Genomic DNA, 206,619 nt, shown 5'->3' on the forward strand with positions numbered 1-206,619 from the left:
TGCGCTGCTTTAATGGTAAGTACTACATGAAAATAATGTACTGGAGCATTGTTCCTCTTAATAAGATCTACAAAAAAGTCCGCGACGGCATATTCGTATCTTTTAAGAATAACGTGTAGTGATCATTTTTCTGTCTAAAAATAGTAATTTCAATATATTTTTTATTGTAAGGGATATTTTTCCATAATGGTATTAATCCTTATCCTTTAAAATATTTTATTAATTTTTTACGTTAAACGAAGATAAAATTTGCTTTTTACACTATTTCGAAATTGCGAATAGTTTTACAGAAAAACGCATTTAATTGTTAACACATCACGCCGTTCACACATCAGCTGTATGTTACTCAAGTTTCACTTATCCCTTACTCTCAGCATATAAATAAGTATATTAGTTACGCTGGCCATTTAATGTAGATTAAAACTGTCTTTTACTGTTTTTCATTTTAAAAGGTACTTTAAAAGTTGTTACAATATTAAAAAATCCTTGCTGAGAAACGCGCCCCGCGTTTTGCTTATACAAGCGTGTCCGCCGTGCCCGCCTGCCTTACACGCATCGGTGGTTCAGTGGTAGAATGCTCGCCTGCCACGCGGGCGGCCCGGGTTCGATTCCCGGCCGATGCATTCTAATTAATTTTCCTCACAGGCAGCCACGTAGTGCCTACCCAAACGGTGTCGCTGTTTTAACAGCATTAACCACAAGCTCGGAAAAAAACCCGCCTGCCTCTATAGCAAAGAAGATGCGTTTCACGTATTGGATAATTCGTGTTGAATGTATTATTTCAGCGCGATATATTTGGTTTCATATTTTTTAAAGTAGTTATTAGTAGGTAGGTTTTTGTTTATAATTTCTTTCGTTTAAAAATAGTCATTTAACTATCTAAAAATAGTCATTTAAATATATTTTAATAAGTAATCGAAAAGATTAGTAGCACAGATTTAAAATTACGGTACCCACTAAAAATCCTTGCTGTGTAAAACAATTGGAAAATCCTTATTGAAACTACGAAAATGCGGGTTGCATTAGGGTTTAATTAATTTTTACATTATCTTAAGTGCTTTGCAAACATACATTATATAAATAATCCAGTAGTAAAAGCGGGCGAAGCCGCAAGAGGGTCGCTAGTATGATATAATAAAAAAAGTAAAAAACTGTATCTATATTTTCACGCAAATATAAATTAAGATAATAAAAGAATCACATATCTATTTGAAGCTCGTATATTATTAGAGGGTGTTTTTCACAATGGCACCTAAAAGTTTCACGTAACAATAAATATCAAATGAAATAAACTTAGACCTTTGTACATCTAAATCATGTTCAAAGAATAACTAATGTCTATTTTTAGCTAAAACATATTAGTAAGACTTCAGGCGTACTTCAACTGTAGTCTAGACATGATTTTGTCACTTTTGTTATGAAAAGGGATCCATTTTGTACGTGTTTCTAAGTAATTGTTACAAGTATTCCACTTATAGAAAAAATATATAATTACTAGCGGCCCGCCCGCGGCTTCGCCTGCGTGAACGACGTTATTATTAATTTCTGTCTCCATGAGTACCTACGTCCTATAAGTGACGTCCATGCAAAATTTGAGACTCCTAGCATTTGTAGTAACGAAGTTTCATACAAACTTTCAACCCCAAAAACAACCCCTTAGAAGTCGAATATTGCAAATTCCCGTCTTAGCGAGCACCTACGTCCTATAAGTAACTCCTGTGCAAAATTTGAGATTCCTAGCACATGTAGTTTCTGAGATTTCGTGATGAGTGAGTGACCTATCGATTTTATATATATAGATATTTAAAGGTAGGTGTCGACGCAAAACGCGGTATGAGTTCCACCACTCAACATACAAGGCATTCAGAATTCGGAAAGTTGGGAGCGGAGTGTATTAGCACTATACTCTCTCTGCCTACTATGCCATATGTGGGATATAGCATGAAGCTAAAAGAAATTAGGAATTTTTCCAGGTTCCAATATTTATTTCTGCTGAAATTTAGTTTAAGTTAACATCAGCATATGCCAGATATTATATTTTTTCATTGCTGAAATAATATAATTAAACGCTTTTGTGTTTTTATAGAATGTTCTAAATCGTTCATTAATTAATTTATTTTTCATACTATTTATATACGAGTACGAACTTCTAAATAAATTAAAATACTCAGCAGTAGTTCTTGGAAGCAATTATTATTTTGTTAAGAGGCTTATTTGATAAAAATAAACAGATCCGGTCTATATTTGTGCCCACACTATAATTTTATTTTCCTTTAATAAATCATTGAGAAAAAATTATATTCATAAATAAAATATTAGCCAAATATATTTTTTAACCTTGTGTTATTTACACATTGATCGGTAGGCAGAAAGCACCAAATATAATTTCCCACTTCCCACCATAATTACAGACATTGCTTGTTGAGAAGTGGAACTAAACGTCGCAATTTGTCTTTCGAGAGTAAAATATGGAAATTATTTTAAAACAATAATTCGGGGATAATGGGGATCGAACTCACAACCAGGACCCGAAGCCACGACGACCTAATATTGATATAATTAAAAGATATTCTTCTTTAGCGTAAGGCTGTTGCTAAGAAACAAGAATACTACTTATTAATTATAATCCTGTAATTACAGACAAAGGCTTAAAGCACGTGAAACATATAATTAAATTGAGTAATTTGACACAAGTACAGCTGTGTGATCTAAATCTTAATTATAATCTTGTTAAGCAATATCTATATATTAAAAGATCTAAACTTGTCTAGTGATTCACGAACATATTATGTCTAACTAGGTTCTATTTCTAGGTTGAATGGAGACCGCGGATAGGCAAGCGTAGCGTAGGGCGCCCTCCAGCTCGATGGACCGACAACCTGAAGAAGGCCGACAACTGGATGCGGAAGGCGGAGGATCGGGAGCTTTGGCGCACCCTGGAAGAGGCCTATGTCCAGCAGTGGACCCGAAAAAGCTGATTTGATTGATTGATTGATTTGATTGAGGTTCTATTTAACCATTGTAAAATAAAAGGAAAGGAGGTTTGTCCACAAATTACTCAGACATCAAAACTAATGTCAAGATATTCCATTTTTTATTTAAATGAGATAATAAGTTCAGATGGCTTAAATATCCAATTATTTTACTGTACTATCTATAAATTGACATAAATATGAAGAGCTTGACGCAAAACACGTTGAGTTCACCACTCAACACAGAATGCCTTCAGAACGCGGAGTGTCCTAACACTAGGTTCCTTCTGCCAACCCTGCTGTGTACGGGATACAACAAGAAGCTGACTTTTATTTCTGAAAATAGTTCACTAGAAATTAATCTGACAAAATGAACATACACGTTCCTGCCTACATAATATTTCATATCCGTGACGTGAGATCATAAATCAGGTAAAGCTCGAGCTCAAACCATTTAACCGAACGAAACATTTTTTGTCAGTTAGGGCGAACTTCTCATTTGAAAATGGGAAAGATTCTTTTGGGAATGGGAAAGTTTTTTTTACTTTCTGAATATATTTAAAATTAAAAATTTATTTTATTCCCTTTTCTATAAAATTCTGGAGCTACTTTGCCTTCTTTATTTCTATAAGAGAGTTAACCCAATTTCAAATTAATTTTCACATAGACAAAGGGCATTATAAAAGTTTATAGCATTAAGTTTTTCCTACGTGTTAATCCTAACCACGTAAAATTTGCCAAACACTAACATTAATAGATAGATAACAAAAATAGATAGACAACTAAAGAATAACAGTTATTATTTATATATACATAATTTCGGATTTGTCCGTCATGGCGCAGTGGCATAAGGGTGTGACTGTTATGCGACGGTTGTGTGTTCGATTCCCACTCGAGGAAGTTAAATATTTATTTACCTTTATATTTCTATTTCTTCGCTCTGGTGTCCAGTTCTCCCACTCAACACGCAATGCCTCCAAAATTCGGCAGAAAGTGGGGAACAGAGTGTCTTAGCACTAGGTTCCCTCTGCCTACCCCGCTGTGTGCGGGATACAGCGTGAAGCTGATTTAATTTAATTTAATATATATAGGTACTGACAAAATATTTGTAAAATAGATAAAACAATTTTGGCACGAACCAAAGCTATTATAGGTAAGTGCTATTTGCTTGACAGTATTGTCTTTACCAATTGATGCAAGCCAATACATCTCTATGGCAGCTCGCTCCAACGTAATATAAAATCACAGACAAAGAATATATATTACCTAGAAGGATATTTACTCAACGAAAACTTTAATATTTTAGGGGAAGAGGGTGTCTTAATGGGGGGTCTTTTGTATGATATATGGAGGGGAAGCTTATTCCAGTGGGAATAAGTGCTGCCAGACTTACATTTATTTATTCATGTAAATAATTTTTAATTTGAAAAAACAATTGATTTACAATTAATAATAAAACTTTAGTGAACACTAAAATAGTGTAGTGGCTTTTCGACACAACCTATGTCCATAATCACAAACTGCCAAATTTAACCCAAGTCGTCATCTCAACCACTCTCTCTCTGTCATTCGTGGAGCCCCATTCTCTCTAGCTACCCCAACTCTAGGGATATAGCGTAAAGCTAAGGTAAGTTATACAAATTATACATAGAAGCCGATTTCCTACTATTTATATTAATATTTTAATATTTTCTAAACACTCCCTTATCATATCTTGATGCTATTTCTCAAACAACTTCCTCTAAGGTATCAGCAAAACCATAATTTGTTAAAGCTATGCCGCACCTAGACAGGTAACTAATATCGGGTAACGACCAATAAATGCGGCCAAATTGCGTATTTATTCGCTAAAAGTTATGAACCATGAAAAAACAAGCGCAGTTTACGACTTAAACCAATAGTATAAGTAATCTTAGGGCTTTGGGCCGTTTGTTCAAATAATTCAAAGCGACCAAGCCCTTGTACTTAAAGGAGATGAAATTATTAGCCATTTTGTTTTTGATGTTTTTTTTTACATTTTTTTTTTCTCGAAATAGGAAAGAAGGTTTGTCTTGATATTAAATTCTCTTTACATGTGCAAAAAAGGGTAAAAATGTAAGATACCGTAAATAATATTTAAGTTGAAGAATAGTTATAGGATATGTGGAAAAAACATATGTGTAGGAGATGAGGCGGAAAGGTTCTCTCTCGTTCTCGCGCTCGACAGAGAGGCCCTCTGACCATGTGGACTGACGATCAAGTCAAGGTTGCGGCGCACTATGGAAAATGGTAGAACAACGACAGATCAAAAGTCATTTTTTCAAAGTCGTCCCTGACGCATTATTTTTTTTTTAGTTAATAGTATAAGAGTGGAACTTTAATGTTATGAATTATTTTTTCGTGAATTACATTTGGAATATATATTTATTCATCGTCAAAAATTGTCATTCGTGAGAATGTCTATTTCAGGTAGTTCACTTTGATACTTTAAACATAATTTCCTTAAAAAAATGTGCAAGTAGGTATAAAGTGTTATATATTTTTTTGAAGAGCCCATAGTATGTAGATTTTTAAAAAAATATTATATTGTGGATATCGTGACTATATTTTTATAAAAAATATTAACAATAGGTGAAGAGAAAAAAGGTACGTGTTTAAAGTTCATCGAGACTTTTAACAGTTACCGACGTCTCCCGACGCGTTATATTTTATATTGTTTTATAGTCCAGATATTCATAAATAACATTTATCAAAAATCAGCTGCAGAGACCTGCAGACTGAGAAGTTATCACGAAAACTATGACACAAGTCAGGGGACACGAAAACTCTATCTATTGTAGTTTCTAATGTTTTACTATTTAATTGATTAGATTGTAGGAAATTTCCATAAAATTATTGTTATTTATTGATAAAAGGACGTTTTATTTTAATTTTGCACACTTTTTGCACAATCATTTATTCACACTACCCTCATTTATGAACTTATATGAAGAGTGAATTAATTTCAAAAAACTATTACAAATTAGTAATAAAATTACTAACAGACGTTTTATTATTGTTTTCACTAAATTTCAAAATGACGAATATTTTTAGTGTTCAAAGCGTGAATTATTACTCCCATACATTGAAGCTGCAGGATTTACGTTCAATAGGAGAAGAATTAGCACCTCTATAAATTATTTGAGGTTCCTGGTAAAGATTTTATTGATTGAAGAATTACTTATAGGTCCCGACTGTTCATCCTAATAAACTATTGGGCTTGTTAATTTCTTTTCAGATTTATGCAGTCGGAGTGTTTGTTTTTTAATAAATATTTTTTTATTTTTCATATTTTTGTTAGGATTCATTATGGTAATGACAATTATGATATACCTTTTTGAAATCCTCGTATTAAGCTCTTCAATTTGATACCCATATTGTGGTATTCGAAACCAAAAATTTTTTTTTTACTAAGTCCAATGGCGTCCCACAGCCGCCATGATTATTATTTTTTAACGTCACCTATCTAAGAATACTTGGGCTGCTAAAGCAAATATAACGATACCTCAATTATGTAAATCCGTTCAGCGGTTCTGGATATACAAGGTAATAAAGAATATTGCATACATACATACGTACATACATACATACAAAATACGCGCGAAAACCATAACTCTTCCTTAGCAGTCGGGAATAATAATAAACTAATTTAATAATACATTTTTACTATTATCAGTTTAATTTTTACTATTATTTACTGAAAACTTTTCTGAATATATTCTCCAATAAAAGTATAATATCTGAACGTCACCTAACGCACTATTTCATACTTTATGCCTGTGCAAAAATCCAATTGTTTATCTTAACAAATAAAAAAGTTATCGATTTTTGATCTGATACAGACCTCGATTTCCCATAGTGCGGCGTGGAGATCCTTAGGTGAGGCCTGTGTCCAATAATGGGGGTGGAAAGACATGAACATGATGATAGTTGTATGTAATTTTCAGCTCTGGTAATTCGTCGGAAAGCGTAGACTAGAGTGCCTTATCACTAGACTCCCTCATGTGTGCGGGATACAGCTTGAAGCTGGAAAAGAAATATTTAATAGAATCATTGTAATTTAAACGTTTGTCTCCTAAACAGCACGATGTTTCCGATTAAGTGAATCAATAAGAAATTCCAGTCGGTGTCGGCTAAATTGAAGAAAATGTAAATTGGCCCGTGCCCAGGGTGCGAATACAATGCGTGATAGGAATGTCACTCTCTCTTGTAAATTACTAGAGAAACTCGATTTGATTTTTTTTCTATAATTTATATGTAAAAAAATGCTATTTCAAAAGATCAGTAAAAATAAAAGATTAATTGCCTACAATATTCTTGTATCTTTTATTGCACTAATTCTAAAGCAAAGTGAGTTTTATTTATGGCTCAGAGGCTCAAGGGATTGATTAACTATAACGAGAAGGTTGTGAGTTCGATTTCCACTCGAGGATACTAATTATTATTTATTAATATTTTCATTTCTTAGCTCAGCCGCCAAGGCATAATCTCCTCCAAAAGGTTCCTCTGCTCAACACGCAATGCTTCGAAAAATACGATGGAGAGTGGGGAACGGAGTGTCTTAACACTAGGTTCCCTCTGCTTCTGCCTCAAAGGGAACAGTGTGAAGCTGATAAAAAAGCTAGGCTACTTTTTGTCATCATATTGCCATTTAAAAAGTAAAAATTCCTTCCTCTTTTGTTCTACTTGTACATACGTACTCATATAACCTAAAATTTATGCTTATTAAACTCTTACTTACGCTATCGGCCGCTCTAGTCACTGTCCACCATTATATTTGCATAAATGAACACTGCGGTAGATAGCTTCCACCACATCACGTCATGGGCCGAGACAAAGGATTGGAATCCCATCACGCGCGTTCGATTTGGTTTATCTAATAATATCGCCTCGTCCATTCTCGTGGATATAAATTGACTATCCATAGTTAGTTTGAAAATAACTATGAATAGTCAATTTATCCATTTTTCGACGAATTCTAAAGACACTGCGTGTTGGGTGGCGGAACTTACTCGACACCAGAGCGAAAAAATAAAAATATTAAATATTTCATTTCCCCGAGCGGGAATCGAACTTACAACTTGTTGCCATAACCATTACACTTTTGCGACCCTTCGCCGCGATTGTCATTTTTAAACTAATTATTTAACATTCGTAGCTCACAGTCATTTGACTATAAAATAATTTATTTGCCAATATTTTTATCAATATACATAAATATACTTATTCGCTTTAAAAACTCTCGCTAACTCGCTATTGGTCAATTTTATGAAAAGTTGCTATACCTTTTTTAAGTATTATATTACAGTTGGAAGGGTGGCGTACCCTTCTCAAAAATTTTAATATTTCTAAGGTCGACATTTCGATACTGACACGTCTTACTTAATGAAAGTTATAAAAAATATTTGGTTTTGCACCAATATTTTTTGTATTTGTACATAAGAAAATTTAAAATGATGTTATATAATATAAAATATAAGTGATTTCACTAAAGTTTCACGCTATATCTCGCGTATAGTAGGGTAGGCAGATGACAACTACTGTTGAGACACTCCGCTCTACATTTTGTGTTTAGTGTTGAGTAACGGATATCAATGAAAGGCTTTTACTTTGGTGCCTTGTGCCCCTACGCCACGGCCTTATGTCACTTTTAATACTAAGTATACAGATTTTCTCTCTGTCACATCCAAATAAGAAAATAAGAAGTTTATACACATACTCGTAGTAGGGGTCCTAGTACCTTAACTAATATGTCTGGAGCTTTTATTGTTAGGTAATTGTTGTTGTTAGTAATTTTCACCATTTATTGGAAACGTTGAAAGTTAAAATTATTTTAATTTAATCCAAGAATAGTAATATCTAGATATTTAAAAAGGTTTTCGCCTTATACTGCTATTCTCTTCTGTAAATGATATTGTAATAGTATTCTTGTTGCTTATTAAAAAACAAAGTCTAAGAAGAAAATTATAATATTATTAAACTCTGTGTTTTCTTATTTTTAAACTTTACTTGCGTCTCATTTGTGAAAAGTAAATTTTCCATATGTATTTAACAATGAAAATTAAAAACTAAAATTAGGTATACAAATATATATATAGGAAACTAAACTAAATTAGGTATACAAATATATATTTTATATGTATGTCTGTCCTACTAATATGCTTTTTTTTTTCAGCTTCAAGCTGTGTCTTACATGTAGCAAGCAGGATTGACAGTGAAGGAGTGTTAAGACACTCCGTTCTTCACTTTCCGCCCAATTTTCTAGTCATTGCGAGTTGAGAGAAGTATATTATCAGAGCAAAGAAATGAAAATATTAATAAATAATAAATCATACCCCCGAGAAGGAATCAAACTCGCTCTACATCGTCGTTGAGCCCGTCGTGCCTCAAATATACGCAATGCTGAGGCACTAATGATGTAAATTCATTAAATTATCTAAAACATAATATTCGAATTTTAATAGTCTTATAACCAACCTTTTCTCCTTGAATTCTCATTGGTTATATTATTTGAGATAATAATATTTCTTAACAATCTATTATAGGACCTATCAAAAGGCAGTTAACAGAGGGATGAAAGTGATTCTTTTGAGGTTATTTTGTACTCTTTTCTATGAAAGGAATAATTCATTAATTTGTATTTTTTAAGAATTAAATAGGTATATTAAATCATTAAATAATTAAGGTTTATTTTGTTAATTTTTTATACGACATAAAAACTTAAAAATATTGTTGTTGTTGTTGTTGTTCTTTAATTATGGCGATCCGAGCGTAAAAATATATGATCCATACTTTTCACCTATTTATAGAAGCATGAAGGCTATGTCAAAATATGAAGTTTGTTATGTTTTTGAGACAAAATAATAAAATATTTATTGTTAACTATCTAAAATTTAAAAATAAAGTTAAGATTCCTTTTATTTTTTTTTCAATAAAAAAATATTTTTTAGACATTATTCTTATTCATTTTATGCTATTCGACAGTAGATGGAGCTGCGAACATCATTTAAAAGAAATTTCTTATAAAAATCATACTTAAAAAATTACAAGGTACCTTTTAAATGTTGAGTAGTTCAAGTATTTCTTTATGAAATTTTATCAAAATCGTATCAGCTATTTGGCCCTGATAGCCCTGGCCCTGATAGACAGACAGACTTACTTTCAATTTTATAATATAGGTACGCATATCCTTGCTGTCGCTTGATAAATTATTTTTTAGTTTTACGTTGTATCTTTTTTTTTTTTTTTTATGGAAAAAAGGACAAGGCAAACGAGCGTTCGGGTCATCTGATGATGATCACCGCCGCCCACGACCCCGTGCAGCACCAGAGGAGCTACAGGTGCGTTGCCGGCCGATGAGGTGGAGATAGACGCGCTTTTTGAAGGTACCCATATCGTACCGACCTGGAAACACTGCCACGGGTAGGCTATTCCACAGTTCGGTGGCGCGTGGAAGGAAATTCCTACGAAACCGCACAGTAGTGGAGTGCCACGCATCCAGATGGTGTGGATGATATTTAAGTTTGTGACGTGCTGTGCGGTTAGAAAATTCGGCGGCAGGTAACAGGTCAAACAGTTCTTCAGAACACTCACCATGATAAATGCGATAGAGAACGCACAGCGAGGAGACGTCTCTACGCAGAGCCAAAGTGTCAAGCCTTTCACAGCTTACTGGGTCCTTAATGATTCGAACAGCTCTACGTTGTATGCGATCAAATGGGTCAAGCTGATACTGGGGTGCACCAGCCCAGAGATGAGAACAGTACTCCATGTGTGGCCGAACCTGGGCCCTATATAGGGCCAATCGGTGTTTTGGCGTGAAGTACCGTCTCGCTCTATTGATGACCCCCAGTTTCTTCGAGGCCAACTTGGCCTTGCTTTCCAGATGAGCGCGATACTGTATCTCACATAAAGCAGGGTAGGCCCTACTAGAACGTAGTGTTAAGACACTAAATTTCCCATTTTCCACCACTCAACACTCAATGTCTTATTACCAGAGCGAATAAATGAAAACATTAATAAATAATGATTTATCTTCTCGAATCTGAATCGAACCCACAATACCACGTTCACAATCACACGCGTGTCCCACTGCGCCACTGGAGCATCTAGAAAATCTTTTATTATTTATATGTATAAATAAATCCTTAAGTAATAAATCCTTGAACTTTTCCCAAATCATAAGGATAATGTTGTTATACGTGACGTTTCAGGAAAGAACTTCCTGAATGTGTGGCTTCATGTAAAATTTATGTGATAGATTCAATTTTATAGTGCCATATCTTTTTTTACTTTATAACCTCTTTTACGTTATTCGTGTAGACAGTTTTTTAACTAAAAGATCTGAATAAAATATTTTCATTTTATTGTATTTTTTGATGAATCACAATAATTTAAAAAATGGGTAATGAAATGTCTTGATATAGATATTTCTGAACTTTTTATTGTATCTACAGAAAAGTAGATAAACTTCTTTTAAAGTAATAATAAAAAAATATTTGTTCGTTCCTACTTTGTCATTAATTTTACTTCTTATTTTATTGGAACCGAATTGATTAAATAATTTCTGTAAAAATAAGTTTCGAAGCCCGGCGTTGACTTCCGCCACTCAACGAAGTCTTAATGAAAACGAAATGTTTTGACACGTTGTTTTCAGGTTCTTTCTACCAATCCTGCTATGTGGATACAGTATGAAGGTAAAATAAATAAATAAAACAGATTTTAAATAAAGCACATAAATTATTGCTTGTAATATTTTTTTATATATGAACATTACATCTACTAAGATTTTTACAAAATAAATATAAAATACAATAAATAAATATAACAACGTGTTTATTTGCCAAAGACGTTAAAAATAAAAGCCTTTATATTTTAAGTAATTGTTTACTGTCATACCTTGAAAGATAAGATCCTTTTGAAATGATTAAACGTTTTTTTATTTTTTTAATAATTTGCGTTACAACGTAGGTAACTATTTCACTGCCTATTCTTGTCCTCACAAATCTAAAAATAATAGTTTTTATAATATCCAACATCTATAAATATCTTTTATAGTATATAAATAAAAAATTATAAAGTAAAATTTAATATCAAGATATTCTTTATAGGGATATATAGTGTAGAATCAATTAAGACGCAATACGAGACTTGTCTCATTAAAAATCACAGTTAGGAATTCCCCCTTTTTTATTTACTCATACCTGTCATTTTTGGTGATTTTGGCGCCCTTTTTGTCATTATGTCTAGAGTGGCAGAAGCTAATATATATAGATATTTTTTTTACAAAACAGACAAGGCAATTTTTATTACAATAAGATCCACAGGTGGATTGGTGGCCTTAAAGCTCACATGATATCTAGAAAAATAGTGTTTTATCAAAGATACTGGAGGAAGGTCACGTAAAAAGCATGAGGACCCCGCGAATGGCATGTATGAGGAGGTTGATGACAGTGGACGAGGCGAAAGAGGTATGTAGAGACCGTAGCGTTTGGCGCTCCATTCTCTCTGACTACCCTGCTAGGGATAAAGCATGAAGTTAAGTTAAGTTAAATTATATTGTTTTTCTACAATTACGAAGAAGTAACCAAACAATAAAATCATAATATCATCTATTTTCTTAACTTCTTAATTTCGAAGGAAACTGTGGGTTCCTTCTCTAGCAATTTGTTAATTTTAACTAAACGAGTTATGAAGGCGACTCTTTATCATTAATTTGGTATTCCTTAAATTTATGTTAGCAATTATGGAGAAGAATATTTTTGTCCAAATTAAATACTACGCCCCAAATAAATTGTCAAAAGTTATGAAACTCGACGAGTCCCAGAAGATTTCCGATAAAATTTTGAAATTTTCTTTTATTTATATTATTGTCTCAAACAAATGGGTTGATTTGTTTACAACTGTTTATATTTTATCTTATATATATATATCTTTTTAATTTTGTTAATTAAGTAGATATATCATAAAGAGAGAGATAGAAATTTCTATATAGATATACGGACCAAATAAAACTAATAGTGTTTCGCTACAAGTATAGTTTTCAAATGTCTTGTTATTTCAAAAGTATAGAAATCTGCAACTGTAGAACGCGACGTTCAACTCCCCCACTCAACATACAATGACTCTAATACTTAACGGAAAGTGAAGAAAGGAAGTATCTTAATGGTAATAGAGTGTCCTAACACTAGGTTCCCAGGTTCTTTCTGCCTACCTTGCTATGTACGGAATACAAAGTAAAGCTGAAGTGAATACTTGTAAGAATTAGCATTCTAGTAAGGTATTTAATACAGTTCCAAATTTAATATTATAACGCTATTATATGTAAATTCTATATTCTTATTTAACAATAAGAAAATAAACATGAAACTAAAAATTCTAGTACCCATAATAATATAAAAGCCATTTCTAATACACTTTATCATATTTATATCGATTATATGTATTTTTAATGTCTATTATATTACGAAATGGAGTCGTCTTTGCGATGTATTTTATATCAATAAGAAAGCAATATCTTCTTTGATTTATTACCAACGTTATAGAAAGATTTTCTTTTTCAAGGTAAGGTAATTTTTACATACTTTGCTTATTTTTTGTATATTAATTGAGGCCAGTCGTAATGGCATAACACGGCGTTATGATACGGTAAACAACAGGTTGTAGGTTCAATTCTCACTTAATATTTTTATTTGTTCGCTCTGGTGTCGAGGTAAAGCGCGGCGTTGAGTTTCGCCACTCCACACGCAATACTTCTAGAATTAGGCAGAAAGTAGAGGTTTTTACTGATTTATTTATTTTTATTTTCTTAATTTTATATTTCAGAAACACACTAAGCTTGTGTGAAAACTTACAAGGAAAGAAATAATTAATTAGCATAATATATTATGCAGTAACTGTATACTATTAAAATCTTTATAACACAAACGCATAATGAGATACATCCGAAGAAAATTATCTTTTACAAAATATTAATTTAAAACTTAAAAAAATATTTTTTTAAATATTTTTATTATTTATTTTTAACTTTACTATATCTGGCACTGGCTGGGGCACCTAGGGACCTACTATTAAGACATTTCCCAACCCAACTTTCCGCTAAATTGACAGCATTTATTTAGTTGTCATTAATTAAATACTCCATAATTAATAGGTAGATTAAATATATTAAAACAACAAAATCTTTACGTAATTTTGGAAGGCTATTCATCATGATGTCAACGATTCTTCCGTCACCGCTTTGTTAAGGCCCATGATTGATCGTCATGGGGACTAGAAGCTATGGAAACAAGTATATTTTATAAGACAATAAGAAAATATTAATATAATATAATTCATATAGACTTAAAGAGTCAATACATTAACACGCGACGGGTTCGATTCCCATTCAAGGAAATATATTTTTTTCCATTTCTTTGCTCTGTTGTTGAGGCAAAAGCGTAGTGTGCAATGCTTCCACAATTCAGCGGAAATTGCTGAACGGAATTGTCTTAATGGGAATGTAGTGTCTTAACACTAGGTTTCCAGGTTACTCTTGCTAAATACTCCATCGTGAGGCATTTGGACAGTGTTTAAAATAATTATATCCATTTCCCTAATCAGCCATTATAAAATGTGACGTTAGGCACTCAGTGCATAATCTATCAATTATAGTGTATCTTTTGAATACGGATTGAAGGCGGAGAACGGAGTGACTTGACACTAGCCACTAGCATGAAGATAAAAAACTATTAAGCACGTTTCATAAATTCGCGCATTAATCACTTTCAAATCGCAAGCTTTGAATAATGCTTGATTCATAAAATACTTGTTGGATATTTGTTTTATTTAATGAAAACCAAAAACTACTATAAAATGAAATATAGAATTATATAAACATACGAAATTAAACCCACACTTGGTTTCAATTAATAAATAGTACATCGCCCTGTCTTATACGCCCTTGACGCTCTTTGACATACGTCGGTATGCAAATTTGTATAATAATATTATTACTGAAATTTTGAATAAAGTTAGAATTTTTACAACTGTATAAGTGGATGTTTGTATGTATATCATGGTTCTAGTAATAATACCCGCTAATACCCAGAAAAAAATAGAAATGTTTCAAATTACCATTAAAAAAATCGACGGTGTTTAAAGAATGGAAAATATTTATTTATTACAAATCAATTTGTATTAATTCTGCATTTATAATAATTTAAAGTTAAATGCGCTTCACGCTGTATTCCGCACACAGAGGGAAGGCAGAGGGAAACTAGTGTTAAGAACTTCTGTTCCTCGTTTTCCGCCGAATTCTGGATCCATTGTGTGTTGTGTGGCAGAACCCAACCTTGCCTTACGCGCGCTTAGCCTCGGTACCAAAGCGAGGATGAAAGTAATAAATATTTCATTTCCTCGAGTGAGAATCGAACCCATAATCTATCGTCCTTACAGTCACACGCTAGTGCCCCTACGCCACGACATGCCTCATATAATAATAATGATATTTTAATAAGTTTACAAAGCTATGAAGTAATTCTTAAAAGGTCAAACGTAGCCATGTAATTAATTCTATTTGTTCATCTAAACAATTGTTTTAAACGACAATGGTTAACTAAGATAATTAGGTACTTAATGCCAATTTTTATTCCGCATATAGCAAGCCGAGAGGTCCTAATGTCAAAATATAATTTTCTTTTCGAATTTGAAACATTACCTTGTCGAATGGCGGAACTTAACGCCGAACGTTGACTTGCCTGAGCTTTTAAAAATGGTTATAACGGAGTGTCTATACTTCCCTCTGATGTGTGCGGGATATATATTCTTCTTCTTCTTCTTAATGTGCCTCTCCAACTAGTGAAGGTTGGCAGCCAACTTCGCATACTTAGTCCTGTCCCTGGCCAAATGAATCAAACCTACGGCGCGGTGGTTTAATTCTAGTCCATTCCTTGATGTTCCTTAGCTATGACTTTCTTCTACCACAGGTTTTCCTTTTCCCAGAAACCTTTCCCATTGTTATAGTTTACAGAGGTTTGTATCAAATAATACATAAAATTTAGCACAAGCTAAATTTTCATATTTACATTTTAGTTTAAGTAACAAAATTACATTTAAGTAACAAATTTAATATTAGTCAAAATATGCAAAACAGACGGAATTCACCGTCTGAGGTTGAAGAGATCAAGGACTATGGATATTTTTCGCTAAGTCGACTGTGTCTTATCGGGATAAACTTAATTAAGAGGTCCTTCGAGTCTGTTTGTCTAATGAACCATTTCTACTATACTCCCTTTTGAAAATCTGTGAGGGTGTTAGAGTAAAATATAATACTTGCTTGCTTACCTGTTATTTTAGTTTTTGGACCTTCTTAGTAGTAAGCATTGGCCCCATGTTTAAACGTTTTATTTATATTACAATGACAACATCTTAATCGAGAGATTTTTTGCTGCTTTCGTTATACGTCAGTTATAATTATCGATGCTTTTAGCGTTCGTTATAGACGTATGTATATAAAAAAACATAATTAAAGCTAAGTTGGTGAAAAAAAATCTTAAAAAAACAATTCAAATTTAGATAGATAGTAGGTATTTATATCAGCATCCCACAGCAGTGTAGGCCAGTCGTGGCATATGAGCACAACTGGTTCGATTCCCACTCGAGAAAATGCAATAATAATATAAATTTATATTTACGAGTACATGTCTTAATGGCGGCAAAGCGTGGCATTCATTACCGCCACACAACATGCAATGTCTCAAAAATTGGACCAAAATTGAAAACGGAGTGTCCTACCACTTGGTTTCCTTAGCCTACCCTATAATACAAATTACATAAAAGATATAAGAGAATGAGATGTGAAAATAATATATTTTGCACTTACAAAAGCTATTTTGTTATTTAGCTTATCCTAATTAAGCCCATTAAGTAAACCTCGGTACATTCCTGCATTAGCATTGCAGAATAATAACTAACCGACAATAACCTCCTAAGTCCACCAGAATTACCACGAATTTGCTTATAATTTTGTTAGTTAAAATTGTAAATGTATATTTTAGTTACTTTTGTATGTTTTTTTAGCTTATCCAGCATGTATAGCAGGGTAGGTAGTGGGAACCTCGTGCAAAGATAATCCGTTTCCCACTGTCCACAAAATTTGCGAGACATTTCCTAATGAATGGCAGAACAGAACAGAGCAAAAAGTGTGGTATACTTTGTCCTGTTACCAGAGTAAGAAAATTAATTATTCTCTCCGAATGTAAATTGAACCTGCAACTGTCGCCTCAATTGCAAAATATTAAAGAAAATAGATTGGAACCATAAAAATTTTGTGATAAGTTGTTAATAAAGATAATAAAGTAAATATAGCCACAGAGACCTAATTACTATTAATATACTTAGGTTCATAAAGATGGCTTATTTACACAGTAATTACCTTTCTAATTGGTCTCCGGGTCCTTCCATTTGACTGGTATTTATATTAAATAATAATTCCTTAAGTGGCTATCAATTTCAATGACGTATACTATGTTTATAAAGGGAAAGGAGGAAAATTTACAAGCGAATAGAACGAAAAAGGACTTTGGATCATTTGTTTTTTTTTTATCTTGTGTGTATATAATATAACAAATGAACTTACCATAATCATTATTTAAATAAAGCCAAATCGACTTCAAAGTTATACCTACATGGACCTAATTAAAGAAAATTTAAGTTGTAGAAAATTATATTTTAATTAATTCAAATATAAGATAATTAAAAAACATCTTACAAACTAACTTACTTAAGATCTGTTACTTTTTGAGTCGATTTTCATTTATTTCTGTTTGGTACATTTAAATGATTTCTATTAATGCATTTTTTTCCTGTTCCTGGCGTAAGAGAGAGATAAAGAAGAGAAAGAAGAAATTGTTTAATTATCAACAGGCGTAAACATTTATATATTTTGAAAACAAAAAAAAATCAAATATATTCATGTATTTTAATATTAAATTATTAATTTCCCATGATGGGATGGAACCCACAACCGTGCGTTACAGTCACAGAGCCCCTGCGCCACGCACAATACACTAATATTACCCATATTTTAAACTAGCGGACGCGCGCAGCTTCGCTTGCGTAATTAGGGTGAATTCTAATAAACCATGAAACATATGTTCAATGAAATATTTTTAAGAGTCTAAATTTCAAATTTTATAAATATCGGTGGCGATTTAAAGATTTTTCCATACAAACTTTCAACCCCTTATTTGCACCCTTGGGGGGTGAATTCTAGAAAACAATGAAACACATGTTCAATTAAATATTTTTAAGAGTCTAAATTTAAAATTTTATAATAATCGGTGGCGTTTTAAAGATTTTTCCGTACAAACCCTTACAACCCCTTATTTGCACCCTTAGGGGGAGAATTCTAGAAAACGATGAAATACGTGTTCAATTAAATACTTTTAAAAATCTAAATTTCAAGTTTCATAAAAATCGGTGCCGATTTAAAAAAAAATCCATACAAACTTTCACCCCTTTAGGGTTAAAATTTTTCAAAATCCATTCTTAGTGGATGTCCAAATTACGAAAGTAAACATCTGTCCAAATTTCACGTTTTTACCATCAGCGGTTACGGCTGTGCGTGCGTCTTACCTCAGTCAGTGAGGACAAGTCCTTTTATATATATAGATATACCTACATAATATACAAATAAGATTTTCTTTCTTTATTTCTTTTAAAACGTGCGTTCCAAATATTACAAAACAACTTGAGGAATACGAAGAAAAGAACTTGGAAATGAACGTAAAGCTTTTAAAAGCGTACTCGAAAAGAGAAATACTTAAGAGCACAACAACTTATGAGTGAGAGTTATTATAGAAATTGATGAACATACATATTATACCATGTAGGTATACTTATTTATTTTATTTTTTGTTTCGCTTCTATTCTTATTTTTCTCCGCTGCCTCGCTACACGAAGATAAAAGATTATATATTTACCTTTAAATGGTCATGACAGACGGACAAAAAACAAAGTGATCCTATAAGGATTCCGTTTTTCCTTTTGAGGAACCCTAAAAAGCAAATAGTTAATGTTTGGGTATCCTAGAAAGTAAGTCGATTGTGACGATAAAGTATGAAAATAAACTTTGCTAGGCAGAAGTTTAAGGCTCTTCTTAATGTGTTGAATTGTTAAAGTACTTTAGTGATAACAAGTATTACACGAAGTAAGTTTACGGGTCATAATCAGAAAAAGTGTCCTTTTTGTGTCTTTTCTTGTCCCGCTACTTTGAATGCGTTTTAAAAATACAATTTTAAAGATAATTTAAATATTTTGCCATTTACGATAAATTTATTTATTAACTTAAAGAAATTTTGTAATATTTTAAATGTATTATGGCAAATAATAGTATTTGTTGTTAGTTGCAAAAAACCTTTCAAAATGCTTCCATACAATTTTTCGTGTCCCATTCACCACTTTACTTTTTAAGAATTGATTTGTTACAAATGTTTATGGTTTTATTTGATTTCAGATATGTTTATATTACTTTACTTTATGCATAATATTAAATAGAACTACTTTTATTGATACATTATTTAATAAACAATATATATTAGTTAAGTAAATTTGTCCCAAAATATTGTCTTTTTGTTACTCAGGGCTAGTAACGTACAATTAAATTATGAACGCAATTATTTTGGATGGTGTTTAATATTGTTTTTTGTTGTGGCACCATAATTCTAAAAGTCAATGCTGTCGTAGCTACAACAAGTAGTGTTCTCGCAGCAGTTGAGGGGTTCAAATGTTTTAGAGGGAATGCGTGAAATTACATCTCAGGGTTATAAACGGCTTTTATTTTGGTAAGTATTCTATAATTTCGTTTTCTTGTTTATGTTATTTGCTTCTTTTTACAAAATCTCAAAAAAGAACTTCAGTGCTTGCAGATGCAACACGTGGCTTTTGAGCAAATATTTAAAAGGGTTAGAATTTCTCAGATTTCATTCTCAATTTCGTTATATTTCGTTACGTAACGAAATTGAGAAAATATGAAGCCTAGTTCACAATTACGGTACCAATGTTTTCTTATATATGTTTATAATAAAATTGTATCGAACCGGTGCTTGTATATGGAAGATATGTATATAAGAAAAAAATATTGCTGGCATATGAAAAAAACTATTAGTGACTTTTTATAAAGTAAAGTAACCAAAAATAATGATTTTTAAGTTTTTTGCTTGTTTGCTTGTTTGTCTGTGTTTGTGCACGCTAATCTCAGAAACAGCTGAACCGATTTAGTTAAAAATATTTTTTATTCTGCCTGAAATTAGTTGTGATTTTGTGATTATTATTTTTTGATAAATATTTTTGTATTTTCAGTAAGCGTCATGGCTCCTATGTCAAGTGCTGAAATACATAAAAGATATAGAGAACGTCTTAAAAAGACCAATCCTATTAAATATGAAGATATGCGGAATAAACGCTTACAAAGAATTAAACTTAATTCCAGTGATAACGACTCAAATTTTGATATATTTTAAAGTGGATTTAATTTTATCATTAACTTTGGATGTCTAACTAGAAATATAAGTTTATTACGTTACTAACTAGCATTATTATATTGTTCATATTGTCAGTTTGTTATGTTTTCTTCTTACATTTATAATCTGTTAATTCAACGATTGAATCTTTAAAATTTTAATTTGTTTCTCATTAAATAAAAAAAACAATATTTTATTCATATAATATCCTTATTTTGTTGTGTATAATGCCTTATGTCATCAGTTTCGTAACAAACATTATCAGTGTTGTTACTTATCAGTTACGTTACGAATTCGAAAATGTCCACTTTTCTGATTATGACCCTTACACGTAATTTTGTAACTACGCCAAGTAAACCTAATGTGTATTGTTCAAACATTTCTAGACAGATTCTTATTACGTAGGTAATATAGGTCTTTGTCTGCGTAGGGGGGTATAAAATAGGGGTAGGGGTTTATGGTAGTAGGAACTTTGGAATGGCCTACCTGCGGCAGTGTTTCCAGGTTGATATGACCTGGGTTCCTTCAAAAAGCACGTCTACCTCCACCTTGAAGGCTGGCAACAAACCTGTAGCTCCTCTGGTGTTACACGGGATCGTGGGCGGCCATCAGGTGACCCGTACGCTAATTTGCCTTATCTTTTTCCATTAAAAAGAAATAATAGAAGTAGATAGAAGAAATCCCCCAACTTTGACCCCATTTCCAAGTCCCATTTCCCGTTTAGAGTGCGCCCAAATGATGTGTAGTCCACATGGGCTAAGCCGGTAGTGGGATACTACAGGCAATACTCCTACATAAATAGCATTGTTCTTAGATTGCAAATAAATATTGAAAATATAATAACGAAAATAAAGAAAAAAATGTTCAATCAAGAAAAAAATATTACAATTGAGCTTCAAAGAAGAAACGCTCGTGGTAAAACAGTTCAATAACACTTAAAAAAAACAACTAAGTAAGTCCACGAACCATAGTCGATAAAAAATATATCTATAATAAAAAAATAACTATAATTTAAATGTCAACGTGACAAAAACAAAAACATTATAGCATCGTGTTACCGATCTTTCTAGAAATATTTTTTTGTCTTGTATAAAAAAATACTATGGCGATATATAATACGGACAGACGATACATATCTATGTTTTGTTAGACTTTTTGTATCGATCGAGTTCTGGATAATACCTACAATATATCTAAGGTATCATTATTTACAATGTAGGAATAGTATATAGCTAGCTTATATTTATTAGATAATTATTTAAATAATTTTAATTTTTTTACTTCTTTTTTTTCTTTAACTTCACTTTTTAACCTGGCATAGCTGTTAGTGGTAGGCAGAGAGATTCTAGTCTTAAGATACTCCGTTCTCACCTATATGGCTGAAATTTACATATGTGGTTTTTTTTTTAAAGTATTTAAAAGACAAGGAATGAGGATTCGCAAAGGATTCAAGAAAAAAATAAACTAGTTTTATTGATTTAATTGTTTCGAAAAATAAAAAAAATGCAGTAACACTTTATTACCAGGTTAGATTAGATCAGGAATGGATAGTGTGAAACAGAAGCGTCTAAATGGGATCGGGGTATTTTAACACTAGGTTCCCAGGTACCCTCTGCCTACTCTACTATTTGCAGGATGTGTGAAGCAAAAAAAAGTGGGAATGAAGATCTGTTGAAGAATTACCATTAGCAATTCCCCGTAACCCAGAGAACTATGTGAGAAATGTTGAATTCCATAACTAGTTACCTACAGACAAGACATTATGGTTCTTTCTATACGTCTGTGAGAATTGCCATCTGACACGCATTGTTTACATATTTCCCACTTGAGGCTACGTTAAGAAATAAACCTATTGTTTATAAATTGATTTTGGTTATACTCGTACTAGTGGACCCGGACGCGGCTACGCCTGCTTGAACTATAAGAATATTTATTAAATATAATATAATATATTTATTTTTATAAGGATGAATATCAAAATATAATTTCATTTTGAGTGACGTTTTCTTAAAACAACAAAGAAACTTTGCAGACCGTTGCTTAGCAACGACGTTTGTTATTAACATGGCAGAATAAATTGCATGTCAAATTAGAAAGTATTTTAATTTATTAGTATATATGTGTAATGTAATGTTATATATATATATATATATATATAGCCTATAGCACTTCTGAAGAATGCAGCTTTCATACAAAACAAAACCATAGTAAATCGGACCAGTAGATCCAGAGATCTTAGCGTGCAAACAAACAAACAAACGAACGAACGAACGAACGAACGAACAAACAAACTCTTCCGCTTTATTATATTAGTATAGATATGGGCATTTGCATTTTTTTTATATTTGTGATTGCAATTCAATACAATTTAGTGCAGCTTCATGTCTTTACCTGCATAGTAGGGTAGACTGACAGTGTCAAGACACTTCTTTCTCTACTTTCCGCTTAAATTTAAGACACTTGTTGAGAAATCCAATATTGCGCTTTGTCTCATCAGAGCCATGATGGCATCTTGATTGAGATAAATAAATTATATATATATACAGGGTGTCCCAGGAGTCAACGATAAAACAAAACCAGGTGATAGACCAAGTCATGACAGTTATGAGAAAAATATAAAAAAAAATCTTTGTCATGTATTTTTCATATTATATTGATTTTAAAAAATATCGGATAAACCGACCGAAGTCCCAGGACGACAAATATTATTCTTTCTTCTTTTTCTTTTCTGTAATGTAATCATGAGTAACCCTTCTGTGAATTACAGCTTAAGATTGAAACATACCTGCATCAGTTTTCAATAAAAGGTGGTGTTTTTGTCAAACATTAAATTCAAAATATTTACTACACTCAACTTTAACCGACTGTACTATAAAAAAAATGTACTACACTGTTTTTGCAAGTAACTTTAAAAGTTGGCGCATTTAATCCGGATTCCGAAATGGTAGGACACTTGCTGGATGGGCTGGATTACTTCTTTGTTGAAGAGAGAAAAATCGAAATACACGATAAACGGGATGACGTTCAGCGTTTTGGTATCTTTTCCGATACATTCTAGCTGCAGCATTAGCGTTACATAACCACTCTCCATAAATGAAATGCATATTGGCAATGTGTCAAAGACCGAGTATATCGCCTGCGAAAGCCCGGACTCGAGCACTATCCTTATAAGTCCTGGGCCAGCCCCTAAGTTGGAAAAGTTCAGGTACCTTGGATCCGTAATGCACGAGTCTGGAGGCATCGATCACTATCTCCTTGGCCGGATAAGAGTTTGGACGGTATCCTGTGATCACAGACCACACCAGTGGCCTCCCGCCATTTAGCCCAGGCAACGCTTATCCGCTTAATTTTCCTTTTAAATTTTCTGTAGATGTAATGTTGCATATATATAGCCCAAATACATATTTTATTTCCACATTTTGTTTCTGTATTTCCATTCTATTAAGCAAATTAAGAAGAGTATACTTTAAAATAATATTAACCCTCTCAAAAAAATAGAATTAATTTTTTCAATTAATATATCTTTTTTTTTGATACTTTGATATAAATGTGAATGTAAGTTTGTTTATTACGTTTTCACACCAAAACTGCTCAACCGATTATTGTGAAACTTTCTATACATATTTTAAGGGTATTAGAAAAGACATAGACTACTTGTATTAAAAATAATATATTTAAAATAAATATTATCCTTTGGCTATAATATAAAAATAAGTATAAGCGAGCGAAGCCGCGTTTTAGTCTCTAGTTTAAAACTAATTCGTGACAAATATATTATACAAGTACAGTACCTACCAATAAAGAAAAAAAAACTTCTTTTAAATATATTTCTCTAATTTGAATGCCTTTTTTGTAGTGTCGCGATTTGTCTTACGTCAATTATCTGTATGTATTATTCAAGGACCTGTTGTTGATGCCGCTATATATATGAGAAGAAATTCTACGGTTAACCATACTGAAACAAGTTACTCTCAAACGAGGTAGGTGCTAGTTTATTATTATTTTGTTAGTATAGTATTTATATATGTTTTAAACTTAGTTTATGTTATATGATTATAATGTTTATTTATTATAACATAGAAGTGTCTGAGATGTAACGCGGCTGTTGTGAATTATAATCCCACTCGGGGAAATTGATTAATATTTTCATTCCTTTGCTCTGGTACCAAGGAAAAAAGCGACTTTGAGTGCCACCACCTAATACGTAATCGAATTTGGCGGAAAGTGAGGATAGGAGTGTCTCAACACTAGGTTCCCTCTGCCTACCCGGATTTGTGCGGGATACAGTGTGACACTGAAAAAAAAAATAAAAGACAAAGCTAAGATTTTGGTATTTTTAAATGCTTTTTTAAAATTTGTACAAATAGACCGGAGATAACTAAGCTCTACCCTACAAAATAAACAAATATGTTATGTTTTTTATTTAAAATCATTTGCAAGCCCCAACAGTATTTAATGTTAAATAAATATATGTAAAGATAATAATAGCAACCTGTCACTTGAAACTTAAAATTAGATTTTTTTTTCTTTTATCTATACTAATATTATTTTTCTTTTATAAAAGCTCCTCGAAACCAACTATGAAGATTGTTATCGTACTTGCCCTTATCGCCGTAGTGGCCGCACGACCAGCGGACGACTACAGCCGCTACGATAATTTCGATATCAATGAAATAATTGATAATCTTCGCCTTCTTAAGTCATACAACCAATGCTTCTTGGGCACAGGCAAATGTACACCAGAAGGATCTGATTTTAAAAGTGAGTATATTTTTGTAATCACTAGCAACTAACACGCGGTTTTGCCTACTTAATCTTTTGTTGTTGTTGTTCTTCTTCATCCTGGCATTAATCCCGGCTATTGCCAGGGTCTGCCTTCCTACACAACCTACTCCACTTTGCACGATCTTTTGCATCCTCGGTGGTTAGACCATTGGCTCTCATGTCCTGCATCACGACATCCAACCAGCGCTTCCTAGGGCGTCCGGGAGGTCGCACCCAAGGGACTGGTATAGCAAGGCACTTGCGTCCGACATAGTTCTTAGGCCGGCGCGTAACGTGGCCAAACCATCTCAAGCGACTCTCTTGGAGCTTATCCGCTACGTCACGGACCCCAAGACTACTTCGAATGAATGTGTTGCGTATGCGGTCAGACCGCGTTACGCCGCACATCCACCTCAGCATCTTCATTTCCGTGACGTGAAGCTCCTGAGTGTGCCGAGATAGTGCTGGCCAACATTCGCTGCCGTATAAAAGAACCGGTCGGACGATGCTCTTGTATATCAGCCCCTTGAGCTTGGGCGGTATTCTGCGGTCGCAGACCACACCAGTGACCTCCCGCCATTTGGCCCAGGCAGCGCTTATCCGGCCATGGACATCGTGATCGATGCCTCCAGACTCGTGCATAACGGATCCAAGGTACCTGAACTTCTCCGACTTAACGGCTGGCTCAGGACCTATAAGGATGGTGCTCGAGTCCCGGCTCCCGCAGGCCATGTACTCTGTCTTCGACACATTTAGTTTAAGACCGCCGTTCTCAAGCGTACCCTTCCAGAGGTTCACTTTACGCTCCAGCGTCAGTCGGTTCTCGGCAATGAGTGCTATGTCGTCGGCATACATCATCAGCCATGGAGGCTGGTCCTGGATGTGAGCCGAGACAGTATCGAGCACTACATTGAATAAGAACGGACTAAGAGCCGAGCCCTGGTGAACCCCCACCGTAATCGGGAAGGGTCTAGTGTCGCCAACAGCAGTCCTAACCATAGAAGCGGAATCGTGGTACATGTCTCTGATAATCTCAATATAGGCCTCAGGGATCCCTTTGGATCGCAATGCCCACCAGATACACTGACGAGGCACACAGTCAAAGGCCTTCTGCAGATCTAAAAAGGCCACATGCAGAGCTCTCCTTTTTTCCCTGTATGCCTCCATCAAAGTTCTGAGGGCGAAAATGGCGTCCATGGTGCCCGATCCTGGCTGAAATCCATATTGAGACTCAGAGACAGTACACTCTCGGCGGAGCCTGAGGTCGATCATGCGCTCGAAGAGCTTCATGGTATGACTCATAAGCTTAATGCCCCTATAACTACCACAATCTTGAACACTGCCCCTTCCTTTGTAAATAGGGGTAATGAAGCTAAGCCGCCACTGATGCGGCATCTTACCAGTGTTCAAGATATGGTTAAAAAGGTCAGTAAGCATGAGCACACCAAGAGAGCCCAACGATTTCCACGCTTCGATCGGAATGTCGTCAGGTCCCACCGCTTTTCCGTTCTTCATGCGTCGAAGGCAATTACGTGTTTCGTCAAGGGTTATTGGGGCAATAAGTCCGAGGTTAGGCGGTGGGTGATGAAGACTGCATGGGTGCTGAGTATTCAGCAACTCCTGGAAGTAGCTTCTCCACCTCTCCTTCACAGAGGCATGACTACAGAGCAGCGTGCCCTGGGAATCTTTGACGCAAAGACATTTTGCGATATCTTGCGTCACTTTATCCCGGGAACGTGCCAGTTTGTAAATGAGCTTCTGCCCCTCCACAGTTTCAAGTTTATCATACAATGGTGACAAACTTTCACTGCGGGCTCTGGCTACAGCTCTTTTACAGGCACGTTTAGCTACTGTGTACTCCAGTCTGTCTTCAGGAGAGTTGGATTCCTGCCACTTCTTAAAGGCAGCCTTCTTTTCACGAGTCACCTCCTGCACCTCGTCATTCCACCACCATGTCTCCTTGTCGATGACACGTCCTCCCCTAGAAAGGCCAAGAACTCGCCTGCCCGCCGCAATGATTGCCGACTGAGCCCGATCCCAAGCATCCTGAGCAGTCTCGGTGTTCGTCGAAATATCGTGACTTTTCAACTCTGCCAGGAAGTCGGTCTGCATCGGTCCGTTCAGCAACCACCACTTGATCCGAGGCCTACGTTTCTCGGCCACTTTCTTCTTCGGAGTGACGTTAAAGTCCATGACAAGAAGACGATGTTGGGCCGTTAGGCTTTCGCCTGGAATGACCTTACAGTTAGTTACCCTGCCCATATGACACCGTCTGGTCAATAAGTAGTCTATTTGAGTTGAGTGGGACCCGCTCTTATACGTGATAAGGTGCTGAGAATTCTTTTGGAAGAACGTATTCACGACGGCCAGATCAGACGCAATACAGGTTCTCAGAATGTTTTCTCCCTCTGCATTGCGAAGACCGTGCCCAAAACCCCCGTGAACACGTTCATACGGCTCAGCAGCCTTACCGACGTGCCCGTTCAAGTCCCCCCAACTAAGACCACTTCGGTACACGGCACAGCAAGTAGCACTCCTTCATACTGCTCCCAGAATGTCTCCTTTTCGGCCGCGCTACATCCCGCCTGGGGAGCATAGGCACTGATTAAGTTTGTGATGACGCCCTCAATCAGTACCCTCACTCGCATCAAGCGGTCGGAGCGACGGTCAACTTCAAGGAGCCCATTCTGAAGCTCTTCAGAAAGCACTACCGCTACACCGTTTCTACCCGAAGGTGACCCAGTGTATATAAGCCGGTAACCCTGTCCGATGTTACGGGACTTATTGCCCTTCCAGCGTGTTTCCTGGAGGAAGGCACACTGAACCCGACGTAACTTTTGTTGTTGTTGTTGGACGACGACTTTTGTTGTTGTTGTTGTTTATAGACAAGTAATAAAATCTATAAATACATTTAAATTGTAGCCTAAATTTGTCCAGTATTTTTTACATAATTTTAAGATGTGGAACTTTCGAATTTATAATATTAGTAGGATATATAATTTCACTTTTTAGTAGATTACTTCAGTCCCTTAAATATAATACTAACTTGATTGAACCGAATAAACTATTTTTTCAAATATAATATTTTGGAACGAATTAATAAAACGATACTATAGTCGTTAAGGAGTTGAAATGTGGCGAGCTAATTTATTGTGTAACTTTAAGAAGCATTCATTTTACCTCCTAGTACAATATATAAAAATAATAATAAAACTTCACCTTTTATAAAAAAAATAATTGATTATATTAATCTCCCGATATAAAATACTGAATATAAAATATTTTTAGGTAAGAAAACACTTTAATAGTTTTAAAAAAACTTTATAATAAAACTGATAAACTGATAGTTACTTCTGCCCAATTGGGCAATTGCTATAAACATAATATACAATAATATAAAATGTAAATAGAAACTACCAATGCCCTATACTTTTTTATAATAAATGTAAAAATGAAATAAGCCAAATATAAAAATTTATACAAATATGAATTTATTTTTCTATGAAAAATATTTTTTCATCTATCTTCATATTATACGCTTTGGATAAATATGTACATTTCTCATATTAATTTAATCTTAAAGTATTTTTACTATTGCAAATATACGATGTGAAATTCCTTCATCGTCTGCTTGACTACCCTTATTAGTTATTTTCTAATCTAATTGTTTTTTTTATGTATATTTTAATAAAATTATCATTGTAGATTGTTAAAACAATATCTATTTTAATTCTAAATTAATTATTTCGAGTTCTATCACATTGGTAAATGCTTCCAATAATCTTTTTCCTCATTCATCTTCAATGAACAGACACTGATTTTTATTATATTATACATATATAGAAATTGATGATTACAGAATGGATACCTGATGCTGTGCAGACCAGCTGCGGCAAGTGCTCAGATAATCAAAAGGTTCTAGTCGCCAAAGTTATTGACGCTACGATGAAGAAACTACCCGAGGATTGGGAGAAACTAAACATGGCGCACAACCCCGACGGCAAATATGACACCACACTCAAAGAGTTCCTTGATAAATATGGTAATTAAGCTGAAAATTATTTTTTTATGTTTGTCCAATGGAAATGTGATATAATATTAAATATATTTTTTACATTTTACAATTTTCTGTTTTATTTTTTTTTATTATGCTAATTGTGAAATTTACATCATCGTTAATTATTGTTATAACTAACGATTCGTAGCGTGCAACTCATTAAAGTGGATTATAAAAGCAATGCTTTTCCCGTTCCCATAGGAATTTCCCCTACTTATCGGGATCCTCCCCTATTTATCTGGAATCCTCCCCTACTTATTATAAATTTTGTATATATGTTAATTTTCAAATTCTACACCGTCTAATGAGTGCGTGATTAAGTGTTATAGGTGCGGGTGACAGTTCTTCCGATAATGGGGTGTCTGTCAGTCAATCACTAACGGAAGAGTTTTATAAGTATACTCGTAAATATGAGAAAAGGTAAATTTAACTTAATATTCGTCTTTTAATTCAGTCATCGGTTAAAAAATACTTGAAGGTGCATTTTCTTTTAGCTTAGATGCAAAAAGATTCGGTACATGATACACAGTAAAAAAAAATTATGTAAAAAATTCAAAATCAAGGTTGACTTTAAGTTGTAAATTATAAAAAGAATACAGTTTTATTATAAAAAACAGGTATAAAACAGAAATAAAAATGAATTGTAAAGTAATAATATTTTAAAACTAAAATATAAACTGTAAAATGACAATATAAACACAAAAATAAAAGTATTGTTATTCCTTTTAAGGAAACCTTTTTAAAATTTACATATTACCTAGCTTAACGCGTCATCGTGTATTTTATTGGCATAAAATAAAAGAATAAATACTTTATCATCTTTAAGCAATGTAAACAGAAATGAAAATGTGGAAAGATTTATCACTTATTAAAACTAAAAATAAGAATAAATATTTAACTGCACACATATTATAATATCTCAATGATAGTCTATACACAACAAGATTTGTTTAAGATACATAAATTATTACGAGCACACAGCAGGTTAGATAGGGGGATATTCCTTTTCCCATTTTTGCGCCAAATTCTGGAAACATGTTCTGGAAGCAAGCCCCTATGGACTCAACCATTGGGCTTCGGCCCACCCCAACGACGCATCCATAGCTATGGGCGGAGATTGACCACCGTCAGAGGGCTTAGCCCTGGAACCGTTTCTCCTCTCCCCCTGCGAGGGGTTGAGAGAAGATTCCATCCAATGATGGAATCTTTTGGAGTGGTGGAACTTAAAGCCGCGCTTTTGCCTCGACATCCTTCACAATTTTTCAATTCTTTTTTCTATATCTTTATTTTGTTTCTATATGATTTTAGATTCGCATGTATAACTTATCAAACAATATCTTTGAAATAGAAAGGTAAAACCAGCTTGAACTTTAAAGCGCTTGCTCTAATAAGAAAAGTTTTTGAAATTTCTCAAAAGAATTTATAAAACTATTAAGTAGAGTTAAACTGCTTTACGCGAGCGAGTTTTTTACTTTAGAAATTTTGTTTTCAAGCTATTTTTTTTTTGAAGTCAGACATAATTTTAATAATAACTATTATTTAGAAACAGGATGTAACTAAAATTAATAAATAAGTCAACAGATTCCCTTCAGAAGTCAACACTCAAAGGAGCACTTGCAGTCACTGCATTTCTAATCAAAAATTAATAAAAATAATAAATAAATAACTTAGACCAATGTCACACTTACGGCCACCACCAACATACTCGTACAATGCCTCAAAAATGTGGAAAGTTAAGATTTTTTTATCAAATTTTATTATTTTTTTAAAATTTTTGTTTTATCCCGCATATAATAGAATAGTATATGCAGAGGAATCTTAAGACACTCGTTAACCTGCACGGAACTGAATCCACAACCGCCTGCGTCACGATGGCCTCACAAAATTCATAAGCATATACTCGTAGTATATTTGGAATCCATAAAAAGAACAAGTAATGCAAGGAATGCATAAAGTTACAAAATCTAAGATGTACTACTTAGGTCTCTCGTCTCATGTGCCTAATTAAACTCCTTCGTAATTTATTATACTGCATTAAACTTAATACTCTGTTACGGTAACGGCTTGAGTGTACCAATTAAAATGTACTGTGAAAGCTTGTATGTACGTCTAGCTCTACTACTATATATAACGAAACACTAGTAAGGCGTACACCATATCATATTATTGTTTTACATTTATTAATTGATATTTGTGCAAGTTTTACTCAATAAATGATATTTTTTTACTTATTAAGAAAACGTATAAAAATTTTAACGTTTCGATATTTGAACCCGAGCCTCATGGGATACCGTCGCTGGTCAGAGAGCGTATTTTTCTTTCCTAAGTGTGGAATAATACTTTTAATAAAATGTTTTATTTTCCTTAATAGCTGACTTAAAGTAGTTTTCTATATTTTAATGTACAAAATATACCCTACTATATAGTTTTACTAATATCTATTCTTTTCTACACATAATGGAACATCTGACTTTGAACCTAACTGTTATAGGTTCGATCGTCAATTGCGGGCTTGTAATCAATATTTAAAGCATTTTTGTTTCTGCTCTGATGGATGAAATATAATCTATATATCTAAAATCGAAAGGTCACTCACTCATCACGAAATCTCAGAAACTACAACTGCTAGGAATCTCAAATTCTGCTTAGGAGTTACTTAAAGGACGTAGGTGCTCGCTAAGACGGGAATTTGTAATATTCGACTTCTAAGGGGTTGTTTTTGCGGTTGAAAGTTTGTATGAAGCTTCGTTACTACAAATGCTAGAAGTTTCAAATTTTGCAGACGTCACTAGGACGTAGTCATGGAGACTACATTAATAATAACATAATTCACGCGGGTAAAACCGCGAGCGGGCCGCTAGTATATTATAAAGTGCTTGTCTGTATAATAAAAACAAAGATTTTTAGAATAATATTCCTAAAAAATAAACTAAGGAAGATTTTATACTGTTATTATCATTAAACATAACACCTGAACCGCTCAAGGCAACCATAGTGAAGAACTCTCTAGACTGATGACCGTCGCACTCAAGTCACGCCCAGAAGCCATTCAGACACTTTATAAAAATCTGATATTTACACCAAATTATTATTTTTCATCTCTTTTCAACATTAAATGTTTTCCTTTTGATAGACTGAGACAGAATTAATATAAATTCAAAAGGTCCTCAAGTGAAATAAGTAAGCCGTCGGGCAATGTTGAAATACATAGGTAAAAAATATTTTGCGTCTTTTTATTTCTATTTACCCTGTATTCCGAACACAGGAGGAAATGTAGCGTTAAGACACTCCGTTCCCCATTTTCTGCGGATTTCTAGAACTCTTACGTGTTGAGTTGCTGAACTCAACACCGACTTCTATTGAAATTGATATAAAACATTTAAGTATAATCATTATTAATTTATTATAGCGAATAATTAGAATATTTTTTTTTTTACTATTAAAACCAATTTAATTATATATAAGTCACTTGAAAGAATCTTAGTTAATTTATGATCAATTGCGAACTACCATTAGTTAGCACCCTAGGCTCTAAGCTTTAACGACTTCTAATATGACTTTTCTTTATGATTTATAATTATTACATGCAATATTCGCGAAATAATAACTTTCAAAGGATATTACAATAGTAATGGAATGTCTTAATATTTGAGGATCTTATACCTTGGAATCTCCAATGCCTACCAGGCAGAAGGAACCTGCTTGCCTGCCTGCTGTTTGCGGGATACAGTGTGAAGATTAAAAAAAACTTATATATATATTATGTAAAGAAATCAAACACCTCGAGGCTTTTACAGAACTTATATTTCTTCCAGGGCTAAATAACATTAGGCTTCTACAATTTATATCTCAGGACTTTTACAGAACTTATACTTCTTCCAGGGCTAGATACCATTAGGCTTGTACAATGTATATATTAAATTATAATACAATATTTTATTCTAGAGGACCACTTTCCTCTTCAGCTCCAAATCTAATAATGCGCATCAGAATTTTCAACACATCAAGCGTCGCGCTAGTTCTATGTATAAATTTTCAAATATATCTTTTTATTAAACAAAGAGGTTGATTTACATTTTTCTATAACAAATTATCGTAAATATAAAAACTATTTATATAAAATCATTACATTCGGCCATCCGACTTCGTGCAATCTCCCGATGCACGACTACTCACAAAAACAGTTAAAATCAACCATGTATTATTATAAACTCATTACATTCGGTCGATTACAAATAATATATGTATTGATATTGCCGCAGCCTACTTGACATCACTAGTTTCAACAAATATACAACTAATTAAATCATTGCGTCTTGAGCTAGTACAATCATATTATAACAAAATGCGCAATAGATACTAGACTTAACATATAATTTACAAAAAATAATTACTTTTGAGACCAGAAGACTTTTGGAGTTCTCTCAGAAATTTAACCATATGTACACATAACGAAATTGTAACTTATCGCTGCGTGGAAAAAATACGAGAAAATCTATCAATAAATAAAAGATGTTTTGTTAAAATGTCTGTCGGTTTTGTCGGTTTATGTCTCCTTGCGTTTGTCTGTACGCATATCCTGAGATTATGAACACTTTAAACATTTTAGTAATAAAAGTTGAGCAAGTAAAGGAATATGTAATACAAAGTTTAGTTTCAACTCAAAGTAATATCAATAATCATACACACAAATATAAATATTATGTCCACTGGCTACATGCTTGTTTATCTCTGCGTATATTGCACTCTTTACCTACATTATTAAGTTTATTTTCTTGCTGTTACCTATTATTATCTGTCAGTTTCGTTATTGAACTTTAATTTCACTTCTAAATATATAAAATAATAAGCATAGCGTATTTATATTTGAAACTCCTGTAATGATACCCGCTATAATTACAAATATCCTACGAAATACTTTGTCCATCGTCAAATAAAGAGAAGTAAAAGAAAATGCTTAACATAAGAAAATGCACAACAGGCGGCCTTATCGCTCTAAGCGATCTCTGCCAGGCTACCTTAAGGTGCACTCGTAAGTGTATGTCAATCGGTAGCCTACCGCTGCTTTATATCCTTATACACATACGTAATATATCCTATTATATTGTATAGAATTATTCATTATAATAAAATATAATTTCTAATGTCAACAAATATATATAAATACGGTCACGTTAATTTGTAAAGAAAAGGATACAAAAACTTAAATATGTCTAGGTCTAGGTCTAGGTATAAGGATACCTAGGAAATATTATTAAGCAATTTTAATTAACACAATAGATGTATGTTGATAAGTATGTAAAAAAAATCCATAACAGTACGTTCAGAAAGTAAGGATCAACGATATTACAGAGCCAAGTAGTGTGCATCTAGCTGGGCTAATATAATGTTTGGATTGAGAACGTTACATTCGATAGGAATACAGCGTCGAGCTATTGGCATCATCAAAAATAAATATATATAATAACAATTTTGCAGTTGAGTTATAACAATTACTTCACATACATACTCATAATAAAATCGTAAATGGTTCGGTCTTTACTTGAAAAATATTTTTTTTAAAAAAAATGTTATTAACCTAATAGAACCCAAAACAATTATTTTTAAATTTTTGTTTATTTGTCCGTTTGTCTGTGCGTTTGTTATCTCAGAATCGACTTAACCGATTTAAATGCGGTTTTCACTATTGGGTTCTGGCAAGCTTCATAAACAAAAAAAATAAAAGTTATGCCAATTTAAAGTATTTAGTTCGACAAATTTGCTAATTGCCGTAACAGTTATTTTATACAAGTGTTTTACTGAACTGACTGAATCTTTAGTTTTCAATTCCTTTATTAATATTTCTATTTCAGGCGGGCGTAGCCCCGGACGGGCCCACTAGTAGTAAATAAATTCTTATGTAATGTAAAGAATAACCTCATGAGAAACACTATAACGATTTTACAAAGTTATTTTTTTATTTTAAAATCATCCAATATGAGAATTCCAATTTTAATTAAGTAGAACAACATGTTCCCTGAACTATTCAAGACCGACCTAAACACAGCAATCCCTAACCATGCCACGGAACGACATGCAAGGAGAGCTGGCTGTGGCTGAAATATTCGAAACGATCATCTGTTGAACTATATTTACATAAAAGTCATTTAAACCATCAAATATTCTTTGCGTTGTAAAATTTACTCGTTAAAGAACCGATTCCGAAAGTTCCTCAAATTTTTGCAATTGAAATTTACTGAATTTAGGTAAAAAAAATACATATATATATATCAAGGACGAGTAATTTCGACGGCTAAATCAAATTTTAAAAACTATGATTTATATAGATAAAAAAATAATTTTCCGTATTATTTCTTAACGTATACACAATGCTACAAAAACTATTTTTTTAGTCCTATGTAACTTCCCTAGTAATTTCCTAAAAAATATTTCTTTTGAGATACTTTAATTTTTATAAATAAATTTAGAAATCTTTATTGCCCATTTACGCTTAATGACTAGAATTGGTTTATGAATAAAAACGTTATGTTAATATGAAGCACGTTTGTAAGACAAAATTGCTGCAAAATAACTTATTGAATCGGCTAAAAATGTAATTTTCAACGTATAAACATTGTTTCTAAGTCTACGTTGACGATGCGGTCCCAGAACGAAAATATACTAAATTGTGACCACCATGTTGTCATAAGGGGAACAAAATCGCGTTTAAATAACTACGTACGTAGCAGTTATTATTATTTACAGTTACCAGCAAACAAATTGCGATCTTTTACGAGCTACCAATTGTTAAAGTTTCGAGTTCGTAAGAGAGTAAACATCTATCTTCGTGACAAATTTGACTAAGACAAGGTAAGCAACAAACGCGGAACGCCATATTTTAATGCAGTAAAATCTCATCTACAACTAGAGCACTAACGCCTGCCTAGTCATCAGATGAATTTTCAAAAGGTAAGTAAACCCCTGGACAGAGGCCCAAGAGAGGTGAAGAGAAACTAACAAGTTTACTAGTCTTAGTTTACATGTTTATTAAATTTATGAGCTTAAGAAATGCAGATATTGACACTCGCTCTATGTGCGTTTCAATTCGCTACCATAAAAAAAATGGCAGAATACATAAATATACATTTTGTACTAAATAATATATTTTGGAACTGGAGAAAAATATATGTAAAGACAATATACTACCTTTTTAAACATAGCGTTTAATTTTTATGACCCCCGACAGATGTCTATAATTAATTGACAGCCTCGTACAAAGAATAAAATAGTGAATACGTGTGAATACAAAACCAACGTAAGAAAATAATAATTGCTATAAATCAAAGCAGACTGGATAACGCTAAAAGACAACAAAGTGAGATGATTCATTAATTGTGACTGTCGTTTCTCTAATTTACACATAATTTGCAACGTCTGTACATATTGTAATTATTCTAATAATAAAATTGTAACGCGTGTATGCTAATAAACTCTTATGTACATAGAAACAAATTTAATTAATTTATTCCAATCACCCCAACCCGATATAAATCACATATATGAATTCTACTGGAAATAAAAAAAAAATTTCGAAACTTGTAGGTGGTACTACACTGGCGGCAGAACCTAATGCTGTGACTTTGTTATCGTGTTTCTATTTATCTTGTTTAATATATTTGTTGCCACAATAATTGATACATAAAAATATATATCTTTCAATATATAAAATTTTGAACTAGCAGACCAAACTAACACTGTTATGACCTATGATATTTATGACCTGACGGTACCTGATCCTGATCCTGATCCTAATCCTGACCCGATACCCGAGTGAGACTAACTTTCTACTTTTAATGCATGATATCTGAGATAAATCAATAAATCTTCTGGTTTTTTTACATTTCTAATAGGTTTATCGAGTATCCTAATACAGAAAATAGCTTTTTTCTTTCGTTTTAACCAGATCTAAAAGTAAAGCTAAGGGAAATTTATTACAGAAATATTGATGTATATTTCTTTATTGTCTAGTATTAGCTTTCATTTCTTTGAGAAACTGATCATAATTTCGCTCAAAGCACTTTATTAAACTTTTTGTAGATACGAATTATTTCCTCACAAGACCCATTATAAACAAACGAGCAAAATTTATACACTCATTTACTTATGTAAGCCAATTTTCTATATGTCACACAAACTGCGGAATTACATTTAAATGTGATCTATTAACTTTTATAATACCAGTAACTAAAGTTTAACTTTAATTTTTATCTATTATACAGAAATTTATAAATCTAAACATTGCTTTTGTATACCAGTAAAAAGTTCCTTTGCTTGTCTTTATGTCACCGAAGCGCTTTATCACATCAGATGAACCGCTCATCAGAAGATGTAAATCACTCCTACGGCCGCGAAGATCTCGAAGTTTTGCATTTTCGATAAATTCCTTTTTTTTTGTTTGTCATTGCCATCATTCCACTGGGTGGTTCCTCTAGGGTGCGTCTCAGCATCCGACTCCATTTCCCTCAAATTAATGCAACAAATGTCATTAAAAACTAATAATTTTAATAAATTAATTGGTGTATTTATAAATTATCAATTCAAAAGCATTCTCTTTTAAATGTCATTCAAAAAATATTTAAAATGGATCGTCAAAATGTCAAGGAATAAATCAGAATCAATCAAAAGAAAAAAAAATACTAAAATAATCAATATTAATAAACAAACATAATAATTTAAGCATACATTACTTACAAAGGCTACTACACACTATGCCTGACTGCCGCAATCATCAGTCACGAGCAGGCGCTTACTTAATGTTTTACTTTACTACTACGCCCGACATACCGAGGCCACCACCAGCCTCGAGCAAGCAGGCTCTTACTCTAAATACATAATATCAATCATCAATCTTCGGCACGCTGACCGATAATTCATCTACGGTACGCTGACCGTTAATTCATCTATGGTATTCTAACCATTCTTCTGTGGCACGCTGACCACTAATTCATCTATGGTATTCTAACCATTCTTCTGTGGCACGCTGACCACTAATTCATCTACGGCATCCTTAGCCGTGTATCAATCTTTATACTATTCTATAAAATATACTTAATCTTCATACTATTTTATAAATTATACTTAATCTTCATAGAATTCTATAAAATATACTTTATCTTCATACTATTCTAATAAAATATACTTCATCATCACACTATTCTACAAAATATACTTCATCATCACACTATTCTATAAATTATACTTAATCTTCATACTATTCTAATAAAATGCATAATAACTCTTAAAGTGACTAAATTTTCAATCAAAAGCTCTCCGATCAATAATATCTACAAAAGCTAGCAGTGGAAAACTTGATTTCCATGTTTTTGTTGTACGTACCTCACTTTGGGGCTGAATCTGATCCCACTTCTGACTGTAAAGAAATCAAACACCTCGAGGCTTTTACAGAACTTATATTTCTTCCAGGGCTAAATAACATTAGGCTTCTACAATTTATATCTCAGGACTTTTACAGAACTTATACTTCTTCCAGGGCTAGATACCATTAGGCTTGTACAATGTATATATTAAATTATAATACAATATTTTATTCTAGAGGACCACTTTCCTCTTCAGCTCCAAATCTAATAATGCGCATCAGAATTTTCAACACATCAAGCGTCGCGCTAGTTCTATGTATAAATTTTCAAATATATCTTTTTATTAAACAAAGAGGTTGATTTACATTTTTCTATAACAAATTATCGTAAATATAAAAACTATTTATATAAAATCATTACATTTATATTGTAAGAAGATTAAACTTTACTTGAATACAGCAAGATTTAAAAATTAATTTATAGTCTTTATTTTGCGTTTATTTACCGCTGATTTACTCACAAGTCTTAAAAAAGAAATGGCATCACCTTAAAAAAATAACAGCAATATAAAATTGCTGTGAACAATTTAATAACGATCATTATTTAATAATAAGACCATTGTAACGCAGGGGCATAAGGGTGTAACGCGACGGTTGTGGGTTCGATCCCCACTGAAGGGAATAAATTATTATTTCTTAGTATTTTCATTTCTTCGTTCTGGCACGAAGGCTTGATTTCGACGAAAAGTGGAGAACGGAGTGTCTTAACACTGGATAGACCAGAAGGTGAAAGGTGAATCTGATTTTTGATTTAACTTTTCTAATTTAGTAATAATTAAAATCTAAACTCATGACAACTTTCTATCACTCGCTGTAAATAACTATAAAATACATAAAAAATGTTTTTTAATAAACTTACTAATTACTTTTCTATAAATAATATAAACATAGAAAAATACGTCTTGTAAGTATACAACTATACAATTATTATCTTCGCCCTAAATCTATATTATAAAAGCGAACCATAAAAAATAATATGGAGAAAGAGGCCTCATAAATATAAATAACCTATGGCAGAATCAAATTAATATGTTATAAAAAATACAACGTAATAGCGCAGTTGGGACATTTTTAACAATAATCGCGGTGATTGTGGGTTCTATATAAAGAAGAAATAAATTACCAGAATAAAATATTATATATATGGACTTTTTTCTATTTGTTATTGTTAAAAGATTTTACAAAAGATTTTCTTTCAAAAGTAGGGCTGGGCTAATTATTAGAAATAGCTTACAAATGGCGTCGGAAGTAACATTATAAGCCCCCTTTTTATTGAATTTTATTCCTTTTCTATTTCTAAGTAACTTTAAGTCTTGGTCTGCTTATTTAAATTACTATTATTACTTTTATAATTTTTGAAACACATAACTATCTTTTAACTATATTTTGAAAGCTTATTTCTTTTTGTCTTCAACAAGTTATTTTAGAATAAGTTTACCATTTTTATCGTTAAATTCATTTAATTCTTATAAAACAAAATATTCTTTACACGTCTATAAGTTTATTACATCTACCATTGCTATACACTAACCATTGCTAAACCGTTGTTTGATCCTTTGACTTTATAAGACTTTTTTTTTGTTCAATTCTACTAAATGATAATACTGCGGGTATTATAATTTTACTTAGCTATTATTATTTAAAAGTATCGTAAGTCTTAAACATTATAAATGTTTGTTCCGTAACAACATAACCTAAGTAAATATTCATTAGACACTAAACACTTCCGTTATTGCCAAAATGCCATCAATAATAATTTAAATATTATAACTATCTACGGGTGTAACTGTCGAGTTATCAAAACCTATCGAATGCTCCGTTTCATCCTTATTTCACTTAATATACTACTGACCTTTTATTTCACTTAAAGTTCTTCCTAGTTTAATGAAAGAATTCAAAACAATGCCGTTTAGTGAGAACACGTCACTGTTAATTGTATTACTTTTTTTTTTCGATTACGTTTTCACTTAGTTCATTTACGCGATTGACTTTTCTACAGACTTTAACTAAGTAAACTATAACATGACATTTAGCACACTGTTTGATTTGTTATAAAGGAGACTTTAATTATAGCGACTACTTTCGACTTTTAATCTTGATATCTTATTAAAATTTTGTTAAAATATTGTGCCGCTTCTGCACTCCTACTTGACGATTAAAATTACTGTTACTATTAATAAAATTCTCGTACCTTCATAACGATGCTTACTTCAAGGAAGACGATTTTCATTGACTTCTTTAGAAGAGCGGCTGTCACGCTAGCGGCAAATATACTGTTCACGCTTCGGCTTATAAACATGGTCGCTGTTGCTTTGTTGAACACTACTACAAGCACGCCTGCTGAGGTGTCCCTGTTCCTCAAGTTCACGTCTTCTGCGATTTGGACTGTACCTTCTGCTACTTGAACGGCGACCATAACTATACTTTTGACTAGAACTTCGGTTATTCCGGTTGCTGTGATCGCTTCCGCTTATTATCTCCGCGTCTATTCTGTCTACGATCACCGTCGCAGACGTACCTTTGGGCGTAGTAACAACACCAGTTATCTTTAGGTGTTGGATCCCACTTCTGACATTTATAAAAATGTCAGGGGGTAAGTATAAGAAAATACTTAATAACCATAATTTATTGTTCCTCTTTTACATATACACACTTCTAACACTGTTTCTATATGACACTTTACACTTATACACGTTTTAAAACGCATAGTTCCAACAATGACACTGATTTTAAATACTTGAACACTGTCACAATTTTACACCTTACGAGAGGCAGAAAGAATAACGACGTACTGACTCAATCCATCAAAAACATCACTTTTTATAGCCGTTCCCTTCCTCTTTTATAAATAATTATGTGGGTATTATTATTTTATATTCTGTAAAATACCCTCACACTGACAATTGTCTTACACTTACGTACTTAAAAATTTAGCATACAATAAGCATTACATTCCTACCTACCTTCCTTTCTCTACTTTTATCACAATTTTGATATTAAATTATTTAACAGTTAATTGTATAATTAGTTTATTTTACTATAATTATATTAATAAGCATAAAATAAATTTAATTTACAGAAATAAATAATAAGGAATATTCTACTAATGTCCATACAAATTTCTCAAACTTATCGCTTATATTATACAATGAATATGAAACATAGGACAACCCCCAGTCATGACCGGAAATACAGTTATCAACCCATTTCGCTTGAAATAACCGAGTTTAAGTTACGAAATTAGTTTATTTATATATGTAATGTTTCATTTTGAGCCTATTTCGAAGTGTTAATAAATTTTGTATTGTAAATTAGTAGAATTCCTTATCTATAGAAGAATAGCAGAAAATCTGTATGGACTGATCTGTGGAGTTCTTTGTTAATATAATAAATAAAATTTTAGGGATAAGAGAGACTATATATACTATATAAATACAAGAAAAAAATGCATATCGTTTATATTTCCATTTTTTCGCTCTGGTGTCGAGGCAAAGCACGGCGTTGAGATCTTCGTTGACTCAACACGCAATGCCTCCAGAATTCGGTAGAACGTGAGGAACAGAGTGCCTTAACACTAGGTTCCCTTTACCTAACCTGCTGTGTGCGGGATACAGCGTGAAGCTGATTTATTTATTTATTTTTTGTTTAGTTTAGTTTAATCAAATAGATGAGAAACAACAAAGCCTTAAGGGAAGCTGAAAAGCAAGCAGCGTTAAGTCTGCTCGGCGGACTGGTGGTCACGAATACCATTATTATATGTAGTTCAATATTTGTTATTGCAACTTTTCTATCTAATTACGATTTTGAAAACATATTATATATTTCTTAATAAAATTATAGTAAATAAAATGCAAGGTTCATTTCAAGTATCTATTCTTAACTCTCCTCCCAATTTAGAAACTCTACGTGTTTGATAGTAGATGCAATGTCACACATTCAACAGAGGGGAGAATCTAAATATTTTTATTATTGTGGTTGTGAGTTTGAACATATGTGCAGTATTATTACGTCCAGATATAAATACCTCCAGAATTCAGCGGAAAGTGGAGAATGGAGTGTCTTAACACGAGGTTCCCTCTGCCTACCCTGCTGTGTGCGGGATACGAGGTGCAGGTGATTTTTCATTTTTTTTATTTTCTCTGTTTTTTTACAATATTTATTAACTGTAAACTGTAAACGCATCAGTTGTAGGTTCGATTCAATTCAGGGGATTGCGAGAACGAAGTGTCTTAGGTTGGGCTAGAACTAGGTTCCCTTTGCCTTCCATGTCATATCCAGAGTACAGCGTAAAGCCAAAAACGTTTATAATATAACCTAAGGAAGCAGATGTCCCAGCATCTCTGAAAACATTAACAGGAAATAATCTAGTTGATAACACAAAAATTATGGCATGAGGTTACTTTTAGTACCGCGAAGAGCATTTTACCTTGATTTATTAAACTATTACGAATGATATATTATACACATCTTACTTTATGTAATGATGTGGTTTTAAATATAACCACAAAGTATGCAAATGTCGTCATTATTATAGGAAAATTAATGTTTAAGTTGATATCCCGTGGGACACCCAAAATAGCGATGCAGTTATAAATAAATAATATAGCTTTTATATGTAGTATTGAATGAAACTTTAAAATTAATTTAATAACATGAACTAAATACTACTAGTACATAAAAAAAAATCAGCTTCACGCTGTATCCCGCACATATCAGGGTAGGCAGATGGAACCTAGTGTTAAGACACTCCGTTCTCTACTTTCTGTCGAATTCTGGACGTATACTAGTACATAGTAGTAGGTTTATATTAAAAATCTCTATTTTTTTTCAGCTACATGGTGTATCCCACATATAGCAAGGTAGGCAGAAGGGAACCTAGTATTAAAATACTCCCTTCCCGACTTTCCATCGACATTCACACAAACAGACAGAAAAATCTCCACTGGGGGTATATATTACTTCTGTTCTGCCTGGCATGACAAAGTGCGAAGTTAAATTCCGCCAGTTAACACACAATGCTTCTCATTAGTGTGGAAAGGTTCTCTAGGATGCAATGCGAGATATAAATGTCAAACAAAATAAAAAAATTGAGTTAAGTGCATGAAACTTCAAAGTACTTCAAAAACAATGTCAGTTCAAGTTTCAAACAAGAGTAAAAAAAATCTAATAGGATATCGTAATGGGAAGTATTTGAATGCGACTATCCAATTGGATATAAAATTGTTCGTAGTGCTGTAACGATGGGTGCTTAGCGAATCACGTTTCTTATGTACCTTTTATACTAAGGAAAGATTTGATGGGGTTTGAATTATACTAATATTTTTATTATACTTTTATTTATATTTATAAAAATATGATTTTTGATTTTAATGTTAACATTAAGATCAAAATAATATAATCAACTTTCATTGACGAATGTACATTTTTTCCTAGAGAGGCCCTATCCCTGTTCGCTTCACTCGTTACAACACACGGTAATTACAATTGAGTGAAGTGTATCGTTAGTTTACTTTGTATCTTAAGCAGCAGCATAGGTAGAGGAAGCCTGGCAACCTAGTGCCATTTTCTACTTTCCCCCATTCTTGGAACATTGCGTGTTGAGTAATTGAACTCACTACGTTTGCCTCATTTGCAGGACAAAGAAAATGAAAATATTAAATATTTATTTAATTCAAATAGGAATCAAACCCACAACCAGGTGTTTACAGTCGCATGCCTGTGTCCTTGATCTACAACTGGCCTTTTTTATCGTCCTCTTTTTTACTTATTATACTAATTTATCATCTAAAATTAATATTATTGTTAAAATTAATAATAGAAATTAGACAATAAAATATTATAACATTTTATTTCATCAGTATAACAGATCTAATATTAAAAATGAGGTAAACGTTTAACTAACTTACTTTTTGATGTCCAATTAATTTTTGCAAGCCAGAGGTATGCATGAAGCACATTCATTTTAATTGTTGCTGAACTTACTGAATTATCATTTTTATTAAAGTATTAACTAGAAAGCTGTATATACAATAAATATTTCAGTAGTATGTAAATATTATAAATTATTTGTATAATTGTTTTATATCTAATACTAGTGGACCCGAACGCGGCTACGCCCGCTTGAAGTATACGAATATTTATTAAATATATTTATGAAATTATTTTCAGTTTTCAACAGAGAGATGCGTTAAGCAAGATCATTTTGGGTGATGTTTTCTAACAACAAACTTTGCAAATCGTTGATTAGCAACGGTTGCTTAGCGACAGTTGTTATTAACATGGCAGAATAAATTGCATGTCAAATTAAAAAGTATTTTAATATATTGGTATATATCGATAATATTACAAATATGAGAAAAAAGTATCTTATGTTCATCCCGAGACCTTCAAGTGTCTCTGTATAAGTATTTTATCACAATTAAATTAGCGGTTTGGCCCTGATTGCGTAAAAGATAGACAAACAGACAGACAGAGTTACTTTCGAATTTATAATATAGGTATGTTTAATACGTGTGCGGGATAAAGCGAGAAACTAAAAATGATAAATTCTACTTTTCGTTTATTTTTTTTCTTGCACACAGAATAAATAGTAATTGCAATTTGATATAATTAATCAAATAATAATTACTATTATTATAAACAATTTAACAATTTTTTTGAAGAGAAAAATAATAAATTACTGAAACATATTTTTATCTACGCTTCTACAAAGTTAAGCTTGGAATTTACAAAATGCTTTTAAAACTAGAACAACCATATAGAGCACTTTATGGTGAAATACTCGTAGTTGAAAATTTCAGACTGTAGAAAACATTAGGCGCAACGCCAACGTACACGATTCATTTAATTATGAATATTAAGTTCTTGGAAATCTCTCTCTTACATGTTTTCATTACGTAAACTAGACACAGATATCGCTTTTGAAAATTCACACTAAATTATTAATCTAGATTTTTCATATTTATTTTTTTAAGATATTTTTTTTAATAAACATCAGTAAGGATTCTTTAATTTTAATGGTTAATTCACTAATTGTGAAGAAAATTGTTAAAAATATTATATTTCTAATTAAATCAAAATTTTCCCATTAAATAAATTTTATTACGTATATTTTTACCCAATTTAAGAAAAAAAAACAATAAATTACTATAGAGGAATTGCTTATAGCTGCTAAATAAATATAATATAAATAGATAAGAGCTAAAAAATAGGTTCAAAAATCATTCTCATTTTTACAAGCCAAACCTTTTATTGGCTCAAAGTCAGCCAAGGATATATCTAAGTGTCTATAGATAAGAAAAATCGTATTCACACCATATTTTTAGATTTACAAACATAGCTTAGATGCAAATGAACTGGGGTTAAAAATTACCAAAAATAAAGTATTCCACCGTAAAATTAGCATAACGAGACACTGAGATCGTAAATTAATTATTTTACGTTCAGGGTACGCGCCCTAAGCCATCAATGTGGCCTTTTGTAGGCGAAGTGAACCCACATATCATATTATTAACACATGTTTGAGGCCGGCCATGGCTTAGCGGCATAAGGGTGTGACTGTAACGCGACAGTTGTGAGTTCGATGCCCACTCGAGGAAAGAAAATGTTTATTTAAATGTATATTTTTATTTCTTCGCTCTGGCACCAAGGCAGAAAGCTTCACGCTATATCCCGCACACAGCAGGGTAGACAGAGGGAACCTCGTGTTAAGACACTCCGTTCTCTACTTTCCGCCGAATTCTGGAGACATTGCTTGTTGAATCTCGATACCAGAGCGAAAGAAATGAAAATATAAATTTAAACAAATATTTCCTTTCCTCGAGTAGGGATCGAACCCACGACCAGTCGATTATGCAGCACATTTTGTGCCTCTGCGCCACGAATGACCTCTATATCTATACTATCTATACTAATATAATAAAGCGGAAGAGTTTGTTTGTTTGTTTGTTTGTTTGTTTGTTTGTTTGTTTGAACGCTAAGATCTCTGGATCTACTGGATCGATTTACTTTGTTTTTGTTTTGTATGAAAGCTGCATTCTTCAGATTTGATTGATTTGATTACATTACACATATGTACTAATAAATTAAAATACTTTCTAATTTGACATGCAATTTATTCTGCCATGTTAATAACAACCGTCGTCGTTACGCGACCGCGTTCCGCGTTACCGCGTCGTTTTGATATTCATCCTTATGAAAATAAATATAATAGTCACTTTTAGCATTTCATCTAGATTGAAATTATATTTCTATAGAAATTATATTCTTATATTTCAAGCAGGCGTAGCCGCGTCCGGGTCCGCTAGTTCTTAATATGTATATTATTAAATGCTAGGCTTTGATTTTTGTTCGGAAGGTCGTCTATTGTTTATACTCGTATATTGGGTTAAGCAGTTTGCTCTGCTTTCGTCGGTCAGATGTGAGATGAATGTCAATAAACTTCTCTGTAATACTTTAGAGGCCACTTCTAGCCCTAAGCCTTGGATTCGCAATCTGTATTAATATGCTTATGCTTGTTTCTTAATATCTATATACAGGTTGTCCCAGGAGTCAACGATAAAACGAAAACAGGTGATAGACCAAGTCGTGACAGTTATGAGAAAAATATTTTAAAAAATCTGTGTCATGTATTTTTCATATTATATTGATTTAAAAAAATATCGGAAAAACCGACACCCTGGTCTATCACCTGTTTTCGTTTTATCGTTGACTCCTGGGACACCCTGTATATAAAAGGACTTGTCCTCACTGACTGAGGTAAGACGCGCGCACAGCCGTAACCGCTGATGGTACAAACGTGAAATTTGGACAGATGTTTACTTTCGTAACCTGGACATCCACTAAGAAGGGATTTTGAAAAATTTTAACCCTAAATGGATGAAATAAGGGTTGGAAGTTTGTATGGAAAAACAATTAAATCGGCACCGATTTTTATAAAATTTGAAATTTAGATTTTTAAAAGTATTTAATTGGACACGTGTTTCATCGTTTTCTAGAATTAACCCCCTAAGGGTGCTTATTAGGGGTTGAAAGTTTGTATGGAAAAATCCTTAAATCGCCACCGATTTTTATAATATTTGAAATTGAAACTCTTATAAATATTTCATTGAACACATGTTTCATGGTTTATTAGAATTCACCCCTAAATACGTAAGCGAAGCTGCGCGCGTCCGCTAGTTATCTAATAATTATGGAAAGAAAAACTCACCCCATGTTTCCTTCGCTCGCCAACGTCCATTCGCTTCGCTTCTTCGCTCGTTCTCTATAAAAATCACAATAAATAGGAACGGAATTGCCTCTGATGGAGTCCAGCTGTCTTGCGCCGGTTCTTCTCAGGCAGCCGTTAACGTTAGAGAACCAGTGGTAAATTACGCAAACATTAAGCATGTAATTTCTCATTTTGAATAAACTGCTGTATGAACTATAATAATTGATTGTACTCACCTTTTATATAAAACGGAAAGAAGAAATAATAGATTAAAAATATAAAAAATAAAAAAAACGTTCAGAGAGATTGTGGATAAAAGTAGGTTTTTTTGTCTATCCATCGATCCGTCACATGTCTCAATCTTTCTCTTCTACCAGCTATCGTCACTTATTGGCTTGGCGTTCGATCATAATTTCTAAATAAACATTTATTATTAAAAAAATCCTGAGAATCGAACTCCAATCCTCAAACTAAAAACAAGGAAAACTTATAATCATTTTCATATAATAGTAATTTAGTATATCACATTATTGTACTCCACAATTCGGCAGAAAGTGGGGAACAGAGTATCTTAACACTCCTCTCTCTGTATACTGTGTGCGGGATAGAGCGTGAAGCTGATTTAATTTAATTTATAAATCTTCTTTTATACTGCGATGTTATATTATGTTAATTAAACCATAATTTTGTCCACTCAGCTTTATTACTTCCGCTCTCGACGTCGCAAGTTCTCAGATATCCGTAAGCACCAGATGAATAATAGCTTTTCAGAGAGTGAATTGCAAATCCACGTCCAACCTAGAATCTCTTACGATGTCATTAAATCAAACTCTTAGAAGAAATCTATGATTGATGGTTATCTATAGTGTTTTTTTTATTTTGTGTGGATTTTAGAACATTTATTACGTCACTCTTTAGTTGTTTTTTTGTTCAGCTTCATTATCCCGTATTATCCCGTATATAGCAGAGTAGAGAAATTCTGAAGGTATATTGAGTGGCGGAACTCAACGCCGCGCTTTACCTCGGGAACAGAGCGAAGAAATTAAAATATTAAATCTTAATTTTCTCGTGTGGGGATCGAACTAGCTGCGTTTACAGATACCCACCCTTTCTCCCTGTTATGAAATTGAAATAAAAGATACTGCCAAATATTTTCTTAGATATTATATTTTACAAAACACATTGTTATATTACGTATTCTTCTTATTATATTCACCTATAGTTAGTTATAAATGCCAATTTTCTTATTACGTAAAAAAGCAATATTTATATTTGAAGAAGTTGTAAGTGTCTTACATAAAAGAGTTCTTTGGCATTGAAAATACACTTAGCAAATTTCATATCATATGAAACCTTGTATTATTTTTTATTAAATGTGTAATTTAAAATTATTAGCTATTCTTATTTCTTTAAATAGTATGGACTTTTAAAATTTAACATGTATTACGTTATTTCCTTAGGATATGAATGTTATAATTATAAAAACTTACAAAATATTTTATTATTTTTTTAAACGCATACATATTATGTAAGTGTTACTACATAAAGGGAAAATGCATTACTCAACAGGCAATTTGAATTGTATAAAAAACAGCTCCAGGCTTTTTCCCTAACGGCAAAGTAGGGAACCTAGTGTTACGACTCACAATTCTAAATTTTCCGTCGACTTTTAGGGACAAAAATAAGTGGCGGATCTCAAGGACGCACCTCTACGAGAACGGGAAAATGAACATAATTTAGATATTATTCTTAAAAGTGAGAATTGAATCTTGAAAAACTTTAAAAATATACTTATAAGGTACCTAAATTTAAAAAAGAAAAATATCTAAATTATCTCCATTTACATTGTAACAGAATATTAATATTAAAATTTCACAATTCAATATTTGTTAAGTCTTTTATTTCATGCAAAATATATATTATTTTTTATTCCTTCTATGAAATATATTTGATATCTACAATACAAATATCTTAATGTCAATACAATATAAATCGCTTTCTTGCGAACGCACAGAAGGCTATGCCTAAAAACAAACTTATAACTTATAGATTTAATATTTAAAATGACAAAAGTATTTTCATTTATAAAAACTAAAAAACGTCTTTACACAGTTTATTTAATTTTTCTTTACTTGTTCTTTATTACATTTCATTAAATTATCTAAAATAATTAGGTATATTTTTAAACTATATTATAATATTAACTTTCAAATCTATCTACAAATACAAAGTTAAATATAATATTTACAAATCAGCTTCACGTGTATCCCGCACACAACAGGGTAGGCAAAGGAAACCTAGTGACTCTCCGTTTTCCACTTTATGCCGAATTCTGAAGGCATTACGTGTTGAGTGGCAGAACCCAACGCCGCAAAGCGCGGGTATGAAAAGTGAATGGCTTAATTTAGTATATTTTATAAGGGAGACTATTATCTTAGCTTCGTGTAAATAAAATATTATAAAATAATATAACATACAAAAAATAATATTATTTCAATCAAACTCCCGGGCACTTTACGAGCCCATATAATTCGTGGAACAACAATATGAATTTCAACATACATACCACATACCTATATATATATGTAAAAACTCTCTTAACCTAAAAACAACGGACGTATCTCATTTAAATTTTATTATATTTTACTCTATAAAAATATATTCCAAGATCAGTTATATAAATATTACTAAACTTATTAAAACAATTGTCTTTTTTAATATTTATAAAGGTCGAATGGCAAATTTAACTAAACTTATATTTAAATAGTAGCTATAATATGAATTCAATAAATATGTTCCTATTATGTTCGTAACTATTTATAATAGGTTTACTTAATATGAAACAAAAGTATATACTTATAATATTTTTTTCAACACATGCTGAACACGCTGTATCCCGCATATAGCAGGGTAGGCAGCGGAAACTACTTAGTGTTATGACTCCATTCCCCACTTTCCAACTTTCATTGTATTATGTGTTGACCAGTAGTTCCTGAGATTAACACCTTTAAACAAACAAACGCTTTATAATATTAGTTTAGATTAGTATAAATATTTATATATATTTTAATTATAGACGACAGCTCAGTAATTACAACATAAGCCAGAAAGACTAGACTAGTCATAATACAGATTACAGAGATTACTATATTGCTATGTTCATTAGTTCTATCTAGATTCTAGGCTAACATCTATATGCCGTAATGAAAGTTATCGAGCTATTAACTGACTTCACGCATTTCCTGCAAATATTTATTTTATCAGGATCTGTTGTAAAAGAAAAAATAATTAATATAAAAAAACGATTTATTTTATAACAGTATTATAGATACTAAAATAACCAACCAATAAATTGAAGACAAACAGCCACGGAAAAAGAAATTTTATTCTTCAACTTATTTAAAAAGCTAATATTGACAATGACTAGTTAATTAATTCAGAAAAAAATTGAATTATAGTAAGAAAAAATAAACACAAACTTTATACTTTATTTTATATGGAGATAATAATCTCATGAATATGATAACCAGAAGAGGATATTCAAAGCCGTGTGCTAAGCTTGCAACTTAATACAGCTACTATACGAGATTGCATTAAATAGAGAGAATAGAATATTAAAAGAATAATTTAGAGAAAATAATAAAAACAACGCCATCTTGGTGTGCCATATTATTCTTAAACGAACATGGTTTAAGCGGTAATCCCGCTCGAGGGAAAAATTCTTATGTATATTGCTAAAACAGAATGAAGAGATAACGGAGTGAATCACTCTCCTAACTTCACGTATCTCGCGTTTTTAGCAGTGTAAGTAGAGAAAACGGATCACGGATTATAGAAATGATTTAATTCCTTCGACCTTAAGACTTCAATTGAAACTGCTATTATTATCTCCACCTTAAAGGCCGGCAACGCATCTGTAGCTCCTCTGGTGTTGTACGAGGTCGTGGGCGGCGGTGATCATCATCAGGTGACCCACACCCTCGTTTACCTTGCCTTTTTCCATAAAAAAAAAACTTGTTATCAGCTTCACTATGAAAATTAGCACCCGTTTTGGCGCTCTTGTGAATTTAATTTCCAAAATACTGAGTGGACTAAATACCACTTACACTGTTCCTAATTAAATTCAAAGACATAATTATTAAAATTTCCATATATTTACAGGACATTATGTAAATAAGGAACAACGACTTAATTGTTTTTTTTATAAGAAAGACTTGAGTGAGGACAACATTTTGGCAATTAGGTTAATTAAATACCGGGTCGCTTATACAGATTAGGTCAGGAAGTAAATGTATTTTAATAAAGGAAGGAAAATAAATGAAATAAAATTAATATAAACCACTACAAAAGATATATTTTAAAATTTTAAACTGCCAAAATTAACAGCTTCAATAAACTTAGTGAAAGTAAAAGGAATTTTGTGCAATTGCTTATAACGTTTAAAAAGTTTAGTTTATCCCATATGTGAGCTTTCTATAGTTTCAGAATTTGCTGTGAATTTTAGACAAAAGTTGAATGAATAACTCTCCATACGTTGATTTAATGTCAACTTTCGCCAAAAATAACTAATTTAATTATTTTCTGGGGAAATGTTCTAATAAAAAATAGAGTTTTTTTACCTGTAATGTGTATTAGTTGATAAAGATAGGTACTGTCATATCTATTTAGTTACAAATATAATAATTTACAGGTCATGGGTTCGATCCTCACTCGAGAAATTCCACAGGGAAATTGAAGGAAATGAAAATAAATACTTAATGTTTTCATTTATTCGGTCTAGTGCCTCAAGAGTTCGACAGAAAATGGAAAACGTAGTGCTAAGACACTCCGATTGAAGTAACGGCCAGTCACTTACATTGTGAGAAAAAAGACTGAACTACAGTGGTTTAATAATTTTAATATTGCTCCCGAAAAAAAAACCCGGCGCTTCCAAAACACAATACACTCTGGGCATTGCTCTTTCATACAATAAGAAAGAGTGTACTCGTATAGTCAGCAAAAAAGAAAGTACCGAATCTTTTTTGCAATCTTCTTGAATGTGGAACAACGTGTTACTCATCTCTCCCCAGATGCTAGTGTGAGCTATCACAGTCTAAGGCACGTACAAAGAAAATGAAAAAAAAATGTAATTGAATATACCGTACCGTAATAAATGCGGTTCCAAATATATTGTAGAGGAAAAAAGTGAAACGTCGACAAAAAAACGTAAAAACTATTTTTTAAATTATTAAATCTTATATATCAGATTCAACAATTGTGTATTTTACATTCAAAATTCACTATATGAAAATTACCAATGTGCCACAAGGATGTGACTGTAAACGCGACGGTTCTGGGTTCGATTCCCACTCGAAAGATTGAACTATTATCTATATATATAAAAGGACTTGTCCTCACTGACTGAGGTAAGACGCACGCACAGCCGTAACCGCTGTGCGTAGAAACGTGAAACTTGGACAGATGTTTACTTTCGTAATCTGGACATCCACTAAGAAGGGATTTTGAAAAATTTTAACCCTAAAGGGGAGAAATAGGGGTTGAAAGTTTGTATGGAAAAAAATTTTAATCGGCACCGATTTTTATAAAAATTGAAATTCAGACTCTTAAACGTATTTAATTGAACACGTGTTTCATTGTTTTCTAGAATTCCTCCTCTAAGGGTGCATATAAGGGGTTGAAAGTTTGTATGGAAACATCTTTAAAACGCCAGCGATTATTATAAAATTTTAAACTTAGACTCATAAAAATATTTAATTGAAAACGTGTTTCATAGTTTTCTAGAATTCTCCCGCTAAGGGTGCAAATAAGGGGTTGAAAGTTTGTATGGAAAAATCTTCAAATTGCCACCGATTTTTATAAAATTTGAAATTTAGACTCTTAAAAATATTTCATTGAACACGTGTTTCATGGGTTATTAGAATTCACCCTTAAATACGCAAGCGAAGCTGCGCGCGTCCGCTAGTTAATTAATATTTTTTTCTTCGCTCTAGTATCCAGGAAAAGCGCGACATCGAGTTTTACAACTTAACACGCAAGACCTCAACAATTCCGCGGAAAGTTTGGAACGGAATGTCTTAAGGTTCTCTCCGTTCCCTCTGCCTACCCTGCTATATGCGGGAATCGGGATACAGCGTGAAGCAGAAAAGAAAGTGCCAAAGCATATTAAATACCTCCAGATATACCTAAGTAATAGATTTCCACTATATACTGACATTACTAACATACTTATGTGTTAAGTAATATCATTAGCACACAAAAGAACTGCGTGGATGAATAGACTTGTCAGAGGCACTAACAAGGGTCTGGTGCACATGGCGGATTGACAATTTAAATCAATGTCTTATCTCAAATTAGACATTTAGTGATAAAGCAAATTATATTTTTTATTTTAACATTAGGTTCCCAGGTTCCCATTATGTTCGAAATACAGAATGAGGCGATAAATGTACATAATACTAAAATGTTTACCAAAAATGGCCCTAATTTGGGGTCAGTCATGACACACGGGCACAAAGTGTGACTGTAAAGACGATTGGTTGAGGGTTTGATCCACAGTCGAGGAAATGAAATATTTATTTCATTTTATATTTTCATTTCTTCGCTCTGGTGTCAAGGCAAAGCACGGCGTTTAGTTCCAAGAATCCAAAATTCAACGGAAAGTGAGGAATGGAGTGCCATAACACTAGGTTCCCTCTGCCTAACCTGCTGTGTGCGACATATAGCGAAACCCCCAAAAAAAATCTAGGAATATTCGGTACAGAAAACATAATAACGTCAAAATTAATGATACCTACTTGCATACATACATCCTACCGATTAATGACGAGACCAAAAAATGGAACTCATAAATCAATTGATTACGACCGTGGGCCGTCAGCTTTGGAACTTATTGATTTGTTTTGATTGATAGAATACACTTTCGTTTTTAAACGTTACTTCGCTATCAGCTTCACGCTTTATCCCGCACATAAAAGGGTAGGCAGGGACAATAAAGTGTTAAGCCTCCAGAATTTAGCATAAAATGGAGAACAGAGTGTCGTAACACTAGGTTTCCTCCATCTAATTTACTGTGCGCGGGATACAGCGTGAAGTTAAAGCTAATACTATTATATATACATTTGCCCCGATTTAATATTAATTAAAACTTAATGACACTTCTGCTATACACAAGACATAGTTAACTTACTTCAAATATTAATTTAAAATAATTTTATTTATAATAATAACTATTAAAATCTATTCTGCTTGAAATGTAGAGTGATGAATTGTTCCACTCTCCGTATACTCACTCACAAACGAAGATATGATAACACTTTAGTTCAACAACACTTTTTATCAGCATTCACTAAATCATAGACACTGTTCTCGCACTAAGTGTGTCTGCAAAGCCCGCCCTCAAGGCACCGATGTTTTTGCACTGAAACAAAAATAAAATATTATTTTTTTCTCCTTTTTAAGCTATAATTAGTTATTGTTAATTATTATATTTTATTAAAATTATTTGTTTGTGTTTGTTATCTTTAAATACATAACGCTAACTATAGAATAAAATTTAGTATATAAATATATAAATTATATTAAAAATATATAAGCATTTCGCTGTCATAATAATAAATTGACTGTAAAAGTCAAAGCCTTGGTAACTTTTATGGAACATTATAATAAATAGCAAGGGATGGAATTTCCAGAACGTTCATTCACTGAGGAAATTTCGCGAAGTTGCCAAAACCTTTAAAGATCACGTTATTTTTATTATTAGCTATATGAAGAAGAATTTTACATGCAACAAAGGATTCATGAGAAAAATGAGTAAGGAGGGTAGGAAAAAGATCTACCCTTCATTCCGTTGGATTATGACAGATGGGTAGCTACATATAGCAACATGTTACAATTACGAGAGTCACTTCATGAATATTTCATAGTCTACAAGCAAAAGATAGCGTATAGTAGTTAAAAAAAATGTATAAATAAACACAAAATTGATGAAACTGTATAACATTTTCACATCTTCGCTCTGGTTTCGTGACAAAAGCGTGGCGTTGAGTTACGCTACTCAGCGGGCACCCTCTGTCTACCCCGCTATATGCGGGATAAAGCGTGAACCTGGCAAAAAATAAATGTGAAGTTTTAACTAAACAAACCCGCATTTCATTTATGCAGAACTAGGCCAAAGTTAAATAAAACGCTATAACAGCTTACTTTATTCGCGACAAAACGTCCAAAATGAATAGAGTTTACGATTTTTGAGAGCCAAATTGAACTGAAAAAATGTATAAAAAATGTTAAGAAACGTCGTCCGACTATGGTGTGGCCTCGTTTTGTTGTATTTATTAAGACTTTTTTTGTAAATTGTAATATATATCTCTAGAGAATCCTTGTATTAATTATTTCACGACAATGCTTTGGCACAACATTTCTTTGATCAATTTAATTTATTGAAACGTCTCTGAAGATATAGGCATTTTTATTAAAGGAACTTACTTAACTGTATATAATCGTAGTATCTTTAGAAATTTCTTAATAATAATAAATACAAATAATAGAGGATAAATATTTGTTGATATCTATAAGATTAATAACATTAGTGAGATATTCAGAACGTTTTTTATTATGATAGGAAATATGCTAATAAGTTTGATTCTTTTATATTTTTTATAAATACACCAGACACCAGAGCGAAGAAATTAAAATGTTTAATACATTTCATTTCCTCGAGTGGGAATCGAACCCACAACATGTCGCGTGTACAGTCACGATTTGTGCCCGATACGAGCTTCTCTGGTTTTTCATATAACAGATAGAAATATTTGAATCGTAAAAATAATTGTGCTAAATACAAATTCTTTCAATCAAAAGTAACAATTTAGATAACATTATAAAATGACAATTTAATAACATTAAATTAGTAGAATATATTTAAATTCGTAAATTTAAATATTTACATCTTATTTAAGAACATTAAGAGTTCTTAGTGGCCAAATTCAGCGCCGATTTTAGAAACCTTAGGGTTTACAGAAGGTTCCTATGGTTATCTAATAACTAAATAAATACACTAAAATATAAGTTAAACTATTTTCAATATAAACATTTGAAGATATATGTAATAGGTAACAGCGACGCTTAGAAAGAATCTTCATATATCAGAGGGAATCTCATACTTTGCATAACTATTTCATCATTTTCATATTGACTTCATATATGGAGTAAGACAGTTTACAAGTACTAGAAGTTCAGTATATATGAATATACTGAACTTCTAGTACTTGTAAACTATGTCTTACATACTAAATATAAACATTTTAATTCGGAAATCACCTAAATTAACCCCATCTGCGTAAATTTTAGAAAGGACGTGGAAAGATTTATGTTATATATTCAATTAATCCATCAAATTAGCCTATTCAGGTCCACTGCAGGACACAGGCCACCCCTGGTTATGTTTTACAGACCACTAATATTAAAAAAATATGATTATTTTTAATATGCAGTTCAATATAATACCAACGTTTTTTTAATAAGTGGTCTTTGAAAAATAGCAACGTTTTTCGGCTCTCTTGTGTTATCTTTCTCTCTCCCTCTCTCTCTCTCTTGCCGCAGATAGAGCTAGATGATTTGCAAATTAAGATATTGATATAATAGATAATAAATCCATACCTATATTATAAATTCGAAAGTAACTCTGTCTGTCTGTCTTCGCAATCAGGGCCAAACCGCTAATTTAATTGTGATAAAATACTCATACAGAGATACTTGAGGGTCTCGGGATGAATATAGGATACTTTTTTTTCTCATATTTGTAATATTTTCGATATATACCAATATATTAAAATACTTATTAATTTGACATGCAATTTATTCCGCCTATATTAATAAATACGCTATATTAATAACACCCGTCGCTATGCGACCGTTGCTAAGCAACGACTTGCAAAGTTTGTTGTTAGAAAACGTCACCCAAAATGAGCATGCTTAACGCATCTCTCTATTGAAAACTAATAATAATTTCATAAATATATTTAATAAATATTCGTATAGTTCAAGCGGGCAAAGCCGCGTTCGGGTATATTATAAATTCGAAAATATAAATGAAAATAAAGCCAGTCAATAGTCAGTATACGGTAAACATACAGCTCATTTACTTAAGTGCGCTTCAACGTGTTTTCCGAGAGGGCACAGATTTAAATCCCACTAGGCTTGAATTATTTATATGAAATTTTAATATAGTAGAGTATGAGTGGTTTCTGTTTTAATTTTAATATTTAGATAGGTGGATCTAACATTGTTTATAAATAAAATATATGTAAATATTCTGGAAATAAAGATTTTCATTTATAGGCAAAATTCCATGTTTCTATCAAATTGCTAAAAATGACAGAAAGTCCATAAAATAAACAATATTAAAAGATGTTTTAACTTAATAAATTAAATATTTATATATAATAATTTTTAATTAGACGAGGCCATTTATAATATAACGCAGTATATTCAAACACAAAATTGCAAACAACACAGAAAGAGAACAGTTATAGTGTATAACCAAATAAACTTACGTAAAACTCAAATTTTATTGAAGCTCTGCTGTAGTTATCTTTTAATCTTTTCTGTGCACCTGTTGGGACAAAATAATTTCATGCTATCTTTTTTATCTTAATATAAAAAACAATTACTATATAAAATACTAAATAAAATAAATGCATTTAATACAAAAAAGTCACTTAATATCAATAATAGACTACATACATAGTTATCGTGCGAATGAAAACAACATTAGTAAGAACGACCTTCATAATAAAAGAAAAGCATGCCAAAACTAATAATAACAAAGTTACGCACGTGTTCTGGTTGTGAGAGTCCGAATGTGAAGCGGTAGGAGGCAGAAAACGTGCGAAACGCCTTTGCAGGACCAGCTGCCTGAAGGTTTGACGAAACTGCCGGGACATGGAGCAGTACAGAATGAAGTTTATAGCTCCATTAACTAGAGCAAGCAAGTCCATCATATCTCCAAGTAAATTGTAGCATCTCACGAAGAAACACCACCCTAAGACCCCGCTGAGTAATCCCAATATACCCTGAGGTAATTCAGTTAACAGGAAAAGCAGCCAAACTGCTAACAACATTTTTGTTGTTCTGTCAGTTCTCTTATCAGCTTTGTGCTGGCGCTTCACCATTTTCTCTGCAGCAGGACAGGAACTATAGTTGCGTAGATTTTTCTGATGCTGATTTGCGCTATATAGAGCTCTTATCAACCACCAGCTTATGACTGTTAAAATCAAGCATGGTAACAATTTTATTAGTACGGCGTGAACCCAAAAATTAACTTGGTATAAGGTACCCTGACTGTCGGAGTCCACGTGGTACGCCACAGCGGGTTTGTCGCTCGTTTCTGTGAGGTTCTTTGTGTGTATATCGAATACCTGCGGAAAGAGAACTCGATGGTAATACGTATTGTATGGAAATTGGAATATTTGATATCATTGTAATTGAATGCAATTTGCATAGGAGAATGTGCGGCCTTGACTTTTAAAATTTTATTTTTAAATATAATACGCAATTAAAGCATAATTTTATAGAAAATATAATAAACTATTATATTAGATTTAAGCTAGTTGTGATTTTGTGAAAATGCTTGTTGTTTATCATTAATCATTACTCGTAGTAAATAGTATCTATATATTTTTTTTATTTTAGTTGTAATAACGATACAGTAAACTACTGACTAAAAATACTGCTTAAAAAATATTTAAAAAATATTTCATGTTTATATTTCCATTTCTACGCTCTTCTCTCCAATTTGGCAGAAAGTGGGGAACGGAGTGTCTTAACACTAGGTTCCTTCTGCCTACCCTGCTGTGTGCGGGATATAGCGTGAAGTTAAAAATTTCAATAAAATTAATATTAACGATACCAATACGACCAACTAAAATATTCAAATAACAATCGTACAATATAATGACGAATTTACTTACCATAAATGTAGGAATGCATAGAATTGGTGGCAAGATGAAACTACTCAGAATAGCTATGCTACACCGTCTCTCCGTACATAAAATGTGACTTCTGTCTGAGTACCTAAAATAAACAATAAAAAGAAATATCATAAATAAATATATAAATTAAAATTTACCTCAACACAGTAAAGAAATTGTTTTCGAAAGAAATTGAAATTCCTCAAAGGACTTTCTAGAAAATGAATTCGTGGTATGAATGAGTCTTTTTTTCAGCAACACACTCCATTCCTCACTTTTCGCCGAATTTTCGATGCATGTGCATGTCATGTGGCGGAACTAAACGCCGCACTTTGTATTGTTCCCAGAGCGAAGAACAAAAAATATTAATAAACAATTACTTATTCCCCGGGTGAGAATCGAACCTACAACCATGACGCCCTCATTTTTCATTTTTATATTCTTTTACAAGAAGTTATATAGATAAAAGTAAAAGGTTAATAAAATAGTGTCTACTCACTTTATTGCGACGTATCTCCATATCGCCAGCGACAGCGTGAGACATATCGACGCCGTATGTAATATTTGAGCAAAATGCATATGAAATAGCAAATACATGGCCCAGGAATATGGGAAGTCCAATTTCTCAGGTAACACCTACAACATGAATTTACATTTATTATGAACTTTAAATAAAGTTCTTTAATATTGGCACAAGCATTTTTATGGGAAAAACTATTTAGATTTATACGTTATATATTTAATATATTAAACAATTTATGACTATATACAAGTACTAGTGGACCCGAACGCGGCTACGCCCGCTTGAACTATATAAATATTTATTAAATATATTTATGAAATTATTTTCAGTTTTCAATAGAAAGATGCGTTAAGCAAGCTCATTTTAGGTGACGTTTTCTACAGTCGCATAGCGACGGTTGTTATTAACATGGCGGAATAAATTGCATGTCAAATTAATAAGTATTTTAATATATTGATATATATCGAAAATATTACAAATATGAGAAAACAAGTATCCTATGTTCATCATCAGAGACCTTCAAGTATCTCTATATGAGTATTTCATCACAATTAAATTAGCGGTTTGGCCCTGATGGCGTAAAAGACAGACAGACAGACAGACAGACAGAGTTACTTTCGAATTTATAATATAGGTATGGATTAAGCTATTATAGTAGGAATAGATATACAAATACATCTATGTAAACATGTGCATAAGTATTTATAATTCATGGACTGTCAGACATTTTGAAATTTAATTAAACTTCAAAATATTTTATCTTTACTTTCAATTAACATAAATATACTATACATTTTTCGATATCTACAATGAATAAACAATTCGCGTAATAATTTCATTTTCAATCTTCAAATGTTTAACTTCCGAATTGGAACATCCGAATGTATATACAATTTCAAGCAGAATTAATATTATTTAAATTCTTTTGAATAACTAATGTAAAAGATCAATGGCGCAGGAGTTCAAGGAGTGACTGTAAGAGCGACGGGTCGTGGTTTCGATTCCCATCCGAGGAAATGAAATATTTAATATTTTCATATCTTCTCTCTGGCACACGCAATGCCTCCGAAATTCCACGAAAAATAGAGAACGGAGTATCTTGACACTAGGTTCCCTCTGCCTACTCTGATGTGTGCGGAATAGAGTGTAGCTGATTTATTTATTTCATAATTAATAAATATAAGTCAATTGTTCAAAATTGAAGCCTAGAATTTTTTAACAACATTCCATCTCAAATCAGACACCGGCTTCTATAGTCATCGAATAACAAAATTTGGATATTTGTAAACATATAGATGAATAGATTATTAATATGCAAACACTTTCATTTTCCTGTTTTTCATATAATATTTGCTTTCAAAACAACCCTTATTCATTATAAAAAAAATAGCAGAATAATCTATATTTACAGCTTTTTTGGTAATTTTTTATTGGAAGCTACTCGCTCTGACATAATATAATTAATCAACTTAAATTAATTTCTTTTTAAGGAAAAGTGGTAAAATTTGTTGGAACTTCAGGGACCCTTAGTAATTAATGAAATGAATTGATTTCGTCCAACCTCATAAAAAGTTGAAAAATCTGAGTCTGATTAAATTGGCTGTCGACGAACAATTAAACTTTTTAAGAGATGTCTATTGAAATTTGAAAAGACTTAAGGGAATATTATATTTCAAACTAAACTTTTTTAAAAAGCTTAGACGTGCCATCTAATTCTGAAACCATTTGAAATCTTTCATTACTTTCTTCTTGCTTAAGCAGGCAGAGATAACCTGTTGTTAAAACACTCCGTTCTCCACTTTCTGTCGAAGTTTAGAGACTTGTCGAAGTGTCATGAGTAGAGGAACTCAACCTTATCTTCGATGCCAAGAAACGAAAATATTAAATACATCATTCCCTCGAGTGGGAATCCGACCCACAATCACGTTTCATACCCTACTTAAAACGGGATACGGGGTACAGAAAAGAATATAAGACTGGCTGACTCACCAAATATTTATATATAGCGAAGGGCACGTATTCCAGCATAACGAAGACGTCGGCGACCGCTAGCCACTTCAGCAGGCGATTGATCGGTGCCGCGGCCATATCGCGCCGGGTCAGCACCGCCACGTTCATAGCGTTCGCCAGCACGCCTATCGTGCAAACCTGTACAGAGATATTATTTATTAATATTTTCATTTCTCCGCTCTGGCATCAAGGCATCATCTCATCTCGCCGCTGCGTTCCCTCTGCCTACCCTACTATGCGGGATACCGCGTGAAAATGATTTATTTTTTCTTTTATAATTTATAAAATATTTGCTTTATCAGAGCGGGGAAATTAAAATAAATTAAATATATTCCTAGGAATACAGACCGCAACCACAACCTTAGTAGCGCTTTTAGTGAAACGCCGTTACAAAGAAGAACTTTTATTGATAACTTCTATAGTATATGAATACATAAATGAAATGAATACAAATAGTTATTGCAAGGAAATACAGTATTTTTTTATAATCAAACACTTTTTTATTTTTCTTATTCTAGACAGAGAGAACAGAGTGTCACTAGACTATATAGAGTCATTCTCTTAACGTATTTAATTAGATGAAAATAATATAATGTTTTACATTTTAATTATAAATATTTCTCCAAATATTATATACAAGTCTATCTACAACAAGCAGAGTTAAAATTAGGTTACATATACAAAAATCGCATGAGAATTGTAGGTGTGAAATATTAGCACAAAATTACTTTGGCGTTATGTTATTAGTGTTAGTGTGACCTGGCGTCGCGTAATCCCCTAGGGGTGAGTAATTGTACGGTCTACGAAAAAATTGTAAATATAAAATATTTGGAAAATGTTTTTGGAAGAAATTCAAGAAAAATGATGATATTTTATTTTTCTATATATTTGTAAAAAATATTTTATTTAAATTATCGTATAAAGCGTTTATATGTCTCTACTTGTTTATTATTTTGTAGCAATCTATGCTATCTTGTATTACATAATAAAAATAATACACAATATTATTTTAATACTATAATATTTACTTAAACTAATTAAAGAACTTCGTTGTATATGTTAATAGTTAAAATTAATTTTAATTAAATATTAATATTTATTTATACATATTTTCATTAAACATGTGTAAAAGTCGCAAGAACTAAAGGTCTTTATAATTATTAAAATAAAAGTAAAAGCTATACAAACACGATCAATCAATTATATATAACCAGACTTTACTATATACATATAAGTAATGCCGTACTATACGACTATAAAGTATAAGCAAGCTTAAAATATTCATAAACTCCAGTTTACTTTTGAATAATATTATACTCATTCTTAAAGAAGGTAAACTCGACACCTCATTCATCAAAATTGTAAATTGAAACCGCGAATACCTTTATCTTTGTTGTTTGCAAAAATCATTCCAAAAATATTGTATTTTAAATTAATTTTGAGAAATAATATGGCGTAGGGGCGCAAACGTGCGACTGTCATCGCGATAGGCAGTAGGTTCGATTCCCATTCGATGACATGAAATATTTAATTTTGAGGTCCGTCACTCAACACGGAATGCTTCCAGAATTCATCGGAAAATGGGGAATGAAAATGTCTTAATGGAAACGGAGTGTCTTATCACTAGGTTCCCGGGTTCCTTCTGCCTACCCTGCCGTGTGCTAAAAAGAAAAAAACATCACCTGTACCAGTCGTACAAATAAATTTCTTACGTTTTTTTGTTGCATACGTTCATGGCTTAATCAGAGAATGCCTTCTTACGTACGATGATTATGGATTTAAATCGAATCTACCACTCATAACTCTACGTCTTTAAGTGACAATATAGAATTATATAAGTAAATTAACTAACTGGTTGACATTATATAAAACTAAAACTAAAACAAAACATTACTGTATATTTGTATATAAATAAATGAAAAAAGAAACGCAAAAGAAATAAATTTCAATAAAAACACCCTTCACGTATCTCGATCTAATGATATATAGCTTAACGTTATATTGAAAACTTTTACATGTAACACGCACACTATACATCAATCAGAGAGTAGTGACACCTAATAAAAAATACGACTTTTAAACTGAAACATTAAAAGTGAAAAAAAAAAACTTAACTCATATGTATATTGAAATTGGTTTTTAAAATGACATGAAAAATAACACGACAAAAAGCTATTTCTAAAATATGGCTGATGAAAATATATAATCTACCTAACTAGTACAAGATCCCACTGCAAAATTCTGCTGGTATCTGTTCTTTTTAATAAACTTTTTATAAATTTAGTTTAGTTAATGATTTGCACTTACGTTTCTTATACTTCATACGAAAACATTGATGAAAAAGAACAAATTTTACAAGGCTACGATGAAATAAGATATTATTTATGAAAATGATAAAAAGGCAAAAATTAAGAAGAACCGTAAGAAAGCACAAGAATTGCACTGTAAGCTCGATGATTGTGGGTTCGAATTTCTTGGTAAATGTGCAACGGAGTGCCTTAACACTAGGTTCCCTCTGCCTTTGCGACGCGATCATGTTGTGTTCTATCTACAACCATTATAATTCATAAATAATAAGCTTTATATAAAACCAGCAGATTTTTAAAGCGGGATCTTAGGCTACTACATTTCATTTAGTTTATTTATAGTTTGAGCTATTAAGAGTGAGTACGATCTAAAATGCTATTAATATTTTTATTGTCAGTAATTTTTTATTTTCGCATCTGGAAACATACTGATGACTTGCTCTGTTCTCCACTCTGTACTTATTTTAGAGTCATTGAGTTTTATTAGGCCTAGAAATAAGAAACTGCTAAGCTTATTCAAAGAATCCAGAGAAACGTACATACTATAAAAAAGCTTTTAATATAAGTATTATCTAGAGTGGGAATTCTCATGACTTTCATTGAAATATATGTACATCTACAATCTTAACTCCACTGCGATAGTATAAACATATATATATATATATATTATGAAAGTAATACAAATTTAACATTCTTCTTAATATTAATATGTAACACATAAATGAATGATTATTTGATATGTCCGATATTTTTTGTACATATGAATTTATACCAATTTCTACTATATCAACACCTGCTTCCTTAGGGTTACAAATGTGAAAATAAAATATTTACAAGCAATTCGTTAGGAATTTTATATAATGAATGGAGAATCTACCGAAGAATTTCAAAAAGTGAAGTATGAATATGCGAGAAGCCCGCAAAATATGATATAATTTATTCAGCATAAGTAAATGAGGTATGAAAATCGGTGCGTTCTCGCTGAATTGTTTTGACAACCAATTTTCAGGACCAAAACAACAGATGAATAAAATATTAACAAACAACAATATTATATAATATTTTTAGAATTTTGTAAAGAAATATAGAGAAGATCAACAACTCAACGCGGCATTGAGTTTTTCAAGTTTGTCTCGATACCAGAGAAAAGAAATGACAATATTAAATATTAGACTTGAGTGGGAATAGAATCCACAACCTTGCTCATCAACAGTCACACTTTGCGCCCCTACGTCACGTCGGGCTTCAATGTATATCTATATATATAAAATCGAAAGGTCACTCACTCATCACGAAATCTCAGAAACTACAAGTGCTAGGAATCTGAAATTTTGCATAGGAGTTACTTATAGGACGTAGGTGCTCGCTAAGACGGGAATTTGCAATATTCGACTTCTAAGGGGTTGTTTTTGGGGTTGTAAGTTAGTATGAAACTTCGTTACTACAAATGCTAGGAGTCTCAAATTTTGCATAGACGTCACTAGGACGTAGTCATGGAAGCAGAAATTAATAATAACATAGTTCACGCGGGTGAAACCGCTAGCGGGCCACTAGTAAGTATATATAATTTTGCAAATGGTTTTTTTGTAGAGCGTGAGTGAGCAGGAAGAAAATCCACTACCAACAGAAAAATATATTGTAATTTTAAAGAATAATTCTTTAAAAATAATTTAAAGAATTATTATGTTAACATATGAAAACTAACATTTCCATATTAACATATTAATAAAACTTATGAATAATTTAACTTTTTAATTTCTGTGGTTCTTGCTGTATTTGTCCAAATGTCTATTTATTTTACTTAAATATGTACATTAATAAATGTTTCAATAAACTTGCAAAAAGGATCAAATGGAAATTTGGTGTTTGCTTTACTTGCAAAGCTTGTTTGTATAACTTTACCGTGCCATTCGTAATTACAAGGAGACTGTTATTATTATTCAATTAAATCAAATTCAACATAAAATAAGAAAGAACTTAGTCTGCCAATCCTTTTTTTTTATTCTTTAATATTTTTTTTATTTTTTGATATAACTGTTATCTATATATATAAAAGGACTTGTCCTCACTGACTGAGGTAAGACGCACGCACAGCCGTAACCGCTGATGGTAGAAACGTGAAATTTGGACAAAAGTTTACTTTCGTAATCTGGACATCCACTAAGAAGGGATTTTGAAAAATTTTAACCCTAAAGGGGTGAAATAGGGGTTCAAAGTTTGTATGGAAAAAAATTTAAATCGGCACCGATTTTTATAAAATTTGAAATTTAGATATTTAAAAGTATTTCATTGAACACGTGTTTCATCGTTTTCTAGAATTCTCTCCCTAAGGGTGCAAATAAGGGGTTGAAAGTTTGTATAGGTTTTTTTTAAATCGTCACCAATTTTCATAAAATTTGAAATTCAGACTCTTAAACGTATATAATTAAACACATGTTTCATGGTTTTCTAGAATTCACCCCCTAAGGGTGCAAATAAAGGGTTGAAAGTTTGTATGGAAAAATCTTTAAATCGCCACCGATTTTTATAAAATTTGAAGTTTAGACTTAAAAATATTTCATTGAACACATGTTTCATGGTTTATTAGAATTCACCCCTAAGCAATACGGAAGCGAAGCTGCGCGCGTCCGCTAGTTATTTTATAAACATAAAGCCTTTTAAATATATGAGCTATAGTATAGTAACTTACCTTTCTGAAAAAAAGAAAAACGGCAATAGAAGGAAGTCATTCCAGGTAATGAGGAGTAAACGATTAAACAGCACACAGTTCTGTACTGGGTATTCCTGAAGTCGGAAAATATGGACATATTTGAGGACACGAAACATAAGCTGTAAATAAGGATTTTGAAGTCCTTCAAGCCTATTTAAATGCTTATAATATTGAAATAACATTCGCGTAATCAAGAATGAGTAGTAATAGAGAGCTGTATTTAATTTACAAAAAAATATATCTCTATAGAAATCTTAATGGAATTTAAAAAATATCACAAGTCATATTCTTTTTAAATCATCTCGTAAGATAATGTGGATTGAAATGTGGATTGTCCCGATTGAAAATAAAAGTTATGACATATGGCCCAGGTACCTGCCAAGCGTGACAAATTTTAACATATTAAAAAAAAATCTTTCAAAACTTTTTTAATATTTCTAATCTATCTTAAACATCTTATGTTATTAATGTTCATCCCTTACTCTATTATAATATCCTATTCTTATTCTTTTTCTCATTTTCATCAATTTACAGAGAACATACTGCTTTGTTATTATTATAAACTAGCGAACCAGAACGCGGCTACGCCCACTTGAACTATACAAATATTTATTAAATATATTTATGAAATTATTTTCAGTTATCAATAGACAGATGCGTTAAGCAAGCTCATTTTGGGTGACGTTTTCTAACAACAAACTTTGCAAATCGTTGCTTAGCAACGACGGTTGTTATTAACATGGCGGAATAAATTGCATGTCAAATAAGTATTTTAATATATTGATATATATCGAAAATATTACAAATATGAGAAAAAAGGTATCCTATTTTCATTCCGAGACCCTCAAGTATCTCTATATGAGTATTTTATCACAAATGAATTAGCGGCTTGGCCCTGGTTGCGTAAAAGACAGACAAACAGACAGTGTTACTTTTGAATTTATAATATAGGTATTGATTTATGTATTCTCTAGAATTTATGATTAAGCCTTTATCCCAGGATAATATTTTATTTTTAGTGGCGGAATTCAACGCTGCACTAACAAGAGCTCATTGTGTCATAATGAGCTCTGATATACTTTTCCGTAAACTTTATATTAATTTTATAAGTTAAAGTAAAAATTAAGGCTATCTATATGCAAAATATGATTATATTTAAGTTCAAATACTACATACATATGCTAAATAACTTCAACTTTGAATTCAATTTCATTCTAATAGCGTCGTTAAAACTTCGAAGACTGAAACAAGTATACTTATATCAATGAGATTTTCACCGCAAATATAAGCAATAAGCTCTAGCTATTATTGAAGGCTTTACCAACTTAAGACCAGACTCCCATTCTAGGAAATGAAATATTTACTATTTCCATTTTCTTCGCTCTGGTGTCGAGGTACAGCGCGGCGTTGAATTCCACCTCTATGCCTCCAGAATTCGGCGGAAAATAAGGAACGCAATAACTTAACATTAGGTTCCCTCTGCCTACCCTTCTGTGTGAAGCATACAGCGTAAAGCTGAAAAATATATATGTAACCGTCAGCGACTTTTATTAATTTAATAAATTATATACATATATATATATATATATATATATATATATATATATATATAGAATATACTGATATTCTAAATTGCATGTTCATTTCTAAGCTTAAGATTACGCCTCCATTGCTCTTCACGGCTGAGTCAAACAGTTTCCGCCTACTAGGTATCTGTTATTACTAGTTACTGCCTTGCGCAGGAAAGAGATTCAAAACTGAAATATTTCACCTAATATGACTAAAGTAATGTACATAAAATAATGTTAATACTACCTACGTAATGTATATTATAAACTTTTTCAGCTTCACGCTGTATCCCGCACACAGCAGGTTACGCTCACACACTCCGTTCCCCACTTTCCGCCGGGGGGGGCATTGCGTATTGAGTGGCGGAACTCAACGCCGCGCTTTTGCCTCGATACCAGAGCGAAGAAACGATAATATAGATTTGAGTAAATATTTCGTTTTCTCGAGTGGGTATTGAATTCACAACTAATTAAGATAATATATCACCACTTCCACAAAATAAAACAATTTGTATTAAACTCCATAAAAATAATACACCTATATAATATATATTGCTTCTAGTTCGAACTAAAAATTATGTACATATCTATATATATAAAAGAACTTGTCCTAACTGACTGAGGTAAGACGCGCGCACAGCCGTAACCGCTGTGCGTAGAAACGTGACATTTGGACAGATGTTTACTTTCGTAATCTGGACATCCACTAAGAAGGGATTTTAAAAAATTATAACCTTAAAGGGGTGAAATAGGGGTTGTAAGTTTGTATGGAAATTTTTTTAAATCGGCACCGATTTTAATAAAATTTGAAATTTAGATTTTTAAAAGTATTTGATTGAATATGTGTTTCATAGTTTTCTAGAATTCTCCCGCTAAGGATGCAAATAAGGGGTTGAAAGTTTGTATGGAAACATCTTTAAATCGCCATCGATTTTTATAAAATTTGAAATTTAGACTCTTAAAAATAATTAATTGAACACGTGTTTCGTGGTTTATTAGAATTCACCTCTAATTACGCAAGCGAAGCTGCGCGCGTCCGCTAGTAATATATAAAGTCGATTGCGTCTAATAATAGGGTATTACCTTGATTCCATAGTCTATTAATAATTTTATTGAAAAACCAGGCAGCCGTGAAAGCGACGCGCCCGTCAGCATCATCATTTCACAGTTGTTGGTTTCCTCTCATATTTAAAATGTTTTGAGGTAATGTGAAGATACGCTTGTAAATATATATTTCTATAATAAAAATTAACAAAGTTCAATATTAAATATTAAAATAGTTATCAGTAAATATAAAGTAAATATAAATAGTTGTCGTCAATGAAAAAAAATTGACTTAATGCACATTTCAGAATGAAACTTCACGCAAGAAAAAACATTAATAGAAAATTAAGGTTACGATACATTCCACTGCTTTCGCTTCATAATTTTTTTCCACCATGTTATAAATTAGTGTTAAGATACTCCGTTCTAACCTTTCCACCAGAATTCAAAACACAACCTGTTAAATATTGGAACTTTACGCGGCTGTATTTACCAGGCCGGAGATAAGGACTCATAATTTTCGATAAATTGGACCCATTGGACATTGGAATCATTAATACGTTTACAAATTGCATTCAAATTGAAAATACAATTCATCATCAGTTGACGCTCATTTCCTCCTGTTGTCAATCTATCGTTGAATACGATGCTTCTATTGTCCCCAAATTACGTTTTGTGGAAAATACCATAAATTTAATATTATTTGTAGGTAAAATATGAAGGTTAAATTTCATGGAAATGTTTTAAAAGGTATTTTTCGGTTTTACTGTTATAAAATAAGGTTAACATTAATGTTATGTGAATAATAATTTAGATTTGTTTACTATTTAAATACAAAAAATATACATTAGATATATATATAAAACCCCAATATTTTTATTTTGTCAAAAGTAGTTTAAATAATACACTATTGCCATGTTTTATTATCGAAAAAAACATAATTAAGTCCTATCTTTTACAAGTTTTTGTTAACATAATAGAAGAATTAACAGTTTGAACACATTTAAATTTTACAGAGCTTAGAAGGTTTCATTGGTTGACTGACACATATGTCAAGCAATGAAAGACTGCTTTCGTTGTACTCATATATATTTTCTTACAAATATAAAATACATTATCAAAAATCATAGTTAATGATTGTATTTGGAATTAACTTTCTCATGTGTATTTTTTATCATTTATAAAATCCCTTTATACTAGTATAAAAAATAATTACGATAAAGAAGGTAACTTATCAATAAATTTTACACAAATATTTAAAATAGAACTAAACCTAATTTTTATATATTTTCACAATAAACTTAGTATAAATTGAAGAACCCTCGAAAGGTGTAAGTACTTTTGTATAGCATAACAGCAAAATACCAATACGACGAGTGGAAAAAAATTTCGAAATTACATATATATATTTTATTATAAGTATGTGAAACCTTTCATCATTTTTTGGTGAATTGTAGACCTCTCGATATTTCAGAAACCCTCTTCCTTTATTATTTCTAGTACCTACCTCGAAAGTCTTTGATGTTTCCCTTTTTTCTTTAGAAAATCGTTTGGAGCTTTCGTGGTTGAGCTTCATTTAAAGCGTTAATATTCCCTTGATAGCATTCCTTAGCTGTCAAGACGATGATGCTAGAAGGATTTGGTTCCTAATATCTCACAAGTGATAGGCCACTTAATATAGGTACCTATTTAAGAAGTCATCTCGTAGTAAAAAGAGCAGCTTTACGCTATATCCCGCACACAGCAGTGTAGGCAGAGGAAACCAGTGTTAAAACACTCCGTTCCCCACTTTAAGCCGAATTTTTCGAGGTATTACGTGTTGAGTGACAGAACTCAACGCCGGAACATTGTAGGAAATAGATTTTACAACATAAAAATATATGGAATGAATTGAAATTGCCATAGTCTATTCAATAAAGAATAATTTGAATAAAGAAATCAATCATATTCGATTCCTGCGTTTATGATTTTACTAGATTCTTCTTCTCTCTCTTCTACTCTTCTTATACAAAATAAATTTATAAAATAATATATAATAATTTATAGCAACAATATGGTCTTTCAAATATTATTTTTATCTATTTTTAGCATTCACATAACATAGCTTTGTCTCACATTTCCACAGGTAATCCTAACGAGTTGCGGGGCTCAGAAATGGCTTAGAAGAATTCCTTCTACAGTCTGTATTTACCTTATTACATTGTATTTTAACCTTTGTGCTGAAAGATTTTGTGGGTGTAATTGTGGGGAAAATTTCCACGGGTGACATAACAAGACCATTGAGCGTACTACCTTCCCTAAAGTACAATTAAAGGATAGTCACTTCACTTTAATTAATCTGTGTTCCATGTTTTTTTTTAGAAAGTTTCACGCTAAGTTAGCTAACTTTCTCACTTTCTGACAAATTCCTTAACCATTACGTGTTGAGTGACGGAACCCAACGCACTTTGCCTCGATACCAGAGCGAAGAAATGAAAATATTAAACATTCCGTTTCCCCGAGTGGGAATCAAACTCACATGCTGTCGCTTTTACAGTCACATTCTTTATATCTTAACAAAAAATATTATTTTTATTTAAAAAATAATTTTATCTACAATTTAGAATAGCATAATGCATTTCTAGGTATATATATAAAATCGAAAGGTCACTCACTCATCACGAAATTCAGAAACTACATGTGCTAGGAATCCCAAATTTTGCATAGGAGTTATTTATAGGACGTAGGTGCTCGTTAATTTGGACGGGAATTTGCCATATTCGACTTCTAAGGGGTTGTTTTTGGGGTTGAAAGTAACCGTAAAACGTAGTTCAAGCAGGCGAAGCCGCGGGCGGACCGCTAGTAACAGTATAAAATACAAAGTAAAACTACTTACGATAAGACTAACATATCCATGTATACTGTTATACACTTTGATAGCATTCCAGAACTCGCCCACGCAGTAACTGCAACCGTCTGGCTTATTGTTCAAAGCGTAAGCTACTTTTGCCAAAATTGGATTAAAATTTTCATTATGAACTTTCGAAGCTCGTTCTCTCAAAACTGATAATATACGAGTTTCATTGATGTATTTGTCCGAGGAGTTGCCAGATGCCGCCAGGATCTCTTGAAATATACCCAATAGCGTCTGTGATTCGTTTGACATATTGGTTTATTACTTTTTGTCAGTGTCGCTATATTAACAGTTCGGCCATCAATTGTGTTTCTGAAGCAATCTGAAAATAAATTGCAATATTAAGAAGAGTTATGTTATAAAATAAATAAATAAATCAGCTTCACGCTGTATCCCGCACACAGCAGGGTAGGTAGAGGGAACCTGGTGTTATCACACTCCGTTCCCCACTTTCTGCCAAATTCTGGAGGCATTGCGTGTGGAGTGGCAGAACTGAACGCCGCGCTTTACCTCGACACCAGAGCAAAGAAATGGAAATATAAACGTAAATAAATATTTCACTTCCTCGAGTGGGGATCGAACCCACAACCGTCGCGTTACAGTCACACCCTTGTGCCGATGCGCCATGACGGCCTCAAGTTATGTCATAAAAGATGATATATATTCTATCGTACGTCTTGATAAACTCGAATTGTGGTCTATAAAAACAAATACGAAGATTGATTTTGGCAGTACTCCAAAATGGCCCAACACAGAGCAAACGTGGCTAAAAATTTAATATATTTTATTGTCTTTTAAAGGGTAGGTTTTGTAACAATTTCACACCTAAAGTTTGTTTTTTTTTCTTATATATTTAAAGTAATATGTATTATATATAGTTATAAAATCACGAAAATATTCTTTAAAGACATTTCCTTATTCACGGATTCCGTCAGTAAATCTTTGCAAAATTAAAATGAATAAATTGTTTCAAAACAAATAAATTGATTAAATAATAGGTACACAATTATAATATTTTATATTTTTTTATTTTTTATTTACGAAATAAAAAATATTTAAATTTAACGGAGAGTTCTTAACACTAGGTTCCCTCTATCTACCCCGCTGCGTGCATTCATTGTAAATTGTATGGAAATAAGCGAAGCAAGCAATATTTTTCAACAAATATTTCTTCATCTCGCTCATAATATTGAAGGCAAGTCGTCTAAGCAATAAAAACGCACGTGGAATTATCCACAATTGATTCAATAGATGAGTAAAATTTTTATTTTTATTAAAATTTTTCAATTTATTTTCATTTAAAATTTAAAAGCACCTTAGATTTACAAAAGTATTATATAGTTGTGAATGGAAAGTAGGGCGTTATTTAATTTTAATTATTATTGTATAGTGAATTTTCATTATTTTTTATTTATATATACTAATATAATAAAGCGGAAGAGTTTGTTTATTTGTTTGTTTGAACGCTAAGATCTCTGGATCTACTGGTCCGATTTACATTTTTTTTGTTTTGTATGAAAGTTGCATTCTTCAGAAGTGCTATAGGCTAAATAACATTACATTACACATATAAACTAATATATTTTAAAGTACTTTCTAATTTGACATGCAATTTATTCTGCCATGTTAATAACAACCGTCGCGTCGCTACGCAACCGTTACCGCGACATTTTGATATTCATCCTTATGAAAATAAATATAATAGTTAATTTTAGCATGTTATCTAGATTGAACATAACATAAACATAAAAACTCTTTATTTCACACCATATTAAATATTTAACAAAAACAAAAAAAAAAACGTACAAAAAATAAATGTGAAAGGGCGGCCTTATCACTAAAAGTTATCTCTTCCAGGCAACCTAATTTTAGAAGAATCTATTTAAAAGACAGGGCATGGCGCGATCAATCATATATATATTTATACACCTGCATAAATACTATCTCATAAACTACATAGAATACACATACATAATAAAAATAAATAAATAAATAAATAGATAAGTGCATAGATACATGACAATTACGTCGAAATATATAAAAATACTACATACTAAGATAGTAATTTTTAACTTTATATTTAAATATATTTAAAGATTTAGACTGCCTTATAGCTCGCGGTAACGTATTCCATAGCTTCGCAGCTTGGACAGTGAATGACTCACTGTAGCAACGGGTACGACACAAAGGTATTTCCAGGACATTATCACTTTGGGATCGGAGAGTTGGGGCAAGACGGGATTCAGAGCCGAGAAAGGTAAAGCGTTCTTTAAGGTAAGTTGGAGTTTCAGGATGGAAGAGGATAGAGTAGAGAAGAGTTAGAGTATGAACATTCCGACGTTCTTTGATAGGAAGCCATCCGAGCCTCGATCGATGCTCACTGATATGATCAAATTTCCTCAGTGCAAAGATAAATCTTATGACAAGATTTTGTAGGCGCTCTAATTTATTGAGTAATTGCTGCGATAAATCCAGGCAGCAAGTGTCTGCATAGTCTAGGATGGGTAGTAAGAGTGAGTGTGCTAGGGTTATTTTAGTTTTAATCGGTAATAGATGTTTCCATCTTTTCAGCCTACCCATAGCACAGTACAGCTTGCGGCTTAGCTCAGATACTTGAGGTGTCCACGAAAGAGTGCTGTCCACCTTGATACCTAGATTTTTTACGGTGTTGCAATACTCCAATTTACAGGTGTCGAAGATTATAGGTGGAAGGGAAGGGAGATCGATTTTGGTAAGTTGCTTAGAACTGCCAAGAATACACACTTGAGACTTTTTAGGATTTACAGACAAATCATATGATTTGCTCCAGGTATTAATGGTTTGCAGGTTGGAATTAACTTGACTAATAGCCTTAGCAATGTCATCTACCTTTGTGGTCGTGTAAATCTGCAAGTCATCAGCGTATAGGTGAAACGGTAAGGATAGAAGCTTAGTAACGGAATTGATGAAGATGGAAAATAGTAGAGGAGAAAGTACTCCACCCTGAGGAACACCAGCATAAATACTGCACACAGACGACTGCTTATCATTTAGCCTAATGTAATGCTCCCGTCCATGTAGAAAATTGAAATTATAGTTTACTGTATAACTTTCTAATAAATAATTAAGGAGATGTCACTGATTCGAAATGACGTAGCCTACGGGCGGCATAGTATGAGTATGACCGACACGAAAATATTCTTATAGTTCAAGCAGGCGTAGCCGCGTCCGGGTCCACTAGTTATTAAATAAAAAGGAAACGGATTTTGGTGGTCCTATTGCTGTTTTCTGCTCTTTTTTTTACTTTTACAATCACAACTAAATCAATAATCGTTCGTAAAGCATTAGTACAATAAAAATTATCTTTGAATGTTTACTAATGTCTCTGTAGTGAAATTTCTGCAATAACGTAATTTATAGTATAAGCTGTTGCCAAATGCCTTGAATAATAGATAGTGCAAGTGCCAATACAAATTATAGGGAATCTACTAACTCGTTGGTAAAGTTAACAGAGATGACAGTTAGTTATAAAATATGTGAAAATGCTTACGTTATGTAACATTTTATAATATTGAGACCAAATAGACAAACAAAAATCAGCTTCACGCTATAGCCGGCACACAACAGGGTAGGCAGAGAGAGAACGTAGTGTTAGGACACTACGTTCCCCACTTTCAAACCCATAACCAGTCACTTTTATAGTCACACTTTGTGCCCCTGAGCCACAACTGGTCTCCAACCAGAGAGACAAAATGGTTCATTTAGTATTCAATACATTATTATAGTATTTCTTTCAATACAAGTACTTTTGATCGTAGATAGAATGGATATGTTTAGGAAAATGGACATTCTCTATCTCCCTATCTCTTTTTACTGAAACTATGAAAAGTAAATTTAAAGATACGAGAAAAAAATATTAAAAGTGAAAAAATATACGCGTCAAATTGAGAGAGAGTTTTTCGGTCGGTTAAAAAAGTTAAATAATAACGAATTCCCTTACGTTTACCTACAGTATATATTCTGAATTCGTTTTAAAACAAAAAAATCAAATCAATCAAAATATTATATGAAAACTAACTAACTAACCTCCAGAATTCGGCAGAAAAGTGGGGAATGGAGTATCTTAACACTAGGTTCCCTCTGCCTATCCTGCTGTGTGCGGGATAAGGCGTGAAGCTGACTAATATACTACTAAAAAATTCTACTAAAAATATACATAACTCTCTTCTATTAGATACGTAACAAATTACTGAACATAGCAAATGGAAATCAAGAGATAGCGACAAACGAAACCCAATACCCAACCCTGGGTTCTCATTGTGAGTGACAAGTTCCACATAGCAGCAACACATCGAAAGGCTTAATGGTGATATATAATCTCATGTCAACGTCTAAACCTTCAATATACCATAGATTATATTATAGATGAATTTATCAAGATGGCTCTTTGCTTAAACTATTATATTTTGCTGATATTTTCTAAGGAAAGTTAGTCATTTCGTTTTAATTGTGGCCCAATTATTGATATATATATTTGAGCTTTCTTTTTGTATGAAAGCTTAAACAATCATTACAAGGCTGAGTTCATATTTAATTTTCATCAATTGTTATCTATGATGAAGCTTGCCGCGAGATGTTGCTCTTCCATTAGCTTAAGAACTAGCATATACTAATTTTGCATGTAGATATGTATAGCTTAAGAGGCAAGGTTCTGGGTTCGATCCCCACTGATATTAAAAATAAGCAGGAACAATATGAATTTATACACTCTATTTTTTTTATATTTTGTTTAAAATATATGTGGTCGTAGCATTTGTTCTGTAAGAGCGGCGTTAACTACCGCCACGCGGTACTTCTAAAATTGTTATCTTTTTCTTACAGCGAGAAATTTTAAGCAATCATAATTAGTTTTGCAGCTATCAATATTCTTCTATTTGTACTATAAACGACGTATTCACTGTATTAATGCCAACAAATAACAAACAGAAAAACAGTATATTATATTATTAAAATATTTTGTATAGAAGAGATTTATGACGAAGTATGGCTATCATTACGGAAGTTTTACGAGCGCCTGTATTTGTTTAGGACGAGAGCTTAAAGCTCAGCTCAGAGGGACCACTAAAGAAACTCTATTACTTTGCTACTAAAAGGGACACACATTGTTATTTTAGAAGTAAATCGAGCAAAGTATTATGTACGGAATATTAATATGTAGAGTTAAACTTTATAATTATTATTTCATGGCATTCAAAATCTTAAAAAAACGTTCTCCAATCACTCTTGACTGAGGTCGTCATGGCGCAGTGGTACAAGCGACTGTAAACGCGAGGGTGGTGGGTTCGAATTATTGGTTTAAAATAAAATTTGACGTGTATATGAAATATGAAGGAAAGTAAAGTATTTTCCCTGTATATATTAGCTTAGGTGAGAAGAATGAGTTGGGTCACTCCTTTTACAATATTTTTGTTTGATAAAAAGTCTGTCTAAATAATATTAATATATATTTCATAAGTAGAGACTAGTAGAGATTGGAGAATAAAGTAAAATATACGTCACGTTAACAAAAGACAAACTGAAATATGAATATAATAGTGGATGTCATAGCAACTTCCATTGTAGGCGTTGTTTTTGTCCTTTCCAGTGTATATAATTTTCTTTAGATACAAAGGCTTTCACAGTAATAAAATAATATTATGCTTACTTAGGTCCATATTATTTAAAAATTGTTGTAAATGAATGTACTTATTTATTTATTAAGTTAGTTTTAAATTCGAATATAAATAAATAAGTCTAGTCGTGAAAACGTGCGTGTGTTAGCGCGACAGGTTATTGGTTCGATTCCCATTTCAGAAAATATTGGGAGAATTCGGCGGAAAATGGGAACGGAAGAATCCTAATGGGAATGAAATGTCTTAATGCTAAGGTCTTAGGTTCCCTCTACTTACCCAGTTATTTTATATGCATATAATGAAAATAAATAAAAATTTAATAATTATTGTAGTTCAAACGCCGTAGAAGCGCTATAACATAACATACGAAGGTTGTGGATATGCATTACTAAACTTTTAGGAAAATATATAAAGTAGTTTGCAAGTTGCATATAATAGAGATCGGTTATGGCACAAGTGTGTGACTGTAAACGTGAATTGTGGGTACGATTCCCGCTCGAGAAAATTAAATATTTAATATTTTCATTTTTTTGCTCTAGTGTTAACGCAAAGCGCAGGATGGAGTTCCACCACTCAAACACTAAATACCTCTAGAATACGGAGGAAAATGAAGAGGGGAGTGTTTTAACAGTAGGCTCCCTCATGTACTTGTAGGAAAAGCAACATATAATATTAACTTGATTGATTAAGTTGAAACGTCGCAAGATTTAAGCCTTCCCACCATAATAACTTATAGCTACTTTATAAGAAGTAACTTTAGATGGGTGACGAAAATTGTTTGTATTCACAGTCAGTAAGTTCAGCTCATTTTATGCCAAAGTTTGTGTAACTTCTAGAAGTTTATAAGCAAATAACTTAGAATGGAAAACTTTTACAACTTACGAATATGTACGTTCAGCTTTCATCTCGCAAGATGTTATATATAAATATTTTTATGATGTTTTTTAAAATTTTAGTCAAAATGTCATTTTATAATTTTTAAATTGTGGATTTATTGAAATTGTATTTTTAATGTTGTATATTTGTTACCACAAAAGGAATGAAAGTCTCTTGGGATTTTTCAATTATCACTGTAAAATTTTATTATGTAAAAAAAACTTTTAAAATTCTATTATAAAAAATATCTAAATCGATAGTAGATATAAAGAAAAAAATTGCTATAAAGAGGTTGACTATTTTTCGTCGTATACTATATTGCAGTTCTTTATCCTTCGGTTTTTTATTAACATTGTTAATTACCTCGCAAACGTAGATATGCAAATATAATGAAAACTATGCTGTTAATTCAAAAACATTAATTTTACTCATAACTATTTTATTTTCTATATACCATAAATATATATGTGAAAGTAATAAATAATAACACAAAAAAAATATGTCTATAATTGTATCATAAAATATATTATTGAAATAATTTTAGGTATGAAATTCAAAGTAATTATAATAATATACGGTTATGGATAGTGATTAACGCCAGAATACTAATAGGATTAATGCTAGATCGTAAACATTTGTGTTTTATTATTGAAACAGCGAAAATAACTGTGCTAATTTTTTTTGTATAATATTGTAACTTTTTAACACTATATACTTTTATTACATAAAAGAAATAAATTTTACACTTTTAAATATAAATTGTTATAAGAAAATACATTTAAAAATATTATAAAAACTATTTATTAATAAAGTATTTTTTTTATTTATTTTTCTATTTATTATAAAATGTTTCAAGTCAAATTGCTATGAAACTTCTAAAAAGATATATCTTATTGTGGTGGTGGTTGTTATTAGAGCGCTATTAGAGATATATCGATAAATAACTATATATTTTTAATCTGTTGCCGAGCGATACTGTAAATATTGGCGGGAAAACGAAAACTATTTCGTCTTGTATCGAAATTAAATATAAATCGAAATAAAATGTAAACCGTAATTCTAAAAATTAAATTAAAATTTTAATTTAGATGGTGCCATCATTTACAGAACAGAATTATATACCAAAATGTTCATTATATACTTCTTCATGAAATACAATAAGAAAATCACCGTCCTCGTGATGTTAAAGCTCTCGGAAAGATAAAGAATAACTGCTGATAACAGGTAAATATTTACTCCTCGGATCTTTACAAATTTCGTTTAATGTTGCAAGTAAAAAAGAATTATTAATGTTTAATATATTCTAACAATGCAGTTTCATATAATTATGAACATACCCTTACAACTAGAATTTCAGTATAATATTTTCCTTTATTTAACCTAACTCTCATAGGAAGTAAGCAAACTTTATATCTCTACCGTAATAAAACTGTTGAGTTCAAAAAATTTATTTATTAAAAATATTTTCATAAAACGTCGTTTGCCTTTGAATAAGCTATGCAATGCGATACACCGTTTCCTTTATTTATATTGTTTCGTGCCAGTATTGTTTCATCATATTCAATGCATACAAAATGCTTAGTTCTCAAAAGAAAATTAACTTCATTAAATTATCCCGCACACAGCAAGGTAGGCAGAGGGAAGCTAGCGTTAAGAAACTCCGTTCCCCACATTCTGCCTAGTTCTAAAGGCATTGCGTGTTGAGTGGCAGAACTCAACGCCGCGCTTTGCTTCGACACCAGAGCGAAGAAATGGAAATATAAACGTAAATAAATATTTCACTTCCTCGAGTGGGAAACTACCAACCGTCGCGTTACAGTCACACCCTTGTGTCGCTGGGCCACGATGGCCTCACTCGTTTAGTTCTCTATATTCACAAAAAAATATTAGAATTCTAATTCTAAACTCTCCGTTTTCTCCTTAATTACGTAAAACTATACTATACACCTGGTGATCGCAAATTTTCTGGTCCTTCCTCATCTTGTTTACCCTTATCAAATTTTGAAATAATTAAATTTATATATTGTAAATTGTAGATAGTAAGTAAAGCTTTCAAGACAGATTGGTTTAGTTACCTTAAAGTCTGTTAGACCTGCACGTGGCAAGCCTCATGAATAACTATTATTAGTTTCTGTACGGCATGCGGTCGGAGACATTTGTCAACGTTTACTTCAGTTTCAGGTTAAACGAGTATTATAAAAGAAATAAATACAATACATTTTTCTTTTATTCAAATCGTCGTTTAAGATTTATAAGCTTTGTTAATTAAACTTTATATACATATTTGCGCTTATATTTTATTGTGTTTTGTTTTTGTTTTTTTTTTACTGTCGCCTTTGTTTTTTTTTTATATGATTATGACTTATATGATGATTTTTATTTAACTGTTATATGAGGCTGTCTTGGCACAGGGGCTCAAGGGTTTAGCTGTAACGCGACGCTTGTGGGTTCAATTCCCATAAGAGTAATGAATTATTATTTATTAATATTTTCATTTCTCAGCTCTAGCACCAAGGCTAAATCCCAGCGATGAGTTCTACCATTCAACACGCAGTGCCTCAAAAACTTCAATGAAAAGTGGAGAACAAAGTGTTTTGACATTATGTTCCCTCCGCCTACCTCGCTTGGTGCGAGTTTCAATTTTATATAGCTTATATAAACAACATCTTCTAAAGGGAATATATATGATTTATAACTTATTTTCTTTTCAACCATTTCTACTATCCTATAAGCATAATACAAACATCTAACAAAGTACGAACGAATAAAACTAAAACAACTAGCTCCTATGACGTTTACTCTAGGATAAAGCAGATAATCGTACACGAGCCCGGAAATAAGGCAAACAGAACTTATCTTGCCTGACAGAGATAATTTTAACGTAGGTTTTTTCTATGCCTATAATACTTGCCAGCTTTGATGTTTTTTTTCGAATATTTATTTATAAGATACAATAAAGTTGTATGTATTAAATACTGATAAAGTAATATATATTAAAAAAATAATAAGCTTTCGTTGGGTAGGCAGAGGGAACCTAGTTTTAAGAGACCCCGCTCTCCACTTTCCGCCGAATTTTACGAGGCTTTACGTTGAGTAGCGGAATACAACGCCGAGCTTTTGCCTTGGTACCAGGGTGAAGAAATGAAAATATTAATAAATAATTAATTATTCATACCCCTGAGTGGGGATCGAACCCACAACTGTCACATTACAGTCATAACGTTATGTCCTTGTCCCCACCTCACGACTGTATGCTACGATAAGATTTGTGGATGAGAATCAATTGTTTTCACTTCCTCGCTGTGATAAATTGTAGCGATGTATTGTACGTCCCGAAAATTTGGTAGCGAAGAGCCTTAACTCTATGTTCTATATGCATACGCCGCTGCATGCATGGAGTTACTTTAGAGAAATTAAAAGACGGAAATACTTTTAATTGTTTATCTAAAAACATATTCTTAAATATTTAACGCCGTAAATAACAAAAAAAATAATAAAAAGCTGTAAGATTTCTGTCTAAAATTCCTTTGTAATTTTATGTAGGTAGATATTGAAATTTATATACAAATAATCTTCTCAAAAAAGTTTTATTCGCTGTTAATTTTGGCATCCGTAGCAAACTAATTTAGTATATGGGTCATAATCAGAAAAGTGGACATTTTCGAATTCGTAACGTAACTGATGAGTAACAACACTGATAATGTTTGTAACGAAACTGATGACATAAGGCATTATACACAACAAAATAAGAATATTATATGAATAAAACTATTGTTGTTTTTATTTAATGAGACACAAATTAAAATTTTAAAGATTCAATCGTTGAATTAACAGATTATAAATGTAAGAAAACATAACAAAGTGACAATATTAACAATATAATAATGCTACTTCGTAATAAACTTATATTTCTAGAGATCACAAAGTTAATGATAAAATTAAATCCACTTTAAAATATATCAAAATTTGAGTCGTTATCACTGAAATTAAGTTTAATTCTTTGTAAGTGTTTATTCCGCATATCTTCATATTTAATAGGATTGGTCTTTTTAAGATGTTCTCTATATCTTTATTGTCTTTTAGCATTTGATATAGGAGCCATGACGGTTACTGAAAATAAAAAAATATGTATCAATAAGTATTTAATAATATTTTATGTTTATTGTTTAGATCTTTAACAACGCTAGTACAGAACGTATTTGTTTTTAAATAAAAGCCTCACCCGCTTGAGCTACATATTTATTAATTCACTATCTGCAGAGAAAAAAATAGTAATTACGAAATCACAACTAATTTCAGGAAGAATAAAAAAATGTTTTTAACTAAATCGGTTAAGCCGTTTCTGAGATAAGCGTGCACAAACACATTAGACAAACAAGCAAACAGGCAAAAAACTTAAAAATCATTATTTTTACTTACTTTACGTTATCAAAAGTCACCAATTATTTTTTTCATATGCCAGTAATTTTTTTTTTATATACATATCTTCCGATGGTAACGTAATTATGAACTAGGCTTCATATTTTCTCAGTTTCGTTACGTAACGAAATATAACGAAATTGAGAATGAAGTCTGAGAAATTCTAACCTTTTTAAATATTTGCTCATAAGCCATGTGTTGCATGTGCAAGCAATGAAGTTCTTTTTTGAGATTTTGTACAAAGAAGCAAATAACATAAACAAGAAAACGAAATTATAGAATACTTACCAAAATAAAAGCCGTTTATAACCCTGAGATGTAATTTCACGCATTCCCTCTAAAACATTTGAACCCCTCAACTACTGCGAGAAGACCACTTGTTGTAGCTACGATAGCATTGACTTTTACAATAATGGTGCCACAATAAAAACTAATATTAAATACCATTCAAAATAATTGCGTTCATAATTTAATTGTACGTTACTAGCCCTGAGTAACAAAAAGACAATATTTTGGGACAAATTTACTTAATTCACATATATTATTTATTAAATAATGTATCAATAAAAGTAGTTCTATTTAATATTATGCATAAAGTAAAGTAATATAAACATATCTGAAATCAAATAAAACCATAAACATTCGTAACAAATCAATTTTTAAAAAGTAAAGTGGTGAATGGGACACGAAAAATTGTATGGAAGCATTTTGAAAGGTTTTTTGCAACTAACAAAAAATACTATTATTTGCCATAATACATTTAAAATATTACAAAAATCTTTAAGTTAATAAGTAAATTTATCTTAAATAGCAAAATATTTAAATTATCTTTAAAATTGTATTTTTAAAACGCATTCAAAGTAGCGGGACAAGAAAAGACACAAAATGTACACTTTTTCTGATTATGACCCATATACCCACATACTTCACAAATGTAGGTCATGAAGACAAGTGAAAGATATGTTAACTATGAAAGTTTTCTCTTAAACAAGCAATTACAACGCTACAATGTAATCTTTGCCATTAATTAGATTACAGTTCTATTTCTCTCGTTCGTCGGATTTATTCAACGGACTTCCCTTAAGCTTTAAAAATCCACCTGCTATCATTCTTGTTAGTGTAGTAATTCTTCTAGCAGTAAAGTTTCATTAACTCACTGGATTCTTCCTAGTGGCTTCCATATACTAGCTGGTGTGATTGAAACTAGAATCAAGACACTCCTTTCCCCTATTTCAAGTAGTGACTCGAATCTCAGTGGCTTGCAAGGGTTTGCTGACTTACATTTCAACGCTACGATTTGCGTTACATGAGTGGGGGAAAAATAATTAACAATTTAAATGAAAATATATATTATTATTATAAGTACCGAGTGGAAATCGAATTTACAACCATCGTCAATACAGTCAGGAAGCTTAACAACTGAGCCTTCATTTTTAATTATATTTATTTTCAATTGAAATTCCCAGACCAGTACGCAAGGAATAACTTTCGCTAAGGCGACATATTACTATTTATTATTATTTCGCGTTCATAGGATGTACCATATTTTTATATATCAATAGAAAATTTTCATCACGCTCAAGTTTTGCTGAGGTGGAATTTAATTATGTCTCATACATTAGCTGGACATTTATTCAGTTCATCAGATCTTCAATTTTTATATTTCAATGGAAAATGCTTAGTACAAATGTTGTTAAGTTATTTCTTATTGTCTAGGTGGTACTACTGTCATATATAGAGCCTGAGCAGGCAAGGCAGGATCCAGAACTAAAAGCTCATGCAAGCTGATTTTCATTCAAATCCGTTTAGTCATTTGTGCAGAATATGTGCGTACAAATGAACAGAAGTTTAAAAAAATCTTATATAGTGCTTGTTCTATTACCCCACCCCCGCGGCTTCGCCCGCTTGAACTACATGATTATTCATTTAATAAACAGAGTGGATTGACAATCAATTATACATAAAGACAGACAGACAGACAAGAAATTAAAAATATATATTTTTGGTTTCTATTATTCTTTTTAAGTGTCCCTCTATCCATCTCTCATATCAAAAATACTAAACGTAGAGACAAAATATTTTTACTGTTTTATTATAAGTATAGATTATTATTTTTTCGTAATAATCTTTAATGTACAACCACAGTTTTTTTATTAATTTATTATAGATATTTAACGATTTTACAGGTTGACTATAATTTAAAATATTATTTAAATTATCGAGCAATAATGTCGGTCGTTCCAAGATTTGTAGACGTCGTTCTAGATACTTCACTAAGCACATTCATATTTCATATAATTCTAGTTGAACATTCCAACTAAGTTTTATTTCCATTCAAATTATTTCAGTTACAAGTTTCTAACTAATTGTTAGACGTATGTTAACTATAACATACCTTTGTTCATGTCTGATGAAATATGTTCCGTACAACAAGTTTACGTAAGTTTATGTAAAATTTAGGAGAAGGAGCTTTTGCTTCTGTAGGTTTTCATCATGATTTAAAGGTAAGCACTCAACTCAGTACATTTTTTTTACACGCATAGTCTCGAATTTAGGCAGATGTTCCTACGTTTCCACTTTTTGTACGGTTTTAGGGATATTGTGTCTTCCTAACAGAGTCAAAATGAAAATATTAAATAATTCATTCCTCCGAGTGGGAATCGAATCCACAATCGCTGTGCCGTTACGCCACGAGGGTGGTTCAAAACACGAAGATTGTCTAAGAATCGTTTGTCCAAAAATAATTTCAATAGTATACAATTGTACGAAAATAGAATAGAAAACGTAGAAGAAAACAAAATTTATAGCATTTTTTTATATACATATATATGAAATCGTAAAATATTCCAACTTAACCCATAAATCTATCAATATTTTTCATTTATTCATATGTTTGTGATTCACAGAGCGGTGAACCGTATAATTTATTTCGTGAATTACTTATTCTCATGACATTGTCATGTGAACGCTCGCGTCTTTATTATTTTTAATGTTGTCTATGTATGCGTTTTATTAGAGCTATTTGTCAAATCAAATTGTTTTTCCTATTAATTATATCTATATACCGGATCTATAGGACAATTAGGACTGAATAACAAATTATAAACAAATATTATTGTAATTGAATTGATTTATTATAAACTAGCAACACGCGGCTTCGCCCGCTGTAAATTAATGATGAATCTTTACATTTTTTGTAGCATATTTTAATTTAAATCCGTTCAGTAATTATTCCACGGTGGTGGAACAAACATACTTCAACTTTACATTTATAATGTTGAACTGATTATTCATTAAAGATCCATTGGGTAGGATATTAAAATTTCTATGAATATAGTTCATTTTCACAGTACTTAGATCCAAAAATTAATCCGCCAGAGCCGGTTTAGGCCAACATAGCATCCATATTGTAAAGCCTTTAAATGTTATATATATATTGTATTTTACGGATACAGCATAAAATTATTCTAACTAGGAATTAATATAAATGAGATAGTGACGTCCAATAAAAAGACATACGAAAAGGTCTTATATATATATATATACGTAGATTTAAGATTTTTTAGTTTCGCACTTACTGCTATTATTTAGAAATGAAAATTTTTATAAATCAAAATTCGAGCATTTCAAAGGCAATAATTAATTACTTATTATTTCCATTTCTTCGCTCTGGTTTCGAGGCAAAGCACGGCGTTGAGTTCTACCACTCAACACGCAATGCCTTCAGATTTCGGCGGAAAGTGGGGAACGGAGTATTTTAACACTAGGTTCCCTCCACCTACCCTGCTGTGTGCGGAATACAGCTAGAAGTTGAATTGAATTGAATTACAGAACTAAAATAATCCCTATTTTTGAAAAATCACTCGAGGATAGAGTTACATACAGGTATAATAACTAACTACTTCGAGCTTTTTTTTGTGAGCCTATAAGCATAAGTAAAACAATTTTGAGGTATTTTTTTTATTTAATATTATTTTTTATTTCTCTTTATAACATGTAACAACTACGATTAACTTTATTAAAATAAAATTTAAATAAAAACCTTTTTTAATATTTGCTAACAATATTGTTTATCTATATTAACGTAATATCTATCTAATCTACATACACAGTCAATATTAAAATATCTTTTAATAACAAATATATCTAAAGCACCGGCCACATTATCTAGATTGTTTTATTATGTTCGAGGATATGAAGTTTCCAACAATTTCAGTATATCCAAATAATAAAAAATACATTTTATATTGTTTTACTAAAATATCATATAATAATATTATTATATTATATTCTAATTTATCTAGGAAATAATTATAAAACTTAGAAAAATAATGTAAAAATTAAATATTTTTCAAAACATACCTCAAAAGTACGTAATAATGATTATTAATAATTCACTTCAATCACAATTAATATAACAATTATAAGTTCACTTAAAGCACACAAAAGTTTATCATACGTTTATATATGTAGCTTTGGAAGCGAATACGACCCGCTTCAGTGAAGATACGGTCGCAACTGAAACATAGCCAAGGGCTCAACCTCGACTTGCCTTAGGAACTCAGTACTGAAGTTTAGGAAATAGAAAAATATTTTTAGAAATATTTGTTTTTTTATAGTTTAAAATTATGAATTTAGTATATGTGAAGTATTGTTTATTAATATCTAGTAATGGGTGACAAAATTGTTTAGAAACAACGTATACGAAAGAGGTTTTTATCATTTACTATTTAGTATTTAACATTTTTAATTTAGGTGTTTTTTTATTTATGTAGTAAAAATGTATAACTTTTAGACTTTTAGAGTAAACAAATGAATATTAATAATACTCCATTCCCCTGAATGGGAAAGTTATTATTAAGAATATATATAATATTCTAAACATAAATAATGAAACGGTCGCCATAGTTTAGGACGTGTCTAACTGAACGCGATGGTTGCATAATTAAATAGACGTTAATAGACACACTCTAATAGTAACTAAGTTTATTATTCATACAAAGTTGGCTGATTGGAATCAATATTAGTATTGTTATTTATAATTATTTAGCTATACGCTGTATGCTGCTCATTGCAGGGTAGGCAGAGGAAACCTGGAAAACAGCTGCTTGCTGTCGGTAACAGAGGTAACGGCCTTAACGGGTACGAGGCCTCAGCTGCATTGATGAGACGAGGAAGTCACGGTGAGAATGAAGAAGGACGTGCTCAGTTGCTTTGGGCATGTCGAGAGAGTGAATGATGAAAGAATGGCAAAAAAGATTTATGCAGGAAGGGTACGAGGGTCGGTTGACCTTCGCAAACTAGTAGTATCGATGATACTGCGGGAACGTCACGTAAAAAGCATGAGTACCCAAATGAGAGCCTCGAAAGAATTTTTTTTTTTAAATATCTCACATGTATATTCTATGTTAAGAACCATAGTAAATCATTTTTAAAATAACGTACAAGCATCAAATTATAATTAATGAAAATCGTTATCACTGTATAAACGTAGTGTGTAAATTTATTTTTCTCCTATATCATATTAAGCCAATAGAAGCAGTTTCTTTTAAGTAAATATTGTTTACATTACATGGATAATTTTTAAGCAAACTGTAAATTTAATGTAAAAATTTTATACAAAAATCTACATTTTTAAATGTTATTAAAAAAAATATTTGTATATAAAAATCTATTATATAAAAAAAAATAAGGCCGGTTAATCTATCTATTATAGAAGCTAAAAAACCATAGAATTCTTGTATAATATACTCGTAAATGTTAAGGGCAGTGGTAGCGCAGGGGCACGACTAATTATGAGTTCAATTCCCACTTAAGAAAATGAAATATTTATTTAAATTTACACTTACAAAACTCAACTTAACACGAAGCGTCTTAGCACTAGGTTACCTCTGCCTACCCTACTGTGTGTGGACTACTGCTTGAAGCTGATTTATTTTATTCATTTAGTTACAAAATGATTCATAATATTTCATAGGTTCAATAAGAAAAAATATTTTAAAAGTAACCACAACCACGCATAATATATAGTTTATAAATATATGGACATATATGTAGTTCTCAGCAACATGTTAAGTTATTACAGGCGTAAATTAACTGGAAAACTAAACAAGAGAAGGTGACAACTGACAGGTGAGAAACGGCGTATGCTAGTAACGTTGTTTTATTTTATTTACTCCTGAAATATTTCAAAGCAAAATTTTATTTCACAAACTACGAGTGAACCTTCTGAACTGAACAGCGGAACACAACGCAGTGGTTTGTCTCCCAGCTCTCGCACCATCAACCACTGTATTTACAGTCAGACGATGATAAATTGATGCCTCAAACTGACATTATATTGCTAATATAAACAGTCCAATCATGCCACAGGAGCACAATTCCTACTCGAGTGCGTCAACGCAAGCAAAACACGGCGTTAAGTTCCGCCATTCAATAGGCAGCTGTTTCCAGGTTCCCTCTGCCTACCCTGCTATGGACGGGAAACAGAGTGAGGCTAAAAAAAGGAATGTAAAGAAAATTGTCTGTGCAAATTCTGGAAAATGGACGAGAAAGACAAAATAACAGTATAACAAAAAACAACAATAATTGTACAACAATAACAACAATGTTAATTACATTGTTGTTATTGTTGTTGTTATTGAACGATGTATTAAATTACTTATGATAGATTATAAGAAAATAAAAAATGTGAATCTCGAATAATTTTTGACATTCATATCTCCTTTATATAACAAAGACATTTAAGATTCTTCGCTAATTATCTTTTGTAACAGCTTATTGGCTCGTAAATTTTATGTGTCAATTTTGCGCCACTATTTTTTATATGTAGTAAATATCTCATTTTATAACTTCTTTAATGTTCTATTCAATAGACTTCAATAGTCATTAAATATGAGGCACGTAAATTAATCATTATTTAAGCTAGAGAACGTAAGAATTAGAAAACAATCTGTTGTAGACTTCTATATCTCGAAAAAGGGAAAACTTAAATAATCACTTTCTTCTCCGTTTGCATGTCTATCTCTCTGCCTGCCAGTTTGAGGGGAGGTAGCAACCTGAAATTAATAACTATAACCTGAAACTAATTTGAAATATCCAAGTCTATAGTTCCTTGGAGCACAGAAAAAAATATACTTTTAAATCGACGTATCGCCACTCAACAAGCAATGCTTCGAGAATTCAGAGGAAAGTGGGGAACGGAGTGTCTTAACACTAGGTTCCCTCTGTCGGAACCCAACGCGACTAATATAGTTTTTGTTTTCTGGTATTTCTATTAAAAATATTTTACGATATTATTAATTCAGGTGAAAATGTATTCATTATTTTACAAATGTTATTATGGCTTCGATGTTAATCTATTTTATCATTGCTTCGTCTAATTTCCATGAATTTAAATTCAACGTGCAACCAATAATAATTATTGTGTTTGTTTATGTAGAACATAAGGTATGATGGGGTTGGCAGGCGAATTTTTGATGTGTTAGTTACAGTATAAAAAAATCGGTTAAGTGCGAGTCGGCCTCGCCTACCGAGGTTTCTGTGCCAATTTCAGGATTGTAGGTCAACGGGAAGAACAATTTAATAATAGTTGACAAACTTAAGTTTCCGGGACTAATATAAGTTTGTAATTTCTATGAAATACATAAATTTTCATTGACCTTTTGGTATCGTAAGTTCTCACTTCGTGTCAAATTTCATAAGTGTAGGTCCACAGGAACTACCCACAGCTTTTGATTACGCGGAGAAATGCATACACGGAGAAAATCGATACATATGTAAATGCTCGTTTCTATTGATTGCATTGACTTAGAAGAATTCGGCGAAAAGTGGGGAACAGAGTAAGTGTACACTCTACATTCCCTCTTCTTCGCGGGATACAGCGCAAAACTCATTTTAGGCACAAATAATTCAGTCAAAGTTACGTAAATAATTACTTTTAAAATAACCATTCTGTTTTCGTACAAAAAAAACTAGTAAATGTACCGGACTTCTCACAGTGTCCTTATCGTAATCTTGCAATTAATAGAATGAATCCCTTTGTTTAATTAAGAAGGGGAATCCCAGGACTTAAGGCAGGAAACTTTAAGCCCTCGCCTATGACCTTCCCTTGATCTCGCGACTTCGATAACCTTGTAGTTGAGCGAGTACCTACAACTTAATAAGCGCGGCGTTAACTTCCGAAACTTGACATGCAACGTCTCGAAAATTGGTGATATAAAAAAGGGAATGAAATATAAGAAATCTATATAAAAACATAATAAATATACGTTAATATAATTCTCAAGCACTTTGTCAATTTATTCAAAGCTGAAATACAAGAAACAGTTTACCAGAAATAATTATGGGGACCAACAAAATAGATTAAGTAATACGATTTCGCTTCTCCGAGTCAAATTAAATTTCAATCGGTCTTATATAAATTAACATTGTTTACATTTTGTTGGTTTCATCTCATTAAGTTTCCTTTTGTTTGGAAACATCAATATGGAATTGTGTGAAAATTTCAGTGGATTGAATTGAAATTTTCATTATATTAACAAAAATATATATTTGATTTTTGTCATTTCGGAGGAATGAATCGTACATAATATACTTTTTTTAAATTAGTGAATCAATTTTACATTTTTAAATATAAATTATTATAAAAAAAAATACATTTAAAAATATAAATAACCATTCATCCGAGGGCGGGACAAGGGTCCAAGCCATCGGTGGCTAGGGCTCCAGAGAGAGGAACCTCCGCACAATACGCGCCGTCTCAAGTAACACTGCCTTCTATATCCGGTTCTTAAGGCATTATTTATTAAGGTAAAGCAAAGCGCGGCGTTGAATTCCGCAATTCAAAACGCAATGCCTCAAAAATTTAGCAGAAAGTGGAGAATGGAATATCTTAACACTAAGTTCCCGCTGCCTACCCTGCTATACTCGTAAACGGAATACAACGTAAAGCTGAAAAAAAGAAAGATAATGATTATATAATATTCTCTTTAAGGTTATTGAATATCAATAAAGGTTGTAGCAATTATTTGTACCTATCTACTATATTTTTAGACGGGAGTAATTTGCTGAAAGAAATAAATTATCCTTTGAACAATGGCGGAAAAACGTTATATGAAACGCTATTTCCATATAATAGAAAATTGAAAACTGACTTGTCTATAATTACTATTTATTTAGAAATTTATTATTTAGCCTTAATATTGTACGTATATTAAAGATAAATATCGACTAACTGTCTATGTTAGCTCTTTGTCCATGTCATTGTTGTCACGTTGAATTAGCTTCCTGAGGCGATCAGAAAGCTATCCGCCTGACGTAGGTATAACACCATGTATTCAGTTATACAATAAAGACATGCCCATTAATTCTCTAAATATTATGTCAATATAAAGAAAAAGTAGTACCAAAAACATACATTTTAATTAATTGTAGAGATGCTGATTAAGGCTTTAGTGGGTTAAATTAATTAAGACACTAAGATTTGGTCTCTCTAAGCATATAAAGTTTCGTGCGCCTAGATCTAGAATTGAATTGAATTGAGCTAGAAATAAAGACTGTATGAAACTTTCTTTTGCTTAGCTAAGGCCAACACCACCAATCATCGATTTTAGTTAATTAAATTTCCTAATGAACCTCACCTTATGATGAATTCATCATTTTTTTATCAGCGTCACGCTGTAGCAAGCTCTTAGAACCTAGTGTTAGAACACTCCGTTTCCCATTTTCCACCAAATACTGAAGAAGAAAAAAAAAAAAAAAAAAAAAAAAAGAACCTTTGAGTGTTGAGTGACGGAATTCAACCTCACACTCGACACCAGAACGAAAAAATGAGTGAAATCAAACCCACAACCTGTCTCGTTTACAATCACACTTAGATATTATGAATTAATCTAAAAATTTATCCTACATTAATTCCCTTTCTACATATAACAGACCACAAGCTTTTAAACAAATTCCTTGCACTCCTAAAATACCAAACTTTAAAGCGCATAGTTAGTACGCCGCCATATTAAAACTTCGCCGCTTTACTGGTTAAGCTAGAATATATTTAAAATTTTCAGTGCTTGTAAAATACCATACTATCAAATTTTGTGACTCACAAACGTGTTAGGTAAATTGTGTACGAAATCTTGGACTTCTTTTTGCTCAGCAAATATGGTAAATATTTATAGCATTTACCAAGTGTTCAGACAGTATGGGCGTAGGCGTGCCCTATTTCTGCCCCGACCGAGTGGTCCGGGCCCATTTCAAAATAGACCTACCCTAAAAAAATTATTAACAAATAATTTACCCTGAAAACTACGCTAGAACCCAGCCTCCTCCACGAAATATCTTTATATATATAGATAGTAGATTATCCCATGAAGACACTCACTTATGTTGGAAATATTTGAGAACTCTGCACATCGTCTTACAGTTTAACAAAAACACACAGAATTACTATAACGACGAGAAATATAAAATACCGACGCAAACCTTATTCAAGCCTTACTTTATAGTCACACTGTACCGCGACAGGTTGTGGGTTTGATACCCACAAAATTCGGCGGAAAGTGGACAACGGAAGTGTCTTTATAGAAGCAGAGTATCTTCACACGAATTTCTCAGGTTCCCTCTGCTTACTCTGCTATGTGTGCTAAAATAAGCTATACATTAATTCAAATAAAAACAGTAATATTACAACTAATAAAGATGGTTGTGTACAAAGATCGGTGACATTTGTAAAGCTGTATTTTCCATATTTTTTAATCATAGAAATGGAGAACGGAGTGTTACACTTAACTAGTTTTCCTCTGCCTACCCTTATGTGATGGACACAGCATGAATCTGGTTTATAACCAGAGCTTCTATCAACCTATCTATGACTATCTTCCTATATTTTAGCAAATCATCATAAAATATATGATTATGATATGATTTATCATAGGAAAGGTGTGAAAGAAAACCTCATGTCCCAAATGTTTAATATTATATTTAAATTCATGGCAAATAAAATAGACAGGACGTAGCTTCATTTAATACAAAAATTCGTTGTATATCAATTTGTTACAATTACTTAATTGCAATCTAAATTACAATAAAATAACATTAGTAAATGTTGATCTCAGAAAGTGGACGGTGTAACAAGTATGTAAATATTTTTAAACTATTGAAAATTGAGCTATTTATATTATTAATATAAATTATATTTTATATTAAATGAAGCAATTCCAAATTACGAACGATAATAAAACTTTACTTAAATGCTATTATTTAACAACTAATTATATTTCTATATACAGAGTACAATAATGATGTATATAACTTTACACGCGTAAAAAACACTGATTTTTTATATATATATACATATTTTAATGATTCAAGAAAGTGAAACAGCATAAGATTTTGGTAACTGTATGAAAATGAAAACTAACAAAGACATCGATTGAGCTATGGACGTATTTTCGGACATATTTTAACTATCAAATAAAATATCACAGCAATACGCAGTGAAATCACTGTAAAAAACGGTTTTTTCATTATGAACATAATTTGCAGAATCATAAAATTTTTATAATATAAAAATTAAAATTGACGTTCGAAACTGAGAAGAGTTTTAGTACCGTACGTACTTAGTTTTTTACAACAAATCTTTACAACCCGCAAGAATTCCATTTCATTAATATTCTGTAAAGGCCATTGACTTAATATATTCCAGAGACTAAAAAAATTCAAGATGCGTACTGACTTGTAACTTTTCAGACGTAGACTACTCAATCTTTAATTGAATTTTTTAAGACACTTCATTAGCAGTTTCTTTATACGTCTGTAAATAAATGATTTATTTCGCCACCTTTGCAGACTGGAGGATTGCTTTATAAATTACTAGAACAGAGGCTCCGATTTAAGTAAAAAAGAAAAAAGTAGCACCTTTTAAGGTCAGACATACACATATATTAGGGTCAAAATATACATATTTTATTTATCTGAGACATTTTATCAAGAAAAAATCTAATTTTAAAAATATATATAAATCGATTTTGTTTATTCAAAAAAAATCATTTAATTTATTTTTAACTATAATGATATAGCACGCATACCTTACTTAATAGTAATTATGTTATGTTATACACCATGAATATAAAATGTACGCACCATTTTTATTACATCAATTTATTTTTATAGTCAAATACAAAATTTAAAACTTTAGCCGAAATCGAAATGTCATAAAACAAATTAAGTCCTCGTATGTAAAATAAGGAAATAGATTTGTTTTAAAGTCAACTACAAAATACATATTTAATATCGAGACATTTAATAAAACAATATCTTTATTAACCTAACGAAAAAACATAAAGAGTATATTAAACAAAAAAAAACAATCTATTTTGTACTAAACTTGATCGCAGTAAATGCATTTTTTTGTTGTTATAAATTAAATTACATGTGACATAGATACGCCTTTATTTTATTATTTAACACTGTATCCATATTTTATTATCACCCATTGAGTAATAATTATAATATATAAAAGTTTATTAAGAAAAAAGTGCGAAAAATTAAATTGAAAAGTCTATTATAATTTTCATAAAGAGAACAATATTAAAGCACATAATGACATTAAATATCGAAATACATACATACGATATCATTACCGTATAATAAAAGCTGTTTAGATTTCCTTTCTTCAAGCATTTCATTTTCTCATTAAATTAATTTACTTTAAAAAAGTTTAATTGAAAAAAGAACACTATGTATAAACATATGTAAATATAGATTTTGGAAGAATTTTGAAACAGAATAATAATTATATCCCTATGGGGCTACGACGGAATTTAATACGAAATATAAGGCCAATTCTTGCTTTTAGCACCCATTACTGTCTCGTCAGTCTCTTATAATCACAATTCCAAACATTAATCAATTTCACGAGCACTTTCATTATAATCTGTATGAGGGGTGAATAAGTTGATATTAAAGCTAAATATTACAAAAGAGATCTTATTTTTTTCTCAATCAAGGGACCATCCATGAATTACGTCCCACAAATTATATTTTGTATTTTTTTTATTCCTCTCTGCTTGTCTCACCTGGTCATTTTTGTCAGATTCCCTGCTAATATAACGTCACATATTGTAGTGTTAAACACATAAAAATTAATCAAATTAAAATGGTACTTCAGTAACCATGAAAGATGTCACCATATTATATTTTGAAATGAGATGTCACGAAATTTAGGACTTCCCTCCACTTGTCACACAATCACAATCACACTTCTTCGACCCCCGCCGTCCCATGATCATAACGTAATTTATGGATAACCCAAATCATATAAAACTAATAATATAAGCAAATATCATTACAAATTATATATATGTATATTATTTAATAAAAAATATTAAATATCCAACTTATTCATCCTCAATACTCATAAACTATCACACATGTCAGTATACATTTACAATATTTTAAAACATATTCAACATTCGATAAAACTAACTGTCACAACAGCGAATTGCAAACTTGTATAGATAAAAAAAATGTTTAATAATATACATAATATTAATCTTAATATAAAATTGTATCTTTAGTTAACAATGTTAAAAGATAATTTAATATCATCTTTGGTTTTATCAATGATGCCCGTTGAGATTCTTTTATTTGGTTTACTAGGATAATTATAATAATATTTAAAGAAATACACGCAATATATAAAAAAAGTTCTCTCCCATAGAAATTTCTATATTATAAAAATCTAACATGTATATATACTGAAGTGGCGTAGTGTGACGGGATTTATCTGGAAACGGAATGGTTCTGGGTTAGCCCCCACTTGGGGGAAATAATTAATTTCATTTCTCCGCTCTAGTAACACAAAACGCGTCGTTGGGTGCCGCCATTCAAAATGATGATGTTCGAATTTGACTAAAAAACAGAAAACAGAAATTTTAAAAATTAAGTTGCATTTAAAACCTGTCTATCCTCCTGTATACCGAATAAAACATGGATATAGAACATCCATAAGCATGGATAAGAGATTTCATTCTCTGGTTTTCACTCAATTAAGATGTGTTCTATCCGGGACGCAAGCGTCATCTAGCGCCTGCGATGCCCACCGTATAAAAATACACTAGAAGTGCTAATAATGAAGATAGCTAGGGATATCTCCAATCATATATATAAATAAAATTTATTACATAAATATAAAGTTACTATAGTATACGTATACAAAATAAACAAATCCAAATAAAAGAATGCTCAACGAACACAACTCCTAAACGACTCGACCCTAAACGGCAAGTAAACAACTAATCATAAGATTTAACATAATCTTCATCAATATTCATTTATAACATAAATCTTATAAAAAAAATCTTAATGTGATATAACAAATTGCATGGGAGGTATTATTTGGACTAACGCCCATTGTATCATTCAATTGCACTTATTATATAAATATAATATTTACAAATATTAAAGAAAAAAAAAACTAAGGCAAATGCGCAAAGGAACCACAAAAACGCCTAATAGCGAATATTACTCGATTTATAATGTGCGTCGCGCATTTAAATATAATTAATAATTAATTACAATAACTCTTAATAACTAATTTCATCAATCGGTTAACCACAATGGTTGTACATGATTTTATATAATTCTAATACAATAGAATTAATTAATCGTCACTTTTGTTAAAGTTATCGTCATTTATAATAAATATTTTAAGATCAAAATGTTCACGATCTATGTCATAGTTAAAGTAGTGATTTCATTATATTTATATGCTATGTCAATTTAATAAAAATAAATTGTGGTATAAAATATAATAACTGTATTCTTGATTTTTTATTTAAAAGAAAAAGAAACGGACCACAGCTAATAAATATAAATCTCCAACATATTATCATCACTGGACAGTAGCACGTCATTATTTAAATTTGATTCAAATAAAATAATACCTTATTAAAATGCAATTAGGTACAAATTGCACTTAACACAGTTCATTCTATGAAGCAGGTACGCATGAGGTTAACTTTGGCCGCATTTACACAAACAGCTTTTGAGAACCTTTTGAGAATTTTCAAAGTATATTGTACCTTAATACAATAAATTAAGAAACAAGTTCATTTATATTCGTCCATAAATCGTTTGCACATGTGTACGAGGTCAATGAACTTTGGTCGCAGGTTCGGATCTAGCGCCCAACAATCTTTCATGAGGTGGCGGAATATTTCCGATGGACAGCCTTCAGGTATTTGAAAACTGTAAAATAAAATATTATATGAAATATAAATTAAACATATTTTCTATTAGTCATCTAAATTAGAGTGTAAATTTAAATTTTATTTGGTGAATAAAATGTTATATTTAAAAGTTTAATTATACGACAGTTTTAATATTAATTCAAAACGCAAATTTATGAAACAAACACAAAGCGAACACTGAGGAATAGGGTTCAATTACCATCTATTTCTTTACAGAGCCTCAAAATCCAATAATGTAAATATAATTTATTAGGGGCCGTCGTGACGCAATAGGACACCATCTGCTTGTAAATACGATTGTGGGTTAACTCCCTACTGGCAGAAAGGATTATTTTAATTTCCCAGTTCTGTTAAGAAGACAAGGCACGGGGTTGAGTTCCGCCAACACGCAACGTCGTCAAATTTGGACGGAAAATACAGAATGAAAAATCTTAACAGTAAAGTCTCTACCTACGCCGCCATAAGCCAGATACAGCGTGAGGTTAAAACAAATACTTACCAGGAAGCTCTCTCCCGCGGTCTCTCAACATCGAACTTCGGTACTTCATGGCGAGCGCGAGTGAATATCTCCCACGCGGTGACGCCAAACGACCATACATCACTCTTTGTTGAGAAATGCCACGGCTCTACTGCTGATTCTGGTGCGTACCTGTATTAATTAAATTGGAAATGAATTAAAATTCAAACGAAATTGGAAAATAAAATCGTATGATTTGGTACTTGAATTTATATTTAAAATTAACGATCATGGATATTGATTTACATTATATGATCCATTTACAGTATGGTATCCTCGCACACTTCGGGCTCGTATTGATAAATCGCGCTCAATTTTATCAATGATTTTGATATGCCATTTTCATTCATAGATTATTAAATCAGCATCTCAAGATCGATTTTAAAAAAACGTACATACCAATTAATAGGTAGCAATCGCTCAGTCTTTATTCTATAGGCGGTCTCCTCCTTCGGTATAATCCTAGCGAGACCAAAATCCGATATTTTGACGTGATATTTATTGACTACTAGAATATTCCTAGTAGCTAAATCTCTGTGTACTACGTTCTTAGCCGACACATGGTCCATGCCCTGGGAAAGATATAAAGATAAAAAATGTATTCAGCTTTTAATATATCGTCTGTTTATTTTATATTAAGTTACTATAAACGAATATATGTGAAAAAATACAATCAAAAATCATACCGTGGCGATATCTTTGGCGTATTTCAGTAGATGAGATATACGCAACTTGTCGCCTTGGAACTTGAGGTAGTAGTTAAGGGAACCTTCTTCCAAATACTCCATGACTATCAAAACGTCTGATCCGTGGTCCCATGAATAGCCGAGGATTTCCACTATATTTATATGTTGTAAGGACTAAAAAAATAAAAATTGTATTAATATGGTGAGCATGGTGCCATGTAATAAGCGTGTGTAGTTTCCAAGTTTAACACGAATATATGAATTTCGACGTGATTGATGAAAACGTATGGTTTAGTGCATAGTTGGACACTTGGACGTTTCCGCAAGGTTCAAATCCCGTTACGTTAAAAAAAATTACGTTTTGAAATAATTACCTGTAGAACAACATTTTAAAAATATTAAAATATTTTTCTTTTTATAAAATATAGTACAAAAACTAAAACAAATACCTTCATAATTTCAAGTTCATTTTTGAAATCTTCATAGAGGGTTCCGTTTCTTTCAGAAGCTTGCCTAGTTAGTTTTTTAACAGCAACTTCCTTTCTTTGAGATTCCTGGTTGTCTCGTTCCATCCAACCTTTAAATACATGGCCATAGTTGCCCTGGAATGAAAAAAATAAAAAAATATGAAATACAAATATATTGAGATATTGAATTTATTTTATTTAGCTTCACGCTATATCCCGCACATTGCAAGAAAGAATTCGCAAAATTTTTGAAGCATTGTATGTTGAGTGGCGGAACTCAATACCGCGCTTTTTAGCTTAGCAGAGCAAAGAGATGGAAATATTAATAAATAATTAATTCCCCCAAGTGCGAATCTAATCTACAACCATCGCGTTCACACAGTCACACGCTTGTGCCCCTGCCCCATGACGACCTCTAACACAATTTAACACTAACGAAAAAATTAAACAAAACAACATACACTGCCAATCTTCTTAGTAATCGTCACCAAGTAGGTCTTCCCCTGGGACACTATAGACTCCATTAGCCTCGGCGCGGAGCCTCCGTAGTCGTCGTCCGCAGCCCCCGCGCCCGCGCCCCCGCCTGCACTGCTGCGGCTGCTGCGGCTTCGCATCTCGCTGCGTAGAGCGTAGGTCAGCGCGTTCATGCTGTCCAGGGAATTGGAGCTTTTGTTGTCTGCGAACTGGGGTTGGGGTTGTTTATTAGTAGCATGTGTATGGATTTTGATAGTCATAAATATTCTAAATATAGGTAATTAAACATTATACATTTTCAAATTTAGCGCTATATTAATAAAGCACTGATATTAATAATAACATATGAATAGAGGTGGTAGTTAACCCATTTGATACTTTCTTTACAAGGCCGTATGACGTCATAGGTCTGCTGTTAGAAAGTTGAGCAGAAAGTAAGGATTGGACTGTTTTGATACGACGTAGGCTCTCTGCCGAAAAGAAATAGTTTTACGCTTTTCCACACAAGCAAGTTAACTCTAGTTATTAAGCGTAAAACTATTTCTTTCTTTAATAGAAAAAAATAATTATAAATACTTACAGGATTATCATATTGATCGGACATAGTGCCGTTCATTGAGTTAGCACTGCTATCTACAGATATCAGTGATTTATTGCTTCCAGCATCACTTAATTCGCTTGGGATAAATCTGTCACCTAAAAATATTAAGATGCTCAGTAATAGCTAAAAAAATATTCTTTTTAATTATCCAGTTAAATGATTAAATTAAATCAAGCTATTGAACTTTTATTTTTTTATAGGTAAAAAAAAATATAACAAAACACTTACTAGATACAGTTTCGGCATGTTCCATATGGTCTAGGGAAATCTTTGGCTCCTCATACTCATGTAATGGTACATATTCTAAAAAAAAATATAGAACAAGGAAAAAATTAACAAAGCAAATTCAAATTCATCATGCATATATGAGTACACAACAGTCAGTAATATTGTTTGGTAGTGATTCATTTACATCGGACAAACACTTTATTAGTGCCAACATTACAGTTCTTAATTTAAATTTCTAAGCAAATTTAGACTATTTCTCCTATATTGTCTCTTGTATATTGCTATTTATGGTAGACAAGGGCAACCTAGTGTTAAGACACATCGTTCTTCATTATTTTTTTAGACATTGTATTTGAAGCACCACCATTATAATTTTCGAATGTAAATGCACCCACCTCTATGCAACATGTGGTTCATGTCTCGCATAATCTCCTGCGGCCGTAACGGATCGCTGTTCCAACATTGCCGTACCAGTGCCCACACTTCGCCCGGACAGCGAGCCGGACGGAGGAGCCTGTCACCCATTTCGTAGCTCTGGAGATATAAAATAGTATCAAGAGAAACCAAGAAAATGTGGTTTAGATGCCAACGTTTTTGATTATTAGTAGAATTTTTCTGTCTGTTTGTGTATATTTTCGACTGTACATTGTATTCTATTACCTTGTTTGACAAAAATCACAATATTACTATTGCATACAATATGATATTTTCATAGAAATACAAAAAAAAACTAAAAAGATTTTTACTATTATAACATAATTTTACTAATGGTAATTCTAATGGTAATGGTTCCGTTACGATAGCAAGGATGTGAAAATAATTAATTCCATTAATTGATTCCAGACAAACTACAACCATTGCGTTAATAAACAAAAGTTGCGCCGTTGCGATATACCAGCATCTATCATAAGTAAACCTATATTAAACAATTTCATTAACTAACCCTCGCTGTTAACACAGGATTGGTATCTGCAGGTGACTGCCCATAAGAGAACACTTCCCACAAAGTAGTAGCGAACGCCCAAATGTCACCAACGACTGATCTCTTGGCCAGATTCATGTCGGTGAAAAACTCAACAGGCATCCAGTGAACGCTGAGAAATAAAGTACAATTTTATTATTTTATGTAATACGAATTGGCCTGCAACTTTGGTCGCATAGGTTTTATGATTTTTGCATTTATCATTAAATCTTTAATTGTTCCAGACTTTAAATTTTTATATGTTATCAGTAAAAGGTTATCAATTAGAAGCAATTTCAATATGTTTTATAGGTTATGATTCTACATTAGGTGTTACAATACTCAAAATCAATATCGTTCCTAGGCCTATATCTTTCCCTTAAAATCCTATATCTATATCTTTCCAGGTCTAATAGCTATACCGAAGATCATTAATTCCAATGATTTGGAAGTACAAAGATTCAGTTTATGATATTTTATTATATTATGGAATGGAATTAACCTATTTTTAAGTATTTAGTACTTAGAGATTGAACCTTGAAATGCATAACAAAAGTACAACCACCACTTACTCTTGTGGCGCTAATTGCTTTAGCCATTAAGTTTAATAAGCAAATGTCCACAAAAACACACATTTCTAACTCGAACATACAAGTACACAATACAGAGTATGCGACTCACTCTTGTGGCGTGTAGTGGCGCAGCGAGGGGCCGCTGAGCTTGACGAGCAGGCGGTCGGCGGTGCGTGCGGCCACGAGCAGGCGACGGCAGCGCATCCCGCCGTGCACCACGCCCGCCTCCGACAGGTCCCACAGCGCGCGCGCAAGACCCGCCGCCACCTTCTTAAGGTGAAGCGGCTTTATGTCTTCCTCGTGCTCCCTGCAATAATTATTTATAATTTTTTTTAGAAAAGAAAAATACTTATTAAGAGAATGTATCAACATTCGAACGTAGCGGGATTTGAATCCGTGCCTCTTTTGGAAACCGTCCAAGCGCTTCTCATCTTCTCATCAAGCTTCGTCGAAATTCTGAAGAGATTCTCTTCGAGTGTGGTATAACACAAATGTTAAAAAATATATTTAAAAAAATAGTATGCCCTCTTGCCAAACAATAATTCTTCCAATGACGTAGTATGACAAAATCTGACTTTAATCATAATGATTTTAGGTTCGATCCCAACTCGAGGGAATAATATCACCACTCAACTCGCAATCTCTCGAAAGATAAGACGAAAACGGCAAGTCTTAATACTAAGTTCCCTCTTCCTATTCTGCTAAGTGGAACAAACAACATTTTTTTAAGCTTCACGCAGTATCCCGCACACAGCAGGGTAGGCAGAGGGAACCTAGTGTTAAGACACTCCTTCCCCCACTGTCTGGAGGCATAGCGTATTGAGTAGCAGAACTCAACGCCGCGCTTCGCCTCGTCGCCAGAGCAAGCAAGCGAATTTAAATAAATAAAATAACATATTACATTTACCTTAAATATACATCAAAAGGTCCATAAGGCAAGTACTCGAGTACCATAGCGGTAGGCGCACTGAGTGTCACGCCATAGAGTCGTACTATAGCGCTGGACTGGACACAAGCCCATTTGCTGGCCAGCTCGATGAAATCCTAAAAACAAAATTAATACATACAAATATAGGTAAAGTTATTAATATATTGTGAGAAAATTTACTTATCAAGAGATTCACTCTACAGAATTCAAATGTCTGTAACATTTTTGTTTAGTTTTTACAATTGTAAGAATTTAATGCGATGAGAAGGTGAATTTTTACTTCTCAAATATAATTCTGCAATATACTGAGTTAGTTTATCTTTTTAGATTATGGAATTGAAGGAAAATGCTAATATGTACATCAAATTAGTGCAGTTCAAACGGGAGGAGCCGTGGACGAACTTTTAATTTATTTTGTAAAATAAGAATATTATTTTTAGTTATTTAAAATTGTATTATTAATATATGTATTTGAATTGCTTCAAAATAACAATACCTTTAAATAGTCATTTGCTCTGTCTCGTTGGAGTGTCTTGAAGGCAACTAAAAGTTTTTTCGTTTCGTCGAGCCTCCACAACGCTTTGTAGGTAGCGGTTATATTCTCAGAACCTACTTTTTCAGAGCCTGTAATAAAACAAAAATAAAAAATATTTCTACTATTTTTAAAGTATTTTTGAGCGTTATAAATATTTTTAGAGGGAGATCTCGTTTAACCTTCGAAAACACAGTAACAAAGATAGATACTGAAGGGAGATCACATAAAAAGCATGAGGACCTCCGGAGAGCATGTATGAAGAGGTTAATGACAGTGGGACAAGGCGAAAGAGGTATGCAGAGACCATAGCGTTTGACACCCCGTTCTCTCGGACTACACTAGCTAAGCAAGTAAGTATATGCAAATTACTGTATCTTTGACAATACACACCTATATATAAAGTGACGTACACGTTGCTATGTCAACGCGTGTTGTATACGTCCAATGGTTCTCTAGTTATGTATTTAAATACTGCTAATATATGAGAATGTATTATACCTGTATACAACAAAATATCTTTGTTGGGCAGACATCTTGGACTTTTGTTGTCTTTTAGTATCTCCTGTAATTCCGCTTGGTCGATACGAACACCTTTCTTTACCGGTTCGCCGCAGAGAAGTAATTGAGATTTATCTATAATACAAATATTTCATAACATTTATAATTTTTTTTATAATTTATAATAATATTTTTATTTTTTAACCTCACGCTAGACGCTAGAGAACCTAGTGTGAAGAAGTTCATCGGTTCATTTTTTAACTTTACGTGTTGAGTGACGGAACTCAGCGCCATTTATATTTGGGTGCCCAGTCTGTGGGAAATGGAGTGCCTTAACACTAGGTTTTTCTGTCTACTCTGCTATATAAAGCTAACAATATTAATAATTACACATACCATATTCCGAAGGTGGTATACATTCATTCAGGAATATCCTGCCTTCAGGGTTTTGGTGACAACTGACTAGCCTTTCAATGCTAAAATACTCTTCCTTATTAAACACATAGCAATGGCCTATGAACTCTAATCTGTATGTTTCTGTTGTACTGTAATAATAGAATAGAATACTCTTTATTGAACACAATAAATACTGATAAATCTATATAACTTTAAACAAAACTTTACTCTTTTTCACAAAATTTGTATAACAATATAATTTATAAAAAATACATTAATAAAATAATTATAACACACACTGTCATACATTTGACAATACACTAATGTATAAAACGACATAACGTTGCTATGGCAACGCGTATTGTACGCGTCAATTGGTTCTCTAGTAGTAGTAGATACTTAGATATTTACAGGTACTATTTATAAAAACATATATGTATATAAAACGTTTGCACACGCTTGCATATGGCTTGAAACATTATTTTTTATCATTAATTGTAATCAAAGTAAATAAAAAAGTTTATGTTAGTTTGGAAAACACCTCTGTTCTGATAATTAATAATTTACGACTTAAAGAAAATCTAGTTTCGGAAAGAACTGTAACAAATATGAAAGAATTACATGTCTGTTTTATGTTTAAATACCTTTTTAATTTAAACCTATTAGATTATTGCAAGTATTTATTAAAAAAGTGTTATAGCTGGTTTTTATTAGCTGATATAAAAAAGTAATGAGTTATTTTGGTTCAAACATATACTATTAAAGTCATATTTTACCTATTCTTCGTGCAAACATCCAAATAAAATACATTGTAGTCGTCTTGACATTGCCTCAATATGTAACAGCCATGTTTTTTCGCTCTTTTTTCTTCCAATTTGCGATATGAAAATGCTCCACTAGTATGAAAAAGCAATTATTCATTAATAATTTATTATTAATTAATTAAATTATGATGCATTCTCATTCGAGGGAATGAAATACTTAATATTTTTATTTCCTCACTCTGGTGACGAGACAAAACTCGGCGTTGAGTTTCGAGTCTCAACATGCAATGCCTCAAGTATTCAGCAGAAATAGGAGAACGGAATGTCTTCTAAGTTCCCAGGTTCCCCCTGCCTACACTGCTATATGTGGGATACAGCATAAAAAAAATATATAAAAGCACTTACCCAACAGGTCCATGACATTTTATCCGTTGTAACTCTTTTAATGAAGGAGTTTCGTCGTCTTTTGATAGATTGAACGTCCATTTTACCATAAGCCTGTAAAAATATGTTTTATAAATTGTATTTATCCTACTAATATTAATATAAAAATTTTTAATTTTGTGAAAAATTGGTCTATAAAATAAATTATTATTTAGCTCTCAGCCTATCTCGTATAACGCATACATTATAAACAAATAATATATATATACATACAAGTAAAGATAAAATATTAGACAATATTTAAACAAATATTTGTTTAAGAATCAACAAGCAAATTCACAAAAACAAATATATTCATAATCAATTAATGATTGTAATAACAAAACAGGAAATTCTTTAAACAACATATATGAGGAAAATAACATAATATCGATTAATATTCTCAAATATATTAGTATTATGAATTAAATCTATAATTTTTGAGACCAGTCGTAGCGCAGGGGCACAGGTGTGTGACTATAAACGCAGCTGGTTGTGGGTTCAATCCCCACTCGAGGAAATTAAATATTTATTTAAATTTATATTTACATATCTTCACTCTGGTGTCGAGGCAAAGCGTTACGTTGAGTTCCGCCACTCAACACGCAATGCCTCCAAAATTCGGCGGAAAGAGGGGAACAGAGTGTCATAACACTAAGTTCCCTCTGCCTACCCTGCCGAGTGCAGGCTTCAATGTATAGCTGTTTATTTTTAAATTTATAGCATAAATAATTATAAATTTAGGTTTATTTACCTGTAATATCCATCACAAAGTGATATAAAAGAAGATAATTGTTCTTCAGATTTAAATTTGAAAAATAATGGAGTCCCTCGTCTGGACACTTCTAAACAATTGTCACCGTTTCTAGTTAAATAAATAAGTTCTTCTATAGTACATATATGGAACCACTGAAATGAAAACATTATTATATGTTAAAGTTATTACATTTAAAATTAATTTAATACTTGACATATTTTATTGTACTCTTATAATAATGAATTCCTTATTAGAATATGAAATCATTTTTCCGGATTTTTTGAGGGTAGAGATAACTGAAGTGAAGCCTGAAGTTAGGCTTTCTAAACTTTTGCGCGTTGTTGACTTGGGAAGAAAATTTTTAAAAGTAACAAAATCTGCGCAGTCATTGACAGCTAGCTACCTTTACTTCAATATAGCGTCTCTTAGAAACCATTCAAGAATCTTACCACAAATCCATACGTTCGTTCTCATCAAATATATCTCACCTAGACCATGACATATTTTTATTTAATATTAAAATAAAATGTATTAATATTTAACTCTGTTTACTATTCTCCATATCTTTTACAGATTTTTGAGGAATATCTATATTATTATACTGTTGTATTAAAATGGTTTGATTAATTCGGCAAATTGTGAAATTATACGAGCGAAATTCTGCGTAATTTGTTGTTTATTAGTAGCATAAAACAGACAGCGGGGATCAGTCAGTAGGTAATAATTTTCGAGGAAATTATATTAAGAAAAAACATTTCCTGTATCAAATTATAAATGTATAAGTAACAATTATTAATAAAATCTGCCTACCCTGCTACATGCGGATTACCGAGTGAAGCTGAAAAAATAATATAATCTTGGATATAAATGAATGAAAATGGAACGTGTATTTTCATATTTTCAGATTTCTATAAGTGTAGGTTTTAAATAACGTAACGCAATAACTTTAAATTCACCTTTATTTGCTATTTTGATTAAAGAAACCTTTTTTTACATTTTTTTAAACATACTAAAAAAATTTTCGCAATAAAACAAGTCAATTTTTTTCAATAAAGTACCAAAATTACATTTTTAATTGCAATTCCTCTAACGTTTGCAATATTTGACAATTATTTAATAACTTTCTTTGACCAGTTTAAAAATTCCCGTTCATATTTTATCTGTAACACATTCATAATAAATTCAATTATACCTGTCTTTAAATAATTATTACTTACATCTCGTTTCAATGTGTTATACAATCGAATGCCCGGGTGATGGGGGTGAAAGGGCGCGACAATCATACGCACAGATACCACATCGCCGCCATTTTGCCACAAGACATTATCAAACTCCTCTGATAGGTAATTCGGCGCCAACGCATATAATTGTTGTAGATATAGGTTTTTTACGTAACTGTAAAAAAAAGTTTTTAATAGTAGTAGTGTGTCTATATATCTGTATATCCCATATACAGGGTGTCCCAGGAGCCAACGATAAAACGAAACCAGGTGATAGACCAAGTCGTGACAGTTATGAGAAAAATATAAAAAAAAATCTTTGTCATGTATTTTTCATATTATATTGATTTTAAAAAATATCGCAAAAACCGACACCCTGTGATGGTTTTTCAAGTCCCAGGACTACAAATATTACTCTTTGTTCATTTTTTTTTCTGTAATGTAATCATGAGTAACCCTTCTGTGAATTACAGTTTAAGATTTAAACATACCTGCATCGGTTTTCAATAAAATGTGGTGTTTTGGCCAAACATTAAATTCAAAATATTTAGTACACCCAACTTTAACCGACTGTACTATAAAAAAAATGTACTACACTGTTTTTGCAAGTAACTTTAAAAGTTGGCGCATTTAATCTGGATTCCTAAATGGTACGACACTTGCTGGATTACTTCTTTGTTGAAGAGAGAAAAATCGAAATACACGATAATCGGGATGACGTTCAGCTTTTTGGTATCTTTTACGATACATTCTAGCTGCAGCATTTGCGTTACATAACCATTCTCCATGAATGAAATGCATATTGGCAATGTGTCAAAGACCGAGTATATCGCCTGCAAGACCCCGGACTCGAGCACTGTCCTTATAAGTCCTGGGTCATCCCCTAAGTTGGAAAAGTTCAGGTACCTTGGATCCGTCATGCACGAGTCTGGAGTCATCGATCACGATCTCTATAAGACGGATAAGAGTTTGGAAAGTATCCTGCGATCACAGACCACACCAGTGACCTCCCTAAACTAAACACTTAGCCCAGGCAACGCTTATCCGACTTAGGGGCTGGCCCAGGAATTATAAGAACAGTGCTCGAATCCGGGCTCTCGCAGGCCATATACTCGGTCTATGACACGTTGCCAATATGCATTTCATTCATGGAGAATGGTTATGTAACGCAAATGCTGCAGCTAGAATGTATCGGAAAAGATACCAAAAAGCTGAACGTCATCCCGATTATCGTGTATTTCGATTTTTCTCTTTTCAACAAAGAAGTAATCCAGCAAGTGTCGTACCATTTCGGAATCCAGATTAAATGCGCCAACTTTTAAAGTTACTTGCAAAAACAGTGTAGTACATTTTTTTTATAGTACAGTCGGTTAAAGTTGGGTGTACTAAATATTTTGAATTTAATGTTTGGCAAAAACACCACATTTTATTAAAAACTGATGCAGGTATGTTTAAATCTTAAACTGTAATTCACAGAAGGGTTACTCATGATTACATTACAGAAAAAAAAATGAACAAAGAGTAATATTTGTAGTCCTGGGACTTGAAAAACCATCACAGGGTGTCGGTTTTTGCGATATTTTTTAAAATCAATATAATATGAAAAATACATGACAAAGATTTTTTTTTATATTTTTCTCATAACTGTCACGACTTGGTCTATCACCTGGTTTCGTTTTATCGTTGGCTCCTGGGACACCCTGTATATATCGATGTGTAATACTTATATAGTTTAGAAAAAAACTAGAAATATGCTTTTCAACACCAAGTGCAATGGAAATGGGATGTACTGGGAGCTATAGGTTACATAAGACCTAAACTCGAGTGGTTTCCTAGTAGCCTCTGAAGGCCAGACCAGATTCCTCAATCCTGGCTGAATCATCAGACCAGCTTAATGACAATATATAAAACAAAATGTGTTGTCATCTAAGCTACGTATTACTAAAAGTTTCAGGGTGATAGGTACAATTATTAAAATTGAGCCAAAATCAATTTCTCTTTCAGATTTTATTACTTACATGTAAGTATGTTACAGCTCTAATAAAAACATATTAAAAATTATGCAATACTACTTTCATGCACTTTTTATTTAATTTTGGTTGCTTGGAAATTGACGCACGCGTTTATATCAGATAACAATATAATATTTTTATAACAGGGAGCGGTTGCAACCATGACATGGTTGCTATGATGACCTGGATGACGAAAATTGTATTTATACTGTAAATATAAATTATAAAAAGCATAAAATAATAAGTTCACATCCATAAAAAATACAATTTTGATCTTCTATTAAGGTTTTTAAAGACTGAATTCAACCAAACTTCACACACAACAATTTATTTCTATTCTTATTCCAAATTAAAGCTTCAAATTCACTAATTTCGTTATTTATTGTCCGTTTTATTTAATAATTATTAGGTTTTAGTAAATATATTTGTAATAAACGACTTCGAACTAAGGGAAAATTTATGAATCTTCCATCATAATGAAAGTTCAAAATTTTCTCTAAAATTTAAATAATTATTAAAAATAATAATTTATAATGACAAATGATCGTATATTATGAATATATATCATTAAAGATAATGAGAGCTCGCTCGTCTCATAAATATGATATCTTCTGTTATCGTAACATATGCATATACCTACTATGTACATAAATATAATAATAATATAAAGACTGAATTTTAATTTTAATATATCTAATAATTATCGATCATACATTTCATTTTTAACCGACTTCTGTAAGAAAAGGAGGTTATCAATTCGACGATTTTTTTTTGTATAATAAGTTCATACATAATATTACATACTATGCACATCTAATAGCTATCGTATTCTTTTTATATTTTTGATTGCCAATAGCAATAGGTGCACTACACAGATTTGTTTTAGCATCTACGGTAGACAGACGGAACCTAGGAGCCTAATGTTAAGATACTCGATTTCCATTAAGACACTTCCGTTTTCCACGTTTCGCAGAATTCTGCAGGCATTGTGTGTTGAGTGGCGGAAATAAACACCACGCTTTGCCTCGTTACCAAAGCGAGAAAACATTAAAAATATTTCATTCGAGTAAGATTTGAATCCCCAACCTATCCGTTTGTGACAAGCTTGTGTCCCTGCACCACGGCTGGCCTTATTATATTGATAATTGAATTGATGTGAAGAATTTAAAAATTGTCTGAAATGATAATAAAAAGATTTCCTGATACGTATATAATACTGAACTATTTTCGTCTTATCTAAAAATTATGTTCGAATGTAATTTTGCTATATGGACCTTTGCTACTAATACAATTTAATATAATTTAGTTTTCTAGCAAGCAATCTCATGTAATATATTTTTTATAAGAAAAAATAGATTACAAGAGATCATTTACTTGTCAAGTAAATATAGGGACAGAAGAGACTATTTATTAGAGTAAAATAACACCAGGTTCAATAAGAAATTGTGATAAAAAATTGTAAGGTAGACATAGACACAATAGTCAGATTAATCTTCTTACTTTCTTATTTTCCTTTCGGAACACGGCATCTCAAGATCGATCTCAGAGTTGAGAGCGATTTATAAATACGAGCCCTAAAGTCACATTTTGTTACATGGGATCCAAATACATAAAAGACTTAGAGGCAATTAATTTTCGCTTAAAAAAAATTATACTCACTTGACATTGTGGCCCACCGAGCATAATTGCGGTAAATAATCGTGGGCATACTTCTTGGGGAAGGGCCCGTGTCGTCTCACTATTACCTTTGGTATATACTTTTTATAGTTTCGTACAACATCGTTTAGTGGCAACTTCTCTTCTAATATGGCACGCGTCCTGAAAAAAACGGAATTTCATTAAGATCGAAAACTCGCTTTTAAGTTGCATTTCGGAATTAAGTTTAAATATTGTATTATTTTATAGTTCATTAAAAAATCTATATATATAAAAGGACTTGTCCTCACTGACTGAGGTAAGACGCACGCACAGCCGTAACCGCTGTGCGTAGAAACCTTAAATTTGGACAGATGTTTACTTTCGTAATCTGGACATCCACTATGAAGGGATTTAAAAAAATTTTAACCCTAAAGGGGTAAATAGGGGTTGGAAGTTTGTATGGAAAAAAAATTAAATCGGCACCGATTTTTATAAAATTTGAAATTTAGATTTTTAAAAGTATTTAATTGAATACGTGTTTCATAGTTTTCTAGAATTCAACCCCTAAAGGTGCAAATAAGGGGTTGAAAGTTTGTATGGAAAAATTTTCAAATCGCCACCGATTTTTATAAAATTTGAAATTTCGACTCTTAAAAATATTTCATTGAACACATGTTTCATGGTTTATTAGAATTCACCCCTAAATAAGCTAGCGAAGCTGCGCGCGTCCGCTAGTATAATATAAAAAGAAATTAACTGATGTTGATAAATATAACACTTGCATATCTCTCCATATAACAGTGTTAGCGAGAAAAAACTGTTTTCTTCACATTTACATTAATTTGGAGTTTTAGTTTATTATTTAGCAAAATTGAACGCTGCATTTTTGATAACTATAGGGCTTGTTACTATTAAATATTCTCCCAAATGAGATTCTATATATTATATCGTATGTATCCCTATATATATTTAAAATCTGGACGGATTCATTTCCACCATATAAAGATGCAGATAGAAAACATGCCAGAATAGCGAGAACTTGTAATTATTTTATCTTTATTTCTCTGCTATTGACTATATAATAAAATAGTATTAGTTGTGTATATTAAAATATTTGAATTATTGTTACTAACATGTTTTCTTTCAAAACAAACTCATTCTTAAAATCAAATCAGCTTCACGGTGTATCCCGCACACAGCAGGGTAAGCAGAGGGAACATAGTGTTAACACACTCCGTTCACCATTTTCCGTCGAATTTTGGAGGCATTGCGTGTTGAGTGGCGAAACTCAACGCCGTACTTTTGCCTCTATACTAGAGCGAAGAAACGGAAATACAAATTTAAGTAAATATTTCGTTACAACGGCCTCAGGCTTCACAAATTAATTCTTATTGATATTAATTTTGTAAGCCATGCATCATATAAATCAAATTGCACATTGACTGTCTAGTTGTCTCTAATATATTTTTATTTAATAAAAATTTAAAAGTGCTATACCTCGTACAAGGCAAGTGATGACATATACTATCTATACATAAGACCAGATTTGATACACTAACTTACATCGCCGGCCAGTGGCCGCATCCGTTATGAACGCCACTCCTATGATAATATGATGATGGCCGTAATTGTATGATTGTCGATGCTGTAGACTTTAATTTAGAGAAGGAAATATTTACTCTGTTTAAAGTAAGGGACTCAAAAGGCTGTTAAAGAAACAATAAAACGAAAAGAAAAAGAAATTCTTACTTTTTTGTTAAGTTTATCGCTTTACCCTACATATAAAAGTGTAGGTAGGTAGAAAGAACATAGTGGCAAAACATTCCTTTCGCGGTTGAGTGACGAAATTCGATTCATTATGAATTAATGAACCAATTTCTTTCAAAATTATAATATATACAAAAATGAAGATGACAAAGTAGTCTATAAATATATAAGTTGATGAATTGTCAAAGATTGTTATGAAGATTTAAGTTTAGAATGTGCTTATTTGTTAAGCTGGAATTATGTACGACAAGTTTAGTTCATTCTTACTTAACTAATACAATACTTAGAATTGTTATTATATTAATTTTTATATACAAGATTTTGGATCACTTTTACATATCAACCACGGAAAAGCGATTTTGTTGTATCTCAAAAGAAGGCTCTTTTGCTAGACCAGCGTCAACATGTATTACGTATACATACAGATTACAGGTATTAGTGATTAGCTATTAACAAATCAATTGATTGAATCGAAAAAAAAAGTTATTAATTTCCTCAGTATATAGAAAAACACTCATGTGATGATGATAAGAAATAGAATACTCAATTGTCTCATTTATAGGTATACCCTGTTCTACTGTTCTGAAATGGATTCAAAGAATATTTTCTTACTCACATATCCAAATATTGAATAAGTAAATTATAATTATGCTTTAGAAATATTCTTTATTTCAAAATAATTTGGCTGTAAGGGACAAATATATTAAGAAGGATATTTTTATATTTTGTTTAAATATACAAAAGAAGGTTCACCTGCATTTAACAAATTAGACAGATTGAATCTTGTTGAGTGGCCAAATTTAATGTTGCACTAATTTACTAGAAAGAAATATCTAAATTTATATTCATAAGTAAATATATGTATATAATATTTTGACTCACATATCAGCAATCCCAAGTCCAAGGAGCTCTTGCTTATGGTCAGGATATTTAATTTCAGATATTTTGTTTTCATTAACATCATTACGAGCTTGTTGAAAGTAGTAGTCATATGTGGTCTCATCAAGAGTTATTAACAGCCCAAGACGAGGAACCTGTCATATAATAACAAAAGTGAAATAGGAGAACATTGCTTACATACTTTTAAATAACTTATACAAAATTACATTTTTACATAAATCTATTAATATTCACTGCAAAATTATTTAAAATAATATTGTATTTTTAATTATTTAATCAGTAAAAAATTCACAAAAATCCACAATACTGGGATATAGCTATTATAAGCTAGATTAATATATAACAATCTAAAAGAAACAACTCTAAGCATCTCTAGAAATGGGAATAACTAAAATAAAAAGTTAAAAGCTTTTTATAAGCTGGTGTGACAAAATGTTTCTATAGAGTACAGATTTACAGCATTTAGCTATAATTAAACAAATAAAAAAACAAAATGTGTTGTTGTCAACTTCTTTACCTTGAACCGTATTCTCAATTCATAATCTCGTGAACTTGTAAGAACTTTGCTGTTATCTTTAAGGAAATAATCTGAGCCTTTGATCCGTAATGCAAATAAAGTACGCGTCAGTGGAGGAATGTTGTACTTTTTGCACAAAACTATACACAATTCCTCAGCAGTAAAAGAACTTGCGCAAGGTATTATATTAGGCGTAGGATCGATCACCACCGCCACCTTGACTGTCTCCACCGCTGCCATGGTTTATTTTGTAAACTTAATCACAAAAAACAAGACACAGTGATAAGAAACAATTTACTTAGTTTTTTGGAAAATAGCATTTAAGCTTTTTTTCTGTATTTCGTTCATCTTCTCTCACATTCAATATAAATAATGCACATAATAAATCAATGAAATATGTAAAATGTTTATTTATAAACTGACTAAGGTCACCACAACTAGTTTGTTAGCATTGAAAGCATAGCATAGATAATAAACTAAGTAATTCTGCTTCTGATATTACTGATCTGTAAGTACTTATCTATTAGATTCTACAGTCTATGATACTTAACCATAGATCTAGGAAATTAAAAAAGTTTAATATAGATTATAGTTTAACTCAATTAATCATTGAATAATCGATATTATTTATCGATTTTTAAATATAGTGCTTATTTATTATAAAGCCAGTTGTGGCGCAGTGTGTGGTAGTTACTGGTTGTAGAAATGTATCGTTTCCTATTTGAGGAAATAAAATATATATTTAAATTTATATTTTTATTTCGTCTCTCTGGTGTCGGGGCAAAGCACGACGTTGTAAATACAAGGGAAACAGCGTAAAGTTAATAAAAAAAATCTTAACTTTATTAAATGATAGCTCACAGTCACACGTCCATTAGTGCAGATTAAGCACAAAGGTAAAATCATTTTCATTTGAAATTTCAAGAAATTATCTCTAAGTGCTTCCCCACAACTCTTAAAAACCTAAATTCAGTTTTCTACGTACACATAAATATAAATATTTTTTATTTTATTTAAAAATTAAGTAGAATATTCTTAGTAACGATTGATAAAAAAATTATATCAAAATAAAACTATGCAGCAATAACGTACAATTCCGAATGTATTCTTTTAATAAATTATTAAAAATAATTCGAACTTTACGAATATTGTAAACATCATATCAACACTCGACTCGGAAATATAAACATACAGTATACATCGCAACTCGCAAGTCCAATTCGAAAGTGACAGCCCTTGCGTCAATATTCAATTTTCATCATTCGCCGCCATTTGTCTAGGCACGTCTTTGTCCATCATTATTACATTTTTTTGAATTCAAACAAAAAATATAAATAGCTTTTAGGCTTTTCCTTTCCAATTAAAACGGTAAGATTATGCAAATTTAATAATCTTTACTATAGAATTTAAATGAATATCAATTTTGAAATGCACGTGCAAACGATAGGACGCCGGTTGCAATATATATATATATTTATAATAATTATTATTTTTATTTCAATTGTTCTTTACTCTTGTTTTGATTTTATCTCTTTATCTATATTTATTATATTTTATAGCTATATTTACCCGTCATTTGGAATGTTAATATATTGTATATTGCACATAATATAACTTAAGCTATCATTATCATATACTATAGGGTAGTAACAAAATAAATTAACAACTTGAATAAATTTTCTATTTCTAAAAATTTTAAATCTTACCTTACCTTTATTAATAACCATTAATTTGACGATGATAGTTATTAGATAATTATATTTTTTTCAGATGGATGATGACTGGGATGAAAATTATGATTCTGTACCTGTAAGTAAATATTTATTCTTTTCATTACCTTATCTTAAATTATAATTAGAACCTATATCTATGTCTATATGCGGCGCCAATTAAAATTTTGCAAAAATAGTTTCATAGTAAATCAGTAATAACCTAAAATAACTCTATTTCACACCAATTTTAAATATACATATACAGGGTGAGTCATATTGAACTTTCCGGTTTTGGAAGGACGTTGCACGAAGAAGGGAAGGAGTAGAAGGGTGGGGATGGTGTCATTAGACGCGCCATGACATGCAGTTTTAGTGTGAGCAATGGCTTGGTCGGGACAACATCGTGCGTTCGTAGTTGAAGAGTTTATTAAAAATGGCGGCTCCGTGATCACAACACAGCGTGCGTTCCGTTTACATTTTGCTATTGGTCGACGTGATCCCATTCCCACTGGACCAACAATCAGAAATTGGGTATCAAATTTTAGAGCAACATCATCAGCATTAAAAACAAGACCACAAGGCCGAATTAGGACGTCAACGTCAGCGGAAAACGTGGATAGAGTGCGGGCTTCAATTCAACAATCCCCTCGGCGTTCTGTTCGGAAACATGCCGCTTCACTAGGATTATCTTTCAGTAGTGTCCGCAGAATACTGCATAGAGACCTTAAATTTCACCCATACAAGATTCAGGTAGTGCAAGAATTAACAGTTAGAGACTTAGACACACGAACAAATTTATGCCGCGACATTCAGCAGATCCCCTGCACTGCTGTTTTGATCTTCAGTGATGAGGCACATTTTCACCTCGCCGGAACTGTCAACAGAACAGAAAAAAACCAACTAAATTAAAACTGCATGTTATGTGCTTTCAAACAATAAAATAATTTTTACTGCATGTCGCTTTGTTTTTAATACACACCTTATTGAAATCGGAAAGTTCAATATGACTCACCCTGTACAAGTAATCTTTCCTAGTTTTCTCAATTTTAAGTGATATTGAAGTAATTAAATTAAAGTTTGCCAATTGTTTTATTATCATGAATCATCAAGTTGTAGTATATAAATGTATATAATTGTTCCAGGTTGCACCAAATACCAACTATGGTAATGACAATATAGATGAAGGTCATAGTTTATCTATGGGTAGAGGATTTCGTACATTTGTAGAAGAAAATGACAGTGAGTAATTTATTTGATGATTTTTGTTTATATTTCGCCTCATGCGAAGAATAAGGTCCTATTAGCAAATAGGACATTAGTCTTCAGATGAGTCCATTTAAGTAGTATTTTTATATTAAACCTAAATGTTATATTGTTACAATGAAAAAAATTATATATATAATAATATATAAATGGTAAAAAATATAATAAGTAGGTCTATTTAAAATTTGCTCTAAAAACGACGGAAGGATTACTGATTGATTACTAAAGTCCTCCACAAGTTTATTTAGCACAAAAGGCCAAAGAAACCTAATGACAAACTTTATATGTTAATAATTTATGGAAAATTAACTCCTATATATATGTAAAAATAGTATTTCATTACTATTATCTTACTTTAGTACACTTTTGTGAAAAAGAGTTATGTTATAGCATCAACATTTTTTTTGTCAAAATTGATGGAAAGCAATTTTAAAAAGAAATTTTTGATAGGGCTTTAAATCAACATACATTTCTATTAAAAAGTTAAAAAAACAATTTCAGTTTAGCCATATCTTTTGCACACTTTTTTAAGACTGTTTGGCAATTAGATAGCATTCCTCACTGAAGGAAATGAATAGTTTGTATCTCCCTACTACTCTGGTAAGACAAAATGTAGTATTGACTTGTACTGTCATGTAAAGATTATTTGTTTTTGCAGACTATAATAAAGTTGGCAGCAATAGTTTTGGTGAGCATCGTGGACGTGGTGGCAGAGGGGGTCGTGGCAGAGGTGGTCGTGGAGGCAGAGGAGGTGGAAGAGACAGAGGAGATAATGAGAATGGTCAGTAATTTTTTTTATATACTTTTATATAATTATTTTTAGCTTCATTATTATCCCGCATATAGCAGGATATGCAGAGGGAATCTAATCTTAAGATTTTCGGATCAAATTCTTTGCATGTTTAGTGCCAGGGCCTTTTTTTCAGGGTGTGAGTTAGATTTTTTTGACTTTGAGAGAAGTGGGCCCACAACCATTGTATTTATAGTCAGATGCCATTCTGAACATTGCCACAATGGTCTCAAGTGTAATGTATTGACTGATAAATATATTTATTTAATGGCTTAAATTTTTTTATTAGATTCTCACTCAAGTTCCTGAAACATTTAATATTTCATTTCTCTAAAAAGTCCCATGACCTTTAAAATTTAAGTTAAAATATGTTAACTCATTTTTTTTATATCTAGATCGTTTTTACTTATACAATTAAAGTAAAACACTGCTATAAGAGATTGCACTTGAAGCAATAAGCTGTCTTTGCATATTTGTTTTTATTTATATCTTTTCTATGCTATTTATGTTTTTTATGATTATTATTTGTGTGCAATAAACTAAAACAAAACATTATTTGATATATGTATTTTGTGGTATATGTGAATAAGAAAAATAATTTAGTAGTAAATTATACACTGTAAAGTAAACTATTCCACTCTTCCTCATATGGGTGCAGGTGCAGGCGAAACAACACTTTACATAGGAAAAAACCTAATCGTAAATTATAAATTTTAACATTCCCTAGAAATCCCACACTTTTCATACACAACAATTTTGTTCAGTCAGCTCATGTGTCTCAAATGTCTCAAGTGGTCCTCAAGGCTACAAAAAACCGTGATGAATGAAATAAGATATGACATTCGACATTTCTAAACATACTTTGCTTGAAGTGACAATAAAATTTACGACCCACTTATTTTTTATTTTGAAACTAAGCACTTCATTGTTCACAAACGCATGGGTATTATGTTTACACAATAAACTTTTTTAAAGTAAATAATTAGTTTAAATTTTACGATTTAATAAATAATACGACTTATTTTACAGTACAGCAATTTGCAAAATACTTTAACCCATTAAAATAAAACAAACTAAATATAAAGGGAAGCTTGCCCAAATACAATAGTCCCAACTGCATTTAAATCGGTTAAGCGTTTCTGAGAACAGACCTAAATTTTAAATATCATTGTCAAAGAACTTAATTCTTATTACATTGTTAAATGTTGCCAATAAAAAAATTTCTTATATATCTTTCATGTACAGATACCGCTCAGTTACGATTTTATGTTATAAATTCATATTCACTCTATTATTCAAACTCTTCATCCACATAAAACATCTGCTACGCACGGCATTTTATTGTTTTGCATTGTTCTTTTGCAATTGAGGATTTTCAAAACAATAATAATTCATCATAATAAGTTTATTTATTTATATATCAGTTTTTCTTTAAGTAACGTAGTCATTGTTTTTAATATGAGACTAAATCTATATTTTTTAAAATGTGACGACGGAAGCGAACATGTTTTAAGTAATACAGCTATATTATACAGGAACATAGAATAAAAAATATTAAATTGCTAATAAATTCGCATGGTTTTACATTTTCCTACACTGCAGGAGTGGCAAAGAAGGCTTTTATTAAGACTGCCCGGATGTTTTTTGATTGATTGTATTTAAATATTGAGAGAGCAACGAACGAGAGAAAAGAGCAACTGTTGAGTTTCTTGCCGGCTATTCTCAGCAGAACTGCCTTCCGAACCGGTGGTAGCTTTTTGTTCATATGTACATTCGACGATTCAAAAGTGCTTCTGATAATTGCCTATTTGAATAAAGAATATTTTGAATTTGAATTTATTGTCGATAACGGTCTGCTTGAGCATAAGGGGTCGAATAAGTAGTGTTCATCTTAGAATCATCTGGCGCCCACTTCATATTTTGTATTAATTAATTAGTAGAAAATAAAGTGTCAAACATAAAACAAAAAAAAACTTATACCAAATAGATTATTTTAAAGTTACATTCATGGAAAATATTTTTACGTAAGTCCATACGATCAGCATAATGAGAAAAAACTCTAAAGCATGTTATTTTTAAAGAATTTACATTTTTAAACTATTTAAAATAATTCGTTCCTAACCATAGGTGATAACAAGTATGAATGGGACAGAGGTGATAGAGGTGACAGAGGCGACCGGCCAGAACGAGATGAGCGCGGTCGCGGCAGAGGGAGAGGGCGCGGAGGCCGAGGAGGCTCTAGACCCTCGGGCGATAATAACGAAGAAACCAATGGTGATGAAGAGAAGAAAGCCCCCGTAACATATGTACCTCCTGAACCTACCACCAATGAAGAGGAGATATTTAGTTCAAGCATCAGTTCTGGAATCAATTTTGATAAGTTTGATTGCATTGCTGTGAAGGTTTGTGGGTTTTTTTGTACTGGTTTTATTGTTTTCTCTCATTAATAACTTTTAGCTTCAAATTCTAGTACATTAAGTTTTTTATAATGATCTATTTTTTTAAATATTCCCATTATAGGTGACAGGAGAAAATCCACCGAAAGCCATCGAAAGCTTTGAATCGGCTAATCTACGTAAATATGTCCTGGACAACATACTCAAGTCTGGCTACAGAAAACCCACGCCCATACAAAAACACGCCATACCAATTATAATGGGTGGCAGGGACTTGATGGGATGCGCCCAGACTGGATCTGGAAAAACTGTAAATATATATTAATTTTATAAACAGTTTTATATAACAACACTAATATAATTGTACATTTTATGGAAACATACAAAATCAATAATACATTGTGTATGTTTCCAACAAATAAAATATTCTAAAGATTTTTACTATATTTTATATATGACGATTTTAAAAAATATTTTATGGCATTACAGGCGGCATTCCTTCTTCCTATTATCAACACACTTCTACAAGATTCTCGACAGCTGGTGACTGGTCCTAATGGATGCGCACAACCACAGGTATTTTTATATAATATAATCATCATAAAGCTCCAACATATAGCGTTTTACTGTAAACTCGATGGTTGTTACCTTTAACATGCAATATCTAGGAGCTCAGGTGTAAAGCGAAGAACTGAGTGTCTTATGAAAATTACATTTTAAGATGTGTTCATATATATGTATTTGTATATCTATTAATTATTTATTTACAGGTTATTATAGTGGCACCTACACGAGAGTTAACTTTGCAAATTTTCAATGAGGCTAGGAAATTCTCTTATGGCTCAGTAATTAAGATTGCAGTCGCATACGGCGGTACCGCGGTCCGTCATCAAGGAGATCAAATATCTGTAAGTTTTTATTTTGTCATTTATAATAAGAAATCAATTTAAATTTGTTGATTTGTAAATACTTATACTAATAGTACTTTTTTTTAATAAATTTTATCTACTTTGGTCTAGAGGTAGAGTCAAAGTGTGAAAATGTCATATTTGCTTCGATGGTAAATTTTTAAGATATGAAAAACAAAAAGTTACTTATTCTATTTACACAAAAAATATTTTTCTTCCATCATAATATATTTTTTAAATTAAATAAAAATTTGGAACAGAAAAAATGTAACAGAAATCTAAGTGCAGTTTTCAAACATATTATGAAACTTTATTTTTTTAACTTATTTTTATACAGAGAGGCTGTCACATACTAGTAGCGACTCCAGGGCGTCTCTTCGATTTCGTGGAGCGTAGCCGCGTGTCCTTCGATAGTATTCGTTTTGTCGTGTTAGACGAGGCTGACCGTATGTTAGATATGGGCTTTATGTCTAGTGTTGAGAAAATGATGGAACACCCTACTATGGTGCCTCTTGTGAGTATAATGCTGTAATTATTAATTATATTATTATTATAATTGTAAGTTTTCTTTTTTTAATTCTATATATCTCTCATAATTAAAGAGATTAACTAACTTGTTTTTACTTTTAACATTTAAAATTAAAAACTTATTGTAAGTAACCACAAATTCATAAATTTCGTTCGTAAGGTAAGAAAATTAAAGTAATTTTAGTTTTTTTTGCACACCAAGGTGTTGTTAGTACGCTTATAATAAAAAAAAACTAATAAGAATTGAGCTGGATTAAAATGCTTTTTAATCGGCTATACTGATTGAACTTTCAAAAGAGGTGGGTTTCCGATCCGCTGTGAAATTAAACATTTCTAAATAAATTAGAGTGTGTAACATTTTTCTGACAAAACTAGATTCATAGAAAAATGTTACACATAAGTAACATGTTATTTCTAACGATTAAATAATAAAATTACAGACAGACCGTCAAACCTTAATGTTCTCGGCAACGTTCCCTGAAGACATCCAGTATCTAGCGGGTCGTTTCCTCAACAACTATTTGTTCGTCGCCGTGGGAGTGATAGGTGGTGCCAGTACTGACGTAGAACAGATATTCCACGAAGTGACTAAATACGAAAAGAAACAGCTGCTTAATAAGCTTGTTGAAGAGAATGGTAAATGTTTTTTTTAGAATAAACTAATTGCATCAATATAAGTATATTTTATAAATGTGTGCTGTAGATTTTAACTACTCAAGTTAAACATCGTGAATTGATTTGATTTTCTGAAGGAAAGTAGAAAATGTACAATATTGACACTAGGTTCTCTCTGTGTACCATGGTAGTTACTAACTTATTTATCGTCACTAGAATTTACATGTCAGACTGTAAACACAGTGGTTGCGGTTTCAAATAACTGTCATGAGAATAAATTATTTTTATTGTTCCACTCTAATGACGTAGAATGTGGCCTTTGAAAACCTTGTTATATGTGAGATAAAAAGTGCAACTGAAAACTTTGAGACCTTTGAGTGTGAACTTTCAACTTTCATCAGATGGCAAGCGTATCCTAGTGTTCGTGGAGACAAAACGCAACGCGGACTTCATAGCGGCGCTTCTCTCTGAACAACAAATGCTAACTTCGTCCATACACGGCGACCGCATGCAGAAGGAGAGGGAAGAGGCGCTGGAAAACTTCAAGAGTGGCAGGCATTTTATATTGGTGGCGACAGCAGTGGCTGCCCGCGGATTAGGTATTGTTTCTTTATTATTGTATAAGAAGTGTTTTTTTTATTGTGTTTATTATTACTGAGGGTAAGTTTGCGGTACTTGGGACTATGCCGCATAAAAAGCTGAAATTTGAATTTTCAATAGTTTCTTGAGAAAATTTGATTTCCTGAAATGGAAATAGGAAAATTAAAAATAGAATAATAATAAAATAATAAAATCATAATCTGATAATATAGCTTACATTGCTGGCAGTCAAGCTATCTCAAGTTTGACTACTATAAAATTATTTGAGTATAAATTTTGTAATATATTAGTATATGTATACAAAGCTAATATAATTTACGTATATGTGGTGTCTTTGTTTAGATATTAAAAACGTGGACATAGTAGTTAACTACGATTTGCCGAAGAGTATAGACGAGTACGTGCACCGCATCGGGCGTACGGGCCGCGTCGGGAACCGGGGGAAAGCTGTGTCTTTCTATGACGCGGATCAGGTAAAATTAAATAAAGCCTATTATTAACTTCAATCGTGGCGCAGGGGGGCACAAGGATGTGACTGTAAGGACGATTGTAGGTTCGATTCACCCCTGAGAAAATGAATTATAATTTTTTTATATTTTCATTTCTTCGTCCTGGCACCAAAGAAAAAGTCCGGCGTTGACTTCTGCTACTCGACACGCAATGCCTCGAAAAATTCGGCGGAAAGTGAGAAACGGAGTATCTTAACACTAGATTCGCTCTTATCTATCCTGCTGTGTGGGATACAGCGTGAAAGCGAGCGCGGTTAATTGACTTCTAAAAGTAATTGAAAAAAAAAGTTGATAATTATTAAGTATAATTCTTAAAGAGAAATAAAATAATACTTAACTATTCAAACCAAACCAGGATGTAGCACTAGTAGCAGATTTGGCAAAAATCCTCCGGCAAGCTGACCAGACCGTGCCAGAGTTCATGAAGGGAGGCGGCACTGCGACGTACAAGGGTGACAAGTATGGCGGCAGTGATATTAGGGTTCGTGTCTAGTTTACGTATTCATATAAGTGGCGGACATTTTCAGGTTATAGATTGTTAAATTTTTGCTAATCTTACCTCTAAAACTATAATCCAACAATTTCGTTGACAATTTGCTATTCTAATTCAAGGTAAACAATTTTGTTAAAACTGTTGTACGGAACCTATCAATTTTCTATGGGATATCAAAACCTCTATCCACAAATTTGGCGACCTGCTAATATTACATAAAAGCACCAGTGTATCTGTATACTATTTACAGAATTGTTTTTAAAGAAATTATATTATCAAAAATGATTTCAGTTTTATAGAATATAATTTGAAAGAAATAATTTGATTCATAAATTCTTATAAATATGTTTTTCTTACTTGTTTTGGCTGCTATTGTAGAGGACAATAATAAATGAGGTATGTATTATTATTTAATATAATATAGCCAAAATTCTAATAACACTGGTCGCAAGTTCCACCATTGTTGCACCTGTAACATTATTCTATAAACTTTTTGAAGCTGATTTTAAAATGATTTATTAATAATCGTGTATATATTTATTTCAGAATTTTAATAATGCGGCTGCACCAGTGGAGCAAGGCCAGGAGCCGGACGAAGACTGGTAATTTTAATGGACTTCTTGATATACTATGTGCCCACAGAAATAGACTGTGGAAAGTGACAATACAATTGTGATTTAAAATTAAAAATGTGACTATATTGTTAATTTGCATATTGACAAAATTCCCTTTTTATTATTAGTATATTTTTTGACTATTAATAGTTCGATGGTGTATTGCAGCTTAACTATGTGATAAAGTTACTTTATTGGCTTATAAGATTCACCATATATTTTTTGTAGCTTCAACGCAGTGGTTTCTTTTGAATTAGGTGCTCTTAAAATTTAATTAAAACACTAACTTCTTAGTGTTGCCAGTTTATTTGTAACTAAGTGTGGAAGAAATATTTTGCTTGTACCACATTGTTAACTTATCAATACTGTTCCTTTACTTTTGATCATCAAGAATGTCTAACATACTTAGAAATGTAATATGATATTAGATATCGTATAACTTATGTAGGATTTGCAAACATATTTTTTGATATCATTTTTATTTTTACTTATATTAAATAAATACTTGTCTTGAAACTGTCATCTGATTAAATCGATGAATATGTGTATATTATACTGTGTTGTATTTTATATAAAGTTTTTATATACGAAATTACGTGCGGGGATATTAAATTCTCTCGATTTATTGAAATTTGAACAAACAGTGTTGCAAGTTAAGAATGTGTGTCCACTATATAAATACAAATGTCCCCCAAATCTTCTAGAAGACTGTATCTCTGTGACAAGTATTGCTAGTAATAAGTTTACAGTAAGTTTCAATTTGCATTGAAAAATCTAAATATACTTTCTGTTGCACAACGTCATTGATTTAAAATAAGCGTTGGTTGTACTTACATTACTACTTTTACTTATTGAAGAAATTTGTTTTATTTTTTAGTGTGTTGATTTAAGTTTTTTTTTTTATATTCATATTTTCTATATAAATTGTTGCATCAGATGAAAGATATGGTGTTAAAACATTCGCAGCTCGCGATTTTTTATGCTAATCTGTGATGTTTTATTAAAGTTGCTCAGTTTAAATTTTAACATAGTTACACATAAATTTAAGTATGGTAATACCATTTTGTTAACATTTTTTTTTAACTTTGCGATTGACTCGTTAAATGTTAATTTTGTGTATTATTAGATAGAGAATCTCACGTCATTCAATCTAAAACTTTGCATCGCATCAAGTAAATATATGTTGGTTAATTTTCATTTTATATATGTAAATGTACAAATAAATAAAAGCATATTATATTATAAAAACTGTGATGATTATTATAAGTAGTATAGTTTTGAATTGTTTCTGTTGCTAATAAATATAACCCGACTCTCATTAACTATTAACAGGGTACTACAATGGAGATATAATTTACGAGAGAGAAGAGAGTTTAACCTCTTTATAACAATACATCCTGCACAAGGATGCAAAAAGTACAAATGTGTAACTATGTATTACATAATAACTTAAGATAATGACATATTTTAGTTTGTAAAACGCTTGTTTCGTTTACTTTATGAATAAATAAACCATTTCTGAGAAATGTGCTATTTTCTTATTTTATTCCACAGTCTGTTTTGATATAATAATTATAAGTTGATTATTCTTAAGTAACTAAAAGTTTGATTCATTCTTAATAGGGGATGTCTGTCTAATCTGAATTAAACCAGTTAGCTTATTTTATGAATGGAAGATTTTCTTTTTATTTTCCAAATAGTCAAATGGTGCAGTTAACAATATATGTTAATATGGCTAAAATGAAATCCGGAAACTAGTAAAATAGTTATTTAACAGAACAAATAAAAAACCAAATGCTTTGCTGCTTTATAATAAGGTTAAATTCTTTCAGTTTACATTTTATTAATTTTTATACTTATTGGAGCCTTCGAAATAATATTTATAAATTTCGTTTACCATTACGTGATAATAACAGTAAAATAAAATTGCTGTTTTATAGGTGTCTTAAAAGATTTTTAAAGTCACAATCTAAAACCAGTTTTAATTCAAGGTCATTGTTCTTATTATATCATGCACGAATTTTGGAACCACAAAATAAAACTCAAACTTGAGTAAAATATTTATATATATAAAAATTGTCAGAAATAAAATAAATACAATAAATATTTATATAAGTTATATCACTTGTTATTTTCTTATTGTGTACATATTTGTGATTTCATTGTGTTCTATAATCTTATCAGAATAAATAAATCTAAATATCACAGCTGTGTTTGAAACGTCACAGGCACTTAATAACTAAAATGTTATAATAATTTAAAAAACTAAAGAAAGAAATAATTATTATAAATACATTCGTGTAAAATATAACATTATTATTGTAATATTAACCTTTTTAACAAAATATATTAAATCATAGTTACCAATTTGTATACATTTTGTACGTATATAAAAATTTCTTTAAGTCCGTAGATAAAAATATTTCTAAGTAAAACAGAAAAACTTGTCAAGATGAAAACGCAGAATATAGTTATGCATCTGAAAGAAGAAAAAAAAAATTTACATATTTAGCGTATACCTCATGTTTTATAAAATGTCTTAACCTAAATAGCACATACCGATTGAATTGTCGAAGGCTAAATAGTTCTGTGATGATCTATCTCGCGAATAATACTGCACGATACTGAAATAATAAGAAAAAATATTAATATACAAATAATTATAGTAATTTTAGTTTTATCTTGGGTTTTATTATATAGCAGGCAGAGAGAATTTTGAAGTCAAGACCGTTCTTTTCTTTTATTCCTGTTCGAATTAATAACGTTATTTTGTCTTATACGAGCAGAGAGTGAATGAAATGAATAATTTAAATTCCCCCGAATGAATAATTTAAATTCCCCTAAATGAAAAATGAATAATTTAAATTCCCCCGAGTTAGGTTCCCCGATAGTCGATAGCCGCCAGGATAGCTGGCAGGCTAAAAACTGATTTCAATAAAAACAAACAGATAACGTCCTTGTAAACTTGAGGAAACAAAAAGGAAGGAAAAACTAATACCTACACCTAATTTGTTATTATGTGAAACGTACGCGGAATACTTTCCATTATGTAAGTACCAATGTTTCAAAAGAAATCAATATTGCTAAAACAAATAAGGTTTTTTATACTATGAGGTACACTTAACACTAAAATTAACCTTTAACTTATTAACTAGCTTAATCACTAGACAAACGAAAAGATAACTACAATTTTTTAAATTTTGTTAAAGGTGTTGTTGGCGTCAGCTATTTAAAAGCTTTTATTTTTATATCAAAAAAATATTTCGTGAAATACTACTTCACTAAGTGACTATTTTTTTTTATTATTATTAATTTCTATTCTAACAGTAATATATATTATTAAATCTATTTAGTAAAGTAAATATCTAATATAGAACCTCTCTCTGGCTCCTTTTTGTCTTACAGGTCAGGTGAACTTATAAAATTACATTACGTTAAAATACTGAATAAAGTGCAAAAAAAGGATTTTTTTCTCATTCACATGACACCGTCGTGGAGCAGAGGCACAATCGCGTGACTGTAACGTCGACGCGACGGTAGTGAGTTCGATCCCCGCTCGGCGGAATGAATTATTATTTCATAATATTTTCATTTCTTCCAAGGCCAAAACGCGGCGTTGAGTTCCGCCACTCAACACGCAATGCCTCGAAAATTCGACGTACGGTGGAGAACGGAGTGTCTTAACACTAGGTTCCCTCTGCCTACCCTGCTGTATGCGGGATACAGCGTGAAGCTGAAAAACGACAAACAATCATTAAAATTACACTTACCCCAACATAACTAAAGAAGCTATCAACATAATTGCGCTTAAAACATATATAGCACCAGGGAAAGCCATCAAAGTAACACTATATAACGAGTTAAACAATATAGGCGCGACGAGTGGTCCAGCACTCTCGACCGCACAAAGGAGGAACAACACCTTGGCTATGTCTTCAGCTGGAAACGTTTTACTTACAAAAGACCTGATTAGGGCCCCAGGCAGTCCTTTGAACATCGATATTATTGAACCTTAAAAAAAGTAAAACGAATTATTAATAATAATATTTTAAAATTTATTTGAACATAGTCAAACGAAAGTGACCTATTAATTTTAATTGAATTACAAATACTGTTTTTTCAGGAAATCATGGGACCGTAGATATCAAGTATATATATACGGTACGCTACGGTATATGGTTTGGATTTCAAAAGCTCCAAGCGTTCCTGGGATAAAGGCTCTTGACAGACATTATATATCTTATAAGGGTCCTTTTTTCCTTAAAAGGTACTGAACTCTAAAAATAAATTAATTTTATTGAATATTTGAGTAAGTTGCAATTTTTAAGAGATTCATAAACATTTGGAACCGGATTTTAATGGTTGGGTCACCGCACTGGCCAGGCGAATGTATAAAATATATTAAAATTAACATACACACATAATTCGTTCACATTTTAAATATGGCAACGATTACGTTTGTGGAAATAAAGAATAACATACGGCATAATAAAATAAAGTGAACAGTACTTAACGTAACTTGTAAGTAAACTCACCAAAGTACATTTGCCATGTTTCGGTTGCAAACACCTTTATTAAGCACTCCGCAGCCGCAGAGGCTAAGCATATTATACTAAATACTATATCTCCCATCTTGAAAATCTTCTGTAGAACTATTACACCGAAGAATCCACCAAAAAACATAACTGCAGTGGCAACTGACGAATACGTTGTATACTCTCTTAAGGACCAGTGTAATTTTTGTCTGGTAAACAAATATTCTAAATTGATTGTACCAAACAATATCATTACTAAGAGTATCCTAACCAACGCCAAAAGTATTATTTGTGCTCTCCCATTATTTGGACGCTCTTTGAAACATTCGCTAAACATTTCTTTCACTAGCAAAAAGTCGAAGACGCGTGATACTCCACCCTAAAAAAGGGAAACAAAATTTAAAAAATAATAATGGATATTTTTTCAAAATTTTACTACTAAATACTATAAGATAGTATTTTTTTATAAGTTTTAAAAATCGGTTTAAAAAGAAAGAAGAAGCTAATAAATTTATAAACATTTAAAAGGTTTGTAATTTAAAGCGTCGAAAATGTAAGCTAATTTAAATCACTACTTAATGTAAAAACCATTTTAGATTTACTTTTTTTAGCTTCACGCTGTATCCCACATATAACAGAGTAGGCAGAGTGATCCTGGTGTGGAGTGATACTGATGGAGTGTTAAGAATCTCCGCCGGATTGTGGAGGAATTGCACCGCTACTCAGACGGTACTCAACACCACGCTTTGCCTTGTTATCAGAGCAATAAATTAAGCAATGAAGATATTATTTATTTTCTAAAGCGAGACTCGAACCCACAACCTGTCTCGTTTTATTTATATTAATTCATATTCATAATATTACCTGTAATGCACCTGTCAAGGACTCCATAATCCATATATTCGTAAAAGCGTAAGCCAATACATTTAATGCAGCAGTCAACAAAAGTAAATATGTATTTCCAATCTTTAATATTAAATAAGTACTGAGTAAGCCACCCGCCACCATTCCCAAAGATGTAGTCGCATCAATCATTGTCATTCTTTAAAAAAAAACATAAAATTACATAAAGTTTTACAAAAAGACAAAGAAGTTATATTTGAAATCCAAAATAACTACAAAACCAGAAAAAAGCGTTCCAAATTAAATATTTCTTGATGACCGCAAGTGACTGCAGCTTGGTCGTAATATTTCTTGGCAAGCATATAAACACTGGTGCTGTATATTTTTAAATTTTAATATTGAATAAATAAAAAATTAAATTGTAGAATTTTTTTAATAAATATTTTTTAATTTCACTTACCGAAGTGAGGTATTTTCAGCTGAACTGGTGTCACTTACAAAGCAATAGGCGCCAGTAAACATAACCACATAACCACCGGTGATCGAAAACGGCACCGCTGTCAGTATATACCACCACGGCCCCAAGGAATCCATCATCCCGAATATCACTATCAAAAATCCTGATAGTGACATACCTATAAACAAATAACATTATTTTTTTATCTTGTTATCAAATAATCTTGTTAATGAGATAAAAAAATCTGATCCATCTTTGATATCGTATTAGAAGCAATAATGTAATAAAACAAAGCGAAAACAAAACGTTCAAACCTACCAAATAACGGCCATACTATCAATCGCCGTCTTCCGTAAGTATCGGACCATACTCCTAAAAATAGTGATAGAAAAGCCGGAAATAGATATTCCAATACTATTTTAGCAGTTGAAACATACGTCGAATATTTCTGCACTTCTTCTTCTATATCGGCCGTCTCATTACTTTTAATAGGTGAGAGATACGGTTTGCATTCACTTTCTGTATAATTTAAAGCGTGTACACAAGTACGATATAATAATATGTTACTAATCGAGGGGCCTGAAATATAACGTTTCGATTAAATTAAATAACTCTAGTAGATAACTGAAATATTGTAGGTTAATAAAAATGTTATTCACTTGTTAAAGATACTGCAAACATATTAATAAATAATGGCAGTTCAATTGTGGTTGCAATCGACCTTTTCGGCACAGGCAGTTCAGTGTACGGCATTGTCTCTGCGGAATTAAAAAAAACCCTGAAAGTTAAAACAATCAAATTAATAATTTTACCGCCATTTTTGTATGTACAACACCCTTATTCCTTTGCAAGGAAACTTGTCAAGGCAAACTAGATTAATTATTATTGTTAAAAAAAGTGAATACTTACTTTTTATTATGATTAATGCACAATGATAGCGTTACTCTTCTATAACCATTTAATACTGATGATTTTTTTGCTATCGTATAGTAGAATTATCAAATATTTATCGCCATGACTCACGAGCGAGCAAAGGCGATTTGACGAACGCGATGAAACGTTAGTGTAAAATACTGACAGTTCAATTTGTGCTAACTTTTCCTTCAATACAGGATATTATGTAATAGTTTTTTTTATTGTATCGAACATAGTTTATGTTTATATATTAGGTATTTGATCAAAATAAGTCCCGAGTTACTTGTAGAACTAAAAGACAAAGGAATTAATAGTGGTATGTACCTACTGTATGATGAATCATTTATCAATTCGAAATTATTTAATAATAAACTTTATTTTGACGCGCTAGTGCCTATTCTTAAATAATTAGGTAAAATTAATAAAACCACATAGTTCATTTAAAATGTAGTCTTATTTATTGTTATAAGAGTTAAAAATATTTCAAGGTCTTCAACATTTATTGTGATAGGTCGCTCATTTTAATTAGACTTTTAATTAGACGTCTTCAAGGAAAGAGTAAATAGGCATTTTCTGGGTAAGCATGCTCCACCATCGTTCGCATCGTCACTTACCACCAGGTGAGATAGCGGACAAATGCTTACCCATCTTCAATAAAAAAAAAAAAAAAAAAAAGACTAAAGCAAATGAATATCAAACCCAATAAAAAGCTAATACTTACATATCTAATAATGCACACATTAATTGCATTGCTACATAGGAATATATTTCACTTTTAAAAATAATCTTTGACATATTGAATGTATTAAAAATAAATTAATTAAAGGAACAAAGTTACTTGTGAAATAACATCCTTTAATTGTAAGCTTTTCCAGATGTATGCTAATAAAAAAAATACAGTCGAATGATAACCTCCTTTTCTAACAGAAGTCAGTTAAAAAATACAGAAGTTGGTAAAATTATTTCAATTTAATTTTAATTGCTCAAAAAAAAAAAAGTATAATTTAGAAGATATTATAGGCTAAATTAAAAAATACCAAACAATACTAATAAATATTCTGTATAATATCTTCTTCTTAGTCGTTACGCTCTTGACAGAGTGGTCGGTCTGTATAATATACTTATATGTAAATTTTCAATTTCTGTGTACCTTAAATTGACTATTAAAATCACTTGAGTTAGAATCACTTGAGACTACTTATACAATAAACGGGCAAGATATTACTATCACATGGTTTTATTTAAATCATTTAATGATTTAAACAGTATTTTAAATTAGTCACTGAGTAAAATATAAAAGTTGCTATGCAATTCTAATGTTTATAACTGTGTGTCATACTTTAACACACAGTTATATTTATAAAATATATAAATATAGGTGTTTATAACTTAGTAATATTAGTAAATTTAAATTTCAAAACTTCTTCCTCATATTTAAATGACAATAAGAAACAGCTGCAAAATGCTAATTAATAATTTTATCACAAGGTGAACGACTGGACTGGTTTAAGTCACACTCATTCGATAAAGTTATAAAAAAACTTTATTATATGCAGTAACTGCAGTCCAATTTTCTACATATTAGTGAAATATTTCAAGTCCATAGTTATTACATACCATTAAATTATGTGCTTACAAAATAACATACAAGTTTTTTGATCAATTAAAAAACATATAAAAACATATCACTACGAAAATCTATTTGTGTTCCTGTAATTACTTATATATTTGAGCTAATTTATTTAAATTCCATAAAGGAATAATTTATGAAAATATTGATATAATAACTGAAATATTAAAGTGTTTCACTATAACACATTTATTCCTTATTCATTACAAAATATTATGTATTAAATCATTTAGATAAATTTAACTTGAGATAAATTTACCATTGTAAATAATATTTCTATTTTCTGTCGTTCGTTATACACTGATACAAGAATACAAATTGAAAATAGACCTTCGTTTGATTTCTTTCTTTATTTAGAATTTTAGATGTCACTTTATGGCGCCATTTTGAATTTTCACCGCAGAAAAAAGAATCGTAGTGAAATGTTACCTTAAATTTATTATAAAAAATTATATATATAACGAAATAATGTGAATAGATATTATATTACAAAATACATATTAGAAATATGTATAAGTAACTAGCTACAGATATATACATATGTACTATAGTATTATGAGATTGAAGTTGTTACGACTAGGTAAATTCTTCCTTTTTCTAAAACAAATAGAATAACTGTTACTTATAATGAAATGAATGCAACTTATATAATTACACCTCTTCTCTTCTCTCTCTTTTTGTTGATCTTTCGTTTTGCTTTGTTAAAAATATGTTTTACAATTATCATAAATACAGATCTTTATTGATTTTCTTTCTCCTCACTGGATTCGAAATACAAATGAAATAGAAAATAATATATAATCTATGTCTCGTTCGTCAGAGCATTAAAAGGTACAGATGCTGCCTTCCATCTGAAAAATTGCACGATCCTAAAAAGAAAACGACAGAATGTTAATGTATGGAAAATTATATTACCTACTTAACTTAATAAAAAATAATAATTCAACGTTTTTGTCATTATTAAACACAATATTTAAACTTTCAGTTTGTTACATAAAAAAGTCGTCGATGTGCTGCAGGAGCACAAACGTGCGACTGTCAACGCGACGGTTTTGGGTTTAATTCCCACTTAATAATGAAAATATGAAATATTTCATTCCCAATTGATAAATGGAAATGAAATATTTAATATGTTCATTTCCTCGCTTTGGTAATGATGCAAAGCGGGACGTTCAATTCCAGTCAACACGCAATGGCTTAAAGGTTCCCTCTACCTATCCTATATACCTATAAAATATCATAGATACGCAAAATTTTTGTATTCATTATGCCTAGTCATGGTGATTAATAAAAAAAATAAAAAGCATACATAATTATGTGTATTACAACAATCAGAATTGTTCAATTATGCAAACAATGATATGAAATGAAGATAATATTATTCTCAATGTAAATATGTAAAAGATTACAATTGCTCCGGTTTGAAACAGGGATATGGCAGTTTATCACAACATTCAGATTATAAACGCATTGCCACTAATGACATCCACTCAAGTGTTGAACTAACAAATTGTCTTTGCGATTGCATTAAATGAACATAGGTAATTAACTGCTAACTGGCAATAATATTTTAAATGAACTTTTTTTGTACTTTTTATTTATATCTATAAATTAAAAATGCGCGTGTATATGAGACAACGAACGTTGTTTTTACATCATTACTTATTAAGTAAAATTGTCAAGAATCATTAGAACAAAAACATTGGATTTTTTAAGGATTAAATCTAATGATGTTGGACCACAGAAATTTAAATTTCTCACTTGTATTGCTGTCGGTCGAAATGTTTAAAACCGTTTAAAATCACGTCACCTAACATCACCTTCTAAATTTAAATTTAAAAAGATAAAATTTTGAATAAAATAAGTACCTACTTATAAATATAACCTTATTTATTACTCTGAATTGCTTTCGTTTTCTAAGTTTTGTCTCCTATTCAAAAATGTACAGCCAATTCATTAAAAAAAATAAATGCAATTTTGTCGAACTTAAATACTTTAAATTAACATTTTTCTTTTTTAACCGATTGAAAAAAGGAAAGTTTGCCATGATACAATAGTGAAAACTGCATATAAATAGGTAAAGCCATTTCTGAGATTAGAGTGACCAAACGCTTAACGCACAAATAAAATATTATTTTGGGTTCCTAATAATATATTTTGTACTCTTAATCCTGAAAGATAATTAAAAATAAATATTAATTTAATATCAGAATTCAGAACTACTCATGGAAAATTTCTAAATAAAATAAACATAAGCTATTTACGCTTAGGTTTAAATACAACTATAGTAATATTGTCGCAAAATTATGTAAATGTTACTTAAGTATATTTGTATATTGTACACATATAAATAATTACAATATTTATTAAAGAATTTAATCAAGCCAAAAAGTCTTAAACAAAATTTAAATTTTCAAATTTAATACGAGCTCGTATGCTATTAAGCATATTTTATAAAATTGAAATAAAAAAAATACAGTACCCTTAAGTAGGTATAGGATCATTATGTTGTCCGTCTGTCGAGACTCGAGACCTTTTATGTCGAGATTGCGTATAGAAATATCAAGATAAAATTTCTTTGAAATATTCAGATCTACGGTCCCTTCAAGCCCAAAAAAATATATAACTTCGAAGTCAACGCAAATAAAATATATAAATAATTTCTTCGAAATTCGCCGCAATAATAATAATAAATCAAAGCCTATACAGCTTATAGCTATAATTTCCGCGTGGCTGTAGGAAGGCGGTGAGGGGTTCAGTTGGTCCATGCTCACCCCAGAATAGTCTGGTGTCTAATTAGCACTAGACTGGCATTTTTGTTAATAACATTCCCGATCAGGAGATAATAATTTGGAGACTGTTGTATTTCAGACTGTTTTTGACTACTGAATTTATATTAGTTTTATGCATTGCGTTTTTCTCATAAATAATAATTCATTTTTTTTTACTTTAAGTACCTTACTAATTCGAAAATATATCTCAATAGAAATACAAACTAAAATACTGGCTGGCATAAGTGAATTAAGAACAACCTAATTTTTATCTTCGTGTTTACATCAATTGCACGCAAACAATTTACTAATTATAAAACAATAGTAGCGTCATCCACAAGTTAAATTGATTTTAATTAAATACGACCTTGCGAACAAAGCACCAGGTGACACCAAAATACATTTTATAATAGAATTAGTATAGCAGATTACCTGTTACGATATTTCTAAAGCCTTGAGGCCAGTCGTAGTGCAGACGACGACTTCTTACTCGAAGAAATCAAATATTTAATATTTTCATTTATTTGCTCTGGTATCGATGCAAAGCGCGGCGTTGACTTCCACCACTCAACACGCAATGCCGCCAGAATTCGGCGGAAAGTGGGGAACGGAGTGTCTTAACACTAGGTTCCCTCTGCCTACTCTGCTGTGTGCGGAATACAGCGTGAAGCTGATTTATTTATTTATTTTTTAATTTTTAATAATAAAAAAGTTGTAGGTATATCTTGGAAAATATACTAATATACAAGAAAGAATGTTATTTGTGGCGTTTTGTTAAGCCAAAAACAATGTTTTTTTTTTATTTTCATATGTTTTTCTGTGCTTTTTTAGTATTTAGTATTCTGCTCACGCTAATTAATGTTACTTAATGAGACTTAATTAACATTTAATGTTCATTTTATTTGGTTTGTAAATAACAAAAGCATACAGTCTTTAAAAATTGGCAAAAACAGTAATTTATGATTTATCTTTGTCTAATACGTCCTAAAAAAAATGATAAATTGTAACTATAAATGAATACCTCGCATACTACAGTAAATTTTCAAAAAAACCTTTATAACACATAAATATAAACTTACTATAAAAACAAAAAAAAGTACTCACCCTAAAAAGGCAGCACAGATGTAAGTTATGACACTGCTCAACACATATATGGCGCCAGGGAATGACGAAATTGTACACGCATACAAAGAATTGTATATTGCTGGCGATATTAGAGGACTGACGCCTTCTATGGCGCACATTAAAGCGAAAACCTTAGCTATATCAGCGGCTGGCAGGATTTTAGTTAACTGCGATCGTATGAGAGGCGACGACAATCCTCTGAACAGAGATACGGTGGCAGCTGAAAATGAAATGTATGTTTAATTTGAATTAGTCAACGAGCTAATTAAATAAAATGGTACGGTAGCGGTATAAACACGTAAAGTATGTACGGATAATGTCAAAATAAACAGATAGAAACGTGTAATGCGACGGGTAGTGGATTCGATTCCCACTCAACGAAATGACAAATTTAATATTTTCAATTTCTTCGCTCGCTGTTTATTGCATATTATTAAATAAAAATAGTGCAGACGAAGTTTGAAGTTAATATTTCCGATTTATAATTTTTTTTTCATTAATACAATACATATACATTTATAAATAGATGACATTTAAAAACAGGTTACCTTTATATTATTGTAAAAGAATTAGTATTCTATCAAATATATCAGTATTCTAGTATTCTATAAATAATAATAATACATAGATATGCATGTATTTTGCTATATTATACCGTATACACCGTGAGATATTTTATGTTGTAAATTGTAATTTATGAATCTGATTTTTTAATATTTTTTTCGTTATTGACCGTCCTACAGCGGGTACAATAAAATGCAAAACAGGTTCCAAATTTATTTTTATAAAATGCAAATTTAAAAATTCAAAAACCAATTTCAAAATCATCAATATTGATGGGGTTTTCGATGACACATCTTTTAATGAGTGATCGAAAACCCCATCAATATTGACATCTTTTAATGAGTGAATGAGTCACATCTTTTAAGATGTACCTACCTATTTGTTATTAAATTAAATTATTTTTATTACTAAAAATGGGATAAGGTTTGATTTTCAATATAAAATAAATTCATTGCAAATATCTTAAATTTTATCATCTCTTTTCAGTACACTATACATTTATTAATTTAACTGTTCAAAACATTACATTATTTCAATTCGTCCAGTTATTTTGACAATAAACATGTAAAAATAGGCTTTAAATAAACAAAGATACCTACCTGTATACATATGCCACGATGCAGTCGCGAAGGTCTTCACCAGGTATTCCCCACTGGCGGACAAAAAGGCAATCATGGCGAACGCCAAATCGCTCACTTTAAACAACCTCTGGACTAAAACAACCCCGAAGAAAGAACCAAAGAAGGAAATAGTAGTATGAGTTGCTGAATACATAGTATACTGTTTTACAGCCCAATTCAATTTTTGCCTCGTATACAGATATTCTAAGCTCATCAGACCAAACATTATAAAGATAGATAAACTGTTTGCGACAGTCATTAGTAATATCTGAGCTCTGCCATAATTGGGCCGCTTTTTAAAACATTCTACCAACATTGCTTTTATGAGCTTGCAGTCTAATACAGATGTTATTCCACCCTGTATAAAATAAAATGCAAAATTAATTATTTGGAGTTGAAATATAATAGAATATTAATTAGGGGCTGGTGGTGAGTCAGATTCTAGGATATGAAGTATTTATTTAAATTTATATTTTCATTTCTTCGTTCTGGTGTCGAGGCAAGCAGCGGGTTTCCACCTCCCAAGACGCAATGTCTCCAGAACAGTGTCTTAACTCTTAACACTAGCGTCCCTGTGCCAACCCTGCTGTACGGGATACAGCGTGAAGCTGATTAAATTTAATTGATTAGCAAAAATTAAGCGACGCGACATAAGATAAGTAAAATGGGGCATAATTTATGTTAACACACTAGTCTAGCTAGTCTCGTCTATTTTATAATGTTGCGTTATTTTAGTAGATATCAAAAATACTTATTCTATTCACAAATATCGTTTCTTTTAAATAAAGACAGATGACACTCAACAGTCTCTACAAATATAATAAGCGTCTCCAAAAAGTTTTACAGATATTTTTTTACTATATTTGTATTATAGTTTCAAATAGAAGTACTTTATGCCTATAATTTACTTAACAAAAAAGGTTCACCCACCCGCACAGCTCCAACCAACGATTCCTTCAGGCATACATTCGTAAATACGTAGGCGATTAGACAGAGTACAGTCGATATGACTAGCAAATAAACATGTCCTACAGCATTTAGAACATAAGAACTGCATAATGCCCCTATAACACTGCCTGCCGACACAGAAGCTTCCATTATGGTCATCCTAATATTGAGAAATCAGAATTATTTTAGTACAGTAAATTATATTAAAATAATTATTTAGTTTTATATTCAATAAAAATATTGAATCCTTTCTTATTTCGAAATAGACGAGATCAACGGCCTGTTACACAAATATATGAAATTACTAAGAATCCAAATACGGCGTCGCCCGCTTTAACTTAATGCCTTATTATAAAAAAAACTCATCAGAAATTGTAGCGTATGTGTTATTCTGATACATAAGCTATATAACTGTAATGTTTCATATAAATCAGTTCAGTACTTGTTGTGTGAAAATGGCACAAACATCCATCGTCACAAACCATCACATAGAATAACAATCAATCAAATTAAAACTGGTTAGAATTAGAATCACATTCGAAAAATATCTTTTAGAAAATCCTTAGAATTATAAATAGTGTTTAAATTACCTGAGAGATCGTTTCTCAGTCGACGACAAATCACTAACGTAACAGAACGATCCAGTGAACATGGCCGTGAAGCCTCCCAACACAGACATAGGCACGCTCGTAAGTATGTACCACCAGGGTCCCAAGTCCTTCATTAAACTGTAAACTACGGTTAGGGCTCCACTGATGGACATTCCTAAAATAATTAAATTATTTTAGGAAATTTCATACATATAATTTAATTATAGTCTACACTTATAACAAAAATGTTACGGATCGATATCTGTACATGAAAATAAGGTTTTTGGTGGCATTTAATAACGTAGTAGAAACAACAACCTATGTTGAAACGTAAAATTGAAATAACAATGATTGATATCCTAATTTTGGCGATCAATATTCTTTAAAATGGCATAACTTATTTATTTACATGCCGATTGAAATAAAACAGTTTTCATTCAGATTGAATGAAAACTGCATTGAAATTGGTTAAGTAGCAGGATCTAACACCATATTTTATCTTGTTACCAGAAACAAATATCAATGCATATCAATGAAACAAATATGAATGCCATGAAGGTCTGAAGGTATAATAATAATAAAATAAAAGCATACCTAATAAAGGCCACACTACCAGGGGTTTTCTTCCATGAGTGTCAGACCATACTCCAAGGAATAAAGACAATATTGCAGGTACAACTGATTCTATAATAGTCCTAACCATTGATACAAAAGTTGCATACTTCTGCACTTCCTTCTCTAACTCCTGACTACCATTATTGTGAGTAGGTGACAAAAACATTTGACAATCTTCTGAAGTATAATTTAAAGAGTTTACACATGTTCTGTATAAAATAATATTACTTATAGCTGCTCCTGCAAATGTTTATAATTGTTAATTATTTGCATAAATGAATCATATTGAAGTAAATAAAGCTATATCCACTTTTATAGATAGATATTTGGCATATTAAATAAAACATAATATTTGTTATTTTCAAACAAATATTATTTGACTATAACTGAGATAGTATACCACACGTGTAGTGATAATAATATATCTATAAATAATGTTATATTATTTAAATATCTATAACTATATTTTCCAAAAGAAAAAATATATATTTAAATTTTAGGTCATGCATATAATTTTTTTGTTACTTACCGGACAAAGATACCGACAGCATTGTTAAAAATAATGGAACTTCCATAGTGATTCTATAAGATTGAGATGGAGTTTCACTACGAGAATTAATAGTGGGATAACTTTCAGTAACATTTTCATTTTCTTGTGTCATTTTGACCAACTATATTAATTAAATATGCGAAACTTTTCTTTGTTTATTAGTAATTTAATAAATAGCAAATTGCATGTTGTCTTTTTTAATGACTTTTAAAAATAATTTTGAATTATAACATGAATTTAAATCTACTTAATTTAAACGTAATGAACTGCGTGTAGTAATGTTTACGCGGCGATAACCAAAACGGAATTAATTTAGTTCTCATCATGTTGTTTATACTTTATAATTTATATATTAAAAACTTGTTATTGTTTTTCTAGTGACTTTAGCTGTTTTTGACATTGACGTTGAAGGATTTGATAGGTATTTCCAGATGAAAAAACGAATTACGAATTTCATTGGCTTGTACAAGTTTCACAGAATAAAAGTATGTTAATAGGATAGGTTCATGGAATAGTGTAGTGTTTGAATTGAAACGTCACGTTTCCAAAAAAAATAAATAAATATGTATAATAAATAAATATGGATAAAATTTAATGTTGGATGAAGAATAAGATTTTTAATGAAAAATATGTAATGAAACATTTTTTAATTAATGAACGCAGCAGGTTTTCAGGCTAATAATTTCTAGAAGCGATGCTTCAAAAATTAAAAATTATTTGTCTTGTCTATGATAAATCTGAAGAAGGCGAACGTTTCGGTCAACATTTTAACGTTTTTAACATTTTGCTTAATATTTTAGACCTTGAACACTTATCAAACGTTTAAAAATTGGTTTGTAAAAGGTTTGTTATATTAAATGAAGTGATATTTAATTATATATAGACAATTTATAATAATAAAATTTTGATGAGTCGTCGTCTGTCATAGCCGCATCCGCCGTTAGTTTCCTATATTTTTTGTTAAATTATTCTATTTTACTGTCAACTTGTAGCGAAAAGTAATCTTTTTCATTTAATGTTTCAAAAAATAAGTGTGGAAAACAAAAATCTTGATAATATTTTGTGCAACATGCATTGCAACCTATTTTTAGATCGGCTTTCTTTTTATGCTTCCCGTATCTTTGGACGTGGACCGGCTTTAATTTAGTTCCATTAAATTATTAAAAAAATAATCTTTTGAACTTCTTGCAGGTAGATTTAACATAAACAGTTAAAGATGGCAGTCAATGTGTACTCTACAAATGTGACGTCGGAAAATCTATCAAGACATGATATGCTGGCGTGGGTGAACGACTGTCTTCAGTCGAATTTTGGTAAAATTGAAGAGCTTTGTACTGGTGCAGCATATTGCCAATTTATGGATATGCTATTTCCTGGTAGTGTTCCTATGAAAAGAATCAAATTCAAGACAAATTTAGAACATGAATATATTCAAAATTTCAAAATACTACAAGCAGGTTTCAAAAAAATGTCTGTAGATAAAGTAAGTATATATTTTTTTGTATCAAACTAAGGCTCTAGTGTTTTAAAGAAATATGAAAGAATGGAATGCAAGATCAGTGTTAATGTAAAGTTAGAACTAGTGAATTAAGCAATATATCTGGGTAGTAAAGACAAGGTATAAAAGGTACTGATTCAAACTATGTCAACTGTGAAGAGATAGAATGGCAGGTATTAGTGAGGATATCATGGTAATAATATAGAACTTGATCAGATATTATGGCCATGTCAAAGAATAATTGTGTGAAGAGGTTGATGACAGTGGAAGACTTTACCTTGTTTATTATATGGTGCATACATATGTGTTTTTTTTTTTTAGAATTCATGATTCACTATTTATTTATATACTTGCTTTATCAACATTAGTTCAATACCATTTAGTTTGAGTCATTGTATAATAATATTTAGTTGATATAGAAGTTATATCTCATGAATCATTTTCTGATATAACACTAGAACCTATAAGATACTTTATATTAAATCGGAAAAGAGAAGTCTTTTTCCATGTTTAGTGGCAAGCCATGGCACAGAGGCACAAGAATGTCACTGTAAATGCTACAGGGGAAATTATAAATTTAATATTTTAATCTTTTTGCTCTGGTGTTGAGGCAAAGCACGAGGTTGAAGTCCATCACTCCACATACAATGCCTCTAGAATTCTGCGGAAAGTAGGAAGCGTAGTGTCTTAACACTAGGCTACCTACGCCTACTGTACATGCAAGAAAGAGCATGAAGCTTAAAAAAAGAAAAGATAAAATTGTTATAGATATTAAAATGATTTTTGAATGTGTTAAAAGGGTTGATATTGGGGTTTGTTCCTATATTTAAAGAGCTCCTTGTTTCTTATTTAAGAGATAGATTATAGTATCCATGGTGTTATTTTGTAGGTAATACCAGTGGACAAGCTGATAAAAGGAAGGTTTCAAGATAATTTTGAGTTCTTGCAGTGGTTTAAAAAATTTTTTGATGCCAACTATGATGGCAGGGAGTATGATGCGTTCGAAGCCCGCAGTGGGATAACAATCGGGTCGGGCACTTGTGACAGCGGGGTGCCGCTCTGTGTGGGCGTGGTGCCGCCACCGAAGGCCCGCCGCGCCATGCCTCCACATTCGGGCAGTACGCATCCCGCTCCTCTTTCTCTTACGCACTACAACTTGTTAGGCCTACTTTCATCACATACTCACAACATCTCCTCTCGACGCACCCCATACTTTCTTTTTGTTTTACTTTTCATTTTTTTCTTTCGTAGATAGTACCCATTGACAGGCTGGTGAAGGGTCGGTTCCAAGATAATTTTGAGTTCTTGCAATGGTTCAAGAAGTTTTTCGATGCCAACTACGGGGGCACGGAGTACGACGCGATGGCGCAGCGCGAGGGGCTCCCCATGGGGCACGGAGCGGCCGGGGCGCCGACTCGGGTATCCGCTCCCGTAGCGGTTAAGAAGCCGGCAGCGCCAGTAGCCAAAGTCGCCGCTAGACCCCAAACCAGTACTATATGTTTTTATTTATATGTTGTTTTCAGTATATCTAAGTGATTATTTCAACGGTCCTTTATATAAAGAGATATGTTAAAAGAAAAAGTTTAGAGAGTAACAGAATAAAAGTTCATCTTGCTTATAAAAAATAAGTAGAATTATAAATATATACTATACACTCATGTTTATAATTAAATTTATTTTTTTTAGAGCAATATAAAAGTTATTCCCGTACATCTGTAAACCTTCACTGTTTTACATGTCTGTTTATACCTATATAATATGAATCTTACAATTCTAGCTATTTTTTTTATATTCAATTTAATTGGCACCAATAACAAGAACCATTGCTATGTTCTAATTTATAAATTAGAATCAATTTGTATTATTAACACTGTATAAGATTTATTTAGGTTTATGTAGTCTACCGACCCTTTCGCACTACCATTTTTCACTTTTATGTTTATACTCTGTTCTATTCTTTTCATTTATTTATTTCATATTTTTCTTATTTATCAATTTGTATGTTTTTTTATTTATGTCGTATATTTTTATTATGTGTATATAAGCCACTTTGCTAAAGTATATAACAAGATTACTTAAAGATATTGTTTGAGTTAAATTAATTTTATAAATTAAATGAAATTATTAAGCAAAACGTAAATAATTGTAAATATTTTGCTACATTTTAATTTGTTTTTGCAGTTGTAAAAGCAACTCCGGCAGTTAAGAATGCACCTACCAATTTCTCAAGATTAAATCAAAGTGCAAAAGGTGACTCAAAACTTATTGATGATCTTAACCAACAGGTGAGATTCTTTTTATTAATTAAATGAAAAAAGTATGGGACCCCACAACTGTTGATACATGACACTTGTGGGGTTGATATCCAATTGGGTGAAAATTAATTATTTCATTACCCAGCTGTGGTGGCGCTCCCAAAGCGCTGTGTTGAGTACCACTGTTTAACATGCCAAGTCTCGAAGATAAGGTGGTTTGTTGATTGTCTTAATAATACTAATACTTAAAAATATGTTAAGTTGTTTTTTTTTAATAGAACATATGTATGATACATTTATTTACACATGGCTTAAACTTCTTATGCCACTAGCGATATTTCAACTTATAAGTGGTCTTGTTTCCAAGTATAGCTTAACAAGCTTTGTGTTCCACCACTTAAGTACATGCTTGATTTTGTTAGTGTAAAAATCAAAGATACTATCGCAGTTTTTATTTAAGCTTTTAATTATAATAAAATACAAAACATGTAACGGCCGTTAACGCTATAGTTGCGAGTTCGATTCCGACTTGGGGAAAATTAAAATTTAAAGTATTTCATATTCTTAAAGTGCCATACAGCTTTTGGTTACGCGATGTTTGTTTTTGTTTATGTTGACTTGGAAGCTTATTTTTTGTTTTTCAATATACTGCAAATATGAAATTGAATGTGAATATTTGATGTTAATCTTGAACTTAATACTTTTACACAATCTTAAGAAAGGTGGTCTTGACAGACGGACAGACAAGTGATCCTACAAGGGTTCCGTTAATTTTCAATATACCGTTATATTATTTTAAAATGTTTAAAGTGTTATTCCACACTTGGGAAAGAAAAATATGTTTTTTACTCTCAATAATGGTTGTTGCAATGTTATTATAACACCAAAGAGCAAGTATTTCTAATCATCATGTAAAATTATTCTGAATGAAGTGTGTAATAAATAATTATGCAACATGTGGTGCATTTTAATGGCATCTTGTATTTAGGCCAAGGTTTCTCACTTGTTTCCTTTTATGGTAAGAGAGTTTGTTTACTGCTTTATATCATTGAGAGCGAGAGAACAAACCAGATGCAGTTCTAAATTACATATTAATTTAAATCAGGTACACCTAGGCAGCTTGGTAGGCAGAGGGAACGTAGTGTTAAGACACTCCGTTCCTCACTTTCCGCTGAATTCTGGACGCATTGCGAAATATTGTGTTTCTAAAAAAACACAAAAACACAAAATATTGATTATTGCTCCATTAAAAACTTTTCCTTTAATTCATTATTTCATTATTTTAATAATGAGGACACTGTTAAATTATTCTCCATAATTTCCCTAACAAACATTAATTATTTTCTGATATATACATATATATAGTAATTTGTCCTTAATACATAATTATTATTATATTATGTAAACAGTTACTTTATATTGTAAACCTAATTAAGGCTTTTACCATAAAAATTGGACGAGCCCTTGTAATTACAGCATTGCAGCACTTAACTATGTTTGACCTGTCTGCATTATGCATTTTCTTTAGAAACCAAGGCCAGCTCTATATTCTATAGGCTCTAGGCATACAATACTGTACAAACACATCTAAGAACACAACGTAACGAAGTCACGCATAGCTTATTATATCTTATAAGCGTAATATGCCATATTTTTAAAAAATAATTTAGTTTAAAATATCTTCACGCTGTACAGCATACAGCAGGTAGGCAGAAGGCGCCTAGTGTTAAAACACTCAGCTCTCTACTTTCCGCCGAAAATAATTAATTCCCCTAAGTGGGAATGGAACGCACAACCATCGCGTTTATAGTCAAATGCTGAGTCATAATTTAATTAATGTTCTTATATTTATGTATGTTAAAATATTTATTTATTTTAAATAGAATATTTAATACATTATTTTTTTTTATAGATTAATGAGTTAAAAGCGACAGTGGACGGCCTGGAGAAAGAGAGAGACTTCTACTTTGGCAAACTTCGGGATATAGAGTTAATCTGTCAAGAGATGGAAGAACAACAGAATGGTCCTATAGTTCAAAAGATTTTGGACATCCTATATGCAACTGAGGTAAGGTTCAAAACTCTTTGTGGTGTAGAAATTTAGGAAGTATATTACATTTTTAAGAGGGTTTTGAACTCACAACTACAGTTATTATTATTATTATTATTATTTTTGCTGTGTTGTGGAATTATATTATTTCAACAGCTTATATATTTATTATAAGGAAAATTAATTCATAATTAATATGCGAAAACAGAACAAATACACTCGTATTTGGAACATAATACATTTGAATCTATAAATAAAACAACACGTAAGCCATTATAATTTATAATAGAATTTATATTTTAAATAGCACTGGATTACATAAATTTTAATATGTAAGTTACCGTTTCCACATGTATTCACTATGATTCGGCGGTGAAATCTGTTACTAGAAAAAAGTGACCATCTGCTGCCAGTTTAAGATATCACGTGCTATTGAATCTATATCTATGATAACATTATAAAACGGAAGAGTTACGTTGCGGCGTTGAGTTCCGCCACTCGAAGCGCAATGCCACCAGAATTCGGCGGAGAGTGTGGAGCAGAGTGACTACACACTAGACTCCCTATGCCTACCCTGATACTTGCGTGATACAGCGTGAATTTGAGAAATATACAATAATGTTTGAATTTCTTTAATGGATTAATAAGAATTGGTATGCTAATAAAATTATAAATGTTAATCTTATACCTAGTTATTTATAATATTAGTTATGAGATTTAAAAAGACGTCATTGTCATTATACAACGGAGACTATATTTATATGTATCGTGTATGACGTATTCTAAGAGTAGCATGTATAATTCTGATCCTTCTATGCTATGATTTTTTCGACGCATACTTTATGTTAGTAAATTTTATGGGGTGGGCACCAAACTATTCTGCCTCCCCTATTCCTACGCACATGCCTTAATAATATCCAAGTGCAATTATTAGGATGCCTCCAAATAATTGTTGCATCAGCATCAAAATATAGAAATATATGAAATTAAAAAATATATATTATCATATTAAATATTATCATAAATTATTCCTACTCAGTTACTATTGCTAACGTGGTTTCATTCACATCACGCGTCGCGCTAACATTCACACGCTTTTCCTCCTGTGTTATGACGGGCCCTAATTTAATTACCTTAATTTCACGTTGTATCCCTGGCGGGGTAGTCGGAGAGAACGGAACGCCAACGACGTACCGTCTTTGGATACCTCTTTCGCCTCTTCCACTGTCATCAACTTCTTCATACATGTCCTCCGCGGGGTCCGCATGCTTTTTTCCCCTCCAGTATCTTTGATCTAATTTGATATCATGTGCTACAAAAAATATATAAATATTATTATTTATATTTCAGGACGGGTTCGCGCCTCCAGAAGAAGTAGACGGTGACAACCCTCACCCACCAGAGGAAGACGAATATTGAATATAAAGTATATCATACGCGTATCATAGTCCTCTTTGTATATTATAAAACTCGAAATTATATCGCTTACTATCATCGACACCGTGCTTAAGTATCTCACAGCCAATGAGTCGTGAGTTGATGTGTGACGTCATAATGTGGCAACCCTGGAAATTAAATACTGTAAAACAAGTGAAATAAAATGTTAAAATTGTATTCAATGCTATTTTTTGTGTAGAATTATGGTATCATTACTTTTGTTGTTTAAAAAATTGTAGATTGTCTCTGGGATTTATTTTTTATTTGTAATATGAGTTAAATAATATTTGCACCATTTATTATCATGCTTTATTATATTATATATTACGCTTTGTGAGTGGTTGTGATACAAGTTTGAATTAGTAGAAAATATTTATCAAGTTAATTTTTTTTGGGTTTGACACATTATGACATAATGCTCTTACATACATATATTATAGTCGTAGGACAGTGGCCCATACGCCAATTAGTTCCTAAATATATGCAACGATACCACTTCTAAGGATTTGATTTATATGTATATTATATTATCGATGTGTAAATCACTATAACCATTATTTTAAAATGTTAAACTGTAAACAGATAAATTCCAGGCCCCTAATACAATTTTATTGACCAAATTATAATATTATTATTAGATATATATGTAATAAAACATTTATTTATATTATTGATTTCCTTTTTTTTGGCAAATGTACATTTTCATATTTGGCGTATATAAAAAATTGTTGGCTATATGTATCTAAATGGCCAATGGCTGTGTGAATACATAAGTGCATTCCTCATTTAATTAGGAGCATTATACTTGACTGATATTATTTCCAATCCAGGTTGCTTTAGTAGAATTTTAAGACTAAAATTATGTTATAATAACAAAATGCTATGGTGCATATGGAGTGCTTAGTAGGTTTACCCGTAGGGCCGATGCCCTGTGACATGCATTTAATAGATTGTTATATATGGAGAGGTTTACTGTTACTTGTTTGTGTTATCTAAATTTATTAACATTAATGGCCCTAACTCGAAGTGAATAACAATTAGATCTGAATATTTTTGAATTTATTATAAAAAAATATCAATACATAAAAAATTTTTGTATGTATGTAAAATATAATATAAAGTAGAGGGCCGTATTACATGACGACGTTTTAAATAAGAAACTTGCTGTGTGTACGCACTAATTCTAACTAACTATAGGTATTTTATTGATCAGAATACGATTTATTGATTGATTAGTATAGAATATCTTAGTGTTTCGCGAGTCTTAAGTACTAACGACTTGTTGGCGGGAAATGTTATCGCTGGTTAAACTTATAGTTAATTAATTTATTTACTGTAAAAGCATTCATAAATTGCCTTAACTGCAAATATAATAGAAAGCATCTGGATTTCTGTTTGTGGAAGTCTTATTAAATAAATAACTACATTAATGAAATGGTGTTTTATTTAACAATATTTTTGTCCTAGTTACTTCAAATAAAATTATAAGGTTTTGTTCCATAGATATGTCTAATGATCTGCAAATATAAGATTGTATTTCAAAGAAAATTTTTATTTAATAAAAAGTAACCCTAAGTTCAGAAGAACGTGCGGCGACGCGCGCTGCGCCCGTGTCAGTTGAGGATGCTGTCTGACACAAAATAGGGTGAACCCAGTATCGTCTTTTCTTTCGACGACGACGTCGCAGTTTGTGGTGTAAGCCCCATATGCAAATAGCTCCCTCCATGTCCATTCTCACTGAATGTATTCACTAAAATGCCGCCGTCATTTGATCAGGTGACTAGCGCGTCCATCTGAACTTAGGGTTATGGTAGGAAGAGATTCCATAATATTAAATGTAATGCCACATTCTATATTGCTCACAGCACGTAGTGTTGAGACACTCCATTCCCATTAAGACTACTTCTGTTCCCTATTTTCCACCAAATGAAAGAAAATAAAATAGAAAATAATATAAAATTAGTTTTATCCTTTTTAAATAAAATAAACGAGATAGTAATTCAGTTTTTTATTATACAATAGTTAAAACATATTTCCTTAATTAAGTAACATGATATTTAAAATGGTCTAGCAACTATCAAAGAAACATGCATTAGTAAGTCTTAACATATAGTAATTCACTTCATACTGATTAAATTATATTTACATATAAAACTCTTAAATTTTATTAATAAATTGCAATAAAGCGGACCTGCCGTGGGACGGGTTCAGCTTGTATTGTACGTACATACGTACAATAAATAACAAATATTTGGTTTTCAAAATATGTTTACACCAAAAAAGAAAACGAATATATTTTCTAATATTTTACAATGTTAGTATTTAAGTTAATATTATGCTAAAAGTCCAATTTCACTTATTATTTATATAAGATTTTAATTCTGTAACAATTTTCACACACACATATTACAATGGTACAGTCACATGTTTTATGCCCCTACACAACAACTGGCTTCAAGGTAATTCTAATATTTATAAATTAAAAAAATATATATATATCTGCGAGTCAATTATTAACATATTCAAGCCTTGCACGGTATTACATTAATATATTAATTAATATTACTAAGAACATTGTTAAAACTTACTTTGTATACCTAACTCTTAAACTTCTATTAGTAATGTTAAAACTTGATTGAGTAACTGGAGTATCAAATAAGTTTCTAGTTTGTTGCTTTTTCTTTGGAGTTTCTTTAATTGTATTATTTTTCTTTACAGAGCCGGTCACTTTCAGATTATTATTGTTTTTCATGTCATTATTATTGTTATTTTTATTATTACTCTTGTTATTTCTGCTTGTTGGTTTGTTTAACTTTATATCATCATCATTTTCTTTAGACATTTGTCCCCGGCAGGTACGTTTTGCCAAGTCTTTTTTTTCATTTTTCTCTTTAAGCCTTAAACTTTCTCTAGATGTATTTAATTTGTTTGTCTTTATATCATCATCATTTTCTTTAGACATTTGAGGTCCCCGGCAGGAATGTTTTGTCAGGTCGTTTTTTTCATTTTTCTCTTTAAGCCTTAAACTTTCTCTAGATGTATTTAATTTGTTTCTCTTTATATCATCATCATTTTCTTTAGACATTTGAGGTCCCCGGCAGTTACGTTTTGCCAGATCTTTTTTTTCATTTTTCTCTTTAAGCCTTAAACTTTCTCTAGATGTATTACATATATTTTCTTTGTTTGTTGCTTTATTTTTAGTTTGAACCGATTTTGTTTTCATATTCTCATTTTCAAGCTTACATTTACTATCCTTTTTCGTTGGTTTATATTTCTCATTTTCGGTATCCTTATTCAAATCTTTAGCAATTATATAATTATTTTTGTTTTCTTGAATAATAGTTTTCTTTAAAACTTGTCCTATATCAGATCTGATGCTACTTTTAATAATTTCGTTTTGTGATTTTTTTATAGTTAGAATCGTTCCACTTGTGTTATTCTTCTCATTAACATTCATTACGGTATCTTCACCTATTACACATTTCCTGGATTTCCCAAGTGTTACATTTATTTCTTCCATGTCACTCTCATAATCTGTATCCCAAAATGATTTAATGCACTTTGAAAGAGTTTTCTTATTTAGACCTGTAATCAAAAATTAATTAAATACTAAAAATATCGGAAATTACAATTTATTTGATTATTTTTAGCCAGGTTGATACTGTATAAAGCAGGGTGGGAATAGCATCTATGCTTTGCCCTGAGAGGCCGTATTCATTGATAGATTAATAATCTCAAGATTGATATCTGAGTTGAGATATATTTAAAAATAAGGACCTGTTCTCCACTTTCCGCCCAAATTCAAGATATGAGTGTTAAGCAGAGGAACTCAATGCTGCCCTTAGTGAATGTGATGGTGAATGGATTCAAGAATATTGTTATTACAATTTATTTCTCTAAGGAGAAATGGAATACACAATCATTGTGTTTACATATTAATAATTTTGAACTAAAATAGGTAACTAACAACTTTTATTGTACTTACAATTTGATTCTTCAATTTCCCTTGGATTTTCTTTAGACTTAGCTATAGGTAACCTTTGACAAGTAACTTTACATGGAGTCACTATTTTAAGTTTATTGTTTTTTAATTTTAAATCAACAGGATCTTTAACATTTCTAACAGCTTGTTGTACTGTTTCTGGTCTTTTATCTAAATTACTTGAAGCTTTAAATATTTCTTCATCTGTGAATGTATCGCTGATGTCGCTGGTATTACACGTTGAAATAACTGATGCAATATCCCATTTATCATTTTCATTACTTCTATTGATTTCTCTCTTTTTAGATGCTGCTGTCGCATTGATTTGATCTGGTGGAACTATTTTATGAATTAAATCCAACACATTATCATCACACAATACATCTCGACTTAGGCATGATTGTGATGTAACTAGCTTCCTTACTTTGTTTTTCTTTTGTACCCCACTATATAATTTTGTTTGTGGACTGTTTGTCCCTACATTATCACTATTTAAATTCTTTTCTGCGACATCTAGTTTCTGTGTGAAAAGTTTTCTTTTAATAAAACTGGGTCTCATTGAAACATCAGTTATGTTTTGAGAAACTTCTGTTTGGTTTGAACTTTCATCTATTTCAGTGCTATTAACGGGAATCTTACTGTGTGTTTGGTTTAGATTGTCAGATGCTTTCTTAGGTAAGTTTAAATGTATACTGCCAGGTACAGGTTTGGACATGGCGATAATCATCTCTGGAACTGATTCTCTTTTATTACTTGCAGATTTTTTAGCGGGCCTTTGTGGTCTCTTGAAAAGAAAATCATTTTGTGTTAAATTTGTTACATTATTTTGAGTAATTGGTGATGTAGCTTTATATTTCTTCTTGTCAGAAGATACAGCTTCACTATCCTCAAGAAATCTTTTTTTTTGACCTTGTTGTGGATTTTTATGTATTGTTGTTTGAGAAAATATCTTCTCGTTTTCACTATCAGTATCAATATTTTGTTGATTTATTTTATTATTTTTATCACCATTTTGTATATCTTTTCTTTGATTTATCAGATTGGAAGTTTCATTATTATTCAAATTGAAAACAGATTTGTCAAATCTCTGCGATGGCAGAAGGAAGGAGTTGGTGTCTTTTGTGAAAACTTCTTTTAATGTTATATTAGAAATATTTTTCTGTGATGTTTTTTGATCAATACTATTACATTTTTGATTTTGATGTACTATAGTATCATGCTTTTCATTAGTGTTTATAAGGGCGAGTATATTCTGAAGTCTTGTTTGTTTCAAAATTTCTGTGTGATCTCTGTACATGTCACAATCCCTAATAGAGGATCTGAAATGTGTTATATCCATGTTTGTAGACCTTGGCTCAGAACTGTCAAATGTTCGAGTGGATCTGCAATCATCACTACTCATAGAAGATTCGCTTCCCTGTTCACCTGAATCATAACCCCGTCGTTTTCTTCTTCGACCCTTCACATATAATGTTTGCCTTTTTCGTTTCCCAATTCTTTTTCTTGCTTGATTTTTAAATAATCTATTATATGCTTCTTTGATCAATTTTAAATCATAATCATTGAATTTGGTATTATTGAGAGCCTGAGCAATGTCCACTGCACCAACAAGTACATTGCTATCTGAAAATTAATAGTTTTAAGTAAATGCCAATAGAATTTTAAAGTAGTTTAAAGTAATTTTGTTTTTACTATTTGAATAAGTATTAAAAAAAATTTTAAAAGTTAATTTATTTAGAAGATTAAGTTATTTTGATTAAATATACCAAATAACACATTACATTGACTTTGTATAGTAGATGTATTATATATGCTAGTTTCTCTGTACTTACCAACGCTTCTCATAGACATAGGTGATCCACCTCTACCATTGTAAACGGATATGTGAGATCTTACACTACCAGGATAGTTACGAAAACTCTGTGGTCTTGAGTCGCGAAAACTTTTTAGCGACATTGGTGATGTTTCTCTTCTAAAATACATATGTTCTCGATTGGTGCTTTGTAAGCCGTTTGATATTCTATTATTGTTTGATTTAAAAGTCACTGAATTATGACTATAATTAAAATTTGTGTTATTCATGTTTGTAGCTGCTGAATTCATAATCTGAAACATATTAATTACGTAAAAACAATACTTTATTGTGTATTTAAATATAATAACTGAAACAAATGAATAATTTATTGATATTTGAACTATTGATGATTGACTTTGTTAGAAAATTAACATATGATTGAAATTATAAACAAACTTAAAAACCAAAATCTGAGATGATGTTCATGTTTAGCAAATGTAAACAATTTAGTGAATTATTTGGTTAAATAGTAAACATGGTTATGTTTACAAAACACTGCTCCTAAATAAGCACCATATTTAATTTGAAGAATGAAAGTAGAAAATATATTTACGTTGTGTTGCAGCCTATGTAACGTTTCAGCCATTATATCTTCGTCACTGTCAGACATTTTTAGGTCGTATATATATTAATAAATTTTATAATAAACTCATTTGCAATAACTTATTTCATCCAAACAACTTCCACTTATTTCGCTATGTAACGGCCAGCGAGCGTCAATTCTGTTTGAATTCAAAGCTCTAGAATATGTGTATTATCTATGATTTGAGGTATAAACAAACTTCTGACTTATTAGCTTAGTTTATATTTTTTACAATTATCTATGGATATATGTGATCTGTTGTATATTGTATATATATTCTGTGATGTTTAACAGCACGTGTAATTGACAATTCCTGTGAAGTGTCAAATATCAATTCATTGTACATTATTATTAATTTATAATATACTTTAAAACTCACGTTAAGATATTTTAATATGTTTTTAAGAATATTTAAATTGTAAATATAATTTCATGCAGATTTTACTAATGGCTTTCACTACTCGCTTATTTGTTGGCAATTTACCAGATAACTTAAGTGAAGATGCATTACGAAAAGTATTTTCGTCGTATGGAGATATAACCAATTTCGATTTAAAAACTAAACCTGGCACTGAAAATGATAAAAAGAAATTTGCATTCATAACTTTATCTGCATCAAATTTTAATATTGAATCATGTAAGTAATGTAATAAAAAATATAAATTAATTACTTATATATAAATTATACTTAGCTATTTAAAAAAATCTTAAGGAATTATAAAATGAAGTTGTTGATTTTTTTTTATTAGGTATAAAACATTTTTCTAATGAAGAATTTTATGGAAATAAATTGTATGTTACAAGAGCCAGAGAGAGTTTTTTAGAAAGACTACAAAGAGAAAGGGAGCAATCTAATAAAAAGGAACTTAAAAAGGTAATTTTTTATACATAAAAAATATATTTTAAAAATGTCTAACATTTATAATTATTAATTTATATATCTTAGATTGATCAAACACATTCTGCAACAGAAGGAGAAAACAAAACAGAAAATTTAAATTTTCAAAAAAGAAAGTATGATGATGAATTTGAAGACAATAGTTTTACCATAAAGAAATCAAAAGTAATTCCAGAGAAATCTACTCCCATAATACATATAAAAAACAATGAACATGATAGTAAAAAGTATAAAATAAACAATTTATTCCACGATGATGAAAAAAAGCAAAACGCAGATATCAAAAGGCTAGAGTCAATGAAGAAAAAAAGGCAAGAATTTAATGAAAAGAAAAACATTATAAAGTCAGGCCTTATAAGCATAGTAAGTTCTATTAATGTTATTTTGATTGGGCTAATATTTTAAAATTAGATTTTTTTAATATATTGTATATACAATATGAATATAGTTAAGTAACATTTAACTATTGTAACAGTCATGAGTTTAATTCCACTCAGGTAATCAGACATTACACTAACATTAAGTGAAAGTTGAAAAATTTACTATAAATGTTTTATTAAATTGTCCAAACTTTATTTTTCAATATAGGTATATTGAAAAATAAAGTTAGGTTAGGTAATATAATTTTTAAAATTGTGTTAGAATAGAAAGTAATGCACATTAGTAAATTAATAATTATGTAGGCCAAGCAGGTGAAGCTGCAAATGAGTTGCTAGTGGTAAATAAAATGTTATTACAATTCTTTTGCAGGATAAAAAGCAGGATAAATAAAATGTTATTACAATTCTTTTGCAGGATAAAAAGCCAAATAAGAAAATATTATTTTCAGATACAGAAGATAATGTCACAGAAAACCATGTTATAACAAACAATAACAGTAAAAAAAACATAAAAGGTGCAACAAATTTATTTGATGATGAAGCCAGCGATGATGAAATAAATTTTGAAATAAAGGAACAGTTTGAGGGCAAGACAGGACAAAGAGTTAGTTATAATTTAATATTTAATTTCTTGCAAATTTCATACTTTTAAAATATTCAATCTTATATTTTTTTTAGGTTCTAGATTTACAGTCAAGATATAAGTCTGACAAACGATTTGTACTAGATGATAGGTTTGTTGAAGATGAAAATGACAAAGAAGATACTACAGAACAAGACCAAGTGGATTTGGAGCAAGCTGATGAAAAGTCAAAGCAAATGAACATTCTACAAGATGTTCTTGGAATTCAAATTAAAACAAAGTTTGCTGATTCTTCTAATAATAAATCAAAGTAAGTAAAATTTCTTTGAACTTTTTCAATACTGTCTTGAAAAAGAAATAAAAAAAATATATATATTGTTTTGTTTTCATAGTTAATAGATATAAGAGGCAAAGATAACCTAGCTAGGTTCTCTTTGCTTGTTGTGTCTATTAATTACTCTAGTCTATACTCTCCATATCTATTACAGAAATGTTGAAGGCCAGAATTCAAAGCTAATACCATACTTTGATTAACAAACATATTTAAATGAAATTAATTACCATCAGTGGATTCCAACAAAAAATATTGAGCTTATAATGAAACACTTTCCTACCACAAAAATTTTACCACAAAAGACTCTTATTTTAAATAGTTTTACTTGAAATAAAATAAATAAATAAAAATACTTCATTTGTTTAACAGATTTTACACAGCAATAGTTGTTACAGAGATCTCCTTTTAAGCAAGTAATGCCTGTATAAGGATACCTCACTCTCCCAATACAATATCTAAAATATCTGTTTTAATATTATACTCAAACACAACAAACATTTTACAAATAAAACAAATTAATTATTTTATATATATTTATAAGTTAGGTTGAACATATATATATGTGTATATGCTTGCATAAGTGTGTTTGTGTACTTACATATAATTTTAAATTTTAGACCAAAATTGGGCATGTTGAGATTTGATCCTATGCAGCCTGATCATGCAAAATATCTAGCACCTGTAGAAGTGAAACAAGAAGTGGGAAAAAAATCAAAAAAGAAAAAATTAAAAGACCAAGAAGAAGAAGAACAAGTTGCCGAACCTGAACCAGTGGTTGAAAAGGTTGAAGTGTCTAAGGAGCAATTTTATAAAATAAGTGACACTCTAAAAGAAGCTATAACACAGCCTAATGCATTCAGCTTGAGAAGTTTATTTTCAAAAGATGATGCTCAATATCAAGGTAATATTTAAAAAAAAATACAATTGCAATAAATATAATGGCATTATTTATACACAAGTAAATGTGTAAAATGTGTATTTTTAACACTTTTGACACTGGTATTCCACACTAAAGTTAATATTGGAAAACATAAAAGAGAATTAACAAAATTTTTTTTTAATATTTTACAGAAACACGGCAAGATCAAGAAAAGGACTATATTCAATTAAAACCTAAAAAAGATTCAAAAGTAAAAAACCCCTTTGATCTAGGTGAAAAGAATCCATTTGTCTATGATTCCTCTGAATCAGAAAACGAAGATGATGAAAAGATACAAGAACCTATTGTTCAGATTAGTGAAACTAAAACAGTATGGAGAGAGAAATTATTTTTCTCTTCTGATGACTTTAGATTAAAAGGTAATATAGAATATGTTTTTTAATTCTATTTAACAATGTAAACTCACTACATTTATTTTATTGTTTCATTGAAAAGTTACATCAGTTGTTGCAAAGTGGGACAGTTTCCAACAGTCAATGAAATGGTTGGGGGTTCAATCGCCACTCAGAGGATTGAAGTAATTTCATTACCTTACTATGGTTAGACAAAGTATGCCCGAGAATTCTGTCACCCAATTATACACTGTGAAAAGTCTCTTGACATTAGGTTATCTCTGCTTACTTTGATAATAAAGCATGAAACAAAAATAGACATATACATATTAATATATCAGAGCAATATCATAATTTTATTAAATTGTTTTAAAATATTTCTCTTAAATATCAAAATTACACAATGTATGGCATATTATTGTATATTTATATTTGTTTACAGATGCATTACTTTTCTTTAGTAAGAAAGATGAAAATGAAAGAAATAAGGATAGGAGAGAACTAAAGTCACTTATGAAGAAGAGGATATACAATAAGGAAAGAAAGAACACAATGTTCCAAAAGAAGATAGGCGGTAGAAAGAAGATGATGAAGAAAAAATTTAACAAGAATAAATAAATATACATGAATAAAAAATCTATAATATTTTGAAGCTATTTTGTTTATTATTAAAACTATAACACTATTAACTAGTGCATAAATTATCTTCTATTCCAAGTAGGCTTCTTTCTGGCACCAGGTTGACCAGGCTTCTTACGCTCACGTCTTCTGTGATCTCTCGTCAGTAGACCAGCGACTTGCATCGCTTCAAGCATGCTTTTATCAATGAAGCTGCGTAAACCCCATGCTATTCCCCATCTTATGGCTCCAGCCTGGCCAGACGGTCCTCCACCTTCTATGTTACATACTACATCAACTTTGTTTTCCATACCAGTAAATATCAGAGGAAATATAACCTGTTCACGAGATTGTACATCTTCAAAATATGTTATGTCCTTTCCATTTACAGTAATTTTTCCTGTGCCAGGAGATAAGATAGTCACATCCCCTCTAGCTTTCTTTCTCAAACACTCATAGGTAGTGACAAAGGCACGGCCATTTTCGTCATAATTGGGTTTTGGAATTTCTAATGCAAATTTTTGGGTGGATAATGGCTTTCTGTACTTTTCAATGAACTCTTTGCATTTGTAAGAGTATGGTAGACCAACAAGCCTATCCATCACTAATTTAAAATTATCATATTCCAATTCATTAATATTTTCTACTAATAATTGCTCAAGTTCCTCTTTTGTTACCCAAACAGATGAATCTAGTTCTAATTTTTCATTAGAATTTGGTGCTTCTTTCTTCCTTATAACTTTGTCTTCATAATTATATAAAGTTTGAATATTATCTGATGCATCATACAAAAGTTTAAAGAAATTAGGTTTTCCTGTGTAGAATAAAAAGTGATGAGGTCTACCAGCTTCATCAAATTCAGCCGCTTTACGTGCGGGAAAAACTTCTTCAGGTGGTTTCATTAGAGGTCTGGCAGCTGGGTCATAAATACCACTAGGAAAAAGATACTCAATAGCACGATCAACATCTTTTTGTGTAAATGTTTCTGGATCCTCTCCCATAATATTAGCAAGATGCCTTTTACCAATATTATATTCAAATTGTTGCTTTTTCATAAATTCATCGTGTTCCTTAGCTCTTTCCAGATAAGCTTTCATAGCCTTACTTATTTTCTTCTTTTTACTTAAAGTCTCCCAATCAGTAAAATTATTATACACGCTTTCATTCGGTGTTTTCGAATTTGTACTATATTTGTAGGTATTATTAAATATAGGACAAAAACGACTGGAGACAGGCAAAGCCTGTTTAATAGTGTATTTTATAACAAGTGACATTTTGTTATAATATATAAACATTATCAATTAATTAAACATAGTTCTTTGTAGAATCAAAATAAATCGTATTATAAAACATTTAATCTGGGCTATATAACCTCACTTTTAGTTTTATTATTTTTTTGAGAACTGACAGCTTCCCACAGACAATAATAAACTAGACCACAGAACATATTTACACAAGAGAACCATGAAAATTTTAATTAATGTGTGAGATTGTTCTTTCTTTAGCTGGGTTGACAGAGGGACTCTAATGTTAAGGCACTCCATTAGCCATTAAGACACTTCAGTTTCCCATGTTCCGCCAAATTCTGGTTTCCGAATCTTTAACAATACTTTTATAAATTTTCAATCATTATTTTCAGTTTCTTTTTCGGAAATACCTACCTCGTTTATTACACTAGTTCTAACTAGACATTTATTATCTCTTTCGGGATTCAATTTAATGTTTATCAATTTGAAGGTCATGGTAGGGCTATTATAATACATTTTATTAGACCGATTTGCTGCAGTCTGATATACCCAAAAATTGTTATGATATGATATGTTTGTTGTATACACGAGGAGATGAGGAAAGACGAGGAGAGGACGAAATCTTAGCCTTCACAAAGTCCATTAAATGAATAAATTAATATAAAATAATTAAAATAAAACAATAGTTTTCATAAAAGATTTTATTACATTTGTTACTATTAACCACAAAAATAAGAAAATCGATTACTATTATTATATCGGGGCATATTACCAAACAATGTATCAGAAAACATTAAATATGACTACAAAAGTTACATATAGACAGATTAGCATAAAGCAAATGCTTTGTTGTATATTACAAAAAATAGGATTTACTTCAAAATTTAGAATATTATGGGTATTTGGAAAAAAAAGTTTGTGCATACTTTATAAGAATCGCCTACACAAGGACTAATACATCAGCTCTGTTCTGTTATTTGATTATGGCGTTCCGGACGTGCCAGTTGAGCACTTATCACTTTGCCAAAGTTGGGGGTTGTACGTTAAACAAGAGATAATGTTACTAAATAGGAAAATGAATGTAAAATAAAGCGACGAAAACAACTTGAACTTATTTCAAAACATTCTAATTTACTCACACATGTATATTTTACAAGGAATTTATTTATAACATTGTCTTTTGTTTATGTCCAAAAGGTTTAGAAACTGTTGTAAGAACTATTTTATTGTTAACCACACTATTATCAACTTTTTACGAGTACAAAGAACACGAAAAGATGCAAACTATTCACACAGAAGTCAGAACACATAAAAAATATACAGTTCGCGAGGCTTTAGCTCAGCTTTGCATTTGTGGGAATATATCTAAAAGCAAAAAAAACTTTAAAAATAATGCAATAAGCATATATTCTATAAAAAAAATTCAAACAAAAATATATCAATTCTTATACAGGTGCAATGTCGTTTCGTGGATTGTCTTTGGATCCTTAATAACTACTTCCTCACACACATTTTTCCATTATTGTACAGTGATAGTGCCAATTTTATCTTTTGGCTTTTAATAAATCGAACATAAAATATTAAGAATTAAATATGTGACGGTGTTATCAGTATAAGAGGTGTAGGCCTATCAAGTCGTCAAGTTGATGTCCGACGTCACACCTACATTATATATGAACACTCGACAAAGCAAATGCAAAACTCAGCTTAAACCTCGAGGACTACACTTTATATTTAATAAATATATGTATATAAAAGTTAAAAAATTATAAGGTGGTTTGTCCTTATAACAACTAATAATTTATAACCATTTTCACATTTACATTATTTATTAGGAAGCTATTGAAAACACATTCGGAGCGACAAGATAAACTTTTATACAACTGACAACATTTTCTAATTACATCTCAATCTGCAGAAAACTCTCAGTTATTTATTAATATAGTGATATCCAGATAGTTAAATTATTGTTATTATTATAAAATGCTCTATGAAGTTCAAACAGAATTTATTTTTTAGACCAATATAATTATAATACTATAGTAACATGTGTAACATAAAATTTTATACATTTATAACCATGTACTATACATAGTATAAGAACTTTTAAAAGATTTCAAACTGCAAATAATTAATATTATACGATACGATAAAAAAAAGTAAAACAAGTTTGTTCGTTAAAAGAGTAGTACAAATTATAAAACAGTTGTATACTTAAAATAAATGAATATATATTAAATATATTACAGTAATTATATTTAATGGAATGATTTTTCATAAAATAATATATTAATATAATAAAAGGCTGACTTTGAAGAATAGATTTAGCTTATCTATAATTATTATTATTAATGGTAAAAGTGTAAAATATATATTTTTAAACACTATTAATAAATATAGTGACTGCAAACCAAAGAGGTATTTTGCGATTAACGCAATTAAAATTTGTCTAGTTATATATATATAGATATGCCATATTGTTTAATATATATTTTTTTGCTACGAAACTAACACTGTCACAAAAAAAATTGCACATTCTGATAAAAACTAATATCCCACAATTACTAAAACATACAAAAAATTAAAAAATCGATATCTTTAGATCATTCGATTTACAATATTCCACTAATACTAATAAAACGAGAGATCAATTTAAAAAAAAAAAAACAAAAATGGTAGAACCACAGACTAAAATAAAACGTAGATATGGTAATTTAATATTTTTAAAAATTTTAAAATATGATGTGTAAGGGTCTTATATTTTAATGCTATACATATTTTAGACTAGGAGTAACAAGAGGTTACACACTGTGCTCATTCATAGTGTCTTCGTGTTGTAAGGTGGATGTGGGTTACGTTGGTTCATCTGATGACATTAACGCTTCTGATTGTTCGTCCAGTTCAGATATATTTCTTATTGCTCTGTATTAGAAATTACATATTTTTATATTAAGTTTATTTTTATTAGAACAAATATGTGATAAGATGTATTATATAGTTTATTTAATTCATGTTCCCACGAAACTATGAAAAGGAAATGAGTATCGAATTCACAACTAGCGCATTAACAGTAATAGACTATTGATGCGGCACGACTATTACAAAACTACTATTAAACGTCAACAAAAACAAAATAAAAATACTAACGTAAACCCATCAGCAGCCCTCAGCCTGGCGTTCACCCAGTCCAGAGGGTTAGGCAGAGGAACTGGCAGCGCGGCCGCCAGCCAGCCTGCGCTCGCTAGCATCGCCGCCGCGAGCCGCGCACCCACCGCCGCCCCACCCCCGCGCCACGCCTCCACGCACGCGCACAGCGGCAACGTCAGAGCCAAAGACAGTGTAGCTGTCTGAGACGACGTCAGCGACCGACCCCTGTGGACACGACAGTGAATATGTCACTGTAGGCCGGTTAAATTTTACGTAACTATGTTTAGTTACTTAAGATTAAATTCTGTGTAACTTAAGGTAAGGTAAAAGAGTAATTAAAATTGAAATATTGACGTATTAATTCGGATCCCCATCAAGTCGAAGAGTCCCGAATATGATCCGCATGTCCATAATTATACTTAAAGTAACTATTAAAAAAAACTTACCACAACCACAAACTCTCAATGAGCAGCGGCCCCAGAGCTCCGTCCAATATCAACCAGCTCCACAACCTTGGCGCGGGGAGCTCAAACCGTTCAACGCCAGTCGCAGCCAGCGCCCCGCCCACTGTCCACGCTAGAAAACCGCATGCGCAACCTACTACACCTGGGAGAATAAAAATAAATATTGATTTTAGCTTCACGCTGGGTAGATAAAGGGAATGTAGTGTTAAGACACCCGCTTTGTCACTTTCCGCCCAATTTTCCAGTTATTCTGTATAAATCCCGGAATTAAACACTGCATTCTCTTTTCTAACCTTACCGATAAAATCTATTTATCTTTTTAGTGAGGATCAAACCAACAACTATTGCGTTTACAAACACAATTCCACAGCGGAATTACAGCACCAGAGTTACTGTATCTTTTGTCTTGATATTGGTCTAAAAAATTATATGATATTTATTTGTTGGCAATTTCAATTTTATGGCTACTCTCCAGTTTTACTCTTTTATTTGTGACTTTATCACAAAAAATTAAAATAAAAAGAACCTAAGGTATCATGTTACTGGTTTTATTTGAAAATTTTACTCAATTTTAAGTTGAAGAACAATGAATATATAAAAATAATGTTTTATAAATAATCTTTAGCTTAATAAAATTGCTATTATGCGCACTGTTAGCATGCTACAAATATAAAAAAGTAGTTAAACAATCTTTAAATGTTTATTATAGCAATAAAAAGCATATAAAAAATTGAGAATAACATTACTGTCGTGCAGTGACCAGAATGGGTTCTAAATGTATAGAAAAAAAGATTAAAAAATCAGCTTCACGCTGTGTCCCGCACAGAGCAGGGTAGGCAGAGGGAACCTAGTGTTAAGACGTCACAAAAAAATAAAAACCCTTAATAACTGGAAATTGAGAAAGTACATTACATGAATATACATTTTACCACTGTTTATGTTTCTTTAAACGTTTTTTTTCTCGTAAGCACCGACGAAAATACTTGAATATAAAAAAAAGAGATTTGAACCTGTACTTACCCACTAGTAAAAATGAGTTAATCCCATCTCCTTTTCTTAATTCTCGGCGGAATAGTAACAGATGTACAGCGTAACATAACGCTGATCCTATTGCAGCCAGGACTGCTATCCAATTGCTTTGATGGCCCTCCGTTATTCCTAGAACAACCTGGAAAATATAAGTACAATATAATATTAGAAATAAATCCGGAAGTATTTTCAAAACGCTATAGCGAAACAGTTTAAACAAATAAATAATAAGTATTTTTTTTATTCTATTTTATTTATAGGAAGCCAACATTGTATATGATATTTTTTTAGCTTTAGACTATTTCCTGCACATAGCAAAGTACATGTGAAGTCCATGTGTGGAGGTAAGATCCATGTGTGGACGTGAGACACCTCAATACATATCACATACCTACTATCTGTCTCTTTCACACACTTACCAAGCCAGCAGTAGTGAGGAGGACAGCAATACACTTAGAGAGTGAGAAGCGGTCAGTGGGCACTTGTGCGAACAGCGCGCCTAAGGACAGAGTGAACGCGCCCGTCGTCGACGTGTAGAGAGTTGCTGTGCAAGTCGACGAGTGTAGAAGACTGAGACGATATAGGTAGTTTGATATGAACCACTGAAAAATATATATAAATAATGTTAGTATTCGTATCCAAAGTTTGCGCTCTTTAGTTTGCCAACAAGCAACTGCCCCCGTTTGCCACGAGTACGCTATATATAAAAGAAGATATTCCCACAGGGGTAAGACGCACGCACAGCCGTGACGGCTGTGTGTAGAAACGTAAAATTTGGACAGATGTTTAGTTTTGTATTGTGGACACCAATTAAGAAGGAATTTTTAAAAATGTGTGAAAGTTTGTATGGATTTTTTTTAATTCGGCGCCCATTTTTATAAAATATGAAAATCTGACTTATAAAAATATTTAAGTGAACACGTGTTTTTCGGTTTTTTACAATTCTCCCCCTAAATTGAAAACAATCTCATAAATTTTCGTATAGTTCAAGCGGGCGAAGCCGCCCAGGTCGGCTAGTATTAAATAAAAAAGAAACAGGCGAATCGTAATAAAAACACACCGCATAAAAGGAAGGAAAACAACAATAGGAAAAATTGTACAATTCAGAATGACGAGTTCATATAATTATAATAATAATTAGATATAATTAATGATATGGCTTAATAGATTACTAAGACAAACATGTTATCTATATATATATCTCTCATCACGAAATCGCAGAAACTACATGTGCTAGGAATCTGAAATTTTGCATAGGAGTTACTTATAGGACGTAGGTGCTTGCTAAGACGGGAATTTGCAATATTCGCCTTCTAAGGGGTTGTTTTTGAGGTCGAAAGTTTGTATGAAACTTCGTTACTACAAATGCTAGGAGTCTCAAATTTTGCATAGACGTCACTAGGACGTAGTCATGGAGACAGAAATTAATAATAACATAGCTCACGCGGGTGTAACCGCGAGCGGGCCGCTAGTATATGATATATCTTAAACATATTATTCTTTTTTTTTATATATATATATATATATTATACTTTAACTATTCATGTATTTACGAAACATTAAAACATAGAAGGCCAGTTGTACAGAGTCACAAAGTGTGACTGTGAACCAATTGGTTGAGGATTCGATCCTCACTCGACGAAATAAAATATTTATTTAAAATTTATATTTTAATTTCTTCGTTCTGGTGTCGAGGTAAAGGGCGGCGTTGAGTTCTGCCACTCAACACTCAATGCCTCTAGATTTCGGCAGAAAATGGGCAACGGAGTGTCTCAATACTAGGTTCCCTCTGCCTACCCTGATGAGTGTGGCATATTATATATTTTTTTAATTTTAAACATAGTATATAAATTCACTTACCGGTATACAAAAAACAAGGGCCAATTTTAAATGTCGCCTCGTGGCGGCGGCTGCGGCTCTTCTCTGGGCGTATTCTGTCGCCCTTATCGAAGCTGACCACGAAAGCCTTGCGAGAAGCGCCTCACCCGCCATTGCCGCTGACATTACACGTACCTGATGTATACATATAGCTATTTGTATATCAAATTAGTTATGCAATTGGACATAATTTTTTTCCAAATTATGAGAAAAAAGTAAAAAACACAAGGCAAATAGAAACTATGCCATTCACTTTTATAGCAAGTAGAAATATTGCGTTCTTCAAAATATGCAATTTAATTAATTAAAAGTGCTTAATTAAAACATTCTCAATTTATATTCATGTCAAAATTTGAAAAATAAAAAATTAGTCTCAGTTACCATAACTAATTTATTCTTATCAACTGTTATCATAAACTTTAATGGCTTTTCAAACAAATGGTAGTATGGGTTGTTAGTTATAAAAATCTTAAAACAAATAATGGTTTACTTATTTGTATAATAATAACAACATAAATTATATATGCATGTTAATTATATATATTTTTTATCTTCACACTGCATCCCATATATAGAAAGGTGTAGAAGGAAATTAGTTTTTGTGACATTGTTTATACTTGGCAAAAGATAATTAAAATTATATAATAAATACAGTTTTATCAATAAAATTTAAATTCGTAAATTTGAAAAAAAATATGGCTTACCTCAGCAACTTTATTAAAGCGAACAGCTCTAGGTGTTGCATCATCACTGTCTGTTGTTTCACCTGCCCTTACAGGTATAAAAGTTGAGTCTCCCTAAAACAAAATTAAGTAATATGATACAAACTTAACTGAGACAGGAGTGTCTCATTGCACTATGACAACTTTAAAAAAGGAAATAGCAAGATTTATCTTATCGGGGCCTTGTGCTGCAGTGCAGCTTCAAAATCACATCAAAAACACTTTATTGCACTAAGAAAATACAATTAAATTTCTAATTAAGATACAGTGCATAGGCGGCCTTATCACTATAAGTGATTTCTTACAGGCAACCTTTTTTTTGCTTCATAATACAGCTTCTAATAGTACATGTAATGATAAGTATGTGGGTCTCACTCTCACTCTTTCTCAAGTCTCACTCTTTATTTTCATTTTCAAATGTGGTGATGAGTTCTACCACTCAACATGCAATTTCTCACAAATGATCAGAAAGTGAGCAACGGGCAGTTTTAAAAGAAGATTCTCTTTACCTATCCTATTTTATTCAGGATTCACAGTGAAAATAATATATTGTAATATAGTGTATAATTATTTAATAATATAGTGTAATAAGTTAATAATATAGTGTAATAAGTTAATAATATAGTGTATAATTAAATAAGAAAGTTGTCCGTACCAAACTGCTATTAGCTTCTGTGTAGAAATTCTCATCATCTGTTTCTGTAGTTGGTTCTAACAGTTGCTGCAATAAAAGAGAATACTTAACAGTTATCTACCACAATTTATAATATAATTATTAGAATTGAACATGACTAAAATATAACCAGTTTACATAGTAATTTATATTGTATAAAGGAATAAAATTATCAAAATGTCTTACTGTGTAATCGGCTGGCTGGCAGGGATCTCTTGTTGGTGGAGTGAAACATAATACTAATAAATATATGAACAATAAGGAACTCCTTACATATGTCACTAGAAAAGGCTTTTCCAGCTTTTTTTCTTTGTATATATACTGAAAATAATATTTTTTATTTAATATAAGATTTTTTGAATGTGTACATTTCCAAAACAGGTTTTTAAAAGTAGACGTACCATAGTCAGCTCAGATGATACCACCCATAGCAGGCTAACGAGAAATAGTATAAACAGTCCAAAGGCAAATTTTCTTTTACTAAAAGTTTGTACATCATCCTTATTATTTTTGTTGTTTGGTGTTACACGAAAATAATTATGGCATAAAGTCAACATGAAGGCTAAGTACTATTTATTATTTAGTTAAACTTATAACCAGGTTATGGCTTATTTGAGTCCATTAAGTATAATCTAAGATTGTTTATCGTGTAATGGATACGATAGTTTTCATTATTCATCTATATATCTGCTGTATTCACTATATATATAAAACACTATGGTTTCCTAACTATTTAGAAGTATATTTTTTATTTAGACTTAATTGTTAAATGTACATATAATCAAACATTCAGTTTAATCTTAACTTTTAGTAATTTGTTTTATTTTATGGATTCTCGAGTTAAAAAATCACCGAACAAAAATTCAATAGCCTTGACACTGTCAATATTTTATAATTTAAATGTCAATTGTTGACACTTGACACTAACGTCACAAGCAAAATTTGTTTATGTAACAGATTAGAAAATTTATGAAATAGATGAAAGCTGGACTACAGTAAAGCTTAGAATAAATTATGTTATGGTACGATACGGTATATCAAGGTATAAGAGTGTATTATTAGAAAATATTCACATCTTTAAGTATTTTTTAAATAAAGCAATCTATTTATAAGAACAGTATTAATATAGATTACATAAAATCATTGTACGATAAAAATGAATAGCCTTAATAAAACTGATACAAACTTATTAACGGTATAATTTTTATTTGTTATTTAACTAAAAAATAAATAAACAGTTCTAAGGGTAAATGTTTTCTGTGATTTTTTAATTGTTATTTTTTACTTACCAAGTACCAACTGTCATTTGCTAAATTATAATTATATGCCGTGCCGTTGTATGACTGACATTGACATAACTATACTGTACTGTAGTATTTATTGTGTATGCCTATGATAGTATGATAGTTATTGTAAATAACCAATTTATATAAAAACTACAATTTTACCAAAATTCTACAATAACTGTCATAAATTATGGATGTAGTAAAATATGTTGGAAAATATCTTGATACACCAGTTGGCACTTTGTGCTACAATACCGATAAGGTGTAGTATTAAGTATATTTTCAAATCACATTTGACACTGAAGGAAATACTATGAAAATCTTCAAGAAATATGTATTAAAATATACAATTGTTTTAGGTACTGACCACCGTTTTAGATAAAGAAAATGTGGAAGGACTCGCTACTATTGTTCTTCGATTAGTAGAAAAAAGCGGTACTGTTATGACTAAGGAACAAATTCTGCAAAGCTATCAATGGTTAGAGCATATAACTATGTACGGCAACCAAGCTCATTCAAATCCAGCCTTTGCTAAGAATTTCTTACAGGTAAATAAATCTATAATTTTAAAGAACTATGCACATATATTTTTATCAATTGTAAATCTAAAATACTTGCATTTTTTTTAAATAAAATTCTTAAAACCTTTTCAGGGGCTTGATAGAGCTTTAGAGAGAAATACCTACTTAACTGGTTATTATTTAACTGTAACTGATATAGCTGCTTACCATACAGTTTATCCATTAATTGTGAGTATTATCATTTCAATTATAACAAAATGAATTCAATGACAATTATTAATAACTTTACCTTTTCTATATTTTTTTTCAGGAGCGACTTACAATCTCAGAGCAGGAATCTTTAATAAATGTATGTAGATGGTTTAAACATATTCAAGCACAACCTGGAGCATGTGGTAATCGAAAACCATTACCGTTGAATACTTTGACTTTGATTTTATTAGCTCCAGCAGTCCATTAAACTACCATAAGACAATTGCATATTATTTGAGATGTAATACTTTCTTAATTTTTATACTGCTGTATAAAATTTTCAAATATATTTTAAATTTATGATTTACATTGTGGAGTTTATTTTCATTATCCATAAAATTTTAATGCTCTCTTGACTGGTGATATTTTATGTGCTTTTCTAGAAACATGATAAAAAAGTTGCTAAGGATAATATATTTGGCATATACTCTTTTTATATGTGTAAGTATCAAGATATTGACTATAATTGAAATATTATCACTCAAAATACATATTTGTTGGTCGCTAATTAGTTGAATTTTCAGAACTCCAAATCAATGGAACTATGGAAAAAAGAACCATTGCCTCCACAATTACTCCCACATGATTTGAAAAATGCTCCATTAGACAAACCATTTATTTACTTTCCTCAACCATTTTCATTCCCGAAATACCCAGTTATTGTATATATGTGATATTTTTAATTTTAATATCTCTATTTCTAATATTAAACCTGTAATGTAAGTTCTACTTAAAGTAATCTATAAAAGCATTATAATGTATTCAAGAGAAGTTAAGCTCTGTATGTTATAAATTTCATTGGTGTCTGTACTATTTACTACAATGATGGCCCCAATGTCGAGGAAACCGCGTTGAGTCCGCCACTGAACAGACAATGCCCCTAGAAATTGGCAGAAAGTGGGGAATGGAGTGTTTGTTTTAACATTAGGTACCCTCTGCCAACCATGATGTGTGCGGCATACATTATTTAAAATACGTAAATTCTGTTTTATATAAACAAAATAATTTGATCTGAAATAAATGAATCCTTTATTGTATACATATAGTAATTTTGAAATGTGTCTTTATGGATTTATTATTTGCATTTTATTTGTTTCGTAATACACCATAAATCTTTTTGCATCAAATATTACATAATACTATGTAACAACATCATTCATTTTCTGCTTGAAGATTTAAGTACAGTAATTATTTTGTCTCTGTTTTCCGTTACGATTAAATCTAGTACATTATTTTTTAAAGAGTTTACTTAAGTATATACAATATGGAACAGGGAACAGCATATAGGGTAAAATAGGAACAGGAGTTCCTCTTTATTGCCGTTCGTTCTTGGATTCGTTCTATCTTTAAATTACAAGTCTAAACTTGTAATAATTTTTTTATAAATCAGCTTCACGCTGTACCCGACACACAGCAGGGTAGGCAGAGAGAACCTAGTGTTAAGACACTCCGTTCCCCACTTTCTGCCGAATTCTGGAGGCGTTGCGTGTTGAATGGCAGAACTCAACTATTTTTATAGTGGATATAAAAAAATAAATAAAAAATGTTTTTAGTTTACAAACTTTATTGTGTTTTGCTTTAACGCTTATACACTATAAAATAAAATATTTCGTAACAATGCCTCGTGGTTATATAGTCATGCTTTACAATTTTAATTAAAAGTTAAGGAGTAGCCCGAGTCTGGTTTATTTTCCTATTGGAGAATCTAAGCATTAGACAACGCTCGAGCTTGTTTGAATACGAACATCCATTGTCTTCCGATTCTGTTGAAAAATATACTATTGTTATATAAATAAAGACATACTTATTAGTTTTATTATATAATTATTATGTATATTATAATTATTATTGTTAATTAAATCATATGCTGCACTTGCACCACAATAACCACTAAATAATTATTATTGAGTGGTATACCTACTTGGACATATTTCATAAATTAATAATAAATTATAATATTATATTGGAAATTTGTATGCAAATTAATTATTATACCTTTGTGGTCAGATAAGTTGGAGGTAATACCAGTGCTTTAAATTTCAAATGACTTGCATACTAAGTACTTATTTGTATACTACAATAAATATTTTTTGATTAAAAAAAACGGACTTTAATCGTATTCTATCATCAAAATCGAATCAAACTTCATTAAGATATCCTTGAAGTGTATCCTTTCCAATAAAAAAATAAAAAAGAAATAAATAAATAAATAAAAAAAAATCATCAAAATCGTTTCTTCCAGTAAAATGTTATGAGGTAACAAACATAAGAAAAATACAGTCGAATTGAGAGGGGTTATCAATCCTTCTTCTTTTTGAAGTCGGTTAAAAAATTATATATTATATAATGTTATATTAAAAAAAATAAATTAAATTGAACTGAACGAATCATAGAAGACTTAACTATAATTATAATTACTTATTTCTTAAATAGGTAATAATTTTAAATAACAGGGAAAAATATGGTTTTATGGAATGTCTTGTGGGAATATTTTCAACAATGATCATAATTGCAGTTCGAGTACCTATTTACGTAAGAGAATTGATACCTCCTTGTCCTTAGAATAAATGATATTCTTTATTACATAACATTTGTTAATGTCGTCAGAGCATTATAATAATTATTTTTTTTATGAATAATGATCTCACGTGATCATCTACGCTAAGGGAATAACCATTTTTAATGGTGTTTTTACCATGAATAAAATGCCATGTTTTTTTACTCTTGTACTATGTTTAATTTAATTATAAAAGTTCCTGAGATCAATCAAACAAAATATTAGTCTAGATTTAATTGTTGCTTTTTACATCTTTCTCTTATTTTAGCAAAATGCTTATTGATGTTTATAAAAAGAAGATTCTAAAGGTATAATATAAATTGTCATAATCCTAGGGTTTTGCAATGAAAATTTTATATTAGTTCCTTACTATAATTATTATAACTTAAAACCACCAGAATACCTGATTGTAGTTCCTGAAAGCACGCCCTCAACTGATCCCTAAGCAATACTCGCGACTGTTGGGATGCTAGGGTGCTTTGCACTTTATTCCACATCTCCGCCTCACGGGGGATTCCCTGCGAATCCACCTGCGGAAAACACACATGGCCGTGACTAATGTGATGGGCAATTATTTACTAACCACTCGTGTGGAATTATTTCTTACCACTTGCAAATTGGCGAAAACACATTGGCTGAGGCACTGTAAAAAACAAAAAAATAACTAATTTTTGCAAGGAGTTTTTATTGAGTTTTTAAATTATGTTCATTACACGTTTAATCCTAATTAAATATCCAATATATATGTTAATGATAAGGATTCAAATTTGATATGAATTTCGTATTGTTTTAGAACTTCGAAATCCGTACTTGGATGTCTATATACATATATTATTTCTGCATAACGTTAATTAACGTATACCAATTAAGTAAGTATATGCTATAGGTAATTTTTTTCCCTCATAACAAGACGAAAAGAGAGATTCGAGAGAGAAAATGTAGATGTTTATTTTTTAAAAATATATATTTTTTTTTAATAAAAAATATCATTTTTTTAAAATAAATATCTACATTGCGTGTTGAGTGATGAGGAATGAAAATAAATGAATATGGAACTCATAATCATCACACTTACAGTTTACGTTTTTAGTTGGACAAATAAGCTCTTTAATTTAGCAGAGTAGGAAAAAGGAACGTAGAAATCTAGTGTTAAGACACTTCGTTCTAATTAACACATCCGTTAGCCACTTTCCACCGAATTTCTGGGGAATAGCGTGTCAAGTGGCGGAGCTCAACGCCGTGCTTTGCGTCGACACCAGATAAAATGATAACATAAATTTAAATAAATATTTTATTTTTTAGGTTTTTTATCGAATCAACAACGAGTCGCGCATACAGTCTCTTGTACTCCTGCGGTACAACTCCCCTTAACTATTATAGAATAGATTTTTTTATTATTTCTATATGAGTTACCTGGTCATTATCATCTTTACTTAAAAGTGGTTCATTTCTCCTGATTCTCTTGTTGCTTCCATTCACATATTTTTTATTTGCATTATTCAAGGCAGGTTTTGGGACACTGTTAATAAATTTTTCGCCCCCATCACCAGCTTTGTACCCCAAATAATCGTAATCTGTATCATTTATAATAGATATTTGGTTCTGAAAGCTATCATTGCGTCTCACATGCTTGTAAGGGTTAATTTCTTGATTCCTTCTGTCTATACGAGGTCTGTCATTATAAGGATAGATATTCGCTCGGCGTTGTCGTTTTACACTTTCTTTTTCATATATATCTTGTATTTGCGAACAAGACTTAAGAGCTGAAGCGACTTCTTCTTCCAGCAAATGTATATTTCCTTCTCCGGAACATAGCGCCAGAGTTGGAAGCATCAGAACTATGTACAGTATCTTCCCCATACTGTTCTGTATGGAGAGAGAATTTGCAGGGATTTAAATCAGTATTTGTACAGGAAATTCTATTGTTAGAGTTGACATTTTGCTGGCAGTTTAATGGGTTATATTTAGTTAGTAACTGCTTTTGATGTAATACAAGTTGTCAGTCAAATCAGTTATTTAATAGCGGATACAATTATAGCTTATAGCTGAGAGTCCCACAATAACACACAGGACTTGTACCTTACTTAAAAATGTTTTTTTATTTTTATTTTTAATGTCTTCTACTATATGTTCCATTTTCACGAGAAAACTACACAACGAATTTAGATGAAACTCTACAGTAATGTAACTGATACATCTTAATAATACATTTTGTATAATTTGGCTTTAATATAAGAAATTAAAGCGGGCGAAGCCACGTTTGGGTCGCTAGTATAGTATAATTGTATCCTCATTTTTATTTATTAATAAATTTAATAAAATAGTAAAATTCTACTTGCAGGCATAGAATTTATGCACCCTCTGCTTTAGGTATATGAGACTCTACATTATATAGATTTTATAAAAAAAGTTCAAATGTTCAAAAAATTAGTATAATAATATTATTTATATATTTTCTATTTATTCCAGATTGAAGAAATAATAAAAAAACGTGCAAAAAAAAGCCAACGGCACGCGGTGTTCCCAGGCGGTCACCCATCCAAGTACTGACCGCGCCCGACGTTGCTTAACTTCGGTGATCGGACGAGAACCGGTGTGTTCAACGTGGTATGGACGTTGGCGAAATTATTATACAAAAGCTCAGTCATTTATTTCTTTATTACGACTAACATTTTCCATTAATTTACTTCTAGGTACATTTCATATTTAAAAACAACAAATTAAAAAAAAATAGTAATTAAAACAATATTTCTAATACTTACAGTTTACTTTAAGTATATTCAATTTATTCGAATAAATGTTACCATTACTTGTATATTATTATTAGGCATATAAAGAACGAAAGATGCTATTTAGCGTTCACCTAACAATAAATTATTTGCTACTAATTACAGTTAAATACCAATTAAAGTTGTTAAGTAAGATTATATGAAATTTGTTTAATCAAGTGTTTTATAAACTATTACTCTATTCTTGTTCATATAATTAACAACATACTATTAATATTATAGTTAAATAATAATAACCGGTTCCATGGTGTAATGGTGAGCACTCTGGACTTTGAATCCAGCGATCCGAGTTCAAATCTCGGTGGAACCTAACTTTTTTGCTTAAAAATCCTATCTTAATATTTTTCTTCATATTGTAGCGTCAACGTCTACTTTATTTATGGCAAAGAATTACCTATTTTTTAGCTTCACGCTATGTCCTTCATTTAGCAGGATAAATTCCATCCAAATATAATGTTTTTATTTTGTAAAGAATATTATATGAGCCCCTATATTTTTGTAACTTTCCCCAGATGTGCTTTTTCTATTAAAATGAGCTTTTGAGGCAATGAATTATATAATATTTTCATTTCCTCGCTCTGATAACGAGTGGAAGCGAGTTCCTGTCGACATGGGAACGGAGTGTCACTATACTAAGTTCCCAGGGTCCGTCTTCTGTTCGAGATACAGCATAAAGCTAAAAATCAATTAATAAATAATTTTAATTTGTATTTTATACTGTACCTAAGCTTCAGAAACAAATTACACAATTCTATTAACTTTAACGTAACCTACGTAATTATTATCTAAACAAAATGACACATCTGCCTTGTCAGATAATGAATGGATTTTCCGTTTGTAAACACTTCATCTCGCTCATCAATTTAAATATAATAATAAAATACTTACTTGTCATTGAAATACAAACTTAGTTCCAATAATGCAGTCATTAAAACTAAATTAACAGCTTTATAAACCATAATATATTATTAATAATTGTACAATCTTCCTTTAAAATATTTTACATATTTGTTTTTGCTAATATCATATAGATATCTACTGTAGAACGAGGCAAATCTTAGTTGATAGATTCTTATAAATGATAAAGCCTTGAAATAAATGAAAAATAGATTCTTATCGTATTCAACCCTTTCCATAATGACCCCATCTACCGTTTCCCCATCCACTCCATGCCGGCTTGGTTTCACCACTGTATATTCTCAAGCCAGGATATCCGCTATAGGATTTATAATTGGTACCAGCTAGAACTGCTTTGCCGTGGTTTGCAATGGCTGATGCCATGCTCATGTAGTTACCAGTATAGACGCCAGCCCCAATACCGGAATTACCTCCATATGTGCCAGATAAATGAAATGATAGAGGTATGTGAATACCTCGCACACTGGGACGGAAGCTAGGCCAAAATGTTTCAAGGCTCTCCATGGTTTCACTTGGTTGAGAGGTTGGTATTATTTCATTAACTGAAAATAAAATAGTTATACGTTAAATTAACTTCACGCTGTATCCCGCATATAACAGGATAGCCTGAGGGAACCCAGTGTTAAGACACTCCTTTCCCCACTTTCAAACTCTGCTACCAAAGCAAAAAGCCCGTCGTTGAGTTCTGCCACTGTGGAGAAAGGAACACTCCAAGCAGAGGGAACCTGGTGTTAAGACACCTTAACACTAGGTTCCCTCTGCTTACCCTGCTATACAGCGTGAAGCTGATTTGATTTGAACATAAGCCAAGATCAGAGCTCTTCTAGATCGGCCTCCCAAAGCCCGGTGACGCTGTAGAGGCCTATATGGCCAACAGCATATTACTCATTCGAAAAACGAAAACGAACGTGATTTCAACAATATTTCCTATAGGTTTTAGGTATTTAGATTTACATACTAGTCGTTAAAATATGAATAAAAAATATTACTTACGATCTGTCGAAGGAGTCAATGCGCTGCTTTTTTCTTTAATCATCGAATCCGCGCTTCGTGACCACAATTTTTCAATGTCATTATCTTTTGTGGTGGTTAAGGGGGGGCTCGGAGACAGATATATAGATGGATCTAATACTATTGCTTTGATAGCAGTAACTATTAGAAGTAAGCATAAAAGTATCTGAAATAAAAAAAAGCATAAATCATCATTTAATTTTATTTTTTTTATAATATGAAGGGTATTTTAAATTTTTCTTCCTTCTACTTCTTTCTAATATTTTTAGTATTATAGGAGTTATTACGAATTCTTCATACAAGATTTTGAATAAAAGTTTTTCCGCCTTACATCCAAATTTAATTCCGATTAATTTGTACAACGCGACAAAGCTTCGGTCCATGGCCGCGGTTATACGGAAATATTAATTCAATTTTTTTTTATTTAAAATAAAGATTTTATAATTGCATACGTAGGATAATAGAGAAAATAAAAACATTATGTATTCTTAAATTAATATAAAAACTAAAGTATTTCATGAAATCTAATAACATCTTCTTTTTAATGCATAATAGCTTAAGCTTATTACGTTGAAAAGATAATAATCTTTATATCATTATAGTAAATATTCTTTTATACAAACCTGCACGTGCATTTCAATACACGTTTTTAAACAGGAAATTCAATCAAAAATAGTTTTTTTTCTGATTTTAAATAATTGAAAATTAACAAATTCCTTTTATTTAGTTTAGTTTAAAAGTTAAACCTTGAAATATCTGTTATTAAAAAAAGAAACAATAAATAAAGAAGTTAATTGCATTAAAATAAAACGGTTTTTATTAATTTAAAATAAATATTAAGAAAAAAATTATAAGCTACTTACGTGCATTGTCAATAAATATGTAAGTCTTACTTAAAATGTTGTTCTTCCAAAACACCGAAATCAATACTAAATCGTTTCTTCATGTACAACCAATAGATATTAGGAAGAGGAACGACTTTCTCCTGACTCCGGTCCTATTTACGACCTTTCCCAAGGACAGATATTGGAATTTTTTAGTGAAAGCATGTGGTAATACTTACATAGTAGTTTATTTAAACGCTGAGTTGTTGCCTTGTTTCTCATATAAAATAAAAAACAAATAAAATAGGAATTTAAAATTTTAATTATAATAACATTTGGAGTTATGAAGAAAGTATTTTGTTGTCAGGTAACTTAATACAGGTTAACCCCAAATTGATGCCCAATCATCTTCGCCTACGTCTTCGGGCATTGTGTGATTATGTCTCGTTGCAGCCAAAATAATATAAAACAGTGACAAGGCTATGCGTACCTGAAAAAAAATTAAACAGACATTTTTTTTATTTAAATATAAGTAATTAAATATTTGAAGCCGTCATAGCACAGGGTTACAAGCGCGCGACTGAAGCGGCGACGTTTGTGGGTTCGATTTCGATCGGAGTTTCGTAACACTAGGTTCCAATGTTCCCTCTGCTTACCCTGCTATGTGCGAAATACAACGTAAACCATGAACGCAGAAAAATGAAAAGGTATATTATTTCAAAAAACTTGAAATTTTGAAAATATTTTTTTTTTGTATTATTATCTAAAAAATATTTCACTTTTTACTTACATATGCACTCTCCATGTTGGCAAAAAATATAAAATCTTTAGTTCAACAATAAACTTAAATAAATTATTGAACTGAACTGAACTCATAACTTGTTTTGTTTTGTTTCTAAATGTTAGAAATTCGATTTGGCCATAATTTTTAATTCCTGTGCAGCTACTAATTGCTGTAATAATTAATACAATTCTAGATAAGGAAAAAATAAAATTAATGTTTTTGATAAAAAAATAATGCTTAATATCCATATAAATGTAATGTTAAACTACCATATAAATTTAAAATATATGACGCAATTGACCATAACTAGTATTTATTCCAAATTTCTACCGTGGTTTTATAAAATACCGTTTTTTTTAAGTTTTTTTAAATTTTTTTTTTTCCTAAAATTTTTTTCGTATAAGTAGTCACCGTACAACGAATAAAAGTAAAATTTATTAAAAAACACCCTTGTTAGCACCGACTCTAAAAGTTTTTCCAAAGATTTTAAATAGTAAATAGATACACAAGGTACCAATAATGTCACTTGTTTTATCGATATTTTATCGATTTTATTTATTTTGAAGAAATTAAAATATTATTTTGTACAATATGTTTTTTGTTCAGTTTGGTTCCTCTACACCTGTGCAATGGTATTATAATATTTTTATTTATTTATTTAATTAAATAGCCCGATATCATACTTGGTCTTGCCATAAATATTGTTTTTTTTTAGAATGAAGTGTCTTAAATACTTATTTTTGAGTGTTTACATTGCAAACGCTGACTAAACCTTGCGAGATTGGTCACTAAGAAATTGTAAATAATAAAAAGTCTATCTAAGGTCTATAAAATATAAATAGCTTAGATGTTGGACTTCCTATTAAACTAGGTTTTCAGTCTCTCGTTTTTAAATTAATAAATTCTGGTACCTTTATAGTATTTAAACTCCTTTTTAAATACCTGTTGTAGTATTAAAGTGGCTATTGTAAATAAAGATAAATACGATTTTTGCATTTTGGATAAGAAGATGAAGTTTTTGAATAATATAATATATTTGTATACTCGGGGTGTTTTTTAGAATAGCTTGAGCTTAAAATGAGTGATTTTTAAAAATAAAATTATTCAATCCATTTTAGTAGTTCATTTTAATGTTGACCTTGGTTTTGTTAGCATATATTATCTATAAGGACATTTGATATTTTATTAGTACCTAATTGTTTACATAAGGTCTCTACCAAATTTGACTATTACTTTTATAGACAATTTGACTATTACTTGATTTCCTTCTCTATATCATTATGTTCCTTCCTCTTATTATCATTGTGTTACTTCTTTTGGTAAATGAAAAGAGGTACTTTCTATTAACCTAACCTTATATTTTTGAAAGAGAAATGCTGATTATGACTTTTGGCCAACTTACTTAATTAATAGTCGGACTTAAAAAGTTTCAGGAACCCTATCGTTGTGTTTTGCCTGGTTGTGCCAGACAGCATTATTTAAGAAACAATCTAGATTTTAATTATAAATAATCTTAAAAGAAAAAATCTAGATTTTAAAAATATAAGCAGTTTTTCGTGTAATAGCCGACTACGACAACGACATCGGCTGAAGTAAATAATCGGTTTCACGGGTATATTCTGAAAATGCAATAGGTATTTATACAGTGGATTTAATAATGGACCACAAAATTCTTGATTATAAAATATATATGTAGATTTTCTTCTATCTTCTATTTTATGCTTATTAAAATTATAACCAATAAAACTAAATTAATAATTTCATAAATCATAATATATTAATAGCAATTAAAAATTACATTTAAAGGATAATCTATAATTTTCCTTAAAAATATTAGACAGATTTATTTTTGCTGTAAACATGACGTAGGTCGAGGCACGTCCTGGTGTTGCCTTTATATGGCGAGATAACCGAAGCTTTGATTGTTGGCCAAAGAGTTTTGAGGCACTCCATCACGTCTCATAGGATTGCGAGGCTAAATCAAGTTATCTGAAAATAAAATATTTTGAAGTACTTATATTATAACGAATATATCTTTTCGTTGCTCTAAAAACTTTTTTTTTAAAGCTTATTAAAAACTTTGTAGCGTAAAAACATAAGCATTAAAAATGTAATGTACTGAACGGATTTAGATGACGCCTTTCAATAATATAGCTGATATACTAGAATGACACAGGCTTCACACAGATTACAATTTACATAAAGATTTGTATAATATGATTACAATTTAAACATAAGGTCAAGCGGACGAAAAATATAACATTTAAAGAGATTTTTTAGTTTCATTTTTTATTTTAGATTGACTGTTGTTTTCTTTTTAGGTTATGCAATATTACTACAATATTGCGCTCGGATTTATTATACACTAGCGGCCCGCTCGCGGTTTCACCCGCGTGAACTATGTTATTATTATTTCTGTCTCCATGACTACGTCCTAGTGACGTCTATGCAAAATTTGAGACTCCTAGCATTTGTAGTAACGAAGTTTCATACAAACTTTCGACCCCAAAAACAACCCCTTAGAAGTCGAATATTGCAAATTCCCGTCTTAGCGAGCACCTACGTCCTATAAGTAACTCCTATGCAAAATTTGAGATTCCTAGCACATGTAGTTTCTGAGATTTCGTGATGAGTGACAGTGACCTTTCGATTTTATATATATAGATAGATATAAGTGATTTGTATTTTTATATAAGTAGGTATTATTAAATTTCGCAAGTTTTGTTCACGTAATTTAAAAGCTCATTCTAAGCATCGCAGCAGGTATAAGTAATTTAAATATATGCCGCATACGGCAGGGTAAGTAGAACCTATCATAATTTTCCACCCAATCCTGGAGGATTTACGTGTTGGGTGGAGGAACTCAACGCCGCGCTTTGTCTCGACACCAGAGCGAAAATATAAATTTAAATAAATCCATTTCCTCAAATGGGGATTGAACCTATAACCAGTCGTGTTTACATTCACATTTTGTGTGTGTATTAATATCTTCTTATTCTTCTTAAAATGTGTATCTTCTAAAACACCACAATCATTACTAAATCACTCAAAATGAAAAATATCAATAATTTTGATTGAAATCGTGTGATAATACTTACGTGAATCTCAACATGGCCGCTCTGTGCCTAAACTGAAACTCCTGTCTTAACTATATTAAATTCAACAGTAACTGGTTAAAACAAATAAAACAGAAAAACAAAATTTAAGTAAATATAAAAATAATTGGATTCTTTTGTGAAATTAACCCCACATTGGTGGCAAATCGCCCCAACCATCGTCTTCGCTTACATCATGAGGAACTGTATGATTATTATTTTTCGTTGCAGCTAAAATAATATAGAATAGAGATAAGACTACGCGAACCTGAAAAAAATAGATATAAAAGATATGAAAAATCAGATTTTAAAAAATTACCAAAAAAAAGAAAAAATATATAAAGTGTATTTTATATTTTTTTACAAATAAATTTGAAATATCTTGCTTACATAATATGCACCATCCATGGTGTCGCTTTCTTAAACCTTTTATTTAGTTTAATAACAATTCAGAACTTGTTTTGATATGTTTATAAACGTTCGAAATTCGATTTGGTTATAAATGAATATTCATTTCTACTAATTGCTATAATAATTTATTTAACAATTTTAGATAAGGAAAAATGAACATTAAGTATATTGAAAAAAATTATAGGTACTTACCTTACATATAATTCTAATGTTAAACCATACTATTAATTAAATATTATTAGAAGTCTGTATCGGTATTTTATAAAAAAATATTATTTAGTAGATGTATAGTTCTTTATTTTATTTTATCAAAATTGTAATTATATAAGAAATCATCACTGCTGTTTATTGAATAGTAAATAATTCATAACTAAATTAGAGTTAAATAATTTATTTATTTATTTTATTCGCTTCGGTTGTTGTTAATCCTTGTTTACTTTTAATCAATGTCATCTCAATGTGAAACCTATGATGCATCTATTAATCGATACAAGTATATAATTATATAAGTATTAAAGAATTTATTGAAATATTTTATTATATAATATCTTTGGATTAAATTGAGGCAAAGAAAAAATAAAAACAACATTGAAGTGTACTGTTTTATTAAAAAAAACTAATATTTTTCATCCTTTATGCCATAAATGATGTCCATAAATACGAGTATGATGGTATTTTTTACCAAACTGTTTCCACCATTTCGATTCTGCCGCCATCATTGTTTCAGCGTTAGTTTCGACTTCTCTTTTTTTTGGGGTTTCTTTAATAAAAATACCTGAACCTGCCAGTCCTGATACATAAACTAAGCATATTATTATTGATAACGGAATGAGTGAAATCTGAAATTTATTATATCTATAATTAACGATTTTTATTTATTAAATAATATCATTTTTTAATTAAATATTATAAAATTCCATAATCCTCAATTTTGTGAGGATATTCACTTGGTCGATTATACAATAGGAAATTAAAAAAAACATGTGAAAATCGAAGAAGGTTAAATGTTATTTCTAATTTTATACATTTATTTCCAAATGTACTATTTATTGTTAAAAGTATATATGTTATAAATACTTACTATTTTCATAGCGATGACAACCAGTGAACGTACCGAGTTACTTTATTATTGACTGTGACTACCAAAAATATTTATCTGTATATAGGTGTTATAGGTTATCTTAATTGATTTTAAATATTTTTCTAATAGTATGTTAGTTTATTAATTTTATTCAGTAGCGCAGCGGTGGCAGTAAATTAGGATTATTCTTTGCGCATTTTTAAAACTACGATCAAGGTAAAGAATGTGACATGTGATTCTGTTTTAAAGTCATTATTTTTTTAAATAATTATTTATATTACATATAGATTCCAAAATATGGAATATAAGAGACATAAAAAAAAATGTTTAGTAAATATTATTAAAATATCGCCTCAGTAAAATAATTTAAGGTTTAAGAAATAAATTAAGATAGAACATAATAAATGAAAATATATACATATATGTTTTAGTTAAAGAAATATTTTAGATTGATAACTGATTTATATGTCAATAAGTAAATCAAAAAAATAATAAACACAATCATTAAAAAATAAAAAGACAAAAAGTAATGTTAATTCATATTTTATTACGAGTTATCATCATAATGGTTACATTACATATAAATATTACAAAATAAAATAGTTCTAGCGTCCCCATCCACGTCCGTAGCCATGGCCGCGGCCATAGCCACCGCCGTGGCCCCAACCTCCTCCACCTCCCCAGCCCCTACCACCTCCCCAACCTCCTCCACCTCCCCAGCCTCCTCCACCTCCCCAGCCAGTTGAACCCCAGCCATGTCGGGACTCTTCAGGTACTAAGGCTTCAGATTCAGCTTCAGCTGGCTTGGTCTCTGCTGCCGAAGGATCCGGCATAGCAGCAGCATACGCCACGTACACGCAAAGGAGCAGGCCAAAACAAATTAACTGAAAAAAAAAATACATTTATATTAATAATACAATATTAAGATTTTGTGTCAAGTTATTTTAATTCTACAACAATTATTTATATTATTAATTTCTTTTATTATTTATTACTATGAGTAAAAAATTTCAAACTTATTAGGCGTTCTGTGAAATTATTAAAGGATTAAATGAAATTATTGGCACAATTTTATTATCAACTATTTTTATGCTATGATCTTCGATATGGCTTAAATTTAAACAAATAATAATTTAACATATTATACAAAAAAAAATCGAATAAAATATTTCTATTTTGATATCATGCTAGGGATTCTCGAAAAGCTTTTTAAAAAACAGAAAAACTTTAGAAATATAACAAAGCTAAATTAATTAAAAATAAAAATAAACGTCCGATATTATCTTAGCAAAGAACGAGAGGTACTCACGGTCTTCATGGTGGACCACACTGTATGATGATCCTTGCGATGGAGACGAACTATATATACGGATCAAAACACACCTCCCAGTGACTAATGGCCGATGGGTAAATAACCGCTGTATAACTCGTCTTTTTTCTGGTTGGTATATGCAATTTTTACCTACTCGCGTTTTATTATTTTAGTTTTAGATTCGGCCAAAATTTGGACAGAAGCTTAGCGCTTTTAGATGCGAAGCGACATGTGTGAGAAATATTTAGAATATTTAATTTTTTAGAATATTTAAAATATTTAAGTTTTAATTTTTGTACATATATTTTCATTTTTATGGGATACACTGTGAAGCTGAAAACCAATATGGAAATTTAGAATTTTAATAATAACTATAATAGTGTTTTTTTAATAGACATTAGCTATTATTTAAGTACTTTAAAGTTTAAACATTGTGTATTTAGAGTTAATTCCTATGTTAAATTATTTTTAAGCTAATAATTTCATGTAAATTTAATATAGATATTATATTATCATCAATATAGATATTATATTATCATCAGTTACTTATATTTACATATAAGTAACTGAGTAGATCTCATATAATCAAATATGGATGCCAAACTTAGCCAGTTTAAAATAAAAACGACTAAAATCTTATAGGTTGTCAGAGGAACATGGAGTGAAGTATGCTGAATATAAAGGTTAAAGGATCATTGGACGAGTTCAAAAATAAGAAAAATAATAGTTATTTTTCTTGGTGAGCGATGAATACAAAAAAATAAAAAAAATAAGTGGAACTGGATTGGTCATATTATGAGAACGAACAGAGATAAATGAACTAAAGTCGTAACATAATGGTATACTAGAAATGGACAGAGGCAAAAAGGGAGTCGAAAAAAAGATGGGGGACGATCTACCAAAAGGACGGAGAAGGCTTACTTGGAAAGGAGAAAAGTGGAAGATGATGGGGACGCCTATATCAAGGGGCAACCTGACTAAAAAACTGGCTGCTAAAATTTATTACTCGAGAATCTATTTTTTTAAATGTTTTATTTTACATCTTAAGTATTTTTTCATTTTATTGTATAGGTACTAAATTTATTTAATTTAAAATCTAAATCTTTGAAATGGTTAAAGAATAAATGCTTATTTTATTTTTTTACTGAGTGGAGATCGAGCATACCACTTGGTGCTCGAAGGCTTAGTTATCAAGTATCACATAAAACAATATATTTATTTGTTGAAATTGATATTTTTAAGTCGCTTTTAAAAAGCGCTGTACCCAATTTAATAATATTGTTAAGTTATTAATATCCAAATATAATATAGAAACAATTTGTTTCTATCATACAGTCTAAAACGTATAAAATCAGCAACTATAAATTTCCTTACTTTATACAAAAATTTATAACAATAATAGAATACTACAAATATATACAAACTAACAGATTCTCTTATTACGTATGAATACACTACGAGGTATATAAATCTTATTAATTGCTGTTATTATAAACGTCTTAGAAGACAATTTACAATAAATTTTGCACTCTACCGACGCATTCATATAAGGTACGAGTATATGTTATATATAGTTAGGTAGGTAGTTTGTAAATTAATTATTTATAGTATGTGCTGTGAATATAAATTTACTAAAATTAAGAAAAATATTTGAATCCGTCGTGGTGCACTTGTTGTCGGTTCGATTCCCAATCGGAGAAATTAGGGAAAATTAAAAATGGAGTTAAGACACTAGGTTCCATCTGCCTATTATATGCGAGATACTGCATGAAGCTGAAAAAACATGGTTTTTCTAATAGAAATTCTAATTCTACTTATGTTAGGAAAATTGGTTTTTACATAGAAAAACAATGGACTTCATTATTGAGCAGTTGGCACGCGTCTTGAGGGTTTTTACCTTACTTAAGCCCTGGGATGCAGAAATACTCATTACTAGAAATATATTTATATATTGCACAAAAAGCGGTGCTGGGTTACGCGATATTTTAATAATCGACATTGTCCTCTGATTACCCAGTTAATTACAAGAGATACATGTATTTAGACTCAAATTTAGATATTTAGATTTAGATATTGTATAAGACAATTAATGATGCCAAAAGTTAAAATTCAGAAGTATTCATATTTTTTTATGTTAATCTCTGTTTTTGCCTTTTCTGGTTATTATCTCAAAATTGAAAACATTTGTTATCCGGCTTCGTTGTGATGAGATAGTTTTTTTTATGTAATTTATACAATATACCAGATACCTACAAACAATTGCTTGTCTTTCATTTTGATGAAAATAAATGCTTGAAAATAAATCAATGCATTGAAAAATAAGTTACATACAAAATTCGAAAAATTATAAATTACGTATTATACATAATAAGAACTATACAAAAAAAAACAAGTTAATGAATAAAGCAATAGCTTTATTCATTAACTTGTTTTTATTAATAAAAATTCATGTGAAGAATTTGAATTTATTGTTATATTGCAACTATAAGAGGCCAGTCGTAGCGCAGGTGCAAGCGTGTGACTGTAAATGCGACAGGTGATTGATTGATTGATGGGTTCGATCCTCACTCGAGGAAATGTAAAAAATAATATTTTAATTTCTTCAATTTGACGTCGAACGCAATGTCTGCTAAATTCGGCAGAAAGTGGGGAACGGAGAGTCAGCGTGGAGATTAAAAAAAAAAAAATAATATAATCACAAGTCGATAAATCAAAACAGCTTCGTCAATAAACTTATCTATATATATAAAATCGAAAGGTCACTCACTCATCACGAAATCTCAGAAACTACATGTGCTAGGAATCTCAAATTTTGCATAGGAGTTATTTATAGGACGTAGGTGCTCGCTAAGACGGGAATTTGCAATATTCGACTTCTAAGAGGTTGTTTTTGGGGTCGAAAGTTTGTATGAAACTTCGTTACTACAAATGCTACGAGTCTCAAATTTTGCATGGACGTCACTTATAGGACGTCCATGCGTCCATGCATGCGTCTGCAAGCATGCAGCTTATGGACGTAGGTACTCATGGAGACAGAGATTAATAATAACGTAGTTCACGCGAAGCAGGCGAAGCCGCGGGCAGGCCGCTAGTATATATATATGTTTAAATAAAATTTTAACATATTTAATTATACACGCGGGTATGGCCTAAACAAATAATGACAATGCTATTTATTTTAATAAATAGTACTTATGTATTTCTCCGTAAATGTGAATCATTGGTCTACATGTACTTAACTGATGGCTGCGGTTTTAGAAACATGTACTCGTATGTAGATAAACAATTAGTAAGAAGGTGACCTAGCGAGGTAAGGTGATCTTTGGAATTGCAGCAAAACTAGAAGAACTGTAGATTAATATTAAAAGATAAGATAAGATTTATTAAGATTTAGATTTAGAGTTGATTTTAAGTTTTAAATACTTCTGTTCTTGTTCTAGGTATATGGTCAAATGTCGAAACTGGCATAAGGTGGTTGCTATAATGCTGTATTTTCAATTCTGCATATCTTGGTGGCCTCGCTCGCCACGATGCCAATCTCTTATTAGCATAAGAAGTGTAGTAGAGTTTTAAAAAAAGTTAACTATTATAATATAGGTAAGATGATGAAGAAGAAGATGATGAAGAATATTTTAGTTTTTTTGCTTTGGTGTCGAGGCAAACCACGGCGTTGTGTTCCGTCATTCAACACGCAATGCCTTCAGAATTCTGCTTAAATTGTAGAACGCAGTGTCTTAACAAGCATTCTTTCGGGGATCATCTCTTACGCCTCTCTCCTAATTAGCTTAATATAATAAAAGAATTATTAATAATTAATTGCAGTTATAGTTTCCTTCAATTACCATTTATGTAAATGTTGGCAAATATATTGTTTATATAGATAAAAAATAAGATAAGATTTAGTTTTCATTTTAAAATAAAATAAAAAGATTTAATCGTAACCAATTTCGAACTTATTGCATTTGAGTATGCTATAAATTCACTAGCTAATCTTATGGTAAACATCCATACCTATATTATAAATTCGAAAGTAAGTAAGTAAGTGTCTGTCTGTCTGTCTGTCTGTCTGTCTTTTACGCAATCAGGGTCAAACCGCTAATTTAATTGTGATAAAATACTCATATACTTGAGGGTCCCGGGATGAACATAGGATACTTTTTTTTCTCATATTTTTAATATTTTCGATATATATCAATATATTAAAATAATTAATTTGACATGCAATTTATTCCGCCATGTTAATAACAATCGTCGCTACGCGTTGCTAAACAACGGCTTGCAAAGTTTGTTGTTTTAAGAAAACGTCACCCAAAGTGAGTTTGCTTAATGCATACATGGCGCGCGCCGATATAGATTTGTATACATTAACAAAAATTAGATGATTTCTATAATTTGACGTTCATCCTTATGAAAATAAATATAATAGTCACTTTTAGCATTTCATGTAGATGGAAATTATAGTTTACTGTATAACATTCTAATAAATAATTAAAATGTCACTGATTCCAAATGAAAATGACCTAGCCTACGAATGGTATAGTATGACCGACGCGAACGGGCAGATGACTTTGATGATTTTGTAAATTTTTATATATTTTCGAATTACTATTTTTTTATGTAATTTTTTATGTAATTATTTGTTGCTTATAATTAATTTATCTCAGTTCGGTTATCTATACCGATGTTATACACTTAAAATATCGTAATTTTAATCATTTGGGAATATTAAATATTGTTCGCAAAAATTAATAATTATTTCATATAGAAAAATGTTTAGTACGCGCGCACGGGAAACTTTAGGTACTTTTTCTAATTTTAAGAATTTCCTTTAGTTACTTTTACTGCTTTTGTTTGTTAATTTCGGTTACTCAGATATTTTTTCTTATAATAAATCTCCACTTATTATTATTTTTTAACTTATTTTAATTATTTAGGCTTATATTTTAGCGGGCGTAGCCGCGTCCGGGCCCACTTGTATTGCTATATATTATAAAATACAAAATTGGTTAAGTACTATTCGGACTGGCGCACCGAGGGTTCCGTACCAATTTAAGAATTGTAGGTGAACTGGGAAAAGGAAGTACAATTTACTTGAGTTGACAAACTTAAGTATGCATATATTTTGTATGCAATATGCATTCATTTTGTATGCAATGAACTATAAATATAAGTTTCAGACAGTAGACCCTGAGTATTTGATATATATTTCAGCTTGATACCTTCACGCGTTCCTGTGATAAAGGGTCTCGACACGGGTCTTGCTTAATTTTTTCTGGGCTCCAAGGGATTATAGACCTAAATATTTGTTATTAATTTCAAATCGATACATCCATCCGATCTCGAGATAAACGCTCTTGACATACGGACAACAAAATCATCCTATAAGGGTTCCGTTTTTACCTTTTGAGGTACGGAACTCTGAAAATATATTTTAGGAACGTAATGAATATTACAAAAAGGCAATATATATTAAAAGAAGGTAGGTGTTTATATAATTCGATGAATATAAGGATATAAACATATGCAGAGTGTCCTTCTCGTTTGATGACCTGCTGTGACGTAAAAGATCTCGAAAAACCCAATCATTGTTATGAATAGTAATATACTGATAATGATGCTTATTAAAAGATGTGGATTAAGTAAAAAATAAAAATAAAATTGTAATACATTTTTCTTTATTTGTTCATCATGTGGCTTAGTAATATATAATCGTTTTCTTTGTTTTTTCCATATAAAAAAAACAATTTCTTTGTTGTCACTTTAATTCAGAATTATTGCATAATAAAAAACTATTTATACTTTTATTAAATAAGCGAATCAATTTTACATTTTTAAATATAAATTATTATAAAAAAGATACATTTAAAAATATAAAAAACCACACTTCCGAGGGCGGGACAAGGGTCCAAGCCATCGGTGGCTAGGGCTCCAGAGAGAGGAACCTCCGCACAATACGCGCCGTCTCAAGTATTACTGCCCTCTGTATCCGGTTCTTGATCCAACAGCTAAGCGATAGCCTCTTAAGGTGTTGGTCGAGGCTTTTCGCTATTAAACCGTTAACCGAAACCACTATCGGCACAATGATAGTCGCATTGACATCCCACATGGCGGTAATCTCATGGGCTAGGTCCAAATATTTAGATTGTTTTTCTTTTTCGGCCTTCACGAGATTTTCATCATGTGGGATAGTAACGTCAACAATCACTGCGCGGCGCGCCGCTCGGTCTACTAGTACTATATCAGGTCTATTGGCAACAATATACCTGTCAGTAATAATAGACCGATCCCAGTAGAGCAAAGCACAGCTATTTTCAAGAACAGACATGGGATTGTACCTGTAGTAAGGCACCTCCAATTCTACAAGGCCATATTGAAGAGCAAGTTGCTGGTGTATTATCTTGGCTACTTGATTGTGTCTATGCAAATACTCGCCATTAGCAAGATGAGAACAACCAGAGACAATATGTCTGAGGGACTCCCCAGGTCGATGACACGCCCGGCAGATGTCGATAGTGCCATCTTTCATAATATGTCTCTGGTAGTTCCGTGTCTTGATAACTTCGTCCATAATTGCACAGACAAAACCTTCAGTTTCTCCGAAAAGATCCCCGAACTGTAACCAAGATAATGATGAAACAGTATCCACGTCCTGGCCCACTAGGGCTCTATTTATTATTATTATTATACATATATACAGTCTTGTATTATTTATTATAAGTAAAGTTTGTAAAAGCTATATACATAGACATTTTGATTATTTTGTAGAGTAGCAAAATATATTACCACCCGTTTCAACACAATGTTTTTTCAAAGTTCTACTAACCTTTGCAATTGGTGTTGTTAGACGTAAAAATAATGATGAAAATGTTGTGGGTATCGAGGTGCTAGTTTTAATTGAAGAAATCATTCGTAAATTTCTCTCATTTGCATTTTTTGACCTCTCAAAATTTGCCCTCATATTTTTTTCTGAATTATCTTTTTTAAATGACGATAATGATAATTGGTTGTCATTATAATCTGTGGTCTCTTGTGGATTGGGTTCTGATGGAAATAGAGAGGAAGTTGAAAAATTATCTATATTATTATTATTTGCTAACGGACGTCTTAGACGACTAATCGGTGCTTTTATGTATCCACATTCTAATCTATTGTTTCGTATACGACATCCATTACCTAAATCAATAATTTTTGTTGTTGCTTCTCCAATATTTTTATTGTAACCACAAAGTAACCTGTCGCTTATAATTTTACAAATATTCACATTATAATCGTACCCCGAACAAGCAATCATGTTAGTTGCATTACCCATGTTTGTATTGATTGAAGGGGCTTTTCGATTCATTCCTAAAAAGTCATCTTCTTTATTATTTGATTCTCTTTGTTCGTCACTTTCTACTTTTCTATATTTTCGTGTATTATAAGCTTCATAAATTATTGGTTCAAATAGTACATGTCCAATTTTTGGTGCGCAATCAGTTAAAGATGTTATTAATATGATACACAGCTATAAAAGAATAAAATTATTAAAATAAAAAAGTTTATGATGTTTTTAATCAGCATCGTAAAATTAATCCGTTTCGTATAGTATCTAAGTTTTAATTGATTACTAAAATTTTCCTGCATTCACGTGAAAATGCAAGAATGGAGGGGGAAAGGTAACATTGTTGAATAAGATATAATTATGTAACTTTCTACTTACTACAATTGATATTGACATTGTATTCAAAGGTTAAGAAATTTCTGAAAACTATTGATTTTTTAATAACTTCTTTTTTAATTTCACGAATAATTACCTATTTAATCGTGATACAATCACGTTGAAAATTATTTGTAAAATTGAAAATATAATTACACATGCATATTGTATCGATTATGTGTGATAAATAAAATAAATATATGTGATTTTTTAAAGTATGATGAATGTGACGAATTTGGAGGATTTATATTTTACAATTGTTATAAGTTATTATATATAAAAAAAATAAGGATATTTCGTAATTTATAAACGAAAATGATGAGATGACATAAATTCAACGTTTACTTGTATCTATAAATATATAAGTCAAAATAAACGTGACAATGTCAAAATAGTTAGTGGTTTCCTCAACCATTCAACGAATAAAATTTACCTTAAATATGAAAAAGAAGAAAGTATAGTGATGTTTTTATTTTGCGACAACAGTTATATTTTTTTACATTTCAAAAATTAATGAAAGTGATTGTTTAGTTCAATTTTGGGTATGTGCAAACGACGTCAAAATAGTAAGTTGTATAATACTTGCTCTTGTAGTTTGAGATTCACATTAATTAATATATTCTTTTTGAAATAGAAGGAAAACAAAAACACAAAAGAAAACCCAAAACTCCGGTTAAAAAACAAACGTGTTGTCAAAAGTGTAAAAGAAGAATTCGTAGGTGGCTTTGTAGAAGAATAAAAAGATGTTTTAAAAAAGCAGTGTTTGGTGATCCTGATCCTCAATTGGATGACTTCGAGATAGCCGGTTACAATTTAGGTGACATTAGAGATAATTTAAGAATTAAAAGTAGCAACAACGTTTTGCAAAATGCTGATAAAAAACCTACGGTCACAACACTATTTCGAAACGATCGTAAAAAATCTACAAAAAGTCTATCATTAAAAAAGGCACTTGCAGAGGAATTTGATAGATATTCAATTTCAAAATCTATAGCTGGTAAAGTTAAATCATTTGTTACTGATTTAAAAGAAAGAAATATTTACCTCGGAATATCCAAGGATTCGAAATTAAACATAAGTGATGAAGAAAAAGAAAAAATTAAAAAGTTAGCTGATAAATATGAAAAGGAAAACCAAAGGAATGTAGATAATTTTTTAAAATCACTTAAAGAAAACGAAAAATTGAAAAATATGTTTTCTTCACAGAAACTAAAAGAAACAATTTCGAAAAATATCAATAAAATATTACCACAAGGAAAAGATGAAATTCTCAGTCAGGATAAGTTTAAAGATGTTGTGAAAAATTTGTTTTCTACGGATAAAGATATATTTACTAAGCAACTAGATTTTTTGAAAAATCAAGACAGTAAAATTCTTAAGAAAAAATTGGACCTCAATGATTCGAAATTAAAGTTATTTAATAAAATGGGAAACGATATCAAGCAGGGAAAATTTTCAGTAACGGCAATACCGAGTAAAATAATAAAGAGTAAAAAAAATATACAGAAAGAAGATTTAGCAAAAATTTTAAGCTACTACAAGTTGCAAGAAAAGAAAATAAAAGAACACTATCCCTTTGTAAAGCAATCAAAGCTGAAACAATTAAAAAGTGATTTGAGAGCAAAAATTGGTTTTTGAAAATAATTTAGAGAAAAAACACATGCAATTTGACTGTACACTGTACGTAGCGTGTCTAATAAGCGAATTGTAATATTTTATATTTTTTCATTTGTGATAAGAGAGATGCTAACAAGCTATGTCGAACAACTTATTGTGAGAATTATTTTTTATTATTAATTTAGTTTTCTATAGAATTAACATAATTATACCTAAATAGTTTTTGAAGTTACAGATTTTTACGATAATCGTATTACTGCCAGAAGCTAGTGGAAATTGTCCTTGTACTGAAAGTAACGGAAATACCAAGGAACCCCATAAAGTTCTAAGTCATGTGGAGGAAGAACAAGTTACAGAAAGGCATAGAAAAAAATGTTGCCCTTACAATTTCAATGGAAAGCTTTGCCGAACCGTAGGCGATCGTGTTTTATGTGGATATGAGAGAAATGTTGGTGGATCAGATGATAATAACAACATCATAGATCTACAAAATGGTTGCCGATTAAAAAATGGTCGATTGGAATGTGGTTACTATCAACCTCCATATACATATTCTCCTCGTCCCCCCGTTTTGGATATTGTAGAGTCAGAGCCAGACAAACCTGAACACGAGGGTGATGAAGTAAAACTTCTGGCTACTGAATCTTCTAATCCATCAGAAGTTCCTGTACGTGATAATGATTGTAATTATAATGATATACGTTAGTTTCATTAAAAAAAGCGCCTTATCATATTTAAAGGCAAAATAGATTAGATAATATTTGCTCTTTGAGTTCTGTATTTTTTATTCTAATAATGATTATTAAAAACTTTATTCGTGTAAAATGGTTAAACTTTTCTTATTCCATCATGATTATTTTACTATGTATTTTACGAGGCCAAGACGTGACGCAAGGCATAAAGTGTGTGGCAAACGTGCCAAGTTGTGGGTTCGATTACCACTTGAGGTAATGAATTATTTAATATTTCCATTTTCTTCACTCTGATTTTGAGGCAAAGCGCTGCGTTGGGTTCCGCCATTCAACACGCAATGCCACCAGAATTCGACGGAAAATGGGGAACGGAGTGGTTTAACACTAGGTTCCCTCTGCCTACCACGCTGTGTGTGGGATACAGTACATAGTTATTCACATAGAATAAAATAAAATTGTTTTTATCAGTGTATTTTGCTATATATATTTTTTATTGTGTAAAAACAAGGAAGGGTGTTTTATTGAATGAAATAAAGAATTTGTGAATTTTGTAAAATTCTCTATCCTAACTTAATTAAAAATTCAAAAGCTTCATTTATTTTTTATCAATATAAAAAGATATATTATATATGTAAAACACACATACCTTAAGACGAAGTAGTTAAAATGTGTGTCGAGTTTTTTCTAAGGCAATTCGGTGCGCTGAATGAATACATTCATATATTAATTTCACTTCAAGCTTGCGTATTGCACTATTTATAGATTTTTTGTATTCATGGTTTGTGGCAATTAATATAGAGGTTTTAATACTTTATAAACAATTCTAATTAAAAATTACCACTGTATAAGTAATGAAATGTAATGAGGAACCTAGTGTTAAAACACTACGTGTTTGGCTGTATTCTGGAGTGGCGGAGTTCAACGCCACCCTTGGTCTGGACACCAGAGAGAAGAAATGAAAATATAAATTTAAATAAATATTTAATTTCCTCAAGTGGGAATCGAATCCACAACCAGTGACGTTTATCATCACATTTGTGCCTCTGCGCTACGGCTGGGCTCTGAAGTAGGTTATGTTCCTAATATATCATTAATATAAAGATAAGTTAAATATTTTTATTATTAAATTTCATTTTATTAAAACAGTTATTTAAAATAAACAAAAAAGATAATAACAATTAAATTTTATTAATAAATACTATTAGTAAATTTCAATACAAAATAAACATCGACAACAAACAATACCAACATTTACAACAAAAACTGCAACATGTTAAGTCCCTATCTAATTAGTATCACGGCACACTTCACTGTACAACGATTGCAGTTATAATTACAGTCTAGGCATAACCCTGATTTCCATTAGAAATAGAAAATAGAAATCAATCACTTTGAACGTTAACTTTCAATGGAGAAGCACATCTAGCGCATCTAATGACCCTTCCAATCCCGGAAGTTCGTCGTCGGCGAAGTATCCGAACAATTCTTTAAGCATTCTCGTTTCTTTGTCGTCCTTCGGAAACAAGTAGTCCAGAAACCTGGTGATGGCGTCAGACATGCTCCTCTGTTCGCTGTGATTGGTGAATATTTCTTGGAAACCCTTAATTATGCTGCAATTGCATGCGCTAACCAGTATCGTTAACACGCTTATTAAAATAATAACTTTCTGTGACATCATTGTTCTGTAACAATAGAAAATGTGGATTTTATTTTGTGTTTTAAGACCTTCATAGTACAACGGTGCTGGATCTGGTTGTAAAAGCGACGGTTGCGGGTTCGATTCCCATTCGGGGGAATGAAATATTTAATATTTCCAAGCAATAGACCGAGCGATATCATTATAATCATATGTTATATCATTATATCGTTTCTACAAACGACAGCTAATAGCTAGTAGCAATATGTTATTTTTTTAAATCTTAGTAGGTAATAAACTTAAACAAAATGCTAATGTTAATAATTGCTTTCACTTTCTATCTCATTCAGCTATTATTAACATTTTTAAGGGATTTCTAAACGTATTTACTCTACGCATCTTTATATAATCTTTTCTATTTAACTGCAAATGTAGGTCAATTTGATAATTTATATTTTTATTGTAATATTGTTTAAAATTTACAAGGTTTTTTATTTGATTTGTATACAATTATTATTAACAACAATACACGTAAAATTATAAAATAAATGTTAAGAGATCGTAAAATAATGTATATACTCGTATAATAGTTATTTTCAAAAGAAATAAGCTTACGATTTTTACATAAGATATACAACGATAATAACATACTATGTTTTATAATAAGTCATACAGATGAAGAAATAATCTATCTATTTGCCAGATTTGGGACACTACTTGATGAAGATTTAGATGTCCACTGGGTGTGACATCGTTCAACAAAGTTTATAACGGAATCTACTCAGACCAAAAGACGACTCGCTCCCCGAAATGGTCGCGATATAAGGGTCGTCTATGTGGTAAGCACCACGCATCATCTTTAACAGATATTTTTTTGTAACTTCATGTTGGGGGAAACCTGGGATCCTAGTGTTAAGACACTTTGTTCCTATTAAGGCATTACGTGCTCAGAGGCGGAACTTAACGCCGCAATCTTTAACACATCATTTTATTGATAAAGTAGATAATCGAGTTCTTTCCTGGTTTCTATGTAATTACTTTTTTTAATAAAAGTAATTAATTATTACCTGCAGTAGAGTACAACGAGTCCGCTACCAACGATTAATGACAAGATAATAAGTAGATATGAGAACGAAATTATTCCAGATACTCACGTAACCGAATGTTCGCTAAATTAGTATTACATTATAAAAACAGATTAATTATAGAAATATTTTTTATAAAATACAATTTTTTCCAGCTTCACGCTGTTGCAGAGGAGAAAGAGGAAGAAGGGAGCCTAGTGTTGAAATACTCCGCTTTCCACTTTCAGACAAATTCTGGAGAACAAGGCAGAACTCAGCGCCGTTACCTTGCCTCCACGCTGGAGCGAAGACATGTAAATATTGAATATTTCATTTTCTCGAGTGGGAATCGAACCCACAACCTGTCGCGTTGCGCCTGGCATCTTAAAAATATTGCGGCTGTTATTTTTTATCTAGTGTATAAGTATTAAGTTAATGTAAGTATAAACCAAATCTATGATTTGTATAATCAAAAAAAAAATATTTTTTTACTATAATTTTTTTTACTAAAAATATTCAATAATATATAAATATAACCAATAGAAAAAATAACTGATTAAAAGTTAGTCTTACCTTGATTCCTCCTGGCGTTTGTGTTTAATCCGTTTTTCAAAACTTAAACTCACTTAAAATATATATTGAAAACATTAAACATAAATATATAACTATAACTGTACTAAAAAATATCTAAGATACTAACAAATTCATATAATATTAAAAAACAAGATATTTTTTTTACAATATACAATGTACGTATGTATCAAGGAAGCCTTTACAACGACGAATGTCGCGTGTGTCGACCCCCACGCTACTTTCTACCACTGGAACATTGATTATGAAATATATCATAATTTTTTAACAGATAATTTTAGAATGTGGGGACGGAGCGTAACACTAGGTTCTCTCTGCCTACCCTGCTCTATGTGGGATACATAGGGAATCTAATCTGATCATATTTTTAAATAAATTTACTTATCTTTTTTTATTAGATGACTACGAAGGTGGGTTAAGCACATTCGTTGTAATTTATTTGGTATCCAAGCTACTGAGTTAAGGAGAGCTATTTTTTTAAAATAGATTTTAATAAATTATAAATTGGTTATAAACCCATAATAAAATAGAATACAAAAATAGAAAAATTAATAATATTAAAATAGCTAAAATATTTCAAGTTTTAGTTTATTTAAGTTTTTTTATTGGTGAACAATTTAAGAATTATAAAAATTTTCATTCATTAATTGTTTTCTTTTTATTTTTTACTCATGTATTTTCTTTATATTTATTTTTTGATACACTGAAAATAAATAAATTTCAAATACAAATATTGGGAAATTTTCGTAGGGATTGAGACTCTACATCCATTGCGTGAACAATTTACATAAATATTCAATTTTTTATATTTTATTGTATTTTGTTTTTTATAGGGTTGGTGAATGCACAGAAAATAAATAAAATGCTTGAAAATTGTAAAACTTTTGAAAGTTAAAAATAAGAAACATACATTAACCTAAAATGTTGGCACCAATATAGTAGCTGACGAAAGAGAGATCAGCTACTATATTCCAAGAAATGTTAAATAATGAATATTTTTTTTTATATAATAATATACTAACTGGAAGTAAAAAAAAATAAAATTTGCCTAAAAAAAATAAAGATTCACGAAATATTTGTAATTCCGTTCATACTTTCGAAACGAGTCTTATTACTTTCCAACGATTGTTTAACTTCTTTCTGCTCACGTCCGACAAGCCTATTCATTTATTCATTAATACAAACATAGTTTTTTTTAATTTAAATAAATAAAACGAATTTAGGTACGGTTCAGCAAATATTCTTGGTTGTAGGTTTGAAAGTGACACTTTTTGTTTGTACAAATTTACTATGTTTGAATATGTATTTAACGTTATGTAGAAAGTGAAATATATGATAAAGAGTTTGAATAGTCCGGCTCTGGCAATATCCTATTTTTTCCTTATTTCCTTATTTAAATCTAAAATTAACACTAGTGTTAAGACACTCCGTTGCCATTGAGATATTTCCGCCACTCCTCGAGTGAGGATTGAATTGTGCACCTGCGCCACGACTGGCATCCTTATCCGTATTTTTTTGGCAACAAGATGCCATCCACAAACGCTAACACTAATCGAACCTACGGCCTACGGCCTACCTGAGTTGTATATACTGATATAGCCAGTTGTTCGTCGCTATATTTATGAGATATTACACGCTTTCTATATTTTATGAGGTAATATACGCTTGCGTAATATGCTCGTACCCAAAAGATTGAACTAGATTTTTAATAATGCATAAATATTTATTAGTATCTTTTACTTTTTACACATTGAAACGTTATCTTTTATCTTTTAAAGATACTTCGCACGAATAAGATATTTTAATTGTAATCGGTGAATAATTTTCCTTGTCCCTGTTTGTAGAAATGGCGTGTTTCCATTGTAATTATATTTTTTATGTTTCTTTGGCATTGATCGCGTTTTGTGAACGAATGTTTATTTAAAGGGTCACCCGTGATTTGCGTCGCAGACGAGTTAATGCTGTTCAATATGAAATATATAAGTCAGGTATAAAAAGTTACTTAAGAAAAATCATTATATTGTCAAGTGAAATTGTTGTTTTTACTTTCAAAAGGATATTAATTCATTGTTTTTTTTAGGTAGCCGTGATTATATTTACTTTTTGGTTATGTGAAACAGTGAAGTGCAATCCACATCGTAGATTAAAAAAAAATCAGAAAAGTGCCCACTTCGCTTTGCCACCTTTTCCGATTTTACCATTACCATTGAAACCTTTTCCGGTTTTATTAAAGAAAATAACACCGTTTGGAGAATATGGAATTAAGCATTCTATCAAAAAAAGGCAGATTGTCCAACCAAGCGAAATACCCATTATTGAAGGTGGTACACTTGAAGATATTATGAAAATACAAAATGTTGGAGTAGTAGACAAAGCAGAAGATATTCCACTTGAACCAAATTTAACACCACAAGTAATAATAACATCTATCATTAAGCCTATAGAAGATAGTGTGCCTATTTCTATACCTTCACCTGTGCCAGAGGGCTCCGAATTACCAACAGACCAAATTATAGAGGATTTGAAGCCCCCGGAAGAAATTATACATCGAGAATCAGGACTGAAAGTCACAGAAGTAGTGTCATCATCAGAAAATGTTATTGAAATAACTCCAAGGCCCTTTGGCCTAGGAGAAGTATTAGCAGAGAACCATGAAATCCAAAATGTAGCCATAAGCACTGCAGTGGAAAGTACAGTACCATCAATATCGAGAATTCCTCTTATAAAAAATCCAAATGGTCCCTTTTTGTTTACTGATATTACTAGACTACCTCTAAATGGTTTCTATCCTGCTCCATCTATTGGTGTTCCTGAATATATTGTACCTTCACCGCCTTTGTTACCAATACCACCATCTGTAGTTCAACCACCATTAAAGCCAGTACTGATGCCTCCACCGGAGATAATACCACCTCCACCACCACCACCAGAGATACCACCCATAGTTAAAGGAGACATACCAATTAACAGAGAAGAGTCTCCTAATTTACTCGTCAAAGGTTCTCGTTTTGTACTATACTTTGGTTCAATGATGTTGCAAATGCTATCACAACTTGTTAATGGCCATATAGACTTAAGTCAACCAATTGATATACCTTTGCCCATAACAGGCTAAAATGTTCAAAATGTATTGTGTACACAAATGTGGTATACTTACAAAATCGATTATGAATATCCGCTGAATTATTGGTTAAAGTCCAAAACCACCAATTCCTTGCCCAGGTCCAAACCCACCCTGATTCCCGCCGAATCCACCTCCTTGTCCAAAACCTCCTCCTTGACCATATCCTCTTTGTCCAAAACCTCCTCCTTGCCCAAATCCTCTTTGCCCGAAACCGCGTCCTTGTTGAAAACCTCTATCTTGCCCAAATCCTCTTTGTTCAAATCCTCTTCCTTGTCCGAAGCCTCCTCCTTGCCCGAAACCGCCTTGCCCAAATCCTCCTTGTCCGAAACCACCTCCTTGTTGAAAACCTCCACCTTGGCCAAATCCTCTTCCACCCCAGCCTCCGAATTGTGCTTCAGTGCTCGCCATTAGAACAAGAGCTACTATAATTCCAATATATATCTAAAAAAAAAAAATAAAGAAATATTTTTTTAATCTTATTGATACTTAACGGATAATGTATTTAATTTTTGAAATCCGTTGTACATTATATTATTTAAAAATATTATAATATTTTATTTACAAAAAATAAGACCCAGAGAGGGCACTAAGCGTAACTGTGAACGCGACAGATAGTTGGTTCGATTGCTATTTGAGAAAATGAAATATTAAATATATTTATTTCTTCGCCATTCAATAGAACGGAATGTCTAAATAATACGTTCCCTGCTGTGTGCGTAAAAAACATACACAACTTCTTTCATTATGAGACTAGCCATATTATTTCCCATTTACCACCAGTTGCCATTAAAAACTTGTTAAAAAAATTGTTAAATGATAATCTTTTATTACAAAATAATATAAAATATTGTTTAAAACTTACTGTAGATGTCATCTTAACTTAACTTATGTGTGTCACTTCTTATTACAATCTATTGGCGATGTTGAAAAAACAGCCTATATATAGAATTTATATAATTTTGGAACTATTTCTTATTTGTTTTTCAAGCGTTCTTGGTAATTTAATTAGAGGGGTAATGCGAAATTAGTTTATGTTTTTAATCTCAATATATGTAGAATGACTACATGAATGTGACGTAATTACTCGTATAAACAATAAAATTTCGTTATTACATTGTTTTAGTTCATTCATTACTAATGGAGAGTTATAATTGAGCTAAGGGTAACAATTTTATAAGCTTCTCTTTTTTTATTTATTTACGTTCGTAAGAAAATCGTAAAGTTAATAATTTCCAAGCAGCATCGTGAAGCTTTATCTCGCATAGCAGGATGAGCAAAGAGCAAAGAGCCAAGTTCTAAGACAATTCCGCCAAATTTTCGATATATTGCGTGTTAAGTAGTGGAACTAAACACCGCACTTTTACCAGAGCGATGTAATAATAATAGTTAATTCCCTAGAATGAGAATCGAACTCAATGCTGTCTACTGAGGCTGTCTATACGGTCTCTTATAATCTTATAATATAAGTAGCTGAGGTTTTTCCAATTTTTTTGTTCACGGATGTAGTTGTAGAATATGAAGATAATGTAGTATGTACTTAAAAATATAATATTTAAATATTTAAACAGAGTACAGCAGGTAGGTAGGTTTTTAGGAATATTTCTCACCATATCGTACTGTGTTATTAAATTTCTCAAATCGTCTTCTGTAATGGCAATATTAAAAATACACTCGATATATATATGAAGAATAATACAAAGTATGTTACATTATATGTTCGATCATAGGATCAATTACTTTGATCGGACGTATCTGTCTAGTAAAGTAGTGTAATAACACTACTTATAAAACATATTTGATTTGAAAATATTGATTACATTTCATTGATAATTATTGGCAGCAATAATTGCAAGATACCTATCTAATTTACAAAACACAATTTTCTTTAGCTTCACGCTGTGTAATGCACAGCAAGGTATGCAGAGAGAGAAAAAAAATAAAACAATTGTTATGGTTTAATTTAAAGAAATATTGACGTCATAATACCTAATGTTATACGCGTTCTTAGCATTGTTAACTTTAACAGTGACGATTGGTCCTATTAATTTGGAGAAAAATCTTATACTAATAAATAAGATTTTTTTTTGTCTAAATAAAAAATTCCGGAAGGTGAGAAAAAAAAGATCTTAGTTGAAGGTTGTAATGTATTTATTATAAAAACAAAATTAAAACAAACGAAAACGATGTAATGGGTTAAAATTTAATAAACAAAAAATATTTTTAACGGCCATATTTTTTTCCATAACTGCCACCGCTGCCACTGCCGCCGGAACCAGATCCTCCTTGACTACCACCTGATCCACCTTGATTGCCTCCAGAGCCTCCTTGATTACTGCCCGATCCCCCTTGACTACCACCTGATCCACCTTGGCTGCCCCCAGAGCCTCCTTGATTACTGCCCGATCCCCCTTGACTACCACCTGATCCACCTTGGCTGCCTCCAGAGCCTCCTTGATTACTGCCCGATCCCCCTTGGCTTCCACCAGATCCACCCTGGCTACCAGAAACACCTTGTCCACTTTGGCCTGAGCTACCTTGGCTACCCCCAGATCCACCTTGGCTGCCTCCGGAACCACCTTGGCTACCTCCGGAACTACCTTGGCTGCCCCCAGAACCACCTTGGCTGCCTCCGGAACCACCTTGGCTACCTCCGGAACCACCTTGGCTGCCTCCGGAACCACCTTGGCTTCCTGATCCTCCTTGACTTCCTCCGGAACCGCCTTGACTGCCAGATCCACCTTGACCTCCTCCAGTTCCACCCTGACTCCCACCACCTAAACTTTGGCTGCCACTAGAACCACCACCAGGAGACCCTCCATATCCGCTGGATTTACTGCTGCTTGAGCCTCCTTGGCTGGAAGCGCTGCTTTGACCTCCCCCGTAGTTGCCACGCTGTTCACCAATAGCAGTTGCAATTAGTGCAACTGTTACACTCAAGATAAGTAACGTCTGGAAGTAAAAAAACTTAGTTACTTGAAAGTTGAAAAATATTTATATTTTTTCTTTTAAATTTCAAATAAAGTAAGTGTATGTAGAAAGAAGGATGGTACAATACCTTTATTAGAGCCATTGTAGGTTCCCTTTGCGATTGTGTAAATATCCTTTGCAATATCTTATATATACAACTTAGATAATCTATTCAATGCTCTGGTATTTATTAATTGAAAGACTATCAAGAATAAGGTGCATATTTATGAAATAGATTTTATGGTTTCTTGTTATTATAGCTATTAATAAAAAAACGTATTGCATATCTAATGGATGTAAGCAATTTCTTGTAAGCAAAACCATTGACATTTTGTGTACACATGTGTTCATAAAAATACAAAGATCCCTCTTTTAGGGTTCCGCACTTCAAAAGGAAAAAATAGGCTTCTAAATTAACACAAACGTATTAATGGGCCCGTATTAATGCCCATTTTTGCAAGAGGTTATGTACCAACTTGCGTCAACTCAAATTTAGAATCTTGTTTTTAATTAACTTTTACAAACCAAAAACCGGCTAAATGCGAATTGGACTCGTATACCGAGGGGTTCTGTTCCAATTTCAGGATTATATGTCAACTTAAGTTTTCGGATTCAAACAAAAAGTGCAAATGCCCGCAAACATAAGTTTGTCGATTTTTATAGTTGTAGGTACATCCCGTTGGCCTACAATCCTGAAATTGGTACGGGACCCTCGGTTGGGGAGTCCGACTCGCACTAGATCGTTTTTTTAAATTATTTGAGTTGGTAGAGTTGCACAAAGATAAGTTTAAATTCCTAGCAATTATGAAATTCTCAATGATTTCAAAGATACACAAAATATGTAACATATCATTTCTACAAAATAATAAAAAATCATTGTTTTGG

The 206,619-nt window shown here is 31.3% G+C and overlaps 19 protein-coding genes, 1 long non-coding RNA gene and 2 other non-coding genes across 29 annotated transcripts; 8 read left to right on the forward strand and 14 right to left on the reverse strand.

Annotated features, from left to right (window-relative positions):
- The first annotated feature begins 24,319 nt into the window (after positions 1 to 24,319).
- On the forward strand, positions 24,320 to 29,372 carry LOC146532002 (ejaculatory bulb-specific protein 3-like). The gene is made up of 3 exons (XM_085196986.1): positions 24,320 to 24,471; positions 25,056 to 25,252; positions 29,115 to 29,372. The coding sequence occupies exons 1-3, from the start codon at positions 24,419 to 24,421 to the stop codon at positions 29,303 to 29,305; spliced, it is 441 nt and encodes a 146-aa protein (XP_085053112.1). The 5' UTR covers positions 24,320 to 24,418; the 3' UTR covers positions 29,306 to 29,372.
- A 23,931-nt stretch (positions 29,373 to 53,303) lies between these two features.
- Positions 53,304 to 88,358, reverse strand: LOC146532003 (G-protein coupled receptor dmsr-1-like). Its single transcript, XM_085196974.1, has 7 exons — positions 88,264 to 88,358; positions 72,938 to 73,277; positions 62,414 to 62,572; positions 60,401 to 60,537; positions 59,902 to 60,004; positions 58,769 to 59,349; positions 53,304 to 55,352 (listed from the first exon to the last, which is right to left on the reverse strand). The coding sequence occupies exons 2-7, from the start codon at positions 73,205 to 73,207 to the stop codon at positions 55,331 to 55,333; spliced, it is 1,272 nt and encodes a 423-aa protein (XP_085053100.1). The 5' UTR covers positions 73,208 to 73,277; positions 88,264 to 88,358; the 3' UTR covers positions 53,304 to 55,330.
- Positions 88,359 to 94,858: 6,500 nt separating this feature from the next.
- hop (tyrosine-protein kinase hopscotch) lies at positions 94,859 to 116,482 on the reverse strand. The gene is made up of 22 exons (XM_085196964.1): positions 116,011 to 116,482; positions 115,476 to 115,627; positions 112,848 to 113,006; positions 109,174 to 109,351; positions 107,954 to 108,108; positions 107,182 to 107,274; positions 106,789 to 106,908; positions 106,013 to 106,161; positions 105,617 to 105,751; positions 105,080 to 105,207; positions 104,563 to 104,699; positions 103,765 to 103,962; positions 103,066 to 103,216; positions 102,518 to 102,656; positions 102,123 to 102,197; positions 101,874 to 101,989; positions 101,281 to 101,502; positions 100,802 to 100,954; positions 100,353 to 100,526; positions 100,066 to 100,238; positions 99,649 to 99,798; positions 94,859 to 99,147 (listed from the first exon to the last, which is right to left on the reverse strand). The coding sequence occupies exons 1-22, from the start codon at positions 116,248 to 116,250 to the stop codon at positions 99,009 to 99,011; spliced, it is 3,336 nt and encodes a 1,111-aa protein (XP_085053090.1). The 5' UTR covers positions 116,251 to 116,482; the 3' UTR covers positions 94,859 to 99,008.
- Positions 116,483 to 117,225: 743 nt separating this feature from the next.
- On the forward strand, positions 117,226 to 127,965 carry vas (ATP-dependent RNA helicase vasa). 2 transcript variants are annotated; one of them, XM_085196966.1, is made up of 15 exons: positions 117,226 to 117,378; positions 117,781 to 117,819; positions 118,865 to 118,961; positions 119,644 to 119,766; positions 121,903 to 122,177; positions 122,296 to 122,481; positions 122,661 to 122,747; positions 122,942 to 123,079; positions 123,417 to 123,593; positions 124,048 to 124,243; positions 124,624 to 124,821; positions 125,165 to 125,295; positions 125,687 to 125,812; positions 126,203 to 126,220; positions 126,371 to 127,965. In XM_085196966.1, exons 2-15 carry the CDS (start codon positions 117,781 to 117,783, stop codon positions 126,428 to 126,430), a joined length of 1,851 nt encoding a protein of 616 aa, XP_085053092.1. In that variant the 5' UTR covers positions 117,226 to 117,378; the 3' UTR covers positions 126,431 to 127,965. The 2 variants fall into 2 exon arrangements, with proteins under 2 accessions (XP_085053092.1, XP_085053093.1); XM_085196967.1 differs by lacking the exon at positions 126,203 to 126,220 and having other exon boundaries at positions 117,227 to 117,378.
- A 521-nt stretch (positions 127,966 to 128,486) lies between these two features.
- On the reverse strand, positions 128,487 to 133,518 carry LOC146532006 (putative peptidoglycan muropeptide transporter SLC46). 2 transcript variants are annotated; one of them, XM_085196972.1, is made up of 9 exons: positions 133,183 to 133,518; positions 132,933 to 133,031; positions 132,592 to 132,852; positions 132,277 to 132,451; positions 131,838 to 132,015; positions 130,974 to 131,352; positions 130,209 to 130,449; positions 128,998 to 129,062; positions 128,487 to 128,917 (listed from the first exon to the last, which is right to left on the reverse strand). In XM_085196972.1, exons 2-9 carry the CDS (start codon positions 133,024 to 133,026, stop codon positions 128,910 to 128,912), a joined length of 1,401 nt encoding a protein of 466 aa, XP_085053098.1. In that variant the 5' UTR covers positions 133,027 to 133,031; positions 133,183 to 133,518; the 3' UTR covers positions 128,487 to 128,909. The 2 variants fall into 2 exon arrangements, with proteins under 2 accessions (XP_085053098.1, XP_085053097.1); XM_085196971.1 differs by having other exon boundaries at positions 132,933 to 133,051; positions 133,183 to 133,517.
- Positions 133,519 to 135,077: 1,559 nt separating this feature from the next.
- On the reverse strand, positions 135,078 to 143,012 carry LOC146532007 (putative peptidoglycan muropeptide transporter SLC46). The gene is made up of 7 exons (XM_085196970.1): positions 142,581 to 143,012; positions 142,031 to 142,291; positions 141,437 to 141,611; positions 140,829 to 141,006; positions 139,878 to 140,256; positions 138,694 to 138,934; positions 135,078 to 135,687 (listed from the first exon to the last, which is right to left on the reverse strand). The coding sequence occupies exons 1-7, from the start codon at positions 142,711 to 142,713 to the stop codon at positions 135,621 to 135,623; spliced, it is 1,434 nt and encodes a 477-aa protein (XP_085053096.1). The 5' UTR covers positions 142,714 to 143,012; the 3' UTR covers positions 135,078 to 135,620.
- Positions 143,013 to 143,290: 278 nt separating this feature from the next.
- Positions 143,291 to 151,276, forward strand: Eb1 (microtubule-associated protein RP/EB family member 1). Of its 6 annotated transcripts, none has more exons than XM_085196981.1 (6): positions 143,291 to 143,444; positions 143,793 to 144,084; positions 144,989 to 145,217; positions 146,281 to 146,384; positions 148,267 to 148,422; positions 149,755 to 151,276. In XM_085196981.1, the coding sequence occupies exons 2-6, from the start codon at positions 143,818 to 143,820 to the stop codon at positions 149,821 to 149,823; spliced, it is 825 nt and encodes a 274-aa protein (XP_085053107.1). In that variant the 5' UTR covers positions 143,291 to 143,444; positions 143,793 to 143,817; the 3' UTR covers positions 149,824 to 151,276. The 6 variants fall into 6 exon arrangements, with proteins under 6 accessions (XP_085053107.1, XP_085053103.1, XP_085053106.1 ...); XM_085196977.1 differs by lacking the exon at positions 144,989 to 145,217 and adding an exon at positions 145,351 to 145,588; XM_085196980.1 differs by lacking the exon at positions 144,989 to 145,217 and adding an exon at positions 145,351 to 145,588 and having other exon boundaries at positions 143,299 to 143,433.
- Positions 151,277 to 151,834: 558 nt separating this feature from the next.
- On the reverse strand, positions 151,835 to 156,421 carry LOC146532009 (uncharacterized). The gene is made up of 4 exons (XM_085196965.1): positions 156,232 to 156,421; positions 155,656 to 155,929; positions 153,827 to 155,446; positions 151,835 to 153,426 (listed from the first exon to the last, which is right to left on the reverse strand). The coding sequence occupies exons 1-4, from the start codon at positions 156,286 to 156,288 to the stop codon at positions 152,426 to 152,428; spliced, it is 2,952 nt and encodes a 983-aa protein (XP_085053091.1). The 5' UTR covers positions 156,289 to 156,421; the 3' UTR covers positions 151,835 to 152,425.
- A 128-nt stretch (positions 156,422 to 156,549) lies between these two features.
- LOC146532010 (putative RNA-binding protein CG14230) lies at positions 156,550 to 160,380 on the forward strand. Its single transcript, XM_085196968.1, has 8 exons — positions 156,550 to 156,898; positions 157,011 to 157,135; positions 157,208 to 157,522; positions 157,955 to 158,143; positions 158,218 to 158,432; positions 159,074 to 159,357; positions 159,528 to 159,755; positions 160,171 to 160,380. The coding sequence occupies exons 1-8, from the start codon at positions 156,694 to 156,696 to the stop codon at positions 160,344 to 160,346; spliced, it is 1,737 nt and encodes a 578-aa protein (XP_085053094.1). The 5' UTR covers positions 156,550 to 156,693; the 3' UTR covers positions 160,347 to 160,380.
- Positions 160,372 to 161,763, reverse strand: mRpS9 (mitochondrial ribosomal protein S9). The gene has a single exon (XM_085196975.1). It carries the CDS (start codon positions 161,639 to 161,641, stop codon positions 160,430 to 160,432), a length of 1,212 nt encoding a protein of 403 aa, XP_085053101.1. The 5' UTR covers positions 161,642 to 161,763; the 3' UTR covers positions 160,372 to 160,429.
- Positions 161,764 to 162,707: 944 nt separating this feature from the next.
- Positions 162,708 to 170,391, reverse strand: LOC146532012 (solute carrier family 35 member F5). Its single transcript, XM_085196973.1, has 10 exons — positions 169,908 to 170,391; positions 169,693 to 169,827; positions 169,489 to 169,554; positions 168,816 to 168,908; positions 168,094 to 168,246; positions 166,653 to 166,835; positions 166,225 to 166,372; positions 165,187 to 165,346; positions 164,741 to 164,965; positions 162,708 to 164,515 (listed from the first exon to the last, which is right to left on the reverse strand). The coding sequence occupies exons 1-10, from the start codon at positions 170,061 to 170,063 to the stop codon at positions 164,446 to 164,448; spliced, it is 1,389 nt and encodes a 462-aa protein (XP_085053099.1). The 5' UTR covers positions 170,064 to 170,391; the 3' UTR covers positions 162,708 to 164,445.
- A 467-nt stretch (positions 170,392 to 170,858) lies between these two features.
- AIMP3 (aaRS-interacting multifunctional protein 3) lies at positions 170,859 to 171,872 on the forward strand. Its single transcript, XM_085196985.1, has 4 exons — positions 170,859 to 171,054; positions 171,152 to 171,340; positions 171,446 to 171,541; positions 171,624 to 171,872. Exons 1-4 carry the CDS (start codon positions 170,983 to 170,985, stop codon positions 171,771 to 171,773), a joined length of 507 nt encoding a protein of 168 aa, XP_085053111.1. The 5' UTR covers positions 170,859 to 170,982; the 3' UTR covers positions 171,774 to 171,872.
- Positions 171,873 to 173,207: 1,335 nt separating this feature from the next.
- LOC146532014 (uncharacterized) lies at positions 173,208 to 176,009 on the reverse strand. Its single transcript, XM_085196983.1, has 4 exons — positions 175,536 to 176,009; positions 174,730 to 174,765; positions 174,526 to 174,652; positions 173,208 to 173,328 (listed from the first exon to the last, which is right to left on the reverse strand). The coding sequence occupies exons 1-4, from the start codon at positions 175,980 to 175,982 to the stop codon at positions 173,228 to 173,230; spliced, it is 711 nt and encodes a 236-aa protein (XP_085053109.1). The 5' UTR covers positions 175,983 to 176,009; the 3' UTR covers positions 173,208 to 173,227.
- A 615-nt stretch (positions 176,010 to 176,624) lies between these two features.
- On the reverse strand, positions 176,625 to 176,743 carry LOC146532015 (5S ribosomal RNA). Its single transcript, XR_014878768.1, has one exon. It is a non-coding gene; the product is annotated as a 5S ribosomal RNA (ribosomal RNA).
- A 406-nt stretch (positions 176,744 to 177,149) lies between these two features.
- Positions 177,150 to 177,221, forward strand: TRNAQ-UUG (transfer RNA glutamine (anticodon UUG)). The gene has a single exon. It is a non-coding gene; the product is annotated as a tRNA-Gln (tRNA).
- A 681-nt stretch (positions 177,222 to 177,902) lies between these two features.
- Positions 177,903 to 179,813, reverse strand: LOC146532017 (uncharacterized). The gene is made up of 3 exons (XM_085196984.1): positions 179,704 to 179,813; positions 178,823 to 179,006; positions 177,903 to 178,371 (listed from the first exon to the last, which is right to left on the reverse strand). Exons 1-3 carry the CDS (start codon positions 179,707 to 179,709, stop codon positions 178,034 to 178,036), a joined length of 528 nt encoding a protein of 175 aa, XP_085053110.1. The 5' UTR covers positions 179,710 to 179,813; the 3' UTR covers positions 177,903 to 178,033.
- Positions 179,814 to 184,542: 4,729 nt separating this feature from the next.
- Positions 184,543 to 185,331, reverse strand: LOC146532018 (uncharacterized). The gene is made up of 2 exons (XR_014878737.1): positions 185,036 to 185,331; positions 184,543 to 184,793 (listed from the first exon to the last, which is right to left on the reverse strand). It is a non-coding gene; the product is annotated as an uncharacterized LOC146532018 (long non-coding RNA).
- A 231-nt stretch (positions 185,332 to 185,562) lies between these two features.
- LOC146532019 (uncharacterized) lies at positions 185,563 to 186,493 on the reverse strand. The gene is made up of 2 exons (XM_085196997.1): positions 186,345 to 186,493; positions 185,563 to 185,919 (listed from the first exon to the last, which is right to left on the reverse strand). The coding sequence occupies exons 1-2, from the start codon at positions 186,351 to 186,353 to the stop codon at positions 185,641 to 185,643; spliced, it is 288 nt and encodes a 95-aa protein (XP_085053123.1). The 5' UTR covers positions 186,354 to 186,493; the 3' UTR covers positions 185,563 to 185,640.
- An 8,174-nt stretch (positions 186,494 to 194,667) lies between these two features.
- On the forward strand, positions 194,668 to 196,366 carry LOC146532020 (uncharacterized; the record flags this gene model as incomplete). Its single annotated transcript, XM_085197742.1, has 2 exons — positions 194,668 to 195,673; positions 195,924 to 196,366. Coding segments are annotated over 2 exons (1,449 nt in total), but the record flags the coding sequence as incomplete, so codon positions are not given.
- Positions 196,367 to 197,898: 1,532 nt separating this feature from the next.
- LOC146532021 (uncharacterized) lies at positions 197,899 to 203,227 on the reverse strand. The gene is made up of 2 exons (XM_085196996.1): positions 202,801 to 203,227; positions 197,899 to 198,034 (listed from the first exon to the last, which is right to left on the reverse strand). The coding sequence occupies exon 1, from the start codon at positions 203,173 to 203,175 to the stop codon at positions 202,834 to 202,836; it is 342 nt and encodes a 113-aa protein (XP_085053122.1). The 5' UTR covers positions 203,176 to 203,227; the 3' UTR covers positions 197,899 to 198,034; positions 202,801 to 202,833.
- LOC146532022 (uncharacterized) lies at positions 201,248 to 202,807 on the forward strand. Its single transcript, XM_085196976.1, has 2 exons — positions 201,248 to 201,631; positions 201,724 to 202,807. The coding sequence occupies exons 1-2, from the start codon at positions 201,602 to 201,604 to the stop codon at positions 202,756 to 202,758; spliced, it is 1,065 nt and encodes a 354-aa protein (XP_085053102.1). The 5' UTR covers positions 201,248 to 201,601; the 3' UTR covers positions 202,759 to 202,807.
- Positions 203,228 to 204,909: 1,682 nt separating the features above from the next.
- On the reverse strand, positions 204,910 to 206,186 carry LOC146532023 (uncharacterized). The gene is made up of 2 exons (XM_085197744.1): positions 206,159 to 206,186; positions 204,910 to 205,739 (listed from the first exon to the last, which is right to left on the reverse strand). The coding sequence occupies exons 1-2, from the start codon at positions 206,184 to 206,186 to the stop codon at positions 204,988 to 204,990; spliced, it is 780 nt and encodes a 259-aa protein (XP_085053870.1). The 3' UTR covers positions 204,910 to 204,987.
- Between the last annotated feature and the right edge of the window lie 433 nt (positions 206,187 to 206,619).

Source organism: Heliconius melpomene, chromosome 14 (genome assembly GCF_056956725.1).
Source record: "Heliconius melpomene rosina isolate 202511_hmr_F chromosome 14, ASM5695672v1, whole genome shotgun sequence".
Classification (NCBI taxonomy): Eukaryota; Metazoa; Arthropoda; class Insecta; order Lepidoptera; family Nymphalidae; genus Heliconius; species Heliconius melpomene.

Excerpts from the sequence above, each read along its gene's own strand:
- LOC146532002 (XM_085196986.1), top strand. The coding sequence starts at position 24,419 with ATGAGAAGAAATTCTACGGTTAACCATACTGAAACAAGTTACTCTCAA. Across the intron at positions 24,472-25,055 it reads ACAAGTTACTCTCAAACGAG|CTCCTCGAAACCAACTATGA; the intron begins GTAGGTGCTAGT and ends CTTTTATAAAAG. Across the intron at positions 25,253-29,114 it reads AGAAGGATCTGATTTTAAAA|AATGGATACCTGATGCTGTG; the intron begins GTGAGTATATTT and ends TGATGATTACAG.
- LOC146532003 (XM_085196974.1), bottom strand. The coding sequence starts at position 73,207 with ATGTCAAACGAATCACAGACGCTATTGGGTATATTTCAAGAGATCCTG. Across the intron at positions 60,538-62,413 it reads TCGCTATATATAAATATTTG|GTGTTACCTGAGAAATTGGA; the intron begins GTGAGTCAGCCA and ends TTCATGTTGTAG. Across the intron at positions 55,353-58,768 it reads GACTCTCACAACCAGAACAC|TGCAAAAACATCGGTGCCTT; the intron begins GTGCGTAACTTT and ends TTTTTGTTTCAG.
- hop (XM_085196964.1), bottom strand. The coding sequence starts at position 116,250 with ATGGCAGCGGTGGAGACAGTCAAGGTGGCGGTGGTGATCGATCCTACG. Across the intron at positions 109,352-112,847 it reads TCGGTGGGCCACAATGTCAA|TTACGTAAAAAACCTATATC; the intron begins GTGAGTATAATT and ends TTTTTTTTACAG. Across the intron at positions 101,503-101,873 it reads CCGATCAATATGATAATCCT|TTCGCAGACAACAAAAGCTC; the intron begins GTAAGTATTTAT and ends CCCCAACCCCAG.
- vas (XM_085196966.1), top strand. The coding sequence starts at position 117,781 with ATGGATGATGACTGGGATGAAAATTATGATTCTGTACCT. Across the intron at positions 122,482-122,660 it reads AGACTGGATCTGGAAAAACT|GCGGCATTCCTTCTTCCTAT; the intron begins GTAAATATATAT and ends ATGGCATTACAG. Across the intron at positions 124,244-124,623 it reads TAAGCTTGTTGAAGAGAATG|ATGGCAAGCGTATCCTAGTG; the intron begins GTAAATGTTTTT and ends AACTTTCATCAG.
- LOC146532006 (XM_085196972.1), bottom strand. The coding sequence starts at position 133,026 with ATGCCGTACACTGAACTGCCTGTGCCGAAAAGGTCGATTGCAACCACA. Across the intron at positions 132,452-132,591 it reads GATAGTATGGCCGTTATTTG|GTATGTCACTATCAGGATTT; the intron begins GTAGGTTTGAAC and ends ATTTGTTTATAG. Across the intron at positions 130,450-130,973 it reads AACATGGCAAATGTACTTTG|GTTCAATAATATCGATGTTC; the intron begins GTGAGTTTACTT and ends ACTTTTTTTAAG.
- LOC146532007 (XM_085196970.1), bottom strand. The coding sequence starts at position 142,713 with ATGACACAAGAAAATGAAAATGTTACTGAAAGTTATCCCACTATTAAT. Across the intron at positions 141,612-142,030 it reads GGTAGTGTGGCCTTTATTAG|GAATGTCCATCAGTGGAGCC; the intron begins GTATGCTTTTAT and ends TAATTATTTTAG. Across the intron at positions 141,007-141,436 it reads ACTGAGAAACGATCTCTCAG|GATGACCATAATGGAAGCTT; the intron begins GTAATTTAAACA and ends TCTCAATATTAG.
- Eb1 (XM_085196977.1), top strand. The coding sequence starts at position 143,818 with ATGGCAGTCAATGTGTACTCTACAAATGTGACGTCGGAAAATCTATCA. Across the intron at positions 144,085-145,350 it reads AAAAAATGTCTGTAGATAAA|ATAGTACCCATTGACAGGCT; the intron begins GTAAGTATATAT and ends TTTCTTTCGTAG. Across the intron at positions 145,589-146,280 it reads CGCCGCTAGACCCCAAACCA|TTGTAAAAGCAACTCCGGCA; the intron begins GTACTATATGTT and ends TTGTTTTTGCAG.
- LOC146532009 (XM_085196965.1), bottom strand. The coding sequence starts at position 156,288 with ATGTCTGACAGTGACGAAGATATAATGGCTGAAACGTTACATAGGCTG. Across the intron at positions 155,930-156,231 it reads TACATAGGCTGCAACACAAC|ATTATGAATTCAGCAGCTAC; the intron begins GTAAATATATTT and ends AATATGTTTCAG. Across the intron at positions 155,447-155,655 it reads TATGTCTATGAGAAGCGTTG|ATAGCAATGTACTTGTTGGT; the intron begins GTAAGTACAGAG and ends ATTAATTTTCAG.
- LOC146532010 (XM_085196968.1), top strand. The coding sequence starts at position 156,694 with ATGCAGATTTTACTAATGGCTTTCACTACTCGCTTATTTGTTGGCAAT. Across the intron at positions 156,899-157,010 it reads AAATTTTAATATTGAATCAT|GTATAAAACATTTTTCTAAT; the intron begins GTAAGTAATGTA and ends TTTTTTTATTAG. Across the intron at positions 159,358-159,527 it reads AGATGATGCTCAATATCAAG|AAACACGGCAAGATCAAGAA; the intron begins GTAATATTTAAA and ends AATATTTTACAG.
- mRpS9 (XM_085196975.1), bottom strand. The coding sequence starts at position 161,641 with ATGTTTATATATTATAACAAAATGTCACTTGTTATAAAATACACTATT.
- LOC146532012 (XM_085196973.1), bottom strand. The coding sequence starts at position 170,063 with ATGTTGACTTTATGCCATAATTATTTTCGTGTAACACCAAACAACAAA. Across the intron at positions 168,247-168,815 it reads GCTTTAATAAAGTTGCTGAG|GTACGTGTAATGTCAGCGGC; the intron begins GTAAGCCATATT and ends TGTATACATCAG. Across the intron at positions 166,836-168,093 it reads CCCTTGTTTTTTGTATACCG|TGGTTCATATCAAACTACCT; the intron begins GTAAGTGAATTT and ends TATATTTTTCAG.
- AIMP3 (XM_085196985.1), top strand. The coding sequence starts at position 170,983 with ATGGATGTAGTAAAATATGTTGGAAAATATCTTGATACACCAGTTGGC. Across the intron at positions 171,341-171,445 it reads TTGCTAAGAATTTCTTACAG|GGGCTTGATAGAGCTTTAGA; the intron begins GTAAATAAATCT and ends AAACCTTTTCAG. Across the intron at positions 171,542-171,623 it reads ATACAGTTTATCCATTAATT|GAGCGACTTACAATCTCAGA; the intron begins GTGAGTATTATC and ends ATTTTTTTTCAG.
- LOC146532014 (XM_085196983.1), bottom strand. The coding sequence starts at position 175,982 with ATGGGGAAGATACTGTACATAGTTCTGATGCTTCCAACTCTGGCGCTA. Across the intron at positions 174,766-175,535 it reads GTAAAGATGATAATGACCAG|TGCCTCAGCCAATGTGTTTT; the intron begins GTAACTCATATA and ends TGTTTTTTACAG. Across the intron at positions 174,653-174,729 it reads TTTTCGCCAATTTGCAAGTG|GTGGATTCGCAGGGAATCCC; the intron begins GTAAGAAATAAT and ends TGTTTTCCGCAG.
- LOC146532017 (XM_085196984.1), bottom strand. Across the intron at positions 178,372-178,822 it reads ATTGACTCCTTCGACAGATC|TTAATGAAATAATACCAACC; the intron begins GTAAGTAATATT and ends TTTTATTTTCAG.
- LOC146532022 (XM_085196976.1), top strand. The coding sequence starts at position 201,602 with ATGCTGTTCAATATGAAATATATAAGTCAG. Across the intron at positions 201,632-201,723 it reads ATATGAAATATATAAGTCAG|GTAGCCGTGATTATATTTAC; the intron begins GTATAAAAAGTT and ends TGTTTTTTTTAG.
- LOC146532021 (XM_085196996.1), bottom strand. The coding sequence starts at position 203,175 with ATGGCGAGCACTGAAGCACAATTCGGAGGCTGGGGTGGAAGAGGATTT.
- LOC146532023 (XM_085197744.1), bottom strand. The coding sequence starts at position 206,186 with ATGGGCATTAATACGGGCCCATTAATAC. Across the intron at positions 205,740-206,158 it reads TAATACGGGCCCATTAATAC|TAACTAAGTTTTTTTACTTC; the intron begins GTTTGTGTTAAT and ends TCAACTTTCAAG.